The sequence below is a fragment of the Diabrotica virgifera genome, chromosome 10 (genome assembly GCF_917563875.1).
Source record: "Diabrotica virgifera virgifera chromosome 10, PGI_DIABVI_V3a".
Lineage (NCBI taxonomy): Eukaryota > Metazoa > Arthropoda > Insecta > Coleoptera > Chrysomelidae > Diabrotica > Diabrotica virgifera.
This window is the reverse complement of record NC_065452.1, coordinates 117373294-117644353: the sequence shown is the minus strand read 5'-3', so window position 1 is coordinate 117644353 and position 271060 is coordinate 117373294. Positions and strand designations below refer to the sequence as shown.

Below are 271060 nucleotides of genomic sequence, written 5' to 3'. Positions count from 1 at the left end.
CAGGGATGCTCTACATTTCCGACACTCTTCAAGATATTCCTAGAACAAATATTATAACCGTGGAAAAGGAAATGTGAAGGGATGGGAATTCCAATCCGGGACAACTTCTGGTACATATTAAGTTTTGCAGATGAGCAAGGTAACGGCTCAAGATGAAGAAGATCTGCCCTATATGCTCCGAAAATTAGAAGAGGAATACACAAAAAATGGACTGGAAATAAACCTAGAAAAGACCGAGTACTTAACAACAGAATAAGAACCAGTGAAAAACTTGTAAATGGACGGTGACAGGGAAATTAACGGCACTGAAAAATTCAAATACTTAGGATTCATACTCTCAAAGAATGGAACCACCGAGCAAGAGATAACCAGCAGATTAGCACAGACAAGAACATATATTAACCCATTAGCGCACACTGTACTCATTTAAGTACAGCTGCTATTTTGATATACTAGTGCCATCCACAATAAAAGAGTTGTATTTCTTAGTAATTACACGAAACTAAATACCCCGAAGACGACAACCGTAACAGATTTCGTTGAATAATTCAGCTGGTTTGTTAGTTTTGATTTATTGTTTATGAAGTCAAAACATGTGTTTTTTATTTTATCAACATCGACTTTGTAAATTTACAATAATTTTATCCCATTTGCTACTTTTTATCATAAAACGGTTTGCGTTTGTTTATAATAAGTTTAGTAAAGGGCTCAGGTGATTAATTTTTCAGAATTTTAATTAATTGATGGATTCGATCGTTACTTGATGGAAGTTCATTTTATATAACAATAAAACACTGAAAACGTTTGTTTTCTATACCTCCACAAAATTTATTACAACTATATGACTACAGCTGTTTCGGCAGAGTGCCTTTCTCAAGTGATTTAGATTACTATGGGTTTGCCTTTTTAAAAGTCTTTTAACTGAAGAGGTTGCGGAGTGGGGAGCTGTTTTTCTCGAGTTGGTCATTCAGAATTATATCTGTATTTTTCAATTTATTAATTTTCATAGATTCTAATAAAGATAGCTTAAGGTCTTTATTTTGAATATGCAGAATTTGAAACTGTTCATTAAAAGAATGATTATGATCTAAAGGTGAAGTGCGTATGTAGAAGTGTCTGTTTTTCTATTGTTGAAAGCCCGTTTGTGTTCTGCTATCCGTTTGTCAAAGGTTCTGCCAGTTTGACCGATGTAAGTTTTCGGACAGTCACCACAAGTTAGTTTGTAAACACCACTTTGTAGTTGTTTTTTCTTTCGGCTCTTATTGTTCTTAATATATTTGCTTAAGTTGTTGTTAGTTCTAAAAGCTGGTGTTATTCCTTTCTTTTTTATATATCTGGCTATTTTTGTTGTTATCTTGCCAGTATATGTGATAGAGCAGAAGGTACTGGGTTCTTTCTGTGGTGGTGGATAGACTAACTTCAGGGCTTTCTTATGGAGTTTTTGGTTTAAAATTTTGTTAATTGTTTGTTCATTATAGCCACTGTTTACTGCTATTTGTTTAATGATGTACAGTTCTATCTCAAAGTTATTTTTTGACATGGGAATTTCTGTCAGTCTATATATCATGCTATGGTAGGCTTCTAATTTGTGTTGTGTAGAATGGGATGATGGATGATGAAGTGTGTATAGTTGTGTCAGAATTTTAATTATATAGGTATTATCGGTTTACAACGTTCTTCGTATTCCGATACCCGTTCGCCATTCCTCTCTGTGCGCACATTGATCTACTTGCAGACCTCTTTCATCCATGGCTTTGTTTATTCCTGCCTGCCAACTTTTCCTCGGTCTAGCTCTTCTTCTTCTACCTTGCGGTCTCCAGTGTTGTACTTGTTTTGGCATTCTGTCTTCGTGCATTCTTTGTACGTGACCAAACCATCGTAGTTGTATTTCGTTGATTTCGTCATTTATTCTATGTGTGACCTTCATTATTTTTCGTATCCGTTCATTGGTAACATGTTCTCTTCTTGATATTCCTGCAGCTCTTCTCCAGAAATCCATTTCGGTGACCTCTAACATTCGTTTTGATTTTTCCTTCATATGCCATACTTCCCAGCTGTATGTTATAATGCTTTTCACTGCGGCGTTATAGATCTTTTTCTTGTTTTGGTTGTTTATCTGCTTGTCCCAGAGTACTGAGTTTAGGAGCGTAATTGCTTTCCTGCCCTGAGCATTTCGTTCTTTAATGGCTCCGTCCAGTGTTCCATCATTCGCGATTTTCATACCCAGGTATTTATATTCGTTACATATACTGATTGTTTCTCCTCCTTCTAGTATCAAGTCCTTCTGCGTTCCACCGATATTCATATATTTGGTTTTTCCTATGTTGATCTCTATTCCCCATTTTCTGTATACCTCTATTAGCTTTCTTGTCATGTAACAAATATCATCGTAGTCTTGTGCTATTAGTATTTAGTCGTCTGCGTTAAGAATTTTAATTATAACGTAATTTACTTGTTTTTAAAACTAGGTGTACTCATATGAGTACAACGGGCGTATGGGAGTATTTTTGATATTTTACAATTTTGTTAAAGATGTGGCATCTGTAGATGATTTTGTGAGTATTAGTGTTCGAAATATCTATGAAAAGAAATACGAAGGGTTACCTTGAGCTTTAGAAGATATGCTTCTAATTCGCGGTGTGAGGTAGATATTGTTATCGTTCCTCCAGACCCAGATATGCTAACTGATTAGGAAGATATTGATAATGATAACCTTAAAGAAGGAAACTTGACACTACCTAAAGACGTTGTAGTAGATATTGAAGTTCATTGCTCTTCAGATAAAGACTAAGACTTCGACGATGTGCCTTTGGATCTGTATGGAGCTCTATGGAACCTGTAGCACAAGTAAAACGATGGTTAACTGCTGATAAGGCCAAAGTGACTGTTTCTCAACTTGCTTTATATAAAACTTATACTAAGTTCATGGATGGTGTAGACTTACACATGTTCAGCAACTACACAGTTACCGGATCGGAATAAGAGGAAAAAATGGTGGTAGGTGCTGTTTAGTAATCATATAAACATGATTGTTGTAAATAGTTTGAGATTGTATCAGCTGGCTGAACAAAGTAGTCTTCTTGATTTTCAAAGAGTACTTGTACGACATTATTTAGGTATTGTCAAATCAATGTCTATGAAATCTAGACCTTCCGGAAATATTCTACCTACCGTTAGGAAACATGAAAGGTAACACTTTCCAATAAAAATTATTAAACAATTAAGGTGTGATCAGTGTCATCAAAGAGCCAGATAAGTTGTAAAAAGTATAGCATAACTGTTTGACAAGAATCTACAGGTCGAGCAAGTCTCGTAAATTTCACGATTGCGAGCCACGCTTCACGCAACCGTGTTTGCGTACTTGTGTTTCGAGTTGCGTGGTCGTGCGGAGTTATATTTACCAAATTTAAATCCGTTCCAACATGCTGTCAAAATTAAATCAATATGTCAATATGGCTACTGGGTGTAAAAGATAAATGTTATTCTATCTGTTCTTTCTTAATGAGTTTTAGATAATTTTAGTTGTATTTCTTTGTAATTTTGTGTTGTACAAAGATTAATTTAACATTTTCTCTGGAAGTATTAATTTAGGAAGATAATATGCTTCATTGGTGTTGTGTTTTGAAGTGTGAAATGCAAAGTAATTGTGATAAAGTCAAGATAAAGTTCACTTTTAAACTGAACTAAATAAGGTATCTGAGAGACAACGATGGTTAAATGCAATACAATGTACAGGTTTTACTAGCGAAATGAAAATTTTCCTGTCCTGTCTGCTGTAATCATTTTATATCTGGTAAGTTACAATTACAACAGTAACGATTTTTGAAGATGGTAACATTTTAATCTTATAGGAAAACCAGCCGACTTAATCGATAATAACAATCTCCAGATTGGGTTCCTTCAATAAATATGGGCTATAAACACAATGAAATAAGTTCCCCAAAATCTAAAATGGAGTGGTATCAAAGGAGAATTAAAGGAAAAAATATTCATATTGAAATTATTTATAAGGCACTGGACTGTCTTAAATTCTACAATAATACTAGGTGGGTAAATGATTTTAGACATTTTTCATTAAGAGTAGATTAAGATTAAGTAGATTTTCATTCAGTAGATTTAAGACTTGTTTACACAGGTAGAGTAATGATGCAAGTACTTGATAGAGTAGAGTAACTCTACCTGTAAAAATGCTCAGCACAGTAGAATAGCTGGTAGAGTGTATAGTTGGAGTTAAAGTAGAGTGACTAGCAACCTATGGCAAAGTAACTACTCTATGACCACCACTACTGCCAAAATGTCTACTCGGCTGCACACTCTACCCATGGAACACGCTCATTTATGGCAGAATAGAGTAGGTAGGAGAGTACATGGGGGCGCTGTCATTCTGGCTGGAATTGTGTTTTGTGTAAATAGTGAAAATGAAGTTCACCGAAGATGAAACTTTAAAACTTGTAGAGCTATAATACGGCGAATACCAGTGTTTATGGAATTTAGGTAGTGTATACTACAGAAATAAAAGTTTGCAGCAAGCTGCGGAGGATGAAATCGTCGAAAGAATGGCAAAGGGGGCTTTGGAGTAAACAAGCTTAAGCAAAAAATTAAGAATTTAAGGTGCACTTATAATCAAGAGTGTTTAAAAATACAAAAATCGGTTTCACTATACTAGCATCAGTACTATACTTGTACTCTCCTCATTTGAATGGTATCAAGCCATTTTTGGTAGAGTACTACCGCTACTCTACTCTCCTCAAAACTCTACCCATGTAAACAAGTCTTTAGAAACAGTGGAAAATGAGGTAGCTAGTAGAGTAGTAGTAGAGTAAAATATACTGGTTTAGCAAATTACAATGTTTTAAGGTAATACAGTAGCGATAAACAGGTAGCCAAAACGTGTTCCAAGATTGTCACTGTAATTTTGAATATTTTTTCGAGGCATTTGGCACACGTATTCGTAAAATAATAAAGAATGGCGGTACAGAGCCCAATTTGAAAAATATATTAATATGTGGAAATTACTCTGTAATTATACAATATTTAAAAAACGAGCCTGTACCGCCATTAAGAAGAACAAAAAAATACACTTTCTTCAAATAAACTTTTTTATCCGATGCCTAGATTTTGTGTAATTTTGGAACTATTAATGAAATAAAAAATTTTAGTAGTTCCAAAATAACACAAAATCTGATAAAAAAGTTGTATTTGAAGAAAGTGTATTTTTTTGTTCTTCTTAATGGCGGTACAAGCTCGTTTTTTTTATATTGTATTTAATTACAGAGTAATTTCCACATAATAATATATTTTTCAAATTGGGCTCTGTACCGCCATTCTTTATTATATTACGAATGTGTGCCAAATATCTTGAAAAATATTCAAAATTACAGCCGCAATCTTGGAACACATTTTCGCTACCTGTTGATCGATACTGTTTCCTCTTAAGATAGTTTTAATAGTTATTTATGATATAAGTATTAAAAGTACAATTTTAAGACGCGCATGTGAAAGTTAACTTGAAAAAATAATTTTATTAATGTTTTGACTTCCACATCAGATGTCATTGTCAAAATACAAAATATTTATTATTATTAGGTTTGTTCTAGCAAACAGTCAAACTAGTCAAAAACCATCAGCAAACAGTTGGTCGGTAAAAGAACATAATACAGTCACCAGTGCGATCCCCTCTACTCGCGCTGGTCCACTATTCGCTGATGGTTTCAAACTGATGCTAGAACAAACCTATTATTATTATGCATATCATTATCTGTAAATAATATTTCTTCTGATTGTTAATTGTAAAGGATAGAAAAATTACCATTTATTTCATTTTTTTTAGAATCAGCTGAGAGAAGTGGTCTACAAAAAAACCAGGAAGGAAACGGAATATGTGGCTACGAAAGGCAAAAGAAAGGTTTACAAAGCAAATGTGACACATTTTTTTGAAATATTTAGGAATATCAGTAAATTGCATTAAAAGAATGTATGAAAAGATTTTGTTCAATAAAAATGTTTATATTTATCAAGGATGTATTATTTGGTATGGCCACATATCGTCAGTGATGTAATAATACATCCTATCTGTTTTTTCATGAGTTTTGTAAGAGAGACTAAAAACTTGTCTTAGGGTCACCTCCTGTTTTCATATGATATTTTTTGACTTGTTTTGTAGTAAATTAAACTATCTATGAACTACAAAACAACTCAAAACTTACATATGAACACAGGAGGTGACCTTAAAACATGTTTTTCCATCTCTCATAAAAACTCATGAAAAAACAGATAGGAGGTATTGTCACATCAGCAAGGATGTACAGTGATAAGTGCCCTAATAACCGGCAAAATATGGGCAACATATTTAGTTGTGAGATAAAAAGAAATGAAACTAGTCGAGCTGGGAAATTTAGCGAAATTAACCTTTAAATTTACGTTATATTGATCCCACCTTTACACATATCGGAGGAGTATGTCAACTAAAACTGTCACTGTGACAGTGGTAGTTTCCAAACTCGTCTGATACGTCTGAAGGTGGTACACAATCAATACAATCTAAATGTATAAGTTAATATCGCTAAATTTCCCAGCTCAACTAGTTTCATGTCTTTTTATCTCACTACTTAATACATCTTTTGTGCTATTTTGCCGGTTATTAGAGCGCTCATCACTGTATTTCTGGTATATCCAGGGAATGTCTACAAAATATATTTTGAATGTCCAGAGAACATTCGTGGACATTCATGGAATATTCCAATAAGACATTCAAGTAATGTTTAAAATGCTGACACAGGATTTTCCTGGGATGTTCAGGGAACATGTTTTCGGGGATATTCCAGGAATTTTTCAATGTCTGTGTACCTTCTATGGACCTATATGGAATATTTTGGTGTTATTACCGCCGCACTCCACTTGCGATTTGTAATCAGGAAGATTGAACACATTGTTTCAAATACAAGTCAATCCATTTGTGACTAAATAATCATGGATTGACTTCTATTTGAAAGAATGTGTCCAATCTTCACAACTACAAATCACAAGTGGAGTCCGGAGCTTAGGGCTACTTCCTCTTCGGTATTATGTATTATACTACAGAAATCAGGAACTTTCCTTCTAAATATATGTATGCATCTTGGCCATCAAACATATTCTTCCAAACATTTTTTTAAGGGGTTACATAGGTCTTGTGGGTAAAAAAAGTGACTTTTTAAAAAAATTATATCTCGAAAACTAAAATTTATTTTTATTTATAATTGGAACATGTAAAAGTATAGTACTTAAGGTAGTCTCAAAAAAAGTTTCAGCCAAAAATATTAATTTTTGTAGAGTTTAAGTTTTTTTGCGTTGGCAGCATAACTAGTCTCATCTGAAATCAAAAAGTTTCTTGTAGTTTATACCTCTGGCTAGAATATGAACGAAGGAATTAAAAAAAATGAAATTTGAAGATTTTACATAAGTTTAAACACATTTTTGACCCCAATTTTTCTCATTTTTAAAGTAGTTTTTTTTATAAAACAAAAATGACCTCATCTAATAAAAAATCCTTTGTTCATTCACTAGCCAGAGGTATAAACTACAAGAAACTTTGATTTCAGATAAGACTGGACTTGTTATGCTGCTCACTGCAAAAAAGGGCTGTTGTCGAAAAATTGCAGTCAACTCTACAAAAATGAATATTTTTGGCTGAAATTTTTTTGAGAGTACTATACTTTTACATGTTTCAATTATAAATAAAAATAATTTTTAGTTTCCAAGATATAATTTTTTTAAAAAGTCACTTTTTTTACCTGCAAGACAACAACTTAACAAATTGTTGATTTCAAATTGTAACAATTGTTTTGCAAAGTATGCTGCCCTCTTGTATTTTCTGTGTTATCTTCATCATACAATTACTTCATCTAAAAACTTTCTGCGATATATTCGCAACAACAAAAACAAACAAAACAAAAAAAATAAAACAAAAGTTTAACCACCTTCACACCACAGAATCAACCAATCAGAATCAAGTTACACAAATTTTCAAACACCTCACCTGACACAGCGTCTCAAGTACGATTGCGCGAATTGGTAAATATAACTCCGCACGACCACGCAACTCGAAACACAAGTACGCAAACACGGTTGCGTGAAACGTGGCTCGCAATCGTGAAATTTACAAGACTTGCTCGACCTGTAGATTCTTGTAACTGTTTGTATTGAGAGAGACTGTTTTAAAACTTTTCATTTAAATTATTTTTTTTGTTAAATTATTTATTAAGACGCTGTAGTGCCCAGTGTGCTCAGTTGAGTACATATCTATATCTCTATGTAAGTCTATGTCTAAGTAACTCTATGTTTTTCAACTATAGTTACATTTTAAGTTTTGTTACAAATAATATTACTAATAAATTCATAATGATACATATTATAAGTAATTCTTAAAATCAGATACCGTGGGCGCTAATGGGTTAAACAAATGAACAGAGTATTGTGGGATAGATAGATTACCAGAATTACAAAGAATATAATATTTAACACCTTGGTACGTATTATAATGACCTATGGATCAGAGAATTGCGCAATAAACAAACGAAACAGGTCCAAAATTACAGCAACTGAAATGGAATTCATGAGAAGAAGTTGTAGAGTAATACGAATAGATAATAATAGATCGCATTGGAGATGAGGAGATAAAACGAAGAATGTCACTAGAACAAGACAAGATCATACAAGGTGTATATCAAAGATTTCGGATTGGAGCCCAATAGGAAAGAGAAGAAGAGGTAGACTCCGAAGATCATGGAGGGATGAAGTGGACGAGGTCATGGAAAGACGGGACCTTCGAGACGGAGAAGGCAGAACAGAAACGACTTGAGACGTTGGTTGAAAGAAGGAAGGCGGCGACAGTTGTAAAAATTCTTACATAGATATAGATAGATATTACTATTAATAATGTAATAAATACTATCCTTTCCCTAGACTATTATTTGTAAGGTATAAAGTACTCAAGCTTTAAATCTAAAAAGCTCTTTGTTCTAAATGGATATGTCAATCGCCACAATAGCAAACTTATGTATTTTTTTACGGCGGCAAGAGGTGATTAATAAAGCCTTATATTATCAAGTTGAAATAAATACTAAGGGGAAGCAGTAGAAAATTATCGATTTTTGTGGTTTCTATCATTTTACACTACGTAGTCCGCGTTGTGAAACCGCTCCCGTATGGAAATTTCTGATTCTGATGCTTTGCGGATTCCTGTTCAAAAATGTCCCCTTTATACAAATCAGAAGGGTGCCGGACGAAACTTTTGGGCGGTAATTGCTTTAAACAATTTTTTTTTTGAAATTGAGAAAATTACCTCTTTTTGCTCCGAAAAATATTTTTTTAGGTTTTTGTGTCACAAAAAATGTGTGGTTATTTTTCTCAAAAGTTAATAGTTTTTTACAGCGAAAATACGCATTTATGAGGCTTGGAAACTCATATATAATTTAATATTATTCAGGTTGCCAAGTGTCTAAATTGAAGTATAAACAAACATATACTTCATATACATATACTTCAAGATTGTGAAGGGTAATCGGGGCTTATTTCAATTTAGACCGTTGTTTTTAATTGTTAATTATGCGAGTCCACTCGACTATTAAGCCGCCGCGCGTCACATCATATGGTGCGTCTCTGTCGCACTATATGATTGGCGTATTTAATTGCCCCATTGACAATAATTAACTGAATAAATAAATAGATTTTTAAGAAAACTATGTTAATAATAAATTATAAAATTTTAATAAATGTCCAGTATCTGTTGGAAATTTTTTGCAAAGTAGGGGAGACCGGGGTATACAGGAACACCCCGGTGCACCGGGACATATAGGAACATTGACAGATATGAAATGATTAATTTGTTACTGGAGGTTGGCAACTGTAAACCATGCTTCAGTATAGGGTCAGTGGACGCAGAAAATACAAAGTGTCAATTTTATAAGATAATTTGATAATTTAAGGTAAGTATTCTAATTTTTACTAAACTTTTATGATATTTTACTACAAAATAGAGTAGGGAAACATGGGTAACAATGAGACACTTTTTCTTCTGAGCTTAGTATTTTAAAAACTAAGGCAAATAATATTTATTTTTTGAGTGTTACACGATGGTATAAGTATCTCCAAATAATTTTGAATAGAATATAATGCAAAAAATGATAAATAATGAAAATACAACAAATATGCTATCAAAATGTCATTTGTCTCATTGTTACCCATACCGGAGGTACGATGAGACACTATTTGAAAAGTGCAATTTTTTATGCAAAACATTAGGAAAATACTGAAACACTACATCAAATGTTTTATTATTTATTATAGAACATCAGCATGAGCTAAAACTAATAATAATATAAGAAAAACCTAGATAAACATTCATTTTATTGAATGTTAGAACTGAACAAAATAATAATAAAATAAGAAAAACAAAATCATTAATTTTTCTTCATTCCAGAAATAAACAAACTAAACCTTATTGTAATATAAGAAAAACATAAACATTATTTTTACTGAATATTCAAATTAAACTTAATTTCAAATGAATAAAAAGCGTTTTGTCGTTTTGTTTTGCCGTAGTTAACAGGACATGGCAAAATCATTTTTATGTCTTTTTTTCGAAACTGTAGCAATATCCTGAACATGTGGAAAATAAAATTTTCCATCGACTTTTCTGCTTTTCCTTAAAAAAAACTTAGCTCGAATTCACTTTCATTACTATTTACTGATAATATTTTTCCTATGTAATATATCTTTTTGCCTTTAATGTTCTGGAGAAAATTCTACCAGAACGTAATCCCCAGAGCAAGGATTTCTTTCTAACTCTTCGAATGCTGTTGGATCTAATTCAGGCATAAAATTGTCATCAGAATGCCATTCATCTGCCTCATTTTCCTCATTGTCACTCTCTTGAATTTTCCTTTTGACGAAGACCTTTTTTTTGTTTTTGAACCGTATTTTGCCTCTTATTATATTTCTCCTCTAGCTCACGTTTTTCTGGGGTATTGGTGGGAATCATACTCCTACCTCTCTTTCTTTCTTTCCCTGTTAATTTTCTCTCCTGGGCTTTGCGATATCCTCTAATTTGTTCAGGGCTTCTAAACGCTTGGATATCAGACACATGTTCAGTATCATCATCATTTACTTGATGTTCTTTTGAGGTTGACGGTTCAGATTCAGGACATGGCCGGTCTGTAACGGCACATGGTAAATAGTCTAGTTCTGTAAAAATATCTTTATCATATGGAAAGATACCACATTTGTTAAATGCCGATATAATATTCTGCGGAGTTAAAGCTTTTCAAAAGCTATTCCTACAAAAGCTGCAACCTCATATATATGGATAGCGGTTTCCAGGATGCTGCATTAACCAGCTATCTACGGCGGCGTTGTAAGCCAAACTAAATGGCTTGAAGACTCCTACATCCAGAGGTTGCAACTTGTTCGTTAAATGCGGAGGAAAAATTACAATCGTAACTCCATTTTCTTTAGCCAGATTCAAGACCTCTGTTCCTCTGAAAAGCTCCCTTTGTCTGATTTCCTAGGAGGATTTCGCGGCATTTTTTCACAAAAAAACCTAAAAAATAAGTTAAAAATGAAGATAAAAAATAATTTACAATATGGGGTACAATGAGACATGTCTCATTGTTACCCAACACGCAATGTCTCATTGTTACCCAAACGACCTTTACGCCAAAAAAAATAATTTTCACCTAACCTTAAATCGAATCAATGGAAAAATATATCTATTCATCAAATAATAAGGCCCTGCATATTATCCATTGTGCTTTTATAGCCCAGGGCTTATTTTACCACTAGGCCCATGAGGCCCCTGCCTCGGGTCCGCATTTTAATGGGGCCCGAAAAGATCACTTAAAGAATATTTTTATTGAAAAAACAAAATACATTTTCAAAATTATTTTATTTTACGAACCTTTTTAACCTTTATGTTACTCACAATTTTTGTATAGGTACGTCGATTACCTAAAAGGTACACCAGTACCTACATAGCTGGTTTTATTATTATTTTTAAGAGTACTTTATGGGGCACTGCATTGCAACCGCAACATCTGGCAATAAGCAAATATCCTTTTAGCGACAGTGAAACCCGTTATATCTAAATTTAGACACCCACTCGAAAATGACTGGGGTGTGAATCGGTCATATTTCAATCTCTTCAGTTGTATTGAACTATATTTTATAATTATTATTGTGGTGTTTGAAAAAATTTATTTTGAGATAGGTATTATTACCTATTTAAATATTAAATGAAAAAAAAAACATAAAATAAAAACATGTCATTAAAATGAAAAATCGACTTGTTTTAGACTTTTTTCAGAAGGCTTTTAGTTTAGGAGATATCCAATTTATTCCATACTTTACAGAAACACTGTACATTGAAAATACATATTTGTAGTCTGAATTATTACTTATTCTCAAACAAAAGTATTAGTCGTAGCAGAAATAAATAAATTAGAAAAAGTATTAGCTGACATATTGACAATCTCGTTAAGGAAAGCTCGGCTCGTTTCGAATTCAGCCCGGCTGGACTGAATTTGGCTCGGCCGGACTGAATTTGGCTCGGCCCAGCCGAGCTGAATTAAAATAATTTGAAGCCCAAAAAATTTGGCTCGGCTTGAAGCTCGGGTCGTAAGAAACGAACCGGCTTGAGCTCGAGCTATTACAAATATTTAAGTGGCAGTGAAAAACGAAGAAAGCAAAAATTAAAAAACAGGAACGACAGGCACAAAAACATGCAATATTAACACATTTTACACCCTACAACAGTGCGCAAAAAGGAAGTTCGTCCTCCCATCCTGTTCTTCTTCTTCTTCTACGGTACTACAGCCCAAATTGAGCCTTACTTCCTTTATTTTTTGCCTCCACCCTTGTTTATCTGTCGCTGCTCTTCTTTATTATACGCGGACTCCTAAAAATGCTTGTGCATTGCTGCCTACTGCGTGTCTTTCCAGCGCTTTCTTGGTTTTCCAACCGGTCTCTTTCCCTGCATCCTAACGTTCATTGCTCTTTTTGGTAGCCTATCTTCTCCCATTCTTATCACATTTCTGGCCCATTGCAATCTTTTTATTCTAATGAAGTCTGACAGGCAAAGGCGCCCATATAAAAATTTTTAGGGGGGGCCAAACGTGAAGATGTTGCACATTACATTTTGTATATTTCGGATGACAATATATACAGTAGACTCTCTATAACGAACACGGATATAACGAGGTTTCGCTTATAACGAGGTACATTAGGTGTCCCATGAAATTCCTATTGAACTATAACGCTCTATAACGATGCATATTTGGTTACAACGAGGAAAATTGAAATCGAAGAATACGTGTCTTTACCTGTTTTTAGCGTTGTAATGGTCATAAATAAATAAATGCCCCAACTGCCTGTACATAGAAATGCCCAACACCTGTCTTATTATCGAGGCCAGTGCTGTAATTAACTCGGTCACTTGTAATAAACTTCTGCCTGTTTATCGACCGATATTGAATATTATAGGAAATTTACAATTTATGACGGCGAAGTCTCATTGTTTACTGTTCAGGTTGACCATCGACACCTAATAAACTACGTAAGAGGCATCAAAACAAGGCATCATATTATTGTTGTTTGATATAACGAGATCCACTTATAACGAGATAATTAGTCCACCATTTCAGTTCTCGTTATAGAGGGAGTCTACTATAGTTTAAACCACCTAAAAAACCTAGTTTGAACCCTGTTGTGAGAAATTATTCATACATTTAAATACTAGACCAAGTTTTTAAATGGAAATGTCATGGGTACCACAAAAGTTGCGTCTCTCTTTAAAACCCGTTTGAAAAGAATACAATGCTTGCAAAGCCCTGCCTTCAACTTGGCGAGTAGACTAGCCATGAGTATGTGTCGAACCAAGTTTTTACTTTAAAATATTAAAAAGGAGCTCCCTTTATTTTTGCAGATTTAGAATCCCTTTGAAAAATAAGTCACATATATTCCAAACATTTTTAGAATCGTTGATAGATGGCGCAAATAAATCGCATTTTCCGATTATAGCGCCATCCGCGAACAATTCTAAAAATAGTTTCGAATAAATGTTACTTATTTTTTGAGGAGGAAACTCAACCTGCAATAAAAATCGGGGGTTCCTATTTAAGATTTTAAAGTTAACTCTCACCCCCACCTCCAGAGTGTGGAATGAAAAATCCTGTTTGGTGTCATTCTATAGATTTTTGAAAAATATTAAACACGTGTTTTTTAGTTTTTCATTTGGAAGTATATTTCTCGAGATATTAGACCGTTTCTATAATTTTGCTATGGTATCACGGTCTTGGGTGGGCAGCATTTGGAAAACTGAGAGAAACTTTTAAAAGTGAGTTACCCACATGTCTAAAGAGAAAGGTATTCGATCAGTGCGTCCTCCCAGTCTTGACGTACGAATCAGAAACACTTACCTTAACTAAAGCCTCGGCTACCAAACTAAGAGTCACGCAGAGAAGAATGGAGCGGTCAATGTTAGGAATAACTCTGCGAGACAAAATCAGAAACGAAGAAATCAGGAGAAGAACAAAGGTGACTGACGTCATCGAGAGGATAGCCAGGTTGAAGTGGAGATGGGCAGGACACGTAGCCAGAATGACAGATGGGCGATGGACGAAGAGGTTATTGGAATGGAGGCCAAGAGAAGACAAGAGAAGCGTCGGTCGACCGCCTACAAGATGGACTGACGACTTAAGAAAGGTAAATAAAAACTGGATGAGGGCGGCGCAGGATAGATGGGGTTGGAAACGAGGGGAGGAGGCCTATGTTCAGCAGTGGACTTTTGAGGCTGGATGATGATCACGATATATCGTTTTTTCCGATTATAGCGCTCTCTATCCACAATTCGCAAAATGGCTCGAATAAAATGTGCTTAGTTTTACAAGGAAAATCCAAATCTGCAACTGCAACAAAAATTAGGAGTTCCATTTAAGATTTTAAACTTACCCTCCGCTCCACACCCAGGGGTTGAAGTGGTGGACTTGTTTAGTGTCATTGCATAGATTTTTGAGAAATATTTAACACATATTTTTCAGTTTTTCGATCCGATGTTCATTTCGCGAATTATTCGACCTTTCCGCTACTTTTGGGACACCCTGTATATAACACTCATTCGTCATGAAAGATCACCTGTTTTTCATTTAAATAAAATTGTTCATCATAATGTACACTTTAAAATAAGCTACTTACTAAAAAAATACTTTTGCAAACTAAAATTTGACTATGTTCAATCAATTTTAAAAATTATTTTTCAAATAAATAAATATTAGGTTTGTTCGTAGTACGATCCAATCGATCAGCAACCGTTGCCAACCATCAGACGCATGCGCAGTTAACAGTTCGAGTTCATAGACTACGAACGCGCTTGCGTCTGACGGTTGGCAACGGTTGCTGATCGTTCTACGAACAAACCTAATAGGTTTGAACGATTAGAACGATCAGCAACCGTTGCCAACCGTCAGACGCAAGCGCGTTCGTAGTCTATGAACTCGAACTGTTAACTGCGCAGCGCTAACTGTTAACTGCGCATGCGTCTGATGGTTGGCAACGGTTGCTGATCGATTGGATCGTACTACGAACAAACCTAATATTTATTTATTTCTGCTTATGAAGATGGTTCTATTCGATGTACACAAAACTTAATATAGAAAACAAATATATTCACTTCACAGATTTTGCACTTTATCTTTATAGTGCCAGTTCTTAAAGACAAATGGCTCATGGCTCATTAGTGATTATCGGTCAGAGATCGGATTTCTTGCCCAGCTAACAGTGTTCGTATATATAACGTCAAACAAACGTCAACATTTTGAGAGAAGTTACGACAAAAGTTACATCAAATTTTACCTAAAATATACGTATAAAAGTCACAGCGATGTTACGTAACAATTTTACGTTATTTCTACGTAACCTTTTTAACGTCACAAAAACTTCACTTTTTAGGAGAATTTTCAGTACCTATAAATGATATTTATAAATAGGACTTAAAATTATTGTGTAAATAAAACCACATACGTGATGCTGACACATTTATTAAATATTTGAAATAAACATTTATTATATATTTGACTTTTATGTGAGAGAAAGAGACAAAAATATTAATAGCTATTTTATATTACAATAGGTAGGGGAAGGCGGGGCGCAATGGGGTAGCGGGGCGGAATGAAGATTGGTATTTTTAAGTATCAATGATGTGCTGCAGACTAGCAGCGATAAGTAAAAGTACATCAGTGTAGTGTGACTGAAGACCGGTAGGCATGCTTGTCTAGTTCTCTTGACGTTAACAACGTGAATATATCGTTGCGTGGTTTTTCGCTTATAATTTTTAACTGTTTGTGATTTTATGACCAAGGTAAGTTGCACACGCTTGTTTTTTTTACAACGTTAGTTGGTATTACTTGTAGAGTATTTATTTAGCTTTCGTTTAGTCTAGGCAAACGTTTTCTTACCAATCGTTTTCGAGTGACCATAGCTTGATGAAATAAATCATGTGCTTGGGGCGGAATGGGGAAGTCCACTTGAGGCGGAATGGGGAAGTACCCCGTGCCGCCCCACACTATTTTTATTAAACAGGAACTCTATATTTAACTATTTGTCTTCTATTTCAGATGGTTCTAGTATACAAAAGGAAGACGAATACGGAATAGACAGCCATGGTCTACTAAAGATAGATATGAATAATGCTGCCGAAGCGGTTATTTCTGGTCAAGTAGGTTATTTGAAGGCTCCAAAGCAATTGAATGTTCTCCAAATTACCTGGAGATATCCTGCAGAGAAAAGGATAGATCTGCAGTACCATATTGACAAAACAGCAGGGAAATTTTAAGCTGTTTTTACCGAAAAGCAAGAATATGAGCTCATGAGCTATTTAAAAATTATGAAGTATCGATTATTTGGTCTAACGATGATAGATTTGCGTACCTTAGCTTATCAGTTAGCTGTAAGAAATGGCCTAGCCCACATATTTACTAGTGAAGTCGCCGGCCAAGATTGGGTCAATGGATTTTTAAAGAGAAATCCTATTTTATCACTTCGGGAACCTGAGTCAACATCTGGCGCCAGAGTTATGGGCTTTAATAAAGTGCCAGTGATGAACTTAGCTTAACATAATTTAACATAAAATGACTGTTCAACGGTACTTAATAATTGGACTTAAAATTACAATTATTAAGTTATTTTTTTATTAATTTCACTAATCTTGTAATGACTACCCCGTTGTGCCCCGGTGCAGGGGCAGAACGGGGCAATTGACATTTTTTAATATTTTAGTAACAAACTTATTGTTCTTGTTGTTATAAAAAAATAATATTTTAATATAATGTCAACAACATTACAATGAGTTTATATAATGATATGCAGCTTAAATAATTAATCCTAACTTATTTTTAAAAATCAATTTCAACTTAGTACCCCATTCCGCCCCGCCTTCCCCTACATAAACATACCCTTGAAGTAATGTTCATTCGTAAACTGCACACTTTCATATAAGGACTAGGCTGCTTCCCCATTTTTAGAAGATATTTCCATACATTTCGTTTTTCAACTAAATTGTCATTGAATAGAATTCTATTTTGTTTATCCTATTAAGGTAAAGAATGAAACGATAAATTACTATTAGGTACGCTTTATCCAAGAATCACATTGAGGCACGGCACACAACAATAATAATTCGATTTTTTTGACATCATATCGACATACTCCATAAAAACAAACACGATTTTACTCACGGAAATGTAAGGTTAGGTATTAATAAAAGGTTCGAAATAAATACGCGATGGCGCTGCAATCTCAGCCAGTGTTAGAGACGAATAAATTCATACGCATTAAAACCTACCAAAGAGCCACGTTTCAGAAACGAATAAATTCATACGTATAATATACGCATTAAAATTTCGTATCAGTAACGTCATTTTTTGATAGATGTTACGTAACAATACAAAAAAACCTAAATTTAACGTTAATGTAACGTTATCTTGCTAGCTGGGTGCTGATATGATTTTCTTTGCAGTATTATAAATGATTCATTTAATTTGTAATTTTGGGTGTCGATTACAGTATACAGGGTGAGTCATGAGGAACTGTACATACTCCTAAATAACAAATGACCATTAAAAAGTGTCTGCTCCCATTGTTTAATAATATACAGGGCGAGTTTCGCATTTTGACAGAAATTTGTATTCGTCATAATTTTTGAACGGTCAGATCGATGTGTCTCTTATTTTGGTCAATCGTTACAGTATTACCACCTAATTAACTGATTTATTAAAACTAGAAAAAATCAGGTCCGGCTTTAAAAAAATTAGTTCGTTTGGGTCTTAGAAAAAATTTCACCCTGTATAAGTTTTTTGAAAACTCTAATATGAATTTTACAAATTAGACAAATAGGCAATTAAAATAACATATTTATTTTTTTCCGCACACGATTGCTTAATTTTTTTATAAAAAAATCAAATTTGATTATGAATTAAAAGTTTGGTAAAGTGAACCATAGATTTAACAAAATTAACTTTTATTACCAAAATTAATTTTTTTTGAACAAATATTTAATTTATGTTACCACCAATCAACTGATTTATTCAAACAAGAAAAAAATCAGGCCCGGATTTAAAAAATAAGTTCGTTTGGTCTTAGAAAAAATTTCACCCTGTATACGCTTTTTGAAAACTCTAATATGATTTTTCCAAATTAGACAAATAGGCAATTAAAATGGCATATTTATTTTTTTCCCCACACGATTACTTAATTTTTTATAAAAAAAAATCAAATTTGACTATGAATAATTAAAAGTTTGGTAAAGTGAAGCATACATTTAAAAAAATAACTTTTATTACAAAAATGAATTTTTTTTGAACAAATATTTAATTTATGTTATCACCCAAACAACTGCTTTATTCAAACTAGAAAAAAATCAGGCCCGGATTTAAAAAATTTGTTTGTTTGGGTCTTAGAAAAAATTTCACCTTGTATACATTTTTTGAAAACTCTAATATGAATTTTACAAATAAGACAAATAGGCAATTAAAATGGCATAATTATTTTTCCCCACACGATTACTTATTTTTTTATTAAAAGATCAAATTTGTCTATGCATAAAAAGTTTGGCAAAGTTTTTGCATAGATTTAAAAAAATTAACTTTTTTTACAAAAATTAATTTACAAAAACAACATTTTTCTTAAAATTAAAAGTTTTACCATTTTTTTTCTATAACACGTCTAGATCTAAAACTTCCCATAACACTTCTTTTGGACCCTATAGTTTAACATAGACGTGATCAAATTGATAAATTTTAAATTTTTCCACATAATTTTTGCGATTTACAAGTTTGCAACTTTAAAAAGAAGAAGACTGAAAGTCTACAACAATTTTCATAGTCTTCACAATGGTAAGAGGTATGCGCTCTAAAAATTTCAGAAAAAAAATATTAAAATGGAACAGAGTTGAAGCGAGTTACACCGTGAGTTCATTTTTTTTTTTTTCATTTTTAGGTTAAAATTCCGATTTTGACAAATTTGATTTTTTAATAAAAAATTAAGTAATCGTGTGGGGAAAAAATAAATATGCCATTTTAATTGCCTATTTGTCTTATTTGTAAAATTCATATTAGAGTTTTCAAAAAGATTATACAGGGTGAAATTTTTTTCTAAGACCAAAACGAACTAATTTTTTAAATCCGGACCTGATTTTTCTCTAGTTTGAATAAATCAGTTGATTGGATGGTAACATAAATTACTTATTTGTGCAAAAAAAATTAATTTTTGTAATAAAAGTTATTTTTTTTAAATCTATGGTTCACTTTACCAAACTTTTAATTCATAGTGAAATTTGATTTCTTTATAAAAAATTAGGTAATCGTGTGCGGAAAAAAATAAATATGCCATTTTAATTGCCTATTTGTCTAATTTGTAAAATTCATATTAGAGTTTTTAAAAAGCGTATACAGGGTGAAATTTTTTTTAAGACCCAAACGAACTAATTTTTGTAAAGCCGGACCTGATTTTTTTTCTAGTTTAAATAAATTAGTTGATTAGGTGGTAATAGTGTAACGATTGGCCAAAATAAGAGACACATCGATCTGACCGTTCAAAATTTATGACGAATACAAATTTCTGTCAAAATGCGAAAATCGCCCTGTATATTATTAAACAATGGGAGCAGACACTTTTTAATGGTCATTTGTTATTCCCCATAGGAGCCTCTATACGAGGTAGGAGTATGTACAGTTCCTCATGACTCACCCTGTATATAATATTATTATGTTCCCACGTTTCTAATCTCTTTCAATGTTTTCGTTAATAGCATACCGTGACTGTGCAAAATGCGTATTATACACATTCCATATACACCGCTGTCGCAGACACACAGATTTTCTGTTAAACTATTAATTACCCAATAAATATGTTGTTTCCAATTTATCTCTCAAAATTATCCAATAATTTTTTGACAAAAATACGTTTATGTAATATAAATTAAATTTTTGTTCTTTCCTGAAAAGCTAGGGGGGGGCACGGCCCCCCTGCCCGTGTGTATGGGCGCCTATGCTGACAGGGGTGTTTCCTTATAAAGTTAATAATAAAGCTCGTTGTTGTATCGAATTCTGAAGATTCCGTTTTCCCTCACAGGTCCTAGTATTCTCCTCAGTACTTTCCTTTGGAATGTGTCGAGTTTGTTTTTGGATGTTTCCTTCAGGACCCGTGCTTCACTGCCATAGCATGCTATGGGTCGAATTAAAGGTTTTATAGATTCTCATATTTGTATTTTGGGGGACACTTTTAGACCTAAAAATAATATATAGGTATTATAACATAATATGGGAGAATGCAAAATAAGTTCCGTATTTCTCCATCTTCTGATCCGTCTGCATATATTATTTCTACTCCCAGGTATGTAAACTTTTCAACCGTTTCAATGCCATCTTCATGTATAATATTTTGTGGGACTATATTTCTTCTCGCTTGTATCATTATTTTTGTTTTTTCTGTTTAATTTCTAGACCTAGCCTCTTCGTTTGCACTTTTAACTCTGTTTGCCTTTTTAACGCGTATGCTTCCTGTGCTCCTGTTGATGTTTTACTCATAATAATAATATCATCGGCATAAGCGGCCAGTTGAACGGTTTTGTTGGTCAGTAGGTTTCCTTGTCCAGTTTGCATTTGCCTAACCGCATATTCCAGTGCCAGGTTCAACAATGTTGGGGCCAGCCGATCTCCCTGCTTAAACCCCTGCCAGATTTTGAAAAAGTCTGCCCGGTGGTTTTGTACTCGTACACATGCCTGAGTTTCTCCTGAGTCTAATTATTTGTGTGGTATTGCCAATTAAGCCAGTATATAGTTTAGTCTCTTCCTTTTGACTGAGTCGTATGCCTGTTTGAAGTCTACAAACACGTTGTGAACATCAATGTCGTGTTCCCATGATTTGCTCAAGACTTGCTTGACTGTAAATATTTGATCCATTGTCGATCTTCCCCAGCTGAAGCCCGTCTGATACTCCTCTAATAATATTTTCTGCTAGTGGTTGGAGCCGCTGGTTTACAATATATATACTTACATGAGGACTTTTAATACTGTACATAGAAATTCCACGGTAGTTTTTGTACTTTAAATAATTTAAACAATGTTTAATTATTGAAATATAAATTTTATTTATTGTTAGTAAAAATTTAAATCTGTGGTGCAACTATATTTCTATTAAATAATTAATACATTTTAAAAAAGTTATTATTATTAATACTACATATTAAATTTTTGTTAGGGGCCCGAAAATTATGTAGTGCCTCAGGCCTGATTTGAAGTAAAATAGGCTCTGTAGTATATAGCGTAAAGCAACAATTAATCTGTAAAGAACAATATTGTTTAAATATAAATACTGTTAATTAAATCACTGATTCGTACATGTGCGCACTATTCATGCTTTAGCTCATAATATGTATTTTTTTCCAATGTCTTCTTGTACACCAATTTAGTTTTTATTAGGGAAAAAGTCAAGGTCTAGCCTGCATTCTTTCTTTTCTATTTTTTCTGCCTGACAGGTGCCCTAACTTGACAACAAAGTCACAACTCCCTTCAGCCTTTTCATTTTATTTTAAATTTTCATTGTGGATAAGAAAAATTTGAATTTTAAATAAAGTACAAACAAGTTAGACAACTCTTAATACAAAAATTTGGTCAAACTAGACTGACAGTTTAGAATTTGAACAAACTGTAATTGTGAAATAAACAAAAGGGAGGTATGAGCTTTCGTAAGGTTCGGTTGTGTGACAGTTCAGTGTGGAAGTGATAATTCAAAAAAAAAACGCAGGCGGCAAAAACAAAATAGGAACTACATAATAGAGGTAACTAACAAATTTCCTATCTGTTGAATTCCTAAATTTCCTGTACTTTCTTTGAATAAAATAAATTATACATTATCTAGTTAGGTAAAAAAAGAGACAGCTTTGCATTACACGGTTAATTATGGGGGATACCACGGGGGGTCTAACCCCCCCGGTGATGAGGAGATGTTAGATAATATAGAAAACACTGAAAATAATAGTAGTTTAAATAATACACCATTACTTGATAGCAATGATAATTCAAATACTATTAATAACAATGAAATAAAAAAAGGAAAAAAACATTTCTTTTATCAGTACACTGATACCGGTCCGTTTGAGGTATATATGGAATCAAAAGGCGATAACGTTGGTAATTATAGTTTTTTGAAATTAGCAAAATACATAAATGACAAAAAAATCGAGAATGTACTTAAACTTAGCAAAAAAGGAAAAAACCGAATTTGCGTTGCTTTCAAGAAATGGGAGGATGCTAATAAATTTGTTTTAAATGACGTGGTCAGAAATGATGGATATGAATTGTTTATTCCGGCAAATAACGTAACATGTAGGGGAGTCGTTAATAATGTAGATACTAGTATATCGGATGCAGATCTAATCAAATTTTCGGGATTGGCTTCGGTCAACATTAAAGTACTAGAAATAAGACGATTTAAACGGAAGTCTAAATATGACACGGAGAAATATATTGATACAGAAACAGTCGCATTTACCTTTTCGGGAAAAGTAATCCCGAAGGAAGTGAATATATATGGGATCCCTTTTAGGGTAAAACCATACATGATACCAGTGGTTCAATGTTATCGGTGTTTTCTTTGTGGACACACAAAAAATCTTTGTAGAGGGGGAGAAAAATGTAAAAACTGCGCGGACAAAATACATGAAGGGGATTGTTCGATGAAATGTTTGCATTGTAATAGCAGCTTTCATATAAGTACCTATGAGGAGTGTCCAGAGTATGTGAGACAGCGGAATATTAAGGCTGTCATGTCTCTGGACAATCTTTCATACTACGAGGCATGCGAGAAATTTCCTTATGCTTCTACTAGAAAATCGCAAGAGAATAATATATTCAGAATGAGCCAGGAGGAATTCCCAACATTACATAAAACTCAAACAAATAATTTAGAGACAATTCCCATCAATATGCGATGGATAGAAAATGTAAAGAGTAACCCTGAACACCTGTTTAGTAGAAAAATTGAGAATAACTCAAACAAAAATAAAAGAAAGGCTAATGAAACAAATAAGACATACAATAAAGAAGTACACAATCAATATTTATTATCTCCAAATGGGAGAAGCGAAGAGAGAGCTCGTGCAGTAAACAATGAGACTCCTGGATGTTCCCGTACAGAGCAACTAGAGAGGGACACAGAAAAACACTGAATGCGATATTAAAAAAACTAGATTGGAAACATAATGAACATATAATCAATTACTTGAACCAGCTATTTATACATGAAAGCTCATCGAACCAAAAGTTGCTAGATTTAGATGGATATCAAGAATCCACTTATTATCCAATGGAACATAAAAAGTTTAAGCAGTAACTATAACAGTCTAAAATATTTCATAAGCGAACATAGACCCAAATTAATTCTATTAAATGAAACTTGGCTAAAAAATGATCATCACTTTTATCTAAGAGGATATGAAATACATAGGTTGGATCGAGGGGATGGTTATGGTGGCCTAGCTACTGTGGTTCATAATAGTCTGGATCACAAAATAGTATATAGGTATAATAATAATGTTAGTAAAATTCAAATTTTAGCAACAAAAATAATAGATTGGGACATTACAGTTATTAACATTTATATCCATCCTAGGGCAAAAATAAATTTAAATAGTTGGGTTGGACGCATAAATAAAATCAGGGGAAATAAAATTTTAATGGGGGATATGAATGCACATAATGCACTTTGGGGAAGTCAAGTGTCTGCTAATGTTAATGGAAGAATAATTGCTGAATCCTTAGAGGATTTGGATCTAGTTTGCTGCAATGATGGGAAACCCACGCGGATTACCCTACCTGGACCGAATGCCTCAGCGGTAGACCTAACACTAATTTCCTCGGAAATTGCAAATATATGCCAATGGGATGTGTTAGAGCAGCGTTTCCCAACCGGTGGGTCCCGACCCACTAGTGGGTCGCGGGCGGATTTCAGGTGGGTCGCGGCGTGGCTCTTACAGTAGCTGAATAACGTACATATTATATCATCATGGGTGAGGGATGGGTCGCAAATATGAAAAAACATCAGAAGGTGGGTCGCCAGACATAAAAGGTTGGGAACCACTGTGTTAGAGGATTCTGGAGGCAGTGATCATTTTCCAACTTCTTGCAAAATCGCAATTGTAAATGAAAATATAGTAACACAAAAAAGTCATAAAAGAAATACAAAGAATGTCAATTGGGAGAATTATGCTTCAAAAATAGAAGACTTGATGAAGAATGGGTGTGAAGACTATAATTCATTTACACAAATTATGGAAATGGTGAGTGATGAGGAAATACTTCTCTTGAAAACAGAAAAATCTATAAGAAAAAAGAAAAGCCCTCCCTGGTGGGATAAGGAATGCTCTAATTTAATAAAAACAAGAAAAGAAAAAATTAAAAAATATAAGGAAGAAGCAAGCAATTAAAATTATATTGAAATCAAAAAAATATTTGCAAACAGTAAAAAAATATTTAAAACAAAAAAAAGATATAGCTTCAAAAGCTTTTGCAATGGATTGACAAGGGACACTCCTCTATCTGAAATATGGCGAACAGTTAAGTTATTCTCCACATATCAAAATGCTGTAATCCCTGCTAAACTTCCCAACAAAAACATAGCTCAGAACATATTAAATAATTTGGCAATTGACATAACAGATCCTGAGTTCACACGGTTACCCTAACTAACGAGGATGTGGAGGACATTTCAAGGCAAGAAATAATAAGTGTCATAAATAAAAAGGATAAGGCTACTGGCTTAGATCTTGTAACATATAGCATGATAAACAGACTTCCCCTGGTGGCGCTAGATGCATTGTCAAAAATATTTAATCAAATAGTTAAAAGAAACACAGGTTTTCCACAAGAATGGAAAAACACCCTTGTCATTCCCTTTTTAAAACCCAATAGAGACCCTTTATGTGAGGATAATTATAGAAACATAGCTCTAGAGTCATGTGTAGGCAAAATTTTGCAAAATATAATTAAATTAAGAATAGAACAAATAACGGAAAAAAATCGATACTAAGCCCTAAGCAGTTAGGTTTCAGAAGAAACAAAGGGTGCAACGATAATTTAGCTTTAACAATTAATTATATTAGAACTGGATTTAGTAAAAATTTAAATACAATTGGAATTTTTTTGGATATCAGTAGGGCATATGATACAGTCAATATATATTTGCTATATAAATACTTATTAAAGTATGACATCCCAATAACTTATGCAAACTTGATCTTGCAATTTTTGCTCAACAGAAATATCTACGTTAAAGACAAATCAAATAATATATTAGGCCCAATGCAAGCATCCACTGGATTGCCTCAAGGGTCTCCACTCAGTCCAATATTATTCAATCTCTATACTAGATCCCTACATGATTTAATAAACCATGAGATGGAGTGTTTTCAATATGCAGATGATTTTGTAATTTTGGTGCAAGGATCTGATATATACAAGCTAATTAATTCCTTAAATACCCATATAATAAATTTACAGGAGTGGTTTGAGAAACACAACATTAAAATTTCAGCACACAAATCAAAAGCAATAATATTTAGAAAAAGAAGTCAGGCTTATAACTTCCCACATTTGATATATCAAAATATGGAAATTCCATGGAAAAATGAAATAAAGTATCTGGGATTTCATTTACAGTGCAATTTGAATATGACAATTCAAATTAACGACATGATAACTAAAGCAAACAAAGGAATAAATGTCATGAGAGCAATTTGTGGTACAAAATGGGGAGCTGACCCGAACATTCTTTTGAGTTTATACAAAGAAATAGTTAGATCTCATTTAGATTACGCAGCCAATCTTTTAAACCCCTGCAGTAAAAGTTTGATGATGAAGTTGGAACAAGTACAGAATGTTGCCTTGAGAATCGTAACGGGTTGTCTACGTTCTACACCCATCTTAATATTGCAAGCAGAATGTTCAGTAACAACGTTACAAGTTAGAAGGGAGATACTAGCATATAAATATATACTCAAACAAATGCCTGAAAAAAACAATATCATAGTAAAGAGTCTAAATAAGCTAAACGAAGCAATAAATGCAAACAATAGATTCTGGAGGAACAAGGTCATACCAGATTACTCACTAGCATATACAAATATACTCAAAAAAACAAAAAACATAATTAGATATAAAATCAATCCTATATATGAGGTAGAAAGAAAAACTCTTCTATATCCCATTACAATTAAAAGTCTAGAATTTGAAAAATATGAAATTGGATCGAACGAAAGGTTCATAGCTAAATATGGTGGAATATATAATAATCATACCCACATATATACAGATGGATCAATAGACCCACAAACAAATCAATCGGGATTTGGAATTTACATCCCAAGCATCAATTATAAATATTCGTCACGACTCCATAACTACACACAAATCTGCACAACTGAAATAATAGCCGTATACAAAGCCATCTCGGTATGTATTGAAAAGGAAATCATGAAAGCACTGATCTTTGTAGATTCAAAAAGTGCCTTATCCAAAATATCTAGTCACAAATGGGACCAAATGGATTATGTAACTATAATGACCAAAAAACTATTGGTAGATGCAAATAATATGGGATTTTCAATAGGATTAGAATGGGTACCGGGACATCAGGGGATTAAAGGCAACGAGGGGGCAGATAGCTTGGCCAATATTGGGAGAGAATTAAGAGTACCAATGATGTAAAAAACATCAGCTCAGATATCTTTTGTGTTACAAAAAAGAACATCTTGATTCAATTTTACAATAACTGGTTTTCCCAAATTAAAGGTAAATATCCGGACTATTATGGACTGCAGAATAGTTTCCCTATAAAACCTTGGTATAACAAATGTGTATATTTGGGTAGGAACAATATTACTAACCTTATTCTTTTAGGAAGTGGACATTGCAAAACTCCTTGTTATCTCCACAAAATAGGCAAAACGGAAACACCGATATGCGAATGCGGTACTATGGGAACATTGGTACACATCATCTTTGAGTGCCTCATAAATAAACATAAAGATATGGATTTGTATCTAGAACTAATAAAAGCTGGAATAGACAGTCCAATATCTTTACAGAGCATTTTATATAAACCCTCGAATAAAGTTATTAAGATAATCAATAAATTTATCAAATTTTTTCAAGTAGATCTATAGAATTTTCAAAAAATAATAATAATAATAATAACAATAAATAAATACTTCAGAAAATACAGGGAATCTCCTAAAATGTCAAAAATTATATTTGTATCCTTAATCCTAACCGAAGGTAGCCAGCCCTAAACCTATGTGAAAATGTTTGGAAGCTACCCCCAAACGAGAAAAGTCTTAAGTTAACCTTAAATGTTGTAACACTTTTCCCCCTCTATCTACAGGAAAACAAGAAGAAGGACAAGGACCACACAGGACCAAAGATAAAAAATAGATCTGAAGTTGACAGGACACCTGGTTCTTCCTTTTTTTTGGGTTTCGATTATTTTTTTTAATCATTTACCCAGTACATGTTATTGGTTATGCGCGTCTTGCTCAAGGCAATGCACAACCAGGTGTCCTGTCAACTTCAGATCTATTTTTTTTTTCTTTGGTCCTGTGTGGTCCTTGTCCTTCTTCTTGTTTTTCTGTAGATAGAGGGGGAAAAGTGTTACAACATTTAAGGTTAACTTAAGACTTTTCTCGTTTGGGGGTAGCTTCCAAACATTTTCACATAGGTTTAGGGCTGGCTACCTTCGGTTAGGATTAAGGATTTTAAGGATACAAATATAATTTTTGACATTTTAGGAGATTCCCTGTATTTTATGAAGTATTTATTTATTGTTATTGTTATTATTATTATTTTTTGAAAATTCTATAGATCTACTTGAAAAAATTTGATAAATTTATTGATTATCTTAATAACTTTATTCGAGGGTTTATATAAAATGCTCTGTAAAGATATTGGACTGTCTATTCCAGCTTTTATTAGTTCTAGATACAAATCCATATCTTTATGTTTATTTATGGGGCACTCAAAGATGATGTGTACCAATGTTCCCATAGTACCGCATTCGCATATCGGTGTTTCCGTTTTGCCTATTTTGTGGAGATAACAAGGAGTTTTGCAATGTCCACTTCGTAAACGATTAAGGTTAGTAATATTGTTCCTACCCAAATATCCACATTTGTTATACCAAGGTTTTATAGGGAAACTATTCTGCAGTCCATAATAGTCCGGATATTTACCTTTAATTTGGGAATACCAGTTATTGTAAAATTGAGTCAAGATGTTCTTTTTTGTAACACAAAAGATATCTGTGCTGATGTTTTTTACATCATATGGAACTCTTAATTCTCTCCCAATATTGGCCAAGCTATCTGCCACCTCGTTGCCTTTAATCCCCTGATGTCCCGGTACCCATTCTAATCCTATTGAAAATCCCATATTATTTGCATCTACCAGTAGTTTTTTGATCATTATAGTTACATAATCCATTTGGTCCCATTTGTGACTAGATATTTTGGATAAGGCACTTTTTGAATCTACAAAGATCACTGCTTTCATGATTTCCTTTTCAATACATACCGACATGGCTTTGTATACCGCTATTATTTCAGTTGTGCAGATTTGTGTGTAGTTATGGAGTCGTGACGAATATTTATAATTGATGCTTGGGATGTAAATTCCAAATCCCGATTGATTTGTTTGTGGGTCTATTGATCCATCTGTATATACGTGGGTATGATTATTATATATTCCACCATATTTAGCTATGAAACTTTCGTTCGATTCAATTTCATATTTTTCAAATTCTAGACTTTTAATTGTAATGGGATATAGAAGAGTTTTTCTTTCTACCTCATATATAGGATTGATTTTATATCTAATTATGTTTTTTGTTTTTTTGAGTATATTTGTATATGCTAGTGAGTAATCTGGTATGACCTTGTTCCTCCAGAATCTATTGTTTGCATTTATTGCTTCGTTTAGCTTATTTAGACTCTTTACTATGATATTGTTTTTTTCAGGCATTTGTTTGAGTATATATTTATGTGCTAGTATCTCACTTCTAACTTGTAACGTTGTTACTGAACATTCTGCTTGCAATATTAAGATGGGTGTAGAACGTAGACAACCCGTTACGATTCTCAAGGCAACATTCTGTACTTGTTCCAACCTCATCATCAAACTTTTACTGCAGGGGCTTAAAAGATTGGCTGCGTAATCTAAATGAGATCTAACTATTCCTTTGTATAAACTCAAAAGAATATTCGGGTTAGCTCCCCATTTTGTACCACAAATTGCTCTCATGACATTTATTCCTTTGTTTGCTTTAGTTATCATGTCGTTAATTTGAATTGTCATATTCAAATTGCACTGTAAATGAAATCCCAGATACTTTATTTCATTTTTCCATGGAATTTCCATATTTTGATATATCAAATGTGGGAAGTTATAAGCCTGACTTCTTTTTCTAAATATTATTGCTTTTGATTTGTGTGCTGAAATTTTAAAGTTGTGTTTCTCAAACCACTCCTGTAAATTTATTATATGGGTATTTAAGGAATTAATTAGCTTGTATATATCAGATCCTTGCACCAAAATTACAAAATCATCTGCATATTGAAAACACTCCATCTCATGGTTTATTAAATCATGTAGGGATCTAGTATAGAGATTGAATAATATTGGACTGAGTAGAGACCCTTGAGGCAATCAAGTGGATGCTTGCATTGGGCCTAATATATTATTTGATTTGTCTTTAACGTAGATATTTCTGTTGAGCAAAAATTGCAAGATCAAGTTTGCATAAGTTATTGGGATGTCATACTTTAATAAGTATTTATATAGCAAATATATATTGACTGTATCATATGCCCTACTGATATCCAAAAAAATTCCAATTGTATTTAAATTTTTACTAAATCCAGTTCTCATATAATTAATTGTTAAAGCTAAATTATCGTTGCACCCTTTGTTTCTTCTGAAACCTAACTGCTTAGGGCTTAGTATCGATTTTTTTTCCGTTGTTTGTTCTATTCTTAATTTAATTATATTTTGCAAAATTTTGCCTACACATGACTCTAGAGCTATGTTTCTATAATTATCCTCACATAAAGGGTCTCTATTGGGTTTTAAAAAGGGAATGACAAGGGTGTTTTTCCATTCTTGTGGAAAACCTGTGTTTCTTTTAACTATTTGATTAAATATTTTTGACAATGCATCTAGCGCCACCAGGGGAAGTCTGTTTATCATGCTATATGTTACAAGATCTAAGCCAGTAGCCTTATCCTTTTTATTTATGACACTTATTATTTCTTGCCTTGAAATGTCCTCCACATCCTCGTTAGTTAGGGTAACCGTGAACTCAGGATCTGTTATGTCAATTGCCAAATTATTTAATATGTTCTGAGCTATGTTTTTGTTGGGAATTTTAGCAGGGATTACAGCATTTTGATATGTGGAGAATAACTTAACTGTTCGCCATATTTCAGATAGAGGAGTGTCCCTTGTCAATCCATTGCAAAAGCTTTTGAAGCTATTTCTTTTTTTTGTTTTAAATATTTTTTTACCGTATGCAAATATTTTTTTGATTTCAATATAATTTTCATTGCTTGCTTCTTCCTTATATTTTTTAATTTTTTCTTTTCTTGTTTTTATTAAATTAGAGCATTCCTTATCCCACCAGGGAGGGCTTTTCTTTTTTCTTATAGATTTTTCTGTTTTCAAGAGAGGTATTTCCTCATCACTCACCATTTCCATAATTTGTGTAAATGAATTATAGTCTTCACACCCATTCTTCATCAAGTCTTCTATTTTTGAAGCATAATTCTCCCAATTGACATTCTTTGTATTTCTTTTATGACTTTTTTGTGTTACTATATTTTCATTTACAATTGCGATTTTGCAAGAAGTTGGGAAATGATCACTGCCTCCAGAATCCTCTAACACATCCCATTGGCATATATTTGCAATTTCCGAGGAAATTAGTGTTAGGTCTACCGCTGAGGCATTCTGTCCAGGTAGGGTAATCCGCGTGGGTCTCCCATCATTGCAGCAAACTAGATCCAAATCCTCTAAGGATTCAGCAATTATTCTTCCATTAACATTAGCAGACACTTGACTTCCCCAAAGTGCATTATGTGCATTCATATCCCCCATTAAAATTTTATTTCCCCTGATTTTATTTATGCGTCCAACCCAACTATTTAAATTTATTTTTGCCCTAGGATGGATATAAATGTTAATAACTGTAATGTCCCAATCTATTATTTTTGTTGCTAAAATTTGAATTTTACTAACATTATTATTATACCTATATACTATTTTGTGATCCAGACCATTATGAACCACAGTAGCTAGGCCACCATAACCATCCCCTCGATCCAACCTATGTATTTCATATCCTCTTAGATAGAAGTGATGATCATTTTTTAGCCAAGTTTCATTTAATAGAATTAATTTGGGTCTATGTTCGCTTATGAAATATTTTAGACTGTTATAGATACTGCTTAAACTTTTTATGTTCCATTGGATAATAAGTGGATTCTTGATATCCATCTAAATCTAGCAACTTTTGGTTCGATGAACTTTCATGTATAAATAGCTGGTTCAAGTAATTGATTATATGTTCCTTATGTTTCCAATCTAGTTTTTTTAATATCGCATTCAGTGTTTTTTCTGTGTCCCTCTCTAGTTGCTCTGTACGGGAACATCCAGGAGTCTCATTGTTTACTGCACGAGCTCTCTCTTCGCTTCTCCCATTTGGAGATAATAAATACTGATTGTGTACTTCTTTATTGTATGTCTTATTTGTTTCATTAGCCTTTCTTTTATTTTTGTTTGAGTTATTCTCAATTTTTCTACTAAACAGGTGTTCAGGGTTACTCTTTACATTTTCTATCCATCGCATATTGATGGGAATTGTCTCTAAATTATTTGTTTCAGTTTTATGTAATGTTGGGAATTCCTCCTGGCTCATTCTGAATATATTATTCTCTTGCGATTTTCTAGTAGAAAGATAAGGAAATCTCTCGCATGCCTCGTAGTATGAAAGATTGTCCAGAGACATGACAGCCTTAATATTCCGCTGTCTCCACCACTGGTATCATGTATGGTTTTACCCTAAAAGGGATCCCATATATATTCACTTCCTTCGGGATTACTTTTCCCGAAAAGGTAAATGCGACTGTTTCTGTATCAATATATTTCTCCGTGTCATATTTAGACTTCCGTTTAAATCGTCTTATTTCTAGTACTTTAATGTTGACCGAAGCCAATCCCGAAAATTTGATTAGATCTGCATCCGATATACTAGTATCTACATTATTAACGACTCCCCTACATGTTACGTTATTTGCCGGAATAAACAATTCATATCCATCATTTCTGACCACGTCATTTAAAATAAATTTATTAGCATCCTCCCATTTCTTGACAGCAACGCTAATTTGGTTTTTTCCTTTTTTGCTAAGTTTAAGTACGTTCTCGATTTTTTTGTCATTTATGTATTTTGATAATTTCAAAAAACTATAATTACCGACGTTATCGCCTTTTGACTCCATATACACCTCAAAAGGACCGGTATCAGTGTACTGATAATAGAAATGTTTTTTTCCTTTTTTTATTTCATTGTTATTAATAGTGATTGAGTTAGCATTGCTATCAAGTAATGGTGTATTATTTAAACTACTATTATTTTCAGTGTTTTCTATATTATCTAACATCTCCTCATCACCGGGGGGGTTAGACCCCCCCGTAGTATCCCCCATAATTAACCCTGTAATGCAAAGCTGTCTCTTTTTTACCTAACTAGATAATGTATAATTTATTTTATTCAAAGAAAGTACAGGAAATTTAGGAATTCAACAGATAGGAAATTTGTTAGTTACCTCTATTATGTAGTTCCTATTTTGTTTTTGCCGCCTGCGTTTTTTTTGAATTATCACTTCCACACTGAACTGTCACACAACCGAACGTTACGAAAGCTCATACAGAAGTCCAGGACACCAGGGCCCGGATTACGTACACTCGATACGCATCGTATCCGCCATGTTTTACCGTAGCGCCTTATGGAAAAACATGGCGGATACGATTCGTATCGAGTGTTCGTAAAGGCTAATTTTCACAGATCCGATATCCGAAGACACGAAATACGAATTTTTTTCGTACGATTATATTTGATTGTCGTATCCGAAATTTTTTGACATTTGTGTAATATGTCAGATTATTCCATGGATTGATATTTGATACAAATGTTTGCTGTTGGATATTGAACAGGAACAGATAGATAGTTTTATTTCGATTTTATTCTTATTATTGTTTGGATCATCATGGATTCGTCAAATTATCTGTTTGAAGAGGATAAAAATGTGAGTTATTGTTAGAAGTACCATCACATCCATTTATAATTAACTGTTTTTAATGGGAAATAAGCCACAATTTTACTAAAAAATAAAATAATTTTTTTTATTAAAATTGTGGCTTATTTCTCATTAAAAATAGTTAATTACAAAAATGCCACAAGAAAATAGTTTCAGACCAACATCCATTTATAATTACGATTTTGTTGTTCCATTTCAATATATCAAAAACATAAACACTTCACAAGTTCAAGACGTTCAAGATAGAATGTCAACAGTGTCAAAATTCATCCGATTTCGTGCAAAAGTTAAAATAATTTTAACTTCTTCCGATGACTTTTTAATTTCGTACGAAAACCCAACTGTCACCTTTCAGTCAATGAAATTCTCTGAAATTTCTATCGTATCATCGTACCGTCGGACATCGGATCTGTGAAAATCCACCTTAAAGGTGGATTTTCACAGATCCGATGTCCGACAGTACGATGATACGATAGAAATTTCAGAGAATTTCATTGGCTGAAAAGTGACAGATGGGTTTTCGTACGAAATTAAAAAGTCATCGGAAGAAGTTAAAATTATTTTAACTTTTGCACGAAAATCGGATGAATTTTGACACTGTTGACATTCTATCTTGAACGTCTTGATAACCTTACTTTTGTGAAGTGTTTATGTTTTTGATATAATGAAATGGAACAACAAAATCGTAATTATAAATGGATGTTGTTCTGAAACTATTTTCTTTCGGCATTTTTGTAATTAACTATTTTTAATGAGAAATAAGCCACAATTTTAATAAAAAAAATGATTTTATTTTTTAGTAAAATTGTGGCTTATTTCCCATTAAAAACAGTTAATTATAAATGGATGTGATGGTTATCCTCTTCAAACAGATAATTTGACGAATCCATGATGATCCAAAAAGAATAAAATCGAAATAAAACTATCTATCTGTTCCTGTTCAATATCCAACAGCAAACATTTGTATCAAATATCAATCCATGGAATAATCTGACATATTACACAAATGTCAAAAAATTTCGGATACGACAATCAAATATAATCGTACGAAAAAATTTCGTATTTCGTGTCTTCGGATATCGGATCTGTGAAAATTAGCCTTAATCCGGGCCCTGGTTTGGTTGTGCATTGCCTTGAGCAAGACGCGCATAAGCGCATAACCATGTATAACATGTACTGGGTAATAGCCACCTTTACTTAACAAGCCATGAAGTTGAAACTTGGCAACATCTATTGGTAGACCGATTAATTCTGACAGTTCTCATTTGTTTTTAAATAATTTTCACTGTATTTACAGAGAAACTGAAACATTTTACAATATTTCGTGCTCCAAATTATAAAGAACATTAAAAGGTATGTTATTAAGATGATTTTAGTTCAATATAATATATTTTTATATAAACTTGCGTGCATATAGAAATCCGTCCACTTAAAAATTTTGTCATTTTTAATGTCTCATATTTCCTAAACCTGTTGGCAGATTTAAGTGATTTTTATAATATGTTATAGCCTAATTCTTTAACAATACCTCTGTAATAATATTGTTGGTAAACAGTTAAATTTTTATGGTGTACCGGGCATTTAAAAAATACTGAAATTAAAACCCAACTATAGACTCCGGTTTTCTTAACATTCCGTTTTTTTGATTAATTTGCTTATGTTTAACAACTAGATTTGTTCTTTATCAATTCAGGGTGTTTCTAAATAAGTTCGACAAACTTTAAGGGGAAAGGAACAAAATGAAAAATTTTGACGCCTGTATTTTAAAGGTAATCATATTTTTCGAATTCTGAGAAAACTAATAAGTATTTTTGAAAAATTGAAACGCAGAATAAAAGATTACTTTATTACCGAGGGCCAAAAGTCCCTTAGAATGAATAAAAAGTTTTTTTAATGACATATTTGAAACTAAAAATCACACTAAATTTTCTTAGGTTTTCACCCCTGTAACTTATTAAAATAAACAAAGAAGTTTTCAGGAACTTTGGGTCCTTGGTCCTAACGTAATCTTTCACTCTGCGTTTAAATTTTTGAAAAATACTTATTAGTTTTCTTAGGATTCGAAAAAAATGAATCCCGTTTATATTCTTGTTATTGGTTTTTTTTTGTATAATAAACGTTACTTACAAGGAATTACTTTTAATATTATTTTGTACAAACTTCCAATTAATAATATTTTCTTGGTCGACTCAAAAAATACTATAAATTTTACCAGAATTTGTACTTTTAAAATCGTAGTTTCGAAAGCGGTAGTCCGAAAGTCAGACTACGGACGTCATCAATTGCGACGTTGCCTTTTTCTCTTCATGGCTAGTAAAGTTCGACTAGCGTCTAGAGAGCATACCAACAAATCAGGCAGATCGGTATCGATTCATACAAATCAGATTTTTCGATCACCGAAAAGTATCGAAAATCGAATCGTATTTAATATATAATTTCTTTCATTTCTTTGATTAGGATTAGACATAACCCTCTTTTCTCAGTCACTAAATAATAATAATTATTATTTTATTTATGTGCTTGTGTTTATTTATTTATATCATTGTTGTTTGTTTGGGTTTACATAATTGGACACTAAATCCATTCGGCAATTTTACGATTTTTTTACTTAGTTTTTAGTTTTAGTACTTAGTTTTTTTACTTAGATTAGTTTTTAATAGTTTTTAATGGTCATAACATTTATAACATAACATTTTTAATAATCTTACATCATCACTTTATTAGTTTTAAATAATAACATAATTCATTTTTTTAAAATATGGAATGCCCAACTTGTTGCAAAACATTTGCAAAGAATTATATTGCCCAACATATTAGAAAGTTTCATGGGGAACACCTTGCCCCAAGAGTATACAAGGTTGCTAGTAATTATACCTTTACTTGTACAGTATGCAACAAAAATTTTAACAAAAAATATAATTTAAATCAGCATATGAAATCACATGATGACATCAACGTAAATGCAAAGTCCAAAGAATGGAGAAAACAATGTGGATTGTGTGATTTCCGTGATTCCAACAAAAATCTCATAAGTCATTTTCAGATGACTCATGGAATTGAAATTGTCACTAAAACGTTGGTATTTGCTTCAGAACGTGATTTTCATGACTGGAAATTGAAATTTGAAGATGAAACTATTGCCCAGTTTGTAAAACGTTCTTCCAGATCAACAAATAAATGCAAGACTGTTCATTTTACATGCAACCGATCTGGAATGTTTAAACCAGCTTGCATTAAGAGAAAGAGGCATATTAAATTAATTGGCTCAAATAAAATTAATTCTTATTGTCCCGCTTCATTGAAATTAATTGTACAGGAGGACAATACATGCAACTTGACTCTTATAGAAACACATGTAGGTCATCAAATGGAATTAGATCATGTAAATTTGAGGAAAGAAGACAGAACAAAGATTGCTCAAAGAATTGCAACTAAAGTTCCCTTTTCAGAGATTTTGAATGAAGTAAGGGAATCTGTCACTGAATCAGATGTATACAGACGGCATCTTGTAACACGTAAAGACTTACATAACATTGAAAAGGGGTTTAACCTAAGTTCTTTTACTATCAGACATCCTAATGATGCAATCAGTGTTGAATCCTGGATTAATGAAATGAAACAAAAGCAAAATTGCATTTTGTTTTATAAACCACAAGGAGCTATACTAGATGAAGAGCCCCAATTAAAAGCAAATGATTTTGTTTTAATTATAATGACTCCTGCTCAAAAGGAATTTTTATTAAAATTTGGTTCTGATGTAATATGCATGGATGGGACACATGGCTTAAATAGTTACAATTTTGAATTGACAACACTTTTAGTTTTGGACAATCTTCGGGAAGGGTTTCCATGCAGTTTTCTTATTTCAAACCGTTCAGATAAAGAAATAATGGTATTGTTTTTAACAAAAATAAGAAATGAAACATCATTCATAAAACCAGCAATATTCATGTCTGACATGGCAGAAACTTATTATAATTCTTGGATAGAAACAATGGAAGTTCCAGAAAGAAGGTAGGAAATGTGTATTTGTATGATTTTGAAATACCTAATACTTATAATTTTAGGTTATACTGTTCGTGGCATGTCTTACGTGCATGGAGAAAGAACTTAATGAAAATAAAACTAAAAGAAAAACAGGTAGGTGTAAAGAGCTTTACTGTTCTGAATTCTTTAAAAGAGAAACATTTTAGGAGGAAGTTTTTACAACACTACGGGCGTTAATGGAAGAACGAGATGAACAAGTTTTATATAGAATGCTACAAATTTTTTTAAACTCAACAGACACAGATATTAAAGATTTCATTAAATATTTTAAAGACAATTATAGTAACAACATTAGAAATTGGGCATATGCATTCAGATTAAATTGTGGTATCAATACTAACATGCATTTAGAGAGATTGCATAAAACAATTAAATATCTGTATATGAAAGGGAAGAAGGTTAAGAGATTGGACAAAGCTATTGTTGCTCTTATGACTCTTATAAGAGATAAATTTTTTGACAAACTTATTTCCGGACATAAAGGCAAGATTTGTAGCAAAATAAAGGAAATAAGAAAAAGACATAAAGCTTCAGAATATTTATAGCTAATCATGTAATAATAAAGACTGAAAATGGTTGGAAAATACCATCAAAGAATACCAAAGAATTGTACTATGTCGAAAAAGCAGGTATAATATGTAATAATTGTCAGTTAAAATGTACAGAATGCCAAATTTGTATTCATTTCTACAAATGCACATGTCTCGATTCAGCCATAAAGTACAATATGTGTAAACATATTCATGCTGTTGCTGGTTTGATGTATAGTGAAAATATTGCTGATAATGGTAAGCATATTAAATAGTGTTTCTTTAATTTCGTTTTTCTGTTATATTTTGATTTTATATTTGGATATATGCAGGAGCCTCAAGCTGTACCTACTTCAATCCCAGACTTTTAGGAAAGATGAATTCTACTGCTACTCATCAAAAATTATACAAATAAGTATCTTTTTAAGGTTTTTGGTAGTACATAATTGGTGATGGCAAATGTACCTAATTGGTGATGGTGTATTTTGTAATTGTAGTTTTGGCTATTTTTTTACTAGACTGCTGGGAAGCTGGTTTTGGTTATTTCTTTTTTTTTTGTTATTAGATGTCCGTATGAGACATACAGAGTTTTTACAAAGAATAAGTTTTTTTTCTTTGTCTCTTATAATATATGGAGATGATATAGAATATATAATATATTCTTCCATTTGATTCTTTTAAAATCTACAATAATATTTTTTCTAGGACCACAAGAATAGAGACGGAGGCTAATGAAGTTAGTGAAAGATCTCTTATTTTACGTGAAATTAGTGGCAATAAATTAAAGTCAAAAATGGATGAGGAAAAACAGGCAGAACTAATTAGACTTAAAAAACATTTTGAACAAATTAAAACGCCAGAAGAATGGGAAATTTATAAAAAGATAATAGCTCCCTTATCGCCCACTTTAGCTGCAACAAGATCATCTGTTACGCAATTTCCAGTACTTTCAAATGAGCCTCACAATAAAAAAATTAAAGTTCAGAGGGCATTGTTCTCCACAAAGAAAAAAAGCAAAAAATCAAAAAAACAATAGAAGTGAAATGATATCTATGAATATTTATTTAAAAATTTTAAATCAATATTGTTCATCATCTTCTGATTTCCATTCACTCCTATTTAATCACCTGTTCTTGTGAATCTCTATTTCTTATGTTAGCTATGTTCTTCATAGTGTTATTCAGTTTATGGTTTCCACTCATTCTTTTTTGATATTAGTTGGTAATTTTCAGAACATATCCGTCACCCTATCATTTGTTTGCTGCAACATTGTCTTCTGTTTGGATTTTAAATTCTTTTCATGCTAGAACTTCTAGCAGACATACAGTTCAGTTGCTTTTGTACACTTTTTGTTTTCTCTTAAAGAGCTGGCATACCACCTTGGACCTTGCCATCATAAATATATGTTTTATGATGTAAAATACTATTTACCACAAAAATACCATTAGTGGACAAATTCATGTCTAGTTACTTGAAAGAACAAAAACAAGTTGAGTATAAGTGTATTATATATAGTATTAAGTATATTTTTAGAAATTAGTTTGGTGATAGTTAGAAAGTTAAAGACATAGTGATAATAGTAAAGGTAATTGTAAGGATAAATGTAACTATGGGAATAATAATATTGGTGATAATGGTGATGGTCGTAATAGTAGAAATAAAACAAAACAGAAAATTAACATTTGAACATAGAATATGAGGGCTATGTCAAATATATGCAAAAAGTATGTATGTATTATGTATACCAAGAATTAAATTTAAAATTGAAATATTAGCACTGTAGGAAAGTAGATGGAGGAAAGGAGACAATAAAAAAATTAGTTACAGATCAATATATATGTAGGAAAATAAAATAAGCCCAACAAGGAGTAGGATTCATGACATCTAGCAGCCAGCAAGACCACAGATGATAGATAATTAGGGGCTACACAAGCAGCAGTAGATGAAGAAAAGGACAATATTTATGAACGCTTGAAAAGTGAAATCATAAAAATGATATCCAGTTAATATGACATAGTATCCAGTTATGTATGGATGATTATATCACTAATGTAGCTGCAAACATACAATCAATGAATAAACAGATAATAATCGATACCAACTAAGCCTAGATATTAGCAGAGCAACAAATATGACAACATACATTAAGCAAAAACAGCAAGGTTAGTATGAATTAGAACAAATATCGAGGAAGATAAGAAGGGATACAAAGGGGTAGTAAGAGAAACTTGATGAAAACAAATAATTGAAACCATAAATGATAGTTAAACTAACAACTCAAAATGTTCTATAAAAAAACCAAAGAACAGAACATCAGTTGTAAACTATACACAAGTATAAGCAACTAGCATTAAAAATAAAAAGAAGACGTAAAGAATGAAGAGTTATTGAGAAAGAAGTAAAATGTATGTTAGATTAAGAGGAATAACTTCAAAAACAACTATTAAACAAGAAAAAAGTAGAAGATGTGGAAATAGATGAAATTAATGAAATCATGATGTAACAATAAAGCACCAGGTACAGATATAATAGCGTATAATTATGCAAAGATGAAGACAAAACAAAATGTTACAAAGTGATATACAACAAGGCAATACCACGGAATGTAACAATTCTACAGGTAAAGCTCTCTCTCAATATGTCATATAAAGTGTAATCAACTATTGTATAAAAAAGATGCAATACACAGAGTAAAACAAGTAGTGGAAAAATCATGATTACCAAATGGGAAAAGTAGCCAAACCATGAACGGGTCAAATAGGGATATTCACTATTATACTGTTTAATGTAGTGCTACAAAAGGCAATAAAGAAAATGAATAAAAGGATGATAAGATCAAGAGCTGAACAAACAGTGTCCTTTCTGGTGATATAGTTATAATAGCAAAGAGGAGAGATATGCTGGCACAAATGTTGCAAGAAGTAAGTTCTGAAGAAGCAATGATTTGACTTAAAATAAATGAACGGAACAAAAATAAATGGGAATTGATAATGATATTGAAAATAAAATAATAAAAATGGAAGTATGGAATTTCAAGAAGTAGTTAACGTTAAGTACTTAAGAGTTTTCAAATGAAATGAGCAAAAACATTTATTATTAAATGTATATGTTTATAATTTGTGGAGCCATTTTAAGTTTTATAAGAGGAACTGTGTTCTATGCATTTTCTAGATCAACACATAGTACGTACAAGTATTTCCTTATCACAGGCTTCATTCTTTTCCACCAACTGTTATTAGCTCCACATTGTAGCTTCCGATGATTAGCCGTAAATTCTTATGTAAATTAAACGTGCCATTCCAGATGAGCGATAGTGGCCAGCCACTGTTGCCAATCCACGCCACTGTTCCATTATAAAATCATGTTTCAGCCACTTTGTGCTTTGTGGATCCACAATCCACAGAGTAGCTCTGCAAAGTAGTTCATCTGTTTTTGACCTAAGTAATCCGCTGTAGACCTATCTGTATTTGTTGATGATGTACGTTGATGGATATACTTATTTTATCTCTAGTAAACCAAGTGAATGGTTATCTTAACCATATACTGTTCTCTATCAAATAAATGATGCATCTTATCCTAATTTCATAAATAATATTTTGAAAGTTCTTGTAATAACTGCCTGGTATGATCTTCAATTTTTATAGTTTTATTATAATTTTCCTAGAAAACAGTTACTTTTTAAACAAACCTTTTTTATTTTCCTAAAGTTGTTTTTTGTGACTTTCTATTTTTTTATGAGATTGCTGTGCATAAGCCATCATGTGTTTATTATGTGTCATTTTGACCATACTTAATGCAATTCTATTTACCAAGGAATTTTTAATTCTTACACACTTCTACTTCATCACTAGTTGTATTCACTCAATGTCTACCAAATAATCTTCCCATGTGCCATATAGTATGCTTTTTCGAAATCACTCGGATGATTCATTTCTGTACTCTGCTATAAATTATTCTGTTCTAAATTGTTATGCTAAGTGATTAATATAATAGACCTGGATCCCACGTATCAAAAAAATTAATTAATAGCAAGTTGAAAATTTGTTAATAGCTTAACTGTGTCTAGTCGGACAAACTTTGATGTATGGAAACACTAGAACAGGAAAAGGTTTAATTGTGGAACGTGTCATCCTGACAAGTTTATGATTGTGAAAACTAGCAGGTTGTTTTTAAGTTAATTTAATAGCAAACTTTATACAACAGATGAAAACATGTTTGTCCGACAAATATGTTGGGCATTTTAATATCTAACATCCAGCACATAGAACACGTCAAATGAGAGGAATTCTATTGGTGGTATATAGCAGTCTGATTTTTGCATGAGAGTTTAATGAAAGGGTTACAAATCAGTTGGCAGGTCTGTCCCACAAAATACATGGGACGTTTTCATAGTGTGACGTTCGAAACCTGTAACCTGTTCCAGTGTTTCCGTACATCAAGGTTTGTCCGACTAGACACTTAAGCTATTAACACATTTTCAGCTTGTTATTAATAAACTTTTTTTCGATACACGGAATCCAGGCCCATAACTCTGTTAAGTATTTTGTTTTTATGTTAATAAAGCTCTGAGATTAATTTTATTTTTCTTTTACCTTTTACTAAATCCTGTATTAAAATAAATTACTTAAAATAATTATTATTACAATAAACATTTAAATCAACCTTCATAGATTTAATATAAATAATAAAGATAATAAAAAATAAAATTAATATAATGAAAAACAAATGAAAATTTGGTATGTATTTAATGCAGTAACTACAAAATAAGACTGATTTACAAATGAAATAATAACATTAACTTCACATTCAGCCAAGACAATAACACCTTATGCTCAATTTTGATAATGTGGTCAGTAATATCAAGCTTAATTTTATTTGTTAAAATATAGAATTTGAAATTCATGTTTTCCAAAACAGTTACTAAAATGGCCATTAAAAGAAACTAGACATACAAATCTGATCTAATAATTGGACTATAATGTAGAATAAGAGCTCTAAAGTCAATATTATTGATTCCGGCAATAATGAATATTCATTTAGTTTCTAGAAGCATTCACTGAATACTTGGCTTAAATTTTTGTAATAAAAGTGTACTTGGTAGACTTTTAAAGTATGTTATCCAAAATGTATGTAATAAAGTATATGCACTTGTATTTTTCCTTTCTTCAGTTATTAGTACACAAATCTACTTTGCTTTCATATTTTGATTCTATCCCAATCTAAAATAAAAGTTTAAAAACATCAGATACAGATAGATTATAAGAGACAACTGAATACCTGTTGGGAGAAATTCCACTGACTTTTACTTTAGGGAATGCATTTTTACCTAAAACGCATAATCTAATGTGTTGCAACTAATTTAAATAATATTCTTTCTTCCATTTATTTGTCACAGGTGTTTTCGTGGAGCACATCCTGAATGTATTCTGAACTTAACCCGGATATAAATATATGCGCAAGCGTGTCTCCGAATATATTCTGAATTTGTTTCTGCACGAACAATTTCCGGATGTTTTTTGGGTTGCCTATGCCAATTGCCTAACTTTATTCTTTTATCTTTATCTACGCTAGGACAAACAACACTCCAAAACAGGAAAAGTAATTTTACATAATATTGTGGAAATGAGATCTTTCTACTTAATCTAAAATTCTGTATAAATTGTTGGTTATTAAATTGTTGCACAGTTTCCTCAAAAAAATTTGCATTTTTTGGAACATTTAAAAGTCCTACAATCTCTTCCAAATCTTCATCACTTGAACTGAGGTTCATCATCTAAAAAGTTTTTAAAAATAAGAAACTGAAATACATAATACAATTTAAAAAACCTTACCTTTTACAACATTTGTATGATAACACAACAATTCAAAATTTTAAACTTGTTAGGTTAGAAATACAATCTCGAATCTCTTAACAAAATAAATAAATTCGTCAAATCAACTTCTGCACATGTGCGGACAATAAATCCTCTCTTTAATCCCAGAACTTGTTGAACGCATTCCGAATACGTTCAGGACAAGTTGTTGCGCTCCGCGAACAGAGAACTTTTTATTCAGAGGAGGATTTTTCAACACCGCGAACAGCCAAAATTCTAATGCGCAAGCGTTCTTCCTCTGAACACGTTCAGGACGTGCTCCACGAAAACACCTTACAGAATACAACCAGGGTTGTTAACAACGCAACTGAATATTTCCGTAGATGGCGCTTCAAAAATCCGTAGAAATCCGTAGTGCAGAAATCTGACAGAAAATGACACTTGGCAGACCAAAAAAAGAAGAAGAATGACACTTGACAGACAAAAAAGAAGAAGAATGATGCTTGACAGACCAAAAAAAGAAGAAGAATGACACTTGACAGACCAAAAAGAAGAATGGTGACACTTGATAGACCAAAAAAGAAGAAGAATGGCACTTGACAGACCAAAAAAGAAGAAGAATGTTACTTGATAGACCAAAAAAGAAGAAGAATGACACCTTAAGAGTAAAAAATCCTCATTTTAGCTTCTTGATGGCTGCAGCTGAAAAATCCGTAGAAATGTGGTCGATATCCGAAAATCCGAAATAATTTCGAAAATCCGTAGATCTACGGAAAAATCCGTAGAGTTAACAACCCTGAATACAACTACCTTTAATTTAGGTTATGTTATTGTTCTCCCGATGACATATCCGAGCTCGAGCTACTAAATTCAATTCGATTATATCGATCTGAATTTGATATCGATACGGAATCGCCTGATTTGTTGGTATGCTGTCTAGACGCAAGTGTAAAGTTCGGTGGTAAAGTAAAGGTGGCTATGACTGGGTAAATGATTAAAAAAAATCGAAACCCAAAAAAAAAGGAAGAGGAACTGTAATTGTGACGTCACTTTCACGTACTTCCTGAGTATGCTCAAACTTGGCATAATACACGTGTAAATGAAATGATTTATTCAACGTTTTACGAATGGTTTTACGGCTTCGAAATCAAAATGATAAATTAATTGTTTTCCTTTAGTTATCGTCCATCTTTTAGATTTCGAGCGCTCTCTGTCGGAATTGGATTTTGGGAATAAGCTGTCCCACAAAGGTCCCACATCACTAACCTACAAAAAGAAGAAGTAAATAAATAATGAATAATAATGAGGTTAATTTTTGGTGGGAAAATCATCACACACATTGACACACATGAGATCATGAGATGAAACGTCTAACAAACAAACTGTTTTACTGTTTTGTTATTTGTTGACTTGTTTATAATCTGAAACTCGTTAAATTAGCACAAAATACTTCTTCGGAAAAGTCTTAATTATGGCAGAGAGACTGGAAGATTTAAATTTACCTAATAATACAGTACAGAAAATTATTAAGGAGGCACTTCCTGATTCTGTGAATATAGGAAAAGATGCAAGATCTGCTTTGTCCAGAGCTGCATCAGTGTTTGTTTTATATGTTACTTCTCAAGCATCTAATGAAGCCCAAAAAAATAGCAGAAAGACGTTAATGGCCGGCGACGTTTTAAAGGCATTACAAGATTTGGAGTTTGAAAATTTTATAGAACCTTTAGAAGACATTTTAAAAGGTAAGTATCCATATTCATTATAAATTACACTAACCTTTCAGTGCTAAAGTATGGTCTTACTGACGGAGTTAATCTATTCATATCGATAATTATCTGTTGGGATATTCGGCTAGATCATTCAAAAGCTTCATATTTTACCTAACTTTTGTTAGTTTTAAAAGATTGCTGAACTTGATGCATAGTTCGTTTGTCACACAAAATTTCGGTCTCAGATGGATGTTAGCTTTTGTGGCTGTACTAAAGGTAAGAATTGTAACTTTTAGGGTTGTTTTTTAGTGAATAAAATATTACTTCTTAGAAATGAAGACCACAGGGAAAGAACTTGATAACTCCAATTTTTGACATTTCTCATTTTTAATACCACTTTGTAGCTTTAATTACACATGGTTTCCAAAAGTAACACAATACAGAGTAATAACTTGATAAGTCAAAAGATATAAAAGTTTAAAAGAAACCATGTACAGGAAAAGAACTTGACATGTCCATTCCAAACAGGGGAAAACGTTGATAAGTCCAGGGAATCCTAATGGTTGGCAACAATAACAATGGCATGCAACATTGGGTACCTCCAGCATAGACATATTAACGATAGACCAGGCTAGGGATATGCCACTCAATGCATCAGGGTGTAACACCAATATCAAGTACAGTGGTCTAGCTATCTTTGTTGTATGAGCGTGAGCATATCTACCAAGAGATGGGAGTAATAGAATGACACAGACACAGAGGAAGCAGCTATCATATGCTAGAGAGAGAAAGCTAAGCACAGGTAGAGAGAGAAAGATAGACCACCGACCCGAACTGCTCCACTTTACGCTATTTTTTGGAACTTGCCTAATCTATGTGTTATTATATCTATGACCACCAGTCTCTTAAAGATTTTTGTGGCATTAAAACAAAGTACAGTTGTTACTCCTGTAATAAATTTATGTGCTCAGAACACATAAAGGCTGTAATGTGTAATGTGTGGAATGTTCAGAAAAAGATTGAGATTTTTTAATTTTAAAGTTACCTTGTATTATTAGAATTGTTTAACTGTGATTATTGTAAGAGGATAAATTCATCTTTAGTTTGAATATAATTGAGCAGTTTAAGCTGAGAAAATTTCCGAAGGGCTTTAAATTACAGAAAACGGTGCTGCTAAACATAATAAGATATGCCCTAAATGAAAAATGATTCGTCTCCTGTAAAATCATCATCTTGCCACTTACGAGTTCCTGCCTTTCCACCGTCGTTGTTTTTGTTAAGGAATTATTTTTGTCAAAATAAATATTAATATAATTTTTAGCTAAAACTGCATTTATTTTAAATAAAAAGGTATTTAACATATTGACAGACACTGCGTCAAATTTATAAGCAAGTGTGACACTATACAATAGGGAAATTGCTGCATTTCTTTTAGCGCGTTTAGTATATGGAAACAATGTGGTTTTTAACATTTTTTGTAAACATGGACCATGACCATGTACCTATGTCGTGTCACATAGGTATCATATGCATGTATTGTAGATGTATTTTGTAGATGGACAGCTCGTTATTTTATAAATGTCCTCTATAGACGTTGTGTCACATTACATCAATAGAAATTAGATGTCTATAGACGCTCTGTCCTTCAACATTTTAATAAGGCCCTTGAAGTAATTAAATCTTAAAAATTTGTAAAATTTATTGTACTAAAGCATGTTTAAATACAAGGTCCCAGAGACAGACATTAGCACTTACGTCAAAATAATTCGTGTTAGCACTGAAGGGTTAAAGGATTGTGATCTAGTCATTACACAAATTTCATGATAATAATTGTTGGTAGCCCTCTAAGAAATATCAACAAGTAAAGCAATCCTCTACATTTAATATCTATTTGGTCAGTGGTTAGTTTCAGGAGCATTTTTTTTATTTATTTATTGACTGGATACCACCCAATTAAATATATACATAAAATATTACAATAATTATTATCTAGTGATACCTACATTAAACATAAATATTTATTATTTATTGACGGACCGAAGTCCATTAGTACTTGATACAATTAAAATGTCACACAAATTAGAAAAACAAACCAAAATAAGATCTAGTAGGTACAAAATAATTGGTAAATACATAACAAACAATAATAAAAAAATAAAATTACTTGCTCTCATTTAACAATTGAGAGCTAGTCCTATAATATAAAGTACAGTGGAACCTCGATAAGTCGGCCCCCGATAACCCGGAAGTCCGGCTAACCCGGACCGATTTTCATCAGACAAACATTTCAACAATAAAAATGTAGGTATTATGTTAAAACATTTTATCTGTAGCCGCTTCTGGAATGTCTTAAAAATATCGAGTTTCATTGATAAAACTTGGCTTGGACCATAATATAATATTTGAGAGATAATGGGTATTTGTGTATGTAATTTGAACTATACAGTAAAAATGACTCATGGCACACGGCGGCAGATCATTATCCATTATCGGGCTATCGCAAACAACAGGCACCTTTTATTCCTTTATTTATTTTCAACTGTCTTTTAAAAAATTATTTTTAGAACAATGGTCTTTTAAACTTTAAACAATGAAAGAGCCACTGTTCTTAAATAACATAACATCGTTCAATGGCAGACGAAATTGATACAACCGAAACTGACTGAGTTTTTTTTTACCTAGAAATGAACAATACTCTATCTATACTGTCTATAGTCTATACTTTACTCTATACAACATACAACTATAATAGGTAAGTTAGATGTGTACTGTGCATATATATTTCATGTTATTTTAATTATAACGGACTTTATCTATAAGTATATCGTATTTTATTAATTTTTACAATGCTCTCCGGCTAACCCGGATTTTCGATAACCCGGATCGGCCGCGGTCCCGATTAATCCGAGTTATCGAGGTTCCACTGTAATAAAATCTAAATATCTAAAACATTTTGCAATTGACAAATACAACTTATCTTAGAACAAAGACAATAACAGTAATTGACAAATCAGTCTTGAAATTAGAACATTAATTTATTTATTTATTTTATATTAAGTTAAATATAAGTGTAATTGTGTGGAAAACACAGTAAAGTTGTTCATAAAGAAATCAATATGCGGAGATAATGTGTTTGCTAATTTAATAGTTTTACAGAGATAGGAACTTGAACCATAGTTTGTACGGTTAATGACTTCGTGGAAGGTGGTCACAGAACGGGTGGTTCTTGAAGGTACAAGTAGACCAATTTTATTTAAGAGTGAGATACAGAATTTATGACCATGAATTAAGTTATATAAGAAGCAAAGATCTTTATGTTGGCGATGACTCTGTAATGAGTCAAGTCGAATAATTTGCAGTAAAGACTCATAACTTTGACCAGTGAGATGCATCTTATAAGCATAATAACGTAAGAATTTACGCAGAACTTGTTCGATTTTATTAATGTGACAATTATATTGAGGTGACCAAACACATGATGCATAATCTAAATGTGGTCTAACCAAAGAACAATAAAGTAGTTTTAAAGAACAACCAGTTGTAAAGTCATAGCTACATCTTTTAACAAATCCAAGCATCTTTAATGACTTAGAAACCATGCTATTAATGTGTAGGTTAAAATTCAAGTTAGTGTCAAGAATAACACCCAGATCTATAACTGAGTCAACTAATTGTAACCTAGTGTCCCGTACATAGTAAGAATTATTCTCAAAGTTTCTTAGTCGAGTAAAAGTTATAGCATGGCATTTTTTGCATTTGAGTCCATACCATTAAGTGAGCACCATTCCACAAGACCATTAACATCTGATTGCAAATTGTAGTGATCCAAATCAGAGGTAATTATGTGAAATAATTTAAGGTCATCAGCAAATAGAAGAAATTGAGCAAAATTGAAACTTTTATTTATGTCATTTATAAATAAATTAAAAAGGATAGGTCCTAAGTGGGAGCCTTGAGGTACCCCCGATTTAACTATAATTTCATTAGAGAAATAATTCTTAATACGAATTATCTGCCTTCTATCTAATAGATAATTTCGAATCCAACTAAGTAGAGGATCAGAGAAACCTAACTGTTCGATCTTATGTAACAATAACGTATGGTTGACCCTATCGAATGCCTTGGAAAAATCTGTATAAATCGCATCTACCTATTGTTTGCTTTCCAATGCTTCATTTAAGAAGGAGGTATAATTTAACAAGTTCATTTCAGTTGATCTCCCCATAACAAAACCATACTGTTGTTCAATGATTACATTTTGTATAGTAGGCTTAATTTTGTCACATATTAAACTCTCGAACAGTTTAGGTATAGTATTAAGGATACTAATAGGTCTGTAGCTCTGAACCCTGCTTCTATCGCCATTCTTGAATATCAGTTATGTTGAAACTAGTGTTAGCCCTTGCACTATTTGGAATAGGACATTCGTCCTCACTATACACTGCAGCCAAGTTCTGAGCAAACATCTTGGCTATGGTAGGACCATCGGAACTGGTTTGGCCATTATGGTTTAAAGTGATCGGAATGCTATTATTGCTCCTTTTAGAATGTACGAACCTCCAGAAGCTTTTAATGTTACTGGGAAGTGTATGTTCAATGTTTGCTACAAACTGATTGTATGCTTGACCTGATAAGGACTTGAATATCGACCTTAATCTAGAAAATTCATTATAGTCTTGAGGTAACCTGGTTCCTTTAAATTATGAGCTTTCTTTTTAGCAATGATGGAGTTTCTTAACTCTTGGGTCTACCATTTAGGAAAATTGCAGGTATAAAACTTTTTCATTGGTACATAAACATTGATAGCGCCATATAAGACATAAATTTTATTGACCATATCATCTAAACTTTTGTCTGAAAATTTCATCCCAGTATATTGTGTCTAAGTAATCAGAAATACCTTCAAATTTGCTGATTTAAAGTCGTAGAAAAAGCCTTCAGCTTTCATTTCATCAGTTAAAACATCTCCGCGGTTTAAATTAAAGCATAAAGGAGGGTGGAAACTATCGAGGTCAACTAATCCGTCATCAGCTTCTGCGACAATGCAATTTTCATCATGAACCAAAACTAGATCAAGTAATGAGTTTACATTATTATAGATGTTATTGCGTTGGAAAAGATTTTGATAGGAACATATATGATTCATAATATTTATAGCATCTTCTTCGATTAAAGGAATGCCTGGAGCAGGAATTGCTGTAGAACAAAAATTATCATGAGACCCAGAACAGTGCAGGTTGAAGTCCCCTGAAATACAGAAATGAGAGGTGGGAAATGTATTTGAAAGATTATCGATACTGTTATTGAAAGAGATATATTTTTCTAAAGCAGATTTAGGAGGAAAATAAAGCGCACCCACAATAAGCGGACAATTAGTACTGCCTACAGCCACATATATTTGTTCTATACCTGGAAAAGATTCCAGCAGTCTACTAGGGATAGTTGAGCGTACTGCAATTAGAACTCCCCCCCCTCTGCTCGCAGTACTAGTGAGGTGAGAACGGTCCTTTCTATATAAGTATTACATAATCAGTAAGATCAAGTTCTGAGTCAAATATTTGGTCATTTAACCAAGTTTCAGTAAATATAATTATATCATAATAAACTCCATGCGAATTGTTTCTAATAACACGAAGTTTAGTGCGCAATCCACGGCAATTTTGATAAAAGATAGAAAAAGGAGACTTATGAAGATGGTTAAAACTTAGTTTTTTGTAACAATTTGAGGTACACCACGAATGTACTTATTATTAAATTTTATTCACCCTTGGAAGTCCGGTCTTGTAGTTTCGTCTTCATATTTTTCTCATAAGCTTGCTATTTTGGAGTTAGATCAGGATTTATGAATACATGCGAACCTTTTAATGCGGCCTTTTAATATAGTTTGGACATCATAATTACTGGGTAAGACAACTTTAAGGCTTCTGTTACCAGACTTATTATTCTTTCCTACTCTAACAGCCTTTTGAATAGGTATGGGCTCATTGGTAATTTTCATAAAAACTGACTTTACTGCTTCCATATCGTTGTTGGATTCAGGCATATTAAAGATCATCAAATTATTTGAGCGTTGTTGACGTTCATAAATTTCTGCAAGAGTATTTTCATCCAACGAACTATTCCCTTTTAAATTGCTTTTTAATATTTCAAGTTCATTTTTTAGTTACTTGGTTTCCTTATCTTTTTCTTTCCTCAACTGCTTAATATCATTTTTGATGGTATTCACTTCTATGTTTAGTTTGTCAATCTGTTGCAATAAAACAGGTATTTTCTTAAATGCCGATCGACATTCAAGACAAAAATATACTATAGTCTTTTTCTGGATAACTACGGCTCTCAATTCTGATGCACATAGACCAGTGCAATTATCGGTGGCATGCATTGTTACATGACAGCTATCGCAAGTAGCGGTTTTGTCTTCATCCTCCAAAGAATTTTTACAAGTTGAACATTTACTGACCATAATTGTTACTGTTTAATAATATTCAAATACTGGCCTATGAAACTTGAATAAATCGAGTTTTTGTCTGCTAATGAGGTTTTACAGTTTTTGTTATATGTTTATAAATTCTGTAGGAAGTAATGACATCAAATTGATGCCCAGAAGACACAATTTGGAAAATTCAACAATGGATCTTGTACAGAATTTCATAGTTTCCTTTGATATAAAAATCAATGTTTATTTTGAAGGATTTACCAACAGAAGACAGGATTTTGAGGAGCACTTTTTACACATCAACTCACTTCAACTTATCAAGTAAAACGTAGTGAATATAGTGAATATGACAAAAATTAGCGATGCAGCCATATAGAAAAAACAAATATTAAATAAGATTAAAATAAGATAAAGCACATAACAATACAAATCACCTAAATTACAAACATTTTTTTACACATTGTCTACAATAATGTTCGGAAGCGCACAGCAACAAATAGAAGTCTATTCTATTTCCATTCAGAATGATTCTACTCAGTGGAGAATGCCTACCAAAGTTGCAGCAATGAAATTTCATTGCAAAATTTTGAGATGATCTAGTGACTCTAGAGGGAACATTAAAATCAATTAGATACAGTAGATAGTAGATCATTGCAATTTATTTTAGAATTCAATAGTTTATGTAGAAACAAAACATCAGCATAAATCCGTCTAGAAGGTAGCTTAGGAAGGTTTAATGTATTTCTAATTTCTGAGTAGGAATGGTCACTTAAAGGTTTGTGTAATTTAAAACTTAAATACTCACCTAATGAATTTATTTGGAACTTTTTCGAGCTTGGCTATTTAGAGTGGGTGACCAAACAACTGAGCAATACTCAAGAACAGATCTAACTAGGGAATTATAAATCAGTCTGATGGAATTAATGTTGTGCAAACATCTAGAAGTTCTAATAATGAAGCCTAACATTTTAAATGCCTGGTTATTCACATAATCAACATGAGCACAAAAATTTAGTTTGGAATCTAATTGAACACCTAGATCTCTCAGTTGATACAGCCTTCAGTGGTTCTTCATCTAGTTTGTAATTATAAAAGAGGCTGTTAATTCTTCTACAGAAACTAATAACGTGACATTTTCCAACATTAATGCTCATTTGGTTCAATTTGCACCATGTCATAATTTTATTAATATCAATTATAAAATAATAATAATATCGTATGGCATTTTTGCCGGGGAGATCCTTTCGGATAGTTCCGGCGCCATTTACATCTTTAACCCTGTTTTAAGTAACTAGTGCCGATGTACACTAGCCCAGGGGGACCGACGGCTTTACGTGCTCTCCGAGGCACGGTGAGACGGCTCGTGTCATTATTGGAAATGAAAATGGTTTGTCTTTGGCAGGGCTCGAACCCACGTCTACTGGCGTATGAGGCCAGCGTTTAATATCAATTTGAAGTATTTCACAATCTGAGATGGATTCGATAATTCTAAAGATTTTTAATCGGCAGCAAATAGCAGAAATTTAGAGTTAATTTGAGATTTAATGTCATTAACAAATATATTAAAAAGGAAAGGCCCTAAGTGGCTTCCTTGTGGAACACCAGATGTTACGGAAATTTTACTAGATTGAAGTGTTTTATCTTAACAAACTGTAATCTGCTAGTTAGGTAACTACACAGCCAGTTATACAGATTGCCTGTAAATCCAATAGCTTTAAGCTTGTTACACAATAATTTATGATTAACGATGTCAAATGCTTTAGAGAAATCTGTATAAATAGCATCTACCTGTAGTCTCCTTTCCAAAGCATCAGATATGTATTGTGTGAAGAGTAAGAAATTTGCCGAAGTTGATCTACCTGGAAGAAAACCATGTTGCTCTTCAATTAGTACATTGCATCACATGGTGCATTACATACATACATAATCATTTCTCTTTTACCGTTAGGTGTCAATGGAGGGACTTCTAGCCTTCGATGAATTTTCTCCAATATGTCCTGTTCTTTGTCATTTGTATTGCTTCTTGCCAAGATTTGCCCTTATTTTGTAATATATCTGCTATGTCGCTGTTCCACTCTTTTATTGGTCTGCCTCTTCTGTTTTTCTCTATTGGTTTAGCTTCCCACACTCTTTTCACATGTCTGTTACTGTCCATTTGTGTTAAATGATGTAAAGATGCTAATGTTTCTCCTTTATTGTGCCAAGTAACATTTGTCAACTGTTACTGGTGATCAATTCCTGGATTATAAATTTTTATTTGTAGTCTAATACAAATTGGCATTTGTTGTTTTTAAATTTCATTCCATTAATCACTCTTAAAATAACACTTAAACGATACTAAACCTGGTTGTTTTAACCCATTAACACCAAGTTTTTTTTTCAAATTTCAAAATTTTAGTTATACATAATTATCAGTTACATATCTTATTCTTAATCAGGAAATATTCATGAAATTAATTTCCGTCTTTGCATTTTTGAATTATGACCAATCCTATAGATACGAAGCTGGGCGTTAGGGTTATCATAATAGAACGTATGTATGAATAAGTTTAAAACAGTTACGAGAATTTAAATTTTTATTTATATGTAATAAAAACAAGTTTATTTTTTATGAAACTGTATAAATATTAGTATTTATTCATACAAAATTGTACAGTATATGTACACTTATAAATAAAGAAGAATAAATAAAACTGTGTTATTTTTTTTCACTACTTTAGGAACTAGAGTAGAGTAGAGTAAATTTTTATTTGCATAAACTTTTAACATAATTGAGCAAATAACGTTACATTGCTAATAATCACATATTAAAAAATATTACTAATAATCACATATTAAAAAAATATATATTAACAATACACTAAAATATACAAACAATACAAATTACATATATGCTGATCAAGGCTGATAGGCCAGGTACTCCACCACAGTATAGGGCTCAATGTTAACCAGGTGTTGAAAAACCGTTCTTTTAAAAGCTTTATAGCTTGTTTCCCGTTGAATGTCAGATGGTAGACTATTGTAAAATTTAACACACGCATACAAAGGACTTCTCTCTGTTAGGGACAATCTGTGAAGTGAAATATTCAAATTAAGGCTTCTTGTGTTATATTCATGATTTGGTAGCAGGTTTTTGGTAGCATTTGGTAGTTTGCATAATATACCGATAGTAAGACTCCCTGGTCTAGATAGCTTTTCAAAACTCTTAATGAGTAGCAGGCTCTATTTAGTTTTTTTGTCGCATTTTTTATTTGTGCCCCCCAATTCAAGTTCTGGTCAATATGAAGACCAAGAAACTTAACTGATCTAGAAGGTTCTGTGTTTTGGGATAAAAGATTGACTGTATCTGGGAACTCTTTTCGTGATTAGCTGGTTCTAAAGTAAACAAATACTGTCTTATCAGTATTAAGCACCAGCCTATTTCCACTGAACCACTGTTCAGCCTTGTCCAGAGTTTGTTCTGCCACTGTGAGGAGTGTTTCTAATGTTTCTTCCCAAAATAGCACGTTTGAGTCATCAGCAAAGTTTACAAGGTTTGAGGAACCACTAATCACCGCATTTGGCAGGTCGTTTATATAGACCAAAAAGAGAAAAAGCCCTAAAACGCTCCCCTGTGGTATACCTAATTTTAAGTTTATCGGTTCAGAGTAAACCTTACATCCCCGTTTCTCCAAGCATACTTTTTGTGATCTATCTGTAAGAAATGATTTTATCCATTTCAATGCTGGTCCCTGTATTCCATAATATAATTTTTGCAATAGGAGAGCATGATCTAGGCTCTAGTTTTTGCCTCTAGTCTAGGCTTTTGACTCTAGTTTTTCTAAAATTTTTGATATAAAATCATAGGTAGCTGTCTCAACTGACCTCCCTGCAAGGAAACCGTGCTGCGAACTACTAAATAAGTTGTTTGTAGTAAAAAAGTTTTGTAGTCTGATTGCTTTTTCGAATATTTTTGAGAATGATGGAAGAAGCAGCGCCGGTTTAACCAGGGGTCTTTTGGGTGCTGTAGCACCGGGCGGTTGAAGGTTCTAGGGCGGTACGCGCGAAGCGCGTGCCGTTCCGAAATTATATGATTATGGTAAAATAAAATTTGCATACAAATCCACATGATATAATAATAAAAAATTTTCTGGTTTATCATTAACTTGAAAACTTAACAATAATTTATAAATAAATAATTATTATTAACGTCGACGTACCTATATGGTTTATGCACTGTGTTCAGTTTATGTTATCTAAATGTCAGATAACGTACAAACATGCCGCGCGCCGTAAAATTATATCATTTTACAGCGTTTAAGAATATAATTAGACCAGTAAGAATCTGTTTTTAGGTGGATGTGAGAGGTGGCATTCAGATTTTTTGCGGATAAAGTTTGGTGATAACTTCGTTAATAATAATTAATTTATGCTCCTTCTCAAGTATGCCCGGAACATTAATAAAAAAATAAAATATTTAAAAATTTCAAAACTTTTTCGTTTTTTTTATACTTTTTTTGCTTAAAATTTAAAAACTATTCATTTTAGAACAAAGTTCTATAGGAATAAAAAAAAGATAATTCAATTTTCTATCAGATGTGATTTGTTAAAAATGTCTTAATTTATCACCCTTGCTTCAAAATAGCACTAAATATAAAATAAGGGGGCAAAACAAACCTGTCCTTATTCAATTATTTTCCATCACTTAGGTTACACTTGGAACCTTCCTAATTCGCTTAGAAAAATTTTTTAATGTGCTAAGACCGTACACCAAATTTCATTAAAATTAACTTACTAGATTTTGCATAATAATTTTGCAATCTAAACTTTTTTTAAAAAATTAAATTTTTTTAAAATATTGCACAACAAAAACTAGAACATACAAAGATTTGTCAATTTTTTTACATATAAAGAAGTACTCCACCTATCTAATGCACTTTACAGAATTGAAATCGGATTATTTAAGCAGCCTCAGCAATGTTTTAAAGTTATAAACAATTTTTTGGCTTATAAACAAATTAGTGCTGTGTCCAGGAGGGGGTGCTACGGGCTCCTTTATTTAGATGGACTTTCCCAAGTTTTTTTTATGTATTTTGACCCGTAGAACACGAATTTTTTGGGTAACAGTTGATACGGATGTCGATAAGATTGTTACAAACAAAGAACTTGAGGAATTACACAAAATCGATTTTTCGCAAAATAAAACATTTTTTGTATTTCTTGGGTAATTCTAAGCAAAAAATGTTCTACAAGTTTTTTCGTAGGATGCATAGTTTTCGAGATAAACGCGGTGGAACTTTCAAAAAATCGAGAAATTGCAATTTTTGAACGCGAATAACGTTTGATTAAAAAATAAAATAGCAATTCTGCTGACAGCAATTGAAAGTTTAAGTCAAATTATACCGGTTTTAATTATTAATTGAAATAAAGTTAAGAAATATTTTTGAGCCTGGGCGCGGCATCCGTATCAGCACCGGGCGGCAGACTGTGTTAAACCGGCACTGGGAAGAAGGCTTATTGGTCTATAGTTCTCCATCTTAGTAACATCACCTTTTTTAGGTAGTGGCTTGACAATTGCTAGTTTTAAACTTTGAGGAAATTTACCTTGCCTGAAAGAAGCGTTGACTATAAAAGATAGAGCAAGACAAATCTCTGATGAAACAAATTTAATTAAGCTGGTTGATATTTCATCATAACCAGAGCTATGCTTGCTTTTTTAAGTTATTTATTATATATTTTTTTCTTTTTCTGAAATAGGAGTTAAAAACATGCAATGATTATTTTGTTCGATATTAATTTGAAAACATTTTTACAGGCTTTATTTTCTTTACAGCTTCAGATGCAGCATTTGCCATAAATTGATTTATTTCATTAGAAAGCACCTGAGGATCACCCTCTAAACAAAAATTACCTTGATTTTTTGAATTGCCCTTAATCTCTTTTACCAACTGCCAAGCCATTTTAGTTTTATTTTCACTATTTTCAATTCGTTCTTTATAACAATTTTTTCAATATTGAGTGAGTAAAGCATTATACTTACGTTTTTCTGCCCTGTAAATATCATTATATTCGTCATTATTACTAGATAGTGTAAACAAAACATCAAGCCTAGATTTACAGTTTTTTATATCATCATTTTGCAAGCACTGTTGAGATTTTTTTTATTTGTTGTATTTATCTCTGTAAGTGGAAAACAGTTGACAAAAATTTTCTGAACTACTCGTATATTCATGAAAGTATCCCACTGATCATCTACTTCTAATATCTCAACAAAAGATACCCAGTCAACATTTCTCAACATAAGTTTAAAAGAATCTTTATTCTTCTTGTTAAATATTCGTTTTTTTGTTATATTTGAGTCAATTTTATTTAATTCAAATTTTACCTTTTGAGCAGTATGAACTAAACCCGATTCAACACCTGAGATTTAGATCCTCATAGCGATTTTTTTTATTTTCATTTTCAAACATGAAGTTTTTTTTATGACATGGACTTTGTCATTCAGCTAGTCACAACATGAGTATTAGTGTCATGTGTAGTGTGTATGTTAAGTAAGTGTCTTGTTACTTTGCAAAGTCGACGTCATTAGCGTAAAACTACTTGGAATTACACATAATAGACGGTATTTTACTAAACATCAACTTCAGAATATATTTTTTATTCGTAAAATATAGGGAATTTTTTTATTTCAAAATATGAGGATATCTAGAATGATATTGTCACGGTCCCAGGCCGGTCCTGTCAACGCCAGAACTCTCTGGCGCCGAAGTGTCTGAAACCCTGTTCGTCGGCGAGACAGCTGTTTACGAACGTATCGGCATATCTAGAAGGTCACCTAATACACCTTTCTTTTGTTGCTTTGTAAATAATACATATCTTTCGATTTTTTCTGGAAATCAGTAGATTAATTTTTATAACTATATAAAGAGACATTTTTGAAATTAGAGTTAGTTATAAATTTGTAGTCGTCGGTCGAGTAACATTTTTCGATGTTCGGACGCGAAATAAATGTAAATGTAAATGGTACATATTAGACATTTAGATAAATTGTTGTTTTAGTGTAATCTTTAATAAAGCCGTGGTTATTTGGTAACGAATAAAAATAATGTAGTATTTTAATGTTAAGTTTGTAAATTAGTGTTATTAAAGGATATAAATTCAGTGTTTTTTATTTCTTTAAGTGTAAGTTATTAAAAATAAATAAAGTCAATTAAATTAAACTTAGTGCCTAAAAACATAAACAATAAAATAGTAGAGTCAACCACGTAAAAAGACAATCGCGTAACAAAATGGTGCAGAAGTGAGGATACTTGAAATACATAAATTTAACGTAAATTTTCGGTTTAAATAGAGTGTGGAACTTTTAAAAATAAATAAAATATAAATCGTAATAAATAAAGTGTGTGACAATGTCTTCACAACATAAGAAAATCACTGAATTGATCGTTAAGGAGCTCCGCAACCAGTTAGAAGAGAGAGACATGGACACTACTGGGAAAAAGGCTGATCTAGTCGAACGTCTAAAGAACGCTCTTCAGGAAGAGGGTCAAGATCCAGAAACCTATTTGTTTGAAGACAAGCATGCTGCTGTGATCTCGTCGATTTCGAAAGTTTCCTCCGATGTTTCTAAAGTTTCGACAGACATTACATCGTTAGAGAACAAAGTTTCTAGTGAAATCTCCCAAGTTTCCTCGGATGTTTTGAAAGTTTCGACAGACATTGCATCGTTAGAGAAGAAAGTTTCGGGTGATATTTCATCCCTTGAAAGCAAAATGACTAACGAGATTTCTGCTAACATCTCTAAGGTCACTTCGGATTTTGACGACAAGATATCGTCCATAAAATCTACTTTTGAAGAAAAGATCAAGGAAATAGAAAAGAAACTGGAGGAAACTGAAAAAGTGGACAAAGTGGTGGAACCCATCTTAACAGATATTAAAGATGATGAAACCAAATACAAATTGGAGCCACGGTCGATAGTTGAAGGGAGTGTAGGTCATGCTCGTGTTAAGGTGCCAAATTTCGACGGAAAGTCATCATGGAACAACTACATGAAACAGTTCGAATCTGCGGCCAGAGCGAACGGATGGTCCGAAAAAGAAAAAGCTGTAAACCTCACTATTGCTCTTCGAGGCGACGCTTTGGATGTCCTCCAGACCATAGCCGTAGAGGAGACAGATGACTTCGAGCAGCTGAAGAAGAGACTGAATATGCGATACGGGCACGAACATTTAGAGCATGTCTATCAGTCGCAGTTTAAAAATCGAAGACAAAAGAAAGATGAAGCTCTTCAAGAATACGAGGTCGATATTGCCAGGTTGGTACGATATGCATATCCAACAGCTCCCGAAGACATGATGGAAAAGTTGGCTGTTCAAACATTTATTGATGGCCTTCGTGATCATGAAATGCAAAGAACACTGCGATTAGCTCGTCACAAGACGCTGGTCGATGTCTTGTCTGCCGCCCTCGAATACGAATCAGCTACCCAGGCCTCTGGTGGGTACAGTAAAGTGAGGACTGTGAAAGAGGAACAGGATGAGAACAAACTTGACCAGCTTGTTAATGTGAAGAAAGACATTGCATTCAAGAAAACGAAGACCATAAGGTGCTGAAACTGTGGTGAAATGGGACATGTACGGGGTTCATGTAAGTACCCTAGGTACAATAACAATCAAGAGACTCACCAGCAGGAAAACTAGAACGGGTCGGCCTTAGGGGGGCAGCTTCGACCCGCAACTTTTCCAAAGACCCTCTCATACTAATAGCTTCTTTGAAGTGTCGTGAAGATAGTGTATATGTGGATGGAGAAATAAATGGTAAAAAGTATACATTGTTGGTGGATACCGGAGCGACCAGGACCATTATACGACCGTCAGTTTTAAACAGCCGTAAGAAACTCTTACCAACGAGGTTGCGACTGCGGACTGCCACAGGTGAAAACGCCAACACCCATGGAGAAATCCAGATACAATTAGGGATTGGAGCAGAAAAGTTCGTCCATACTGTCATAGTTGCAGACATCGAAGAAGATGTTATATTAGGAATGGACGTAATGAATTTGCATGGATTTCAATTGGATTTTAAGAATAGGGTAATCAAAGTTGGCAACGAGGAGGTATTTCTTCATCCACATGATGACAGAACTGTGCTAGCAGCCATTAAAGAAGATACAGTTGTGCCTGCGAGGAGTGAAACGATCATCGTAGCGCGACTACAGGGAACTGTAGAAGAAGGAACGCCTGTTATGATGGAGCCATGGAACCACGACGAGGAGGTTGGCCGAGGAATCATAATTGGAAAGGAATTGGTTACTTCTGCTAAAGAAATTCCCGTGAGATTGATTAATGTCAATGACTACCCAGTGACCATCAAGAAGGAGACAAAAGTAGGAACTTGTGTACCCGTGACGTCCATAATCCGTCAGACGACAACATCAGATAATTCCAACGACAAGTTCGACCAAATGGTTGCAGTTGCAGGCCAGTCTCTAAATCAAATGGAAAAAAGGAAATTAAGGGAATTTCTTAGGCAATATCGTGACATATTCGTACCGAAAGGAGGAAAGACAGGAAGAACGACAGTTGTCAAACATAAAATTGACACTGGTACCGCTAGGCCAATTCGTCAAACAGCTCGACGATTACCACAGGCGAAGAGAGAGGAAGCTGAAAGGATTGTTCAAGAAATGAAGAAAGACGGGGTGATAGAAACTTCTACGAGCCCATGGGTCTCTCCGGTGGTCCTGGTCAAGAAGAAAGATGGAACTACGAGGTTCTGTGTGGACTACCGTTTGTTGAACAATGTTACCAAGAAAGATAGTTATCCTCTGCCTCGGATCGACGACACGTTGGACACATTGGCTGGAAGTAAATTGTTTTCTACGTTGGACTTGAAGTCTGGATATTGGCAGGTAGAGATGGATCCAGTGGACAAAGAGAAGACGGCCTTTACGACAGGATCTGGATTATGGGAATTCAACGTTATGCCGTTTGGACTCTGTAACGCACCTGCGACATTTGAGAGGCTTATGGAAAATGTGTTGAGAGGGTTATCTTGGAAGACGTGCCTGGTGTATTTAGACGACATAATCGTTTTGGGGGAGACGTTTGAAGACCACCTGAAGAATTTAGAAGACGTTTTTAATCGACTTAAAGCTGCCCAGTTAATGTTAAACCCCAAGAAATGCCAGCTATTTCAAAGTAAAGTCAATTATCTAGGCCATATAGTCAGCAAAGAAGGAGTGGCCGTGGACAAAGGAAAAATCGATTCCATTAAGGAATGGCCGGAACCAACTGATAAACATCAAGTGAGAAGTTTCCTGGGACTATGTACTTACTACCGGAGATTCATTAAGAAGTTTGCAGATATCGCTAAGCCATTAACGCGACTTACAGAGGAAGCAAGGGATTATTGCTGGGATGGAGACTGCCAAACGGCCTTTGAAACTTTGAAGAGGCATTTAATTACAGCGCCAATATTAGGGTATCCACTGCCAGAAGGAGAGTTCATCTTAGATACGGATGCAAGCAATGTGGGAATTGGAGGAGTGCTGTCGCAGATCGAAGGAGGACAGGAACGAGTCCTTGGATATTTTAGTAAAGTGCTTTCAAAACCTGAACGAAATTATTGCGTCACGAGAAGAGAACTTCTAGCAGTAGTAAAATCAGTGGAACACTTCTATCAATACCTCTACGGAAGGAAGTTTCTAATCCGAACCGACCATGCCGCCCTTAAATGGTTAATGCAGTTTAAGAATCCAGAGGGTCAGATAGCCAGATGGATTGAACGACTTCAAGAATATGATTTCAAGATCGAGCATCGGGCCGGAGTTAGCCACAGGAACGCTGATTCTCTATCTAGAAGACCGTGTCCAGCAGAATGTTCCCATTGCAACAAAACAGAGTCAAAGGAAGCAGCAGTACTAAGAACAACAGTGGTCAACGACGAGTGGACGCCTACCAAGATCAAGGAAGAACAAGAAAAAGATCCAGTTTTACAGAAGATTCGACAATGGAAAGAAGAAAATCGTCGAACATCTTGGCAAGAAATATCAAGCCTAGGCTCAGTAGTTAAGACGTATTGGGCCCAGTGGGACTCATTTATCTTGGAAGACAGCTTGCTTAAACGAGTAATAGAAAATGATGATGGTTCGGTGAGGAGAACACAGTTGGTGATTCCAAAGAGCAGAGTAGCCGAAGTACTTCGTCAGTTACACGACAGTCCATCAGGAGGGCATTTTGGTGTAAAGAAGACCCTTCAGAGAATTCGGGAACGATTTTATTGGATGAATAGTTCCGACGATGTGAAGGACTGGTGTAAGAAATGTACTACCTGTGCTACAAGTAACGGGCCCTACCGGAAAAGAAAGGCTCCTATGAGACAGTACAATGTTGGAAGTCCGTTTGAAAGAATAGCTTTGGATATTGCCGGGCCATTTCCAGAAAGTGACAATGGATGCAAATACATGTTGGTGATAATGGATTACTTCACGAAGTGGGTGGAGATCTACGCAATTCCAGACCAGAAGGCCGCCACTATTGCAGATGTGTTAATCAAAGACTGCATCAGCCGATTTGGAGTACCTCTGGAGATCCATAGTGACCAAGGAAGGAACTTTGAGAGCGATCTATTTCAAGGAATCTGTGATAAACTAGGCATGAAGAAGACAAGAACCACGGCCTATCACCCGCAATCGGATGGAATGGTGGAGCGTATGAATAGGACAGTCGGCAAGTATTTGACAAAGATGGTGTCCAATCATCAACGAGACTGGGACCAGTACCTTCCGTTCTTCGCAATGGCCTATAGATCTGCTGTTAATGAATCAACTGGCCAAACACCAGCAAAAGTCCTATTTGGACGTGAGATGCGTCTACCCTGTGATCTAGAGTTTGGATGTCGACCTGGAGAAGATGTTGCTGGTGAGGATTACGTGAATGAATTACGAAGAAGAATGGACGATATACATGAGTTGGTCCGTTCTAATCTTCAGATCGCTAGCGACCGAATGAAGAAACGATACGATACCCAAGCTGAAAAGGGATGTTTCAAGGAGAACGACAAAGTCTGGCTTTATAATCCAAAGAAGCGAACAGGCTGCTCTCCCAAGTTGCAGCAGTTCTGGGAAGGTCCGTACCTCATTGTCAAGAAAATCAATGACGTTATCTACCGAATAAGCAAGATTCCTAGGGGAAAGCCGATGATAGTCCACCATAACCGGTTGGCGCCGTACGAGGGAGACCACGACGTAGATGAAGAAGCGGAAGTCAACCAAGTTCGAGAAATACCTGACCTTACCTTTGAAGAGTTCATGGGTGCCTACGGAGGTACCGGTAAAGCAAGACATGGTGTTACCACTGAAGAAAAGCGAGATTGTCTCGCACTTCCCGATGTCTATTCACTGGCCCATACCATCCCGGCCAGTATCAAAGACGCACGAGGGTTGGCATCCGCCTTCCGAATGAAGTTTGGTCGAGTTGCAGAACTTCAATGCCAACTGCCAGCTCCTGGCAAAGCATTGAAACTCCAAGATGCATCACGTTACCTATTCTATCTGGTAACGAAAGACACTGTCCATGACCAACCTACCTACCAAGATGTATGGGATGCATTAATTCAATTGAGAGAGCACGTGTTGGAGTCCGACGTGCAAAAGTTAGCCATGCCAAAGTTAGAATGCAGCCAATTAGACTGGAGAGTTATCCGAAATATGGTAGAAGAAATTTTCCAAGACACCGAGGTCCAGGTGTTAGTCTGTTGCAATCCGCATAGTTACTGGTGCGGAGAGAAGACCGTCCCCTGTCACTTTTATACAACTGGGAGTTGTAAAAGAGGGTCCAGTTGCAGATACCAGCATCCAGTTCCAGTCCCGACAAGGTTCCAGGAGGAACCATCTTTTGAGGAGGGGGCAATGTCACGGTCCCAGGCCGGTCCTGTCAACGCCAGAACTCTCTGGCGCCGAAGTGTCTGAAATCCTGTTCGTCGGCGAGACAGCTGTTTACGAACGTATCGGCATATCTAGAAGGTCACCTAATACACCTTTCTTTTGTTGCTTTGTAAATAATACATATCTTTCGATTTTTTCTGGAAATCAGTAGATTAATTTTTATAACTATATAAAGAGACATTTTTGAAATTAGAGTTAGTTATAAATTTGTAGTCGTCGGTCGAGTAACATTTTTCGATGTTCGGACGCGAAATAAATGTAAATGTAAATGGTACATATTAGACATTTAGATAAATTGTTGTTTTAGTGTAATCTTTAATAAAGCCGTGGTTATTTGGTAACGAATAAAAATAATGTAGTATTTTAATGTTAAGTTTGTAAATTAGTGTTATTAAAGGATATAAATTCAGTGTTCTTTATTTCTTTAAGTGTAAGTTATTAAAAATAAATAAAGTCAATTAAATTAAACTTAGTGCCTAAAAACATAAACAATAAAATAGTAGAGTCAACCACGTAAAAAGACAATCGCGTAACAATATTAAACTCAAATAAAAAAATAATGAGTTAAAAATTGAAAATACTTTTGAATTTATTAAAGAAAAACATACGCTGGGGTCCAAATTTCTCCCGCTTGGTCATCCGAAGGTTAAAATTAATTTTTTCTAAACATAGGTTACAAAATAATATAATCAATGACAAGAAATATCTCATTCATACATAATGGTACGTTTACACGTATCCAGTTACTGGCGCCAGTCTCACTGGAATAGCACTGGCATGAAAAATAGACCAACCTTTTATTTGAGACAGAGCTGGACTGGCGGAAAAAAGTGTTGCCATGATGCCACTACCATGCCATCGCTGTCGTGTCAGTGCGACTGGTGCCAGTTAATGGATACGTGTAAACGTGCCATAATACAAAGGAAATACCTATCCATTCAAATGATTCATTTTAGATTCACAACTTTAATTTAGTTTATTGGAGAAATATCATAATTAGTTTAAAAATGTTTATGTTATCATCACTTAATAGTGCATTTAAATTTACGGGAGTATTTAAACCTGCTTTCAGCAATTCTTGTAGCAGCCACATATTTTTATTGAGATGTAAGCGACAGTTAAGAATACGTGATTTAGATCAGCTATGCTAGTTCCACACTCTCATCTGCCAGTTGGGAGAACTCCGATTTTGTGTAGAGATGGTATTTTTTCTTGTTAATATGACAACTAGAAAATAAAAAAAAAATATCTTGAATTATTACTTTAAAGTAGCAAAACTAAGTGTGAAAAATAATGAAACAAATAAAACAGTTTAATAATAAAGTATTTACTATAATAATTAATACAATTTACATTAACAGATTATATTTACTTTAAGACATAATTTTAAAAATTTATTTTTCCAAGAAATATGAAATGTGCCAAAAATGTTTACCCTGATGCTGGTTCGTTAAAATAAAATAGAAATATGTTTTATTGTCACTGAAAATTTTTACAATTTTATGGACAAAGCTTACATACAGTCAAAAAAATATCAATAACAAATACAATTTACTAAAATTAGATAAATCGTCAATATACAGTATATAAGATATTTTTTATTTATTTAGCGTATGGCAATTTGATACACAACATTATCACACATATGTTATAGTCTAACATCTAATGTATTAATATATTCAATCGACGCTGGTGTTGCAGAGGCGAAGTCCAGAGGATCTCCATCATACTTTCTCCGAGGGCATTCGGCAATCATATGCTGGATGGTCTGTTTCTCGGCGCCGCAGTCGCACTCAGCAGAGGTTCTCATTTTCCATTTATAAAGGGAATCTGCGCAGACTCCATGACCCGTTCTTATCCTGTTAAGAGTTGACCATGATTTTCGGGGGAGGTCAAAACCTGGTGGAGTTTCTGTGATGCATGGTGTGTTTCTCATTATTAGGTTCGGTCTGTCGCTCTGCATGTTCTTCCACTGGGAGTTCATTTGGAAATTGTTGGAACTCAAGTTTATTGCATCTCTGGTTTTCTGGAGCGCAATCGATGTGAGTTAGCGTCGGCGACATATGTGTGTATAGGTAACTGCGGGTTGTTAAGCAGCTTTTGGAATTCTCTAAGCAGAGCATGCTGACGACGAAGGTTAGGTGGAGGTATGTGGCTCAGTAGTGGAAGCCACTCCACAGGTGTAGACTTGATCGTTCCAGATATGAGACGCATGGCGACATTGAGCTGAGTATCTATAATTTTTGTGTGAACGCTGTTCAGCCAAACAGGGGAGCAGTATTCAGCTGCGGAGTATACGAGTCCAAGGGCTGAACACCGAAGTGTACTTGCTGTTGAGCCCCATGTAGTCCCGCAAAGCTTCTGTATGATGTTGTTACGGGTTCTCAGCTTTGCTGCGGTGTTCTCAAGATGTTTCTTAAAGGAGAGTGTTCTGTCCAGGGTGACGCCGAGGTACTTGGGATTATAGTTGTGCGTGAGCAGTTGGTTATCAATGTACACTTTAAGTTTTGTGTGGGCCATATTGTTGTTCAGGTGAAAACAGCTAACCTCGGTTTTTTTGGGGTTAGGTTTAAGTCTCCATTGTTTAAAGTACTTAACCAGGCGTTCCAGATCTTCCGTTAGGATTGCCTCGGAGTTTTGTATTAAGGAGTTTTGAGTTGCAAGTGCCCAGTCGTCTGCATATCCAAATTTTTTAGATCTGGTAGGGGGCATATCAGCTATATACATACTAAATAGCAGCGGTGCAAGTACAGAGCCCTGGGGGAGGCCGTTGTTAAGCGTTCTCTGTTTGCTCACTGTAGTTCCCATGGTTACACGAAAGTTTCTACTGCTCAGCATAGTATGTATGAGTCGGGCGGTTGCTTTGCAGGGGATTATTTTCAGGAGCTTATAGATGAGGCCATCTTTTCAAACCGTGTCATATGCAGCCGATAAATCGATGAATGCCACAGACGTTTTCAGTTTTCTTTGGTAACCTGCCTCTATGTAGGTAGTTATAGAGAGCACTTGGTCAGTGGTGCTTCGTTGAGGCCTGAATCCTGCTTGTTCAATTGGTATTTTTTGAAGTAGCTTTGGGCCGATTCTGTTCAGGACCAGTCTTTCGAGGAGCTTGTAAGCTGAACTGAGTAAAGCGATGGGGCGGTAACTCGCTGGGTTGTCTGTTGGTTTTCCAGGTTTTAGAATGGCTATGATTTTTGTTTGTTTAAAGATGTTTGGTAGGTTACCTGTTTTGAGTATATATGTATAGAATTTAGACAGCCAGGTTTTTGCAAATTTCCCACAATGGATCAGGAATTCGGGAGGTATACCATCTGTACCAGGAGCTTTGTTAGGTTTAATGTCTTTAATGGCGTTTGAGACTTCTTCTGGAGTGAACGGTGCGGAGTACTCTGTATCTGATGGACAGGCAGCTTTTAGATGTTTAAGCTCCCTTTTTATAGTAGTGGTAAACTTTTTATCACATGCTCCTCTGGAGGTGGCAGCTATATGTGATGCAATTTTATTAGGGTTGAAGTCGTGGATTTGTCGTGTTGCCAGTCACTTCCGAGTTTTCTTAGGAGCGACCACGCTTTACGGCTAGACTTTTTGAAATCTAACGATTCAACTTCATTTGTCCATTTCTTCCTTCTTGCTACATCAAGGCTCAGGAGAAGTTCGTCCGCAATGTCACTTTCACCGGTTTCAAGATATATTCTTCGTAGAGGTTTTGGCTTTCCTCACTCCATCCTGGTATGTATTGCTTACGATGGCCCCTGGGAATGTGTTTCTTTGCTGTAGCAATTATTGCCCCTCTAAACCTTTCATAATTTTTGTATGTTGGTGGAATCCATCGTAGGATTTTATCGAGTTCGTTGGTAAAGGCGGCCCAGTTACCTTTGTTAAAGTTCCAGCGTGGTCGTGGAATGGTTGTGACTAGTGGGATTTGGATACCAATCTCAATAATGATCGGCCTGTGCTGGCTATGCGGGAAGTCATGAAGTACTCTTCTCTTGGTTGGTAAGGGGTAGCTTTTCTGGTTTTTGCTCACAAAACATAAATCTGGATTGTACTCTTGTTTCCATGCCGCCGATTTAAAAGTGCCCCGGTCTTTGGCATCGAAGACGTGATGCAGGTGGTTACTCTCTGCCCAGTCTAGCAGTGTCTCCCTGTTTTCATCGTTATTTCTGTATTTCCATTCTTGATGATGGCTGTTAAAATCACCTAAATAGATGGCGGGATGGGGCCTTATGTCTATGACGTGGCTTGGCCATGTAATACTTGGGGGGTTTATAAACATTTGTCACTTCCATTTCACCTATTTTGGTAACAGTCAAATGTATATTATCTTGCATGGTGGAAGATATGAGGTGAGCGTTTTCTACGGAGTTTTTTACGTAGTTGGCGGTACCATAAGCATGGTGATAGGTTGCTCCCAGAAGATCATAGCCTGGAATTTTGCCTCTACTTGCGAGTTGTTGTTCGTTCGCAGCATGGGTTTCCTGTATGACTACCAGGTCGATGTCGTTAGAAAGTAGTATGTTTGACAGCATTTCGCTTTTGGATCGACTAATGCCTTCAATATTTATCTGACAAATCCAGACAATGGGTCCCAGAGTTCTAGTCGCTTGGTTCTCATAAGAACCATTTCTTGTTTGGGCGTTCATGTTTGCAGTTGTGTATTGGCCAGGAGATCGTTAGATAGTTTGGCCGTCTGTTCGTTCTAGCTCATTTAGTGTTAACCAGAGGGCACGTGCAGAATTCTTCTGCGGACGCGAGCTAGTTTACCCTCCAGTATATAAGATAATTAAAGTAAAACAAAAACAATATATTGCAAAATTTATATAAATTGCAAATTGAACATACAACAAATAAAATACAACATTAGGAACCAATAAGTTTAAGCTGCTGCATATGAAACCCAATTTTCTTAGTTATTCATTAAGAAATTCTGCTATTGAATAATATGGTCTTTTATATAGATAGAGGCTTTTGTCATTTTATGGAACTTTGGGAAATATGTTGTAGATTTAAGTTGTAAAGAGAGATGGTTGTATAGTTTTTTTGCGGAATATAATATAGATTTCTTTACTAACTCAGTGGACGGGATCAGTAAATAAATATCAAAAGTTGAATTTCTGGTGGGGTGGAGGTGATTAGGCCTTGCTGGAAAGACATGAAGGTGTTTACAAATTTAGCAAACTGTTTAATATATAAAGATGGAAGTGTTAAAATTCGGTGATCTCTGAAGTAACTTCTGCAAAGTGTAGATCTTCTGAGGCCAAGCAGATATCTTATTGCTCTTTTTTGCAATTTAAAAATAACATCAAATTGAGCAACTGTACTAGAACCCCAAAAAGGAAGACCATATCGAAGATGAGACTCGAACAACGAAAAATATGTTATTTTAGAAGATGCTAAATTGAGTTCCCTTGAGACAGATCTTATTGCATAGCAAGCTGAGGCGAGTTTCTTACTTAACGAATCGATATGAAGGGACCATTTGAGGTTGCTCTCTAAAAAAATACCAAGAAATTTTACAGAATCAACGGAACTGATTTGGCTGTTATTTAGAAGCAAGGGTTGAAGCGCTCCTTTATAGGATAATGCTACTGTCTTATCCACGTTAAAAGAGAGTAAATTAGAGTCAGATTAAGTTTTTATCATATAATCATCATTTTATCATGGTATAATCAGCAAAAAGAAACATTTTTCCATCGATTTTCAAATTAGTGATGTCATTTATAAAGATAAGGAACAGAAGAGGACCCGATACTGAACCTTGTGGTACACCACATACAATGTTTTTGAGACTAGAGTGAGTATCATTTGTTCTAACCAGTTTTTTCCTATTATCCAAGTAGGATTGGAACCAATTCAAAGAAATACCTGGAATTCCGTAGAAATTTTAGTTTTTTCATCAAAATGTCGTGATTTCACAATCAAAAGCTTTGGCATAATCACAGAAAACAGTGGCATTATAAAGATTATTGTTTACTGCTTGGCAAACCTCATGTAGTATAGAAAACATGTCATCAGTGGTACATTTATTAGTTAAAAAGCGAAACTGATTTTGTGATAAAATGTTGTTAGCAATGAGAAAGGACATAAGTCGAGTTTTTATGAGTCTCTCAATAATTTTGGAGAGTACCGGTAGTAGGTAAGGCAATAGGTATATAGTTGCAAGCATTCGATTTTTCACCACCCTTATGAAGAGGAATAATAATGGCTGTCTTTAGGCACTCTGGAAATTTACCTTTATCAAAGGAATCATTAATTAGAGGAGTTCTAACACATGTTCTGTGAGATTTGAGAAAATTTTTATAGATAGACCATCAGTACTACAGGATGATTTGTTTTTGATACTATTGATTGTTTGGATCAGTTCAGAGTTATCGACTGGTCTTATAAATAATGAATTCAAGACCTTTCTTGAATTAGGTAGATAGGAGATGGCATCTTGTTGTGGCAAAATAGTTGATGTTATATTTTTACTCACATTAACGAAGTATTCGTTTAGATTTTGGAAGGGAAAATGATTGAGCTGTGTGAGTTTTATTTCGAACATCGTTTATTATGGACCAAGTTTCTTTAGCAACACCTTTAGAGCTTCCCAGAAGATTTTGATAGTTAGCTTTTTTAGCTGATTTGATAAGTTTTAGATATGTTGCCCTGTACTTCGCGATATATTCAGTGACAGAAACGTTGGTAGTAAATTTCTTGATGTATAGTAGTGGACGCATATTCTTGGCTGATATGTGGATACCTTTCGTAACCCAGGGTTTCCGATGTTTTGGCTTAATAGTATTTAAAGGAAATGCTTTATTGATGATACGGAGAAGCTTATCTAGAAAAACACTGAAATTATAGTCCACGTGTATAGATGGAAAATGCCACTCAGAAGTTTAGCATACATTTTGGAATTTACAAACATTCTGGGAGGAAAAAATCCTGCCTAAATGTCTGGTTTTTGAGGAGGGTTTGCTGAAGATGTTAAACTTCGTATATACTGCTTCATAATCAGATAGTCCCGCATTAATAACTTATTAGAGCAAACATCAATATAATCGATTGTGGTAGATGTAGTTTTTGTAATACTTGTAGGAGAATTTTAACGTGCATTGACAGACCATACGATTCAAATATTTTGGCCAAGGACACTTGGGTAGCACAAGCAGCAGCATAATTAATGTTGAAGTCCCCGCATAGAATTTTCTGCTTTTATAAGGCAGGTCATCTAACAAATTTAGCAGGTTCTGAAAAAATAGTTCCACGGTAGAGTCAGGTGATCTATAAATGCAAATAATGTGAAGATTAAGATTCTTATTATAAACCAAGGAAAACTCAAAGAAGGATTCACTTAACAAAAAGTCATATTTTGTTACCAGAGAAAAATCATTATTTATAGAAAGAATTAGGGTGCCCCCATGAGCTGAACTTGGACGATCATACTTAGCAATTGTGGTATATTTTTCTACAAGAAAAGGCTATCGGGGGAAATCCTAGTTCCTCTAGAAACAAAAATAATTCATCAGTCTTATTTCTTATAGAACGAATACTAATCAGAACCATGCTAAAGTTGTTAAATTGATAAACCTAATTTCAGTTGTAACTGTAATAAAAGTTAGTTTCCACGTTAACAAAAATAAACAGAATAATTCAATTGTGATGTTATGAATTGTGCCGTTACAAATTGTCCGTTATCATTTGTGGGGTTACGAACTGTCGCGTTACGAGATACCTTGTCACTCAGATTTATATAACCATTTATATTATTATTTATATAACCATTATACTCAGATTTATATAAGTGCCAATTTATAAATTACTACATGACTATTATGTGATGTTAGGTTTTGAAAGTAATTTGCCGGTGAACTTGAAAAAAGGGACAAGTCAATTTTTGATAAAACTAGATTAACTCAAATATAGATTAACAAAAGGAATAAGGTTGATTGTTCCTAAATAGTACATAAAGTTTAGTGTAAAAAGGGATATATTAACATGGGGATATGTGTATTCAAAAATGGACTTGTTCCCTTTTTCACGCCCGACATCGAATTTATTATATTTTAGGCCATTGTAATTGCTAATTTTTATACAGGCATGTAGGAATTTGTTTGGTTTGTGAGATTATTAATTAAGTTTATATTTAAAATCTTGTAGAGGATCTTTATCTAATAGAATGATACAATGTTAGAATAATTGGTGGTCAAAATTAATGTGATTATTTCATTCATAGAGATTCTGACCAATAGAAAGCTACAAGAATAAAAATTACAGCGGACATTTTTTTCGATAATTTCCCGTCGCCAAGTATTACGTCACATTATGCCCTTCGTTGCTACGCAAAAATGAACATTCAGTGACATTAATGAAAATTAATGTTTTACAACTTGCCAAAGAGTTGAGAACTTGCTATGAACAGATTTAGCAAATATTCAGGCGAAAATGTCAATAAAATATTAGTTAAAATGATTTAAAAAACAATTTTATTCATGAAATAATCTTATCGAATTACACTCGAGCTCTTAGAAATTACCAATTTGTTTTGCCCTCATGCCACTTTAACATAATTTCACTCCCCTTCGAATCGTGAAATTAAAACTGTCAAATCGATCATTTTAAGGCTCTTGTGTAATTACTATCTACTGAAAATTTGTGTTTAAGTATCTATGTCAATATTTATATTTTTTTATTTTTAGATTATAAAAATTCCAAATCTAAAAAACAAGTTAAAACTAAAAAACCTAGTGGTGAAGAACAGACTGAGATGGAAGAGGGTGATGAAATTCAAGAGGTTGCAGATGATGAATAAATTTTATGTTTAGTAGAAATGATTTTTATTTATTTATGTTAAGTTTACCTAATGGTAGCAATGAGTTCAAGAACTTTTCTAAAAATTGCAGGACAATATTTCTGGTCTCAAGTTTTTTCATATTAATCATCTTCCTAATCAATACAACATAAAAGTTTTTCAAATATATTTTTAATTAAAATATTTGATTATAATAATTATGTTTTGTGAAACGTTTTTATGTGAATTATTTGATATTTAACCTGTAATTATTTAAATAATTTAATAAAGGGACCTATAGCAATGAAAACTCTATGTAAACGTACCTATTATCGGCACCTTTAGCACGTTAAGCACAATGGAGCTTCATTTTAATTAGGTTAGTAACCGAATTAGCTGAATAAAGTGTATTCAGATTATTGTTTTGGCTAATAAAATCTATCACAATTACACACAGAATATTTACTTTATCCTAAAACAAACTCATAATATTTAAAAAAATTAATAACATAAAAAGTGTCGTAAGTCCCCATTATCGGCATTCTAAATTAAATTCATGCTCTAATCTTCGGCATATCAAGGACCTTTTTTCGGCATGAACTAGATACCCAAAATTTAAATAATTATTGTATAAGATACTTACCTAAATATTTACTTAGATACTATTGAAGTAAATAAATTATTGTATGTAAATACATATTATTTCTAACAATTATTAAAGCTAATTGGCTCTTCCCAAAGCCATAAATTCCACAAAAAGAAGAAGAAGAAGAAAAAAAATTCCTACGCATTACTACACCCTTCCTTGAGGCACTTACGAAATTTTTTCAAAATTTCAAAAATGTTTATCAAGTTATCGCGAAAAAGGATAAAATGTGAGATTCTATCTAACGGCGCGACTACTCGCGGGTTAAACACACTTTATTTTAGTAGTCATTGACACCAGCATTTCCTTTTCATTTTCCTCTTCTGGTGTGGAAAACGGACCTTCGTGACATTATTCAATTTAATCTTTGTCTTGCGATTAGAAATTCTATTATTAAAGGTTTGTGCAACTTTTTTTCTTTTCGTTTTCCAATTGGATGCGCTTCTCTTTCCGTTACATTTTTAGCTGTTCTTGTTTTTCTTTTCTTCTATTTTCTTGTAATATTGTCGCACTCGCCCCAGGCGTTTGAAACGAATATTGGGCTGCGACAGGGAGATGCGCTGGCGTGTCTCCTCTTCAACATAGCTCTGGAAAAGGCGGTCAGAGATGCCCGAATAGACAACAGAGGAAATATTTTTAATAAATCATCCGAAATTTTGGCATATGCCGATGACGTGGACCTAGTTTCCCGCACAACACGCAAACTAGAAGAAATGTATATCACCTTCTCAAATGCCTCAAAAAATATGGGCCTGACAGTAAACGAGGAGAAAACTAAGATGGTGGCATCAACACCCAACAATAGAGTCAGAAACATCGGTCACCAATTCTCTGTTGATAACTCTACCTTTGAAGTGGTGGACAAATTCACATACTTAGGCTCCCTGATCACCAAGGAAAACGTCATGACAGAAGAAATCAAGCGAAGGATAATCCTAGCGAACAAATGCTATTTTGGACTGAGTAGACATATGAGAAGCAGAAACTTAAGCCAAAAAACAAAAATAACCATATACAAAACCCTTATACAACCAGTGTTGACATATGGATCGGAGACATGGACCATCTCCAAGGCAGATGAAAACCTTCTGCTTATATTTGAACGAAGGATCCTGAGAGGCATATTCGGTGGCATCTATGAAAATGGTATTTGGAGGAGGAGGTACAACTACGAGGTATACCACAGATATAAACATATATTTGGTGGAAAAGACGTAGTATCTCTTATAAGAATAGGACGACTAAGATATGCAGGACATCTAGCAAGATCACAGCATAACAACCCTCCTAGAAGAATCCTTATGTCACAACCTGTGGGAAGTAGAAATAGGGGTAGGCCAAAACTTAGATGGAAAGATGGTGTAGATGAGGATGGGAGAAAAATAGGCGCAGCAAACTGGCAACGGTTGGCAATGGATAGGACTGACTGGCGTAATAGACTTGGGAAGGTCGAGGCTCTTTCATAGGGCTGTAGCACCATTGATGATGATTGTCGCCACTCAGTTTGTTTGTATGTTCTAAAAATAAAAAAGTTCTTATTTCAATAAATCATTGAAACTGCCTATCCAACCACTGCGTTTTTGTTGCAGGAAATCCACAGACTGCAATCCGAAATAATCATGCTATCAGAAGGTTTTCTTCTTCTTCTGTTAGTGTGATCCCTGGTCCAGATTTCTTCTCTAAAGAAGTTCTACCATTTACTTTATCCTGTAGAGTCGATCTAGGTACCTTATACAATTTGCCAGCTGTTTTAAATGGCATTCCTGACTGAACAGTTACAACAGTTTTGTTTATATCTTGTGAAGAATATTGAATTCTATTTTTCTTTTACATTATTCATTTCTTAATTTTAGTTTAAAACAAAGAATTTCCAGTTATCGGCACGTATAGTCATGTATTATCGGCAGTGTTATACTTGGTCAAATTATGGCTATTTCTATTATAGATATGGGATGCCGAAAATTGGTACAGAGAATCATCGTTTTTTATTGCATATAATGACCAAACATTTGTCATAGTAAGTTAAAAGATGACGCTAAAATCAACATATATAGAGTATAATGCATATAACCAATTATCGGCACTCCAGCCGATGATTGGATCATCTGTTAATATTTACGTACCTATTGTCGGCACCCTCAAAATACTGCAAAAAGCTATAGAAAAACGGTTTTTGGCCAACAAATAATCAAAATCAACTATTTCTCAACACATAAAACTTGATAAAACGTTTATTCGAAATTTTAATCAGAAATTATAGCATTCTATAGCTTACCTGTTTCTTAACACATACAATAAGAAACACTTCCCATGAGAGCTTGGCGCCAACAGGCCAATATATTTTTAAATGTTGTAATTACAGTTTTCGTCTGACAATTGACATATTTTTCGTACGCATGGATTCTTATAAATTAGTGAAATACTTTCGTTCAACAATCACGCGCATGAATTCTTATTTTTTTCGATTATGAAGAATTACTGCCGATAATTGGGGTAGTGCCGAAAATAGGGTCGTTTACCTTATATAATATACAGTTTATATGAAATTAAATAAATTTAATTTACTTACCATAAACAGCATATAATCTATAAATATGTTCTTCTCATTTTCAATTTTCGAATACTTTATGCCAAACCTGATATTGAGTCCTAAGTTCCATAGAAAAATAAGTCAAAATTTATAGGTTTGAGAACATCTAATCAAAGATTTCATAAGTCTGTCTTCAAATCTTGAAAATCAGATTTAAATTATCAAAACTTTCTTTTGTTACCATACCATTGTGATATTATACCTAATAGATTTATGCATTGAGAATGCATACTTGTTTAAAATAAGAAGCTTTAATTAATATCTTATTTGCTTGCTCATGAAATTAACACACTTAGTTGTTGTTTTAGTATAGTGTAGTACCAAACAGAAACAACTCAAAAATGTTTGTGTATGAATTTTAGTCTGCAACTGCAAATCTCGTTCTCTCTACAACATTCGTTAAGAAACAATTAGAAGTGTTGTTATATGTACCTTTCTAGTAAAATAACGAAATGGACATTAGCGTAAGGAAATAATATACAGTGCTTTTCAGATAAAACTATCCACTTTAAATAACTTTTGAACCACTGATTTTTAGAGAAAAAACGCCTAAACACATCAAATAATACTTGAAGAGGGAGACATTATGCCATATTTAAGCTTACCGGGAAAGGCACCCTCTCACACCCCGTATCATTAATTTTTTTAAAATTCACCCAAATCCAAATATTTGGATTTTCCTCTTTGTACTGATTTCAAAAATCAAGAAAAGCAAGAAAACTTGATTGAAAAAAATATTTTTTTAACAATTTTATTACATAATACAAACATTTAGAATAAACATTTCACTATCAAAAATTTTAACAATAATTGTTCAAAATGACTTGAAATTTTGAATAAATATTGTTTAAATTTTGACTAATTAGTGTTCAAATTTTTGGTAGTGAAATGTTCATTCTAAATGTTATAAAATTGTTAAAAAAATAATTTTTATTCAATCCAGTTTTCTTGGTTTTGTATTTATTTTTCTTAAACTAATCACTTTAAGCATCAAGTGTTGCACATTTTTGAAATCAGTACAAAGAGGAGAATGCAAATATCAAATAAAAAAGATGGTAGTAATTTAAAAGAAAATTAAGGGATGATAAGGGGGGTGAGAGGGTGCCGTTCCCGGCAAGCTTAAATATGGCATAATGTCTCCTTCAAGTATTATTTGACCGTGTTTTTGCGTTTTTTCTCTAAAAATCAGTGGTTCAAAAGTTATTTAAGGTGGATAGTTTTATCTGAAAAACACTAACTATTTTAATGAAAAATGCAATCGCCGATTTTCTCATCTTAAGGCATTATCCGTAATAGAGGAAGCAGTGTAATAGGGAAGTTGGCAGTGAACGTCGATTTGTAGATGTATTGTTGGGCAAAAGGGTGCCTTACATCGTTTCATAGCTGTGTATAAAGCTTTGAATTTACAAGAAAAGACTAAGTTTTTCAACCTAATAAAAATATTTGTAAATTAAATATTTTTAAAAGATTTTTAATTGAAAAACTTTATTGGCCCATTTCCTGGTGACAACCTCCAAGGCTTCTACAATATGCAAGCCAAATGGATGCTGCAGTGAAGACTAAAGGGAAGGAATTCTACACTATGCAATTCACAACCCCCGTCTGCAGCGTGGTAAAGCTCCAACGGAAAATGGACCTAGTTACTCTATAGGAGTAATACTAATATAAAAATAAAAATGTATACCATTTTTATTCATTCAGTTGCGGTGCGAAACCAAAACTGTCTTAATTTTTACTCAGATCAGAGAGTGCAGCCAGCACTCTTATCGACGATTTCACCTCTTGTTAGAGGTTCATCAGAGACTGCATAGGCTGCTTTTCTCTGGCCCAGGTAAAAATTTTCGACATATCCATCTCCCACCGCAACTGACGAGATGGTGGTAGGTGCCTAGCGGCATCTGCTAAATAAAAGACTAAGTTTTTCAACCTAATAAAAATATTTGTAAATTAAATATTTTTAAAAGATTTTTAATTGAAGAACTTTATTGGCCCATTTCCTGGTGACAACCTCCAAGGCTTCTACAATATGCAAGCCAAATGGATGCTGCAGTGAAGACTAAAGGGAAGGAATTCTACACTATGCAATTCACAACCCCCGTCTGCAGCGTGGTAAAGCTCCAACGGAAAATGGACCTAGTTACTCTATAGGAGTAATACTAATATAAAAATAAAAATGTATACTATTTTTATTCATTCAGTTGCGGTGCGAAACCAAAACTGTCTTAATTTTTACTCAGATCAGAGAGTGCAGCCAGCACTCTTATCGACGATTTCACCTCTTGTTAGAGGTTCATCAGAGACTGCATAGGCTGCTTTTCTCTGGCCCAGGTAAAAAATTTCGACATATCCATCTCCCACCGCAACTGACGAGATGGTAGTAGGTGCCTAGCGGCATCTGCTAAATAAAAGACTAAGTTTTTCAACCTAATAAAAATATTTGTAAATTAAATATTTTTAAAAGATTTTTAATTGAAAAACTTTATTGGCCCATTTCCTGGTGACAACCTCCAAGGCTTCTACAATATGCAAGCCAAATGGATGCTGCAGTGAAGACTAAAGGGAAGGAATTCTACACTATGCAATTCACAACCCCCGTCTGCAGCGTGGTAAAGCTCCAACGGAAAATGGACCTAGTTACTCTATAGGAGTAATACTAATATAAAAATAAAAATGTATACCATTTTTATTCATTCAGTTGCGGTGCGAAACCAAAACTGTCTTAATTTTTACTCAGATCAGAGAGTGCAGCCAGCACTCTTATCGACGATTTCACCTCTTGTTAGAGGTTCATCAGAGACTGCATAGGCTGCTTTTCTCTGGCCCAGGTAAAAATTTTCGACATATCCATCTCCCACCGCAACTGACGAGATGGTAGTAGGTGCCTAGCGGCATCTGCTAAATAAAAGACTAAGTTTTTCAACCTAATAAAAATATTTGTAAATTAAATATTTTTAAAAGATTTTTAATTGAAAAACTTTATTGGCCCATTTCCGCTAGGCACCTACTACCATCTCGTCAGTTGCGGTGGGAGATGGATATGTCGAAAATTTTTACCTGGGCCAGAGAAAAGCAGCCTATGCAGTCTCTGATGAACCTCTAACAAGAGGTGAAATCGTCGATAAGAGTGCTGGTTGCACTCTCTGATCTGAGTAAAAATTAAGACAGTTTTGGTTTCGCACCGCAACTGAATGAATAAAAATGGTATACACTTTTATTTTTATATTAGTATTACTCCTATAGAGTAACTAGGTCCATTTTCCGTTGGAGCTTTACCACGCTGCAGACGGGGGTTGTGAATTGCATAGTGTAGAATTCCTTCCCTTTAGTCTTCACTGCAGCATCCATTTGGCTTGCATATTGTAGAAGCCTTGGAGGTTGTCACCAGGAAATGGGCCAATAAAGTTTTTCAATTAAAAATCTTTTAAAAATATTTAATTTACAAATATTTTTATTAGGTTGAAAAACTTAGTCTTTTATTTAGCAGATGCCGCTAGGCACCTACTACCATCTCGTCAGTTGCGGTGGGAGATGGATATGTCGAAAATTTTTACCTGGGCCAGAGAAAAGCAGCATATGCAGTCTCTGATGAACCTCTAACAAGAGGTGAAATCGTCGATAAGAGTGCTGGCTGCATTCTCTGATCTGAGTAAAAATTAAGACAGTTTTGGTTTCGCACCGCAACTGAATGAATAAAAATGGTATACATTTTTATTTTTATATTAGTATTACTCCTATAGAGTAACTAGGTCCATTTTCCGTTGGAGCTTTACCACGCTGCAGACGGGGGTTGTGAATTGCATAGTGTAGAATTCCTTCCCTTTAGTCTTCACTGCAGCATCCATTTGGCTTGCATATTGTAGAAGCCTTGGAGCTTGTCACCAGGAAATGGGCCAATAAAGTTTTTCAATTAAAAATCTTTTAAAAATATTTAATTTATATTAATTTATAATTATATATAATTATATATAATTATATTTAATTTATAATTATTATCTGAGTAAAAATTAAGACAGTTTTGGTTTCGCACCGCAACTGAATGAATAAAAATGGTATACATTTTTATCTTTGAATTTACATTTATTTCACGTTCGCTACCCCAAATTCTTTCTCATTATTTTATAAAGATGTCGTACTTAGCGTACTGAAGTCAGTTTTGTTTATAAAACTACCTAAGCGACATTTCATTTCAATACAGCTCGAACACTTTATCTAGTGCCCCCGATGAGTTTTGACATGAAACGAAACGTCGTGTAGATTACTGGTGGTGTTGAAGTGAATTGAAATGCAATCGCCGATTTTCTCATCTTACGACATTCTCCGTAATAGACGAAGTGGTTGGCAATAAACGTTGATTTGTAGATGTATTGTGGGGCAAAAGTATCCCTTACATCGTTTCATAGCTGCGTATAAAGCTTTGATTTCACATTTCACGTTCGCTACCCAAGTGAATTCTTTCTCATTATTTCATACAGATGTCGTACCTAGCGTACTAATGTCATTTTTGTTTATAAAAGTATCTAAGAGACATTGCATTTCAATTTGAACATTTGAAAAGGTAGAACAGTTTTAATATCTTGGGGTCTCAGTTAATGGAACTAATGCTAGAAGCATAGTAATCAATGAAAGAATCCAGGCAGCAAACATAACCTACTGGAAATACAACAACTTCCTAAAAGATAAGAAGCTTACTCAGAATAGTAAACAATTCACAGAGCAGCAAGTAGAGAAGTAATCACATATGATGCTGAAGTAGGTAATGTGTCTGGACACAGAAAGGTGAAGAAATATTGAGGATTCTAGAGAGAAAAATAATACGGAGGATAGCAGCCCACTAAACTTAGGTAATAATGAATTTAGAAACCACGAAGTAAAAGAACTTTTGAAAGGAGAAGACATCGTCAGATTTATCAAAGCACAGACACTCAGATGGATGGGACATATAAAAAGGAGAAATCCAGAAGCCGTAATCAAGAAAATTACCAAATGGAGACCTGTATCAGGCAGACCACGAGGAAGACCCAAAACCAGATACTCGAGGATCTTCAGAAGATGTGAATTCGAGAACGGGTAACACTAAGCAAAAACAGGAACGAATAGAGAAAAATTGTAGATGTCACACAACCAATTGTAAAACCAAAATGTTAATGCGGACTGATTCCTCGCGAGAAATGAATCGGAAGAGCCAAAAGAGGGCGGCAATCACTCCGCTAGGAGTGTAGATGCCATGATAATAATTTGTCACAGAGTATCGTATAAACTAAAATAACGCAATAATTTTAATTTTTCACTTTCGGTTGTTAAACTGCCAAAAATTTCAAAAAAATCTAAAATTTTGACTTTAAACTGCTGCCATTCAGTAATTTATTTACAGAACATTTTTTTTAGTTCATACTATAGGTACTAGTCTACCAAACAGAAATCTGTGTGAATTTTATGTTTCAGAAATTCCTTACTAAGTCAATAAAAAAGGCAGAACCTTATATACCATAAAACTCACAATACATTCCAAAATAAATAATTTTTTTCAAAATTTACACATGGAAAAGGTTCCTTAAACGGACTATTTTAAACACATTTTTTAAATTTTGATTACAATTACGACTAAACGAATTATTTTTATTATATCACGACTAAACTGAAGTTAGTTACAGGTCAGAATTGACTAGCATATATAAATAAACCTCAAGTTCTACTGTACTAAAATGTACTGTAAAACAATTGACATATCAAACCCTAAAAGTAATATGGAGTTTTTCCTGTGAAATTTGTAAATTATATATTGACAATTATGACCCCTTTCAGGCTGACACCTCAGTGGATACAGGAAGTAGCAATAAAGGGTGAAAGGGGAAAATAGTGCAGTCACTAAAGGTTTTCACCTCCTATTTTGTTGAATCTTCATAGATGTGCATGAAAATTGGTAACTAGTTAGAGCATACCTCAAGAAACAAAACTGATATGGTGCCAACTTGCGCTTTTACCCTGGGGGTGGATGCCACCCCATCTCGGGGGTGAAAACTATTTTATTAAAAATAACCCCACTAATCAATAGAGGGACAAATTTTAAGCATAATTTGTTATATCAAGTTATTAAAATAAATCAATACTTTTTGAGTTATTAACCCGGCATTGGTCGCTAGGTAGATTTGTAAGCGAGTGGTTGCGCGTGAGATTTTCTCTCACATATCCAACTTTTGCCTTTCTTTACAAAATAAAATTTTTAAAACAGGTTTTAAACTTTTTTTTATTAACTAATAATAAGAACATAATAATATAACATAATATGATAAGATACAAAAAAAATGATCGGAATAAAACCAATATTAATCAATATCCGTATCTTCATAATTAACGGCACCACACTTTACACAAGTATAACAAGAATGCTCTGGACAAATTGGTTGATAACAAGAATTACATTTTTTTTATTTTTATATTTCTGCAGCGAGGGCAAAACGAACAAAACTGAATATCCGATGGTTCAGGTTGTGATGAGTTCGGTAATGTTACACTCTGGGCCAAAATTAACCGGCCACCTTAAAAGTGGGTCATTTTTGATGTCTTATATCTCCTGAACCTGTCGTCCGATTTAAGTGATTTTTTAAATATGTTATAGAGCCTTATTCCTTGACAATATCGTTATAGGAATATTGTTGCTAAATAGGTAAATTTTCATTGTATACCGGGTGTACGAATCAAACTGTTTTTTCCCTTAAGTTCGCATCACCCTGTGGAATATTCTAGCATTTGTAGAATACTGAAATTAAAACATAACTATAGCCTCATGCTTTCTCAACATTTTGTTGTTTGATTGATTCGCATATGTTGGATAATAAAAAAGTTAGGTGCTTTAACAACTAGACATGTTTTTTATCAATACAGGGTGTTTTTTAAAAATTTTGGCAAAGTTTCAGGGATAATTCTGCATGAAAAAATAATGAGAGTTTGCTTTATAAACTTATGTCCGCAAATACTTCGTTTCCGAGATAGGGGGTGTTGAAATTTTTCTGACAAACTGACGACTTATTTATTGCTTTAAAACCGGTTGAGATATGCAAATGTAATTTGGTGGGTTTCATGTCATAGTTATTGCATATTTTTTGACATACAATTAAGAATTTAATATTCACCATTGGCGCGCATACGAGTAATATGATGGCTCATGGTATGCGCGCCAATGGTGAATATTAAATGCTTAATTGTATGCCAAAAAATGTGCAATAACTACGTATTTAAACCCACTACAATTTCATGTGCATGTCTCAACCGGTTTAAAGTAATAAATAAATCATCAGTTTGTCAGAAAAATTTCAACACCCTCTATCTCGGAAACGAAGCATTTGCGGACATAAGTTTATAAAGCAAACTCTCAGTATTTTTTCATGCAGAATTACCCCTTAAACTTTGCCACATTGTTTTAAAAACACGCTCTATTGATAACAAATATGTCTAGTTGTTAAAGCACCTAACTTTTTTATTATCCAACATATGCGAATCAATCAAACAACAAAATGTTGAGAAAGCATGAGGCTATTATAGTTATGTTTTAATTTCAGTATTCTACAAATGCTAGAATATTCCACAGGGTGATGCGAACTTAAGGAAAAAAACACAGTTTGATTCGTACATCCGGTATACAATGAAAATTTACCTATTTAGCAACAATATTCCTATAACGATATTGTCAAGGAATAAGGCTCTATAACATATTAAAAAAATCACTTAAATCGGACGACAGGTTCAGGAGATATAAGACATCAAAAATGACCCATTTTTAAGGTGGCCGGTTAATTTTGGCCCAGAGTGTATTTTGGCAATTCTTGCAATAGAATTCCGAAGGCTTAAAGTTAAGTTTGGAATTGTCGAACGATTTATAAGATGAGGTTCCATCAACGATAAAGCCAATTCCTTTAAAAAGACACTACGTTCTTCTGTTTTGTTATTGTTATCCTTATATACAATGTGACTGTTGATGCCGCCAATATTTAACATTGGAAAATATATGGTAAGTGGCCATCTACATCTAACCCGTGAAACAGAGTATAGAGTTTTCATTTCATCGACCACATCTAAGGCGCCTTTTATTACATTATAAAAGGATATTATTTCAGGTCTTAAGTGGAAAAATAAAATTAATTTTTATACACAGTTGATGGCGCCGGTGGTCGCGCGATGAGAGAATGTCTCACATGAAGCGCACTGACTCAACAATCTGGTGATACTAAGTCAACTGAGTCACTATCTGAGCGGACGAGTCTATTAGATTGTCGAGGAAGGATAGTTAGGACACTAGAAGGAACTACAGCGCGCATAATTTCCCAGAAAAAAAGTTGTGCGCAATTTTCTGAAACCGTGAGAGAAAATCTCATACAGCGACCACTGCCAGGTTAAAGATCAAAGATTTGAATTTTTCGTGAAACAAATGCATGGTGTTAAGCGGTTTTTCATAAATAATTCAAAAACTAAGTTTTAACAAAACAGTTATGATTACCAAAATTGAAGACAATAAAAAATCGAATAGATTCTTCACGTGAAATACCTTTTAGAATTAATTAAAAGTGAGTTATAGTTGATTGAATATATATTTTTCTCGGCTAGTACTCAAATCTAAGTATTCAAGCTTAAATAACGGGAAAACGATCATCATCAGTAGCTCGACAAACCTTTTTGGGTCCTGGCTTGTTCTAGGATTTTCCTCCATTCTGTTCTGTTCCTTGATTTGTTCTTCCAGTGGGTAATCTCTTGTTCCATGTATCTAAGTTTGAGTCTTCCCTTTGACCTTCTCCCTACTGGTGCTTGCCTCATTATATGTTTTGGTGTTTCGGTCTCCAACATCCGTTCAACATGGCCCATCCAGCGCAGACGTCCGATTTTTATGGATGTTATGATGTCGCGTTCATTGTATGCTGCGTATAGTTCAAAATTATATCTTCTGCGCCATACGTCATTTTCTTTCACCCCCTTATATGTATATGTGTCTGAGTATTTTTCGTTCAAACGTACCTAGTAAGTTCTCATCGCTTTTCGACAGTATCCATGTCTCTGATCCATATATAAGGACCGGTTTTATCAGGGTTTTGTATATTTTGCGTTTGGAACGGGATAATGATGTATTTTTATAAAATATACTTACTTAACACTCGTCAAAGTATTCAAGAATACCTATCAAGTGAGCTCCAGATGAAGTTGATAACATCAAATATAAGCAAATGATGAAGAAAATAAGAGAACCCTTTCGAATTTTTTAGGAAAAAGTGAAAACTAAAACATACGCTATCTGTATAGTTACATCAAAATACGACAAATGAGCTGGCTTATTGGTCGAAAATCAAAACTCAATATTGAAAATAAACTGCTCCTGTAAACTATGATAAAACCAATTTGGACCTATGGTGTTCAACTCTGGGGTTGCTCAAAGCCATCAAATATCAAGATAATACAAAGAGTCCAATCAAAAATATTGAGGATGATATTCAACACACCCTGGTATGTAAGCAATAAAACCCTACACGAGGACTCAGCTACACCCTTGGTAGAGGAAGAAATTCCAAGGATCACAAAGAGCTACCTTGATGGACTGAGAAGTCATCCAAATGATGAAGCAAGACTGCTGAACACTCCTCCCGAATTCGCAAGACGACTGAAGAAACTATGGCCAAAAAATGTAATAAATTAAATATACATTGTGATCAAATGTAAAAATTATAATAGGAGGGTTGCCACAGGGCAGCTTCTCCCTCATGTATTTAACATTCAAACTATTTGCTTATAGCTTCGATGAAGCAGATTGTAAATTAAAATATGTAATAAAAAAAATTTTATAAATTTATTTTAAAATTAGTTAACATAATAATTTTCAAATGAATTTCGGGAATGAAGTTACGATTATAATTTAATAATTAAATTAGCAAGTTCGTTTTGTTACAATTCAAATTAATATAACAAGCTAAAATGCAAGCATTATTATAACGAAAACTTTGTTTATTTATGTATTTAAATTTCTAATATGGAAAATTGCTATTATGAAAAATTGTTTAGAATTAAAAACAATGATGTTTTAATGTGCAATTATATCCTGCTATTTAAATATTGTGAGCTATAAAGGTTTTTTATTTACAGATGTAAAAAGTCTACAGCAAGCATGATGATAATATCCACTTGTATTATCAACAGCTTCTGCGTAGAATAATATCACTGTATTTTAACTTGCACATTTTTCTAATATTTAATTTCTCTTTTGCAGTTTTAAATGTTTTTTCACTAGGTATACAAGGTATATTTACCTAGTATAATTTAATAATTAGTTATTAATATTAATTAATAGTTTAAAAGTACATATACCTTGTATATTTATCAGTGGCGGCTGGTGATTTTTACAATAGGGGAGGCTATACTTAACTGTAAAATTTCTAGACAAATTTGCACTAGCAAAAAAATCCGCCAAAAAAATTTAATTTTAGGCCCCATTTTTTTGACCATTTTTTATTTACATTTTATAATATCATCATAATTCACAATTTCATAATATCATATAATTTTAAAAATAGTTAGTCTAATTGTAAAAGTGTATTACCAAAGTTTGTGTCGTTTATTTGTTAACAATTCTATCTCTATAAGTAGATATGCATATCAAAATAAATACAGATTTAAACTTTTGCAGTCCATACAGGTTTAAGGTTCACATTTTTTAAGATACTCAACTGAATTTTTTTAATTCTAAAAGCTGCCTACTGGGAATCCAAAAACACGGTAAATTACCGATATTTTGCTTTGCATTACAGATATCGGAAAAAGTTATTTGAACAAGTTGTTCCAAATATTATTCTAATCCCACATACCAAATTTCATCACAAAATTCGCACTTTTAGTTTTTTCATTATTTGTAGTCAGGATCCTAAAATCGCAGAGGAGGCTGCTGACCGATTAGCCGCCCTTGCCCAATTTCCGGGCAGCGTGTGCGTTAAGCGATAATGCAGCTCTAAGCAGGGCCGGATTTACGATTTTGCCGCCTACGGGCTATCTTGATTTTGCCGCCTTTTTAACGTAAACATAGAAAACGCTAAATAATGCAAAATTATACTCTCTCCATCCCGGAGGAATTGGACTTCCAGGAAGTCCTTATTCATGATTTTCTAGCATTAATACGTAGCTCAATATCAGCTTTATAAGCCTGGGGTACATCTAAAAGTATCAATATTGAATCTACCTATTTATTTTGATTCATAATGTAATGTACGGTATGATATACTTAGTAAAAAATACGTTATTTTGCTAATTCATAATTTAATTAAAGTAATAACTTTAGGTATATGAGCATGTACAACAGAAACAGATGATGCATAATTTTAGTGAATTCATAGCATAGTTCTTACTTACTTACAAAACAACAAAGTACCTATACATTTTAAAATTAAATTAAACAATTCATTTGGTTGAAAACTGTTTTATTAAATTACAGATTCTTCCTCCGTGATTTACATTGGGCAAACGAGTCAATCACATCGTCGAAGTTAAGTGATTTCGTAATTTCTCTTTCGATCGTCAATACTGCCATCTCACTGAGGCGTTCGTGTGTCTGTGATGATCGGAGGTAATTGTTAATTCTTTTCAGCACGGAAAACGATCTCTCTGCAGAGCAGTTTGACGCTGGTGTAGTGAGAAAGAGCCTGAGTGCGATGTCTATGTATGGGTTACAACTCTTGTAACCCTGTGTTGCAGACCAACTGCAGAAGCTCAACAAATGTTTTTGGTGGCTCTTTGTCAACACTTTTGACAAAACCAAAAAAGTGGACACATTCGTTAGCAAATGTTTCAAAATCTGGGAGATCTTTAGTGTATTCGTTGCAGAGCTTTTTGGCACTTATAGTGATTTGTCCACTTTCCCAGCCAACCCCTGAAGAAAGAAGCTCAAACCGTGCAGACAGCTCGTCGTATATTTCCTTTCGCTTCGTCATCTCTGTCAGAAGCCTGTCAAGAATGACAAGATAAGTGTCATTTTTGAACTTTGTTCTACCACTGAGAACTACTTCATTTTCTCGGGACTCTCCAGCTTGAAGTTTCATTTTCTTCCTTCTTTTGGAGGTGTCTTCATACTCACACACCACAGAATTAACCAGAGCTGAGTTTTCGTATATGTCAAAATCATTACGTATTCCTGACACATATTCGGTTAGTGAGTTGTACACTTGTGTGATGTCATGTATGTTTACACTGGTCCCCTGGAGTGCTTTGCTAGCTGCATTAAACCTTTCCAAAAGATCTCCCCATAACAAAGAAAGAAAAGCAGTCTCTAGTCGACTCAACTTTTTCAAGTATCCGGAGGCTTCATTTCTAGTGTTACTTTTCTCGCTATTGTCATTGGCGATAACACTAAGGGCCGCAAAAACTCCCAGTTTCTATTGAGGCTTTTGCAGGCGTCATCACGTGCAGACCAACGCGTCTTTGACAAACTTTTCAAACTTAGGTTTTCTTTGTTTTTAAGTTCCCTTTGGAGGACTTCCCATCTCTTGGTTGAGCTTGAAAAAAATACAAAAAACCCTTGAAGCAGCTCAAAAAAATGGTTGCTTTCTTGACAACATTCAGCTGCGTGCTTACCAACCAAATTCAGGGAATGAGCAGAACATGGTGTGTATATGGCCTCAGGGCAAACTTCTCTGATACGAGCCAGAAGACCTCTGTATGCCCCAGACATATTCGAAGCGTTGTTGTAGGATTGACCTCTACAGTTCTGGATGTCTATCTCGTACTTTGATAGTACGTCCATGACTACTTAGTTTAAGGAGACTCCTTAGAGCCTCTAAGGAGTCTCCTTAAACTTTAAACCATCCTTAAACGCTGCTGGGCTGCGTGGAGTATTAGCAAGTGAGATTTTCCGGTCAGCAGCCTCCTCTGCGATTTTAGAATCCTGACTACAAATAATGAAAAAACTAAAAGTGCGAATTTTGTGATAAAATTTGGTATGTGGGGTTAGAATATTATTTGGAATAACTTGTTCAAATAACTTTTTCCGATATCTCTAACGCGAAGCAAAATAGCAAAGTAAAAAAAAAGTGTAGCATGTGTAAAAAGAGAATGTGTGTACTTTGTACGCACGTAAGAAGTTATACTTCTATTATATAATTTCAACGAAATAAATATAACAGTTACAATACAAAAAATTAACAATAATTACCAAAAATTAACCAAAACAATGCCAAAAATTAAAAAAAAATATGAATCGTCCGGGGTTTGAACCCGCTATCTCGCGATCTCTTGATCTCTGGTCCAATTCTCTACCAACCAGGCTATCAAGGCACCTGTTATTGACGTTTCGGATATACATGATTACACATCATAACGGTGACAAGTGAAATATAAAAATAGATGTTTTAATATTTTACGCCCAAGGAAGACAAATCCCAAGACACAAAAATTATAATAAATAATACATTTACTAAAAAACACTAATATATTATTTTAATGGCTTATTTGCGCTGATACATAATTTAAAAGATTAGCAACTAAACGTCATACTGTCTGTGTGCGCATGCGCGCAGTATTATGAAATTTTACTCTCAATCGCGCCTAAAGAAGTATAACTTCAAAAATTTATGGGGAGGCTAAGCCTCCCTTGCCTCCTCTGACCAGCCGCCACTGATATTTATCTATTAACGGTATTATTTATATTAGGTGAGGTTAGAAATTGTCACCGACTAGTCGCCGACAGGTACCGGCGAACGCACTTAATATACATAATATCATTAATATAATAATATTTCAATACAAACGCCGACTCTGAAATGACAGTAACAAGTATATACCTACACGATAGCTTCTATTTAAGAGCACATGCGTAAAGTTACGGATGATAAAAAGAACTGATGATTAATAATTGGATGTTGGTAAAATATTATTTTTATATTATTTCGATATCTAATTGAATTTTTTCTATCAATATAAACTGAATATGTCCAGAAACTGGGGGTGTCCAATAATGGGTACATTTAGGCCCGGTACTTTATGTCTCGATTAACAGCCGGTTAGTTAACCGGCTGTTTATCGGGACCTCTTTAGGGTCTCTTGCGTTGTAATAAATGCTATTACAAGTATTATTATAATTATAAAAGGGTATAATAATAATTATAATTGCATTTATTACAACGCAAGAGACCCTAAAGACGTCCCTATTAAACCCCGGTTAGCTAACCGGCTGTTAATCGAGACATAAAGTACCGGGCCTTAACATATTTGAATACATTTTTGCTAAATGTTACATAAATGTCTTAAAAAAATTTAAAAAAGAATGTGTGTGTACTTTGTACGCACGTAAGAAGTTATACCACAGTATATAGAGGTTCCTCTATATACTGTGGTTATACTTCTATTATATAATTTCAACCAAGTAAATATACTGAACAGGTCATTTTTGTATTTTATTTAAATATTAAACCAACTTTCTTATCTACCACTTTCAAAATTTTTTTATTAAAATAACCAAAAATAAAAAAAAATATGAATCGTCCAGGATTGGAACCGGGGACCTTCCGATCTCTCATCCAACGCTCTTCCAACTAGGCTACCGAGCTTCTTGTAAGTGGTACGTAAGTTTCGGATATAATTACATAACACGGTGACAAATAGATCGAGTGGAAAATGTTATACCTACATATTTTATTATCTTACTACAGAGGAAAACAATTCATAGACACAAAAATTATAATAAATAATACATTTACATACATATACCTATCTTGAAAGATTAGCAACTACATACTGTCTGTATGCGCATGCGCGCAGTATTATGAAATTTTACTCTCAATCGCGCCTAAACAAGTATAACTTCAAAAACTTATACAGCGTGTCTACTTGAGTTGGAAACATATGGGAAACTTTTTTATTATTAATTTTACAAAAAAAAGTTATTCTTTATAAAAAGTTCTGCATGCCCCAAAACCTAAGATTCAATTATCAGATATCAAATTTTCTCAATATTATACGAGGTATGCCAAAAAATATGAATTTCGGCAAAGGGTAAAGTACCTTTATTTCTCTCAATATCGAAAATTCTTATTATGAAAAGTTGTTTGGAAATAAAAACCAAGCTCAAATATGTAATTACATGCTTCTAATTGGAAAAAAATATTTTCCAAATTTTACTCAAATTTATTGATACTAACTTCGTTTTTATTCATTACACATACGATAACTCTTTTATTATTACTTTTACGAAAAAAAGGTATTCTTTATAAAAATCTCTGTATGTCCTAAGACCGAAGATTCAACCAACAGATATGACATTTTATTAATTTTATACGAGTTATGTCAAAAAATATGAATTTCACTCAAGAGTAAAGTACCTTTATTTTTCACAATATTGAAAACGGTTATTAAAAAAGTTGTTTAGAATTAAAAACTATGTGTCACTATGCAATTACATCCTTCTAATTGAAATACTGTGAAATATAAAGGTGCTATAATATTGAGCGAATTTCATATTTTTTGACACACCTCGTATAAAATTAATAAAAGTTGATATATCATGGTTGTGTCTTAGATTTTAGACCATGCAAAGTTTTTTATGAAGAATAACTTTTTTTCGTAAAATGAATAATAAACGAGTTATGATATTTGTAATAATTAAAAACGATGTTGTTCTGAAGCTATTTTCTTGTGGCATAATAATACTTGATTATTAAAAACGATGTTGGATATCCATAAATTTGAGAAAAATATTTTTTTTTTTTCAATGAGAAGCATGTAATTGCATATTTCATCTTAGTTTTTAATTCCAAACAACTTTTTATCATAAGAATTTTCGATATTGAGAGAAATAAAGGTACTTTACCCTTAGCCGAAATTCATATTTTTTGACATACCTCGTATAATATTGAGAAAATTTGATATCTGATAATTGAATCTTAGGTTTTGGGGCATGCAGAACTTTTTATAAAGAATAACTTTTTTTCGTAAAATTAATAATAAAAAAGTTTCCCATATGTTTCCAACTCAAGTAGACACGCTGTATAAATAGTATAATAATTAAGCTCCAAATTTTTGGAGCCTAAACTTTGAAAAATGTTTGTAGCATAATGTTTAATGGTATCAACTTCTCCGGGAGCTCATTTGATTCATATTTATGAGTACCTACTTTGACAAGTGTTTAGTAAATATAAGTTTATAAAATGCACCGTTTTCCCGTTATTAAAGCTTGAATACTTAGATTTGAGTACTAGCCGAAAAAAATATACATTCAATCACCTATAACTCACTTTTAATTAATTCTAAAAGTTTTTCAAGTAAGAAATCTATTCAATTGTTTATTATCTTCAATTTTGGTAAGTATAACTTTTTTGGTATAACTTACAGTTTTTGAATTATTTATGAAAAACCGCTTTACACCATGCATTTTTTTCACGAAAAATTCAAATCTTTGATACTTAAACTCAATACTCAAACTTTCAACTCAATTCATTTTATTAACTTGATATAACAAATTTTACTTAAAATTTGCCCCTCTATCGATTTGTGGGGTTATTTTTAATAAAATAGTTTTCACCCCCGAGAAGGGGTGGTATCCACCCCCAAGGTAAAAGTGCAAGTTGGCACCAAATCAGTTTTGTTTCTTGAGGTATGCTCTAACTATTCACCAATTTTCATGCAAATCGATGGAGGTGAAAACCTTTAATGACTGCACTAACTTTCCCTTCATCCCTTATTGCCTATTGCTACTTCCTGTATCCACTGAGGTGTCAGCCTGAAAGAGGTCATGATTATCAATATACAATAGACACATTTCACATGCCAAACTCCATATTACTTATGACGATGATTTTTCGGCTCTAGCTCTTAGACTTCAATAGCCGCTAGACTATTATGTTATTTATGAATACCAGTTTTATGGACTTCTAAATGCGATTTCGATAAACTTTAATTACAATTAATGCCCTAATTAAGCCAAGTTCAGAGTTGGCGCAGTGGCATCAAATTATTGAAATTTCAGGACGCATCTATTCATGTAAATTTTATTCCATTTGAGTGACATTATATTTTCCATAAGATGTGTGCGGTGTCCTTTGTACATGCGTGTATGCTTTTCTTTAATTTGATGTGGTCATTACTTCTTACCATATTATTCAACCTTTTTCTACAGTTGATGAGTTTCGTCGGAGATGTAGTACTTAAGTTTATATTATACATTGATTTTAACCAGTGGCGTGCGGTGACTTTTTTGAAAGGGGAAGCGATTCAATAAGGATATAAAAATATTTTCTTAAGGGTCGAGGGTCGAGCCACTTCCCACCTGATAACACTCTGATGCGCAGGGGCTCTCTATCAGCAAAGTACTTAATTATGTGAGACGTCCTGCGTACAAGGACTCACACACTAAATCCGTGACGCGAGTTATATCCATTGACCCCATATAGGCCAATACCCTGAATCCGATGTGTCAGCACCTGAACTATGGTCGACCTTATTTCCAAACTGCAACTTGTGTATTATTGCTTATTTTTCAAATGTGTAATGTATTTCATTTCATTGAATATAATTCAGTCTGATATATTTCTTTGTAGAGTAAAGTCGCATTTTTTATATTGTAACTATTAGATCGCAATAAAGTACATTCTCGCACTTGTATTTTTAAAAATTGTTTTTAAAAATCGTTCCGAAAAGGCAGAAACTATCAGTGGCGCAGTCTTAGTGGATTTTTCGTCGAATTCCATTGAGGATATTCGTGGGTTTTGACCTTTAAACAAAAAAAAAAGAACCGGGTTTCCGTTTTTCATAAACTTTTAAACTGTCAGTGATTTTGGGCTCCATTCGGATATCCAGAATTTCAGGAACAAGCAGAAGTGCATACATGTGGTAAGCTAAAAATTTTTTGTTCATTTTTATCAGACTCCTCTTATCTATTGAATCCTTTTGCGAAAATAATAGTCAAGTGTAGCATTAGTTATTATTTTATTTTTTGATAGATTAGTATATAGGAAAGAAAAGCAATAAATAAAGATAAGATGACTTCACCAAATAATTCAAATACTACTATTATTGTACCTAAATTAGATATTGCCAATTTGGCGATTATTCCTCGTTTTGATGGAAATATAAATAAACTCTACAGATTCATAAATGCAACTGAATCAACCTTAAGGCATTATTTCGATACAAATAACCCTAGTAGTTTTCAAAATTGTTTGCTATTGAACGGAATTTTAAAGAAACTAGAAGGAAGAGCTGAAGAAATTATTGCTATTAACGGCTATACTGATTGGGATGGTATAAAAAATACATTAATTTTAAATTTTGCCGACCAAAGAGATGAAAATTGCCTTAATCAAGATCTTGTTAATTTAAAACAAAAACCAAACGAATCACCTTATCAGTTTCATGAGAAGGTGCTCGATTTATTAAATTCCATATGTAATTATATTGATTTACACCATCTTGGTCAGGAGCGCACATATAAAAGAGAATTTTTTAATAAACAAGCACTAAAAACATTCTTAGCGGGTTTAAGAGAACCTTTAGGGCCTATAATTAGGGCAATGAGGCCGAAGTCCATTGAACAAGCTGTTCAATTCATTAAAGAAGAAGATAACATTAAATATTACCAAAAGAGTCAAACTTTCAATAATAATAATAATAGTAACAGATCTAGAAACGCAAACTATAACTTTTATCCAAATTCTCAAACAGATCCTCGCAATGATAGACACTTTCAACCTTCGCAATCAAATCAGTATCAAAGAAACAATACCCAAAACTATCAGTCTAATTTCCAAAATAACACTCCCCAAAACTATCAGTCTAATTTCCAAAATAATTCTAATAGGCCAGCTCAAAATGTTTGGCGACCAAACCCAAATTTTGTTCCCAACCGACCCACTCCAATGAGTACATCTACTAGAAGTAATACACCCCAATTTAGAAATAATTTCCAAACCTTTAACAAGCCAGCTCAAAATAATACCTGGCGACCAAATCCCAATTTTGCCCCAAATACATCTACTCCTATGAGTACGAATACTAGAAATAGTACACCAGGATTCAGAAATAATTTCCACAACCCCAGAAATCCAAATCAAAACTTCACATTCGAAGAACTGTATAATACCGAGTACGAATCCATCGATATTGATCAAAATACCCAAAATACCCCTGATCAAGAAGCTTATGATGATGCTAACGAAGAGCATAATCAAAATTTTCAAGACAGCCTCTTTCAAAATCAACAGACTTAATAGAATTAAAATTTTCCACAAATAAAAGAGAACTGCCTTATATCCAAATTCACGATCCTCCCTTAAAATTACTGGTAGATACCAGTTCCTCTAAATCTTTCTTAAATCCAGAAAAAGCTAACTTCTTTTATAAAAATTTTATCTATTACGAACCCTTTGTTGTCTCTGCAGTATTTCAAAGTACAAAAAAAGGACTTTTGTGCAGAAATCCCCATCTTTTCAGAATTCAATCAGGAAGATAAGATTAAATTCCACCTTTTTGATTTTCATAGAAGTTTTGATGGTCTTTTAGGACTAGATAATATAAAATATCTAAACGCTATGTTGGATTTCGTAAATTCCCAATTACCTACTCCATATTTCAGTATCCCGATAACATACTATAAATCTGATCTAAAGATAATCTTCAAACAAAAATTGGACCCCTTATCTTGTAGTGTAGCCAAAATTCCAGTTTCCCAAAAATCAGGATGTATATTTATCCCTGATCAAACAATCCAAAAATGTGTAATCCCTGCATGTCTTTCGAATGCAATAGACGGTTTTGCCCTAGTAGAAATCTTTAACCGAACCCAAGATGAAATTTTTGTCACATTAGATGCTCCAATCGATACTGTCCCTTTTGACGAAAATTGTCATGAATTATTCCATGCAGACATAGTGCCTGCCGATGAAACAGAAAATATTAATATCGAAGATTTAATCCGTACCTCTCATATGAACTCTGAAGAAAAACAAAATATTCTAAGAATTTGCAATAAATACTCTAATCTTTTTCATAGCGAAGATAAACCTCTTACATTTACCAATAGAGTTAAACATGTTATTAAAACTAAGGATGAACTACCTATTTATAGTAAATCGTATAGATATCCTTTTGTTCATAAACCAGAAGTAAATAGTCAAATAAACAAAATGTTGGAACAAGGAATCATTAGACCCAACAATTCAGCGTACAGTAGTCCCATTTGGGTTGTCCCAAAAAAAGCAAATGCGTCAGGAAAAAAGAAATGGAGAATTGTGGTAGACTATAGGAAGCTGAACGAAAAAACAATTCCAGATAAATATTCGTTACCAAATATCACCGATACACTTGATAAATTAGGCAGATGCAACTATTTTAGTATACTTGATCTAGCTAGTGGCTTTCACCAGATTGAGATGCACCCAGACGATATTCCCAAGACAGCATTCAATGTTGAGAATGTTCATTATGAATATGTTCGGATGCCATTTGGGCTCAAGAATGCTCCTGCAACTTTTCAGAGAGTTATGGACGATATTCTGCGAGGTCTTCAAGATGACATCTGTCTTGTCTACTTAGACGATATAATTATTTTTTCTACCTCACTTCAAGAGCATATTGTAAATTTAGACAAAGTTTTTAAACGTTTGCAAGAAAATAATTTTAAAATACAACTAGATAAGTGTGAATTTCTCAGAAAGGAAGTAGCCTATCTTGGTCACATTGTAACTACAGAAGGTGTGAAGCCAAACCCAGATAAAATTAATGCAATTGTCAAATACCCACTTCCAAAAACTGCACGCGAAATAAAAGGATTTTTAGGATTGCTAGGATATTACAGGAGATTTATAAAAGATTTTGCCAGATTAACTAAACCATTAACGAAATGCTTAAAAAAGGATGCTAAGATATAACACACTCCAGAATTTGTAAAATGTTTTGAAGATTGTAAAAATCTATTAATTAATGAACCTATACTTCCATATCCAGATTTTGATCAAGATTTTATTTTAACTACAGATGCAAGTAATGTAGCAGTAGGAGCTGTATTAACTCAATTAGTAAATGGTCAAGATAAACCAGTAGCATATGCCTCGAGAACATGAAATGAGTCCGAGCAAAACTACTGTGTTATAGAAAAAGAACTTCTCGCGATAGTATGGGCAACTAAGTATTTTAGACTAGACCTTTTCTTTTTGGAAGACAGTTTAAAATTATGACAGATCATAAACCCTTACAGTGGCTTATGTCTCTTAAAGAACCGAATTCACGATTAGTGAGATGGCGTTTAAAATTAGAGGAATTTGATTACATAATTGAATACAAGTAAGGAAGTTGCAATGCAAATGCAGACTCCCTATCTCGAATAGAGATTCATTGTAATGAGTTTTTTTTTAAATATATGGAAGAAATTAATAAAACTCCGAAAAACGACGATGATGATAGCAATTCGATGGCTGTAAATGTCGAATAAAACATTAACGAAGAAAACACAGAACAAGGAAACAACCAAGACAACGATATTGAAGAAGATTATGATGATGATGATGATGACGGAGAAACTGTACATAGTAGTTTAGAAGATCCAATACTAGGAATGCTCATTTCTGATAAACATCTTAACGTTTTTGATCACCAAATTGTAATTGATTTCGTTTTACACTCAGCCGTCAAACCAAAAATTGAAAAAATATTTCCTAACAGAAAAAGACTTTATATCCAAATTTCAAAAAATGATATTGTAGAAGAAACTATAAATATATTTAAAAATTACATTGACCCAAAATACAAATACGCTGTGTATTTCAAGGAAGACACTTTTATACCAGAAATATTAGAAACTTTAAAAAACACTTTTAAAAATTCTGCCTACAAGTTAATAAAATGTAACAGCATCTTAAAAGTTATAGTAAACAAAGATGAACAACATGAAAAAATAAGGTCATTTCACGAAGGAAAAACCAATCACCGGGGTATTCTAGAAACAGCAACTAGGATCAAACGCACCTATTATTGGCCAGGAATAAAGCAAGATGTAACAGATTTTATAAATAATTGTAATATTTGCCAAATAAATAAATATGATCGTAATCCGCCAAATAAAAAACTAATGATTACTCCCACAGCTTCAAAACCAATCGAAATAATATTTGCATACATTTTTTAAGCCAAGGCCAAAAGTTTCTTACTATAATAGACACATTTTCTAAATACGGTCAAGCATACCCTCTTTCAGCATTGACAAGTACTGAAATCGTAAAAGCTTTTCTAACCTTCATGACACACCATGGAATTCCTGATCTTGTAACTATGGACCGAGGCACAGAATTAAAAAACTCTGTTGTACAAGAATTTTTCGACATACATAAAGTAAAAACTAATTATGTAACTACAAACAGTACCCAATCTAAAGGAGCTATAGAGAGATTTCATTCTACTCTAATAGAACATCTACGAATAATTAGAAGCAAAGCTGATGGAAAAATTGATATCCTAAATCAAATGCCTTATGCTATTTTAGGCTATAATAACTCAATACACTCAGTAACTCAACAAAAGCCGATAGATATTATAAATGGCCACATTAACACTAAAGAAATTTTTGATATAAATATAAACCAAAAACTAATTAATAACTACATAGAAAAACATAGAGATAGGACCAAAGAAATCTATAAAGAACTTAATAAAAAATTGATCGAACAAAAAGACAAAAGTATCGAATATAATAATAGAGATCGACACGAACCACTCACATACGAAGAAGGAAGTGATGTTTACAGAAAAAATACTACACTGGTACGAAATAAATTTAATCCCAAATTTATGAAAGATAAAGTTGTTGAAGGTGCAAAAATTAAAGTTGCTACTCCAAAAAGACTTTTACACAAACAAAATTTAAGACGACCAAAAACTAACCGGAACAAACTCTTACAGGTTCCTAATGACAACGATGATGATCCTGGGCCTTCAACAAGTCGAGAATAAATAAATCACCTTTACGAATCTCAAAGATAATCCCGGAATACTTCCTTATAAATTAGGCACTGCAAAAATTAAATCTAGTACTCATTAATTTATCCATTATGTTAATTTAGAACCAATTCAAAAAGAAATTAATACTCTAAGACTTTCCTACCAAAATGTAACAGCTGCAATTAAAGACGGCCTTAGTAGTCCTTATTATTCCGAATTAGAAAATTTTGATCGCGTCGTTTTCTTCCAGCTACAACTAGCTGAACAAAAACTCCAATCACTCTTACCTGATCACAGAGCAAAAAGAGGTCTTATAGACGGACTAGGCTCAATAATTAAAAGTATCACAGGAAACTTAGATACAGAAGACGCAAAATATTATGATAGCGCACTAGAAGAACTAAAAAGTAACCAAAATAAAATTGTAACTAAACTTAATAAACAAATTTCATTATCGACTGAGATTGTAGAGAATTTTAATAATACTATTTCTCTCATAAAAAGTAACCAAGAAGTAATTTTCTCTGGTTTAGAATCTATTCGTTCAAACCTTAATAAGTTTATTTTTAATTTTGAAGATTTTCTTATAACTAGAAATATTTTAGATCAATTAAGTATAAGTATAAATATTATAGTACAGTTACTAACAGATATAGAAAACTCTATAACATTTGCGAGACTAGGTATTTTAAATAGTAGTAGGTATAGTAAAAATTAATGAACTAAAGTCAATATTAACTCAAATTTTAGAATATCATTCAAGAAACGAACTAATTTATCCAAATATCACATCAGACATAAATAATTATTATAATATCTTAGAGACAGAAGCGTACTACTCTAACTTGACGATTGTTTTCATTGTCCATGTTCCAATAGCTTATCCCGACGAATTTTCCTACTAGCATTTATACTCGATTCCTACTGTAAATCATACTACCATAGTGCCCCCTAACACTTATCTGATAATGAATGAAAATTTTTACCAATACACATCTGTACCATGCTCAAACCTGAAGCCCAAATTCTTCTGTCCCGAAAATCCTCTAAGAAGCAGAAGTGAAGAAGACTGTCTATTTCAACTCCTTCAACTAAAATCCAATCCTACGAGATGCCAAAGAATAGAAGTTCACATTTTAAGAAATATGATCCAGCAAATAGATGAGTCCCACTACATCGCTGTTTTGGTAACCAAAACAAAAATTCAAATGAACTGTACTAACACAGACCTTCAATTAATTTCTGGAAATTATCTCATCACAGTTCCTTTCCAATGCCAGTTTAGCACAGAAGATCAAATATTTAGCAATAATCGTCTCATTTCCGAAAGTCAGCCACTATTACTTCCGAATATAGTTATTCCTCACACCCATCAAGAAGAGATTCCCGAAGTCCATATCCAAGATGTTCAACTGGACAAGATTCATTTAATTAAGAAGAAACAAGAAGAAATTAAAACATTAATACTTAAAAACTCAAAAATCACTCATCCTAATTTTTGGAACCTAACAGTAATATTTTTGATTATAATAATTCTTGCATATTTTGTTATTAAATTTATAAAAAGAAGAACGAAATCACAAAGAAAAGACGATAGTCCCATGGAGAATGTTCACATCCAAGAAGATGATCCTGAAGAAAATCTACCAGAGGTCCAACCTAGGTCATTTTTCAATTCCATGAAAAATTCCAGAAACTAAGGGTGGAGGAGTTATATCCATTGACCCAATATAGGCCAATACCCTGAATCCGATGTGTCAGCACCTGAACTATGGTCGACCTTATTTCCAAACTGCAACTTGTGTATTATTGCTTATTTTTCAAATGTGTAATGTATTTAATTTCATTGAATATAATTCAGTCTGATATATTTCTTTGTAGAGTAAAGTCGCATTTTTTATATTGTAACTATTAGATCGCAATAAAGTACATTCTCGCACTTGTATTTTTAAAAATTGTTTTTAAAAATCGTTCCGAAAACGCAGAAACTATCAGTCGCGTGAATGCGTGAGGCACTCTATTCCCGCTATTTCTAGTGACTAGTGACCTATCATTGATCTGTATTGCTAGCTCGGGCCTTGAGTCCTCGCGCCGGGCTTGGTTTTCTAAAGAAGAATCCTATTTAAAAAAAAATTATACTCCGAGGCATTTTCCTCAACACACAACTTTCACTAAAATGACACTTATTTATACTCGAGGTCTATTCTCCTATCAACTTCTGATAATTGTTAAATGCAGTCTTTTTCAATGGATAATAGGGCTAACTTTCAAAGTCTGTCTTCGCTTGTTGAATTTCTTTTAAACTCTTAATTTGAAACTCTTAACGCATCTTAATACTGCAAAACTTCGTTCAACTGATACACTTGTGGCTGGGATAGTTGGTAGTACTAATTCACACAACTTGACCACTTCACACAGTGACTTGTTTAAACCAGTAGTTATAAAGAAATCCCAGATTTCTGGGTATTTCTTTATCATTAATGTCAGTTGTTTCATAAATGACAGTTAACTGAGAATGCAAAGCTGGGATATCAAAAAATTTTCAATATTTAATCGTAATGAAATAAATTCCTCTGTGGGAAATTTTGATGAATTATAATTAGAAATATTAAGATTATATATATAATTCTACAAATTTTAAATCGTTAAAATTTTGAAAGCTAGAATTCATTTGTTGTAGAATATTATCAAAAGGTCTCTTTGTTTCCTATGTTTTCTCTGTCTCCGAAATTATCAATCTTCATTATTTTTCTTTCATATTCAAACCCCATGTTCAGTTTTATCCCAAATATTTTTAAACTGCTCTCGTTTTTTTAATTATCGTATTAATAAAGTCATCAATTTGTCTTATACAAAATGCAATACCATTTGATTTCTGTAAAATGTCAAATAAAAGATCAGTAAAAGGAAAAATCTCTGCAAAATATTTAAATCGAAATATTCTTTAAGCGAATGTATGTAATACCTAAGCACCCCTTAGCAGCAGTAACAGTCGGAGCATCTCACTTTCGCGAAGGCGATAGGATAAGCACTTCCATGGTACCAAAATTCGCGCGTCTAGTGGGTGCGGTCATTGACCCCTGACCACTTTTTAAACGGGACAACTGTACGACAACCGACGATTTTGAGATGCGCTTCTGTCAGGAGTGGACCGAATAGTTGAATTGTGTGCATATTGAGTTCGTTCGTACGCGATTAATTTTTAATATTTTTCAATGCCTATTGCCTAGGTAATATGTAGATTACTTGGATTAGGGAAAATTTTTTATTATTAAATATTAATTAATAATATATTTTCTTATATCGACGTATAAATAGGGAAGCGGCGCTTCCCCCGCTTCCATGGACCGCACGCCTCTGATTTTAACTGAAATGAGCATAAATTATATCGACATCACTACTGTACAATTCTATTGTAATGTTCATTCATTGGTTCATTCCAACATTCCTGTTTATTCATTCCAACCTTGAATACGTTTTAGTCTAAGAGCTAGTGAACCCTCCGACTAACGGTCTTCCTGTAAGGCTAGAAATTTGTATAGTGATAATTCATAGCACACCAAGGCTAAAAACCATGACCTGGCAGGTTTCAGCCCTGCACGTGTATCTACCAGGTTAATCGAAAAGTGCATATTTTGGGGGTAAAATAAACTTTCTCCTGTAAGGTTTAAATTTAAGTATGTGTTTGAGTTAGTCATTTAGAAGAAATGTGTACAATGACAGGCGATTCTGAACAGCATAAGACCTTGCCAGGCGAGGGGAAAGATTAGGGTTTTTTCCTAAAATTATTTTTTTTGCATTGAACACAGGTTTTTTGGGTTTTTTGAATCATTCCAAACAGAAAAGGTCTTTAGTGACTTTTCTCTTAGGTTAATAGTTTTTGACATACAGGGTGTCCAGAAAATCTCCCGACAAATGAAGACTGGAGATTCTTCAGATAATTTTAAGATCATTTAACCCAATTCACCTAGTCCGAAAATGCTTCCTAAGGGAGTTAGAGCTCTTTGAAGATGGCGTCTTGGAATTAGTTTTTTTTAAATATCTCCAGAACACTACTATTTAGAAAAACGAAAACTGGTACACTTATTTATCTTCCAGGGATAAATCAACCACATCAATTATGAATTTCTAGTAACGGTCATAGGCGCCCGTTCTGGGTAGGGCAACGGTTATTATATCGTATAACTTTTTTATGTTTAACGTCTAAGCATATTTTTTACTGGATTATTAAATTGTAAGGTATTCTAGAACTAAAAGGTGCTCTTACTTTAAGTCGGTAGGATGCACCGTTTTCTAGAAAAATCGATTTAAAAATTTTTCGTTTGTTGAATTTGAAAAAAAAATTTCAGAAAAAACTATTTAGAAAAACGAAAACTGGTACGTTTATTTATCTTCCAGAGATAAATCGATTTCCTTAGTTGTGAAATTCTAGTACCAGTCATATGCGCCCGTTTTGGGTAGGTCAACGGTTATTTTATAGCATACCATTTTTGTCTTAAATTTTTAAGCATTTTTGACACTTGATGATTAAATTATGAGGAATTCTAGTACTAAAAGTTATTTTTGCTTTAAGACGGTAAAATTCAGCGTCTTTTTTCGAAACAAATTTTCAAATTCAATAAACGAAAAATTTTCAAATCGATTTTTCTCGAAAACGGTGCATCCTACCGCCTTAAAGCAAAAGTACCTTTTAGTCCAAGAATACCTCACAATTTAATAATCAAATGTCAAAAATGCCTAGAAGTTAAACACAAAAAAGTTACTGATGGCCGGTACTAGAAAGGCGTAATTGATGGAATCGATTTATCTCTAGAAGATAAATAAGCGTACCAGTTTTCGTTTTTCTAAATAACAGTGGTCTGGAGATATTTAAGAAAAACTAATTCCAAGACGCCATCTTCAAAGAGCTCTAGCTCTCCCAGGAAGCATTTTCGGATTAGGTAAATTGGGTTAAATTGTCTTAAAATTAACTGAAGAATCTCTGGTCTTCGTTTGTCGGGAGAGTTTCTGGACACCCTGTATAAGCGATTAAAAAATTTAAAAATTGCGAAATTGGCCATTTTAACCCTGAATCGGGCATTTAACTGAAAATTTCAATGTTGCCAAGGTAGGTAGATATTCTTTAAACATCGATTGATGAAATTCCAAAAAAATTTTTTGGAATACAATATCGAAAACCCCTTTGTTTTTTAATTGGTAATCAAGCGGGCGCGACACTGTAGTATAAGTGAGGACATTTGAGTTGGAATAAATTCATTATCTCGAGAATGGGAGAATTCGAAGAGAAATCCTCAGACAGGTCGATTTTTATTTTTAATTTAGGACTTTTTGGCATATATATACTACTAGTGACGTCATCCATCTGGGCGTGATGACATAATCGATGATTTTTTTAAATGAGAGTAGGAGTTGTGTGATAGCTCATTTGAAAGGTTATTTAATTCTCTATTCAGTAATATAAACATTAATATAATTATTTGTACAGTGTGTACAAAAAAAAATTTTTTTATTAAATTAATTTACACAAAAAAAAAGAAAAATTTACTGCACACCCTGTATCAATAATTGTATGTACGTTTATATTACTGAATAAAGAATTAAATAACCTTTCAAATAAGCTATCACACGACCCCTACTCCCATTCAAAAAAATCATCGATTACGTCATCACGCCCAGATGGATGATGTCACTTGTATTATATGCCAAAAAGTCCTAATTTAAAAATAGAAATCGACCTGCCTGAGGATATCTCTTCAAATTTGCCCATTCTCGAGATAATGAAATTATGCAAACTCAAACGTTCCCACTTATACTACAGTGTCGCGCCCGCTTGATTAGCGATTAAAAAACAAAGGGGTTTTTAATATTGTATTGCAAAAATCTCTTCGGGATTTCATCAGTCATTGTTTAGAGAATATATACCTACCTTGGCAATATTGAAATTTTCAGTTAAATATCCGATTCAGGGTTAAAATGGCCGATTTCGCAATTTTTAAACTTTTTAATCGCTTATATGTCAAAAACTATGAACCTAAGAGAAAAGTCACTAAAGACCTTTTCTGTTTGGAATGATTCAAAAAACCTAAAAAAACTTTGTTTGATGCAAAAATAATAATTTTAGGAAAAACCCTAATCTTTCCCCTCGCCTGGCAAGGTCTTATGCTGTTCAGAATCGCCTGTTATTGTACACATTTCTTCTAAATAACATACTCAAGCACATACTTAAATTTAAACCTTACAGGAGTAAGTTTATTTTACCCCCAAAATATGCACTTTTCGATTCACCTCGTAGATACACGTGCAGGGCTGATGCCTGACAGGTCATGGTTTTTAGCCTTGGTGTGCTATGAATTATCACTGTACAAATTCCTGGCCTTACCGGAAGACCGTTAGTCGGAGGGTTCACTAGCTCTTAGACTATTTAACTTAACGCTAACTTAACCTATAATTTTTCTAGTATAAAGGATTATGACTCAGAGAACAGATTTGTTTCTTACAAATGTAGTTGGCTGTTTTTTTTTCTTATCCCCAAGGAAGAATTTTCTGTAGCTGGCTGTATACCATTAATTACAAGTAAATTTAATGAAAAATGTTTCTTGGTAAAAGGTATTTTTATTTAAAAACACTTAAAGGGGCCACAAATATTACAACATAACGTTTTCGCTCTCAAAAAGAACATCATCAGTGTTACAAGCCCAACATGCTGAACCACCCAAAAATACAAAGGTTAAAACCCATTAAAAGTTGACTAAATGTCTTAGATAAATAAATAAATTTATAGAATCCAAAGGATGGATATAATTCCTATGGATAAGGCCCTAGGGCAACATATGACTCCCACGTGGTACGTGGATTGCTAGGTGAACTAGGTACCACGTGGGAGTCATATGTTGCCCTAGGGCCTTATCCATAGGGATTATATCCATCCTTTGGATTCTATAAATTTATTTATTTATCTAAGACATTTAGTCAACTTTTAAAGGGTTTTAACCTTTGTATTTTTGGGTGGCTCAGCATGTTAGGCTTGTAACACAGATGATGACCTTTTTAGAGAGCGAAAATGTTTAGTTGTGGTATTTGTGGCCCTTTTAGGAGGTTTTAAATAAATATACCCTTTACCAACAAAAATTTTCATTAAATTTATTTTTTTCCTTCTGGAAGCCATCCGTGCATGCACCCCGGTCGCAATGCAGCCTTTTGGCTTATTGTGCTTTCTTCCGTTTGTTCTCATGACACCCAATCCAATATAATAGTGCCCTTCACTAACCTGTAAAGGTGCGTTGAGTTGGTGCCATATACTTTCGGACTTGTCTGCAGTCTCCATATATTGCTTGTCTCTTGCGGTCCAGGTCCCGCAATCGCACAATAAATATATATGTCAACTCTTCTGTAGACGAAGTTTTGTAAATCTTGCTTCTATATGATGAACGCTATGCCAGTTGTAACCTCATATAGTGTTAATTTTGGTGGTGGCGGCATAGTGCTATGGAGTGGTATTTCTTGGAAAGGAGATATCGAACTTGTGGAGGTGATTGGGTGAATGACAGCTGTACGGTACATTAAAAACATTTTAGAAGATCATGTTTTGCCATTTTCCAGCCATATATATTTTATAACAAATTCGTGTTAATGCACCATAACGCAGGTCTTCATCTCGATAGAATAGTGACTACTTACCTTGATGAGATTCAATGTAAAAATTATATTGGCCACCATATAGCCCATGGCATGGGGCCATTCCTATAACACTGGGGCAGCACAAAAATTTTTATTTCACACGTTAATTTCAAAATACATATGCAATATTTTTGTCCGAGTCTATAGTGTATATCTAGGGTGCTCGGTAAAAAGTGTAGGTAAGTCAAAAATGGTCAAAGTTTTATTTTTGCTGAAAAAGGCTATAAAGGACTATATATTTACCTTGGTATCAATAGAACAAGTCAATATGGTAGATATATGCCAATTAATTATCGTTTTTTTGCTTCTCCTGAAAAGTTGTCTAAATTGACTTATACTTCTTTTACCGAGCACTCTAGATATATGACTGGCTGTTATGTATAATATATCTTCCAATCCTGTGATTATACTAAAGGTGAAAAATGATATACAATTGTAAAAAATTAGCAAAACCTTTATTACAAAAATTCGTGTACCTACATATTACAAGAAATACCCAAGAGTAGTTACAATTAAATCTTAAAAATCCCTAACTATACATATTCGATATTATAGTAGTACTATTTGACTTTTAAGTAGATAAAACAAATAATCAAATTTTTGCAGAAAATATAATGTTTTAAATGTTTCTCCAAAAACATCCATTAAAAATGCTATACTAAAATCACAATAAAGATGCACTAGAAATAAACAAATCAAGTCTGGTTAAATGTTACGAGGAGCACTCCCGAATCATGATTTGCAATGTATAAACTTTGTAAATCATGATTTGGGATTTACAATGTATTACTGTGAAAGTCCGAAATCCGGTGAATGTCGAAATACACCAGTGAATGTCGACATACACCAGTGAATGTCGACATTCACCAAGTCGCTTGGTGTATGTCCGAATTATTGATTAAATATCATATTATCTAACATTCACCGGTGAATGTCGACATTCATCACATATTTTTGATATATGTTAAAAATATATATTTTTTATCAAGTAAAAATAAAAAAAATAGTTGGGTAGCACAAATAGCGATTGTTAACTAAAATATTATCAACATAGCAAAGACATTTTTTTTAAATCCTGATATCTAGTATGAAAAAAAAAGCAAAAACAAAACAAAGGAAATGTATTATAGTAAGTATAAACTTAAGCTACCATGACACTTCGAATTGCACAAAAGCCCCTTGCCTTTACAACTATATTTAGCCGTGGAACACCTGTTTGAGAGTTCAGGCCTCTACACCGTATAATAGCGTGTTAAATACGTAGCCTCTTAAGCCCGTGACACACACGCAAATTTTAAGTACGCGGGTTTAAAGATCGCGGACTTACTCGGCTCGCCGTCGGTGACAGATACCCAAACTTTTAGTACGCGGGTTTAAAGATCGCGGACTTACTCGGCTCGACGTCGGTGACACACGGCAGACTTAAGTATATTGTCGGTATTTTCAGTACCTACCTACGTTTCATTAAAATGAACACTTACATTTTACATTATATTTTACAAAAAATATCGTTTTACTTTTGCAAAAAAAAATGTCCTAATAGACCACCGTCGTTCATTTATTCGTTCATTTTTTGTAAGTGAGGTAAGCTGTCAAAATTATGATGTGAAATATATCACTTGTTTTTGATCTATTATAATTTAATACAAGGTAGGCCTATAAATAAGTAGGTTTACTCAAAAACAAATAATTTATTATAATAGCTTACAATAGTTTTTCACGGTTTTCTAAAAACTTATAAAATGTAACTTGTCTCCTTTCAACAATAAACGATTCAATTATTTATAGGCAATTTGCTTAATTAGTGATTTTATAGGTGTAACTTTAACGAAATAAAATAAGGGCTCGTGGTTCGACGCAGTAATACACGTACAGGATACGAGTAAGATTTCAAACTTGTTGGATCGACGGCGTACTTACTCGGCGGACTTAAAGTACGCGTACTTGCGGTGACACACGCGCGAAAAAGGTCGTCGAGCCATAAGTTCGTGTACTTACTCGCGTGTGTGTCACCCCTTTTAGCATTCTTAACCGTAGAGGGATGCTTATATCGATGCTGCAGAAGAATTTTCTCATCTTTATGAAGGGGGCCCTGGCAATTTCGATACGTCTTTTTATTTCATTGTTTTGGTCTCCAGTTTCGTTTATTAAAGTTCCCAAGTATTTGTAACTTGATACTTTTTCAATTTGAATGCCGTTTATACTAATATGTGCTGGTTGTGTCATGTTTTTACTGAAGACCATATTATACTTGTTTTTTTTTTATATTGATGTTTATGCCATAATTGTTGCAAGCAATATTTATGTTTGTAAGTAATCGTTGTAATTCTTCTACTGTTCTTGCAACTAGTACAGTGTTGCAATTTTTCTTTACAAATTGCGAACTGATTACGTGTGAAAGGCTGCTTGAGGGTACCATAAGACACTTAAATTATGACAGTATCACCTACTTGGGCCGGAAGAAAACTTTTTTCTGAGGATCGCAACATTTTTATTCCTTGAAGTAAAATATTCTCTCTTGCAGCTGCTCGCTTTGAAGAAATTTGTTCGTGCTGTTCAGGCAGTACTTGGGATGAAGACGTGCTGGGCTGCGGAACGGCTATTTCTTGAGATGTAGAAGTGCTACACTGCGAATCAGTCGGTGCTTGAGATATAGGCAAACTAGTTTGCGGATCCGTTCCAATCAACGGCTATTTCTTGAGATGTAGAAGTGCTACACTGCGAATCAGTCGGTGCTTGAGATATAGGCAAACTAGTTTGCGGATCCGTTCCAATCAAATTTTCTTGAAAAGTATTCAAATGGCCTAGGCGTTCCCCAGTTTCAATATTTTCAATTTCACTGTAAAAGAGAGGTAACGACGCTAGGCCCCTTTTTGGTTTAACGCCACATATAGCTTCATATGGACTCTGGCGTATTCCTTCGTGATAAATTGTGTTTTTGGCGAATTGAATAACCACTAACCACATCATCCTAAGCCATCAAAAACTATTATAACCGCCTATTTCCGACATTCGCCGAAACTCTTTTGCGATTGTCGACATACACCGGTGATTGTCCGAAACTATAGCAAAATTTATAAATATTCGGTCTTTCACCAAGGCATTTAGTGTGTGTCAACATTCATTGGTGAATGTCGACATACACCAATTTCGGTTTTTCACAGTAATATAAATTATGATTTGAGAGTGCTCCTCGTAACATTTAACTTGTCTTGGTTTGTTCAATTCTAGTGCATCTTTATTGTCATTTTAGTAGGTACAGTTTGGATGATATTCCAATATTTTATAAAGGTGGGTACAGATATGCAACAAAACATCGTATCGTAACACCGTCGCGCAACAATTTTTTGTTACGCATTGTAGATACGTCGTGTCAGAAAATATAGCGTGGCAGTACATGCATCGGCAGAACGGCTTGAAAGCCATATGAGTCACGGAGAAACAAGAACGTTCTACCATCAAATAAATACTATTAGAAAAGGATTCAAACCGAGAACCAATTATTGCAATGATAAGGAAGGTAACTTACTTACCAACAAAGATGATATCCTGTTACGATGGGTAGGGCACTTTCAAGAGTTGCTGGAAGGGGAACCTACTAGCAACATAGAGCTGGAATACCGAAATGAGGAGCTCGTGGAACCCCCCTCGGTAGAAGAAGTGAAAATATCTATTGAAAAACTAAGGAACCACAAATCTCCAGGCAGCGATGGCATCCCAGCAGAGTTATTTAAGCACGGTGGAGAGCAGATCACCAAGGTGATGCGAGAAATTGTTTGTAAAATTTGGTCTGAGGAGCAAATGCCTGAAGAATGGAGTTTAGGTTTAATATGCCCGTTACACAAAAAGGGAAACCAACTGGAATGCAATAATTACCGCGGAATAACTCTCCTAAATACAGCATACAAGATATTGTCAAACATTTTACACGAGAGATTGAAGCCCTATACCGAAACGTTTCTAGGAGAATATCACGCAGGATTCAGGCGCGGACGTTCAACCATTAACCAGATCTTTACACTACGACAGATCCTCGAAAAAGCGCAAGAGTTTAACATAGATATGTACCATATTTTTGTCGATTTTAAGGCGGCATATGACAGTGTCTTAAGACCAAGTCTTTACAATGCTATGAATGAGTTGGGAATTCCAAAAAAACTCATATCTATGATAAAAGGGACAATGGCGAAGATGCTATCAGCAGTAAAAATTCAAAACGACTCGTCAACCCCATTCGAAATACATAAGGGGTTAAGGCAGGGAGATGCGCTGGCGTGTCAGCTTTTTAATGTAGCCTTAGAAAAAGTTGTACGAGACGCTAATTTAGATAGCAGAGGAACAATATTTAATAGATCAGTCCAAATTCTTGCATATGCAGATGACGTGGACATTATAACAAGAACCAGGGCGAGAACTGCGGAAATCCTAACCGATCTAGTAGCAGCAGCAGAACTAATGGGGTTACATATAAATCAAAATAAAACAAAATTCATGGCGACCAACACAAAACAAGAGCTGGAAATGTTGATGCAGATCTAATCATCAATGAAAAAACTTCGAAGCGGTCAAAGAGTTCATATATCTAGGGACATCGGTTAACCCCAATAATGACACATCTGAGGAAATAAAAAGGCGAATAATAATTGCAAACAGGTGTTATCATGGTCTATCAAAGTACTTATCTAACAAACGTCTGTCTCAAAAAACTCGTATAAGGCTGTATAGAACATTGATAGTCCCCGTTCTCACATATGGTTCAGAGGCATGGACGCTAACTAAAACAGATGAATCCGCTCTATCAATTTTTGAAAGAAAGGTACTACGCAAGATATTCGGAGCGGTTTGTGAGAACGGAATATGGAGGCGTAGATATAACTTTGAACTGCAGAATATCTACAAGCAAACGTTTGGTGGAAAAGATATTATCACTATAATTAAGCGAAATCGCCTGCAGTGGGCAGGACATGTAGCCCGAGCCCCTGAATCGAACATGATAAAAAGGATTCTAACAGCTCAACCCGTGGGAATGAGAAGACGGGGTAGACCAAAGTTGAGGTGGATGGACGGGGTAACACAAAATGCCGAGAAGATCGGAGTCGGCAACTGGAAAGTGCAGGCAAGGGACAGAACAGAATGGCGTAGAACGCTTGAGAAGGTCGAGGCCCTCTAAGGGCTGTAGCACCATGATGATGATGATGAATACATGCATCGTCGCGTGTCGCGTAACCTACAAGCAAAACATGCTGGCGTTCCATCTGAATTGGTTCTTTTAGTTGTGTAGTACGGTTTACGAAATGGAGGTTGCTGCATCAACCCACACTGTGACTCTTTAATTTTGGCTTTCTGTCGGCTAAGTGCTGATAATATCGCATTATCTTTTTTACACGCATCTACTGTTGTTCGAAATTCTGCAACAAGTTATTTCCAAGCGATCTCACAAAATTTCTTTATTTTGGCAACTATTGATAACATCAATGGTATATTCTTCCGTCCATTCCATAATAGCAGCCATTTGAACTGAATAAATGAAAGTGAGAAAGGTAATCGCGAGTATGTACGCAGACTTGTCCAAACTTGAAAATAAGTGGTGCAACATTCACGCTCAACGTTTCTTTGATGCTACGCCAAAATACCGACAACCAATGGGACGCCACGATGTTACTATGTTACGGTGTTACACAGTGCGGTCAAGACTTAAGATGCGATGGTGTTACGATACGAAGTTTTGTTGCATGTTTGTGCGCACCTTAAGAAGATTTTTCCTTAAATTTGTAAGAATATTTAGTGTACTAATTCATAACTAATATTTCAGAACTATTTTAACAGATCGATCGGCAAAATTGACTGAAGTCACTCAATAATCGCAGCTTTTTGTAAAGTAAACTCTTCTTTAAAACCAAAGTGCTCTTCTCAGTCTAAAGTTCTAACATTGGGCAAATCCTCAATTTAGTTTTAAATACTAAAGTGAGGGGTAAGTGAAAGAAAAAATATGTTTTTAATGTCAATGGTTTTAAAGGCTAGACTGGATGTAAATAGGAATCATAAAAGATATACATCAATGTCTTAGAACTTAAGAAGAGAATATAATAGTCAGTCAGACGAGTCAATTCAGAGTAAGTTTTAACTATGGAACAATTATCTCGGAAACGGCTCGCACGATTTTTATAGATTTTGGAGTGTCAGGGTCTTGTGATGCGGCCAATATTATGGCGGTATATTTACATTGTTGTTAGCTCTTCCGTTTTTCCGGAAATTTAATGAACTTTCTTATTTCAAATAAAGCACCCTGTATATTTTTGCACTTTGAAGTCCTTAAGAATTACCTACTTTTTTTTCTAAACTAGCATTTCTTAAGGACTTCAAAATGCAAAAAAAAACGGGGTGCTGTATTTGAAATACGAACGTTCATTAGATTTCCAGAAAACCGGAAGAACAATGTAAATATCATCATAATATCGGCCACATCACAAAAGCCTCATCTAAAAAATCCCTGGGTCTAGGTACACGCTAACGTGTACGCAAATAAAAAAGTTAGGTACACGCGAAACGTCATCAAGTCAGTGACGTCACTATTTAGCTTGCACCGTTACTGGTTTTTTGCATACAAGCTAACTTGAGCCGCGTGTATTGCTGTGGTAAGTATATACCGCGAGTATAGGAGAGTCAGAGAGTGTTAGAATTTGTTTAATCGCGTTGTATTTACACTTTCATTATTAATTAGTAAAGAGTTTTCTTATTTTTTATTTGTTTGGTGTTTGTTTTTAAATTAACTATGGAGTGTGGACAATTATTTAGTTCTTTTAATGAGTTTAACAATATTTTAAAACAGTATGAAAAAGATAAGAGACTATAAATTAATATGTATTTTTTTAATTATAAGAGAAATAGTATTACCGTCCAAAATTAAAATAAAAGGAAGACCTAAAGCTTTCAGAATAATAATTAACTTGTTCTGAAGCTGTTTCCTTGTGGCATTTTTGTAATCAACTATTCTAAATGGGAAATAAACCACCATTAACCAAAAAAAGGATTTTATTAACGTTTCGACGTCCAAATCGGATGTCGTTGTCAAAATACTAAATATTAATCAATTAAACAAAAATGTTGTTGCTTAGTAAAAAATTTCTTCTAATAATTTATTTAACCTGACTAATTTTTGTATTTTGGCAACGACATCCGATTTGGCCGTCGAAACGTTAATAAAATCATTTTTTTAGTTAAATTGTGGCTTATTTCCCATTTATAATAGTTGATTATAACAATTAACTTACGTAACTTATAAAAATTATTTTAACAATATTTTGTACATGTCATGTCAACTAAATACATATTTATTTTGCAAACCTGAATATATACTTTTATAATATACATTGATTTTCTGCTTCAATAGTTCTGCTTCCCTTCTTAATAACACATATTTTTCTATCAAACAAACACTAAACATATCAAAATAGCGTGTACCAAAATATCCAGTCACTGCGCACGCTAAATAATGACGTCACTGGCTTGATGAAGTTTAATTCGCATGTACCTAACTTTTTTATTTGCGTACACGTTAGCGTGTACCTAGACACAGCGCTAAAGAAATCGTGCAAACCTTTTCCGAGATAATCGAGGCGTTACATATAATATAAAATTTACCCTGTACAATAATATTTAAATTTTACTGAGATAATGAATGAAACTTTAAAATGATCATTGATGATACAGTTAGAGAATCTAAACACATTAAAATTTTAAATCTGAGGAAACATAAGCGCAGAACCATTTTGTTAATGGATAAGACAGCTAATATTATTTGCTTACCATTGAGAAAAAAAAATAACAATACTTAAAATGGAAATTCAGATACTACTATAATAATGTAAACAACAACATTTCCGATAATAACATTCCCTTGGAACAGGCGCATCTCTATTTGCAACTTGATTTCTTGAGGTCCTGCTATGGGTTTCACTAGATATAGAACCATACTATTAAACTGGTCATGGACTTTCTTAAAATACATATCACTGACTTGTTCGATATTGTGTGGACAGGTAACATCTAATAGCTTAAGAGTAAACTCTGCTCGGGATGCATACCATTCTGGACCCTTAATCCTGAAGAGGTTGATGTGTCCATGAGTAAGAGGTAGATTTGATACCAGGGTTATGTATTGGTATGTATACTGCTCCGGCATTAAGAGACACTCGTAGTCCCTTGGGTCGCAAAGGGATTGGATGCGCTTACACCTTCTGAGAAAAACAATCAGTTTTAACAATAATTTAAATATAAAATATCTACTGATCCAAAATTATTATCATCATAGTGGGCTCTGAAAGACAGAACTAGCTATACAACGCATGTCTACTATTAATTCAGATATACTTGTCAGTTAACGTCATCTTTGACTATGTTCAGATAACATACTTTTCAAGTTTTAGTAAAAAAATTATTATTAAAAATGGTTTTCACGGATTAACAAATACGATCTATGCTCGAAATGTATTTTAGAAATGGCTACAGAATTAACGGAGAATAGGTTTACTCCAACCGAAATACTTTTAAAGATTTTGTTGAAGAATTTCCCAATGTTGCGGTTCATTATGACATCTTTTGCAGAACTGTTCGTCGCGTTGTAGATGTTTATCGAGAAACGGGAAGTGTAATTCAAAAGCCAGAGGCAGGCAGACCTAAAGTGCGAACTGAAGAATACATCGAACTGATCAGAACAGTTATTGTAGATCAACCACATACATCAATTTGGCATTAACATCAACAGGAAGACCTTTCATATCGAACTTGCCTGCGTATTCTTAAGCAACATTTACATTTTCATCCGTATCGTTTACAAGCCTTCCATGTAATCACTCTAAACGACTATCCCCAAAGGCTGACCTTCAGTAATTGGTTTCTGAATAATCTCTTCTTCTTCTTCTTCTTCTTTTATATAGGCAGTACTGCCTATTTTTCTTCAACGGTGCCTTTTATTCTGCCCCTAAATTTTCATTCCATCTTTTCCTTGGACGTCTTATACTTCTTCTGCCTAACGGTGACTTTTCCCTGGCTATTCTTACTATCCTTGATTCAGACATCCTGCTTATATGTTGAGTTTACTCTTGTTTTCTGTTTACTCAGGTATTTACATTGTCTACTCCACATGTGCGTCTCATTTCCTCACTTCTTACCCTGTCCTGTAGTCCTTTTCCAGCATTCCTTCTTAAGATCTTCATTTCGTTGGTCTCCAGATGTCTTCGTGTTTTGCTTGTATCTGGTCTTGTTTCGGCCGTGTAAGTCATAACTCAGTAACAATCTCAATAATAATAATAATAATGTATTAGGCAAAACCTTTTTACTGACGAATGTTGGTTTCATCGGTCTGGGTATACAAATTCTCAGAATATGAGGATGTGGAATAAAGATCCGCATTATTTTATTTAAACGCCTTTATATCCACAGAAACTTGTGAGTTTTGGCTGCTATAAGCAAGCGAGGTATTGTAGGACCCATATATTTCAAAGGGATTCTAAAGGTTGAAAGATACCGTCAAGAAATTTTGACTCCATTTTTATAAATCAATTAATGGATGATGAATTAATAGAAGGATATGTTCAGTAAGACGGGGCTCTAATTCATACAACGCTGCAAAATGTGATTTTTAATATGGACTTTTTCGACATTAAGGTCATAAGTTTAAATACGCCTATTATATCCCCCCTCGATCCTGTGATTTGACTCTCTGCGATTTTTTTCTGAGGGCACATTTAAAAAATTCGATTTTTAAAACTCCTGATTTGGAAGCTCGTAGACAAAGAAAAGAGAATTATATTGAAGAATTAAATAATACTCTGTGGGTCCTAAACAATGTTATAAGCTCAATGAGAAGAAGAGTTACGTTATGTAGAGATGTTGGTGGTGGACATATACATCATCTTCTTTGATTTTATTTATTATTGTTACTAATAATTTTGTTAATTTTTGATTAAAAAGTTTTTGGCTGATTTTTTTATGTTGTACAACGTTAATCAAAATTAATTTACATACCGAGATGATACAAATTCAGATTAAAACAAGACATACGTAATTTCTTGCTCGTATACCTTTGATGAAATTAATTGTGGATCGCTTGTTAGTATTACTTACGATTTGTGATCAGTGTCTTTAATATAGTTAGCAGGGCATTTGATACTGTAACATTTATAAGCTCCTCGAGTATTTAAGCACACTTCCTCTGAAAGACAAACGTTTTGCTGGCATTCATCGATATCTGTAAATAATTAAAAAATATGCTATATATACTATCTTCCATCAACAAACAACGGCAATATTAAGATCCAAAAAATGCACTGCCTGCATCCTTTTCAATATTGTATGGGGAGGGGGCAATAACTACACTAGACACAATAAATAATGACACCGACTGGCTTTGCTGCTGATAACTACTGTAACCTGCTTTAAAAAAGATCTATAAGGCAACATGGAGGTCACGCGATGGAAGAACAAATAATCAATAGATCATTGATGAGAGACATTCTAGCATTATTAGAATGCCTCCTATATAGAAGTAAATTCAGAGTCGGCATGGAAACGAGAGAAGCCCAGTTCAGTTTACTAGTTCTAACCCAAAATTTCTACGACCAACGCAAAGATATATTTATATGCTTCATAGACTTCGAAAAACCATTATTAATAGAGTAAGACACGACTTACCATTAGGCCGCACACCAACGAAACATGAAACGAAAAACATGAAACATGAAACGTAAAACACGTTTCATGAAAATTAAACACGGCTAAACAAATCTTGAAGTCCGCCTACCAATGAAACGAGTGTGATTCAGGCTCATAACACATTTTTATTTTCGGAAAGTTTCATAAATGGCCGGATGTCTATTTGTTTAGCAGTGTTTTATTTCCATGAAACGTGATTTACGTTTCATGTTTCTTTGATGTGCGGCCGCCTAAGAAGTCAATTTGAAGGGGAAGACATCAAACTGCTAAAAAACTTATACTTACTGGAACCAAAATCCCTGAGTTAAGATTGAAGGTTCCACGCCCGCATAAATATAAATTAGGAGAGGAGTTAGACAAGGATGTGTCACCTCTGCTATATAATCTTTATTCCGAGTTTATATTTAAAGAGGCACTGGAGGATTCCAAGGATGGAGTCAAGATAATTAGAATCACCATGAAATACTTCACACTAAGAGAGTGGCACCAACACAAACAAAAATCATAGTCGACGAACTAAATACGAAATCCACGAAATACTTATACAGAAAAAGAATATCCGAGAAGTTTGCTGATAATGGAATATTAGAAAACGATAACATCGAGGAAAGCTAGGAAAAACTCAAAAGTAACATAATTAACGCAGCAACAGAATCACTTGGGGAGAGAAAAGTAACGAATACCAATATATTAAAAAAGAAAAACCCATGGTTTCGAGAGGAAGTGAAGATAAAATGTGAAGAAAAAAGAAAGCCTTTTTACAATACAGAACACAACAAACACAACGGGCATACAACTACTATAAACGAATTAGAAACAAAACAAACACTTTAGTCAGACAAATAAAAAGGGAACACTGGGAGAGCTTCTCAAAGCAGATGGTACACGACTTCTATGGAACACAAAAGGAAATATGGAGAATGGTTAGAGGACAAAGAAAAGAGATGAACGAACTAATAAAAACGAAACACATTCAGAAGGAAACTTGGGCAGACTATTTTCGATCTCTGTTTGCTAAAGATAACGATAACAAACCACCAACACCTGAAGTGACAACAAACGAAAAAATAAATATTGAAAAAGCAGAGGTAACGGAAGCATTAAGGAAATTAAAAAATAGAAAATCACCAGGAGAGGACAGAATATCGAATGAACTCCAGTGGTGTCATGGTGCCGGAACGCGCCGGAACGGCGTTCCGGCACTGGTTAAGAAAAGAAAAACAAATAAAGAATTAGGTTTTGTAAATAAAATATTTTGAATTAAGCAAATGCATATATGTACATTTTAAAATATGCAAACGTAACTTGTCTTAAAAAAACATAGAGTAATATTTTACTTGTAAAAAAGTGAAGGAAAGTGCGTTCCGGCACTGCTAATTTTGCCATGACACCACTGATGAACTCCTAAATTAGGGAGGACAAGGTCTGACCAAACAACTATTAAAACTAATCCAAAAAATAATAGAACAAAACAGAATACCACAAGAATGGAGATCAAGCATCCTAATACCTCTCTTCAAAAAGGGAGAAAAATCGGACCCGGAGAATTACAGAGGAATTAATTTATTAAACACAACACTAAAATTAACGACCAAAGTGATAACAAACTGAATAAAATTATAACATTAGCAGAAGAACAGCAACCACCGACGCCATATTTATAATGAGGCATGTTCAAGAAAAATCATTAGAATACAACAAACCGGCAAACTTATGTTTCGTGGATGTTAAGAAGGCATTTGACAGGGTCAAATTAAAGGACGTTATCCATTTATTGTACGCAAGAGGGGTAAGAACAAAAAAGGATACTAAATGGGAGAAAAACAACTTAAAATAATCAGCTATGCAGACAACGCAATTCTAATCTCAACGTGAAGATGATTTACAACGTATGCTGCACGAATTTAATATAACCGCTAGAACATTTAACTTGTTAATTTCCCTAAAAAGACTAAATGCATGGTTATAACAGCAGATCTACTAAGGTGTAAATTAGAGCTGGAGGGTCAAATAATAGAACAAGTCATGGAGTTTAAATATCCAGGCATCACACTATCTAGCTACGAAAAGCTCGAAACAGAAGTGGAAGATCAGGTGAATAAAGCAAACAGAGCCGCAGGTTGCCTGAATGAAACAATATGGACAAATAAAATCATCGGAAAAAAAGTGAAAGGCAGAATTTACAAAGCAATCATCAGACCAATAATGACATACTCGGCAGAAACATGACCTGATACAGAAAGGACAAAAAGATTGCTAGAAACAGCAGAGATGAAAACACTGCGAAAAATCGACGGTAAGACACTATGGGATAGAGCTAGAAGTGCAGATATACGACGGAGATGCAAGATGGACAACATTAATAACTGGGTGAAAAACAGAAGAGAAGAATACATATTGCTAATAAAACATATAATGGACTCATTAAACATCTAAGATCTAACAACATCACTAGAAAAGACAAATGCAAAATATACAAAACCCTGATAAAACCGGTCCTTATATATGGATCAGAGACATGGACACTGTCGAAAAGCGATGAGAACTTATTAGGTACGTTTGAACGAAAAATCCTTAGACACATACAGAGTCGGTATTTTCTTATCGATGGTATGCGCATTTAATAAGAGCAACAAAGAGACATGCATTTATTATACATTTAAAACGAGTTAGAAGATATTGGGCGGCCGAAGTAGGAAGGGTCACCAAAAAATTTCGCGTTGTAGGTATGGCTTTGTCAGACAGCGTTGCCGAATTTGGAAATTATCAAAAGAAAATATTAAAGTAGAAAAAATAATGTAGTTAACTTTTTGTAAACAGATATAATAAACAAATTATTTAAAAATAACAAAATATTGTTTTCACCCATTTTAAAAAAATGTGAAAACGTTAAATATTAATTCAACGTTTATTTTTTTACTTATATTTTTCTTTTAAATAATTTGTTTAGTAGATGTATTTATTTGTTCACAAAAAATAATATAGGTACAGTAATGAGTGCGCTATTAAGAACCGGCAAAATAACGCAAAAGATGGAAAGCATAATACGTTGTGTAATAAAAAGAGATGAAACTAATAGATATGTAAAATGATCGATAGGAGCCTATAAATTTACATAACATTACATAGTTTCGCACCTTTAGACATATCTGAGGAGTATAACAAATCTAACCGTGTCAGGAGAATTTTATAAAATTCTAAATGTTTTCTGTCACAGACGTCTAAAGGAGGGAAACTATGTAGGTACCTGATGTAATGTAAACTTATAGGTTCCTATCGATAATTTTACACATCTACTAGTTTCATCTCTTTTTATTTCACAACGTATTAAGTTTTCCATCTTTTGCGTTATTTTGCCGGTTATTAGCGCGCTCATCACTGTATTATTTTTTTTTCTACTTTGTTGGATAATTACGCATGTCTGTCTCTCTCTCAGAGACTTTGTAAACACAACTTTTCCGTCATTAGATAAGACAGGCAAATGAGCTGTCGAATAAAAGCTCATTACCCTACGATCTTATTAAGGTGAGAAATTTGACCTTGCACTTTCAGTTTTAGAGTTGAATCTTGAAGTACTATTTTAAAGTCGCCCAATAAATATTATAAACGACTTATTTTTGGACGCGCTTTAGCATGACGAAAACCATTATATTTCTCCGGCTTTGTGCAAGTCTGTCTGTCCGTCTGTCTATCTAATATAACTCCTACGTTATTAAAACACTCAACTCCGGTAGCGAGATAATATAGCAGGAGACCTGAAAGCTACGGGCGTGGAGAACTGGACAGAGATTGTCTAAGACAGAGAAGAGTGAAGGCATGCTGTCGAGTGGGCTAAAACCCACGAAGGGTTGTAACGCCACGTAGTAAGTATGAGGTGTCGAATTAAGGATGGTATTAAAGCTGAGAAATTGGACTTCACACTTCCGGTTGCAGAGTTGAAACTGGAAGTAGTGTTTTGAAGCCGCCGAAATAGTACAAGCGACATATTATTCGATGCGCTTTAGCAATACGAAGACAAGGTATCAACTTAGATCTTATAACCCAAAGATGGTATCAGTTGCAACCGGAAGTACTGTTTTAAAATCACCGAAATAGTACAATACATTTGTTTTCGTCTTGCTAAAGCGTGTTAAATAATACATTGCTTGTATTAATTCGGCGTCATTAAAACCGTACTTCCGGTTGTAACTCTATAAACGGAAGTCCGAGGTCAAATTTCTTACTTCTAATGCCATCTTTGGGTTATAAGCTCTCATTCGACACATCATTTGTCATTCTATTTTTTTGTGGGACGGACCGACTTGAATAATACCGGAAGCATCTTGCTACGGCGCGTCGAATAATATGTCGCTTGTACTATTTCGGCGACTTTAAAATAGTACTTCCAATTTTAACGCTCAAACCGGAAGTGCGATCAAGTTTCTCACTTTAATAACATCCTTGGGTTAAGAGCTTTCACTCTTACACCTCATTTGTCCTTCTGTCTGATATTATGACGGAAAAGTTGTGTTTACAAAGTCTCTGGGACAGAAAAACTTGCATAATTAAAGTAGAAAACATATATTAATTTTTGTTAACAAATAGTATAGGTACTAACCAAATTATTTAAAAGAAAAAACTAATAAAAAAATAAACGTTGAAATATAATTCAACGTTTTCACATTTTTTAAAATTGGCGAAAACAATATTTTTTTACTTAAGTTTTTTTCTTTTAAATAATTTGTTTATTATATCTGTTTACAAAAAGTTAAATAAGTATATTATTTTTTCTATTTTAGAATTTTCTTTTGATAATTTCCAACTTTGGCAACACTGTCTGACAAAGCCATTACCTACGACCCGAAATTTTTTGGTAACCATTCCTAGTTCCGCCACGCTCGGCCGTCCCACATCTTCTAACCCGTTTTAAATGTATAATAAATACATGTCTCTTTGTTGCTCTTATTAAAGGCGCAAACCATCGATAAGAAAATACCGACTCTGTATACAGTACTAGTCAAAAGTCCGTACCCCACCTCGTATCTTTTGAACGGTTGTACATGTAATAGTGAAATTTGGAGGGAGGAAATAAACGGACGTAAGCTTCTTAACTACTCATGACAGGTAACGTAATAGCGACAGATGACTTTACAGCGTCACTGTGACCGATAATTTTAAATGGGACCTTATGGCAAGTGATACCTCGTTTGAAAGGTATTGAAAATACCTATTCAGTCATGCTAATTTTGTTTGAGTTTAAGTTAATTTAGACGAATAAATGAAATAAATATAAAATTATAGTTTCGCATTTAATCAATAAAAATTCAAAATTCCGCCTATGCTTACTTGTCAAAAAGGTTGACGTTGACGTAAAAACTACTAGAGAATTGGAAAACGTCAACTTTTTTGACAAAAAAAACATATTCGGACACTTGAATTTTTATTAATTAAATGCGAAACTACAATATTATATTTATTTAATTTATTCACCAAAACAAAATCAACTAAAACCCAAAAAAATAATATGACTATTTTTTTGGGTTTTAGTTTATTTTGATTTTGGTGAATAAATTAAATAAATATAATGGTAGGGGAGCCCAAGCGGGGCTCCCCTACCATGATGTAGGCTACTTCTAGATGTACATGTAGATGTACCTCTACCATATATTGGCTCTTAACACAGGGAAGTTCGTTAAGGGGGGCCCGAAAAAGAAAATCTATCCTTAAAAAATCTCGAAATTGTCAGATTAAGATAAGGTAAGTTAAGTACATGCAAAAGAGTGTATACTTCAAAAACCTGACGATTTGAGTAAGGAAATGGGGGAGTCCCAAAATTTCACAAGAAAAAAGCGAATATTTCGCGAAATGAATGACAGATCGAAAAACTAAAAAATATGTGCTCTATATTTTTTTAAAATCTATCGAATTATACTAAACACGACTTCCCATGGAGAGGGGTGGGGGTAAATTTAATATTTTAAATACGAATCCCGCGATATTTCGCGAAATGAACATCAGATCGAAAAATTGTAAAATACACTTATTCAATATTTTTGAAAAATCTATCGGATTGCACCAAACACGACACCCCACGGAGGTGGGGTGGGGGGTTACTTTAAAATCTTAAATAGAAGCCCTCATTTTTTTATTGCCGATTTGGATTCCTTACGTAAAAATAAGTAACTTTTATTCGAAACATTTTTTAGAATTATGGATAGATGGCGTTATAATCGGAAAAAACGATTGTTGGAAATGGAAAATTAAATTAAAAATGGCAAGCGCCCACTAAAATGGAAAACTTAACTTAACTTTTTTTGGTTTTAGGACCTACTCTTCACAACCCAGTAGGTCCCCAAAGCGCTCGAGTGACTGCACATTTAGCATACTTTGCTCCCCTACCATAATATTGCAGTTTCGCATTTAATTAATAAAAATTCAAATGTCCGCATATGGTTTTTTTGTCAAAAAAGTTGACGTTTTTCAACTCTCTAGTAGTTTTTACGTCAACGTCAACCTTTTTGACAAGTATAGGCGGAATTTTGAATTTTTATTAATTAAATGCGAATCTATAGTTTTATATTTATTTCATTTATTCATCAAAATTAACTTAAACCCAAACAAAATTATCATGACTGAATAGGTATTTTCAATACCTTTCAAACGAGGTATCACTTGCCAGAAGGTTCCATTTAAAATTATCTGTCACAGTGGCGCTGTAAAGTCATCTGTCACTATTACGTCACCTGTCATGAGTAGTTAAGAAGCTTACGTCCGTTTATTTCCTCCCTCCAAATTTAACTATTACAGGTATAACCGTTCAAAAGATACGAGGACTTTTGACTAGCACTGTATAAGGGGGTGAAAGAAAATGACGTGTGGCGCAGAAGATATAATTTTGAACTATACGCAGCATACAACGAACTTGACGTCATAACATCCATAAATATCGGACGTCTGCGCTGGATGGGCCATGTTGAACGAATGTTGGAGACCGAAACACCAAAACATATAATGAAGCAAACACCAGTAGGGAAAAAGTCAAATATAAGACCCAAACTTAGATACATGGGACAAGTGGAACAAGATCTGAAAACACTTGAGATTACCCACTAGAAGAACAAAGCAAGGAACAGAACAGAATGGCGGAAAATCCTAGAACAAGCCAGGACCCAAAAAGGGTTGTCGAGCTACTGATGATGATGATGATGATGATGATGAAAATCAGAAGAGTAGAATGGAATGGCCACATAAGCCGAATGACAACAAATAGAGTAGTAAGGACGGCGAGAGACGGTTCCCCAATAGGAAGACGATCAGTGGGAAGACCACGAAAAAGATGGAATGATAACTTACTGGAGGCACATTGAAAAACAGACAGAGCCATGTCTACATAAAAAGAAGAAGAAGAAGAAGAAGAAGAAGAAGAAGAGTCAAGGTAAATGGGGTAAATATAAACAGCATCAGATACTCCGATGATGCGGTGTTGATTGCGGATTTTGACTTGGGTCTACAACGACTCATCGACAGAACCAACTTGGTCTGTGAGCAATTTCGTACGAAAATGAACATTGAGAAATCCAAAGAGTGATGCCAATTCGGAAAAACCAAAATGTACCTCAACCTTGCACAATAAACGGGCACATTTTAGATCAGATCAACAAATTCAAGTAGGTACCTGGGGTGTTAAGCAGCTTAAATCCTGATCTAGAAATAAGATCAAGAATAGAAGAGGTCAGAAAATCTTTCGAAAAACTCGAAACAGTGTTATGTAACTCTCGAATAAAACTTGAAATTCGACTATGTTTATTAAAATGATACGTCTGGTCGACTCTTTTCTATGCAGTTGAAAAGCTGACGCTTAAAACATCTTCTTCTTCAAGTGCCGTCTCCTAATCGGAGGTTGGATATCATCATCACTATCTTTACTCTATCCATCGCTGCTCTAAAGAGTTCTATAGAACTGCATCTAAACCAGTCCCTTAAATTCTTTAACCATGACACTCTCCTTCTTCCTATACTCCTTGCTCCTCTTATCTTTTCCTGTATTATCAGTCTTAGCATTTCATATCGCGGTCCCCTCATTACGTGTCCCAGATATTGTAACTCGTATTTTTATTGTGTTTATTATTTCGCATTCTTTACCCATTTCTCGCAATACTTCCGTGTTCGTTTTCCTCTGTGTCCATGCTATTCTAAGCATCCTTCTGTAGCACCACATTTCAAATGACTGTAGCTTATTTATGTTCTTGCTTTAATGTCCAGCTTTCAAGTCCATATTGTAGTATCGAGAACACGTAGCATCTCAAAGCTCTTACTCTCAGTTCTAAGCTAAGGTCTTTGTTGCAGAGAACTGTTTTCATTTTTACAAACGCATTTCTTGCTATTTCTATCCTGGTCCTTATTTCTGCTGTTTGACCATTTTTCTCTGAAATCCAGGTTCCTAGGTATTTGTATTTATCAACCCTTTCTATAGGTACATTTCTCAAATGTATGCTTGTTTGTATGTTTGTTTTCTTAGTTATTATCATGTATTTGGTGTTTTTTATATTCATTTTTGGTCCATATTCTTCACAGAAATTGTTTGTTTTGTTTAGTAGTAGTTGGAGTTGCTCAGCAGAGCTTGCCATAATCACGGTGTCATCTGCATATCTTATGTTGTTAATAGATCTTCCGTTAATTATTATTCCTTCACTTTGAGATAGCAATGCTTCTTCAAAAATGGCTTCACTATATGCATTAAAGATTAAAGAGTAATGGAGACACAATACATCCCTGCCGAACTCCTCTCCTGATTTCAATTTCTGGACTGGGTTCGTTATTTATTACAATTTGTGCTCTTTGATTCCAGTAAAGGTTTGTTATTATTCGTAAGTCCCTTTTGTCTATGTTTTTTGTCTTTAGAATTTGGACTAATTTTTCATGTCTTACTTTGTCAAAAGCTTTCTCAAAATCAACGTAACAAACATGCACATCCACATTCATGTCCATGCATCTTTGAGCTAACACATTAAAAGCAAATAACGCCTCTCTGGTTCCTAGTCCGTTTCTGAACCCCAACTGACTATCATCTATTCCTTCTTCCAGTTTTTTATTTATACGACCATGTATTATTTTCAAGAATAATTTGAGAATGTGATTCAGTAATGATATTGTTCTGTATTCACTGCAATCTTTAGCGTTTGTATTTTTAGGGATAGCACAAAAGGTTGAGAGTAACCATTGTTTTGGTATGTTTCCTGTTTTGTACACTGTGCTTAAAACATCAATGATAAATAAATTGGTGGTCTTTGAAATGTGGATCTACTGGAGAATTCTCAAGATTTCATGGCCATCGCATACCCCAAACAAAGAACATATAGAGTAGGCAAGAAATGAGAACTTTTCAACACGTGAAAATTAGAATAACATCATACCTGGGACACATACTGAGAAATAATAAGTACCAATATGCTCAACTAATAGTGAAACGAAAGATCGAGGGAAAGAGAGGACTCTTAAGGAAAAGACTATCGTGGCTAAGAAACATCTGACAATGGACAGAGCTTTTGGACAACTAGTAAGAACAGCTGAAGCCGGAGAAGAGTTTGCAATTGTGGTAGCCAACCTCCATTGAGAAGAGGGCACTTCATGAAGAAGAAAAGTAATTAAAGCCAACACATATTACATGGACGTTAAAATGATAGGTACTATAAACGATCATAACTTCGAAGTGATTAAAGAATTTAAATAGATATGAGATAAAGATAAAAACTATGTTCTTTTTGTGATCTGATAACGGCCAACATATTAAAAAACCTACCCAGAAAAGGAATAGTAAGTCCAACACTAATCATTAACTCGATTCTAAGAACAGGCTACTTTCCTGCATAATGGAAAACAGCAGAAATCATTACGGTTCCAAAACCAGAAAAACCTCCATATGAGATTACATTCTACCAACCCATTAGCCTATTACTAGTTATGTCCAAAGTCGCAGAGAAAATCATTGCAAGTAGACCGATTATTGATATACAGAACATTATCTATACCTTATCATCAGTTCGGTTTCCGCCAAAACCACGGCACAACAACTGAACAAGTGGATAGGGCTATAAGAAAGGTACAGTCAGCTTTTCACGAAAAGAGCTTTTGCAATGCCATTTTCCTGGATATTAGTCAAGCATTTGACAAGGTCTATCATCCACGATTGCTATTCAAACTGAAGAAAGCAATCTCTCAGCCGCTATATACGATACTAAAATCATGCCTCGAAGAAAGACTATTTTATACAAGATACGAACAAAGTGTGTCTAACATCCACAACATATAAATGCTGGGTCCCGCAAGGCAGCGTCCTAGACCAACTCTCTATATAATCTTTACAGCTAATTTCCCATCTGGAAACGAATCTACAATCGCAACCTGCATAGATGACACTGCAGTTTTGGTAAAAAAACGCAGATCCCATACAGGCAGCTGAAATATTGCAACAAAACATACATTTAATTGAAATATGGGATAAGAAATCGATGGCTTAACTTGCAAACCGGCTAACTCCACTTTTTTCCGAAATATAGGTTTTTGCGTTGTTGACTGAGTCTAGTTGTCTCTCACATTATGTTCAATAAAATATCTCCCTATTTTTTAAAATTACGGAGAAAACGGCGAACACGTAAAACGGTCAACTGCTAACACTAGTATAACAACACCGAGACGTGGCTAACTCCAAGGTCAACCGCCAGTTTATTTGTACTTGACGGTGAGTAAACAGAGTGCCACGTTTTAAGTGCGGTCTTTTTTAGAAAACTATAAATTAACAGATAAAATAAAGCTGATTTGATAACGATACAGTGTATAAGAGTCGTGGTAAGTAGTTTTAATGAAATAATATAACTTTGTGTAAGAAATATCCTAGTTATAACATAATAAATATTGTTGATAGAGTTGTCCATTTTTACCCTAACTATTTACTATGTTAATTGAGGAGTTACCCAATATACCAATTCTGTGATTTTACATTATTCCCGTAATCTATAAATTAAAGTTGTTAATTTTTTACGATTTAAAATGTGAAAAGAAGTCCAGTGCATAGATAAAAGTAAGACTTTTCTTCTTACTTTTTAAAAATTCTACATATTTTATGTTTAATAAAAAATTCCAAAAAAGTATATAAAATAAACGGTTTGGATGTTAATAAGATTATTGTTGCAGATAAAGAGGATGTCGAGGGCACAAAAACTTGTTGAAGCTGCACTGAAGGAAAACAATGAAAATTACTTAATTCTCACAGAAGAATCTATTGAAGATATGCCTGTTATACTTTTTGCTGATAGTACGTCAACATATGATAATTTAACAGGAAATATCATGGAAATTGAGCCACTTGCAAGTGGTACATCTGAGGCTGCCACAGAGGTGTTCATCAATATTGAGCCACTAGATATCATTCCGCCTATATCTAATGCTGATACACAAGAGATTATGAATGTTGCGCGTCTTGATAATGATTCGCCTGTTTCCTTGAAATCTGTTAGTGAAGAATGCTTAGCTCCAGTTACAATGTACCATTGTACAGCACAAGAAGACAACAATACTAACTTGATTGACAAATATTTCAGTGATGATAGCGACTGCATGAATGCAAAACTTGTACCTTATTCTGAGCACTCTGATTCTGACAGTGAAGAAGAACCAAGAAGAATTAAGAGAAGAAAAAGGTGTCAGGTAAAGAAAGCTACATGGAAAGATCAAATGAACAAGCTTCACAGAGAAAATGGGCAACAGTATACTGGGCGTAAAAAAATTGAAGGGAAATGGGAAAGAATACAAAAAAATAAACGAGTTCTTAAACCTCGATGCAAATGTAGGACAACTGATAAAAGTGCTTTAAAATGTAGCGAAGTTTCAGAAGAAGAAAGGAAAAATATATTTGAGATGTTTTGGAGGATGAATTGGGGGGAAAAAACGGTTTTCGTGAATGGTCTTGTGCAAGAGATACCCACAAAACGTCCAAGAGACAGAAAAGACCCATTATTAACAAGAAGACAAAGCACAATGGTATTTAACTTAAACTTGACTAACGATTGCCGCGTGAGAGTTTGTAAAACTATGTTTCAAAACACTTTGTGTCTTACCAAAATGACTATCTGGAACTGGAAAAAAGGCAAAGAAAATATTTCTCAGAAAACAAATCGACACGCAACAAAAAATCCCCACGAAGTAGAAGTGAAATCACTTCAAGAGTTTTTGAACAATATTCCAAAAATGGAATCCCATTATTGCCGCAAAAGTTCGGCAAAGCTTTATTTGTTACCAGAATGGACCTCAAAAAAAGCCTTGTACAATTTCTACACATTAGACTGGTGCACGCCACGGAATATCACTCCCCTGTCAATTGCTAAATTTAGCAACACTTTAGAAATTGAAAATATATCACTGTTCAAGCCAAAAAAAGATGAATGCGAAAAGTGCCTCTCTCACAAACTCGGAAATATACCTGACACAGAACACAAGGAGCACATAGAAAGAAAGAATGAAGCTAGACTTGAAAAAGAACAGGATAAAAATAAAGAAGAATTTGTATTCACAATGGACACGCAAGCTGTGCTATTGGCACCCAAATCTAATGTGTCATCTCTATATTATAAAACTAAGATATGCACGCACAATTTCTGTATATTTAATATAAAAAATAAAGACGGATTTTGTTATCTCTGGAACGAGACCGAAGGTGGGTTATCCTCTGACAATTACGCTACCATAATTGTCAAGTTCATCACGGAGAAACTTTTGCCGAGTATCCACAGAGAACCTGGACAGGATACTAAAATTATATTGTACAGTGATGGTTGTACAGCTCAAAATAGAAACGTAATATTGGCAAATGCATTACTAAACGTGGCAACATTAAACAATGTCACAATTCAGCAGAAGTATCTAGAGGTAGGCCATACTCAGATGGAAGCGGACTCGATGCATGCCACCATAGAGAGGAAACTGAAAAACAAAATAATTCATATACCAGCTGAATATGCAGAAGTTTGTGTTGGAGCTCGCAAAAATCCTAAACCTTACAACGTATCTTACCTAACCCATGAATTTTTTAAATCCTTCGCAAGTTTACAGTTTTATAAGTCAATAAGACCAGGGAAAGCCATAGGAGATGCCAAGGTACTTTTAATGTTAATTTTGTTTGGTCTTCTACAGACACAGAAGACGAAAACATTGTTAAATTGTTAATGCTTTGTTTTTTAGGTCACAGATATTCGTGCCCTACAATATAAACAAGGGAACCTGTACTTTAAGTTACGGTTTACAGATGAATGGCAGTTACTGCCACAGCGATGTGATAAAAGGGTCTCAGTTAAACCTATTGAAAGCTTACCGAATCTTCATGAAAATCGGCTTAAAATAAGTAGTCGTAAATTCAAAGACTTACAACAACTAAAAAGTACCTTGCCGGTGGACTACAGGGACTACTACGACAATGTGCCACATGAAGACTCATAAATAAAATACTCTATGGTATAATAAAAATAAAATACTTGATTATAAAATAAAAATACAAAAATATACTTACAGTTTGATTTAATTTTCCTATAGAGGTTCCATAATACGATGCAGAGAAAAGTGGGTAACTCCGATTATTTACTGTTTTCTTTTAATTACAAAGAGGGTAACTCCAAAAATTTAAATAATTGCTATTTAATCAAAATATTTTTTTAAGCTTTTTAGTAAATTCAAAGTGCAATATAAATAGGCAGCAAATGGATTTTTGGAATATTGATATTGTAAGTATTAATTTTTTTAAGAAGTTTTTTTGTGTTCCTGTAAAGTTTTAAAAAACGGAGTTAGCCGCTGTGCAAGTTAAGCCATCGAAATGGAAAATAAAGATCAACGAAGCAAGATCAATTAACGTATTATTTACTAAATGTCACAAAAAAGACACCGCATAACATGCATAACAAGACAACACACATCTGGATGAAGAGGAAACAATTAGGAATAAAATTCAAAAAACACTACTGGTTCCTCGGCCATAAATCTACCTTATATTTATCTAACAAAATATTAGTACCTACATAAAGCAATAATCTGGCGCATTCGCACATACGGGATTGAACTGTGGGGAACTGGAGCAGATAGCAACCTAGCAATACTAGAGCGATTTCAATCTAAGGTTCTTCATCGCAGCATCACAAATGCGCCGTGGTTCATTCCAAATGCAGACATTTACAGGGACTTGAAGTTAGAGACAGTGAAGCAAATGATCGTCAAATGCAGTGATAAATATTTTAAATGACTGGAAAAGCACCCCAACGAGTTAACAGTGAATTTATTGGGCAAGTCCATACAACTAAATAGAATAAACCTTAGAACTCCTCTTGACTTACCATTCAGAAAATAAGTGTATATACTTAGTTTTAGCGTTGATTGAAATAAAAATATGGTTTATCCCAAATATCAATCAACGGTTTTAGTTTTGAGTAGTAAACCCACTAGGAGGTGATACTCGTTGGACTAAAACTCTTTACATAATACACTCTGGACCAAAATTAACCGGCCACCTTAAAAATGGGTTATTTTTGATATCTTATATCTCATAAACCTATGATGGCTCATATTACCCGTATGCGCGCCAATGGTGAATATTAAATTCTTAATTGTATGTCAAAAAATATGCAATAACTACGTCATAAAACCCACCAAATTGCATTTGCATATCTCAACCGGTTTTAAAGCAATAAATAAATCGTCAGTTGGTCAGAAAAATTTTAACAACCCCCATTTTGGAAACTAAGCATTTGCGGACCTAAGTTTATAAAGCAAACTGTCATTATTTTTTCATGCAGAATTACCCTTAAACTTTGCCAAAATTTTTTTAAAAACACCCTGTATTGATAAACAACATGTCTAATTGTTAAAGCACCTAACTTTTTTATTATCCATCATAAGCGAATCAATCAAACAAAAGAATGTTGAGAAAGCATGAGGCTATAGTTAGGTTTTAATTTCAGTATACTATAAATGCTAGAATATTCCACAGGGTGATGTAAACTTTAAGAGAAAAACACAGTTTGATTCGTACACCCGGTATACAATGAAAATTTACCTGTTTGGCAACAATATTATTATAACTATATTGTCAAGGAATAAGGCTATAACATATTAAAAAAATCACTTAAATCGGACAACAGGTTTAAGAGATATAAGACATCAAAAATAAACCATTTTTAAGGTGGCCGGTTAATTTTGGTCCAGAGTGTATGTTCGTTTAACTAAAATGCTTAGTGTTACTTGCTACGAAATAACAGATTGTATTTAAAAACAAATAAAAATAGAAACTATGTTCTTTTTGTAGATACGCACCTATACAAACGCGTCCATCACTCCCTAGTTTATATCCTGGGGGACAATCGCATCGGTAGCTGCCAGGTACATTTCTGCAGGTTCCTATACATAGTCTTCTATCTTTAAATCTTTCACATTCATCAATATCGGTACAGGTCCTAAAATATTTTTGTTTTTATTAATTTTCCAAATTTTCTAAATCTCTGAAATTTAATAGCCAATAATAAAAGTATTAATATGGCGAAATAAAATGCTATTTAAAGAAATTAAAATACAAGTCATACATAAATTAACAAATGTATCAAACATATATTAGGTTGTTCCATAATTAAGAAGACTTTTTCAAAACAAAATTGTTCTTTCATATCGTGACTTATGCGAGCGGTTTACCCCCATAGGCAGAGCATAAACCAACTAATTTTTTTTTTCATTTCTACCGAACCTAACATTTTTTTATTTGATTCTATATATTTTTCAAAGTTCAAATGTATTTTTTTTTAATTTGTTCAAGTGGGAACTTAGACAAATGACTTTCTAGACCAGTGATTCCCTAAGTAGTCCAGGTGGACCCCCAGAGATCCACTAGGGACTCAATGGGGGTCTACGTTGGCGTGAAATAAAAATAGGAGTTCACAAGTTGTAAGTGGGGGTCCACGAAAATTTTATAGTGATTTGGTATTTATTTAAACAAATTTGCATTTTTTTATCGTAAAATATCAATGGAAAAAATAATGTTTTAATAGTAGGGACTCAAAAATGTAATTATACCGCATTATAACAAGTTATTTTGATTAAAAACATGTTTTTGATCAAATTTTAGTGTAGAAAACGTTAAAATACCGTTTTTTACATTTTTCTCCATTCCAAAATACATGTCCTTCGATTTGACTGAAAATTTGCCCACAGATAGCCAAAACACAGGACTTTAAGTAGTTAAAAGTATTTGTAATTGTATTTGTATAGTTTTACAATACAAAAAAATACGTGGAATAATATCAGAGTCAAAAATATAGGCGTCTACTGTAAGTAGAATTAACGCGGAAAATATCAACCGTACGAACAAAATGGTTAAAAAAATTGTAATAATTATTGTAAACACGATTTACTTGGAACAATTTCAGTTCCTACAACTTTTGTCGAAAAGTTGAAAATGGCGAAAATATTGAACAAAAACCACTGCTATCAAACCAATCAGGTCTTATGCTCGCGCCTTTGCCGCATACGTACTACCTGTAATATTGATTTTAGCAAAAAATGAAAGAGATTTTATCAAGAAAATTGTATAAAATTTAATTCTCTCCATTTTTATATGGGTACATTTTTGTCCTAAAACTAATAATAAACGAGATAATTCAATAATTATGCTCTAACTGTCATTATTTCCCCCCATAACTCGGAAAATATCGACGGCACAAAAAAATTTATAATAAAAGAAATTATAGGAAATCATATTTTCAACAATTTCAGTCATTACACTTTTTGTCGAAAAGTTGAAAATGGCGGAGATATTAAGCAACAACGCTTCTCCTTTAAAATTAATATGGCAGATAACGCAACGGCGGAATTAATTCGCGATTTTAAATTTACACTACTATTGACCAGTGGCGGCTTGTCCTATGAGGCAGGTGAGGCAGTGCCTCACCAGTATATCAATCGACTATTTACGTTATTTTGTTGTTTTATAATCAGTCTTTTAAATATAATTTAGCTTTTTGAAATTTCCTAAATACCTTTATTCTTATGAAAAAAATTAAAATCAGTACGGCACTGACTCTTTATCTTCTTATACAGAGAGAGTCTGTAAAGTGGAATAAATTCAATATCTCAAATACTAATTGTTTTTTTGGAAAATGCTCAGACCCGTCGATTAGTATTTCCAATTGTCCTTTTTGACATTCAATAATAATGTATACAGGGTGTCCCAATTTAGAGATATGACGTCATCGTCGATTTTCTTAAATGGCAACACTGTCATGTTGATAGCTAATTTGATAGGGTTTGTAAAGTTATACATAACTGCAAAATATCAAATTTTTATTCTCTACCATTTACAAGATAATAGAAAATAACAAAGTTATATCTGTAATTTGGAATATATTCAATAATTAAAATACTAACTGTTTTTTTGAAAAATGCTCAGACCCGTCGATTAGTATATCAAATTGTCCTTTTTGACATATAATAATAATGTATACAGGGTGTCCCAATTTAGAGATATGACGTCATCGTTGATTTTCTTAAATGGCAACACTGTCATTTTGATAACTATTTTGATAGGGTGTGTAAAGTTATACACAACTGCAAAATTTCAAATTTGTATTCTGTACCATTTAGATGATAATAAAAAATAACAAAGTTATGAAAAAGAAGTAATCAACTAATAATTGAATTTAATTATTTCAATAAATTAAGCAAAAACTCATAATGTTGCCCTCAATTATTGTCAAATTGTCAATGGGCAACGTTATGAGCATTTGCTTAATTGAAATAAATAAATTCAATTATTATTTGATTACTTCTTGTTCTTCATAACTTTGTTATTTTTTATTATCTTGTAAATGGTAGGGAATAAAATTTTGAAATTTTTCAGATGTGTATAACTTTACACACGCTATCAAAATAGCTATCAAAATGATAGTGTTGCCATTTAAGAAAATCAACGATGACGTCATATCTCTAAATTGGGACACCCTGTATACATTATTATTATATGTCAAAAATGACAATTTGATATACTAATCGACGGGTCTGAGCATTTTTCAAAAAAACAGTTAGTATTTTAATTATTGAATATATTCCAAATTACAGATATAACTTTGTTATTTTCTATTATCTTGTAAATGGTAGAGAATAAAAATTTGATATTTTGCAGTTATGTATAACTTTACAAACCCTATCAAATTAGCTATCAAAATGACAGTGTTGCCATTTAAGAAAATCGACGATGACGTCATATCTCTAAATTGGGACACCCTGTATACATTTTTATTGAATGTCAAAAAGGACAATTTGAAATACTAATCGACGGGTATGAGCATTTTCCAAAAAAACAATTAGTATTTGAGATATTGAATTTATTCCACTTTACAGACTCTCTCTGTATATCCGCCTTCCACGTGCCATTCCAACTTTCTCAAATCATTACAGTAGAAGCATGCCTCACACCTTCTGCAACAGTATGGGACAACGCAAACAGTAAAACCGGCAAAATTTGAAAAATGTGCCACCGATTCTAGGAACAAAATTCATCCATCCTTGAGGCAGGCCTCCGGCTCCGCGCAAAGGAATGGGAATAGCCGAACTGAACCGACCACTACAAGCACAAGTCGATTGCAGATCATAGCTTTCTATGTACACGCGGTATATACGAATGGATTATTATATTTTAGAAGTTTATGGATATGTATTTAAAACAGTGTTCATTTTAAATCATTGTTCATCATCACCTAATATATTGTTCTGAAGCTGTTTCTTGTGGCATTTATGTAATTTATTATTCTAAATGAGAAATAAAATTATAAAATTTAACTTAAAAAATGATTTTATTAACGTTTCCACTTCCACATCGGACGTTTACATACAAAAGTAGTTTTTAAGTGTTTCAAAAATGTTGTATTTGTGTTAGTGTTTTTTTTTGTAAAATATATAACTACATAATAAATTATTTTTTCTACAACCCCGTTAAAAATGCAATTCTTAGCACTCCATACGAGCGTTAAAAATGATACTTTAAGGCACTAGTGCTTTAAAATTTTTAAGGCACTGCAGTTCGTATTGATTGTATAGGCAATTTTGATGTAATGTCAAAAAAATATAAAAATGGAATATCAGTCAAGTTCGAGTAAAAGTTTTTGTAGATATTGTCCTGTAATTACGTTTGTACAAAAAATATTGTATGATATGCGTGTTAAAAAGTACATTTTTAAGGCACTCATGTGAATTGCAGAACTCGCTTCGCTCATTCTGCAAACTTTCACATGCGTGCCTTAAACGTGTACTTTTAACACATATCATAAATAACTATTTCTTTATTTATTTGTTACATTTACATAAAAAAGTAGTTTTTAAGCGTTTCAAAAATGTTGTATGTTGTGGTCGTGTTTTTTTTTTGTAAAATTTTTTTGAACATACTTATTCAAATGAGAGTGACCAAAAGATTTAAGCGAATAATATTACAACATGATTCCCACAGCCGTAGCCCATTCCCCATATCCCATATCTTCCACGATTTTTGAAAAAACGCACACTCTTTTGTTATGTAAAATTTGAAGTTGTCAATATGGAATTGGAATTTAAAATAACTCTACGCACTGAGGCTAAAAGCATTTGAGTCGATCGCATTCACTGGAAAAATTTTAAAGAACTAATCGACAGCAAATATTTCTTGAGGATTTTTTGTCCGGAATTCTTTGTGGAGATATTTTCAATAAAAAATTTTTGTAGATTATTTGTCCGGGATTTTTTCTCCGGGGATTTTTGTGGGAATTTTTTGTCCGGGGATTATTTGTCCTATACAAGGAGAAAACGGCGGGTTCTTTGGAGAAAATATTCCCATGAGATTTTTTTGCATAATCACATTCGTGAGACATTCCAGAATAAGATTCAAGAAGTCGCCCACGTGAAAAGTGGTCCAAATTTTTTTTAACAATTTTTTTTTGATCAAATTGCAAAAATCAATATTTTTGGCCGGAACATTGTTTTTAGGTTTTTTGGACCATTCCGGATAAAAAAGGTCTCTTATAATTTTTCTCTAAAATTAATCGTTTTCGAGGTAAAGGCATTTTAAAATTGAAAAAAACGAAAAATGGCTATATTCAAGGCTTAATAACTCGGTTAAAAGTTATTACTATGAAAGTCAGAAAGTAACTAAATCAAAGTTTAAAGTCCCCCTACAAGATTCTGAAGAATTTTGTCATTATTTGCTTACTAAGCTGTTATTTTTGAGTAAAAATAATGAGCGCTATGCACTATTAGGCGACCATCCATGATGAGTGCGAAAGAGATGCCATTCAGGCAGTCCAATGGCGCATCTCACTCGCACTCACATTTACAGCCGCGTCAATACGATCTTACCACTCATTATTAATAATTAAAAATAACAGCTTAGTAATAAATTAATGACACAAATTTCTTCAGGATCATGTAGGGGGGGGCTTTAAATTTGATTTAGTCACTTTCTGACTTTCATAATAATCATTTTTAACCGAGTTATTAAGCCTTAAAAATGGCTATTTTCGCTTTTTTAAAATTTTAAATTGCTTATAACTCGAACACGATCAACTTTAGAGAAAAATTATTATAAGAGACCTTTTCTGTCCGCAATGGTCCGAAAAATCTAAAAAAAAATTCTTCGGGCCAAAAATATTGATTTTTGCAATTTGATTAAAAAAAATGTTAAAAAAATTGTACCACTTTTCGCGTGGGCGACTTCTTGAACCTTATTCTGGGGTGTCTCACGAATGTGATTATGGAAAAAAATCTCATGGGAATATTTTTTCCAACGAACCCGCCGTTTTCGCCTTGTCTATCCGGAGATTTCTTGTCCAGGGATCATTTGTGAGGATTTTTTGTCCGGGATTATTGGTCCTAGATTCATCCTAGCGTTATGACGTCACAAAATCGACCTTCTGGCCATTAAAGAGAAGCTAACCATAATAATAAAATTCCTCAGGTGTAGTGTGCCTCACCACCTTATACTATCAAGAGCCGCCCCTGCTATTGACCCCCTAAAGAAAAGTAGTATCTTGCTTGGGTAGCTCGGCATGCGAGATAAAAGGCTAACCCGACTGGACTATATAATTTTGACTTTGATATTATTGCATGTAAAACGCCTTATACACTCTCGACGAAGTCGATCGAAGTTAACGACGTTCTACACCTTCGGCAAAGAATTAAGGATTTGCATGAAATTTTAGTATGTTATAGTTTACTTCAAAAAACTAAGACTTGATTTTTTAAAAATTGTTTTACCGTGCCGTTTATTTACTATTAAGGTTCAAAGTTAAGTTTTAACATGGGCTCTTATGGGAATTCTTGAAAAGTGAATAACTTTTGACGCAAATTTACGATTTTTAATTATTTGTGCTTAAATTAAAGGTTTCTTTGTAAGGAATAACATACTAAAAAATGAGAATTGTTTACCGTACCATTATTAAATAAAAGTGAAAATACTGTTTCGAAAATACTGTTTCGCTCTTAAAAGTTAATAACTTTTGACCCAAATTTACGATTCCTAATTATTTGTGCTTAAATTAAAGGTTTTTTTGTAAGGAATAACATATTAAAAAATGAGGATTGTTTACCGTACCATTATTAAATAAAAGTGAAAATACTGTTTCGAAATCATGTTTCGCTCTTAAAAAGTTAATAACTTTTGACTCAAATTTACGATTTTTAATTATTTGTGCTTAAATTAAAGGTTTTTTTTGCAAGGAATAACATATTAAAAAATGAGGATTGTTTACCGTACCATTATTAAATAAAAGTGAAAATACTGTTTCGAAAATACTGTTTCGCTTGCATATAAGTTTCCCCCCTTTCCTCTGAGAGGCATACCCCGCAACGAAGGTGTAGAACGTCGTTAAGCAAGTACGAGAGTGTAGACTTCTAGACTGCTAGAGCTACTTCTTGCAACTTTGCCTCGCTTCGTTCGACTTCCGTTCTCTGTCGGTTTCGCGCGTCCGAGTCAAAGGGATCAAAGTCGGTATCGCACCGCTTGAATGAGTTCCTCGCGAAGTAGAACGAGTGTGTAGTGAGGTACTTCGGATTTCGGTCAACTTTGGTCAAGTAACTTCGCCGACAGTGTGGTGCGCGCTTACTTTTCTTGTATTGTAAAACTATATAAATTCTTTTAACCACTTCAAGTCCTGTGTTTTGGCTATCTGTGGGCAAATTTTCAGCTAAATAGAAGAACATATATATTTGGGAATGGAAGAAAATGTAAAAAAACAGTATTTTAACGTTTTTTAAAACACTTGTTAGATATAACACCTAATAATCACATTTTTGAATCCCTTCTATTAAAACATTATTTTTAATAGAAGAACTTCGGGGTCCACCGAAACCAGTAAATTTTTATTGTGGTCTACGAGAAAAAATAGTTTGAGGACCTCTGTTCTAGACACTTTGCACTGTTGGATCCAGCAAGTGCAAATCTTGACTCATCAATAAAAAGAATATCAGCCCAGTCGCTAGTATCCTAATCTACATATCCTGGTGCAAAGCTTAAACGTGCCATACGATGTGCCCTCGTTAACAGTGGAGCACTAGCAAGCATTCTGGCTCTGATTCCAAATTCCCCTAATCTATTTCTAACCGAATTGTCACTTATTTGAACATTACGGGTTGTGTAAAGATCATTTCGCAGTTGTCTAGCTGTAACATGATGTGTACGCAGAGTCTGCAGATGTAAATAACGTTCATCTGAGGGGTTCGTGCACCTGGGAGGTCATGGAACTGGTATTCTTGCATATCCTCCACTTTCTCCCCTAATAACACCAAACATTCCATGTATGTTTCTAGAATGTACACAAAGGACATTGAAAACATTCCTGGAATGTCCTCAAAAGCACAAGAACGTCCCCTAAATGTCCCAGGAAAGTGTTGTGTCAGCATTTTAAACATTCCTTGAATGTCTTGTTGGAACATTCCATGAATGTCTACGAATGTTCTGTGGACATTCACAGTATATTTTTTAGACAGTCCCTGGATATAGTCTCTGGTGTGGCATAATACCTCCGACTTGTTTTTCATGAGTTTTGTAAGAGACTAAAAACTTTTTTTACAGTCACCTCTTGTTTTCATAAGATATTTTTTGGCATGTTTTGTAGTAAATTCAACTATCTATTTACTACAAAACATGTCAAAATTTACATGTGAAAACAGGATATGACCCTAAAAATTGTTTTTCGTCTCCTACAAAATTCATGAAAAAGCAGATAGGAGGTATTGTCACATCACCGACGATATACCAGAAGTATATGTAGCCATACCAAATAATACATCCTTGATAAATATAAACATTTTTATTGCACAAAATCTTATCATATATTTTTTTCCATAATCATCACTACGATGATGATTTATTGTATTGAATTGTACATTACAATTACAATCTGGTCATAACTGACCAATGAGCAATTTTAATTTAACCTAAATTACTCTGTTCCTTAAAATGAAGAGCTTACCCCATAGCATCTCTTATCTAATCTAACAAGATCGTCCACTATTTTAACATACACAGGCACACAAGCACTATGCTCTGCTTTTCACTATCACCTATCACTCAAACTAGTTCAAAAGGCTTTGTCCTCTTCAATCTTCCAGTTTGCCCAGTAGTATCGAGGAGCTGGATTTCCTCAATATTCTCGTACTTATGAAGTTGTTGCTCGTGACTTCCTGCCGCATCTTCTCGATGATTATATCCAGGTTCCATTTCTAGGTCCTTATGGAGATCACTGTTTGTCACATACCAAGGACTATCTACAATATTTCTCAGTATTTTGTTCTGGAATCTTTGTATAGTTTTTATATTACTTGGTCTAGTAAGTACACCCCCATAGTGGGCATCCATAAGTCCATACAGGTCTTAATATTTGTTTATAAAGTAATAACTTATTATGCATCGACAATGTGGAGTTTCTTCCAACTAGCCAATACACTTTTTACATATATCTTTTTTTGCCTTTCATAGCCACAAGGCTATACGTTCCCTTCCTGGTTTTTTTTGTAGACCACTTTCAGCTGATTCTGAAAAAATTAAAATGGATGGTAATTTTTCTATTCTTTACAATTAAACATCAAAAGAAATAGGTACTATTTACAGGTAATAATATGCATAAATAATTCGTTTCATAAAGAATAAAGAAAATTAAAAACGGATTTTATAATACTTACATAATTGTTTAAACAAAAGAGATTCGGCCAGAGCAAAACTAACATACAGAACAGCAAAAAAAAAGCCTTTATATAATTCTAATTTCCATTTTCCATCCAATCATATATTTTTAGCTAATCCGTTATCATGAAATGTGAAAATGTGATGACCACGCGGCACGCGACCCTACTTACATAGAACACGCGCGGCAAATTTTAAAATGAACGCAAATTGAATAGTAAATGGTCTCACTTAAAATATAGTACATTGGTAGTATGTTCATAGAATGTCTTGTGGTAACATTCCACCAATAATTTAATCAGATGTTCACTGAGTGTTCCTTGAATGTCGAGGACATTCAAACATTAATAGAACTTTGATAGTACATTCCTGGAATATTTTGTGTTGTTAGGGTCTATACCTTCTTAAAGCTCTTGAAACACTGGCTTGGTGGATTCCCATCAGCAAGATCGACTATCTCCAATTAAACATACAATTTGGGCTGCTTGTTCTGACGTTATATTACTCAGTTTTAGTAAGAGCGCACCTGCTCATTAAAAACTCAAGCAGACATAGTGCACAGATCAAATTCTCGAACACAAATGTCCAAAAAAAAATATGTTCCTTTAAGAATGTTTTGTTTAACCGTTTGTTTTTTCGGCAAAAACACGCTTTAACTGGAAATGTTATGGGTTTGTAGACGCCTAAAGGAGACGATAGACGAGCATTATAACATTCTGCTAAAAATTAAAAATTATGTTTAAACTTTTTTTCCGTTTCAAAAATTATGCGATACTTTTTGTAATCAGTGTATTTATTTTTTCTTTTATTGTTGTCCCTCTGAACACTTTCAAGGATTTAAGGACTTTGTATTTGATTTTCAATAAATCTATTAAAATATTTAAATTTTTTTTTTAATTTTTATTTACCTGTTATCTCTATTCAGAGTAAATCCTTGGTTGCAGCTACATCTATAGGATCCCCAAATATTTACACAGTTATGTTCACACAATCCTGGATTTTGATCACATTCATTTACATCTTCACATTCGCTTGGAGACTTGCGTTGGAAGCCCTCTTTGCAGTCACACCTGAATGATCCCTTTAAGTTTATGCATGTAGAAGATGAAACTCGACAAGGCTAAAGTTTAAAGAAATATTATTTATTTGTGTTTTTAAACTATGTATATAAATCAAAGTTGAAAAATTAATACAACTTACTCTAAACATTTTACATTCGTCAAGATCTTCACATTGATTTGTAATTTTGTCCAGGTGGTGACCTGGCGGACATTCACAGGTGTAATACCCGACGTAGTTTTTACAGATTTGTGTTGATAAACATTTGTGAATACCTCTGGCACATTCATTAACATCTGCAATATATCATATTAATAAAATATGCTAAAGTCTATTTGTTTGCAATTGGCAGCTCATTACAAATCTTCAAATAGAGGTCGAGGGGTACCGTCAAGGCCATAAAGCATTGTCATACGGATGTATGAGTGGGCTCGCGATTATCCGAGCTAATTGGGACCGCGCATACCTCGGATACCGAAAAATTCGGATAACGCGGAGATCGGGTTATTGCTTAAAATAAACGAAAAATTCAAAAGTCATGACGTATGTAATTAGTTTATTATGTACAATTAAAGTAAACCTGTATACAGAGTACATATTTAAAATATATAGACAAAAACATTTACGTACTGGATCATCTTCATGTTTTAAAAAAGTCTTTGATAGATTTCTGCGCCAACTTCTGGCCGCTTTTTGATGCTGCGATGTTGCGCCAACGCTGAAGATGAAGGAAATCGGTAGGGGTTGACTCTTGCTGTTGGCTTGCTGAGGCGAGGGCAGCTCCAATCACCTTCGGAGTGAGATATTTTCTCGATTTTCTCATCTGTGTCATCTTCAGTGACATTGTGTGGGTTGATAAACATGTCGGCGATTGTATCATCAGTCAGTTTTATTTGCTGATCTTGCATGATATATTCGTTGACGTCTTCATCATTTATCGGCAGTTCCGTTGGTAACTGATTGGCGAGGTTTACTATTTCAGCAATCCAGTTATTGTTATATTTTCCATCACTTTTCGCTTCAATTTGAAAAAGCCTTCGCCATGACGTTTGCAAAGTTGTTACTCTCACATCATCTCACGCTGAAGATATCCAGTCAGACAGATCTTAACGGTGATCTTTTTAAGGGCTGCTGTCACAGTCCTTTCCTAATCCAACCAGGACAACAACATTTGGAGAAGCCTTCGATGATAGTTCCGTTGCATAGGCTCTAAAACTTCTTGGTTCAAAGATTGAATGAGAGATGTGATGTTTGGTGGCAAGAAACCTTGCATCTGGATGAGATGGCGGCAAGAAACCTTTGTCCAAAATAATAATAGCTTTTCTTTGTAGGTTTTTCTTTTTTAAGAAGGCCTCAACAACGCAAACGAACTCAAACTCATCTTTAAAATCATCTTTAAAACCCATCTTTAAAAATTTCGAAATCCATCCGCGCACTACGTTGATTCCTGTACATGGTGAGTAGGCAGTTTACTCGAATATTTTTAAAATACTGTGATCACTCAAACTGACGGGAGGGGGAGTGAGTGGGGAGGTAGCCAGTAGAAGCATAGTGGCTAGAGAACAATAAAACTCGCTACTGAATCATCTCTTCAACGTACCAACAGTCAGCGCACAAGCTTTCACTTGATCTCGCTCTCCTAACTAATTTATTACATAATTATTTGTTCTTTTCAATCACTACCTCGGTTAAGCCAGAGGCTCGGTTAGTCGGGACCTAATAATAATAAGAAAATAGAAAGCACTAATTTTGTAAGAGTTATATCTTAGGCAGATTATTATCAGTACTTTCTTTTCGCTCTTTAATGTTTGCACGAAGCAACTTTTCTTTTTTCATCATCATCATCATTAATCATACGTGTCTTGATAATCCGTTGTGGATCTTGGCCTGCTCGCAAAGAAGTCGCCACTCCTGTCGATTCCTGGCAACTTCCTTCCATCTTCTGACCCCTTCTGCCCTTCCATCTTCTGATTAATTTTTATTTTTAAATTACGACTTTTTGGCATACATATCATACTAGTGACGCAACCCATCTGGGCGTGATGACGTTATCGATGATTTTTCTAGATGAGAATAGGGATCACGTGATAGCTCATTTGAAAGGTAATTCAATTCTCTATTCAGTAGTATAAACATTAACATAATTATTTATACAGGGTTTCCAAATTTTTTTTTTGAATTAAATTTATTGACATAAAAAGAAGAATGTATGTAATTTATTTAATTCAAAATACATTTTACTGCTCTCAGAAAACAGAAAAAAATGTTTATTTGAAAAATAATCATCGCTTTTCGCTTAAATTAAATGTTCAAACTGCCAAGAGGCAGGTGGATGGCTGCATTAATATTGAATTTAAGCAAAAGACAATATTTATTTGTTAAATAAACATTTTTTCTGTTTTCTGAGAGCAGTAAAATGTATTTTGAGTGAAATAAATTACATACATTCTTCTTTAATTCAAAAAAATTTAATTCAAAAAATTTTTCTTGGACACCCTGTATAAATAATTATGTTAATGTCTATACTACTGAATTACCTTTAAAACTACCATTTAAAAATATCATCGATGACGTCATCACGCCCAGATGGGTGACTTTACTAGTATGATATATATGCCAAAAAGTCGTAATTTAAAAATAAAAATTGACCTGTTTCGGGATTTTTTCCCAAAATCATCCATTCTCGAGAAAATGAATTTATTCCAACCTTTACGTGCTCACTGTATAATGCAGTTCTTTTAACATTGTCATAGGCTGCTTTGAAATCGACGAAGAGATGGTAGGTATGTATGATATATTCTAGTGACTTTTCTAGAATCTGTCTACGTGCTTAAATTTGATGTATAGCTGACTTTCCAGCAGTAAATCCGCATTGATATTGACCAACAATATCCTTTGTAAAATGTTTAAGTCTTTCAAACAATACATTGCCGAAGATTTTATACGCAGATGCTTTTGCAAATTTTGCATATTTTTAAAGAAACGTGCATACTATGTGTCCATTTTTGTCCAAACGAAAAAGTTCGAAAATTTTTTAATTCGACACAAAATGCTGTCATATCTTCTCTCTCTCTCTCTCTCTCTCTCTCTCTCTCTCTCTCTCTCTCTCTTTCTCTCTCTCTCTCTCTCTCTCTCTCTTTCTTTCTCTCTTTCTCTCTCTCTCTCTCCCTCTCTCTCTCTCTCCCTCTCTCTCAACATCGTTTTACGATTCTCTAACGGAAATTCAATCAAATATGATTTAATTTAGATCCCCTAAATCAGTAAAATTAGTCACCTTTAGTCGGTCAATACGAATGTTTAGTTATTGTGAAAAAGTACTTCTGTTAGTGAATAGTGCAATATGCCGAAAGATTCTTGCCTGGTTTATTCCCGGATCAGAACATATCCCTAGCTTATTTACACCAATGGAAAATTATTCTGCAAAGCATGTAGTAAACTGGTGGGTTTAAGATTGCTTTCTTCCTCTTTTTTCGTTAATAAATGATTTCTGGCTGCTTCCTCAACATTTTAAGTTTAAATAGTTTGCAAAAGTATGTGTTATTGTCATAGATACCATCTCAGTGAAAATTTTCGGTACACAACACGTCGGGACAGACCTACATAATTCAAACTACAAGAAGATGAGCGAATCGAAAGTTGATCAGTTACCTATTGGCAGTAGACCGTTAGTGACTTCATCCAATGAACAATATAAGTTTAATTCGGATTTATGCGAGGCGATGATTTGTGCAAATATGCATTTAAAAAAAAACTGGAAAATCCTATATTTAAAAATTTTTTGGAAATATATTCCAAGAAAAGTGTACATTGAGAAAAAATTACGTACCTCAGATTTACAAAAATACCACAAAAAAATCAAGAAGATAGTGGAAAATCGATACATTTATTTTATTGTAGATAAATATGTGGTTCCTCAAAATGTGCATTTTTTGAAATTATTGTGCATATCTTAAGCATATTTCGTAATTTTTTACTGCATATGTATGCGCATATTTCACCAAAATTGCTCGCATATAAATCCGATCCCTATTGATCACCTTTTTATGCAACGGGCATATTATTCCCTTTAGCGACTCTTCTGGTACAAATTCATTCTGCCATAAGTACCTACTATTAGTGTATGGATTGCTGCAAAAGTTGATCACCACCTTTTTTATACATTTCCAACAGATTTCATCGATTCCTGGTGCTTTACTGTCTTTGAGTTGTAGGATGGTATTTGAGACTTCTTCTCTTGTTGGGTCTTCACTGTCTAGTTGATGATGTAGATTTTGTTGATTTTCTATATTGTAACCTCCTTCTATAGTGCTCAGGTATAGTGTAGGAAATTTTGTGACCATCTGTTAACAATTGAGATTTTGTCATGTAGAATTTCACCGTTAGTGTCTTTACAAATTTTTAATCGTGGTTTAAATTCTCGACGGTTTTTAAACGAGTATTTTCCCGTTTCATTTTTATCAAATAAACTTTGTATCTCATTGAGAGTGTTCTGTTCGTATTCCCTGTTCTTACGTCGATGGATACGTTTTTTCTCTCTTCTAAGACGTCTATACTCTTCTTTTTTTCTACGTGTAAAACCTACGTCGATGGTTTTTTGATAAACTACGTTCTTTCTATTTGTGGCCATTTCGCACTCATGATCAAACCAATGATTTCGTTTTTCTGACCTGGTTTTGCCCAATATTTCAACCGATTTCTGTAACACAATATCTCGTATATTTGCCCATAGTTGGTTAAAGTGTCCTTCTTTTAAGTTTTTTATCCTTATTTGATCTTCTGTTTGCTGTCTGTATACATTTGCTATGTCGGGATCTTTTAGTTTATTATTGTCGATTATTTGTCCTTTTCCCGATCTCCTTTGTTAAATTGGATATTCTCTTTTTAACTCGTGCTTTACGCAAATAGTGATCACTATCTATGTTTGCTCTAAAAGACCTAACATCTAATAAGTTAGAGCAGTGTCTTGCATCGATGATTATAATATGACCTATTTGGTTAATCGTTTTATTATCAGGAGATTTCCAAGTTCCCTTATGTATATCTTTATGGGGAAATCGTGTCCTAGCTATTACCATATTCTTAGACATCGAAAAGTTTATGATTCTGAAACTGTTATCATTAGAGTCTACGTGTAGGCTCTCTTTTCCGATAGTGGGCGAAAATATATTCTCTCTTCCGACTTTGACATTAAAGTCTCCTGCTATTATTTTGATGCAATTTTTTGGGCACTCATCGTACTCTCGATCTAGTGCCTCATAGAACATGTCTTTTTCATCATCCTCTTTTTCTTCCATTGGTTACTTCTCTCTTTTAATAGTAGTAATATTTTTGAATTTATAAGGTGTATCTATACTGTTAAATTCACAGAATACTTTGTTTCATTAGGGTATAATACTTTATTAATGACTTTGACGAATTTAACAAATCATCTTTGGGTACCTGCCGGCCGAGATGTCGTTTTCTGCATTGCTATGTCTGGTCAATACTTTTGTATGTAACGGAAGCCTGGACGTTCAACATAACGCCAGTGGCGACGCCTGACTTTTTCTAAAGTGTTACCAAAACCAGATGTAAAAAAATATTTTTTGAAAAAAAATATTTTGAACCTTTCAAATATAAGTTTTTGTATTCAATCATGTGGGATAAAATTAAACAAATCACTATTCCCCGAATTATATGTATGTATTTATGTATATGTAATAGGTATAACAATAAATAATAAACAAACTAAAGATATTATTCTACCATAAAATTAACATAAAAAATGAACAAGTAGGAAAAAGAACATATTTTGAAAACTATTGTTTATATTTTAAGTCTGCCATTTTCAATAATTCTTTCATTGTTCCATTTCTATAAAATTATATATAAAAAAATATATAAATATACAAGGAAATATACAATAAAAATATACAAGGAGAATGACTTTTCAAGTAGTTGATCAATTACGCAATTGTGAACAGCCGTAGCGCCGCGGCATGACAACTGGTCTCATAAGCCAGAGTGCCTGGGTTCGAGCCCCAGCACAGACAATCCATTTTTCATTTCTAAAAATGATACGAGCTGTTCACCGTGCCTCGTAAGGTACGTTAAGCCGTCGGTCCCCCTGGGCTACTGTAACATCGACACTAGTTACTTGAAACAGGGTTAAAGATGTAAATGGCGCCGGAACCTGTCCGAAAGGATCTCCCCGGCAAAATGGCATACAAAATTATTATTATTATTATTAATTACGCAATGCGCAGCAACACTCTTCCATGTTTAAATGCACGCACACTGTAATCTGTAATAGGTACTAAACCAACGTTACCAATCCAAAAAATGGTTACAATACTGATATACACAGCGTGCCCACGCGCAGTTTCTAGAGCCGTCGCTCCTTAAAAATTTTCAGAAACGAGCTAGCCCCGAGCGATAGCGAGGTTCATCCTGCGTTACCAGAGCCAAATTGGTAACAACGTATAATAACGTTCAACGGATTCACATAATCCCGCTAATATTTTCGTGCGTCTAGCTGGCTATTACACCTCTATTACAATCAGCGAGCAATAGTAAGAATTGAAAAAGAAACATCTGAAGCAATGGAAATAAAGGGAGGAGTCCGGCAAGGCAGCATACTATCACCTCTATTATTTAACCCTTATTCTGAAGAGGTAATGCGAGAAACTCTGGAAGATGAAACAGTCGGCATAAGATTAAATGGAGTCTTAGTTAACAACATCAGATATGCAGATATCTGATGGCCGATAGTTTACAATACCTGCAAAGACTCATGAGTAAAATAGTAAGGAGTAGTATCGAGTACGGACTCTCTCTCAATATCAAAAAGACGAAGTTTATGAAAATTAGTAAAAACAACCATAATACTAACGAAATATTGATAGTACATGGCCAGCAGATCGAAACAGTAAAAAGGTACACTTACCTAATAACACATAACAGAAAATAATGACTACACTGCAGAAATCAAAGTTAGAATTGAAAAAGTAGGTTCTAATTTTATGAAAATTAAAAAGGTCCTATGTAGCAAAGATTTAACATTAGCTCTTAAAGTACGCCTAACAAAATGTTACGTATACAGTGTACTATACTATGGAGCGAAATCATGGACGTTAAATGTAGAGACAATGAGACGACTTAACGCCTTTGAAATGTGGACCTATAGAAGAATTATGAGGGTTTCCTGGGTAGATAGAGTTACGAACAACGAAGTACTAAGAAGAATAGGTAAAGAGAAGGAAGTTGAACTTACAATTAAAGAAAAGAAAACTACAGTATCTCGGACATGTGATGCGGGGCGAGAAGTATGGCATCCAGCGACTCATAATGCAAGGAAATATAGATGGCAGAAGAAGCATCGGAAGAAGACGAATTTCATGGCTGAAGAACTTGCGAGAATGGTTTAGATGCAGCTCAGAACAACTATTTAGAGCTACTGCCTCAAAAATTAAAATAGCTATGATGATTGCCAACCTCCGTAGCGGAGATGGCACCTGAAGAAGAAGAAGAACAAATATTTCTGTTGGTAAAAAATATAAATGGAATTATTTTATAGTAGTCATAAAATATTTATTTGCAAGATTTTTAACTGTTACCGATGGTAACAGTGGTTACATGGACGGTTCGCCAGTGCATAACGCTGATGAATAAGTTAGAAAGCCTTTGAACTCTGGCTTTATAGAAGAATCTTGAAAATTCCTTGGACAACCGACGCCACCAACGAAAATGTTTTGAGGAGAATAGGTACAGATAGAGAGCTGCTAAAGATCATCAAAGTTAGAAAAGTTAGCTACCTGGGACACATACTGAGAAACGAAAAGTACCGCCTCGTGCAACTGATCATCCAGGGGATGAGGAAAATGGCGTCTTGATGGGCGCCAGATTTCATGGCTTAAAAATATCGGAGACTCGACTGGCCTTGATTCAGTATCTTTGTTTAGAGCCGAATTGAACAAAGACAGATTTGTCACTGTAGTCGCTAACATCCACTAAAGGAGACACCACCTCAAGAAGAAGAATGAGCTGTTAGTTGCAAACAAATAAAGTATAAATATGCAGGGTGTCCCCGAAAATAGTGCGTTCCTGTAAGGTATGGATATAATACACAATGTAGAACAAAAAAGTCCTATAACATTTTTTTCTAAAGTTAACTGTTTCCAAAAAAAATTACATTGTTCGCCATATAAGCGAACTTTTATTTTCATAAAATTAACTAATTTGGCATCACTGTACAAGAACTGTTTGTGATTTAGTTTATTGACACCACAAATGTAGGTCAGACAGGTACACCTGCAAAATAATTGTACCACCCCATGTTTGAAAATCCAACAAAACAAGAATTTGTTTGTTTGTTTATGATGAAGACAGGATTTAATGTAAATACTTATGGCTAAAATGCTGCAACTATTTTTGAATTGTGATTGTCTATGTTTAGATTTTTGTATACATAGTTGTCAGATTTCAATTTTCATACCAAAATGTATTTTGGTTTTTTAGCCAAACGGTTGCATTTAGAAAAAAATGTTATAAGACTTTTTTGCTCTACGTGGTGCATTATACCCATACCTTTAAGGAACGCACTATTTTCGGTGACACCCTATATATGAAATTGGTACTGCTCAAATAATTACCTATGCATTCGTCTCCAGATTCATTTAGCTCGTAACCAAGTTTGCATTGCATTGGAGGAATACAATCATATCGACCTTTGTAATTTATACATTTTTCAAACCTTCCACATGGGTTACTTTCACATTCGTCAATATCTGAAAATGTTTTACAGACAAAATAATTTCAATATCATACCATAGCGTTTATAGTCCAGGGAAATAAGGATTTTCTCAGGACACTGAAATGTCTAAATAGCTGATGATGTTTTAGTTATTGTAGACCTACAGAAAGAAAACCTATCTGTTTCCTGTCTAGAAATCGGAGCCGTTTTTAATTATTAACAATTTAGTGCAAAAAACGCGACTTTTTCGATTTGGAATCGCTGAATTTGGAATTGTTCTTGATCGTCTTCCTAAGTGAGGAGTGACACCTAAGTGTTCGCAACATCTGACATTAAATACTTGACGTCACTTTAATGTCAGATGTTGCGAACACTTAGGTGTCACTCCTCACTTAGGAAGACGATCAAGAACAATTCCAAATTCAGCGATATTCCAACATATGACTGATTCTGACCACCCTATTAATCGTAAGGACTTCTCAATCATTGGTCATGCAAGTTCTCCAACGGAACTCAGCATCAAGGAGGCATTTACCATATTTCTTTTGAAGCCACCCTTAAACACGCAACAAGACATGGCGTGTTTGAAATTATTGACTTAACCCAATGATTGTCAATGTAATTTTTACGTATTCATTAATTATTGTTTGTTCCTTTAAAATTATTTTAAAGTATCCGCTCAAGAAACTTATTCTTCTGACGATGATTAAAGTAATAATTGAAACGTCACCATGAATTTTAATTTAGTTATGGGTTTTATCTTTAAGTTAATTATTTTTATCAAGTTTAATGGTGTGTCTTTATCTACATACAATACTCGATTAAAAAGCTAAATAGTTGACATACAATCTTTCTTTTTTTATCTTTCTTTCTTTTCTTCTAATTTGTTTGAACAATTCTTAAAAAAATAATTTTCTTCCAAAAATCTATTTTTTTTTAATCATATTGTCATTAATAGTCATAGAAAAAGTTAAAGTACACTTTAATAAATAAATTATGTTTAATAAATAATTATTTATTGAAGATAATTTATTTATTAAAGTATACCTTAACTTTTCTGTGATTAATAATGATAGTATATACGATTAAAAATATATTTTTGGGACAAAAATTATCTTTTCATAAATTGTTTAAACAAATTAGACTGTTTATTAATTAATAAATGTCTAGACAAATTGGATATTTATAATGTACACAAAATATACACATAAAATGAAAAAAGAAAGATCAAAATCCATTGAGTAGAATCCGAGATATAGAAAATGATGTTAGTTTTAAGTTGCTTTTTTAGTTCTTGAACTCGTGCATTTGTCGGCTCCCAGCTCCTCCTTCACTTACCACGACTAGTCACCATTTTTCAACTACATTTTTAAAAATTCGTGGAAAATACCAGATTTTCAAATATGTAAGTATGTAAAATGACTTTTTCTACGGACAATATTTTAAAGCACTTCTAAATGTTTATAAAATACAAAATTTCAAAAATTTGGCATTAGGATATACCCAATTTGGGTGAAACACTGAAGTTCTAAGTTAGTTTTAGTAAAATTTATTAACAAATAATGATTTTCACTTATGTTGCAGTTTGCGAAGCAACAAATTGACTTTTTAACTTTTAAAAATCGGCATTTGAAGATTTTTCTGTGTTGTAAAAAATTAAATTTTGTAATTTCATGTCAACTATTTAGCTCTTTAATGGAGTGCAAAAAATCGAAAAAATCGCGTTTTTTTTGCACTAAATTGTTAATAATTAAAAACGGTAGGTTTTCATCCTATAGGTCTACAATAACTAAAAAAGTAGTCAGCTACCTGGATATTCCAGCGTCCCGAACATTAGTCCAGGCGCATCATGAGGCGCATCTGTTTTGAGATGGACGTTGAGAGGTGACTCATATTTTTTTAAAAATTGCTTGGAATTGACTCATATAATAATAATTGAGTTATCCTCCCAATCAAAAAGGTCCAGAACATTGTTTAAATAATCAAAATGTCAAAAAAGTAAGGAAAAGAATTCGATTTTTTTCTTCGTTTTTTAAATATAGCTGTAAAAGTATTGACTTCCGTGAAAAGTTTCACTGACCTAAAAGTTGCATAATTTAATTTCCTACAATACAGGATTGGTTAAAATTCTTAAAAATTGTCACTCTTGTTGCAAGATAGCGATAATAATTGGGAAAAAAACATAAAAAAACAATTGATGGATTCGACCGTTACTTGATGGAAGTTCATTTTATCTAACAATAAAACACTGAAAACGTTTGTTTTCTATACTTTCACAAAATTTATTACAACTATGTGACTACAGCAGTTTCGGCAGAGTGCCTTTCTCAAGTGATTTAGATTACTATGGGTTTGTCTTTTTAAAGTCTTTAACTAAAGAGGTTGAGGAGTGGGGAGCTGTTTGTCTCGAGTTGGTCATTCTGAATTATATCTATATTTTTCAATTTATTAATTTCCATAGATTCTAATAAAGATAGCTTAAGGCCTTTATTTTGAATATGCAGAATTTGAAACTGTTCATTAAAAGAATGATTATGATCTAGAAGGTGAAGTGCGTATGTAGAAGTGTCTGTTTTTCTATTGTTGAAAGCCCTTTTGTGTTCTGCTATCCGTTTGTCAAAGGTTCTGCCAGTTTTACCGATGTAGACCGATTAAGAACAATAAGAGCCGAAAGAGAAAACTACTACAGAGTGGTGTTTACAAACTAACTTGTGGTGACTGTCCGAAAACTTACATCGGTCAAACTGGCAGAACCTTTGACAAACGGATAGCAGAACACAAAAGGGCTTTCAACAATAGAAAAACAGACACTTCTACATACGAACTTCACCTTCTAGATCATAATCGTTCTTTTAATGAACAGTTTCAAATTCTGCATATTCAAAATAAAGGCCTTAAGCTATAATTCTGAATGACCAACTCGAGACAAACAGCTCCCCACTCTTCAACCTCTTCAGTTAAAGACTTAAAAAGACAAACCCATAGTAATCTAAATCACTTGAGAAAGGCACTCTGCCGAAACAGCTGTAGTCACATAGTTGTAATAAATTTTGTGGAAGTATAGAAAACAAACGTTTTCAGTGTTATATTGTTAGATAAAAAAACAAGTATTCGCATTTTACGTTTTTCAACCATTTGTGCTACACTTAGAAACTTCTTATTTTACCCAGAAAAACTTTAGTTGTGTGTCCCAGTTAATGTTCCTGTTGTCATAATTATTGATTTTTATTTCGGAAATTCGATTAGGGTAGTTAGGATTATTTAGGTTAGTTAGGGCTATAAAAAGTAACTTGTGACTGGCTGAATCACTAATGTGTATGCCAAAAAAAAAAACATTTATTCTAAACTTGGGACCTTTATTATTTTATGCAGAAAAACTTTGTGATATAATAAAACAATCCTGTAAATTTCATTAAGATCGGTTTAATATATTTTGCAAAATAAATTTTGCAATCCAGCTTTCGCGAAAAAAATTCATTTTTTCAAAATCGTGGAGGACTGAAGATAAAGCAGATAGCAAGTTGAATTTTTTTTTTTTGAATATAGAAGAATACTGTACCTTTCATTTGCAATTTTCCGAATGTCATTCTCTAGGGGTGAGCAAGTCTCTCAGGCTGGGTTAAATCACTATGCTTGCTTGCTTGCATTTGCAATTTGCAAAATTAAAATCGGTTAACTATTACGGCGTCAGGAATTTTTTTAAATAAACATTAATTTTTAGTGCTACGCGCAGGACAGCGGTATTCGATTCACACAAGTTGATTTCCACCAAAATTTCTTCCAATCTATATCTAATATATTATTTTCTTACTATATATTTTGCTGTATTTTAATATTTTAATTCCACAAAAATCCAACTAATTTGATTATTGTCTGTGAAATATTGTTTAAACAATTGCATATGTTTAAAAATAATAAACTTTTATTCTCTAAGTTAAAGTACATATGTGAACAATGACAGTTTTTTCTAAAAAAAGTTTTGTTTCAAAGGACAGAGTATGTGTTTTTATTTTGCAATAAACAAATTTATTTATTTATATTGAAATAAACTAAAAATTTTAATTTATCAATTATTATTAAAGGTCATTGGTATGCCCAATCAGAGCAAACGTATCCGCTGTCCTGCGCGTAGCATCAAAATTAATGTTTATTTAAAAAAATTCCTGACGCCGTGGTAGTTAACCGATTTTAATTTTGCAAATTGCAAATGAAAGGTACAGTATTCTTCCATATCTAAAAAAATTAAAATTTAAGTTGCTGTCTGCTTTATTTTCAGCCCGGCAACATTTTGAAAAAATAAATTTTTTTTACAAAAGCTGGATTGCAAAATTTTTTTTGCAAAATCTATTAAACTGATCTTAATGAAATTTACAATATTGCTTCATTATATTCTATAGTTTTTCTGCGTAAAATATGAAGGTCCTAAGTATAGCATAAATGGTTAAAAAACTTTAAATGCGAATACTTGTTTTTTTATGGTTTTTTTCGCAAATATTGCTCTTTTGCAACAAGTGTGACAGTGTTTAAAATTTTTAGCTGATTCTATATTATAGAAAATTTAATTACCCAACTTTTATGTTAGGTAGTGCAACTTTTCTCGGAAATGAATACTTTTAAAGTTATGATCAAAAAACGAAGAAAAATATGGAGTTTTTCCTTCATTTTTTGACATTTTGATTATTTAAACAATGTTCCGGACCTTTTTGAGTAGGAGAATAACTCAAATATTATTATATGAGTTATTTTCAAGTAATTTCTGCAAAAAAATATGAGTCACCTCTCAATATCCAAATGTACTAATATTTTTACAGATGCGCCCTGGTCTACAAGGTCTATTTCTTGCTTATTTCCCCGGGGTATTATTATGCTAGGAACATTTTTGGTATTATAATTAACGTGAGACATAAGTGCCATTATATCGTCTACTAACAGCCTCTAAGTAAATTGAAATATTTCAGTTTTAAGATAAGATTACCTTCACATTGGCCTCTATAATTCATTCTGTATCCTGGCAAGCATTTCTTAAATTGTCCACTTAGTACAGCATAGTAAGGATTTTCAGGAGTAGGCCAGTTGGGGTATCCATAAGTGACAGTAGTAGTGGTTGTACTAGGAGTACTTCTAGGACTAGTGAGTCTGGGAGAATAATAAGGCAAAGTACCATCATCTTCGGTATTCGCGGTGTATATTCTTGGAGTAGGATATGTAGATGGATATGTAGATCTAGGAGTCGTAACTGTAGAAGTACTATGGGTAGTAAACCTACCAATAGGCAATATAGTTCCAGAATATTGTGTATTATTGGATTGGGGTCTATCCAAAGGAGCTATGCTAACGGGAACCATTCGTGGATCTTGAGAATCCAAAGGTGAGGGTTTCGACTGTTCAGTAGGACTTGCACTAGGCGTAGTTTGTACTGTATAGTATTTTGATGAGATGAACGGTCGTTCGTAAATAGGATTCTTATTGTCAGGAGTATGTGCAGCGGCAGTATTTTCCCGATAATTTAAAGTGGTTTTTGGATTTTGTACCGTTGTTGGATTGGTGTTAGGTGGAGTATTGGGTTGATAAGGAGCCAATGGTCTCATTTTATCTAAGGGAGAGGGGTGCTGGTAGAATGGCCTTGTGGGTTCACATCTATAAGATCCAAAAGTATTTCGACATCTGAAATTTGGTCCTAATTCCCTGCAATTGTGGGTACCTAGTTTACACTCATCGTCATCTTCGCAAAGACCATTGGCAGAATTCAAGGTGTATCCAGTTCCACATCCAAATATACGCGAACAGTGGAAAGATCCAATCGTATTATCACATCTTTCTGCTACTGCACAATTGTGTAGTCCCACCTGACATTCATTAATATCTGAAAAATATATTTTGAATTAACCTCCAAGATAAAAAATCTTAAAAAATTAATTGAAACCTACCTGCACATAGGTGTGTGTCTTGAACATAACTATATCCTGTAGGGCATGTAACTCTTTGAGTTGTGGTAGTAGGCTGTGTAGTGGTAGTTGTTGTTGATCGCGTTGTTGGAACAACTTTAGAAGTAGGAATTGAGCCCGAATTGTCTTGCGGAACGCATGTGTGACCTCCAGGTTCATTGACACATTTCTCATTATGAGCACACAAATTTTCTTCTTCTTCGCACTCATTTATATCTTGACATTGTTGAATCGCAGTATTCATTTTAAAGCCAGGAGGACAAGTATTTCTAGAAGCTTTATCTACACATGTGTAATTTCCTTTTGTATTGAGACAAAACTGAGATTCTTTGTTACAGTCGTTTGCGCCCGTTAGACATTCGTCAATATCTATGGAACAAAATAAAAAATGTGGAAATTAATAACGCATACTTAAATGGGTGTATAGTAGGCACGTAATTTCGTTAGAAAATTTACGCTAACAAAAGCGGATAAGATACTAACAAATTGGCAAAAATGTTAGAATGACTAGGGTGATATTTTACCCTAGTATTTTAATACGAAAACTGTTGTCTTCGTTGGGGCCAGAGTTTAATAAAAAAGACAAGGTACGTTATAAAGGTCATGACCAAGTGGCACAGATTACCGAGTCTTGCCTGAACCAAGAAAAACATTTAATTAAATAATAAATTAGATGATTATTTATTTATCTTACCTGCACAAGCTTCTGTAGCAGCCTTATAGTGAAAACCTGGTGGACAAAGTGGTGTGTCTTCTTCCGCTTCACATGTATAGGATCCTATGGTGTTCTTACAGACTTTTGGAGGTAGACATATTAATTTAATTTGACATTCGTCTATATCTATAAAGAAAATATATGTTAATTTATGTTTATGAAAAGAATTAAAAGTCACTTACCATCACAAAGCTGTTTTTCAAAATTATATTGATATCCATTTGGACATTTATTTTCATATTCTATAGTTTCGTTATCCAAGATTGGGTCGTAGCAAGAGTATGTTCCTATTTCATTTATGCAGTCATCAATTGAACTACAATCATGGATATCTAGTGCACATTCATCAATATCTACAAATAGTATGTACAATTATGTATTTAATCAACACATTAAAGAACTAATTGCTGTTGCTAATTGCTCAATGGAGTTAAATAAAAATGTAGATAAAAAAGTAGGTAGTAGTAAAAGTTTCTACTAGAATTTCCTTTAGCTCTTTATATCAGTGGCGGCTGATCAGAGGAGGCGAGGTAGGCTTAGCCTCCCCATAAATTTTTTACACATGCTACACTGTTTTGTTTACTTTGCTATTTTGCTTCGCGTTAGAGATATCGGAAAAAGTTATTTGAACAAGTTGTTCCAAATAATGTTCTAACCCCACATACCCAATTTCATCACAAAATTCGCACTTTTAGTTTTTTCATTATTTGTAGTCAGGATCCTAAAACTGGAGCGGAGGCTGCTGGCTGGAAAATCTCACTTGCTAATGCTCCGCGCAGCCCAGCAGCGTTTACGGATACCCGGTCTCCTTAGAGCTGCTTAGTTTAACGCACACGCTGCCCGGAGATTGGGCAAGGGCGGCTGATCGGCCAGCAGCCTCCTCTGCAATTTTAGGATCCTGACTACAAATAATAAAAAAAACTAAAAGTGCGAATTTTGTGATGAAATTTGGTATGTGGGGTTAGAATAATATTTGGAACAACTTGTTCAAATAACTTTTTCCTATATCTGTAATGCAAAGCAAAATATCGGTAATATACCGTGTTTTTGGATTAGCAGTAGGTCGCTTTTAGAATTAAAAAAATTCAGTTGAGTACCTTAAAAAATGTGAACCTTCAACCTGTATGGACTGCAAAAGTTCAAATCTGTATTTATTTTGATATGCATATCTACTTATAGAGATAGAATTGTTAACAAATAAACGACACAAACTTTGGTAATACACTTTTACAATTTGACTAACTATTTTTAAAATGATATGATATTATGAAATTATGAATTATGATGATTTTGTAAAAAAGATAAATAAAAAATGGTCAAAAAATGGGGCCTTAAATTAAATTTTTTGGCGGATGTTTTTGCTAGTGCAAATTTGTCAAGGTATTTTACAGTTAGGTATACCCTCCCCTGTGGTAAAAATCACGAGCCGCCACTGCTTTTTATTCGGGTTACTTTAATCGAAAAAGATCGATTTCATACCCATAAGCTGAAACTTGATTTCCTCTTCTTATTCCTCTTTATAAACAATAATTGAGCTTGTTCATTGGCGGATACCTCTATAGAAGGTTGTCACTCCATCTTTTGCGCGGTCGGCCTATACTTGTTCCCCCGATTGGTGATTTTATCTCTTGCCATTTTGACCACACGTGTCTTCCATTCTGTTTATGTGGTTATTCCATTCTTTTTTTTTTTCTATTTTGTGTCCATTCATTTATACACTGTATGTTACATTGTCTTCTAATGTCTTTACTCCTCTTTCGATCTCTCAGCTAATTTCCTGTAATTCTTCTCAGTACTCTCATCTCTGCCGTTTTCAGTACCTAGTCTTTGTGTTGTGGCTGTATTTGACTTATTTCTGATGCATATGTAATTATTGGTCTTACATTGGCTTTATAAATTCTTGACTTCATCTCAGTGTTAATATGTCGGTATGGCCATAAAATGTTATTAAGCCATCCTGTCAGTCTATTTGCTTTTTGTACTTGATTTCTTACTTCTTTGTCCAGGTCTCCGTAGCTTGACAATGTAATTCCAAGGTATTTTATTTCCATTACTCATTCAATACTGATACCATCAATATAAATTTCTATTTTACATCTAATTGGTTCTTTACTGATTACTATTGTTTTAGTTTTCTGAGATTAAATTGTCATATTGAATTCTTTTGCTCTTATGCTAAATCTGTAAGCTAATCTTTGCAGACTATCTTGATTTTGGGCTATCAATATTGTGTCGTCTGCGTAACAGAGAATTTTTATTTCTTTTTTTTTTTCATTCTGTATCCTTTTCCTTTGTTGACGCCTTTGATGATTTCATCCATGATTAAATTAAAGAGCGTAGGACTCAATGAGTGTCCCTGTCTTATTCCGCTGCCTATGTCTAATAGGCTCTGTAAGTTGTCCATCTATTCTGACTTCCATTTTGTTGTTTTGGTAGATATTTTTCAATAGTTTTTATGATATCTATGGGAATTTCTCTATTATACAGAATATGGATTACATCTTTGAGTCTTACTCTGTCAAATGCTTTCTTCTATTAGAAATGCTGGTCTATTATTATACTCTAGTGATTTATCAGTAATTTGCTTTATGACGAATATTGCATTTATACACGATCTTTCAGTACATCAGTGATCTTGACAGACAGCCTGCAGAGTTAACGGAGACAGTAACAGCAATGGTTACCAGAATAACAAACGAGGAAGTGGCTCAAGCGCTTCAAAAAATAAAGAAAGGAAAAGCAGTCGGACCAGATGATATTCCTGGGGAAGTATGGAGAGCATTGGGAGAGACAGAAATAATTTGGCTAGCAGGTCTATTTAATAGAATTATGGAAGTTGGACAAATGCCAGACGAATGGAGAAGCAGTATATTAGTATCTGTCTACAAAAACAAGGGAGACATACAACAATGTACAAACTACAGGGCTATAAAACTACTTAGCCACACCATGAAAATATGGGAGAGAGTAATTGATAGACGGATACGTGAAGAAACCGAAATATCCGATAATCAATTTGGCTTTATGCAGGGCAGATCAACAACAGATGCAATTTTCATTGTAAGGCAACTGATGGAAAAATACAGAAATAAAGAGACCAACGCTCATATGGTATTCATTGATCTTGAAAAAGCATATGATAGAGTTCCTCGAGAGATTCTGTGGTGGGCACTCAATAAGAAAGGAGTCCCTGGCGAATATGTAAAGATTGTGAGAGATATGTATGAGGGAGTAACGACTAGTGTTAGGACAGGGGTGGGAGAGACTGATAAATTTCAGGTGAAAGTAGGATTGCACCAAGGCTCGGTGCTTAGTCCTTATTTATTTTCATTAATTTTGAACCAGATAACAGCGAAAGTACAGGGTAGCATTTCATGGGGCCTAATGTATGCTGATGACGTAGTATTAATAGGAAATAGTGAAAGAGACTTAGAACAAAAACTGGAACAGTAGAGACAAGCTCTGGAGGAAAAAGGTTTAAAACTTAGTAGGACAAAAACAGATTATTTGGAATGTTCATTTAAAGATGGAGTTACTACAAATAAAATCGTATCTTTGGATGGTGAAATTATTGTGAAAAGCAATAGTTTTAAGTATCTAGGATCGGTATTACAGAGTAATGGAGAAATAGATGGAGATTCATGCAGTAGAATTAGGGCTGGATGGATGAAGTGGAAAGAAGGGAGTGGTGTGTTGTGTGACAGAAAAATTCCAATGAAGCTGAAGGGAAAATTCTATAAAACAGCCATAAGGCCGGCTATGATGTACGGAACTGAATGTTGGGCAGTGAAAAAGAAAGAGGAACAACGAATGCATGTGGCGGAAATGAGAATGTTTAGATGGATTAGTGGAGTGACAAAGAAGGATAAAAGTAGAAATCAGTATATTAGGGGAAGTCTAGGTGTAGCACCAATTGATGCCAAAATGAGACAGCATAGGTTAAGATGGTTTGGTCATGTTCAACGTCGAGACGTTAATCACCCAATACGAAGAATAGCTGAAGTGCAAATCCCTGGAAGGAGTAGGAGAGGAAGACCAAAGAAGACCTGGGGGGAGACGATAAGGTAGGACATTTTGGTAAAGGGGATTAACATCGATATGACACAAGATATAATTGTGTGGAGAAATGCAATTAGGGCTGTGTGCACTACAAGGCCTAAAACCACCAGTGCTGGGATGAAACGAGATTTCGTTTGCCAAAGAAACAAAATACCTTGGGGTTTATTTTGATCATAGGCGTACATGGAATACTCACACCCTGAAAACCACACAGAAAGCTACTATGTCCTTGGACAGATGTAGAAGAATGTGCGGTTAGAATTGGGGGCTTAACCCAAAATGACTCTATGGTTATACACAAGGGTTATTATACCCATGATAATATATGGCTCGCTGACGTGGTGGACAAAGACGCAGCAAGTGGGAGAAATAGGGCTGCTAGGTAATACACAAAGGCTAGCATGCCTGTGTATTATGGGGGCCATAAAAACAACTCCTACAGCAGCGTTGGAAGTCCTGCTGAATCTACCACCACTGCATATCTTTGTTCAGGGCGAAGCCAGATCAGTGATGCACAGATTAATGCATAATCAGCTACATATAAGCCAGGTGCATGGTGCTGACAACAGAAAGCTAACTGGGGAGCTAAAACCGATATTGTGATGGGGCAGCCAATCGATGCAACAGCAACGAAATATATGACGATAAGTTCAAAATTAATATACCAGGCAGGGAAGACTGGAAGGAAGGTGAACCCATACAAGCTGCTGCTATCTGGTACACTGATGGCTCAAAAACATCGAAAGGTGTGGGAGCCGGCATAGTAGGGGCAAATCAAGGAATACATTTCCCGGTAAGTCTATCAAAAGATATCACAGTTTTCCAGGTGGAAATAACGGCAATCCATCACTGCATGGAAGAAATAGAAAGGCAGGAAAGAACTTTCCGTTCAGTTGCCATCTTCACAAATAGTCAGAGAGCGCTTAAGGCACTCAGTTCTGTAGAGGTCAATTCTAAGCTATTTAGTATGGGATTATGTGTGTGCCCTAAATAAACTAGGAGACCTTAGCAAGGTTACGGTAGCCTGGGTACCGGTGCACGAGGGTCATAAGGGCAATGAAAAAGCAGATAATATGGCCAAACAAGGCTCATCAATGCCATTCGTTGGCAATGGCTACAAGAAAGTGTAGCTCACAAATCTTTGGAATGGTGGAGAAATTCACCAGGGCTACCAAAAAAAAAAAGAAACAGTTCATTACAGAACATTTGCCAAAATTTACGGCAGACTTAATAAGCAAAGACAGGAAAACAGTCAAAGCCATAGTAGGTCTGCTAACACGGCATTGTAAGCTGAATAAGCACTTAAAGCTGATGGGATTTTCAGATGATGACCTGAGCAGATTGTGTCAACTGGAAGAAGAAACAGCAGAACACATTCTATGTCAGTGTGATAGTCTGGCAAATGTGAGGTTCTTAGCATTAGGAGAAGAAAATCCAACGACAAATAGCTACATGGAAGGTTCAGTCTCGAAGCTACTAGACTTTTTAGAGAGCTAGAAAAGGGTCAGGCTAGAGAATGTTATCTAGGACTACAGGACCACAATAAGTCTGAAAAGGTCGCAGTGGAATATGCCAGAGAGCCACCTCCTTTTTAAATCTATCTATCTATCTGTGGTTGGGATATTGATGGCGAAACCTATGGTGTCATTCGCCCAATCATATTTGCCTTGATTCTAAGGACAATATTTTATTATTTGTTAAGTTTTATAAGTTAAGTTTTATCTGAAGTTTTACTAGTGCAGTGACATAAAATACCAAGAACAGCAACTGTGAGTAAATTTTTAATATTAACTGCATCCAGACGATTTTTGTTAGGCTGATTGAGGTTAGATATCAGATCCACACGACTGAAAAGTAATTAGCTAGTAAAAACTCGCCTAGCGAAATAAAGAATTTTTAACAACAAAAGGCAGGGTCGGCCTGGGAAAAATGTTTTGGACAATAATTATATTTAATAAAATAACTTTGCAAATTTGAATATTTTAAATAAAATGTCACAACCAACATTTACAAACCAATCTTCATCCACCATCACTCACCCAGATAATAATTTAAATAATATGAATACCTCCAACGCATCTTATGCAAGCACTGTCTCAAAAATATCTACAAGTATCCTAACAAGGACCAGGCACTTATCTTCGGCTCCATTCAGGGAGCAAAACTTCAAGATTATCTTCTCCAATTGGGACCTCTGGTAAAACCAATAAACAATCATTTTCTGTAGCAGAATTTCACACAACAGAATATGTGTTTATCTAACCAATAAATCACTGGTTGATGAGTTTTTAACTAATCATGGTCAAATTGTTGTCAATAATGAAGTCATCAAAGCAAGACGTCTAATTTCACCAGCAGACAGACTAGTATTATCGAATGTAAGCCCAACGATCCCACACGAAACTCTTGTAACCTTACTGGAAAATATTGGATTAAAATTAGTTTCTCCAATAAACTTTCTTAGAATAGGTGCATCAAATCCAGAATACCAACACATACTCAGCTTCAGAAGACAGGTGTATATCGCTCCTTCCCCAGATATTACCATACCCGAATTCTTAGAAATAACACATGATAATCTATCATATCATATCTTTTTAGCCCTAGACAGTCAACGCTGCTTCACCTGCAAATTATCGGGTCAAGTTGCATCCCAATGCCCTTCGGGCAATATTAACCTATATTCCCAACAATCATCACAACCCACACATAATGTTCCAATCTCGTCAATATCTCAACCGGATGAAACATCTCCTAATGACTTAAATTCCCACACAATAAATAATATTCTACCCGAAAGTTCTTCAGTAGTAGAAAATTGTGAAAAAGTTGCCAATACTGCTTTAATCACATCCAATCTTGTAACAAATACAGATCACACTGCTCAATCTGAAAATATCCCAACCTCGGACAAAACTACTACGTCAACAACTTCATCCGCAACAAAACGAACAGCTGAAGATATGTCCCCAGCCACTCCAGAAGAACAAATGCCACCCAATACTTCTACCTTCTCTCTTCCCCAAACAGTCGTTCAGAAAAACAAAAAACCCAAATCTAATACATTAGATCAAGAAATAGAACTTACTGAATCTATTATAAACTATATCGACTCCCATTCTCCTCCCTTCATAATCAACAGCCATCAGCTTAAACAGCTCCTAGAAAATACATACGGATCGAGGGATGTTCTTAGCTTTGCTGAAGACTTCACAGAAGATATTCCAAAACTAATACATATGTTAGAAGAAATTCATCCTCACGCAAACACTAAGAAACTAAAAACTCGTGTCACAAGGCTAAAAAAAAACTACTAAAGCAATCCCAAGATTTAAGTGATACCCAATCTGATATCTCAAATACATCTCAAGATACCCAATAAATACATTCGAGTCATTACTCCAGTGGAACTTGAATGGGTACTATAGCCGTTTAAATATGCTACAGCATATCATAGCCCTCCATTCTCTGGACATATTGTGTCTACAAGAAACTCACTTCCGAGACGAAAATGTCCACAAAATGAGGGGATACAATAAATTCGTTAAAAACCGAAATGTACAAGTTGCAAGTGGCGGCGTAGCCATTTACATCTCAAAGAATCTACAAGCAACACAAATTAGAATAAATACAAACCTAGAAGCGATAGCCGTAAAAATTAAAGCACAACTAAATTACACCATCTGCAACATATACATTCCTCCTGACCATTATTTAATTGAGGATGAATTGGAGTCTCTAGTTAATCAACTTCCAACTCCTTTCATTCTTCTAGGAGATTTTAATGCCCACAATTACTCCTGGGGTTCTCAAAAAACAGACAGAAGGGGACGAACTCTATCAAACATATTCAACACCATGAACATAAGTCTACTGAATGATGGCAGCAATACTAGATTCAATATAGCTACTGGTAATTCTTCTTGCATCGATCTTTCATTATGTAGCCCAACTATTAGTCCTTACCTTGAATGGAGAGTTATGGATGACTTACTAGGCAGTGACCACTTTCCCATAAAATTAACGAATTCAAGTATAAAAGACAAAATATCAAACGGAGATAGTATCCATCAGAAATGGAAAATAAAGAAAGCCGACTGGAGCTCTTTCTCAAAAACCATTGAGAATAACATATACAAAATTAATGAGTGGAAGGACGCAAATACGGCAGTAACTCAACTTAACGAAATAATCATAAAAGCCGCTGAATTTTCAATAGGAAAAACAAAACATATCAAGAAATTTAAACCTGTGCCTTGGTGGAATGACGAATGTGCCGAAGCAATACAAAACAGCAAATCTGCTCTAAATAGATGTAGGAGGGAGAAAACCGAAACAAGTATAATTGAATACAAAAAACATAAGGCTAAAGCAAGATATATTACCAACAAAAGTAAAAAAGAGTCATGGAAGAAGTTCGTAGGAAGCATAAACAGAAACACTACAATATCATCGGCATGGAGGAAGATACAAGGTATTTATGGAAACAAAACTTACCATGTCATTAAAGCATTAGATTATGACGGCAAACGAATAAACCAAACAAAAGAAATAGGTGAAGCATTCGCAGACTATTATCATAAGCTTTCCATAAACAGAAATATAACCAATGATAACATTGCTCTCCTTAGGGAATTCAAAGAGCTGGAAAACCTTGATTCTCTAAACAAGCCACTGACAAAAGAAGAAATGGAGGAATCTCTCTCATCACTAAAAGACAGTTCTTCTGGTCCCGATGACATCCCTCCCATTTTTCTAAAAAATCTCCCAGAAACGGCGAAACAAATCCTGCTTAATATCTTTAATCACATGTGGAATAATAGTGACTTCCCCTTAATCTGGAAGAAAGCAACAATCATCCCCATACTTAAATCTAACAAATCTTCACTCTTGCCTGAATCTTACAGGCCAATCTCCCTAACCTGCTCCATGAGTAAATTGCTAGAAAAAATAATCAATAAGAGACTAATATGGTTTTTGGAAACTCACAAATTATTAATTCCCGAACAATCCGGGTTTCGACCATCTAGAAGCACACTTGATAACATTATTGACCTAGAAAGTCATATTCACGAAGCATTTGCTACTAAAGATAAATGTCTAGCAATTTATTTTGACATTAATAAAGCCTTTGATTCTACATGCCATAAAATCATCCTAAATAAACTACATCACTGGGGATTGAAAGGCAATATAATAAATTTCATACGCAATTTTTTATCTCAAAGAGAATTCCAAGTCCGAATTTCTGGAACAATATCATCAACCAAGAAACAATTAAACGGCACACCACAAGGATCAATTCTCAGCCCAACTTTATTTTTAATTGCTATGAATGATGTCTTAAAAGATTTAAAGAAACCAGTTGTAGCCAGACTTTATGCAGATGACATGATCGTGTTTATCAAGGGAAGATGTCTTAGCACCATGGCTCAAAGCCTTCAGCAATGCATAACATCCTTCGAACGTTGGTCTATAATGTCTGGGTACAATTTCTCCCCAAACAAAACAAATTGCATATTATTCTCAAAAAGAAACATACCAGAGCAGCAACGACCATCAATATTCCTATACAACCAGAAACTAAGCTACACTCCACACATAAATTTTCTGGGTATGATATTCGACGAACGTCTGTCGTGGAAAAATCATATTAAAACACTAACTCTTTCTTGCCAAAAGGGCTTAAATTTATTAAGATGCTTAGCAAACAAGTCTTGGGGATCTGATGGTCTAATGCTGCTAAAAATATACAGAAGCCTTATTCGATCGAAAATTGATTATGGATGTATTGCATACACATCTGCTCGCCCTTCAATATTAAAATGCTTAGATACTATACACAACACCGCATTAAGAATCATTCTAGGGGCTTACAGGACAACGCCTGTAGAAAGCCTATACTGCGAACTGGGCGAACCAGCTCTATCTTTCAGACGACAAATTCTTAGTTTATCCTATGCCTCCAGAATAGCATCAATACCATCAATTCCTGCTCACAAAAACACGTTCTGTAATCGTTTCAAATCAACTTTTCAACACAGCACCTCTCCACCACCCTTTTATGTTAGAATTCACCGGTATATATCAACGTTAAATCTCCCAAATTTCCCCAGAACGTGGTTAATGAATGAACACAGCATTCCTCCATGGATTATCAAAACCCCACATGTAAATACCCAATTGACGAAATATAATAAATACGATACCAATCCACGTCTTATATATCAAAACTATAAACAAATAGTCGCAAAATATAAAAATTACACCCACTTATTCACTGATTCGTCTAAGTCTTCCCAAGGCGTAGGAGCAGCAGTATACATAAACAATGAAACCAAATATTTATTTAAGCTTCCCAGCTCCTACAGTATCTTAAATGGTGAACTTTATGCCATATTACAAGCGTTAAAGTACATTTCCAATGCACAAACCAAACACTCCTTAATAATATCTGACTCACTCAATTCACTGAGACTCATACAACAAACCTTCACGAAAAATCCTATAGTCATATTAATCAAAGAAATATTGCACAGTCTGCATCAAACAGACTCAAAAATAGTTTTTCTATGGGTTCCCTCTCATTCTGGAATCGAGGGAAATGAAAACGCTGATCGTTGGGCTTACACAGCTGCGCAATTACCATCATTGGCAGAACAATCAATTCCAGCCGCAGATACAAAACAATTACTAAAATCAATGACTCTCAATTTATGGAATGAAAAATGGAAAACATCTACGAGCAAGTTAAGAGACGTTAAAGAAGATACTGGCCCATGGAATCCACATACAATGAACAAATCGAACCAAGTCATCTTATCTCGTCTTCGGTTAGGACACTGTAAACTTACTCATGAGCATCTCATTACCCATACCGAAGCACCAAAATGCAGAAGGTGTAATATACCATTATCAGTAAAACATGTGCTAACAGAATGTGATGAATTTGCCGCTTACAAACAATCTATATCTGGTTATTCAAACAATATGAAAGACATTCTTAACCTGCAAACCGACTGTAAACCTCTTTTTCAATTCCTTAATAAATGTAACCTAGCAAGTAAGATTTAATTGTACACAATTTCATACTTTTGTAAACTTATTAGTTGTATTCTCGTTACCCCGCTGATGACCTTCGTGGTTAATGCGGTTATTTCTAAATAAAAAAAAAAAAAAGTTTTATCTATTTCTAATGTCTTTGTTGTTATGCGTCAAAAATAAGTTTATAGAGTATCTTACCTTTGCAAGTCCTATTATCTTCCGATAACTGATATCCTTCCCTACATGAGCATTTAATTGCCGTGCCTGTATCTATACAATCGTGGTCACAGGGATTGAATAGTTCACATCTACAAAAATCTATTGTTTAAAAACCAAAAAGTTTATTAAACTTAGACGTACCTTCCTCCTTTTTTAAGAACGCGCTTCTCAGGTTTACATGATACACCATCTTCCATTAAAATAAAGCCTTTAAAGCAGTCACATTTGTAAGAATCTCCAACTGGTTTACATATCTGAGCACACACATCGGAGTCACATATATTTTCAATGGCTACAATGATAATATTTATATAAATAATCTTCGGCTCAAATGCAATTTTGTTATACAGAGTGAGTTTTATGTATGGAAAGCCTCAATTATCTCGGAAACGGCTTGTACGATTTTTATAAATTTTATTATTTATGGGTTTTGTGAGGCAGCCGATATTGTGGTGGTGTTTACATTGTTGTCAGATCTTCCACTTTTCTGAAAATCTAATGAACTTTCTTATTTCAAATCGAACACAGTGTATATTTTTTGCATTGTGAAGTCCTTAAGAAATACTGATTATTTTTCATATAATGTTCCCCATACCTAAATGCCATAATTTCAAAGTAATTACTACATTTATGTTATCTTCGCCTAAAATAATAGGTACATTTAGATGGCTATGACTGTTATTACAATAACAACTTTAACGTTTCAATACAAATACAAATTTGATTAGTAATATCTTTAATAATTTATATCCTAACCGAAATCCCGTAACAATATCTACTGTCAGTAAATTATTAAAAAAGTTAGATAGATTAATTAGATAGATAATTATTAAAAAAGATACTGTCAGTAAATTATTAAAAAAGTTTAACGAAACTGGTTCCGTAAAAGATTTATCCAAATCAGGGCGCAGAAAAACTGCATCAACTGAAACCAAATCTTTAGATGTTTGTATCCTGTTTGAAGACGATCCAGACTTAAATACTAGACAAATAGCCAGCGAACTTGATACTTCGCAAATATTAATAACGAAAATTTTCCGTGAAAATAAATTCTATCCATACAAAATTAAATTGGTTCAAGAGTTGTCAGATGATGGTTTCGATAATGATCAAAATTTTTTAAGTAATGTTATGTTTTACGATGAGGACACCTTTTTAATTAATGGAAACGTAAAAAACAAGTAAAATCCTTTATAAAAGGTATATTTATTAAAATCCCTAAAAAGAGCTACATCACAGAATTAGTTTTCGATCTGATAACAGATCATCATCAGTGCTGACCTAAAAAAAATAAGTATAACCTGATAAGTTAACGCGAAGTTTTTGAAATATTGACTACGGTTTTAAAAAGTTATAGGTTATACTCACAGATGCTAACATGCTAACCACCAAAATACAAAAATATTCGGGTAAAAACCCTTTAAACTTGATCCGTCATCGGAACATAGATTATAAACGTGAAATTGAACATGGATGCACAAAATATCTCATGTATTCTGCTCATGGTACCATTTAAGCCCAAATCGAGTTGATCAAATATTGAATAGATGATGGCAACTGGCGACTGATAGCGGAAATACTGAATGATGATTTGACAGAAAAGACAGTTCCACTGGAAGTTGAAAAATTTACTTATCAGTTGTGTAGCCACTGGTGTAAAGGTTGTTAAAATTGAAAACAATAACGACCATAACTGCACTGTGATAAATCATTAATTAAAGTAAAATTAAACTTGATGTTATAGTTGTGTGTTTAGAGTAGCTGTATTAAAATGCAGTCAGGTGATGTTTGTCCATGATGGAAGTAGGCAAACCACATTACACATAAAAATATCCTAAACGAAAATATTTGGCTGCAACAAGGTGCTCCAACTCGCTATGCGTGTGTGATGAGGAAATACCTAAATAATGTGTTTCTCAGAAGATGTATTAGAAGACGTGGTTTTATCGAAAGGTCCCCGCGATCACTCGACATGACTATTTCCTGTGAGGTCTCTTAAAAACCATCATTTATAAAACAAAACCTGCCAATAATCAGGAACTAAAAGATAGGATTACCACAGAGATAAGAAGAATTGAGCAGTCAGGGATGTTGCAAAATGTATTGCAATGTTTTAAAAATCGCATGGCTTCTTGTATTGAAGTAAACGGACGACATTTTGAGAATCTGCTATAATCGCCTTTACTTGTTTTCTAAAATTCCTAATTTTTCTACTACTCAAATATTAACATACCTCTACCATGAATGTGTTTTCAGCTGCTGTAGGTTTTCTGTGCTATGATTTGGATAAACCTTTTACTGCACCAATTTCGTTAAACTTTTGAATCTATTGACAGTAGACCTTTAGAGGATATAATTATTAAAGATTATTTATATTAAACAAGTATATAATCAAACAATCTCAATTCGTTCTTTTTCAGAAATACGATTCATTGTGATTTTAAATAAACACCAACAATATTAATCGAATTTTTATTTGTATTGAAACGTCAAAGTTGTTATTGTAATAACAGTCATATCTAGGGAGCGGATTTTATGCTAAATGCATATTGTTTGCATATTTCGCATATTTGAGAACTTTGCCAAATTTTGCATATTTTTAAAGAAACTTGCATATTATGTGCCTTTTTTGAAAACATTTTTGTCCAAACGAAAAAATTTTTAAATTTTTTAATTCGACACAAAATATTCCCCCGCACATGCTGTCATATTTTTTCGAGAACTATCTGAAGTCAGCTCATTCACTACCTTTTCGGTTTTTCTTAAAAAACTCCTGATCTTTAGTGCTATGCCACATTATGCGTTTTGACTGGATGCGTTTCCACCACATCAAGTCAAAACGCATAGTCTGATAAGTCGGTCCGGTTGCGTTGGAAACGGATGCGTTTTGAGACATTGTCACGCGCTTACACACTGCACCAGACTAAATGCATACTGTGACAGATAGGTCCGGTTACGTTGGAAACGGATGCGTTTTCACCGCATCCGGTCAAAACGCATAATGTAACACCGCATTTTCCCACAATGTGCCTCTAGTACGCTGGCATAAAATGATTGTAGGACGTTAAATACCCTATTGTTAAGAGAATATTTACATATGGAATTAAAATATGATTTAAGTCAGATCCCGTAAATCAGTACAATTAGTCACCTTTAGTCAGTCAACGCGAATGTTTAGTTTTTGTTTGAAAGTACTTTTGTTTGTAAATAGTGCAATATGCCGAAAGATTCTAGCCTGGTTTATTCCCAGATCAGAATCTATCTCCAGCTTCTTTACACCAATGGAAATTATTCTGCAAAGCATGTAATAGAATGGTGAGTTTAAGATTGCTTACTTCCTCTTTTTTCTTTAATAAGTAATATTTGTCTGATTTCTCAACATTTTAAGTTTAAACAGTTTGAAAAAGTATGCCACACGTCGGGAAAGAACTACATAAGTCAAAATGCAAGAAGATGGGCAAATCGAAAATAGTTTTGATCAGTTACCCATTGACGGTAGACAGTCGTTGATGACTTCATCCAATGAACAATATAAATTTAAGTCGGATTTAAAAAAACTGGAAAATCCTATGATTAAAGGTTTTTAGGAAATATATTGTAAGAAAAGGGTCCCCGATGAAAGTTCATTGAAAAAAATTACGTACCAGAAATTTACAACGATACCATAAAAGAAATCAAGAAGATAGTGAAAAATCGATACATTCATTTTATTGTAGATAAATATTTGGTTTCTCAAAATTTGCATTTTTTAAAATTTTTGTGCATATCTTGCGCATATTTCGTAATTTTTACTGCATATGTATGCGCATATTTCATAAAAATTGCTCGCATATAAATCCGCTCCCTAGTCATATCCATCTAAATGTAATATTTAACTTCAGCGAAGATAGTAAATGTAGTAATAACCCCGAAATTATGGGATTTAGGTATAGAGAGTATTACATATATGAAAAATAATCTGTATTTTTTAAGGGCTACAAAATGCAAAAAATATACAGGGTGTTCCATTTGAAATAAGAAAGTTCATTACATTTACAGAAAAACTACGAGAAATCAGTTTGCTTTAGAACAATTCTCTGTAACATTGGAACTAAGAATGAAGGTATTCGGGTATTGGTATTTTCAAAATTATAATATGAAATAAATAACTGGATAGTAAAACGAGAACATATTAAACAAATAATAATATGTAGTCATTTGATATGTGATGGAGGACCATGACCATATTTTAAATGTGGTGGTGTAGAAAGATGTCCAGTATCATTAGAGATACTGATATTGATATACTGGGAAAAACGTCAGGAAAGAAGTTAGAATAAATAATCTTGGTGGTGATGAAACTAACTACATATAAGCAAAGTGGCAAGAAAATAGGTCGGAGACAGATCTTCAAAACCCTTTTTCTTACCTTATATCCCCAAAATAATAGGTTTGTTCTAGCAAACAGTCAAACTAGTCAGAAACCGTCAGCAAACATTTGGTCAGTAGTGAGAGAACATAATACAGTCACCAGTGCTATCCGCTCTACTCGCGCTGGTCGACTATTCGCTGATCGTTTCAAACCGTTTGAAACTGATGCTAGAACAAACCTAATATTATTTTATGATCACTTATATGTTATTAAAAAATTGTTAAAAAGAAGTCTTTGAAATGATAGAATTAAGGTGGGGATATTTACACTTCTACTACAACCCTAAAAGGTATGATCGATCAAATATATGTTATCCTTATTAAACGTTTTCTTAAAGGTGTATCTTGGAACATATTCAAAGTGTTTATATTAAATATGAATTTCTTAAATTTGTTGAATTACAGATAAAAGAAATAAGCTGTGTATGAATATGTGTAAACACATACATACGCATAACGTCGGCCTAATATGAAAAATGCATAAGTCCAAAATATTCAATTTTAGACTTTTGATAGCATTTGTTAGCATCCAAAAGCTATGTACGGCTCTGTTTTCTTCTAATTTAGTTAACTAGATTTTGCTAAAATTGCGAAGATGAAATCTGCATAAGTCCGTTAATGTTGAAAACCATATGAAATCTGCACAAGTCCCACTAGCCCGCTCTCGTTATTGGCCAAACCGTTCAAACGTATTGGTGCTTTTGTGATGTTTATACAATAAAAAGTCTTTTCATTTTCAACGGGTGAGTACCTACAGGGTACAGGTTAAAATGGCACAATATATTGTTTGATAATTAAACATTTGATAATAGTTTAGGGACTTGTGTGCAATTTTCACATTATATTTAGTTGTATACCTACAAGTGGAATTATGCACAATTCGTTTTTTGCCTCTCCTGTAAAATCATGTATTTTGGCCATTTTCACATTAGGCCGACGATAAGTACTCAGTATTTCTATTTTGTAATATATATTTTAAAAAGAAAATCTTACATCCAGAATCACTATCAAAATTGTCTAAAAAGGGTTTCGCTGTGGTGGTGGTACTTGTAGACAAAGTACTGGCAGTACTAGATGTAACTTTTGAGTAATCTTCACAACATTGATTAAAGGCATCATCGTAAGGTGCGCCAAGGCCTAAGCCAGAACAAGGGTCTTTAGCTCTTGAAGCGTCGATACCGGCTTGGCAAGCTTCACAACAATCCTGAAAATTATAGTTTTATAATTAATATTAGACAATATTACCAAAAAGTTTAAAACAATTTAGATTAAATAAGTATTAAATTATCTGAATCGGTATAATTGGTTGACATGTTTTTAACATTTTTTTAAGTAACAATGCACCTAATCCTATGAGTAACTAGCATTTAAAATCTAACCTAATCTGCTACCTTACTGTCCTAGGTATTCCCAACGGTTCACCTTAACATTCCTTAACATTAAATTCGTTAAAAGAGTAAAAAAAAAAGAGTAAAGATAGCAACTAAAAATATAAAAACCTTGTATTCATTTTACACTAAAACTAAACAAAAATTTAACACTGTAGAACAATGCAATGTTATATACTCCATATCTTGTACAAACTGCGATTTAGTTTATATTGGTCAAACTGGTAGAAATTTATCTAGTCGCCTCACATCTCATAAAAGTGATTGTAAAATTCTTAAACCATCATGTGCCTTAGCAGAACGGGTCTAGTACTATTCGGCGCCGCCGGTTCGGCGCGGCCGGTTCGGCGCCGCCGATTCGGCTTCGGCCGGTTCGGCGCCGGCCGGTTCGGCGCCGGCCGATTCGGCGCCGGCCGATTCGGCGTCGGCTGTTTTGGCGCCAGATTATACCTACGTTACTTTTTTAGAAATTTAAGAGGCTCTTGATTTATATCTATACCACACTAAAAAAATATATTAAATGTTATTTTTTCCAACTTTTGTAAATGTAAGCTATTTAATTGCACATAATTAATTAAAAAATTAATATATTATATATATTATATATTATACAGTACAATTTTCAAAGGAGGAAGACCTAACCCTTCGGTCCAAACCTAACTTTCGGGTATTATTTTACATCTTCTAAAATTAAAATGTCGAAAATTGTTCTCCTGACTCTACATTTTTTGTTAAAGAAAATTTCAGACTATCATACATTAACAACTATTTTTTTTCTCTCTCACTTTGCCAAAGTATCTGTCGCCGAATCAGCCGGCGCCGAATCGGCGGGCGCCGAATCGGCGGGCGCCGAACCGGCAGGCGCCGAAACGCCGACGCCGAATCGCTGGCGCCGAATCGCCGGCGCCGAAACGGGCCATCCCCAGCAGAACATGTTATTCAAAATGACCACATTATGAATTTTCATGATCCAAAAATATTAGACATTGAAAACAACAAACATAAACGTACTTTTCTTTAGATGGTTCATATCAGCAAAGGTTCAAACACAATGAACAAAAAATCTGAAATTAACAATTTTAGCAAAATTTATAATTACATTCTTTCTTTTGAAAAATAGTCATAGTTATATTAGATCATAAAGATTTTTTTTCTAATTTCCTACACTTTTTAATTTGGCAATAAATGTTAACAAAATTAATTAATATTACCAATATTTAAAATTAACTTTTTTGCTTTTAAACATTTCCTTATTTTTGTTATAAAAATGTATTTCAATTCCTTGTAGCTACCTATACACTATAACCATAGTTACATTTAGTCTTTGTCAGCCATGTATTTGGGATTTATAAATAAATTTTTAAAAAGTCAATCAAAATTAGATCAAAACTTCAAAATTAAGCAATCTTTTTTAAATGTTTTCTGAAGAATTTTTATTGTTTTTATGTTTTTGAAATGTTAAACAGCCGTTTTAGTAGTGATATTTTTATTATTATGTATTCTAATCAACATTCTTTTATAATCTAAATTCTGGTAAGTTACTCATTAATATTTTTTGTTCTTTCATACATATGTTATAAATTTTATCTTATTGCATTGTAGAAATTCTTGAGAAAGGAAATAAACGTTTCCGAAAGCTTGAATATTGGATAATAGTGTACTTTAAGGCCATCAAAATTAGATCAAAACTTCAAAATTAAGCAATCTTTTTTAAATGTTTTCTGAAGAATTTTTATTGTTTTTATGTTTTTTGAAATGTTAAACAGCCGTTTTAGTAGTGATATTTTTATTATTATGTATTGTAATCAACATTCTTTTATAATCTAAATTCTGGTAAGTTACTCATTAATATTTTTTGTTCTTTCATACATATGTTATAAATTTTATCTTATTGCATTGTAGAAATTCTTGAGAAAGGAAATAAACGTTTCCGAAAGCTTGATTATTGGATAATAGTGTATTTTAAGGCCCCAGTTTGACTTCTATACCCAAAAATAGTGAAATTCGTATTTCCTAATAAGTCAATTAAGATACTATTTGTATATATATATATATATATATATATATATATATATATATACATATATATATATATATAGATATATATATATATATATATATATATATATATATATATATATATATAAGAAATACTGGATATTAGTGACTGTCGATATAAACAAACACCATCAAAAGATGTCATAGAATAAATATAAAAATTTACCATCCTTACCAAATTTTAGAATGTATTTTGTCCATTATTTTCTGTATTCTATGTTTGTGTTAGTATTGTTGAGGATCATAAAGCTTTTAAATAATCTCAACGACTAAGTCTTGAAAAAGGAATAAAACCATTCCGAAAGCTCAGACAAAAAGTCAAAAGAGTGTTTCTTTAACATCCTGGCCAACCTTCTGACTGCAACCCTAATAAACTAGTTGTTTGTATATATATAAACTAACAATAATTAAAATATTCTATATCTGTAATAGAGTTGTAAAGTACCCATCTTAGTGTTAATAAAAATTTCCTGAGTAAGTACTATGTTTTCGATAATATTTTTGAAATAATACTCAAGAGTATTATTTCTGACGTTTCTCGTTTTGTCGAAATCTGATCGAAGCTACCGGTCCCTTATCACCAAACTGGTTGATAAAGACAGGGTCGGCCTCAGTTTTTGTCAGAAATGGTGAAATTTTTATTTAACAATGACTGAAGCTGAAAGTCCTATATCTCAACCTACCTCATATCAAACAAAGTCTTACTCATCTATTGCCAGTCAACAAAAAAATCATCATACCCATCAAAGAAACAAGCCGTAGTCGTAACATCAATAAATGGAATCAATTTGGAAGACTACCTTATAGCAACTGGATCCATCGTCAAACCGGAAGACATCATATTCGCTTCCAGAATTACAAATAACAGAATATGTGTATACCTATCCAGTGAAGATTGCGTAAGCAAATTTTTGGTCAAATGCAATGGTATAATAAAAATCAACGACGAAAAACTTCCCATCCGCAGATTAATCACACCCAACGAAAGGCTATTACTGTCTCACGTGTACCCATCAATACCAGATCAGTTGATAGAAGAGGAACTTACCAAATTAGGTTTAAAATTAGCTTCTCCCATAACTTGTCTAAAAATAGGAACACAACACCCCAGTCTTAAGCACGTTTTAAGTTTTAGGCGTATCATGTACATTTCTCCTGTCGAAAATGTTGTTCCTACATCTATTGTTATCACTTATGAAAACACCCCTTATCGTACATTCCTATCACACGAAAGTCAAGCATGCTATATTTGTAATCAACATAATCATACCTCTATTAACTGTCCAAATCGCACTACAATCATACATAACGACACACAATCTACTTCTCAAGAACAAATTACTTCACACACTCAATCCGAACCAAAAGAAAATCAACCAAGTCCATTACCTTCAGAAGTCCCTGACAGCTCTAAACCTTCCGAAAATGTAAAACTTACAGTTAACATAAATCCTGAAAATATCCCTACCCACATACATGACACCATATCCACAGAAAAGCTATAAGATAACATGGGAAAAACACATTCCAAAAAAACGGCTTCCGAGATAACTACTCCCCCAAATCTATCGCAAATAGAAGATGTGTTTACTTTACCGATAAAACCTGTAACCAAAAAAATCAAGAAATCGTCTAAACAAAAACTAATTTCTTAGAATTAATTAAACCCACCGAAAAAATCTTTCAAGATGAAAGTCAACCACTAACATTAAATCAAGTCGTAGACTTTTTCGAAAATGCGCTGGGGTCAAAAGAGCCTTTAAGCATATCCAAAACATATACAGAAAATACATCTCAATTTTTGAAAATGTTGTCAAACATGCACCCATATTATCACAGTAAACGTATGAAAAGTTTAAGTACAAGAGTAAGAAAGACAATGATGTCACAGCTAAATTTATCTGAACTAGCAATACAACAAGAAACAGAAGAATACTCAGATACATCGTCAATAGAATCCTCACAAGAATAAAATGACGCATATTGACACTATCCTGCAATGGAACATTAATGGATTTTACAACAACTTCGAATTATTACAAACACTAATGTCAGAAATAAAACCATCTATCCTATGTCTACAGGAAACTAATTTTAAAAATCGACACGCGCACAACTTCAAAAATTATCAATGTGTCTATAGAAATAGACATAACCCACTTAAAGCTATAGGAGGTGTAGCAGTATATGTACATGAAAATTACAAAGCTAAAGAAATACAGATAAACACGAGGAATTTTGAAGTAGTTGTAGTAGAAATACTTATTCCCCAAAAAGTTTATGTGTCTTGTGTTTATATTTCGCCCGATAAAAATATAGATGATGACTTGACTCTTGTATTGAACGAAATTCCTACTCCACGTTTAATATTGGGGGACTTTAATAGTCATAATCAAATATGGGGATTAACAAGTACTAACGTTAGAGGTAAGGTGATAGAAAAGTTAGTCGAACTCGAAAACTTAAACATATTGAATGACGGTAGAGCAACTAGAATGGATATCCATACAGGAAACACTTCAGTCCTTGATCTTACTCTATGCGAGCCAATCTTATCTTCAACATTTATCTGGGATGTAATCCCTCATTTATTTGGTAGTGATCATTTCCCTTTAAAAATATCTTTTTCATCGCCCTATAAAAAAACCGATACTTTAATTAGTATTCCAAAATGGAACACCAAAAATGCCAACTGGAATAGCTTTCAAACTTCAATAGAACAAAAAATAAAATTTATAGGAAAAAAGGAAATTACAGACATAAATGAAACAGTACATTCTTTCTGTTCTACGTTAATTGACGTAGCCAAAGAACACATTGGAGTAATAAATACAAACAATAAACATATCCCACTTCCATGGTGGAATGAAAAATGTAAACAAGCTGTAAAAGCGTACAAATCCGCCTTCAATAGGTTCAAAAGAAATAAGTCAAACGACAATCTGATAAATTACAAAAAACTTAGAGCAGAAGCTAGATATATTATGAAAAATAGTAGAAAAGAATCGTGGAAAAAGTTTGTTAGTTCAATAAATAGTTCAACACCAACATCTTTTGTCTGGCAATGTGTCAGAAAAGTATCAGGAAGGAAATATACTCCCAGAATCCCATTCCTAACACAAAATGGAAAAATAATAACAAATACAGCAGAAATTACGGAAATATTAGCAAACCAATATGAAAATAATTCAGATGACAAAAACTATAGTGATGCCTTTCTGGAAATAAAATACACCAAAGAAAAAGAATTGATGGATTATGATGATTATACACACAACTCGATAAATAACCTCTTTACAAAAACAGAGTTAGATGACGTACTTAAAGAATTTAAGAAGTCGACACCAGGCCCTGACAACATACCCATTACTTTTCTTCAGAATTTACCTGAGTGTGAAAAAGAGTTTTTACTACAAATATATAATCATATATGGTCTAAAAACGTATTTCCTTCAAGTTGGCGTGAAGCCATAATTATTCCGTTACTAAAACCTGACAATGACAGAACTATACCAGAATCGTATAGACCAATATCATTAACAAATGTTATGTGCAAAGTGTTAGAAAAAATGGTAAACAGAAGATTACTATGGTACCTAGAACATCACAATAAACTTATTCGTGAACAGAGTGGTTTTCGTCAAAATAGGTTTACAGCTGACAACTTGATTGATCTAGAGTCAGAAATTCATGAAGCTTTTGCAAACCAACAGGAATGTATTGCAGTATTTATAGATATAACAAAAGCATACGACTATCTGGCGACGCAACATTATAGAAAAGCTCCACAAGTGGAACCTGGATTGAAATTTTGTACATCTAAAACAAAATGTGTGTTTTTTTCGAAGAAGCATATCGACTGGTCCAACGAAGACTGTAGTAACTCAAATTTTCCACTTTTTGAGTTAAGAGCGCAAAACAATAAAACATAATGATATCTTCCCCATGAAAGAATCGTATCTCAGTAAACGTAGTTATGCAACCAATATTACGTGTAAGAGTTTTATAGTATCTCCGATTTATGAAAAACAACCGTAGAAAATCATCGTATCTTGAGTTACAATAGTCTTCGTTGTTATCTGAGGCGATAGCATAGGTATCGTAACATGAGTTACTACGGTATTCTGCGTTAGTTTAAGGTTATGTTCAAAAGTTAAGTTTTGTTATAATTGCCATAATGTGTTCCAGAAGTGAGTTAATATTGGAATTAGCTGAGAAAGCGTATAAAAACACTGAAACGGATATTTCTTATCGTTCTTTTGAAGGTAAATTTATAATAAACTTTATTTAAAATAATAACAGCAAAGTAAAAACCTACTTATTTTTTAAGGTAAACATATTGCTGAAAGTATTGTAGAAGAAAGCAAATACAAAAAGGCGAATGAGGATCCTGGTGACCACGAGACTGATATTAATCCTGAATGTTTTACAGGTTGGTTTAAATTCCGCATGAAAAAATATTACGTAGGCATTTACCTCATTTTTGTTTAATTTTAGTAAGCTTAGAAGAGAATGAAGCCAATAGGAATGAAAATGAAATAATTGAGAATGAAAGCGATGAGGAACCATTTCATGCAGACTCTGATACTGACCCAGATTACATTCCGACAGGTTGGTTTAAATTCCGCATGAAAAAATATTACGTAGGCATTTACCTCATTTTTGTTTAATTTTAGTAAGCGTAGAAGAGAATGAAGCCAATAGGAATGAAAATGAAATAATTGAGAATGAAAGCGATGAGGAACCATTTCATGCAGACTCTGATACTGACCCAGATTACATTCCGACAGGTTGGTTTAAATTCCGCATGAAAAAATATTACGTAGGCATTTACCTCATTTTTGTTTAATTTTAGTAAGCTTAGAAGAGAATGAAGCCAATAGGAATGAAAATGAAATAATTGAGAATGAAAGCGATGAGAACCATTTCATGCAGACTCTGATACTGACCCAGATTACATTCCGACAGAAGACAAAAACATCCCTGAATTAATAATTGAACCTAATAAGAATATAACTGAAGCAACCACAAATAGAAAGAGAAGAAGCAGAGGCAATATAGAGAGAGTAAGTAGGAAAATAATTAGAGACGTTAGTGAGTGGGCGGATGAAAAATCTAAAACAAGTCTAAACCTGGGACTTGAACATGAAAATCGAAAAGGTATTCAAATTAAAGGAAGACAGATGGGTGCACCATGCGCAAACACATGTAGACTAAAATGTGCTACCAAAATAGCTAAAGAAGATAGAGACCTTTGTTTCAATGAATTTTGGAAGTTAAAAGATCATACGAGAAAGTGGGATTTTATTGCTCGTCATGTGAGACAGGTTGCCAAAAAACAAGTAACTATTACTGCAGAACAACGGTCTCGAAGAAATTATTCTCGAGAATATTACTTCTACATTCGCAATGAAAAACAACGTGTTTGCAAAACTATGTTTTTGGAAACCCTTAACGTTTCAGAAACTTGGATCACTACAGCATTAAGGAAACTGAAAGATGGTGGATCATTAGAGGAAGATAAACGTGGAAAGCACACTAACAGACCACATAAACTATCACCAAAACTTATAGACAACGTAAAAAATCACATAAATCAGTTTCCTGTAGTACCTTCCCATTATACCCGTAAGAATACGATGAAGATGTACCTTGAAGAAGGGCTAACTATCCAGAAAATGTACCGATTGTACAACGAGCATTGCAAAAAAAATAACATCACTACAGCTGCCACGTCACGCCAGTATAGAGATATTTTCAATGAACAGTTCAATATTGGGTTCTTTAAACCAAAAAAGGACCAGTGTACTGTTTGTTCTGTTTTTAATATGGCTAGTGATGCTGAAAAAGCAAAATTGCAACAATATGAGTCCCATATGAAAAACAAAGAAGTTATCAGAAACTTAAAAGACATAGACAAACAGCTTGCACTAGATGATAAGAGCTTGTGTGTGGCTTGCTTTGACCTTCAAAAGGTTTTAGCTACCCCTTTGTCTAACGTAAGTGATTTTTACTACAAAAGCAAATACTCTACATATAACTTTACAGTTTATGATGTTGGAAATAATCAGGGTTACTGCTATGTATGGCACGAGCAGGTGGCTAAAAGAGGTCCTAATGAAATTGCCAGTTGCCTCTGGAAATTTTTAGATCTCAAGGCACAACAAAGTGTTAAAACGATAATATTCTACTCAGACAACTGTGGGGGACAAAATAAGAATCGTTTTGTGTTTTCGATATTTGCTTTTGCTGCTGCTCATTTTCATATTGATATTGTTCACAGATTTCTGGAAAAAGGCCACACTCAGAACGAGGGTGACAGTATGCATGCTGTTATCGAAAATGCAAAGAAAAGGCAATCGGTTGTATATGTGCCAGAACAGTGGGTTACATTAATTAGAATGGCTAAAACTACAGGAAGAGTTTATGATGTTACGGAAATGTCCCAAGATAATTTTTTTAATTTTAAAAAACTGACTGATACCGAGAATTGGAAACTTGACAACGAAAAGAAATCAATAAAAGTTAGCAAAATACGAGAAATAAAATTTTCGCATGAACACCAAAATTCTATAATGTTTAAATACGAATTCGATGATGGTTTTAGAGGTTGTGACATAAAATTAAATCGAAAATGCAGAGGACGGCCTTCCACTACTATCAAATTTCCACCGAAACTGTATGATGCACCATTACCAATTGAAGAAAAAAAGCTAAAAGCATTACTGTGGCTGTGTAATACCGGCAAAATACCCACAATGTACCATGGATTTTATAAAAATCTTAATTCAAAGAGTTATGTACCTCCTAAAGTCGAGCTCGAAGTTGATTCAGTTGAGAGCGAAGAAGAGTCGGATGAGGAAAATTGAATTAAAATATAAAACTGCAAATTATATCAGTAGCTTCTTCAAAATGTAGCATTTTATATAAATAAAGTTAAGAAACAAATAATTCTGGTATTTATTACTTTAAAAATATCTCCATCGAAAACTATAGTAACTCATTCAAAAGTCACTTATGACCATTTCTGTCTTAAATCTGTTTTACCCTTGTAAGATCATTATTAAAAGTATCACTTAATGCTATAAAAACATCCATTTAATAGATTAATGAATTTTGGTAACAGTGTAAATACATTTTTATAATTATCTCAATTACATAAAAAATGAGTTACTACAGTCTTCGTTGGACCAGTCGATATGCAAATAAACCCATCATTATACCTCCAAGGGCAATTGTTAGAATTTACGAATAGCATTCGCTTCCTAGGTATGAGTTTCGATAAAAAACTAACCTGGGGAGACCACATTGTAAACCTGAAAAAAACATGTCAAAACCGTATAAATTTATTAAGAGCCATCGCCGCTCATAATTGGGGAGCTGACTCCTCTAGCCTCATGTATTTATACAAATGTCTAATCAGGTCTAAAATTGATTATGGTTCTATTGTTTATTCTTCTGCTAATAAATCTTTATTACAGCAACTAGATACAATACAAAGCAGTGCATTACGAATTGCCACGGGGGCTTTCCGAACATCTCCCGTCGAAAGCCTTCAATGTCTAACGGGAGAACCACCTTTAGAATATAGAAGAATGTACTTAAGCTTATCGTATGCGTCAGCTGCTCTTGCAAATGACAATAATCCAGTCAACTATAACATCAAAACCAGCCGTTTCCCTAATACATACTTGAATAAGAGACAAGATCAACCGTTTTACGAAAGAATTAGACAATATACAAATAACCTTGAGATACAACTACCAGATTTCTTTGCATCAAATACTAAAACACCTCCTCCCTGGACAATTCCCTCATTTTAAATCAATACTGACCTAACCGACTACAACAAAAATGAAATAAACCATAATCGCATTAAACAAGCTTTTCTTGAGATAATGAACCAACATCACGATTATCTTCCTATATATACCGACGCCTCAAAAAGCGATCAACATCTTGGAGCATCAGTAGTATCTCCTAATTCTGCTAAAACTTTTCAATTATCTTCGTTTAACAGCATCCTTACAGCCGAACTGTATGCCATCTTGGAAGCAGTAATATTTGCAAAATCGACTCATCACTCCAAGGTAATAATAATTACAGACTCTCTAAGTTCCATCCACACCATCCAACAGTTACACTCTAAACATCCAATTGCCAGCTTAATAAAATCAGAACTATTCTTTCTTCGCCAATTAGAAATCAAGTTATTATGGGTTCCATCACACGTAGGCATATGCGGAAATGAAAAAGCAGATTTCTATGCTAAAGAAGCAACAATCAGCACCGAAGCAACAATAGTGCGCGAAGTGATAGCGAGTGATATGAAAGAGGTAATTAAAAATAAAATAATGTGTATGTGGCAAAACAAGTGGAATATGACTGCAGCGAAACTTAAAACAATAAAACCGAGTGTGAAACCGTGGAAACAACTAAATATAAGTCGTGTGAACCAAGTAAAAATTGACAGGTTACGTCTGGGTCATACAAGATAACTCATTCTTACCTTTTTAATAGAGTCAATCCTCCTAAGTGTGAGTTCTGTAATAAAGACCTAACTGTGTATCACATACTAACGAAGTGTAACAAACACAACAACATAAGAACTAACCATAACCTTGTGACTAACCTCTCTATTTTAAAAGAAAACTGTAATGCGGTAAATGTTATAAACTTTTTGAAGAATGTAGGTCTATTTCATCTGTTATAATTGTAATGAAAAAAAATATTTTGTAAAATAATGTAATGTAACTTATGTCGCTAATAACTCTTAGTAGTTAATGCGAATAAATAAATAAAACAAAATTTCCCTGGTAACACCTCCAAGGCTTCTAAAATTTCCAATCCAGATGGATGGTGCAGTGAAGACAAAGGTATGGAATTCTAAAAAGTTGCAATTCACAACCCCCGTCTGCAGCTTGGTAAAGTTCCAACGGAAAATGGACCTAGTTACTCTAGAGGAGTAATACTAATATAAAAATAAAATAAAAAGTATACCATTTTTATTCAGTTGCAATGCGAAGGCAAAACAATCTTATTTTTCACTTAGAACAGGGAGCGCCATCCAGCACTCTGAATCGACGATTTTCGACTCTTATTGTAGTCATCATCGGAAAGGCGTAGGCCTGCTGCTCTCTGCTCGAAGTGACCAAATCATGAAAGTTTATCCCCACATTGCAACTGACGTGTATGGATTAGGTGACTAGCGTCATCTGGCAATTGAAAGGTAAAGTTTTCAATCCTAATAGCAACATTAATAATATTGAGAGCCTTGGAGGTGTTACCAGGGAAATGGAGCAATAAGTTTTCAATTTAAAAATCTTTTAGTAATATTTTAATATTTTTCAATATTATTAATGTTGCTATTAGGATTGAAAACTTTACCTTTCAATTGCCAGATGACGCTAGTCACCTAATCCATACACGTCAGTTTCATTGTGGGGATAAACTTTCATGATTTTGTCACTGAATTGTTTTGTTTTGTTGTTAATTTTGTTTTGTGTTGTTAATTTTAGTGCGTTTGATATTTTTAATTAAATTAACCTTCAAAGCAATGTTTTTATTTACACATTTTACAAGAAAAGAGATATTCGGATAATTCAAAAAACAAAATCTTAAGCGGCAGTTTCACATAGCAGTTCACTGTTATCGCAGCAGTTTTAGCGGTGGGGATATATCTACTGCGATGGGTTTTACTGCTACCTACTGATTCTCTACTCTTTGTCCAAATGGGACAGTCAGTTTTTAAAAATGGCGCCGAATAAAAAAAAAGTTGTAGATGGTGTAACTACTTAATTACTATTGAAGAAATAGCTATTTGTATAACAAGGAAGGAAAGTGCTACTTTTCCTCCCGAGAATGAAGTTTACTGCCCGACGCGTAGCGGAGGGCAGTAATCATTCAAAGGGGGAAAAGGCACTTTACTCCCATGTTATACATATGGTTTGTCCACCTTCCTCAAATAACAAGTCATTTTTTCATTTTTACTTAATTTATTTATGTAACTAACCAACAATGCCAACAAAATTTATTAGAACTAAAACTAACAAGTAGGTACAATATAACTGTCAACTGTCTAATATAAGTTAAATTATTAATGTAAACATTGTTAAATCAAAATAACAATTTACTGTTTTTTACCATTCTGCAAAATACAGGGTGTTTTATAAATAAACGTTAGAATGTAAATAAACGTGTAAATAAACGTTAAAATTAAACGATACTTACGTAATAGAAAATAGATATTGTACAGGGCGTCAATAAGTTATATTTCATGACTGAAATACCATGACGTCACTTTTACTTTTCCTCCCTAGGGAGGCAAAGTACGACTTTGCTCCCTAAAATCAGGTCCGGAAAAGTATACTTTCGGTAGAGGTAGGTGGAAAAAATACTATTGAAAAAAAGTACCATCGGTGGCGAAACGAATATACAGTAAAAAAAGATATTGTTATTATTGATAAACAAGAGGGAAAACAGTGCAACAGATGAAGGAAATGGCAGGAGACCGGAAGGCGTGGAAGAAATGGGTAAAAGATCGATAGGTGATACCAAAATCCGACGCTCTTATAGGGTATAAGGACAACGAGAAGAAGAAGAAGAAATATAACTTATTGACGCCATTAAAAGAGGGCGGCAGTCACTCCGCTAGGAGTGTAGATGCCATGATGATGAAGTATATATACATTTTAACGTTTATTTATAAAACACCCTGTATTTTGCAGAATGGTTAACAACAGTAAGTTGTTATTTTGATTTAACAATGTTTGCAGTAATAATTTGACTTATATTTGACACTTGACAGTTATACTGTTGTACCTGCTTGTTAGTTTTAGTTCTCTAATAAATTTTGTTAGTTAGTTACATAAATAAATGATTTAAAAATGAAAAAATGACTTGTTAATTGAGGGAGGTGGAAAAACCATATGTATAAAATGGGAGTAACGTGCCTTTTCCTTCCTTGAATGATTACTGCCCTCCGCTACGCGTCGGGCAGTAAACTTCATTCTCGGGAGGAAAAGTAGCACTCTTTCCTTGTTATACAAATAGCTATATTTATTAAAACCATGGCACTGTTGGACAGTAAATATCATCTGTGCTCATTGCTGTTCGTTGGCTATGAGTTTTCTTTTTTTCTAGTAGATACGTTGCTCTTATGGATGCTATCTACTTTTTTATGGTTTCTTCATCTATACCCACCTTTTCCGCAATTTTTGCAATTGTATCCTTTCTCTTAAATTAATAAAAACATTATTTGTTCGTCCGAGAAGTTAACGTGTTTTACGGATTTCGCCATTTTTATTTGTTAAATAAGTTACCGCGATAGCAAAACTAGAATTATTTCTACTTATCGCAGTAATTCTTGTAGCAATCTACTGTGATCGAAGTGATATGATTCACAACGAAGAAAAGGTGACAGTCAAACCACGCCTACCTAACAGTCGCTGTGATAACAGTGAACTGCTATGTGAAACTGCCGCTTTAGGGATAACTCCAGGATAATACAAAAGGAGTATGTGACAAAATCAGCCCTCCAATTTTTCCACAGAATTTTTTTAAGTTAGGAGAAAATACAACGCTTCCATTCACTCCCGTATAATGCTATCTAAGCAAAAAATGTTTGTTACCGGAATAATAACAAATGACAACAAAACATGTACCTACAAATTGCTGCAAAAATTTTGAAAATCGGATTTCAAATAATAAAGTTATAAATCGTCAAACTTAATAAAAAATTTTGGGTGGCGGAATTTTGTGCCTGTGAGTGTATATAGATTTTATCACTTTTATCATCTTTTTGGTATATTATAATTTTCCAGTATTTTCCACAGTATTTCTCTGTTTATTGTATCAAATGCCGGCGACAGATCAACGAACATAAGAAATAGTTCATCCCCTTTAAGGCGTTAGGCCGCGTTCAAAGTGGACGAGCAAAGAGCAAAGAGCAAAGAGCAAAGAGCAACGAGCAAAGAGCAAAGAGCAAAAAGTGCACGTTCAGAGTGGACGAGCAAAGAGCAAAGAGCAAAGAGCAAAGAAGTGCTAATAGCGGGTAGTTACGCTAGACGAGAGTTTAGTTCTTTTCCACTCGGCAGTGTGGATAGGAGCGGTAGGATATTTGCTCTTTACTCTCACAGTAGTCCATGTAGTGAGACCGCTCCCGTCTGAAAAAATTTCCGATTCGGTCTCTTTGTGGATTCCTATTTAAAAATATTTTAAAATTTCCTTTAAACAAATCTGAAGGGTGCCGGGCGGAATTTTTGGGCAGAAATTGTTTAAACAATTTTTTTTTAACAAATACAAAAGATCACGTTTTTTGCTCTGGAACATATATTTTTAAGTTTTGTGGGTCATCTAAACAACAAAGGTATCTTGTAAATGTTCTCAAAAATTGATAGTTTTCGAGTTATAGGCAATTTAAAATCTGAAAAATGCGAAAATACCCATTTTCTAGGCCTAAATACTCATATTTAAATTAGTACTTTTGAGGTTGCCAGATACTTAAATTGAAGTTTAAACATTGAGCCTCAAGACTCTGAAGAGTGATCGCGTCTAACCTTAATTTATACCGTTGTTTTTTAATTGTTAAATATGCGTGTTTATTCGATTTTTTGCCGGTGTGGCGCGCTCTATTTCAAAAATCTCCTATTTTTCTCCGAAAATTATTTTTTCTAGATTTTTTGGGATTTTCTAAATAAAATAAGTTTCTTGACATTTTTCTCAAAAGTTAACAGTTTTAAAGTTATAAGCGATTTAAAATCCAAAAATGAGTTTTTTTGTCATTTTTTGGATTTTAAATCGCTTATAACTTTAAAACTATTAACTTTTGAGAAAAATGTCAAAAAACTTATTCTATTTAGAATATTCCAAAAAATCTAGAAAAAATAATTTTCGGAGGAAATAGGAGATTTTTGAAATAGAGCGCGCCGCACCGGCAAAAAATCTGATAAACACGCATATTTAACAATTAAAAAACAACGGTATAAATTAAGGTTAGACGCGATCACTCTTCAGAATCGAAGCTGAATGTTTAATCATCAATTTAAGTATCTGGTAACCTCAAAAATACTAATTGAAATATGAATTTTTAAGCCTCGAAAATGCGTATTTTCGCATTTTTCAGATTTTAAATCGCCTATAACTCGAACACTATTAATTTTTGGGAAAAATTACAAGATACCTTTTTTGTTTAGAATAACCCAAAAAACCTAAAAATATATAATAATAAAAATGGTATACATTTTTATTTTATAGTCGTATTACTCCGTAGAGTAAGTGCACACCTACATTGGATCCGATTTTCTCCGATCAGATCAGATCAGATCAGATCCGATCCGATTCGACAGGCGGTGCCTACATAGGGCTTTTCATTCACAGTCATTTGTTTCGAGCTTCTGTCATGTGTCACATAATATTAATTTATCTACGTCATACGTTATTGGTATATAAACAATACAAACCAAAGACGTATGGCGTAGATATGTCAATATTATGTGACACATGACAGAAGCTCGAAACAAATGACAGTCGATGAAAAGCCCTATTGGATCCGTCTTTCTCCGATCAGATCAGATCCGATCAGACCGGTTTTCCGGCGAGGGTGCCTACATTGGTTCAGTAATCTTCCGACCACCGACCACCGACAATAAGTTTCGATGAAGATGTGTTGAGATGATGACATTGAATATATTTAAACATGTTAGCTTGCAACCCCCAACTTGCAACAAACTTGCAACCAGTTTGCAACCAACTTGCAACCAGTTTGCAACCAACTTGCAACCAGTTTGCAACCAGTTTGCAACCAGTTTGCAACCAACTTGCAACCAGTTTGCAACCAACTTGCAACCAACTTGCAACCAATTTGCAACCAATTTGCAACCAACTTGCAACCAACTTGCAACTAAAATTGCAACTCAACTTGCAACCAATCGGAATGAAACCAAACACTTCTCGATGAGAATAGGAGAAGCTACTCCCGACGTCGGCCGATATCGGATCTGATCTGATCTGATCGGATCGGAGAAAAACGGATCCAATGTAGGCACTCCCATTTAATACTATGGGTTTATTTTTTATTTCGACGTCGGCCGACGTCGGATCTGATCTGATCTGATCGGATCGGAGAAAACGGATCCAATGTAGGCACCCCCATTTAATACTATGTGTTTATTTTCTATTCCGACGTCGGCCGACGTCGGATCTGATCTGATCGGAGAAAATCGGATCAAATGTAGGTGCGGCCTAACTAGGTGCATTTTTCCGTTGGAACTTTACCAGCTGCAGACGGGGGATGTGAATTGCATAGTGTAGAATTCCTTCCCTCTCGTCTTCACTGCAGCATCCATTTGACTTGCAAATTGGTCTTGGAGGTGTCACCAGGAAAGTGTACCAATAAGTTTTCAATTTAAAAATCTTTTAGTAATATTTTTAATATTTTCAATATTAATAATTTACTATTAGGATTGAAAACTACTTCGTCTAAAAATATATGTTCCGGAGCAAAAAACGTGATCTTTTGTATTTGTTTAAAAATAGGTATTTATGAAACAGTTCGTGAAGTATGCTTTTTGCGAACGCACGCGATATTTAGAGCACGAGCGACAGCGGAGCGAGTGCTATACATAGCGTAAGTTCGCAAAAAGTACTTCATGCACAGTTTCATACAATATTTTATCTACTCTACCATAAACAAATAAAAAAAACTGTAACTCTTCGTCACTGGAATTCATTTCTATTCTACAATTTTTAGAACTTTGACATTTAAAAATTCTAACTTCTTTCAAACCACAAAACTGTAAAAACTTTTGTCGTAATTTATTGCTCATTATGTCATCACCATGACAACGCCAAAGTTAAGGATATTTGATTATATGAAAGTGTGTTAAAAACAGTGCGAAAAAGTAAGTCCCATTTAAAATACATTGTTACTTCACGCTCACTTTAAACACTTCACGCACTGCTATCTATAATGACAGTTTTCACAAACTAAAAACTTACACGTAACATAACATAGAGTAGATAAAATTGTTTAAACAATTTCTGCCCAAAAATTCCGCCCGGTGCTCTTCAGATTTGTTTAAAGGGGACATTTTTGAATAGGAATTGACAAAGAAACCGAATCAAAAATTTTTTCAGACGGGAGCGGTCTCACTACATTGACCAAAGAAATCAAACTTGTTTGGTTTCGCCGCTTTGCTCTTTGCTAGCACTCTGTGCACTTCCGTTTGCCAGTATGAGTTTGATTTCTCCGCTTTGCTCTTTGCTCTTTGCTCTTTGCTCTTTGCTCGTCCACTCTGAACGTACGCTATTAGATATAAGTATTCCTTATAAATATATACGTTATCGTTTGTTTGACGATTTTATCTGAATGCAGCCTGTTAAAACCGGAACAACTAAAGAAAAAATAATTTACGATGTAGTGAAAATGGGCAATTGAAGTTGTGGATACATATTCTGAAAATAATATTGTGTTCGTCTATCAAAAATTTTCTAGGATATTCTGGGCTTTTATAGTCACTAGTGTACATTATTAACCTGCTATAACATACTGTTTTTTGTTTTGAAAATTAGATATTGTGTTTACATTATCCACGTGTAATTTAAATAAAAATATGCAAATTTCTGCAATGACTTTGTTCCAGCTATTGTTTGTTTGAGAATTTTCCAGTGAGTAAAATAAATACTGATTGTTTAATTCTCGGAAATGTCATTTGTTATTTTTTTGTATGAAAATTTTAAGTAAAAGGTTCGCATATCAAGTACAGGGTGGTATATCTATAATTATAGTTTTGGATATAGTGGTACTATAATATGTGCTATAATTATTTATTTTTAGTTCTAAATATTGAAGGTATATTTAATACAATAATTCATATCTCGAGGGTTTAGTATCAAACAACGTTAACTACAAAAACATAAAGTGGTAGAAAATGCGAAAAACTGTTTTGAAACGTAATATCAGCCAACACATTTGTGATTACGGAGGCAAAATATATTACAATAAAAATCTGTAAATTTATATAGTATTATTATGGTTTCTTTGACATATTATTGTAAAAATTATTACAGGTTATTGATATTCTACAGAGAAAAAATAGACTTTTTTTCTAATAATGACCTGATAACGCTTTTTGATATTACCGATATATATTTTTTGTAACCGTTAACGTCGCACCTGATAATAATACTTTTACTACAGGGTTAGTACTGCTGGGTGAAAATGTAAAAATGTAATTTCCCTAAAATGTGGCGAAAATTTTCCTGATATTTCTCCTTTTTTTCAGGATATCTAGTTTGACTTTAACTTAAATTCGATGATATTTTCAAAATTTTCAGGATATCCAATGCAGTACTAACCCTGTATTATTAAAAATGTTAATAAGTGTATTTAAATAAAAAACTTTATTTTTCTAATAACATACAAATATTAAACTTATGAAAAAATATCTAAATACTTATACCATCTTTAAACGCCTTCATCTTCTGAAACATTTTCATTATGATCAACCCCGTCCTTCAAGATTCTAGTAAAAGAAGTGATATTGTTCTTTAATTTTTGCTCACAGAGTTCTACTAAACCTTTTAACTTTTTATTATTAATCGTTAACGGTTTGTCATATTTTCTTCTTGGCACAAGTTTGTTAATTAAAAATGTTCGAAGTTGCCTTCTCTGTATTTTAAATTTCGTAAAGTTGTCTGATTTAAAATTATATTTGAAATAACTGGGTGCAGTGTCTTCTTTTATAATATGTATATTGCAGCCAAAATATGTTCAACCATTTGACAACATTTCCTTCAATGTCAGTTTTTTTATTTTTAATCATTTAAATTTGAAGTTCTTTAAAATCCAAATTGTCTTCTTGATCTATTTCAACTACTTCGTATTTTGATTTCTTTAAAGCCATTTTATTCACTGTACATATACCATCCCGATGGATTATAAATTTCCAAGCCTTTACTCGCGTTTTAGATGTGGGCATGGACCATATCACATTCCATTTGGGAATGTCCGGGCTCAAAAAATAACTGGTCGATTTTTGAAACATTTAGTGTTTCAACAGCAAACAGAAACATTACGAAAACAATAATTGAATTTCCATTTTGGCCCGAACAAGTTTCAGACATAAAAGCGAAGTCTTTCCCAGTAACTTCACTTTTCATTGTATTTGGGGTCCCGAAACATTTCTATTAGCGACCAAGGATCGGTTATTAGAATATCCCGGTTATAGGAATACTTTTGACTGGCACGAAGGATATTCCAATAAGCGGGTTCGACTGCATTTGTAAGGCAAGAGGCTACCTCAGAAGATCCACGACCCGCTAATGCTTCGTATTCTGTCATACAAAGTTTTGTGCTACGACTGGACATTTTTCTGTTAAACACTGACAAAATCAAAATATTAAATAATTACGGCAAATATATACGTAACCGGCAATAAGAAAATAACATCTATGTTTTCTTTTAACTTCGGCAAAACTAAAAAATGTAATGAGTAATCAGATTATTGTAATTATGTTATCATGTAATGAGTAATCAGATGGTAGAATCGAACAATATCGAAAATAAACAAATGTATTTAGCTATCCAGTATCAAAATGACGTTTTTCAAAAAATACGAATTATAATAATAACGCTGTGTACAATTACAGCTTAAAATATTAGTGTCAATAAATGTTAACAGTCGATAACTGTTTTTGATGTATCACGAAATTCACTGTGAAATAACATTATCACCTCTTAGATGTTTTTGACATGAACAATTTTTTCACAATTGGTAGTTAACGTTTAATGTGTTTTGTAATCTGCTTTAGATAGAGATACAGGTTTTTGTTACTAAATGAAGTCGAAAACAATTAACTTATATCTGTTACTCCAGTGAATAAGTGGTTAAGGCAATTTTGAATAGTTTTCAGGAGACGACTTACAAGTTTTGACAACATGTAATAAATCGATTTTATAAGATGGAATGCTAAAACTTTACATAAAATTAAGATAGAATACAAATATATTATTGGTCTCATTTTGTAACTGCTAAGTGATTAGGTTAATGAGATATGAGAAGATATGAGACTTAACTATTTATTCACCGTCGACTTACCCAGTTATTCACCCAATATGTTAATTAAAAATAAGTCAATATGTATTTTATTTTACGGTTTAATGACTTTAAAAAGAATATTTCTTTATTTAAAATTTAACAAAAACAATTTTATAGTTTAAAAAACATTTATTCTGAATTAGGTTGTATATCTTGGTCAGGATCCAATTCCTCCAGCTCAGGATCATTGGTAACATCCTTTTTCGGTTTCAGATTTTGATAAAATGCATGGAATGAAGGATCTATTAAAGGCAATAATAAGTCTTTTTTCTTGTCTGTAGCTATCGACACTCATTTCTTGTTAATGTTAGGTAAACAAAATAATATAGTTGGACGTCTTCTATGAGCAAAATTTATTGCTTTAAAAAGATGTTCTTGTTTTAATGAGCATCTAAATGAAATTTGGGCGCCGCTTTTACATATTGAAGCCATTGGACTGGTTTCCACAGAAATATCTCGCCATCATTATCAAGTTTTTTAATAATCTTGATAATCTAAGGGTCATGTTTCGTCACAAGTGAATTAAAATCGAAGAAATTATATTTCAACATCATTACAATTTCAAAGGGATTCTTCTGTTTGGCAATTCTGATTACCTGTACCCAGCCGTTAAGATGATTTATTTAAATTGTTTTTTTTTTCTGGCTCTTTCAATAACTGAGTGGTCAGTATCATACTCCCTATGCGTATGACAACTAACCAAAATTTTGTGGTTGATCTTCAGGTTTGCTTTTTGATTAACAAAAACCTGGTAATTGTGGCAAAATCAGAAAAAGACTTGCAAGTGAATGTAAATGTTTGGAATGAAGCCTTTAAGAAATTTGGGATGAAAATAAATATTGAAAAAACAGAAGCTTTAGTAATATCGAAAACTCAAGAAAATATAAATGTAAAGCTGAATAATGAGACCATTACACAAGTAGAGGACTTCAAGTATTTAGGATCAACAATGAATGTATGGTGGCTCCCGCCTTCTGAGCCACCCTGGATACTTAGGGGTGGTTACCCCGACTATGAGGGTTGATGTAGTAAATATAGTTCGTTGTTAAGACATTTATTTACACGTTAAATATATCACAGAAAATAACTGGTGGTATATTATTTACTTGAAATCGATGTTACCCCGTCGAATCTCAACTGCTCATTGATTTATCTGTTCTCGTAAAAATATAATTAAAGTCGGTTATTGTTTATTTACTGTTTTGGTAAGCCGAGGTGACCGTGATTTAAAGTGCTGACTGTTAATAAACACCCACTGAATATTATTGCAACTCGACCTTGTATCAAATACTAGCATGCAAAACTAGGTTACTCGTATTTATTAAACAAACATTACCACGGGCATTTAATTATTAAAAGGTTTATTTGTAATATGATGTTTATTGAGATGCTGTGTATCCCAATTCATCTTCCCCTTCCCCCGAAAATTTTCTGACTACGGAAAAGGAAGAAAATTTTTCTAATAGTACCACTAATTACTTGCTGCGTTTTACGAAGTACAATATATACATTTTTCCTATAAATACTAATTAGATACAAAAAATAAAAGTGAAAATGTTCGTTATCTAGACTGTTCCCGTTTCACTTGTCACTCACGGTGTTCTCGGATTGTAAGCATATAGTCTATTCTTATGTATTTCCTTGATTTTATTGTTTTCCGATCTGATCTTACAATTAACATTATTTACCTCTGTTATTGTGAAAGGGCCTACATAAAGACTATCAAACTTACCATTCTCTTCCCTTTTTACCAGGACTAGGTCTCCTATTTTAAATTGTTGTGGTGTTGCTTTGAGCTTATTCTTTTCTTGTCGCTCTTTTTTGTGCTTTAGTAAGAAGGTTCTAGCTCTCTCGTGTGCGCTTTGCAGTTTGTAACGTAACTCATTGTAGTAAGCATCTATATTGTAACATGGTTGAACCTCCTGTGTAAGGTCTTCTGGTAGGTTAACCTTCCTGCCATATAATAGTTCAAACGGTGTGTAACCATGGTACGCGTTAGGGGTTGTATTGTAGCAGTATGTGAACATCCTGCAACACACATCCCAATTTTCTCTGTCTTCATCTATGAATGCTCTTACGTACTCGTTTAATGTTCTGTGTAGTTTTTCGCAACTTCCAATGGACTGTGGATGGTATGCCGTTGAGAAGTTGTGCTCTATTTTTAATAGCTTTGTTAATTCCTGCATTACTTCATTTTTATATTCTGTGCCTTGGTCTGTTCTTATTTGCTTCATGAGTCCGTATGTTGGTATGAAATGATCAAAAATTCCTCGGGCTATTGTATCTGCTTCTTTATTGCACACGGGTATGCTGACCGCGTATTTAGTAAGTTCACATAACATTTTTATACAGTATCTATTACCTTCGTTACTTTTAGTGAATGGACCTATCATATCTATATATACTATGTCCCATGGTTTGGAAGAAGTGTCCGATATCACGAATTCTTCGACATGTGTTTTTTTTTCGGTTTATTAATTTGACATTTATGACATTATTTAACGTATTTTCTTACGTCTTTTTCCAAATTTTTCCATCTAAATCTTGCTTTTAGCTTCTTTATGAGTCTGTTATTTCCTACGTGTCCTCCAAACATCGGATGATTGTGATATTCTTCTATTAGCCTGTGTTTTTCTTTGTCTTCTTCTATTGTTTCTGGTACTTCACATATGTATATTTCAACATTCTTTAATATTTTGTTTCCTTGTTTAATAAATTCCTCAATTGTGCACACTTTAAAAATAATATCGTTTACGTATATTTTTACTTTAGGTACTGCATTCTCTACCGCCAGCTTATCAAGCTGTGCCAACATTTGGTTTAAATCGAAATGATTGAATCCTGTGGCTATGCTCTTGCTGCACTTTATTTTGTTTTTGACCCTAATGCTCAGCCTTGGTGAGATTAGTTCTGCTCCAAAAGACAAAATTGGTAGTCTATGCGCCTCTAAATTATTTAGTACCTTTCTTACTGTCTGTTTGTGGGCTTCTGGCTGTAGTGCGAGTTCGCTTTCTGCATTCGTTTGCCTTGCTTCCTTCTTATTTTCTCTTGCTTGAGCTCGTGTTATAGCTAATATATGGGTATTGTCTATGTATAGGTTCTTTAGTTGATGTAATGTTATTCTTGAAAGACTATCTGCATAGTTATTTTTCCCTGTTATGTATTCTATTTCGAAATCGTATTCCTCTAAATCTAATCTGATTCTTGTAAGTTTCGAAGTTGGTTCTTTCATTGCAAATAAATGTGTTAGTGGTTTATGATCCGTTTTTACTAAAAATGTTGGTGCTCCATATAAATAACATTTGAAATGATTAATTCCCCAATGAATCGCTAGTAATTCCTTAACGATTATAGGTTTATTACATTCTCCTTTATTAAAACTTCTTGATGCGTATGCTATAGGTAGGTCTATTCCGTTATAATCTTGACTTAAAATTGCTGAACAACTCTCGTTGGATGCGTCTGTTGTTAGGATGAATTGTTTATTGAAATCTGGATATTTTAGGATCGGTGGCTTCATCAGAGATGATTTAAGCTTATTGAATGCTTTTTCACATTCTTCTGACCAAAAAAATTCTACTCCTTTTCTTGATAATCTGTTGAGTGGTCTGCATATTTCAGCAAAATTTTGAATAAAACGTCTATAATAGTTACAAAATGCTACGAATCTTTTTGTTTCTTCCGCTGTCTTAGGTGTCGGGTATTGTTCGATCGTTGCATATTTTGCTTTGTCTGGTGATACTCCTTCCTGAGAAAGATCATGTCCTAAATATGTTACTTCTCTTCTAAAAAAATGACATTTTCCTGGGTTAAGTTTCAAATTGAATTTTCGACATGTCTCAAATGTCTTTTTCAGGTTGTCTAGGTGATGTTTTTCAGATATTCCTATCACTACTATATCGTCCATGTAAAGAAATGCTTTGTCTGGTGTTAATCCCGAAAATGCTATTGACATCATCCTTGAAAAGCTATTTGGGCTTACATTTAATCCAAAAGGTAATCTGGTAAATTGAAATGCTCCATTTTCTGTGCTAAACGATGTGTATTTTCTCGATGATTTTTCTAATGGTATCTGGTGAAAACCTGACATTAAGTCTATAACTGAAAACCATTTTGCTCTTCCTAGTTGATCTAGTATCGAGTCTATCCTTGGTAAAGGAAATTTGTCTGTGACTATTTTCTTGTTCAGTTGTCTAAAATCTATGCATAATCTCCATGCTTTATTTCCATCTATCGCCTTTTTCGGTACCAGTACTACTGGGCTGTTGTATTTTGATGTAGACGGTTCTATTATTCCTTGGTCTCTCAGTTTTTGCACTTGCCGGTTTAATTCCTCTGTTTGTGCATGAGGTGTCCTATAGTTTTTAATGTATACCGGAGTTTGGTCTTTAACTCTCAGTTTCTGCTCGTAGAAGTTGTTACATGTTAGCATGTCGTGCCTTAGGGCGAATATATCTGAATAATCTTCACATAAAGATACTAACTTATCGCGTATGTATTCTGGAATGTCTAACTTCAATGATTCCCGTAATTCCTTTTTCCTATCCTTGCTGTCGTTGATCAGTCTATATATGTTGAATAATTTAATGTCTAATGTTTTGATTTCGTTTGTCTCTACTTTTACTGTTTCGTAGGTTGTGTTCAAAATTTTGATGTACGGATTATTACTTGAAATAATTGCTCTCGCTATGAATATTCCTGGTTGTATTTCTTGTTGTTCCACTATCCTGTCGTTCTTCAGCGTTTGAAAAATTTTTACGATTCTGTAAATTTCACATCTGGGCGGTATTATTATCGTGTCATTATCTATATTATCCAAAATGTTTGTACTAATGTAACAATCGTTGTCCTCTTTAATGTGCATTTTAAGGTTAGCATAGTCTAGTATGCATTGAAAATTTGAAATGAAGTCTCTCCCAATGATTCCGTCGGTTGGAATAGGAAAGCTAGGTTCCACTAATTGAAAGATATGCTCAAATCGAGATCCTTTTACTTCTAGTGTTGTTTCAACTTCTCCCATTGTTTGTAATTCTCCTTTAGTTACTCCTTTTATTTTCGCTTTTGTGTTTGGTTTCACATGTTCCTTCATAAAATCTTGTGAACGTTTCAGTATTGAAATATCAGCTCCTGTGTCTATGATAAAGGTATTTGTGTTTTCTAGGATTCCTGTTTTCATTCGTACAAAATTCGTTAGGTTTAAGTCGAAGTTGTAAATATTATATTCCACTCCTGACTGTGTACTTTCCTTGTTTCGTTCATTCAAAACCCCAACTGCTGGTTTTCTGTTTCCTCTTGGCTGTCTTCTAACTCAAGTAGCCTTACGTTTCTGTTTCGTCCTCCTCTCTGGTTTCCTCTGTACGTTTGGTTGTTGAATTGTCTATATCCTCTGTTGGAATAATTCCGTTGGTTTCCTGTTTCTTCTCCTTCGTTCCGTTGTCCGAAGTTATTTCTTCTTCCTCTGTCGTATTTGTTGTGGTATCCTCTTCGGTATTGCTGTTGTCCTCTCCTATTTTAATAATTCGTCCTATAATTGAACACTCTTCCCTGTGTGTTCTCCTCTGTCGTATCAATCGATAAAAATTTAGATACTACTTCCTGCGGTGTTGTGAAATTACCTGCCTCCAGTATTAACTTTGCTCTATCCGTATTAACGTTTCGCTTCATTGTTGCTACAACTGTTTCCGTTGTGTATTTTTTCGCTAGCTCCAATGGCATTCCTTCCGCTATGTATGCTACTTTCAACTGTTCCGCTAATTCCTCTACTTCGGATGCATACACTGCTGCATCTTTGTTTCCTTGCCTTTTCTTTGTTAACTTGTCTATTATCGTTTTCGAATTGTCACCTCTTAATTCTTTCTTCAGTGCCGCTGCTATAAGTGGGATCGTATCCTCTGTAGTTATCAGATTTCTAGCCTTATTAGTCAATCTTGTTTTTATTAATGTTATTGCTGTTTCTTCATGTCCTTCTGCTATTTTTCCAAGTAACTCTAATGCGTCTAAAAATGGTTGTAGTTTCCCTGCGCTTCCATCAAACTCGTTGGGCAATACCTTGCTTGCAATATTCAAAAATTCGTTGATTGTCAGAGCCATGTTTAATATTTTTATCTCTTGTTTTATGTCGCTTTTTCCCTCTTTTATTTCCTCGTCAATTTTTTCCTCTATCTCCTCGTCACTTTTTTCCTCTTCTACTTCTTCGTCGTTTTGTTCTTCCTCTATTTCCTTGTCGATTAGTTGGTGTATTGAACTTGGAACTACTGTCCTTAAGCTTACAGCTTGAAATGAGCGTATAACTTTGTCTCTTATTTTTCCGAAATATTTGTTGCACGCTTCTCTTTGTTTGTCCGATAGCGCTTCCCAATTTTTCTTCGTTAACTGTGTGAATTTGTTATACAATTTAATTAACTGTGTCGTTACTTCTTCTTGTATATCCTTAGATTTAGGTACTTTCTTCTTCAAGACCCTTCTACTTTGTCTTGTTACTTCTTGCGTAATCTCCTCAACTATTTTGATGAAATCTTCCCAAGTAACTTTGTTGCTACTCATTTATTCATAATTTTCTTATTCCTGTACCCGTAACGAACGCATAAATTTGACAGTCTTACGAGGTATAGTAAATATATATGAAAAATATTATGTCAAAAATAGTAAAAATATAGTAAATTGCCATAAAAAAATCAGTATATCACTCAATATAAATCACCATTAAAAAGGGGTCTACTGCTTAGCCAATACAAATGTAATAAAAATCAGTAGTCAAATAATAAATGGATAAGAATCAGCAAAGATAAAATATGTTGGTAAATATATAAAAAAATCATATAAAAATCAGTATCAAATAAAATGTATCATTACGTCCTATAATAACTAATATCAGGGTTAAAAAAAATTCTGTATATTTTGATAAATATTGGTATCATAAGGAAATTAAAATAGAATAATTAAGTAAAAATAGGTAAAACTTAAAAGGTAATGTGCGTCTTAAATGATAATTACGTTAATATTACTTTATACTTTATATTTTATATTATACGAATCAGGAAATACCATAAAAATAGATAATATGGACTCACCACTTTGACCGTCTGTGTTCGTATCACCAAAAAGTTCTCGCTGCACGTTCCATAGCATTGTCCCACGATGTTCCATATGGTAGTTCCGTCTCCATTCCATTCCATTCAGCTCCGCGTCGGCCTGATGTCTCCATTATTTCCATGTAGGTACCACACTGTTGTCTAGGGTGGTCGAGGTGCCGGAACATTGACGTTTTTCTCCATTTCTATACTCGTCCTAGACTGCTAGTTCTGAGTTCTCGCCTGGTCTTGGATCGCCATATGGTGGCTCCCGCCTTCTGAGCCACCCTGGATACTTAGGGGTGGTTACCCCGACTATGAGGGTTGATGTAGTAAATATAGTTCATTGTTAAGACATTTATTTACACGTTAAATATATCACAGAAAATAACTGGTGGTATATTATTTACTTGAAATCGATGTTACCCCGTCGAATCTCAACTGCTCATTGATTTATCTGTTCTCGTAAAAATATAATTAAAGTCGGTTATTGTTTATTTACTGTTTTGGTAAGCCGAGGTGACCGTGATTTAAAGTGCTGACTGTTAATAAACACCCACTGAATATTATTGCAACTCGACCTTGTATCAAATACTAGCATGCAAAACTAGGTTACTCGTATTTATTAAACAAACATTACCACGGGCATTTAATTATTAAAAGGTTTATTTGTAATATGATGTTTATTGAGATGCTGTGTATCCCAATTCAAATGGACAAGGAAATATAGAACCAGAAATAAACAGCAGGATAATGAGTGCAACAAAATTGTATTATGCGCTAAATAAAAGTTTTATTAGGAAGAAAGAAGTAAGCCTGAAAGCAAAAATGAAAGTGTTCCAAACTGTATACGAGCCGGTGCTACTCTACGGTAGTGAAACGTGGACAATGAATGACAGCATCCGTAGTAAAATTCAAGCATGCGAAATGCGATATTTACGTGCGGTATCCGAGGTGACCAGACGTGATCGTATAAGAAATGAAGACATACGTGAAAGGTGCGGTATTGGAAAGACCTTAGACAGACTTGAAACGCAACAGTTATCGTGGCTCGGACATATGACGAGGATGGGTGAAGGTAGAACTGTAAAGAGGGTATGTAAAGCGGCATCCGACAACAAACGAAAAAGAGGCAGGCCAGCAAGAACGTGGAACGCAGATATTGGAAAGGCTTGCGTAAAAAGGAATATTGGGTGGAGAGAAGCAGAAAGACTAGCTACTGACCGAAAGGCATGGAGACGTCTGATTTCTCCACTTACCTCGACACCGTAAGGTACAAGAGAACGGCTTAAGTAAGTAAGTAAGTAAGTAATGCAACGACATTATTTTTAATCTGACCACCACACGTGTCTGAATAAAATTTTACTTCGGTTTTTCCATAAAGCAAGTGTGTTAAAAAATGATTAAGGCAAATAGCAAGTTGCTTTGGCTGATTCTCTGTTACCGTGTCATGCACCGTGAGGTTAAAGCTCCACAGCTGCCTCTTGTGGAAAGAAACTGAGGTTGTAAGGTAAGGGGTAGGCAGGCACTTTTGCAAGTCAAATGCATAAACTCTTTTCGATTGATTTTCTTTAGCAATTGCTTTTTCTTGACTTTCTGCTCATAAGCAAATTGGGCCATGCTATGATGTTCGTCTCTTTCGGCTATTAATTGGATTTTAGTTTCTCCTTCTGAGGACAATTTAATTTGTACATTAAAATTGTCACATTTGTGACGTGTGCTGCTTTGGTTTTTTAAAATCTAAACTTAAATCACGAAAGGTTTTAGTGTAAATAGTTAGGCAAGCAGAAGATGCTCGTCCTTCCTTACACAAATCAAACATTTTTAAAATAGTCAAATTGGACAGTAAATTTTTTTATTAGTTCGATTTCGACAATAGTGGCTCTCGTAAGTGGAAAATGACAACATATATCTGCTTTAGATTGTACATTAGTCATAAAATGTCGTGATGTAATAACTATAAGTATTATAGTTAACCAGTTATGCACAGTGGCCAAAGTGGACCAAAAGACGTCAACTCGAGTTAACCTGTTAAGCACAGTAAACGATTATTGGTCATAACTGGGCAGGTAAATTTAACCATTTATTTCCTAAGATATTATTTTTTATTAAGTTTTTAGGTAAGTCGACTTAATCTAAATAGTACATCAATTTCAAAGATGGACAAAGATACACATACGTATAACTTTGGCTAGAGTTCTTTCACAGCTTAACTACTTATTCACAACATCTGAGAAGTCATTCTGCACCCATTGGTGCACTTAACCCATTTTGGCAAAAAATCGACTTAAACACTTATTCACTGGAGTAACAGATATATAATGAAAGATATATTCCAATTTCAAAAAAATGTAGATAACGTTGTTTGACACTAAACCCTCGCTCTGTAAATCTATATAAAATATTAATAATAATAAAAAAATCTGGAGAGTGTACCAATAGAACAGGGTGGGTTCCCTCCCCATCGAAGCAACACAGATCAAGTAGGTACTCAGTCTTATCACACATATTAGGTGCGTTCGCGGGTACAGTTGACAAATTGTCGCCGACAATTTCTAACCTTACTTAATATAAATAATACCGTTAATATATAAATATACAAGGTATATTTACTTTTAATTAATATTAATAACGAATTATTAAATTATACTAAGTAAATATACCTTGTATATTTATCTATTAACGATATTATTTATATTATTTTAAAGAGCGCATGCGTGTTCTGACAATTTATCCAATTTTCTTACAATCTCAGGTACCCGCGAACGCAACTAATATAAGTTGGTTTTCTACGAAGTTTTAAGACTACGGTAGCTTACATTGATCTATCTGCTGCTTACGATACAGTATGGAGCGACGAACTTATCTTTAAATTGCTTAACACCATACGGTGTAACCAATTTGCTACCCTACTAAACAATATGCTGTAAGATAGACGTTTTCAAATAATAACTGGATGCAGTAAGGGCAGGGCAGGGTAAATGGGCTCCCTCAAAGGTCGGTGCTTGCAAAAAATCTGGAAAATTTTAGAAGGTATATTTACTAAGTGTCTACGATGAAATGCAGCAAACATAATTCTCATTCATAAGAAAGGTAGCAAAGAAGATATAAAAAACTACAGATCTATAAGTCTACTACCAATTATACAGGGTGTTTGGTAAAGAATGCGCCATAGCTTAAACTTAGATTCCTGAGGTTAACATATGTCGATTTAAGCTAACTTACCTTAGTACAAAAGTTGATAATAACCGAAATACAGCGTGTCAAAGTTACACTTTTATTTTATTTTTTCTTGAATATTTCCTGACAGGCATGGGATAACAACAGGAAATTTGGTATGCGGGGTTTTTTGGGACGAGAAATCTAAATTCGCCACCAAAAATGACGTATTACCCAGAGGTTATCCCACAACACAAAAATTGGTTAAGATATCTTCTTCTTCATGTACCATGTCCTTTCAGAACGTTGGTTACCATCATAGCTATTTTAATTTTATTCACTGCCACCCTAAATAGCATGCTTGTATCAACACCATACCAATCTCGCAAGTTCTTCAACCATGAGGTTCTTCTTCGTCTTGGACTGCGTTTGCCTGCTATTTTTCCTTGCATAATATTTTGTAGCAACCTATATTTGGGACCTCTCATTACATGTCCGAAGTACTCCAGCTTTCTCTGCTTGATGCTTTTTATGTTCTCAGTAGTCTTGCTGAGACGTTCTAGTATTGTGGAGTTTCGAATCTTCTCCACCCAGGAAACTTTTAAAATTCTTCTGTAGCACCACATTTCGAAATCCTCAAGGCGATTTAGATCGATTTTATTCACAGTCCAGGACTCGACACCATAAAGTAAGACCGAGAACACGTAGCAGCGAAGTAAGCGGATCCTCAATGCCAATTTTAGGTCTTTGTTACATAACACCTTGGACATCCTTCTAAAAACGGCTCTAGCCTGCTCTACCCTAGATCTAATTTCGCCGTGACTTTCTGCGTTACAATTTAGTTGCTGTCCAAGGTACATGATTTTATGAACTAGCTCAAGTTTGGTCTTATTTACATATATAGACGGTTTTATATGCTGCTGTTTACTTATTACGAGTATTTTGGTTTTCCATATGTTCAGATTCAAACCTGCCTCCCTACAATTCTCAACGACACTATCAAGTATTGTTTCCAGATCTTCTTGACTAGAAGCTAGGAGTACTGTATCGTCCGCATATCGCAAATTATTGATGACTTCACCGTTCACAAGTATTACTTCTTGTTTTTCAGAAAGAGCTTTTCTGAAAATTATTTCGGAGTAAACGTTGAAAAGCAGTGGTGACAAGAGGCATCCCTGCCGTACTCCTCTTTTAATATTAAGAGCCTGTGATTCCACACCATCTACTAAAACTGATGTTGTTTAATTCCAATATAAATTTGCAATTATTCGAACATCTCTGCCGTCCAATCCTATGTCTTTTAGAGCTTCGATCAATATAGAGTGCTTAACACGATCAAATGCCTTTTGGAAGTCAATAAAACAACAGTATATGTCTACAGATACATCTCTACATCTTTGAGCAAGTACGTTCATTCCAAACAATGCCTCTCTCATTCCAAACTCGTTACGGAAACCAAACTGTGTGTCATTCAGGTATTCCTCGCATTTATTGTAGATACGACATACGACCATGTATTACCTTCAGAAAAAATTTCAATAAATGGTTTAACAAACTGATGGTTCTATAATCAGCACAGGTTTTTGCTGTTGTCTTCTTAGGTAGAGCTATAAACAGTGAATTAGACCAGCCATTAGGAAGTTGTCCGCTGATATAAATGGTATTGAAAAACGAAGTTATAGCCTCTAAAACATTGCTATCATTTATAAGCTGCATACATATTTCAGTTGGAACTTCATCAGGACCAGCCGCTCTGTCATCTTTTGATGATTGTATGGCTTTTATTAACTCAGAGCGTGTTATTACGGGTCCGTCGCAGTTAGTAATATCGGGTGGTGAACTACTCCTATCGTCTTTGAATAGGTTCGTAACGTAATTTTCCCATTCTTTAAGTTTGTCCTCTACTTCAAATATTACTTTACCATGTTCATCTTGTAGCAATGCAGTTTGTTTCTGATTGAAGTTAAGATATGTTAAGATATGGCTGTTCAAAACTTGCATACACTCGTGATTAGTGACTCGTTCAAGCTCTTTCAATTAGAACCCTTTCAAAAATAGACACTTTCAACCGGTGAAACTTACAGGTCATAAAAAACAGTTAAGTAATTTGTAAAGCGGAAATGATTAGATTAATTTGGTTGGGGTGCTAAATAGGGGTAGATTTTCACAATTAGTTTTAAAAAACTTTTAACTGGATTTTGAGCGTAACTCGCTTAGTTTTGATGCTACAAACTTTTATAAAAAAATAAAAATAAAGCTTTTTTAAACATTTTAAAAAATTTGTAATGAGTTTTCCCCGAAAAGTCCTTCATTGTTTGGTTATTTCACGTTGAAATATTCGATTTGGAATTTGACGAATAAGAACAACTTTTCATGAGCTTTTGCTGGGTCAATAGACTTCATTTTTTTCCTTTCTTTATAAGCTACATTTTTGCTAAGATTTTTTTTTTCGATCAAATACTTATTTTTTGAGTTCTATTGCGAAAAGCCGCCTGAAAACGAGTTTTTTTGTTGAACAATAAACATTTTCACTCGTAAATAACTCGAAAAGTATTGACTTGACCACTTCGGTGGTGACATTGAATATTATTCCGTATATTTTACGTTCATTTACTGTGCTATAACAGATAGGTATAGGTTTTTGTTACACATGTCGCATTTAGTAATTTTTAAAGGGGGCCCCATTTCAAATTCTGCGGTGGAGCCCCGATAGAGTTTGTTACGCCATTGGTAATAAATGATTAGTTTCTAAGAAGAGATAATGTCCAAAGATAATTGCTAGATCTCGTTAAGCAGAAAAAGGTTTCATACTTCTACGAAATAATAAATATAATCTAAATATCATCTTGATGGGTAAAGTTGAAGGTCGAAAAGGCCCTGGACGAAAGCAACATTAATGGTTCAGAAGTATAGGAAATTGATGTCAATACGAAAATAAAAAAAACGGAAGAAGGCTCTTTGTACCTACGTGTGTACATTTGACAACGAGCGTGAGCCCCTACACTCTAAATATCGTACGGCACCCACAGAAGAAGGCACTGTTTCTTGATTTTGGGATTAAAGTTAATAAATATCTCGGTACCCTACTCAGGGGTCACCAATTGGCGGACTGCGGTCCGCATCCGGACCGTGAGCTACTTTTGTGCGGACCGTCATTAAATTCAGTATATGGCGTTTGGCAATTTTGAAAATGTTTGGCCATGAAATTGTATATTATGTTTGACTCAACTTATGTGTGCGAAGCAGCTTTATCAAGAATGAACTTTATTAAAAATCGGTACAGATCTCAGCTAACAGATGAATATCTCAACTCCCCAATGAGAATCAGTTGCACCAAAGTCACTCCAAACTTCAGACAGATTGTATATTATAAAATATGTCATTTTTCTCACTGATGATTTAATTTTATAAAGAATGAAACATTTTCTGATTCGTTTTTTTTTGTGGATTCCTGTTCAAAAATGTCCCCTTAAACAATCAGAAGGGGCCCGGGATGCCGGGCAAAACAATCTTTTTATACAAATTCAAAATTACCTTTAAGCCCCGAAAATTGTATTTAAAAAAAAGGTCTCGTGTCATTTTTTTCAAAAGTGGATGGTTTTCGAGTTATAAGCGATTTAAAATCTAAAAAATGTGAAAATACCTACGCATTTCTGAGGTTTGAAAACTCATATGTAAATTATTAGTTTTCAGGTTGCCAAGTGCCTAAATTGAAGTTTATAAATTCAATTTCAATATTCTAACGAGTAGACCGTTGTTTTTTAATTGTTAATTATGCGAGTCCACTCGACTTTTAAGTCGCCGCCATCGCAATTTATGGTGCGTCTCTGTCGGACTAATTATACATATTATAGTAATTATGCAAAAAATGCCCAGCAAATACTTCACATTTATTAAAATTTTATAATTTATTATTAACATATTTTTTTCTTAATGATTTATTTATTTATTCAATTAATTGTTACCAATGTGCTAATTAAATACGCCAATAAAAACAAACATTCGAAATTGAAATAAACCCCGATAACTCATCAGAATCTTGAAATTGAATGTTTAAACTTCAATTTAATCACTTGACAACCGCAAAAATAATAATGTACACTTGAATTTTCATGCTTATTCTGAAAAAATGCTTATTTTCGCATTTTTCATTTTATAACTCGCTTAAAACTTGAAATCTATCAAGTTTTGAGAAAAATGACAGAAAATGTTTTTTGTTTAAGATGACCCAAAAATGCTAAAAACATATTTTTGGGAGCAAAAAAGGTGATGTTTTGGATTTATTAAAAAACTGTTAAAAACAATTTCTGCCTAAAAATTTCGCACTGCATCCTTCTGATTTGTTTACCGAATTTGAACAACCAGACAAGTAGTGTTAACTCCGGACCCCGGAAGTGTCATAGGTTTTCGAAACGGACCCACAGGAAATGTAATTAGTGACCCCTGCGACATAATCACCGGTATTATACATTTTCCTAGTCATCTTTCTGAGTCTTCTTTTTAGCAATATTGGTACTTTCCACTTGGAAAATTTTTCGTTTTTCCCAAAGTTATTATCTTTCGATTATTGTCCGCTGTAATAGTTTTACTCAGTTTACAACTATTCCTTTTTATATAGTCGATTCCCCTGAATGTCTTGTCGACTTTCTGTAATATCTGGCAAAGTCGTCCATTTTTTAGATTTAATATTTTGAAGTTCTAATTTGTACACACAAAATAAAGATAAAATGTATGTATATGAGACTTGTTAATAATATTATAAAGCACCTACCTTTCTGACACCATCAGTGGCTGAACAAGAAACTCCATTAACTGCATCAATTGTTCCCATTTGACAGTCTTTTTCTCTAAATTAATAAAAAATAAATAAAAACATCATAAATATTGTATTATTTTTATCTAAATTAAATAACTTTTTTAAGTAAGCTTTCGACTATTATAATTTTTATTGCTTTGGAAAAATTATAATAATCCCTATTCCACGAACATACGCCTGTTTTGGATTACTTCGACAACGAATATTTTACTGTGCAAAATAAGAAAAACGAAAGTAAATTGAAAATTACATTGTTGTTTATTGAAATAATTATTAGCGCCATTTACTTTAGTACTTCTTATGTTGCACAGTAAAATATTCGTTGTCGAAGTAATCCAAAACAGGCGTATGTTCGTGGAATGGCCCATACCCTTACAATTAACAAAAAAATAATAATACTCAGATATAATAAAAAAAAACAAAGATTAGATTTTTGTGTACGGAAACACAAAAATAAAATTTGAACAGTATTCTGTAACTTGTCTGTTAGGGATAAGATAATTAAATTTTTTTGTCTTAATAATTAAGTTTTAATTATGGCCAAAGAATATGTTTATTTTCAAGATTTTTTTTACTTTAAACAAGTCGTTTTTTATTTTTAAATTAAGAGTTTTTGTATTATCATACTGGTGATTTTGTTAATCTGGTCGTGATGAAGTAATCAATAGTTTTTTAACGAGAATGGGGGCCGTATGCTAGCTCATGTAAAAGGCCATTACAATTATCTATTCTGTAATATAAACATTGACATAATTATTTGTACAGGGCGGCAAAAAATTTAATTTAATTAATTTACACAACAAGCAATGTATTTTTTTACAGTTCTCAGAGTACTTAAAATTTAGAGATCATTTCAAAATATTGAGAGAAATCAATAAATTGTCTTCGCAAAAAATGGAAGCGAACCATTAAACTTAGTTTTTTGTGCTCTTTTTCAATGTTCAAACGGATTTTGAAAATTTCAATATACAGGGTGTTGTTTCAAGGTCATTCTTCCTTTATATTTTTTTGTTAATCCAGACCTGGATTTTTGTTGTGATTAGTATCTGGGTCGTTCCGTCGTTCCAATGTAGTAAATAATTATTGATTAAACTCTAACATCGAAGTAAAACAACTTCTATGTAATAGGTATACCTAATATAATAAAATCCTAAAAAATCCCAATGGGTTGTAAAAAATGTGTTCCTAACAAACGTTTCCGGACCTATCGGTCCATCATCAGTGAACTCATATACTTGCTAACTTACCCCAGAACCAAACAATGGTTGTAATTATAATTCAATCTACATTCTAAGGCAGCGGTTCTCAATGTTTTTGAGTCATGTACCACCAAATACTTGTTATTATTTTTGGTACCACCTGAAATACCTATCTAGCTAGGCGATGTAATTAACTATAATAGTGGTGCTGACTTTGGCTGTTTTTGCGTTTTGTGTACCACCTTAAATAATGATATGTGGTACATGTACCACCAGTGGTACATGTACCACAGATTGAGAACCGCTGTTCTAAGGTATTGAAATTGAGAAGGCTTATCGCCGATGTTAGTAGATAATCTCTGGGAACATGGTGAAACCTTAAGCGAAAACTTTAACAACTTTAGGGTTTTAAAAGGGTAAATTTTAGGGTAAAAATTACTAAATTTAATTTTAATCTTAAAAATTTTTAGATCTAAATGATAAAAACTAAAAAAATTAATTTTGCTACACATTTGTAAAATTTCGAACGCTTTATTAATTTTTTAATTGTTATTTATACCTTCAAAAATTATAATAAACATCAAAAAATCATATTGATTTGTTAAAACTAAAAAACATGGTTACCAAAAACGTATGTATGTATATTTAACTATAAAAAGCGCTGAGAACGCCAGAACTACATAATCAGTCCTGTGATGAATCACTCGCGTTAAGTATAACTTAAGACTTAAAGTTATCCTGTTGTTAAGTTATAATCCTCGAATTGGTATGATGTATCATATTTAACTTAACTACTTGCGTTATTTCTTAACAGTTCTTGAGTTATCTGATATATCAATTATTGTCACTTTATAACGCGACGTTAAACATCAAGTTATGAGATAACTTCGTAGTTATGTTAAGGATTGTAAGGTTAAGTTTATGTTTTGAATTGTTTTTAAATAGAAATCAAGTGAATATTTAACGTAGAACGCTGCTTCAGGTTGTCCCAGGATCTTGTGCGGCATTTTATTAATTTAATAAATCAAATTTAATATCAACTATAAAGCAGCACAAAATTATCAAAAACATAGATCTAAGATATCAAATAAAAACACGTAGGTAATAAAATTAAAACAATAGTAAAAATGAAAAAGAAAGCTAATAATTTAAAAATAGAAGGGTAATGCAATTTTAAAAATTAACACAAAAATTAAATGTAGAGATACAATTTGAAATTTTTATTTATAAACATCCAAGGGTTTTAAGTACTGTTCTTTCTATGTACAGTGAAACCTCGATAACTCGGATTAATCGGGACCGCGGCCGATCCGGGTTATCGAAAATCCGGGTTGGCCGAAGAATATGGTAAAAATTAATAAAAGACGGTATACTTACAGATAAACTCAGTTATAATTGAAATAACATGAAATATATATGCACAGTACACATCTAAATTACGTATAGTTGTATAGAGTATTGTTTATTTCTTGGTAAAAAACTCATGCGTAGACAAAAAACACGCAAACACAAACCTATCTGAAGCACGATTACAGAACGGAAGTGAAAAATACGACTGTACTACACACAATACGGTCACAATCGGAACAATGTTATGTTATTTAAGAACAGTGGAGACAAAAAAGAATTTTATAAATAGTTTTTTAGTCTTTTTTGAACAATGCTAAGAAAGTTTGAAATAAATAAAGGAATACAGGTGCCTGCTGTTTCCGATAATCCGAGACAATGAACTTCGATCTGCCGCCGTGTGCCACGAGTCATTTTTACTATCGTAGGTATAGTTCAAATTACACAAATCCACATTATCTCTCAAATATTAGGTATATTACATACATTTTTATTGTTGAAATGTTTGTCTGATGAGAATCGATCCGAGTTAACCGGACTTGCGGGTTATCGGGGGCCGACTTATCGGGGTTCCACTGTATCTACTTTTAGGATTCACCACCGAACTGCCACCGAACCACACCGAACAACGAACAGCTGTTCGGTCATCGGTAGCCTAGCCGCTAGGCATCTAAACATTCCGTATATGTATTTGGAACCTAGGAGTTTTCTATTGGTTCGTTGCAGCACGCGGTCATATTTTAACCAATAGGCGGCGAGGTTCCAAACGCATATACGAAATGTTATTCGGTACCAAATTCATATACGAAATGTTAAATATTCGTACACCGAAAAAGATAAGTTTTCATTAGAGTCTGTTAAAAGGAGATTAATTTTAAAATACTTGTTACTGTATTATTAAATAAAAATAAAACAATTATAGTATTTGGAATGTTATTTGGTGCATAATTCATATACGGTATGTTAAATATTCGTAGAACAAAAAGAAGATTTTTATTAAAGCCTATTAAAATGAGACAGGTTTTTAATAGTATATTATGCAACGAGCATTTAATGATGGTCATTATGAAGCGAGTATAAGGGATACAAAACGAACCGTTTAGTGACGAGTTTCGTATAGAGTACGAGCTTCATAATGATAATTATATGCAAGTTGTATACACGATTTTTTCTATGATCATTCACAAAAAATATATTCAAATTTATTAATTTTGTAACGCAAACAAATTAAGTAGTTTGTCAGTCTGACAGTTTGTTTACATATTGAGAACTGTCAATTAGTATGTATTTGATTCGCCATTGGTTATTGCGCGTGTGCTACCTTTATCGCGAATATCGTATCGCGATTCTATTGGTTAAAAATCTGTATCCTAATGAAAATATGTATCATAATGAAGTTCATTATGATACAGGTCGTGACATCATAATTGATAATATATTATAGTATGAGAATAGAAAAATTATTGTTAATGTATTATTAAAGATCCACAAGAAAAAAGGTTTTCCTGTAGTTGGCTGTATACCATATAATATAAAAAACGAATAAAGTCCTTTATAAAAAGTCTATATTTAAAATCCCTAAAAAGGGCTACATCACAGAACTAGTTTTCGATTGGTTGACCAATCATCATCAGTGCTTTCCTAAAATGAATATAACCTGATAAAATGATGCAAAGGTTTTAAAATTTTGACTACTTTTAAAAAAAGTTGTAGGTTATACTCACGTCACCTTACCATGCTAACTACGAAAATATAATATTACAAATTTTATTTACATATATTACATAATTACAAATATATTGGTGGTTAGGGTGTAAGATCACGTGAGTATTACGTACAACTTTTTTTAACCGTAATCAAAATTTTAAAACCTTTGCACCATTTTATAAGGTTATATTCATTTTAGGAAAGCACTGATGACGATTGGTCAACTAATCGAAAACTAGTTCTGTGATGTAGCCCTTTTTAGGGATTTTTAATATAGACCTTTTATAAAGGACTTTATTCGTTTTTTGTATAATATGGTATACAGCCAACTACAAGAAAACCTTTTTCCCTATGGATCTTTAATAATACAGTAACAATAATTTTTCTATTCTCATACTATAATATATCAATTATGATCACAGATCACAAACAGAAATCTTATCTATACGTAAACATACGATGGGAACAAATAAAGGTTCTTCTCAGAACCAACTGACTAGAGATCTCGGACCGTGTATCCGAGTCTGTCACCTTAACATCGAGGGCATAAGCCAGGCAAAATGCCAAGTGTTGCAAAAAATCCTACACGATAACGACATTGACCTGGTTGCCATACAAGAGACCCATACTGAAGACAAAGTCCAGCTTGATTTAAGGGGAAAGATACCTGGCTACGATTTACTGGGAGCCACCTATGATAAACATTACGGCGTCGCAACCTACATTCGCTGCAATATAGAAAATGGTTTCCTACTTTCTGCTTCCAATGAAAATAATATACATGAAGTAGTCACCAAGATTGGAGATATTACCGTAGTTAACATATACAAACCTCCAGCCACTACATGGAACCCAGAAGTGCTAAAGACTCATCCACATCCTACTATATACATCGGCGACTTCAACAGCCACCACGAAATGTGGAAGTACACCACGAATGATGAAAATGGGGAGGCACTAGTAGAATGGTCCGAAGAGCAAAACACATACCTAGTTTTTGATGCCAAAGACAGAGGAACATTTAAATCAGCTGCATGGAGAAAAGAATATAACCCAGACCTATGTTTTGTCTCAAAAGATACCAATGACAGACCACTAACAACTGCGAGAAGTGTCCTTGCAGACTTCCCACATACTCAACATCGTCCGGTGCTTATCACCATCGGAATATCAATTCCAATAATTAGATCATATCCTCGACCCAGGTGGAATCTTAGAAAAGCAAACTGGAAGAAATTCTCTGAACAACTAGACCGGACCTTGAGCTGGGTCCCTCCAACCAGCAAACATTATGAGAGGTTTGTGGGCGCAGTAATAAGCACTGCCAAGAAAACCATCCCTAGGGGGTATCGCAAAGAATATGTGCCTGGATGGACTGAAACATGTGAAGACTTATACACGAAGTTTCTCGAAAGTGGTGACCGAGAAATAGCCGATGAGCTTTTACACAACATCGATACAGCTAGACGCCAAAAATGGATAAAGACTGTCGAAAACCTTGACTTCAAAAAATCAAGCCGGCAGGCATGGTCCTTGTTGCGGAAAATTGGAGGAGCTAACCAGCTGGAATCCAGAGAGTCTAAAATGTCTCCTAACAAGGTTGCCTCCCATATAGTATCTCTATCCAGAGCTCCACGAGATCGAACACATACTACCAACGTGAAAAGAGACTTAAGGGCATTAAAACAAATGAACAGAACGAACTCCGAATATTCAGCAAGAATACTTATTTCTGAAATCACACATGCGCTGAAAGAAATGAAATCAGGTAAAGCACCTGGGTTTGATGGTATCCATCCAGAGTTCTTGATACACAGTGGTGCATACACGAAACAGTGGCTTGCAATGTTCTTTAATGATATACTTCAGTCAGGTAACATTCCTTTCTCACTTAAGCGAACAAAGATAATTGCAATTCCGAAACCGGGCAAATCAAACGATAAGCCAGAAAACTACCGCCCCATAGCTCTACTCAGCATGGTATATAAACTATTAGAAAAGCTTCTCCTCAACAGAATTAGTCACAGGATACTAGAAAATGTCCCCATTGAACAAGCTGGCTTCCGCCCTCATCGAAGCTGTACGGACCAAGTGCTGTCATTAACAACTTTTATAGAAGCTAGTTTTCAAAAGAAACAAAAGACAGCAACAGTATTTATAGATCTAACAGCAGCATATGATACTGTTTGGAGACAGGGATTAATATATAAACTGGCCCGCATTATCCCCTGCAGAAAGATAATTAACCTCATTGACAACATGCTGACCAACAGAGCCTTCCAGGTTATAATGGGAAAGGAGACGAGTAGACAGATGAAACTTAACAATGGTCTTCCACAGGGTTCTGTCCTTGCCCCTTTACTTTTCAGCCTCTATATTGCTGACATGCCTGAAACCGAATCTCGGAAGTTTGGATATGCTGACGACTGGACCCTTGCAACAAGCCACCAATCTTTAGAAACTACAGAAATCACTCTCACGAATGACTTATCCATCCTCAGCGAATACCTTAAGAAATGGAGACTACAGCCAAGTACTACAAAAACTGAAGTATCAGCTTTTCATCTAAACAACAAGTTGGCAAACAGAGAATTGCGAGTGTATTTTAATAACAAGCTGTTAAAACACAATAAATACCCGAAATACCTTGGGGTTACTCTAGACAGAACGCTCACATTCAGAGAACACCTGACGAAAACAGCAGCAAAATTGAAAACACGCAACAATATAATACAGAAACTCTGCAGCACTACATGGGGGTCCACAGCATCAACATTAAGATCCTCTGCTCTTGGCCTGATATATCCGGTGGCAGAATACTGTGCTCCAGTGTGGCTAAATAGCAGGCATACCCACCTGGTCGACACCCAACTAAACCGTACTATGCGTATGATAACAGGCACAATTAAGCCCACCCCTACAATGTGGCTACCTACCCTTAGTAATATAGCACCACCCAACCTACGCCGCGAACATGCATTGGTTAAAGAATATAACAAAATAATGGACAGTCGCCAGCTTCTAGTCCACAACGACATCCCCGATATTCTTGGAAACCGTCTCCGATCCAGGTTACCCCCTCTACAATCTGCTCAAGCGCTGCAGCAATCCAACTTTGACTTAAATACCCGATGGAGAGAAGATTGGGAAAGTAGGACAGATCCGCATTACCATAGTCTACCGGACATCATAGGGAAACCTGGCGAATTTGAACGTCCCCGTAAGATTTGGGCAGCCCTTAATCGAATTCGAACAAACTGTGGAAGATGCGCCGACTCCCTCCACAGATGGGGTAAACTCCCCTCGCCTTCTTGTGACTGCGGCGCTGCAAGACAGACGATCAGTCACATTGTTCAGGACTGCCCACGCAGAGCATACACAGGCGACCCTATAGACTTTGTAATGGCAACCGAAGGGTCAATCGAATATATAAAAAAATTGGACATCTGTTTGTGATGCATTGTATAATGCATAAATCTAACTATATTCTGTGATATACTTAAGCCATACGCTAAATAAATAAAAATCAATTATGATGTCACTACCTGTGTCATAATGAACTTCATTATGATACAGATTTTCAATAAGATACAATTTTTTAACCAATAGAATCGCGATAAAGGTGGCACACACGCAGTAACCAATGGCGAGTCAAATATATCGTGGGCGTACTGGGAAAATCAACTAACTCCATTTGAACTATTTTACTACCATTAAATCCACAAACAGCAATATGTTAACAGGAAAAACCCTATATCTCCAAATTCGTCATCCACCGTGCTTAAATGGGCACATTCAATGACAAAGAAAATCAACTAACTCCATCTTTGTCTAAGTTTTCATAAACAAAATAATGTTTTTCCAAATATTTTTATTTACATTTATGTGCACAACACCTTTGGTTAACATCCTTCAAAATCATATCTCGGTACCAAAAGTATAACCGATTTTTAAGAGGTAATCCATAAGGTGTAATAATGTTTAAATGCGTTTTTCTCAAAACTTTACTTTTGTGAGTTAGTGGATTTTCCGAGTACGCCCACGATATACGCTTTGATAGTTCTCAATATGTAAACAAACTGTCACTGACAAACAGACTGACAAACTACTTAATTGGTTTGCGTTACAAAATTAATAAATTTGAATATATTTTTTTTGTGAACGATCATAGAAAAAATCGTGTATATAACTTGCATTTAATTATCAATATGAAGCTCGTATTCTATACGAAACTCGCCACTATGCGGCTCGTTTCGTATAGAATACGAGCTTCATAATGACCATCATTAAATGCTCGTTGCATAATATACTATTAAAAACCAGTCTCATTTTAACTGCCTTTAATAAAAATCGTCTTTTTGTTCTACGAATATTTAACATACCGTATATTAATTTCGCACCAAATAACATTCCAAATACTATAGTTGTTTTATTTTTGTTTCATTAAACAGTAACAAGTATTTTAAAATCAATCTCCTTTTAAAAGACTCTAATAAAAACTTATCTTTTTCGGTGTATTAACGGTGTAATACGAATATTTAACATTCCGTATATGAATTTGGAACCGAATAACATTCCGTATATGCGTTTGGAACCTCGCCGCCTATTGGTTAAAATATGACCGCGTGCTGCAACGAACCAATAGAAAACTCCTAGGTTCCAAATACATATACGGAATGTTTAGATGCAGCCATTAGGTAGGTATACCAACTTCTCTTTTATAGGTATCAGGTTCTCTTTTTAGACAACTTAATATTTTCTTCCTTGTATAACGTCTAAGAAATAACTCATCTCAAAACGGGGGATGATCCATAACACGGAATTTACGTTTTAAAGTTATGGAGATAGTTATATGTCATAGTTATCATAACTTTAACGCAAACGTCAAAAATAACTTCGGTAATTCATCACAGGGCTGATTAATAGATAAGTAATATAGTCCAGATGCGCGACAGCCCGAGCCTGCATTAACACTTAAAAAATAATAGTTTAAAATAAAATAAGCCCAAAATACTCATAGGAACGAATTCAAGAAGGTTCGAACTTTAATTTAGGCACTTGGTAACCTCAAAAATAATATTTTTACTGGTGCTTTTGGGCCTTGATAATTAAATTGCTTATAACTCGAAAACGATTAACTTTAGAGACAAATTTTACAAGAAACTTTTTTTATTCAGAATGGTCCAAGAAATCCTAAAAAAAATGTCCGGTCCGAAAATATTGATTTTTGCACTTTATTTAAAAAAATTGTTTAAACAAATTAGGACCACTTTCCGCGTAAGCGACTTCTTGAATCTTATTCTGGGGGTATCTCACGAATGTGATTATGAAAAAAAATCTCATGATAATATTTTTTCCAACGAAGCCGCCGCGCCGTTTTCACTTTGTCTAAATAGAAATATTCTGCTTACGACTCACCTTATTTGTTTCTTACAACACATATCTACAGTACCCAAACAAGCCTTTTCGCTCCTTAATCGAGGACCTGCCCACTCCGGTTTGAAGTTTCCACAGTCATTTCCAGAACTAGCAAAATTTGTACCCAGATCACAACACTGCTTCCTGTCCTTTATGTTAATACCTAAAAAGAATTTTGACTGTAAATAGGTACAGTTACTATCACTGAATTGTTTACACCTTAATTTTTATATTGTAATACTGTAAAATTGCAGTGTCGTATTGATTTGATAAATGTCAAAATCAAAAAATTTCGAAAAGTCAGTGCTTGTCAAAAATTTTGTGAGTGTTGAAAAATAAAATAAAACGATATCAAACTTCTATAAAATGGTCAGAATGCATTTGAATGATGCGAAAAAAACAAAAGCAATTGCCAAACTCGAAGAAGATTGGTCACTAAGGCAAGTTGCTGCAGATTTGAATGTGAGCCGTATGTTTAATGGAAAATCAAACAAAGTTGGGATGACTTTCACTTTATAGCGCGGTTGGGCGGTTCAAGAGGGCAGAAGATCTCCGCAGATCAACAGGATGAGATGTTAGTAGATTATTTGAGAGAATCTCCTTTTGCCACAGCTCAAAAAGAGACAGCGTTTCCGGGCAGTACCTATTTGCACTGCACGTAGAAGAATTAAAGCAAGTGGACTGATAAATTGTGCAGCTCCAAGGAAACCTTTTTTGACTGAGGATCACAAGAGAAGACGCGTTGCATTTTGCAATGAATTTATAAACCGTGAAGACAAATTTTGGTCTAGGGTTGCATTTTTCGATGAAAAAGTATTTCAGTTATATAGCAATGGTCGAGTAAGAGTTTATAGGCTGAGAAATTATAGGTATGATGAACAATATACGCATCATTGAAGAAATAGTGGAGGATTCTCGGTCAACATAAATATGGGGATGTACAAGTTTGATACCATATAGAAGAAAAATGAACAGGATTACATTACAAACATATTCTTGAAAACACAATGTTGCCATCGGTGATCCAGAGATTCCCCATCAACGACTTCATTTTCCAACATGACAATTGCCCGGCGCATACGAGTAGAATTTTTCGAGAATGGCTGGAAGAAACCTATGTTAATGTTTTCCGTAGCCTTCCCGGAGGCGAATTTACAAAAGCTAGAGACTATTGTAATAATTCAGTCATGAGGGCGACTGAATTCGAGTAGGTTTTATATGCAGAATATTATATAGTTACATATTATTATATTCTATTTCGGTCCAGAAATTAACTGTACTGATGTATGATTTGTAAGCGATATTTTTGAATATTATTGAGTAAAAGTCTATACTGTTTCAGTCATGTAAGTAAAACTAATCAAGTATTGACTTAAGTGAATTTATTATTATATCATAAAATTTAGTTATATTTTAAAAATTAAAATGAATAATATATATTTGGATATGATTAAAAATTAAAAACAAATGAATAACTACTAATGTACGAGGATATACAGTATGTCCCTGTAAGTTGGAACCATATGGAAAACTTTTTTATTATTGATTTTACGAAAAAAATTTATTCTTCATAAAAAGTTCTGCATGATCTAAAACCTAAGATGCAAAAGTTTTATCAATAATATATGAGGGATGTCAAAAAATATAAATTTCTCTCAAGAGTAAAATATCTTTACATATTTTACAAGATTGAAAATTGTTATTACGAAAATTTGTTTGGACTTAAAAATAATGTTCTAATATGTAATTACTAAAGACTGGATTATATGCAAAATGCATATGCATATATATGCTGCATATTTCTCATGTTTTTCATAAATGCATATGCCTTGCATATTTGGAGATTTAAGAGCATATAAATGCATATTTTGATGGGAATTTACTCTACCCCATTTAAAAATAAGGTATATATTAGTAACATCAACATCCATTAAAATAAAATGTGAAAGTAAATATTTTGCTGTTAAGCTCCTTTGTTGTTGTACCCATAAACATAATGGGCGTTATTTATAGCTGCAGGTATCATTATCCGGATATTTAAGATTTATAGACTTCTCAGAATTTACAAATTACCTAAGTAAATACCGATTATATTTTGAATAACATTACAAATATTACCTGTACTTTCTGCTGGTGTCGGCCAACTATGAATTATTCTGGGAAAACCAACCAAAACGAAATTTTAAGGCAGCGTTGCCAATTTAGCTTATTTTATGCTAGATTTGGCATATTTTTGTGTTGTTTAGCTTATTTATTTCTTGTTTAGCATATAGCATATTTTCTAGCATATTAAATAATATAAAAATTATTTAGTAAAAATCGAAAATCTTCTAATTCAGAACAAATTTTTATGTTGGCCTTACAATTACTAAAACAACTTAGGAACTCTCTCACAGGAACTTGAAACTGATATCAGTGAGTCAAATCTGATTCCTAACAAAAAATGTTTAACCATTCACACATACACACCTACATCAGCAAATCCCTTCGCCTTCAATAATGTTTATATTAGTACTTATGTCTGTGGACCATGAGATTACTATTAACTACAGGATCATGTTTCAGCATTTTTTAAAACAAATAATTTATCTGTACTGGGTTATGCTTGCTATAGGGATTTTTTATTAGTTGATAATGGAATACCTACTGTTGAACTGATCATTCCATCATTCTTGTGAGGTTTGGCAAATACTATATTGGTCGAGTTGGCAACACTGTTTTAAGGGTAGGATAGATTATTTTATTTTATGAATGGTTAGTCTTAAATCAATCGCCGATTATTCAACTTTTGTGATTGCAAGTTATTGACTATACTGTGTAAAAAAATCATTTTATTATTATTGTGAAAATGCCTAAAGTAGCAAGGGAAAAATCAAGTCTTCTCAGAAGTTGGATTGGAAGTAACAATCATCTAAAAGTTATCGACAGTGAAAGTATGTTTTGCACCATTTGTGATAAAAAGGTAAGTTCTCCACTTCAATAGATTTTTAAACTTATCAAACTTCTTTGCACATCTATGTGTCTGTCTATTCTAAAATGACAAACCGTCCCATTTCTTCAAAAACTGTTTTTTAAAGTTCGCAACGGTTTGGCTTATACAGAGCGAGGTGTTGAGAGTGGCCCACCCTGTATACTACGGTACACTGACTGTACTTTATTGTTTGACGATTTCAATTTCACTTTGAGAAATAAAAAAAAATTGGGGGAGGTTTAAAAAGGTTGATCATTTTAATGTAGGTATCTATTTACGAAAACATCTAAAACATCATTATCATTATATTCCAGATTCCATGTCAAAAGAAATTCCAAGTAGTTCAACACATAAAAACTTCACTTCACCAAACTAAGCTATCAAAAAATGATAATAAACCTCGCCAGCAGATTCTACAGAACAGTTTGCAGATTCAGAATACGTCAGTTGGGCAAGAAACCTTTGCAAAGGATTTATGCCATTTTTTTTTGAACTGCAATATCCCTCTGCACAAGTTAGAACATAAATCGTGTCAAAACTTTTTAAAAACTTATTGCAAGATTAAAGATAAACCAGCTCAAATACCAAGTTCTTCAACTCTTCGGAAAAAATATGTCAGTGCATGTTACAAAGATGTGATGACGAGTATTAAAAATCAGTTAAAAGCCGATTATCTTTGGATTTCCGTCGACGAAACAACGGATATAAAGGGTCGACAAATTGCGAATCTAATTGTTGGAGTTCTTAACGACTCTGGCGATTTTAAAAACTCATACTTAATTAGTGTAAAATGTTTGGAAAAAACAAACTATGCTACAATAGCTAGATTTGTTAACGAATCCCTAACAAATTTTTTTTTACCTGATCAAGTACCATTTGAAAAAATATTATTAATGCTTAGTGATGCCGCCTCATATATGATGAAAGCTGCATCCAATCTTAAAATCTTTTTCCCTAATTTAATTCACTGTACATGTTTGGCGCACGGCCTAAACAGAGTTGCAGAGAAAGTTAGAATTGAATTTCCCAATGTAAACACCTTAATAAATAATGTAAAAAAAGTATTTCTGAAAGCACCACTACGTGTACAGGTATATAGGGAGATGCTTCCCGATATTCCTTTACCACCAGAACCAGTATTAACCAGATGGGGAACTTGGCTTAAAAGTGCTATATTTTTATCTGAACACTACGACGACATCAAAAGCGTTATTTCAAGTTTTGATCCGACTTGTACCGCTATTGATAACTGTCAAAATATTTTTAAAGAAAAGTCTATTAAAAATCAATTGTTGTATATAAAATCGAATTTCGATATCATTGAAAGTTCAATTACAAAATTAGAGGCTCAAAATTTATGTCTTCACAATAGTATGTCTATTGTTGATTCGGTTAAACAGAAAATAACAAATCTGAATGGGGAAATTGGAGTAAAAATTAAAGATAAACTTGATGACGTTTTAAACAAAAATGAGGGTTTCACTTTATTGCGTTCAATAAATAATATAATCAATTTTGGAAACTTCGATGAAAATATTAATATGGATCCGTCTCTAATAGCAAAGTTTAAATATGCCCCAATTACATCTTGTGACGTTGAGAGATCTTTTTCTGCCTATAAACAAATATTAACAGATAGAAGACATAATATTAGTTTAGAAAATATGAATCAATATATGATTATTTATTGTAACAATAAAAATATGTAAATTTGTTTTATTGTACTCTTTTTATAATATTAGTTTAGAAAATATGAATCAATATTGTAACAATAAAAATATGTACATTTATTTTATTGTACTCTTATTTATCTTGTGGTCAAAATAAAATATTTTGCCGTTTTATTTGTCACAAAACCTGAAGTTAAAAAAATATATTAAGAAATAATAATACAATTTGGTTTAAATTCAAACCTATTTATTTATTTTTATTATTTTTTATTTATTTATGTATTTAACGTAAACCATAAAATTATTCATATAAAAATAAGTGCATATATAAATGCATATTTGCATGTTAATTGTGCATATTCAGCTTGTTTTAAAATGCATATTGCATGCATATTTTAGACATTTTTTAGTGCATATTTTCCAGTCTCTAGTAATTACATTCTTCTAATTGAAAAAAAAAATTGAAATTCTTTCTCAAATTATCTCAAATCAATTGTCTCGATATTATTAGTTTTACGAAAAAAAAGTTATTCTTTATAAAAAGTTTTGTATGGTCTAGAAACTAAGATACATACAACCATAATTTATCAAATTTTATCAATTTTATACAAGTGTTATCAAAAAATATGAATTTTGTTCAAAGTAAATTATTTTTATAGTTCACAATATTTCAATTATTAAAAAGATGTAATTATTGTATACTCATACATATTTTTTAATTCTGATAAAATTTTTATAACAAAATTTTTCAATATTGTGCAAAATAAAATTACTTTACTCTTGAGCGAATATTTATAAACTGGCGTGACATGCATTATACAAACAACGGAGTGACTACTACTACACGAAGCGGAACGTTAATAGAGAGATATCGCAAAGGCAAACGTTAATATCGTGTCAAGACGTAAATAACGAATAACGGTCTATTTCAACACAGGCATCAAGAGAGTTATCGCAAATGTTCTGGGGGCAGGGCCTAACTTTATTATGACAACCGACTTTTGGGATTAAAATGTAACCGAGAAATTAATGTTGAGGAATACTGTAATTGTTTTTTTATTAAAAAATGAATTTGGATATTGAGCAGAGGTTGACATGTATTTTAATTTTAATGATTTAACCAACAACAAATATAAAAAATCAATATAAAATAATATAAAGTATCTGAATAACTAATATCCTAACCACAAAAAGTAGTCTATTGTAGACAAAATAAGAACCTAACGTGTTTCTAAACATAGGAAACAAGATGATTCACAGTTTTTAGTTTATACAATATGTATCCTATAAATTATTTTTATGTTTCATCCCAAATTTCGAATTAGCGTTAACGTTATTACCGTCCCTTATTTCGACCTAAATAACGGGACAAGTTATACGGTATTAGCGTAATATTTCCTCTGCGCTTGCATACATGTCAAAATAGCGTATGTCGTTATTAACGTGCGATAAAAATGCCTTTGCGATATCTCTCTAATATCTTTCGAAGGTCTTTTTACGTGGACGTGTAGGACGTTTATTTGATATAATCCGTTTTTATAATTTTTATAAATATTAATTTTAAAAATATATTAAATTTCTATAACAGCGGATTTTTTTTTAAATGTAAGGATTACATTACGAATAATATTAAAAACTGCGTTATTAACTGCATAAGAACGTGAGAGATGATACTTAGCGAAGACGATCACTCTAAAGGGTTAAAACAATGGCTTTGTTAGCCATTTTATTATAAAAAGTTTTTCAGAATTACAAAACATGTATGAGTATACAATTACATGTTTCAAATTGAAATACATATTATTGTGAATTATAAAGGTATTTTACTCTCGGACGAAATTTATATTTTTTTAAAAACCTCTTATAAAATTGATAAAATGTGATAAATTATGGTTGTATCTTAGTTTCCAGACCATACAAAACTTTTTATAAAGAATAACTTGTTCTTCGTAAAACTAATACATAATATCGGATTTATCGTAAATAAAAATGATGTTGAGTATCTGTAATTTGAAAAAAAAATTCAATTTTTTTTTCAATTAGACGAATGTAAATTAGAACATTATTTTTAAGTCCAAATAAACTTTCGTAATAACAATTATTTGTGAAGTCAAATCAATCTTGTGAAATATACAGCTAAAGGTACTTTACTCTTGAGATAAATTCATATTTTTTGACATTTCTCGTATTCTATTGATAAAACTTAATATCAGATAATTGCATCTTAGGTTTTTGACCATGCAAATTTTTTTATGAAGAATAACTTTTTTTCGTAAAATCAATAATAAAAAAGTTTTCCATATGGTTCCAACTTACAGGGACATACTCTATATACTCGTACATTAGTAGTTATTCATTTGTTTTTAATTTTTAATCATATCCAAATATATGTTATATGAGAAAATATTAACCTTGAACTAGCTTAAGTTCGCCGACTTCATATTTCATCATACCATTCCCACAGAAACCGCTGAGCAAGCAGCAGAAGAACTTTGTACGAACCGTTGGCCAATATTCATGGGAACAGCGATTCAGCACTTCATACCAAACCTATAAATTACCATTTTCAGATGCCGGGACCACTCTTAGCTGCAACTTCGACCAGTCCAGTTATTGTAGTCATTTTAAATTAATTTAATTTTGTACTATTGTGAAATATTATTGTGTAACAAATAAAGTTCTTTTTTTAAAAAGTCAAATACGTGATTACCGATCTAACAATTGGCGCAGTCAGTAGGATCCGTTTAACGTTACTAGAACACGTGCATACTCACTGGCAGCGGCGGATTCTCATCCCTTAGCGGAACAAAGAATCTACGGAAGTCCTCACTCCTGTGAACTACGAAAGGAACACCTAGTGAAGCCCCTGGTAGCCGATCAGAAAAAACAAGACGACCCTTAAAGAAGAAAGAATCTCCGAACAACCTCACTCCTGTGATCTACGGAAGGAACACCTAGTGAAGCTCCTGGTAGCTGAGCAGAGAGAACAAGGCGTCCTGATGCTCTTCTTTATGTAAGTGTATTTTGAATCATCTCGTTAATAATTTTGTTATAATAATTTACGAAATTGACTATACTGCAAGGCAATTATTAATCAAGATACATAGAAAAAAATAAAATACAAGTTGATTATCTAATATTTGAAAATATTAATATTGACATTTTCTTTATACTATTTTATACTGATATTTTATTGACATATTTTTTACTTGCTATAGTTTTGGTATATTTTCTCTTGAAATATTTTTATGTGATATATTTGATACTTTTTTATTGATATATTATTTGATATTTTTATATTGATACATTTTTTTGTCTCTATATAACATTTTTTATTTTTATTGATACATTTTTGCCCTTTATATACTAACACATTTTTTTATCTCCCTCACATACAGACATTTTATATTTCTCCATACTTCTATTTTTCATTTTCGTTTAAAAATATCCCGCGAAATGCCCGAGACACGTTTCCAAACTCAACAAGAAATCGAACCATATAAGCTTTCGGAAATTTTTTCCATTATCTCAGAATTTGAAGGCGATCCGATTTCTCTTTCTACATTTTTAGATGCGTGCGACTGTGCTATTAAGATGGCTACAGGCGATCAGCGCGTTCTTTTAACGATTCACATAAAAAATAAACTCAAAGGTAAAGCTGCACAGCTTATTAATTCTAGAAAACCACTTTCCTATAAAGAAATAAAACAATTACTAAATCTACATTTCGGAGACAGTAGAGACCTGACCTCCTTAATATAAGACTTACAAAGACTAAGACAACTATCTAACGAATCTCCTCTAACTTTCTTTAACCGCTTACAACAAGTTTTTAATGAAAAAATGCACGCCTCAATCCAAATAGCAGATTTATCTGCAGAACAAAAAGCGCCCAATCTGACTTAATCGACACCATGGCCCTAAACACACTTTTGACCGGTCTAGAACCTCGTCTAGGACAAATTATTAGGGCTAGTAATCCAAAAGACCTCATTGAAGCAAGCAATCGTATTCGACGCGAACTTCAATTGTCATATTTTGAAGAACAAAAATGTAATTCTAAATCAAATATTCCTAAACCCTCTCAACCAATGAGAAGACCCTCGTCTCAATTTACAAAATGCACGAATTGTGGACGCATGGGCCACGTAAATACGGAATGCCGCTCTTCACGTTTCGTACAGCCAAACCAAACTTTTTCTAGGCCACACGGTTACCAAAACCAATATAATAATGGACCTAACAACTATCAAAACAATCAAAACCCTAATAGGAATCAATATTCTTCCAACAATTTCAACCAACAGAGACCTTCCTTTTCATCTCAAAATCAAAATCAAAATCGTCCATCTGTTATTCAAAGAAACCCAAATTTTCAAAGGGCACATGGTTTAAACGAATACCTTGATGAAATGATGACTAACTACTATGCAGGCGATTACTATACAGATAATTATTATAATACCGATAACTATGAAAACTATGAAACAGATTATTATACAGAAAATAATCAACAAACTGATAACTTTTACGAAACCAATAACACACTCGACACAGAAAATTATCAAGATTTTCTTTCACTTCAGAATCAAAATCATCCTCCCAACCATACGAACCATTCAACAGATATTACGAATATCCAAGAACAAATCCAAGCACTCAACTTGGACAATTTTCACCCGGATCTCAATTTTCCCGAACAGAAGTTCCTGTAACCCCATTTAATACCATGAGTTCCAAAAATTTATATTACATTAACGATGCTACCAACACTTTTAAACTTTTAATCGACACAGATGCCGGAATCACTGTTTTCAAAGAAAACACAGCACGCAATTATCGTAATAGATTTCCTGAAAACGTTACTATCCAAGTATAACCGATCAAAATTTGTTAATAACAGAATCTGTCCTTACTCCCTTCACTAACGATAATCCTCACAAAGTCTTTATTTTCAATTTGGACATTGATTTCGATGGCATAATAGGCCTAGACTTTCTAGATCATTATGAATGCGTAATAGATCTCAAATCCCGACAGTTGCATACAAATTTTAAAACTCTCATCCTTCACAAAGTAGGACACGAGACAAACACACCTCCTAAAGACAAATCACCGACACTACCCACACAAACAAGACAAAACGAACATGAAATTAAATTTAAATCAAATTATAAACAAGAATCCAATTTAAAATACCAAAATCCTATGAATGAAAAATACACTATGGTAAAAGACCGAGATCAAGACAAAAATCTTGAAAGGCCAGAGAGAAAACGAATAAAAGGAAGAAACATAATTACCATTGACAGACGGACTGAACAAATATGCAGACTAAAATGCAACTTATCAAATACAGATGCCATATTATCAGCTCAAGAAATAGAAAAAGTTAGATTACCTCATGCATTAGTCCATGTAGACAAAAATGGAGAATTCTTAACTTCCGTCCTAAACGCTAATGCTATGCCGAAGACAATCGAATTTTCAGACATTTCAATCGAACCTTTCAAAAATTCGGAGACAATCCTAGCCTACAACAGAAATGATTTTGAAGAACCCGTAGTAGATAGAACACGAATAATTAGAGAACAACTAAGAATTGATCATCTAAATTGCGAAGAACAGGAACTAATTCTAGACATCTGTACTGAATATGCGGATATCTTTTATGTCGAAGGCGACAAATTGACTTTCACAAACGAAATCAAGCACAAAATCGAAACAAACAACGCTAAACCTATCTGCACTAAATCTTATAGATATCCTCAAATACATAAGGAAGAGGTAAAGACGCAAATTAATAAAATGTTAGAAGAAGGAATAATCCAAAAAAGTGTCTCGCCGTGGTCCAGTCCAGTCTGGGTCGTACCGAAGAAATTAGATGCCTCAGGAAAACAAAAATGGCGAGTTGTTATTGATTATCGAAAGCTTAACGAACTCACAGTACAAGACCGTTATCCTCTACCACAAATATCAGAACTATTGGACCAACTAGGAAGATGCTAATACTTTACAACACTCGATTTAGCGTCTGGATTTCACCAGATTGAAATTGAGCCACAAGACATCCAGAAAACAGCCTTTTCCGTTGAAAATAGACATTACGAATTTGTCCGTATGCCACTCGAACTAATGACTGCTCCATCTACTTTCCAGAGAGTAATAGACAACATCCTCTTAGAAATACAAAACGAAAGATGCTTAGTGTATATGGATGACATAATTATCTACTCACCCACTATTCATGATCACATGTCACGACTAACAGAAGTTTTTAAAAGGCTACGAAAAGCAAATTTAAAAATACAGCCAGACAAATGCGAATTTTTAAGAAAAGAAGTGGCTTATTTGGGCCACTTTGTAACAGAAAATGGTGTAAAAACAAATCCAGCTAAAATATTTTGCATCAAAAACTTCCCGGAACCAAAGAACACCAAAGAAATAAAATAATTTTTAGGCTAGCCGGTTACTACAGAAGATTTATTCCAAACTTTGCCAAAATTTCTAAACCTCTTACGAAACTACTTCAGAAAGACGTACCTTTTATTTTTAATTCTGAATGCAAAGAAGCCTTTAACGAACTCAAAAATATTTTAACATCAAATCCAATACTTATATATCCGAATTTTGAGGAACCATTTTTACTAACAACTGACGCTAGTGCATTCGCGATTGGAGCCGTTCTATCACAAGGCCCTATTGGAAAAGATTTACCCATAGAGAGAGAATTACTAGCTATAGTATGGGCAGTCAAACATTTTAGACCATATCTTTTTGGCCGTAAATTCACTCTAATTACCGATCATCGTCCCCTTACATGGCTGTTCTCGATTAAAGATCCCGAAAGCAGATTAGCGCGTTGGCGCCTAAAACTCGAAGAATACAATAATTGTATTATTTGAAGAAATTGTATAATTATTATAAAATAGAACATCGTGCAGGAAAAATAAACAGAAATGCAGATGCCCTCTCGAGAATAAAGATTAACCATTTCAAAGACTGTGCAAACTTTCAATCAAAAATTTCATTACATGCATCGAATGAAGATGACACGGAAACTCAAGAAAACGAAGACGATGATGAAGAAAATATAGAAAAAATGTCCGAAGAACTTGACAAGTTTATCAAACTTTATAGAACTAAGTCGATAATCAATTATTCTAAAGTTGAGACATCGAATACGGACTTATTGGACAAATCTAACAAAAATATTGTTACCTTTTTCTGGCAAAATAAACTTGAAGAACTTCACGAGAAAATAATGAATGACATATTCGAAGAAAACATGGAATATAGTAACATAAGAATTAATGTTGTACACAGCAAAACAGTAAAAGATCGAAAATATTTTATTATACCATTACCTTTTGATCCCGAACGAGTAATATCTCACCTGTTTCTTGTACTTTTTGCAAATAAAGATCAATTCGATGAATCAAAAACATATTGTGTCGAAAATAATCTCGAACTACCTATTCTAGAGATATGTTCTTATACTTTTGCTGACAAAGAATTAAAATTAAGAATCTGTCAAAATATAATTAAAACAGCCAGCGAAGACGAAATCCCTCAAATTTTAGATCATTACCATTGTGGCAAAAATAATTTACACTGTGGAATAAACAAAACTGTCAGAAGAATAAAGCAAAAATATAATTGGAAAAATTTAACAAAATATGTAGAGAAATTTGTAAAAGCATGTGAAATTTGCCAAAAAGTTAAAATTTGTAGGAAAAACTTCAAAGTGGACCACTAGTCATAACAGAAACTCCAAGAACACCATTCGAAAGAATCAATATGGACATATTCGAATACCCCACTAGAAATTATGCATTAACTATTCGTGACGAACTGACAAAATTCACACAAGCCTATCCTTTAGAAGACAAAAGACCAGTAACAGTAGCCAAGACACTTTTACTCTTCTTTCAACACTATGGAACACCACTAAGAATTCATTGCGACTGTGGTCGAGAATTAGAGAATGTTATAATCAAAGATCTATGCGAATTATACATCAAACTAACATTTTCTAGTATTAACCATCCACAATCTAATGGATCCATAGAGAGATTTCATGCCACACTCTCAGAAATGATTAGAGAAAATCAAGCCGAGAACCCGAATGATCATCCCTTCAATATACTCCCTTACGCAGTAATATGTTATAACAACACGAAAAATAAGACCCACGGTTTTACACCATACGAACTTATATTTGGGCACACTGCAGGCCGACCACCAGAAACTCTATACAATCAAAAAACGCTAATGAGTAAATATATTCGAGACCTGAATAATCGCATGGAATATTTTCACAAAGTAGCCAGAGCAAAAACAGAGAGACAGAAAGAAAAGGCGAAAGTAAGATTTGACGAAAATATTTCAGCACAAAGACCTGATTTTAAAATTGGTGACAAAGTTTACGTAAAAGAATCCCAAATTAAATCAAAATCGGAAAATCGTTTTAATGGACCTTTCGAAATTCAAGAAATTTTTACAAATTCCGCAATTATCCTTAACCCCAAAACTAGCCAAACCTCTAAAGTAAATTTTGACAGACTAAAACCTTATTTTGAATCATTTTCCTTTACAGATTCTATGGACTCCTTTCTATCGTCCAATCCCAAATTCTCCTCACTCCCATTAATAACACAATTGGAATATTTTTTCATGAAAAAGGAACTATACGAATATCTAACGAAAAATGGACTTTACTTGCTTACAAAAAATTGTTCCCTATCAAAACTACAATATCCAACAATGACAGAATTTTGGAAAACCTATCAGAAAAATTTATGAACGTGGATACACCGAGAAAACTTGCCTTTCAAGCCGAAGTACAGACACATCTGCTAAAACAAATCTCAAACTCCGTTAACTTAAAATATAAAGAAATAACCTCTGACACAGTACCTTATAATAAACGCGTAAAACGCGGTTTAGTAAATGGTATTGGAACAATATGGAAATCCATTACTGGAAAGTTGGACGCCTCTGACGGCGAATACTTTAATAAATGTATAAATAGGATAAATTCCGATGAAACTCAAATTGAAAATCTCTTAAAAAATCAAATATCTGTTACCACTTCAGTTATAAAAACTTTCAACACTACAATTCAAAAATTGCAAATAGACGAAGAAACTTTTAACAAAGACTTAAAAACTATCGAGACTACACTTCTGGACATTAACAATGACATCTCCTTTTACCAAGCACAATTACAAATACTAGATTTATGTGAGTCCTTAATGGAAAGCTACGTATTGTTAGAAAATTATTTAAATGATATACTAAATTCTATCACATTCTCTCGTCTGCAAATTTTACATAGTTCTATTATTTCGCCCATAGACTTAATGGACGCATTAAAAGAAATCTCACAGTCATTACAAAATAACGTATTGCCTCTACCCACTTATATGTCAAATATAGCTCAGTATATTGTCATAATAAAATTACAAGCTTATCAGCTTGATTCAAGAATTGTTTTCGTTCTCGAAATTCCGTTAGTTGATCCCGAAATCTTCACCTTGTGTCAATTATATTCAATACCAATATTAGATAATCAAACTGGTTTTCATCATATACTTTCAACTGTTCATAAATACTTAGCGCAAGATGATGATTCAATTTCATATGTCTTACCCATGGACACCGAAAAATGCAAACAAATCAGTCAAAACCAAAGAATGTGTACAGACATTATTTCGTATCCCATAGACACCGATGCTATATGCGAAGCCCAGCTTTTAAAACCTCTCAGCAACTTACCAAAAACTTGCCAGACCATGCTTTTGGCACAAGGTTACAATGTACAAGAAATTGACCGAAATTTATGGTTACTAACCATTTCCGATCCATTACCAGTAACAATCAAATGTGCAAGGAAAGACGTCACTGCACAAATAATCCAAACAAATTCAATCTTAAGATTATTTCCCGAATGTATTGCATTTATCGGCAGTACCAGAATTCATGCCAGAGACCAAATCGAGAAATATACAAATATTACGTACAGAAGTCACCCAGTTAACGTACCCTACAGATGCTGTGACCATTTTGAGACAAAGAGTCACCTATCAAAATTGAAACCACTAAAACTCAGTAAGATCAACGTAGATGACTTAAATATTGCACAACACAAATTGGACCAATATTCAGAAGAACTGGACCATATCATGAGCCAATCATTCATCGAGGAACATTTACCCTTATTCACTATATCAACCTTATCCCTGATTATCATCCTAGTTATCTTATACCTTTGCTGTAAATATCGAACCAAAATATTCCCAAAAATGGCAATCTCCTTGTGCCAGGATCAGCCTCCAACTTCAGCACCACGCAGAAATTCCATTAGACAAAAACTTCAAGACTTTACCTCCTTCAGAAGAAGACCCAATGTCCAACAAGAAAATGAAGAAGAAGCAGAAACTCAAATTACTCTGTAAAAGTCAAAGCAATAGCATTGACTTTTCACTAATAAGGGAAGCTGTTATATGAGAAAATATTAACCTTGAACTAGCTTAAGTTCGCCGACTTCATATTTCATCATACCATTCCCACAGAAACCGCTGAGCAAGCAGCAGAAGAACTTTGTACGAACCGTTGGCCAATATTCATGGGAACAGCGATTCAGCACTTCATACCAAACCTATAAATTACAATTTTCAGATGCCGGGACCACTCTTAGCTGCAACTTCGACCAGTCCAGTTATTGTAGTCATTTTAAATTGATTTAATTTTGTACTATTGTGAAATATTATTGTGTAACAAATAAAGTTCTTTTTTTAAAAAGTCAAATACCTTATTACCAATCTAACATATATATTATTCATTTTAATTTTCAAACCATATCTAAATTTTATGATATAATAATAAATCCACTTAGTAAATACTTAATTAGTTTTACTTACATGACTGAAACAGTATAGACGTTTACTTAATAATAATAAAAAATTTCGCTTACAAATCATACATCAATACAGTTAATTTCTGGACCGAAATAGAATAGAATATGTAACTATTCTAATATTCTGCATACAAAACCTACTCTAATTCAGTCGCCCTCATGACTGAATCATAAAACGCACTGTTAAGCAAAACAACGTGTCCAGAATAGCCAAGAATCGAACATGTGGAACAATAGTATAACTAACGATATGCATGTGAAATTTTGACAATGAATCAGGAAGAAAAAGAAAGTTATAGGTTTGGGAGAGAAAAATCCTGTGAAAAGTGTTTGGTAGTATAAATGAGGCTAACGGGGAATGGCGCAGAAGAACAAACCAGGAGTTAATGGAGATGTATAACAGACCCACAATAATACAGAAAATCATAACACAGGGAGTTAGATGGTTGGGACGTGTTTTACAAATGCCAAATGAAAGGAACGTCCTAAGAGTTCAGCAAGCAGAAGAACAAGGGAAGAAAATATTGGGAGACCACGATGGAAGTGGTTTGATGCCGTCCGGACTGATATAAAAGAAGGACTGATATAAAAGAATTGGGAATAAGGGACTGGAGAAAGTAAGTGAACCACCGGAAAAAGTAAAAGAAACTAGTCAAGACTATCGAAGTCAAGGTCATCTAATTTTCTCCATGAAGTCAGTCTTCATGGCATGAAGGTTTAGTCTACAAACTCAAAATTCTTATGCCTAAACAATATTTAGAAATTTCACAATGATATTATATCTGACAGATATTTTAGAATTAGGCAAGAAAACATGTACACTGATCTAAAAGAAATCAGAGCAGGAGTCCCTCAAGGAAGCGTATTACGTCCTGTTCTCTACCTGTTATACACATACGATATACCTGAAATGGAAAATGATACTATAGCGACATTTGCAGATGACACCGCTATCTTAGCAGTAGGTGATACCAGCGAAGAAGCAGCAGAAAAATTACAGTTGGCAACAAATAAAATACACAACTGGACTAAAAAATGGAAAATCAAATTAAATGAATCTAAATCTATCCATGTCAATTTTACAAATAAAAAATCGAAAACGTTCCAATTAGAATAAATGATGCCCAAATACCATATGCATTTTCTGCAAAATATTTAGGTATCACATAAAAAGAAAAGGGAAGAATTAGGTATCTGTTACAAAAAAAATGTATTGGCTCAAGGAAAGCAACTCTGCATTGTCCACATATAATAAAATATTGCTATACAAACAAATACTCAGATCAGTATGGGTGTATGGTTGCCAAGTCTGGGGCTATGCCAATTTAAGTAATATCCAGATTATCCAGAGATTCCAGAATAAAGTATTAAGGAACATCCTTGATGCTCCTTGGTATATCCGAAATGTCGACCTCCACAAGGATCTTGAGATGGAAGATGTAGACAAAGTTATCAAGAAGATGGCAGGTAGTCACGAACAACGGCTCCATAGTCATGTAAACATCCAGGCCATCCAGCTCCTCGATAATACTGGGTTAGAAAGAAGACTCAAACGAAGAAATCCATTTGAGTTAGTGTGAAGTGTTAGTGTAAAAGCAGAGCATAGTGTTGTATTGTGTGTTAGTTTTAGTTTTAAAATGCATACTTGTTAAAAAAAAGTAAGAGGACACCATAGGGTTAAGATCTTAGATTATGCATCATTTAGTACAGTGTTTCCCAAAGTGTGGGTCGCGACCCCCTGGGGGTCGCAATGAGGTACTAGGGGGGTCGCCGGAAATTTCCAAAATAAGACAAAAACACTACTTTGTTAAATCATGTATTTTTATTTTAATAAAGCCGTAAATAAAAATTAACAATTAATTATCAAACGAAACATAAAACTTAATATTAAAAGTCCTTAAAAGTAAAAGAAAAAAATAAAGTCAAATATTACAATGTTAATGAGACCCATGCGCCTGTTTTTTTGAAACTAGTCTTTCAAATCTAGGCTGTGTATTTGAGACACACACAATTATATCGTTTTCAAGTACGAGACGATTTCTCACTTTTGATTTAATGGCAGTCATAGACGAGAAACTTAACTCACATAAATATGATGTTACAAATGGAACCAAACATTTTACAGCTTCATTCGCCAACTGAGGGTAGTCCTGCATCTTTTTGGTCCAAAATTCGTCCGGGTTCTGGGAAAAAAATTGGAGCTTCAACATTCCATCACTTGATATTTCAATAAGTTGTTCTTTTATGTTTATTGGTATTTCAGCATGTTGAAAGGAATCGGCTAAAAACGGATTCAGTATCCATCTGCAACTGTCGTAACTGTTTTGAATTTCTTCGGGGAAATAATCACAGAGCTGTTGTTTTAAATTAAGCAAAGTAACTTGCATGCCTGCATAAACTTGTTCAAAATTTGTAGCACTGTAACATACATTTTCTATAATTTCCTAAACGCACTGGAATGAATCGAGCTGCTTTTTGCCAAGAGAAGTTGACCATAAATCGATTTTTCTTATAAACCCCTTAATTTTATCTGTGGCTGTAATTATATTAATGTCGCGACCTTGCAAATTACTGTTCAAAATATTTAATTGTTCGAATATATCAGCAAGGAAACCTAGTTTCAAAAGCCAAATAGGATCGGAAAATTGATTTTCATATGGGGACTTCTCACCTTTCAAATACATTAAAAGCTCTGCTCTTAAGTCAAATACTCTTTTTAAGACGTTGCCCCTTGAAAGCCACCTTACTTCGGTGTGATAAAGAAGATTTTGAAATATAGCACCCATGTCTTCGCAGATTTTTCGAAAAATACGGGTCTGTAAAGCTTTTCCTTTAATGGAATTTACAACTTTAATGATGGATTTCATAACACAGTCCATTTCAGGAGGTAAAGCTTTTGACGCCAGAGCTTCTCAATGTAAAAAACAATGATTAATTATTTATATGGGAAATAAGCCACAATTAAAATGAAAAAAATAATTTTATTAACGTTTCGACGCCCAAATCATTTTAATATAATAAATAAAATATTTAATAATATATAATAAATAAAATAAAATCATTTTAATATAATAAACGCCCCAAATAAATAAAATCAAATAGCTTCAGAACAACAGTAAAAAACAATGTCTCCATGTGGCATTAGGCATTATTTCTTGTAACCTGACGACAAGACCAGATTGATGTCCTGTCATAGCTTTAGCGCCATCTGTGCATATAGCAATACATTTTCCCCAGTCAATAACATATTTACTTGTGCGTTTCACAAAACTGTCGAATAAACATTTTCCAGTGGTATTGGTCTCCAATGGGGAAGAAAATAAAATATCTTCTTGAATGCCATTATTTGTATCATATCTTACAAACGTAATAAATTGGGCACAGTTAGATATATCCGTGGATTCGTCCATTTGAAGAGAGAAGTACGTGCATTTATTAAGATTTTCCACAACTTGCGCTTGAATATCTTCTGCCATATCACTAATTCTTCTTTGGATAGTATTATTTGACAGAGGTATTGTTTTTAACTTTGCAGACTCTTTTTCACCAATCATTATATGTACCATTTCAACAGCTGCTGGCAAAATCAGATTTTCAGCAATTGTGTGCGGATTACTAGTTTTGGCAACGCGATATTATAACTTGCTAATAATGCTTTTTCGTTAGTAGCGGTTGCCAATTGAAAAGTATCTTGCTGTTTGTGAAGGACGTTCAGCTTTCTTTCAAAGAATTCTACGGGTTTGTCTTTTTTATCTGGATGTTTGCTATTTAGATGTCGAAGTAAATTTGATGGCTTCATGCTTTCGTTTGACAATACTTCTCCACAAATAACACATTGTGGTTTATTGGAAATAATGGTAAAACCATATTTAAGATATTCATCACTGTAAAGTCTGTTTTTCTTTTTATTACTGCCACTTTCAGACGTAGATGGTTCTGCACTTCTTTTTAAAAACTTATCCATAATTTGTAATTTATCGTAGACGTAAATACGTAAACGGGAATACGTAAGTCGCAAAATATTTACTCATTACTTAATACCGCTGCATTCGCCACAACGTGCTATTTCGAACTGAGGTCTCATTGCACATCGCCGCTTATATAAAGCCAAAACGAGGCTACGAGAACGTTCCAGAGTGCCATCTAGTAGCGAAGTAAGGAGTAGAGCCTTCGCGAATATCATGGAAAAGTATTGCGATGTAGACACAAAGATGTCGCGGTGTACAATGTGCAGTCGACTTTTTATTATTTATTTTTATTGTAAATGCTAGTCTGGCAGAAGTACTACTAGTGTACTAGTGGGACAGATCGCAATTATTAAAATAATTGTTGAATTTTTTAAATGTATTTAGTTTGAATTTAAACAGTAAAGTAAAATAAAATTTGAGAAACCATCAGTTGTAAATTAGGCACGCTATTTTTGTCGCTATTTTGGTTTGGGTGATGAGTAGGGGGTCGTGAACAATTTTTTTAACAAAAAGGGGTCGCGCTTTAGATAAGTTTGGGAAACACTGATTTAGTAAATTAAGTTAAAGAAGAACTGATAATTGGTCAACTGATGACAAGATTTCAGTAGTCTAAACTCAGCTTGTGTTTAATAAAAAAAATTTAATTTTCTGAACTTTCTATAAGAATAATCCATAAACTGTATTGGTTTTTTTAGAATAATATATTTAACCCGAGATCGGTCGCGCTGTTAGAAAAAATCTAACATTTTATCCTTTTCCGTGATAACCATGATGAAAAATTTTGCAATATAGCTTTCCACTGGTAAGTGCCTCGAGGAAGAGTGTAGTAATGCACATGTCCAAGGGTACCGGGCTACCGTAACAAAATATGAGTAGAATTGACTTATTTTTAGATAAAATCTAACGACGTAACTGAAAACGTAGGTCAAAATTGTCAAGTATAATTTTCTAGTATTGTGCCTAAGAGTCTTTTTCTACTCAGATATTTATACATATCTAACCGATTTCTATATTAGCCGTAAATTAACAGTCGTAGGCACTTTATGCAAAAATTAGCCCGCATACCAGCAGGATTACATACTGTGGTTATATTTTAGTATTTGTTCTGTTTCTTTGACTCTGTTATCTTTTATTTTATTGTTTGTTTCGTTATCGTGTATCCATCGTGTTAAAAATAGGTATTTTTAACATAAGAAGTAAATACAAATACTATAAAATAAAAATTTGTTTTAAATACGTATCTATTGTTAGATAAAATCTAACGCGCGACTGATCGTGTGACATAAAAGAGCGCGACTGTTCCTAGGTTAATTTGTTTATTCTATTGTGTTATGGTCATTCTATAATTATATTTTTGGGTGTTTCAAACACAAAGGACTTGGCAACGTGGTATTGGAATGCAAATAAAGTGTTTAAATTTACTCCTGCATTTTCCCCGAATATCACGTGGTCTAGTGAAATTTAAATACAAAGCAAGTGCGAAACGTAAATTATAAAAGTGAAGACGTTCTAGTGGGACAAAAAAAAGTGGAAATAGACAAACATAAACAGAACAGCGTTTTTATAAGGTAACTATTGTGATTGATAAATAATAAACATTGGAACACTACAAAAAGCTAAGTGGTCAAGCAGATAAGAAAACCAGTATACCAGAGGCGAAGTTCTGCTTGAATTTTAAGCAGTGTTGCCGGATTTAAAATAAAAACAACAATCTACAGAAAATAAAAATAAGAATACTTTCGAAAAATAAGAATATTTTTGGTGCGTGGATAAGTGGACACACCTCCGCGTGGTTGAAACGGGTGTGGCTCATTTTACGCTACGTAACAAAATAGTAAAATTCTAATCTCTGAGATTGGATAAAAGCAAAGTCTTACGAACCGCCGAAGTGAGAAAGATTCTAAAGCTAGCCTAGAGATTTAGAAAAATAATACATAATCGAAAAGAGATGGAGGAAAAGATGAAAAAGATGAGTGAAAAATTAGATTGTATGGATAATAGAGGCATAAGAATAGAACAAAAACTAAATGAAGTGCAAAATGATTTACAGCTCATGAAACTGGAAATCGCAGAATTAAAAGCTGAAAATATAGCATTAAAATCAGAAAATAAAGTACACGAAAAAAGAATAGAAGATCTAGAAAGAGAGGTAAAAAAGAAAAATATTATAGTATACGGTATAACAGAGAAAGAAGGTGAACAAGAAAATGATATGATAAAAAGTATACAAAATATGGCAATTAAAATCCAAGTTCCACTAAACGAACACACAGACATAATAGACATAAAACGCGTTGGTATACAAAGAGATCCCCTAAGACAGTTACCGAGACCTATACTACTGGAACTTAAAAGCGGTTCCAAAAAAACTGAAATATTGAACCAATCGAAAAGACTAGAAGGAACAGACATTTACCTAAGTGAAGATTATTCCAAGGAGATACAAGACCAGAGAAAAATACTGAAACAACACTTAAAGGAAGCAAGAGAAAGGGGTCAAAAGGCATCGCTAAATTATAATAAGCTAAAAATAAACGGCAAAACATATACTGTGGAAAGTTTAGGATACAAGAGGACACAAAGCGAAACGATGAATACTAAAACACCTCAAGGAAAACCCAGAGGAAGAAGATATACTGAAATATCACCAGGAGATGACGAAAATGAATCAGAAAATATGGCGAAAATAACCAAGACTTCAAATAATTCCGGCACAAAGCCAAAAAACTGAGATTGTATGTAAAAGTAGCACATAGTAAAGAACAAATGACTAGTATCACTAAAACATACCGGCAAACGAATATGGAAAACGCATTTATGGAATGTAAAGAGACTGTAAAGAAAATGGATGAAAACCTGAAGACGAAACTAGCACGGAAAAACAACAACGAATCAAACATAAGAAAAAGAGATAGAAAAAGAAAAACCAAGAAGAAAAATAGAGTAAAAGTAGGAACCTGGAACGTTCAAACATTATTGAGACCAGGAAAAATGGAAGAGGTAGCAAGAGAAATGCAAAGATACAGAATAGACATACTAGCACTACAAGAAGTACGATGGAAAGGAGAAGGAAATATCAAAAAGAAAAACTACACAATATACTACTCGGGAGAAAACAAGCAAGGGAAAAGCGGTACAGCATTCATGGTTAACAGTAAGATTAGGGACAAAGTTATAGAATTTAAAGCGATAAATGGACGAATGTCGTATATAAAAGTAGAAAACAAACAAGCCAATATGACAATCATAAACATATATGCACCCACAGAAAATGCACCAGAAAATGATAAAATTGAATTGTATGAACAACTGGAAGAATTATATGAAAAATTACCCAGAAATGATATAGTACTAATGGTTGGTGACTTCAATGCAAAAGTAGGCAAAGAAAACCAGTATAAGGAAGTAGCAGGGAAAGAAACTATTCATGACGAGACAAACGATAACGGACGAAAATTATGCCAACTAGCAGCAATAACAAACAGTTTCATTATAAGTACAAACTTCATGCACAGAAGAGAGCATAAAGTAACATGGTTGATACCTGGCACAACAGATGGCAATCAGATAGATCACATACTAATATCCAAAAAATGGAAAGCAATAATGCACGATGTCAGATCATATAGAGGAGCAAACGCGGACACAGACCATTTTCTAGTAATAGGAGAAATCAAAATGAAGATAATTAAAGCGGAGAGAACAAGACAAAACAAAAGAAGATGGAATCTGGAGAAGTTAAAAGTACAGGAACTAAGAGAACAATATGAGACAACCTTAAAGGAAAACCTAACACAAGCAAATAACACAGAGGACATATGGAAAAATATAAAAGAATCCATTTTGAATTCAGCTGAAGAGGTGCTAGGACAGAGGGAAATAAAAAGAAGGAAAGAGTGGTTTGATGCAGAATGCGAAAACAAAATCAAACAGAAAAACCAAGCAAGAGATAAATGGATATCAACTAAAGAAGTGCATCATCGAAACGAATATAAAGAAAAAAAGAAAGCAGCCGATAATTGTTGCAAGAACAAAAAAAAAACTGTGGATCGAAGAGCTGTTAAAGGAACTAGAAATGAATAGTAAAGACAGCGCCAAACTATTTGGATACCTAAAAGCTCAACAAAGAAAAGGCAGACCAATAGTTAAAATTGACAATAGATCATGGGAAACACACTTCACAGAACTATATAGATGCAAAGAAAGCCCGGCAGAGGAGGTAGGCGCAATGGAAGACATTAGAGATAATGAAATAGGGATGCCAACACATGATGAATATTTAGCCATCATTCAAAAAATGAAACAGAAAAGAACACCAGGCCCAGATGAAATTCCCAATGAGCTCATTAAAAACGGAGGGGAAAAGTTATTAACACGCATCTATAACCTAATAGTTAGAATATGGGAAGCAGAAGAAATGCCCGAGGATTGGAAAGAAGGCAGAATTATACCAATATTTAAGAAAGGAGAAGTAACAAACTGTAACAATTATAGAGCAATATCTCTACTGAGTACAACATATAAAATTCTAACAGCACTCATCAAACAAAAACTCAATCAATTCACAGAGAAAAAAATTGGGGACTACCAGCAAGGATTCAGAGAAGGCAGATCCACTACAGATGCGATCCACATAGTTACACAAACAATCGAAAAATGCCACGAACACAACATAGAACTCCACATCCTCTTCGTAGACTTCAGACAAGCCTTTGACTGTATTGGAAGAAATAAATTATTTATTGAAATGAAAAATCAAGATATACCAGCAAAATTAATCAGATTAACAAAAATGACCATGGATGGAGCTCGAGCCAAAGTAACAACAGAAGAAGGTAGCACAAAATCAATTGCAGTAGAAACAGCAGTGCGACAAGGCGACTCCCTGTCAACCACATTATTCAACATAGCACTAGAAGGAATAGTCAAGGCCAGCAAAATTAAAGGAACTATAGCCCACTCCTCAACACAAATAGTTGCATATGCAGATGATTTAGTTCTTATGGGAAGAGACAAGGAAAGATTAAAAGAAGCAGTTACAATCCTGGCAAAAGAAGCACGGAAAAGAGGTCTGGAAATTAACGAAGGAAAAACAAAATATCTACTCTGCTCTAGAAGAGAAGATAACAGGATGAGAGAAATCAAAATAGAAAACTACACTTTTTAAAGAGTCCAACAATTTAAATATTTGGGAGTAATAGTGAATGGCCAAAACAAGAGAAGTGAAGAAGTAACGGAACGAATACTAACAGGCAACAAAACATACTGGAGATATCATAGGCTTATGAAGGACAAGAACTTATCCAGAAATACAAAACTGAAAATATACAGAGTTGCAATCAGACCAGTAGTTACTTACGCAGCTGAGACAATGTGCCTCACGGAAAAAGATGAAGAAAAATTGAGAATATTCGAAAGGAAAATCCTCAGACGCATTATGGGCCCGATAAGAATGGACAACGGAGAAATGAGAAGAAGAATGAACCATGAACTAAGAGACATAATGAAGGGAGAAGATATAGTTAGATTTATTAAATCACAGAGGCTGAGATGGCTGGGACACATAGAAAGAAGGAGAAACGACCGACTGATTAAGAAGATCACCAGATGGAAACCGGCAACTGAAAGACCAAGAGGAAGATCCAGAGAGAGATGGGAGGACCAGGTCATGAGAGATATCAAAATTCTGGAAGTGAGAAACTGGAGGGAACTATGCACATATCGAAATGAGTGGAAGAAAATAGTAACGAAAGCCAAGTCATACAACAAACTCTGACAACATACAAGTGGAATGCGGAGTGATTCACCGCAATAAGCGAATCTGAGAGCTCTAAGTAAGAGCGGCAAACATTCCACCTGGAATGAAAAGCCCTGATGATGATAAAATAAAAATTTGTTTTAAATACGTATCTATTGTTAGATAAAATCTAACGCGCGACTGATCGTGTGACATAAAAGAGCGCGACTGTTCCTAGGTTAATCTGTTTTTTCTATTGTGTTATGGTCATTCTATAATTATATTTTTGGGTGTTTCGAGTTTATTTTTGTACACATAAATATTAAGAACATTTTTTTAATTTGGAAATTTCCTGCGAAATCCTTGAATTTTTTTATTCTATGTAAATAAAAAGCTCGCAAAGGTGAAATTTTAAAATTTAAATTAAGGACTTTCAAATCTAGATCATGGTCACGAGCCAGGCGTAATTATTTCCAAAATGGTAATCAGTTTAAATTTATTACGGTACGTACCTTAGACATCTCGTTAAGCAAAAACTGACGTTTAAGCAACTTAATACTAATGTGTCAAGTATTCTTGTAAAATTATACTGAGAAGATAATACGAAGAGGAAATTTTTGAGGAGCTGAAGTCAATAAAATGTTTGAGCATAATAAGTAGTGGCTCTTTACCAACTGAACATATTAATAGTCCAGGGTAATAAGGATTTTCTCGGGACACTCAAAGATCCAGGTAGCTGACTACTTTTTTAATTATTGTAGATCTATAGGAAGAAAACCTACCTGTTTCCTGCCTAGAGTTCGCGTCCGTTTTTTAATTATTAAAAATTTAGTGCAAAAATCGCGATTTTTTCGATTTTTTGCACTCCATTCAAAAGCTAAATAGTTGAGATAAAATTACAAAATTCAGTTTTTTAGAACATTGAAAAACCTTCAAAATGCCGATTTTAGAAATTTAAAAAGTTAATTTTTTGCTACGCAAACTGCAAAATAAGTGAAAATCGTTATTTGTTAATAACTTTTACTAAAACTACCTTAGAACTTTAGTGTTTCACCCAAAGTTGGGTATTGGCGTACTTAACAAACCTTCAAAATTTGAGACCGATCCATTAATCAGTTTAAGAGTTATTCTAATTAATGGATCGGTCTTAAATTTTGAGCGTTTGTTAAGTACCCCAATACCCAACTTTGGGTGAAACACTGAAGTCCTAAGGTAGTTTTAGTAAAAGTTATTAACAAATAACGATTTTCACTTATTTTGCAGTTTGCATAGCAACAAATTAACTTTTTAACTTTAAAAAATCGGCATTTTGAAGGTTTTTTAATGTTCTAAAAAATTAAATTTTGTACTTTTATGTCAACTACATATTTAGCTTTTGAATGGCTTGCAAAAAATCAAAAAAATGGCGATTTTTGCACTAAATTGTTAATAACTAAAAAACGGACGCGAACTCTAGGCAGGAAACAGGTAGGTTTTCTTCCTATAGGTCTACAATAATTAAAAAAGTAGTCAGCTACCTCGATCTTTGCGTACCAATTGCTACCAATTGCGTACTGCCGGTATTACTTCCTGAGATCAAAACGCCGACTGAAGAGTGATTTTACTGTGGAACCTCTATATACTGTGGTTTGTACGCTTTCACTGATGGCCATAGGTCTCCCTCAGCTCTTGTCATCTGCCTGTGTCTTGTGCGGCCTGCATCCAGTTACTGCTAATACGCTTCAGGTCGTCAGTCCATCTGGTTGTTCGGCATCCTCTGCTTCATAGGGCTTTTTGTCATGACCTCCAGTCGACAATACGTTTTTTCCATCGATTGTTTTTTTCGATTTTTTCGATAGCGTCTGTTGTTTTTGTTCTACTGAGTATTTCTTCGTTTGGGATTCGGTCTCTCAGAGAGACACCAACATATGGCGCTCCATAGCCCTCTGAATCACGCGAATCTTGTTCACTACCTTTTTTGTGAGTGTTTATATTTCCGCTCCATAATATTGAGTGCAGGAAATACACACTGGGCAAATATTTTCCTTTTGAGGCATGTAGGTAAGTCAGATTTAAATATACATAGTTTAATTTACCAAACGCTGCCGGGCTAATATTATGCCATGTTGGAGCTTACATGTCTGGATATCTTTGCCCAACCGAATTTCATATATATATCCGACGTACTTATACGATGCAGTCTACTCAATATCCTTCCACGAACCGCAATATTTTTATTTATCACCAGATTAGTCATTATTTGCCTCTTATTTATGTTAATCTTTAGTCCGACCTCTACGGAAGCGTGTTAGAATTTTTCAACACTATTATTCCATCATCGATACCATCGGCTGTACGGACGATGTCATCTGCGAATCTCAAATGACTGAGCTTCTCTATCACTGAGGGTGATACCATCCATGACCAGACATCTCGTCAAGTCGTAACCGGACAAAAAGTCGCGTTTACACGATGGCAATTGGCGAGACAATTGTCAGAAGACAACTGACTGGCATGAAATTATTGTCTTCGTGTAAACACTTCAGGCCAATTGCCTTGCCAGCTGCCCTCACAATTGGCCCAAAATTCAGTTGTCTCCGGGAGTAGACTGAGGACAATGAGCTGCGCCCAGTGAGCCCCCCACCACTCGAAATCTCAATTGTCGCGACAATTGGCGCCGTGTGAACGGTGTAGGCCAGTAGTGCTGTCTTGTTTTTTGCCAGTTCCCTCTAGATGACGAGCAGTCGGCCATGTTTTAGCTGTCTACTGCCATGGCAATAGTTGGCCCCATGTAAACATCTTCTCTTTCAACTGGACTGGCCTCCGACAATCCGCAACCACGTGAGGACAATTGTCCAATGACAATTGTCTCGCCAGTTGCCATCGTGTAAACGCGACTACGGACAACTCGTAACAGCGACAGTTCGTAACAGCGACACTTCGTAACGGCGACAGTTCGTAACTATACAAATTCGTAACGGACAATTCGTAACGTCAAAATTGAATTGTTCTGGAAAGATTATAATTACCAGTTAATATAATAAAAGACCACTCGAACGTCCCAGAATGCGATGGAGAGATAACATTCAAGCAGATCTCCGAAAAATGAACATCCCATTTGACCCTAGGTTGATGGAAGACCGAACAAATTGAAAGAAAGTTGTACAGTCAGCCAGGACCCACCCAGGGTTGTAACGCTACGTGATAATGATGATGAGTTATTATAATAAACCATGTGTGATTGGTTATAGACCGGGCTGTATCGTCGCCCCTGCTAGCGAATTTATTACAATTCGATTTTTTTGCACAAATTTACTCAAAAAGAGGTCCTTATAACATATACGTAGGGTGCCGGGCGGTGCCGTGGTCGAAAAATTGTTTAAACAATTTATTTTAATCAAATCCTCAAAAATAATTTGTTCACTTCGAACAATTTTTTTTAGATAATCTGGGACATTCTGAGCAAAAAAGGTCTCTTGTCATTTTTCTCTAAAATGTATTGTTGTCGAGTAATATGCGATTAAAAATTTGAAAAATGCGAAAATGGCCATTTTCAAGTCTTAATAACTGGATTAAAAATTATTATTATGAAATTCAAAAAGTGACAAAATCAAGTTTCACACGCCTTTTTCAAGGTTCTGAAGAGATTTTTGTCAATATTTTATTACAAAGCTGCTATTTTTAATTATTAACATATTAACAATTAGCGCTATAGTCCAACTGTATCGTCGCCCCTGTTAGCGAAACTATTTCGATTAGATTTTTTTGTACAAACTTACTCAAAAAGAGGTCCTTATAACACATCCACAGGGTTCCGGGCAGTGCCGTGGTCGAAAATTTGTTTAAACAATTTTTTTAAAACAAATTCACAAAAATATTTTTTTATTGCGAACGATTTTTTAGATAATTTGGGTTATTCTGAGCAAAAGAGGTCTCTTGTGATTTTTCTCTAATATTGATTTTTCTCGAGTTTTATGGCCATTTTCGCATTTTTTAAATTTTAAATCGCGTATAATTCGACAACAATCAATTTTAGAGAAAAATCACAAGAGACCTTTTTTGCTCAGAATGTCCCAGATTATCTAAAAAAAAAATTGTTCGGAGTGAACAAATTATTTTTGAGGATTTGATTAAAATAAATTGTTTAAACAATTTTTCGACCACGGCACCGTCCGGCACCCTGTGGATATGTTATAAGAACATATTTTTGAGTAGGTTTGTGCAAAAAAATCGAATCGGAATAATTTCAATAACGGGGGCGACGATACATCCTGGACTATAGCGCTAATTGTTAATAGTTAAAAATAATAGCTTTGTAATAAAAAATCTCTTCAGAACCTTGAAGAAGGGGTTTTAAACTTGATTTGGTCAGTTTTTGAATTTTACAATATTAATTTTTAATCGAGTTATTAAGCCCTGAAAAAGGCCATATTCGCATTTTTCAAATTTTTAATTGCATATAACTCGACAACAATCAATTTTAGAGAAAAACGACAAGAGATCTTTTTTTGCTCAGAATGAGCCAAACTATCTTAAAAAAATTGTTCGAAATGAAAAATTATTTTCGTGAATTTGTTTAAAAAAAATGGTTCAAACAATTTTTCGACCACGGCACCGCCCGGCACCCCGTGGATTTGTTATAAGGACCTCTTTTTGAGTAAGTTTGTGCAAAAAAATCGAATCGGAATAATATCGCTAGCGGGGGCGACGATACAGCCCGGTCTATTATAGCGTTGGGGTATTCAATCGACGGTTATAGTTGATAAGAGGGATGGCTTTTAATACTTATATCGACGCTGTCACGCCAAAACGGCATAAACGACATTAACCTGATTTTTCAGGAAACACAAAAAACTGATTATTTTTATTTTTACCAATTCTGCTTATCTGCAGCGGCGGCCGGCCAGGTGAAGTAGGTGAAGGTGATCTTCACCAAAAAATATAATCAAATTGAGAAAAAAAAAATAAAAAAAATATAAGTAGCATTATTATATCTAAATACTGTAATTAATTATAAACCTATTTTTTTTTAATTAATCCAAAATTTAAAAAAGAATTTTAATATGTAATCCAAAAATTAAAAAAGAATTTCAATATGTAATCCAAAAATTAAAACTGTAGGTCCTTGACGGTCAGATACTGACCTGTGTCATTTGACTTCTATGACTCGAGCAGAGTTAGATGAAGACGTAGATGAAATTTCGGCTCTCGGCTGCACAAGCGTCAACGGTTGTCATGGCAACCTCAACAGGTAACTTAACCTCAAACATGCAGCTACTCTCAAATGGAAATATGCAGGACACAACAGCAGACAAAGAGACGGAAGATGGAATGAAGCGATAACTTACTGGAGACCTTGGGACTACAAAAGAGGAAGGGGCAGACCACAGACGAGATGGTCGAATGACTTAAAAACATACGCAGGGACCAGATCGACAGCTTTAGCACTGAACCGAGAAGTGTGGAAAAATAAGGGGGAGGCCTTCGTTCTACTTTGGACAAATGAAGGGCAATAAATAGATAGAACTTAACCTTGTATAATCACATTATCAGCCTTCACTTTTTTATTCTTTGGTATTATGTAATAAAGCTTTAGATTCAGATTGATTTACACTAAATATCAATTAACTTTTCATTATAAATTTAGGAAACATTACAAAAATAGAAACAAATTTAAAAACAAAACTGAATATTCGCATTCGCATCCGCATTCGCGAATGTCGGTAGCAGATATTCGCATTCGCATTCGTATTCGCGAATGTTCAAAAAATGACATTCGTTACATCACTAGTACCCAAATTAGCAAGTGCAGATGAATTTAAAAATAAGTCCGCCGTATTCACCTAGTAAAATTTTAGTTGGATGTGTGCTATGATGGGCAGTATTCGTTTTTTTTTTTCGGAAGATGGAAGACCGCAAATCAGTTCAGCTGGCTAAAGGCTTTTTATGAGATTTAAATGATTTTGAGTTTACATTTTTAGCAGTTTTTATCGACATGTTTCATATTATAACAGATATTTTATATGACGTTCTTAAAAAAAAACGTCCCTAGATATTCATTTTTGTTTAAACTAGATAAAAAGGACTCGTCAATTAATACGTGATAAAAGAAGTGAATAATTTTTTAATTCTGTTTTTGACAAAGCAAGCACAATGACCGTTATTAATACTTTGAAAAGATCTATAGGTGTGATGATGGTATGAGCACGAATGCAAATTCTACCCAATTTTTTTATTTAATACAGTGGAACCCCGACAAGTCGGCCCCCGATAACCCGGAAGTCCGGCTAACCCGGACCGATTTTCATCAGATAAACATTTTGATTTTCAATATTTTGTATTTTTCAATTTAATTGTGGCTTATTTACCATCAAAATAGTTAATTATGAGACAAACCTTTCAACAATAAAAATGTATGTAATATAATATTTGAGAGATAATGTTTATGTGTGTAATTTGAACTATACGATATTAAAAATGGCTCATAGCACACGCCGCAGAAACAACAGCCACCTGTCTGTAGTACCTATTCCTTTTTATTTCAAACTGTCAGCATTGTTTAGGAAAGACTATTTAAAAAATTCTTTTATAAACAATGGTCTTTAGTTTTCACTGCTCTTAAATAACATTGATCGTTGTGACTGTATTGTGTGTCTTGTATTGTTCGCTTACGTTTGTGTTTGGTGTTTTTTTTAGTAATTTTAGTGAGTAGGTACTGTGCATATTTATAAAAATATTTCATGTTATTTCAATTCTAACAGAGTTTATCTGTAAGTATACCGTGTTTTATTAATTTTTACCATATTCTCTGGCTATCTCGGATTTTCGATAACCCGAATCGCCCGCAGTCCCGATTAATCCGAGTTATGGAGGTTCCACTGTATATATATTTTAATGGAAATGGATTACATTTTCAGGATTGTGATGAATTAAAATTCTTTGTGAATTGTGATTGTGATGAATAAGCTTAGCAGATACAACAAAGTTTGGGTCATACAGTTTGATCATTCCTTCCGACGCTTTTCAAAATTTATTTTGAGTTTTTGGCAAATATTTACTAAAACTCAAAGACATAAAAGAGAGCTCTGCCTTTTTTATGCTGACGGAAATTTAAAAAATGGTAATTTGCAAGAAATGGTTATAAAATTACAACCAATTAAAGACATTGTTACAGAAGCCTATAATTTGTTTTGTTTAATTCTGAAAATTCCATCGAATACCGTATCTGTAGAAAGAGAAGTTTTTCGTGCTTAAAAAGGCTAAAAACTTTTAGTTTATCCTTTCTATGAAGATATAATTGATAGATTTGCTTCCATAAACGATCAAAGACTCGACTTGATTTATAAAAATTGATTAAGTCAGTTTTATTAATCTATCTAATACATACTGCTTTTTTGTTTAAGTATCTCTTCATCCTCGTCTCTAATATAAGTGCCATAAAAAAGTTTTCAAGTTGTTAGGGCCCTAAACTCTAAACATTTTTTAAAGAATTTTTAATGAAATTTGGGCGCGTCATAGGTATAAGTATACCGAAATTTCTTTTGGGTCCGGCAGACTTTCCTCATCTTCACCACTTTTTTAGGCCACGAGCCGCCGCTGCTTATCTGCAAACTGCCTCAAAAAAATTGGTGATTTTTTTTTCAAATTTTAACATTTTGTAAACATTAATGTGGCTGAAAATACTATGTGAAATAAATTAAAAACTAGAAAATGGCGCTTGTGTCCAATCAATATATAACATTGGTGAATATGCCAAACTTACCTCTGGCGTTTGCGTCGATCGCATTGTTGTAAGGTTAACCGAAATGGCGCTTAAAAAGGATATATGCCATTAATGAAAAAAAAACGAAAATTAAAAATTGTCGTTTATGCCAACAAGAAAAATTATGAAATTACGAAGATTTTTGATTGGTTTTATTTTTTATTAATCAAAAATACATTCTAAGTTAAAAACAAAACTCTAAATTCTTTAAACATGTTTTTGGTGCTAGGATGAAATACTTAAAAATAAATAATACTCAAATAGAAGAGCTATACAAAAATTGGTATAAAAATAAAACTCAAAAAACACTTTCAAAGAACAACAACTTAAAACCTAAGAAAACACAAAAATCAGAGGTACATAAAAATAGTTATTTTTTAATTTCTAAAACAAATAAAAAATAATTATTCACAAAAATAACATAAGATTTACTTCTTTTATATAGTTCAAAATAAAAGTTAGTAAAAAAAACAGAAAAATAACAGAAAAATATTTAACAACTTTTAACTTTTAAACAATTTAAAAAAAAAATTCACTCCGTTTCATCTTCTACATCTGTTTCATCCAGTTGATCTGGAACTATGTTGTTCATTTTTAGAGATAAATATTCTGCATGATACTCTGGTTTAATAATCAATTCTGTTGCTAAGTTGAAACATGATGTGAGATCGTGACTAAATATTTATTCTTCTGCTGCAACGTCTGGTGGTTCCTCAAAGATGATAATGTTATTGCTAAAAGCTGCTGCAATGTTGGCATTATAAATGTCATAAACCTCTAAGGGGAATATAGGGGAATTATTGCCAGTCTGTATATCATTTTGTGCTACTTCGGTATATGACTTATTTTCATTTAGTAAGACCATTATTTTTTACTTCTGCTAAAATACTATGGCATAAACGCCAAAAATCGATCGCCATTGTTAGCTATATAAAATTGATTTGAACTATATGCTGTAGTACAAAAATAATTGTTCATCACACTAGTACAAAGTTATAATAAAACATTTTAAAATAAACTTTTTATTTGCGCAATTTTTAAAAAAGAAACCTGCATAAGAATACCATTGAGGAATGGCGCTTGTGTCAACCACGATGTAAATATTTGGTTTTGACATAAACGCCTCATAGTTTTTAAAGAAATTCAGGGTGTTTACGCTTCAAAAATCAATACAAATTGAAAATATTGCAGAGGTAAGTAATATCATATTACTTATCCATAAAAATTGTAAAAATACATACCTTTACTATTATTACTGGACCGAACTGTACACAATGATAATCTTATGGGCACTGGCGGTTGTGTCAATCATTGTTCACGTCGACCTTCACGTGCGTGACTAGACTGGCGTTTATAAAAACTTTAAACCAATATTACACCTATTTCACTTTGTTTTCGGTTATGCCGCGGTGACTGTCTGGTGCGGAAATTAAAATCCTATTTTTTCGTGCATCTACCTCAAAACTGGCCATTTTGGCGTTTATGCCGTTTTGCCTTGGCAGCGTCGATATGAAATGTCTTAAAAATGTTTATCCTTATACTGATTCGTTAAATTGATAAACATAATTTCATTTATTACTGTAATAATACACTAAACGCAAAAAGTGTCGCATAATTTTTGAAACAGAAAAAAATTTTAAAAATAATTTTTAATTTTTAGCAGAATGTTATAATACCCGTCTATCGTTTTCTTTAGGTGTCTACAAACCTATATAATTTCAAGTTGAAGCATGTTTTTGTCGAAAAAAAAAAGAAACAAAACGTTGTTAAAGCAGAATATTTATTTTGGACATTTGTGTTCGAGAATTTGATCTGTGCACTGTGCAGAGGCGGCTTTACCTATTGTGTAGGGTGTGCGGCGCAAACGGGCGCCGGGATGTTGAGGGCGCCGAGCGCCAAAGAGCGGGTCCTTTACTTTGTTTCACCATAAAATATGCTTTAAAACCATTAATGAAAAACTACATTGGCACTTAAGCGCGATTTATAGATTGCCGCCCGCTCAGCTGTCCGTCCAACGCACGGGCGGCAATATTTTGATTCGTTTGAGGACATACAGACAATGATTCCGAAATCGGTTGTGGAACCTGTAAAGGTCGAATTGCTTGGGACTTGTCGGGCATTTTCAACGCCGTTTGTACACGTGTCGCGGGGTAATTTTGCGAAATAAGCTTTGAGGGAATGGATTAAGTATTATATATAAGTTAACATGTAAATATAAAATAACCCGGCTTTTCTTTTGATTAAAATTATTTAAAGGGAAGTTTTCTTTTATTACTACCACAATTATTGCGACTTTCAGCTAACTACCAATTAGTTTTAATTAAAACTTGTTAACAGATTTGGGTAGGTTGTTCTGACGCCGTGAATACCTATTAGCTCCCGACATCAGTCTGTTTGTTCTAGCAAACAGTCAAACTAGTCAGAAACCGTCAGCAAACAGTTGGTCAGTGAGAGAACATAATACAGTCACCAGTGCTATCCCCTATACTCGTGCTGGTCCACTATTCGCTGATGGTTTCAAACCGTTTGAAACTGATGCTAGAACAAACTATTGCATCCAATGTATACAAAATGTAATGTGCAACATCTTTCAAGCGCTTTAAGAAGGTAAAGAGAAAGTGGAAGATACTCAAGAAGACCAGTTCCAGGACTTCCCAGGTGCAGCAGATGAACGTTATTTACATCTGCTGACATTGCGTACACATCATGTTACAGCTAGACAACTGTGAAATGATCTTTCCATAGCCCGCGGGCCGTAATGTTCGGTTCGTAAAGTGCCAATTCGGTTAGAAACAGATTAAGGGAATTTTGAATCAGAGTCTGAGTGTCTACTACTGCTCCACTATTAACGAAGGGATATTAGCGACTAGACTAATATTCTTTTTACAGAGGGGTCAAAATGTGCACTTTGTGGATCCGACAGTGCAAAGTGTCTATCGGATCCAAAAAGTGCAAATTTTGACTCATCAATAAAAAGAATATTAGTCCAGTCTTTAATATCACAATCGACATGTTCTGGTGCAAAATTTAAACGTGACATACGGTGTGCCCTCGTTAACAGTGGAGCAGTAGCAGTCATTCTGACCCAGATTCCTTAATCTGTTTCTAACCAAATTGGCACTTTACGAACTGAACATTTCGGGCCACGGGCTGTGGAAAAATCATTTTGCAGTTGTTTAATTTTAACATGATGTGTACGCAAAGTGTGCAGATGTAAATAACGTTCATCTGCTGGGTTCGTGCACCTGGAAAATCCTGCAACTGGTCTTTTTGTGTATTCTCCACTTTCTCTCTATACCTTCTTAAAGCTCTTAAAACGCTGGATTGGTGTATTCCCATAACTTCAGCAAGATATTGGTGCGATTGACCATCGCCAATTAAACCTACAATTTGGGCTGCTTGTTCTGACGTTATATTACTCATTTTTTGTAATAACGCACCTCCTCATTGAAAGCTCAAGCAGACATAGTGCACAGATTAAAATCTCGAACACAAATGTCCAAAATAAATATTCTGCTTTAACAACATTTTTTTTTTCGGCAAAAACACGTTTCAACTTGAAATGTTATGGGTTTGTAGACACCTAAAGACGATAGACGGGTATTATAACATTCTGCTAAATATTAAAAATTATTTTTTAAGTTTTTTCTGTTTTAAGAATTATGCGATACTTTTTGCGTTTAGTGTACATAGTTAGTTTTTACCTAACAAAAATAAACAAAATAATTCAATTTGGACGTTACGAATTGTCCGTTACGAATGTGTATAGTTACGAACTGTCGCCGTTACAAAGTGTCATCGTTACGAACTGTTGCTGCTACGAGATGTCCGTTACCGGTTGTCCGGTTACGAACTGTCGCGTTACGAGATGTCATGGAACCGATACCATCATATTGGTTCAAGATCTACCTTTTCACAAGTGTTTCTAAAAGCCTCGTGAATAGCTTTGGAGAGACGGTATCTCCTTGTCGTACTCCTTGCTGTATACAGAATTTATTTGTTTCTTGATTAGGTAGTCTCTATCACTAGTATCTCTATTAGGTTCCTTATCACTAGTAAGTAGTCGTTAGTGCTAGAGATGGCGGTTTTTGACAAAACACCGGTTTTCGGTTATACAGATTTTTTTTGCTTACGGTTTAACCTGGCGGTTATAACCGGCCAAAAAACCGGTTTTCGGTTTTTTTAATCCAATATGTTACAAAGTTACATTTACAATACACTTTAGTTTGCGATACTCCATTCGGCTCGATATCAATATGATCAAAATGAGTACTATCGAAAGAACATGTATTACTTTTAACACGTTTGTGTATTTGTAGAATAGGTACATTTTAACTCATTTAATACTTCCTGTATGAGTGTATCGTTTTGAAAATGTAGCGAAATTCTTGGAGATTATTTTTGGTAATCAGAAAAAGTCATTCACCCACTTTTAATGTCAAGAGTTAAGTGTGAAAACTAGATAATGTTTGCGTCTAATTCAACCAGATCACTTCTTATGTAAATATTATGATTACAAATACCTTTTCAAGGAAATATTATAATAAAACTTAATAATTGTTTCTGGCTGACGTGAAATTGCACTTTCAACTTGCTTCTGCATTTTATAAAATAAAATTCGAATTATGGTTTTGTTTGGAATAATTACTTTAGAATAATAATTAGGATTGGGATCCGAAATAATACCTAACCTAATCCTAATCACCGTAAAAACCTAATAACCGGTTTTTACTTTAAAAAGAAAAAACCGGTTATAACCGGGACAAAAAACAACCGGTAAAACCGGTTGTTGCGAAGTAAAAAAACCGGTTTTAGGTTTAAACCGGTAGGTTTTTCACATCCCTAATTAGTGCTGTAGACCTGATATGTCTTCTTTATTATGTAATAAAACAATGACTAAATTGTTCCATTGAGAAGTGGTTTTTCCATAGTAGATAAATTTAATGAAAAGTTTACTTAATGAATACTAGCGTTTGCAGATGAGGTTAACATAATCACAAGGTCAAGAAGAAAAATGATAGAGGCATTCAATCTAATAGAACGAGCTGCACAAAATAGTGGTCTTAAAACCAAGCAGGCCATAAAAAAATAAATGAATATAAGTAAAAACACAGAAATAAGGCAACCACAAAATCTAACAATAGGAGAATACAAAATTGAGCCGAAAAATCATCGTCATAAGTAATATGGAGTTTTTCCTGTGAAATGCATTCTTCTTCTTCTTAAAGTTCCATCTCCTATCGGAGGTTGGATATCATAATGGCTATGGTCACTTTGTGGGCTGCTGCTCTGAACAGTTGTAATGAGCTACAGTTAAACCATTCTCTAAGGTTCCTCAGCCAGAAGATGCGTCTTCTTCCTATGCTTCTTCTTCCTTGGATCCTTCCTTGCATAATAACTTTCAGCAACTCCCCTAACTTTTGAAACCACTGAATTTTCAATATTCTTCTCTAACACCACATTTCGAACGCTTCTATTTTTCTTGTGTTATCTCTTCAATGTGAAAGCTTCCATTCCGTATAGTAATATAGAAAATATGTAGCATCTTAGAGCCCTCAATCTGCCTCTAATCAAATACGTCCATTGTATATTAATAATTATATTAATAATTAAACTAAAAAGGGGTAGTTCCCTGGGTTGGCTGTATACCTTATAGTTAAACTATATTAATAATTATGATCCCTTGCAGGCTGACACCTCAGTGGCTACAGGAAGTAGCAAAAAGGAGTGAAAGTGGAAAATTAGTGCAGTCACTGAAGGTTTTCACCTTCGATTTCGTTGAACCTCCATCGATTTGCATGAAAATTGGTGAGTAGTTAGAGGATACCAAAAGAAACAAAAGTGACATGGTGCCCACCTGCGCTTTTACCCTGGGGGTAGATGCCACCGCTTCTCGTGGGTGAAAATTATTTTATTAAAAATAACACCATAAATCGATAGAGGGACAAATTTTAAGTAAAATTTGTTTCAAGCTATTGAAATAAAGCAATATTTTTTGAGTTAATAAAGATCAAAGATTTGAATTTTTCGTGAAAAAATGCATGGCGTAAAGCGGTTTTCTGTAAATAATTAAAAAACTATAAGTTTTAACAAAAAAGTTATTATTACCAAAATTGAAGATAATAAAAAATTAAAGAGATTCCTTACTTGAAAAACCTTTATAATTCATTAAAAGTGAGTTATAGGTGATTGAATGTATATTTCGCTGAAGCTGAAATAACGGAAAAACGATGCAATTTATGACATATACTTACTAAACACTCTTGTTAGTTAAAGTACTCAGAAATGTCTATCAAATAAGCTTCAGAAGAATTTGATAGTATCACAATTTATGCTTAAAAATTTTTTCAAAAAAAAAAAATGTTATTGTTTTTTTAAGCATAACTCAGTTAGTATTTATGATATGAGATTTATCTAAAAACCGTTTAAAAGGTTTTCAAGGGCTATAAAATAGTAATAAACTATCTTTTATATCCCTTATTTTTTTAAAGATAAAAGGTTAACCGGCCCAGGTTACATAGTTCTCGCAATAAAATATATGCTTTAAACGTTTCTATCTCGGTTTATTTTTATCATACAAAAATAATAACAAAAGTAAAATATTTGCTAAAAAAAACTAAAATTTGATTTTGTATCATTTTTTACGTATATCGATTACTTTTGGAGTTATTATCAAAAGAAAATGAAATTTACGAAAATTTGCAAAATTATAATTTTATTTCAAAAATATGCTTTCTAATCCGGTCACACTTTTTGAGGTTATTATTTTTATGCTAAAATAAAAATAGGCTTATAGGTACTACTATAAATTTTAATTTTTGTGGAAATAGCGTATGTTTTATTTTTGATTTTTCCCAAAAAATTCGAAAGGATTGTTTCATTTTCTTCATAACTTGCTTAGCATTGGTGTTATCAACCTCATCTGTTACTTGATAGTTATTCTTTGAGTATTTTGACAGGTGTTTAGTAAGTATATTGTATAATATGCATCGTTTTCCCGTTATTTAAGCTTGAATGCTTGGATATAAGTTGAGCCGAAAAAAAATATAGGTACATTCAATCACCTATAACTTACTTTCCATTAATTTTAAAAGGTTTTTTGAGTAAAGAATCTATTCGATTTTTTATTCTCTTCAATTTCCGTAATAATAACTTTTTTGTTAAAACTTATAGTTTTTGAATTATTTATAAAAAACTGCTTTACACCATGCATTCTTTCACAAAAATTCAAATCTTTGATCTTTAATAACTCAAAAAGTATTGGTTTATTTTAATAACTCGATATAACAAATTTTGTTTAAAATTGCTCCCTCTATCGATTTATGTGGTTATTTTTAATAAAATAATTTTTATCCCCGAGAAGGGGTGGCATCTACCCCCAGACCTTTGGCATACGATAAATAAAATCTACCCTCAGGGTAAAAGCGCAAGTGGGCACCATGTGACTTTTGTTTCTTGAGGTATCCTCTAACTACTCACCAATTTTCATGCTAATCTATGGAGGTTCAATAAAATCGAAAGTGAAAACCTTCAGTGGCTGCACTAATTTTTCACTTTCACCCCGTATTGCTACTTCCTGTATCCACTGAGGTGTCAGCCTGCAAGGGATCATAATAGTAAGTAAATAAGTAAGGTATGCTTTATTGTCAAAAAATGTTTACAATTTGTGGACAAAGCTTATACAAAATAAAAAATACAATAAAAAACAAAAAATAATAAAAACTACAAACAAAATAAAAACAGAAACAGACACCAAATAAATGGCGTGAGTTATACTACTTAAATACAATTTTATAGTTATTAAGTACACATTAAAAATTTTTAAAAATTTTGCAAACAATATGTATACAACGTCAGAGCAAAAAGAAGGCGAACGAGGAAAAGGGAAAGGGAAAGTAAATCAAAAGATCTATGCCGCTGCAAATATGAACAAAAGTACTCGAAAGTAATAATCCTGTAAGTCAATTTGCTGAATTCATATCGTTTATAAAAAAAGTCATTCACTGTATAAAAAGCTCTCTCAAGCAAATAAGCTTTCAAGGCCTTGCGAAAAGCGGGAAATGCTGCAATAGCTTTGATGTTAGATGGCAGGTGATTGTGCATTTTTCTCGAATTGTATAGTATAGAGCACTTAACCAGCTCAGACCGTGGGGTTGGCAGATAAAGATTATGCTCCACGTTTCTAAGGGGATAGTTGTGAGTGGGTCTCTCTGGACCTTCTGATGCATGTTTGCGGATTAAACAAACGGATTCAAAAACAAACAAAGAAGGAAGAGTTAATATTTTAAATTTTTTAAAGAATTCCTGGCAATGAACTCTGCTATTGAGTCTCAGGGAGTAACGAAGAGGTCTCTTTTGTAGTTTAAAAATACGCTCAAAGTGAGTCCCACAACACGAACCCCAGAATGGAAGGGCGTACCGAAGATGAGACTCAAAAAGGGCATAATAAACGGTCTAGATGTTGACAAATTAATTTCCGTAGCAACTGATCTTAGCGCAAAACAAACAGAACTTAATTTTTTGTGTAAGGCATCAATGTGCAAGTTCCATTTTAGAGACTTATCCACAATAAGCCCTAAGAACTTCACCGATTCAACTACCTCTAGACTGTTGTTATTAAGTACTAAAGGTTGCATCATACTGTTGTAAGGTAGGACTTTGGTTTTAGAAACGTTAAATAACAGGAGATTCGAATCGCACCACGATTTAATGGTGACTAGGTCTGTAGCTATGGTATTGCGAAGATCCATAATATCCGTGTTACTCCAAGTAATACTAGTATCATCTGCAAAGAGACATATTTTACCTTTAATATTCAGACTAGAGATGTCATTTATGTATATCAGAAACAATAAAGGGCCTAGAACTGAACCTTGAGGTACCCCACATTCTAATGGCATGCAAGAAGACGTCTTCGTGTCAACCCTTACAAACTGACTTCTTTTATTAAGATATGATTTAAGCCATTTAACAGCCTTTCCTCTAAATCCATAGTGCTGTAATTTGTCAGTCAAGATGTTATGGTTTACACAATCGAATGCTTTAGAGAAATTACAGAAAATTGTTGCTGTAGAGTGATGGTTGTTTAGACTGGAGTAAACATGATCGAAAAGGAAGAACATAGCATCATTCGTGCATTTGTCACTCAGGAATCCAAATTGATGTGGAGTAAGCAATTTGTATTTCAACAGAAAAGATAAGATTCTTTTTTTTACCAGACTTTCAATTATCTTCGACAACGTGGGCAGGAGTGCAATAGGGCGATAATTCGAAGCAAGATCTTTATCGCCTCCTTTGTGTGTAGGAATAATTATCGCTGTCTTAAGGCAGCTTGGAAAAACTCCAGTTTCGAATGACCTGTTTATTAAGGTAGTAAGATGGTTTAAAGTGCAATCAGGTAGAGCAGAAAACATTTTAAGAGTGAGGCCATCAGTCCCAGATGACGATTTGTTTTTAATGTCATTTATTGTAGAGCGTAGTTCACCTTATACTATGGGTGTAAAAAAGAAACTATTTACATTCTTATGAGAAAGATATGAAATCGGATCCTGAGAAGGAGGTATAGTATTTGTTAAATTTTTTGCCACATTTACAAAGTAATTGTTCAGGGTCCCAGGAGAAGTCGGGATTGTGGTGGGAGAAGAAGTCTTATCTCTCAGTTCATTTACGATAGACCACGTTTCCTTAGTAACATTACCTGATTTAGCCAGCCTTGCATTGTAATAAATTTCCTTGGAGGCCTTTATGGCTTTATGGTAAATTTTCTTGTAAAGCCTAACGTAATCATGGAAGGATATGTTGTCCGAGAATTTTTTTAGGTACGATAATGAGCGCATGTTCTTTGCAGATATAGGTAGACCTCTAGTTGACCACGGTTTACGATGTTTAGTTTTGATGGGCCTAAGAGGAAAGGATTCGTATGCCAGACCAGACAATAATTTTATGAATCTAGAAAACTCGATGTCGACATCAACAGAGTAGAAGTCCCAGTCAGTTGTTTGACATAGGTGTTTAAATGTTAGAAAATTTTGTTCTCCAAAGACACGGAACAATTTTCGTTGCGTGTTTTCACTATTATTTTTTTATTTTAACCAAAATGTAATACTGCTTCATGATCAGAGAAAGCCGAGTTGAAAACAGTACAGTCAGTAGAATTTGGAGCCAAAGACGATACGACATAGTCAATGATACTAGAGCTAGTTTTAGTTATTCTGGTTGGAGAATTTACATGCATACCTATACCAAAGGAATCAAAGATAGAATGAAGAGATTCCTGAGCAGCACACACACTGGAGTAGTCAATATTTAGGTCGCCACATAGAATTAATTTACTTTTTGAAGGAATAGTTTCTAGCAAGCTAAGTAGTTGTTGTAAGAAAATCTGCACATCCGCATCGGGAGTTCTATAAATACAAATAATATAGAGGTCAGAAGATTTCTGATAAATTATGGAGAATTCAAATACTTTTTCAATTAATAAATTATCAAATTTGGTCACTGCCGAAAAGTCATTTTGTGTAGACATAATCAAAGTACCCACATGAGATAATCTACTCCTGTTAAATCTGGATATAATAGTGTAATTTTTAATAAACACAGGTTCATCAACATTTAACCAATGTTCAGTTATGGCAACAATCTCAGGAAAATTTAGCTCTTCTAGTAATAGAAGTAATTTATCAGTTTTGTGTCTTAAGGACTGAATGTTAATAAGAAATAAACTTAGCTTGCTATCGTCCAAATTGTCCAAATAATTATTAATATACAATGGACGGATTTCACAGGAAAAGCTTCATCTTACTTACGACGATGATTTTTCGGCTCCAGCTCTTAGTCTATAAGCAGTAGACTAAAAAGCTACGAAACATAGATAATAGGAGAATACCAGACAGGTTTCAGACAGAGTAGAATAAGAGCCGACGAAATTTTTATGTTAAAATTATTACAAAACAATAGTTATGAATAAAATCTAGGTTTGCATATATGTTCTTTATTGATTTTAATCAGGCCTACGACTCCATCTAATAAAACGGACTGGACTATACGAAGCAATGATATGATTAGGAATACCAGATACATGATTCGATTAGTTAAAATGACGGTAACTAATAGTAAATTAAGTCATGATGGAAGGAAGCCTTTCAAATCAGTTTAACGTCAATAGATGTTTAAAAAATTGAGACTTATTTAACCTAGTACTTGAAATATTAAATCAAGAAGAACGAAGTAGTATATGGAAATGAATGGGGAAAATACAAAAAAAAAACTAAATGTATGTATCTATGGTCAAATATGAGAGAATAAATTTGAGTACTTTATTTTGTAGTAACAGTTACAAATAAAGGAGGCGAAGAAAGGTAAATATATGACCAAGAAGAAGAAAGAAATGTTTTTGAAAGATAGTAAAGTAGTACTTGGGCAAAAAACGTGTACATGGCAGCCAAATTAAAACTTATGAAACAATCGTGAGACCAACTGTATTGTACGCATGTGAAATTTGGAAAATAGATCAGGAAGAAGAAAAAAAGTTACAGTTATATAAGAGAAAAATCTCGAGGAAAGATTTTGCTGGTATAAAGGAGGCTAACGGAGAATCGCGGAGAAGAATAAACCAGGAGCTAATGGTGAAGAATAATAGACCGAAAATATCGCATAAAATCAGGGCGCAGAGAGAGAAGATTGGGACATATTTTACGAATAACAAAAAAAAAGAAATATTATGCAAGAAGCGGAACAAGAGAAGAAAAGAAGAGGGAGACCATGAAGGAAGTGGCTTAAGGCTGTCCGGACTGACATAGAAGAAACGGGAACAAGATACTAGAGCGAACAAGTAAAGGACCGGAAAAATTAAAAGAAACTAGTCAAGACTATCGAAACCTCTAACGGCGGTACCACATGCACGTTTCTTTTAACTCTTAAACTACTGTTCTTTTTTTGTCTGCTGGGTCTTCATATAATTCATTGATTAACCATTTATGGGATTTAATATATACGCAACCAAACTTATATGGAATCACTATGTATTTGAAACCTGCAGCTTTTGGAAGCTATAGGTGTAAATATTTTAGTTGAAACGATAAGAAGAAGAGTTGCCGTCCCAAATAGCACCGAACGAGTTTATTAAGTCTTTTAAGGATGCTTTAAAACTGTAGAATACAACTAAAATTAAAACCAATTGATTTTTAAGTAAACCTTAAGGTTGCAATAAAACTGCTTTCAGCATAAAAGGCCCACACTGAAAGAGGTCAATAAAACCAAAAATAAAAACCTTTTTAAAACTTTCTTTTCTTAAACCTTAAGGTTGCAATAAAACTGCTTTCAGCATAAAAGGCCCACACTGAAAGAGGTCAATAAAACCAAAAATAAAAACCTTTTTAAAACTTTCTTTTCTTAAGAAACTGGTTTTAAAGCTCCTGTGAAGGTGCTTCTAAAACTATGTTAAAAGACACTTTAAGTGCCAGCAAACTTAAAAGGTTTCTTAAATGGAAACTTTTAAAGACAATGTACCATATTAAATGATTCTTTAAGCCCATATACTCCATATAGGCCAACAAATTTTTACATGATGTGTTATGGTAGGTAGATACGTATTTGTAATCATAAAATAGTAAAAAGTACTTGGTTATTTCGGACTCTCAAGGTAGAAAAACACTTGCGCACCCAACTTGATTGATAATGTTAACAAAAATAGGTCTAAATAAATCACGCGCCCTAAAATTTCTGACTTTTGGCGATTAAATAATAATAATAATAAAACAATTTAAATCAGAAAACTATTAATTTGAAGGAAAAATAATATTATCTACAATTTTAATGTTTTCATGTTAAAATAAATCGAATTTATGTCTATAATATATTTATAATTTTTATGTAAGCTTTATATTGTAATCTATCATGGCTTTCAGCATCTCCAGAAAGCAATATGGCCGAAAACCAAATAAAACTATTTAGTCTATCGACAGAGAATTTTTAAGATCAAATGGTTTTATTTTATACCTTTCCAAGAGCATATATCCTACATAAAAGCAAGGTGGCCGTTTAGTTTTAATGTTGCTGTCAATAATGCCACTCGGTTTTAATGTGAATCTAGCCTTTCAATCGAGGCGTCGTAGTCCTGTGTGTGTTGTATTCTTTGAAAAATAAGCCGTAATGACCAGTTTGTTTATATTTTAAGTACTTGCGACTTATTTTTTCAATACTAATTGTACTTCCACTTTTTACAACACACTACACCACTGTTTCGCTCTAAAATAAATAGCCGACCATTTCGGACATGAAAGAAGAGGGGATGAGTTTAGTTTTATTGTTTCTAACAAGAAGCATAGCTTAGTCTTTACTATAACCAAATTGATTCAGTTAAGAGCATTTGGTTTTAATATAGCCTAATAATGGCTTTTAAGAAAGCAACTTTAAAGAAATCTAAAAAAATCGTTTTATGGCATATGATTTACTGACATAATAGTCTTGAGATTAATTAGTTTTAATAATTGGTTTTATTAGTCATATTAGAATCTTTAAAACTGCAATAAAACTAAAAGGTCACAAACTAAAATCTAATAAAACCAAATAGTCCGGAAGTTCTTCATAAAACTGATTAGTTTTAAAGTGAACTGAGAATAAACCGTTTTAAAACTACAATAAGACACATTATCTATTACGATTAATTAGTTTTATTTGATACTCTTATTAGATACTTTAAAACTAGTGACAAATGCTTAACAGTTTTAAAGTTCTGGCAGTATATCTACAAGGTAACTTTAAAACCATTATCTTCTTATTTACCACAATAATACCTTTATAAACCTTAAATAAAACTAAAATGTTTTTATTGTGCTACTTGGGGTGCCCAAGGACTATATATATATATATATATATATATATATATATATATATCAGGAGGACTTTACGGTATCCCGAGTTAACCAGGCAGCGCAAGATTGATCACGTAAAATTGGTGTCTTCAGCACCAAAACTGGAGCATTGGAAATTGGAAAAGTGTGTTATTTTCAAACGAAAGTAGGATGTGTAAAATCAGATGATTAACCAATTCGTGTACATAGAGGACGAGGAAGACAAGCAAGAACGGAAACTGCAAGATTTGTTCATAAATATAAAAGAGGCTCATGTTCTGGGGAGGAATTATGATTGGTAAAAAAATCCTTTAATCTTCATCCAACCAACTTTAATAGCTGTATCTGGCTAAATAGCTAAGTTCTAAAGCCACAAATAACAAAAAACTTTAATAACTCGCAGGTATGTTGATTTGGTTCCAAAACCTGTAGTTAGGCTCCTGAAAGATGCGATGGAAGGAAATTTAATTTAGCATTAATTCGCTTAAAATTGTAAAAAATATCAGATCATTCCATATAAGTTTGGTTGAGTGTAACTTAAGAGAGACTCCGAATAATTGTTAAATTTTTTTTAAACAAAGTTTGTTAAAAAAAATATTGCAGTAAGGAAATCGATCTGAGTCTGTGATTACTTCAGATAGGTACGAGTATGTACTTAGTTTACCCAAAAAAGGAAAGAAAATGCTTAGAATAGTTTATAAGGTAGGTATTGTTAAAACATTGCCGAATTGAGAAAAATAAAAACTGCAGTAAACATAAAAAACATAAAAAAATAAAATCACGAAAACAAAAAAAAAAGAAAACGAATCTATGTATTTCAATGTTTGAATATACACAAATAGTCATATAAGAGAAAAAATCAATTGCCAATTTCTATCAGTCAGAAGATGACGCTTTGAAATGCACGTGTAAATGTACTGTTAAATGATTTCTTTGAAGATTAAGTGAATCTATAATATATTTTAAATCAAGCAATCTTAAATAGGATATACCTACTAAAACCTTGTTTTATAAATTTTGTCAAATTGAGCTCCTTAAATTTTAGAGGTTTTTATTTAATGATGAAATACTTAAAACTAAATTACTATGGGTAATTGCTAAATTTTTCTTAAAAAAATCAAATGTGAATTTAGAAAGACTTTTTAACTTACCAGAAATTCCATAATTAGCACAAATAACACAAAAAATTAATATTAAAATCTCTTTATTCATGGTCGCGACGAATCGGGCATCAATTATCACTATGTTCGTGGTGCAACAGTACCAGAATCAAACGTCTTAATGTTTACTCAATCTTGGTATCTTAGGGCATTTAGTAGTGCGTTATCGTTTTTAACAAATATTATTGTCTGATTTTCTCAACCCTAAGTAAACATCGATGCACTCCTTGTTATAGGCGGCAACAAAAATATAACTGATATATTTATATGTTAGCACCATGCGAACCATGTAGAAGCATACATTAATCGTAATTACTAAAGGTGAGTATTTAATTTTGCTTGGATCATTGTGTTATTTTCATAGAAGCAGGCCATTATCATTTTTTACAGGGTTGTTCATAAGGTAAATTTTTACCAAAATCTGATATCTTCTATTTTTATTTTCTATTCTTTAACAATTATTTCATCAGATCAGGATAATACAGGGTGAGTCATGAGGAACTGTGCATACTCCTACCTCGTATGGAGGCCCATATGGGGAATAACAAATGACTATTAAAAAGTGTCTGCTCCCATTGTTTAATAATATACAGGGCGAGTTGCGAATTTTGACATAAACTTGTATCCGTCATAATTTTTGAACGGTAAGATCGATCAACTGATTTATTCAAACTAGAAAAAAATCAGGTCCAGCTTTAAAAAATTAGTTCGTTTAGCACTTCTATGTAATTGGTATATTTATTAAAAATTTTAAAAATCCCAATGGATTGAATAAAATGTGTCCAATTCAGAACGTTTTCGGACCTATCAGTCCATCATCAGTGAATTCCAATACTTGCTAAGTAGCCTCAGAACCAAACAGTGGTTGAAATTATAATTCAATCTACATTATGTTGTAGTAATATTGATCAGGCTAAACGCCGATGTTAAAAGATATAACTTCCGGGAACATGGTGAAACTCTACCAAGAAACTTAATCAACCATCTTAGGCCAACGTTGTCACTTGTGGTAGTCAACGTTGGCCTAAGATGGTTGATTAAGTTCCTTGGTAGAGTTTCACCATGTTCCCGGAAGTTATATCTTTTAACATCGGCGTTTAGCCTGTTCAATATTACTACAACATTATGTAGATTTAATTATAATTTCAACCATTGTTTGGTTCTGGGGCTATTTAGCAAGTATTTGAATTCATTGATGATTTACTGATAGGTCCGAAAACGTTCTGAATTGGACACATTTTACTCAATCCATTGGGATTTTTAAAATATTTAATAAATATACCAATTAAATAGAAGTGGTTTTACTTCATGTTAGAGTTTTTAGATTAAAAAGTCTATGGCACCTAGGTCTGAAAAACTATTATTCTCGAGTTACAGCCTCCTGAAGTTCTTAAACTCAGATACTCGGCTTCCGTTAAGTACACTAATAATTCACGGTCAAGTGAATGAAAATATCTATTAATGAAAGAAGAGACACTCATTTTCTTCATGCATATTTGCGTGTTGCATATGAATTCGTGGTTAAAATGGAAACGTCGTATTTTAGTCTTCAGAAAACCTCCGAAAAGTACTCAGAAAACTGAACAAGTGCGATAGAAAATGTGTTGCTAGAGCGACATAAGAATTATTATGTTTTCGTGAATGGTTCA

General features: G+C 33.7%; 4 protein-coding genes and 2 long non-coding RNA genes across 6 annotated transcripts; 4 read left to right on the top strand and 2 right to left on the bottom strand.

Moving 5' to 3' along the window:
• The first annotated feature begins 37359 nt into the window (after positions 1-37359).
• LOC126893386 (uncharacterized) lies at positions 37360-43098 on the top strand. The gene is made up of 2 exons (XR_007701161.1): positions 37360-37960; positions 38014-43098. It is a non-coding gene; the product is annotated as an uncharacterized LOC126893386 (long non-coding RNA).
• A 153-nt stretch (positions 43099-43251) lies between these two features.
• On the bottom strand, positions 43252-43918 carry LOC126878663 (uncharacterized). Its single transcript, XR_007695727.1, has 2 exons — positions 43801-43918; positions 43252-43742 (listed from the first exon to the last, which is right to left on the bottom strand). It is a non-coding gene; the product is annotated as an uncharacterized LOC126878663 (long non-coding RNA).
• Positions 43919-45305: 1387 nt separating this feature from the next.
• Positions 45306-74632, top strand: LOC126878695 (DNA polymerase epsilon subunit 3-like). Its single transcript, XM_050641558.1, has 2 exons — positions 45306-46078; positions 74091-74632. Exons 1-2 carry the CDS (start codon positions 45808-45810, stop codon positions 74201-74203), a joined length of 384 nt encoding a protein of 127 aa, XP_050497515.1. The 5' UTR covers positions 45306-45807; the 3' UTR covers positions 74204-74632.
• Positions 74633-108466: 33834 nt separating this feature from the next.
• On the bottom strand, positions 108467-269716 carry LOC114334447 (fibulin-1). The gene is made up of 16 exons (XM_028284488.2): positions 269403-269716; positions 221394-221556; positions 211678-211753; positions 176127-176337; positions 170865-171015; positions 170703-170812; positions 159584-159754; positions 159381-159527; positions 158669-159055; positions 157717-158604; positions 152641-152775; positions 144152-144306; positions 143860-144071; positions 134074-134213; positions 118159-118282; positions 108467-116270 (listed from the first exon to the last, which is right to left on the bottom strand). The coding sequence occupies exons 1-16, from the start codon at positions 269461-269463 to the stop codon at positions 115865-115867; spliced, it is 3537 nt and encodes a 1178-aa protein (XP_028140289.1). The 5' UTR covers positions 269464-269716; the 3' UTR covers positions 108467-115864.
• Positions 129768-132586, top strand: LOC126893357 (uncharacterized). Its single transcript, XM_050663439.1, has 2 exons — positions 129768-131874; positions 131959-132586. Exons 1-2 carry the CDS (start codon positions 129892-129894, stop codon positions 132211-132213), a joined length of 2238 nt encoding a protein of 745 aa, XP_050519396.1. The 5' UTR covers positions 129768-129891; the 3' UTR covers positions 132214-132586.
• LOC126893358 (uncharacterized) lies at positions 182535-183268 on the top strand. The gene is made up of 3 exons (XM_050663440.1): positions 182535-182844; positions 182910-183011; positions 183077-183268. Exons 1-3 carry the CDS (start codon positions 182757-182759, stop codon positions 183247-183249), a joined length of 363 nt encoding a protein of 120 aa, XP_050519397.1. The 5' UTR covers positions 182535-182756; the 3' UTR covers positions 183250-183268.
• Positions 269717-271060: the final 1344 nt, after the last annotated feature.

What these genes read in the sequence shown, in the direction of transcription:
- LOC126893358 (XM_050663440.1), top strand. Translation starts at nt 182,757, where the DNA reads ATGTGTTCCAGAAGTGAGTTAATATTGGAATTAGCTGAGAAAGCGTAT. An exon ending in TTCTTATCGTTCTTTTGAAG is followed by an intron (nt 182,845 to 182,909) that starts GTAAATTTATAA and finishes TTATTTTTTAAG; the next exon opens with GTAAACATATTGCTGAAAGT. An exon ending in TAATCCTGAATGTTTTACAG is followed by an intron (nt 183,012 to 183,076) that starts GTTGGTTTAAAT and finishes GTTTAATTTTAG; the next exon opens with TAAGCTTAGAAGAGAATGAA.
- LOC126893357 (XM_050663439.1), top strand. Translation starts at nt 129,892, where the DNA reads ATGTTAATAAGATTATTGTTGCAGATAAAGAGGATGTCGAGGGCACAA. An exon ending in AAGCCATAGGAGATGCCAAG is followed by an intron (nt 131,875 to 131,958) that starts GTACTTTTAATG and finishes TTTGTTTTTTAG; the next exon opens with GTCACAGATATTCGTGCCCT.
- LOC114334447 (XM_028284488.2), bottom strand. Translation starts at nt 269,463, where the DNA reads ATGAATAAAGAGATTTTAATATTAATTTTTTGTGTTATTTGTGCTAAT. An exon ending in TTTTGATAGTGATTCTGGAT is followed by an intron (nt 171,016 to 176,126) that starts GTAAGATTTTCT and finishes TTATCATTGTAG; the next exon opens with CCATTGAAAATATATGTGAC. An exon ending in AGACACACACCTATGTGCAG is followed by an intron (nt 158,605 to 158,668) that starts GTAGGTTTCAAT and finishes TATATTTTTCAG; the next exon opens with ATATTAATGAATGTCAGGTG.
- LOC126878695 (XM_050641558.1), top strand. Translation starts at nt 45,808, where the DNA reads ATGGCAGAGAGACTGGAAGATTTAAATTTACCTAATAATACAGTACAG. An exon ending in TTTAGAAGACATTTTAAAAG is followed by an intron (nt 46,079 to 74,090) that starts GTAAGTATCCAT and finishes TTTTATTTTTAG; the next exon opens with ATTATAAAAATTCCAAATCT.